Consider the following 267,733-nt stretch of genomic DNA (forward strand, 5'->3'; position numbering starts at 1 on the left):
CCAAAGCCTACATCCCGCAGGAGGGATTAGCTAACTGAGTGACAGAAAGGACTACCTGTTGTAGGACTCTGTGGCCAAATGCTGCATCAGCAGATGCAAATGCGTCGATCTTATAATGGATCTTATTCTGGAATCCCAGAATCTGGGCCACAGTTAGTCCGGTGGGAGAGCAGAGGATGCTCTCACACCAAGTGCAGAAGGTACGCCAGGTAGAAGCATATATTTGTTGAGTGGACTTGCGTCTGCTACTGAGGATCAGATCCATGGCACCCTGGGGTACTTGGTGGTCGATCAAGATGACCCACTCAAGTGCCAGACAGTCAGTTTCATCCACCTGGGATTGTGATGGAGGGTCTCCCCTTGAGATAGAGCCGAGTCTGACATTGGGAGGCGCCAAGGAGAGGAGACAGATAAAGTCATTAAGTCTGCAAACCAGGCTCTGCGGGGCCAATAGGGCTGCCACAATAGGTTGCCAGTAGAAGTATTTCCACCTCCTCGCTGAGAAGCTGTGTACAGTAGTCCCTCGCTATACCACGCTTCACCTATTGCGGCTTCACTTCATCGCGGATTTCTGAGGAAGTCGATCGGCAGATTTAAACAGCCCGCCGAACTCGATCGGCAGGTTTTTAAAAAAAATATATTTATCTAAAATTGTAAATACTGTATTTAAATACTGTATCTAAAATAAATACTGTGTGTGAAGGGTTTATAAACACTTAAAACAATGAAAACTTACCAAACAATTACAATATAAATACTTAAATAAGTACTATCAGTCGATAAATTCCCCATTGCGGATTTCACCTATTGCGGCCAGGTCTGGAACGTAACACCAGCGATAGGTGAGGGACTACTGTATTCCATTTGGTGGCAAATAGATCCAGAAGGGGTGTTCCGAACTTGCTGCAGATGCGTCAGAAGAGATCGGGGTCCAACCTCCATTCCTTCTGATTGATGGATTTCTGGCTCAGCCAGTCTACCTGGATGTTGGACTCCCCTGTAATGTACTTCGCCGTAATAGACAGGAGGTTGCGCTCCGCTCAAGTGCAGAGGATCCCGGCTTCGTCCATGAGTGCCTTGGCCCAGGTGTCCCCCTGCCGGTTGACATGGGCCTTGGCCATGGTGTTGTTGGTGAGGACCAAGATGTATTTCCCCACTGTCAGATGGGCCAGGTCCAGGAGCGTATTGCGGATAGCATGAAGCTCTAAAAGGTTGATGAGAAGCTGGAACTCCTGCTCAGTCCATAGACCCTGAGCCACTGTATGCGCTCCCCATCCCGAGAGACTGGCATCCATAGTTAAGACCAGCTAGGATGGTTCTAAGAAAACCCTGCTCCGTGTCACCTCTCGCCTGGCCGAAACCAGCCAAGAGGGACACGGATCCAGTAAGCAGGTGGCGGAACTCACAGCTCCAATGGCCTTGTCCACTTCATCAGGTATGCCGATGTGACAGCTTGAATGGCCCAGGCAGCTGCTTGGTTTTTAAATAGGATCTGCTCTAATTTCTTTTCTTCAGGGCGCATGAGTTCAGTTGCCTCCCCCGGAAGGTTGGTGAGGGAATGGAGGGCTGCCACAAGCTGGTCCACTGTGGGAGAATTAAGAAATTTTTCCAATTCCAAGTCTGCGGAGAGGGGCGGCATATAAATCCAATAAATCTAATCTAAATCTAATTGTAAAGGTTCCTATCGTTCACTGAGGGCAAGGGACCTGTTCCTAGATTTTGCCACTGGCCTGTTACTGGTTCCACAGAAAGAGGAGGGCAGGGGCTACCTGGGCCTCTGGAGTGAACTTTGAGAACAGGGTTTTCAGGGGAGCTGAAGTCGGGGTGGCCCCTATATTTGCTACAGCACGAGCTTTGTGCAGCAAGGAGCGAAAGAGGGAGGGATGGAAGAGCGCTGCCGTAACTGGAAGCTCTGGGGGATTCCCTCATCATCAGAGAGTTCAAGGTCAGGTGCTCCCTGGTCATCCAGTTGACCACCCCTTGGGTCTGTGTTATAGGCAGGAAGGGGAGCAGGCTGCCAGGGCAATGGTTGAGACAGAACCCCAGATGTTGTGGGTTGGGTAGTCTATGCTACAGGGAAGGAAGATAGACCCTGAATTCTCATAGATTACATACACTTTGAGACTCCCTATTTGATTACTGGCATGGATAAATTAAATATATTAAAGGGTTAAATAAGGTCCAGGAGGGAAGTGTTTTTAATAGGAAAGTGAACACAAGAACAAGGGGACACAATCTGAAGTTAGTTGGGGGAAAGATCAAAAGCAACATGAGAAAATATTATTTTACTGAAAGAGTAGTAGATCCTTGGAACAAACTTCCAGCAGACGTGGTTGGTAAATCCACAGTAACTGAATTTAAACATGCCTGGGATAAACATATATCCATCCTAAGATAAAATACAGAAAATAGTATAAGGGCAGACTAGATGGACCAGGAGGTCTTTTTCTGCCGTCAGACTTCTATGTTTCTATGATACCGGCCTGGTCTGGCAGAAACATGCCCGCTTGGAGGGTTTGAGATGGGCCTGGCAGAGACATAGGGAGCTGAGGAGGCAGGGGTAGAATGGGAGCCTGAGCAGGAGGGATAGCCATGGGGAGTGCAGGAAATATGGTTGCAGGAGATCCCCATATGTTAGAGGTAGGTAATGGCTCATTAGATGTATGTAGTAGAGTTGAGTCTGCTGGGTCAGAAACCTGGGGACTGTTGACAGAATCTCCAGTGACAGACTGAGAGGTGGAGGCCTTTTCACAATTTTTTGTTAAGGTCTTTTGGCGCCTAGACTCATCCTTTTTGGCAGCCTTCGTTGCTCTGCTGTCCTTCGCTTTCATTACTCTTTTGTGTGAATGGGCATAGAACTCCAGGGAGCTAGAAGAATGACCAGATTGCTCCCCTCCCTGATCTATATTGGGTTGAGGGGGTCTCTCCTTGGCTTTGCTCCTGTGAAAGGGAAGCCATTGAAGCTGGATGCCTGGTCTTAGATAACAGAAAATGTTTTGTCTTTTTCCTTTTAAAACTCGAAATGGCGGCTCAGCTATGAGTGAGTCAAAATGGCCGCCGCGAGCAACAAAAAAATGGCGTGAAACTAGACTCTTACCAAGGCTGCTCTCTAACTCAGTTAACTCAAGAATAGCCTTCCTGGGCCAGGAAAAAAGATTCCCTTGGAAGAGACTTTGCCTTGGCGGTGTTTCCAAGCTAAACGCTGCTTCCCATTCTGTTTTCAGCACTAATCAGCTGTGAGGTGGTGATTGACAGTCGCCCCAGGCAAGCGTGAGTTTGCTGGAGCTGTTACTCTCTGCCGTGCTCAATTACAAGAGGCCAGGCTGAATAGAAGCCAGATGCCAGGCAAGAGATTTATCGTCTGCGAGTTCTCTCGCAGACACCAGGTGAGGCTAAGGCGTCGGATTTAACCCTTCTGGTTCAGCCCACCGTTGCCTAGCCGTTGCAGTTGTTAAGGTCTGATGGCTGGCCAGAAAGGCCTTGGGCAGGTAAACTTCTGCCCAGTCTCTCCCCGAGCCGCCTCTCTACTGATTTGAAGGAATGGGATCTTTCTTTCTTTCTTTTTATTTTGGAATAACAACTTACAGTTGAGGAATGTAGAAAATCAGGAAGATTCAGGAAAGGAAGAGAGCTTAGGTATGATAACAACCAGAGGAGTTCACTCACATGTCCTGACTGAAGCGAGGACTGAGCCAAAAGATGGAAAATGGCTACCGGACAGAAAAGATATTGAAAAACAGGCTCAGTCCTCATTGGCTGATGGACGAGTCAATCCACAGCTGGCTGCAATCTCCTCCCCTCTATGGAGAAAGCTGAAGAATAGTTTGCACAAAAAATACAACCTGGAGGAAAAAACAATAACTGAAATCATGAAAAACAACGTGTGATAGCAAAGAAAATTGAAAGATACAAAGGACAAATAAAACAATATTGTGAAAATATCCTCTTCTACCGATTCCTTCATGAAAATCAAGTCCATCGACTCAGAACATCATATAGAGTTAAGAAGATACTTGGTTGATATCTAGGATGCTGGCAGCAACCCGTATCAACCATTAGCACCAATCAGTGGCATTTGTGATACTTTTTAAAATGTTCAGTTGACCGAGTTTCATGTTTAATGAATAAAAGAGATACTACTACTACTACTACTACTAGTAGTAATAATTGAATAAATACTGTATTAAGGACCTATGTATTAAGATGAATGCAATGAACATCCGAAGAAAAAATAAGTTTTAATAAGCAGCTAATAACAATGTCAAAATGCAAAGATCAAAAGGCACTGAATTGTACAATTCTTTATGTGCTCTATTGTACATGATAATTAAAATAAGCATTAACGGGTTTCTGCATTACCATGGAAAATAAATTTCTGATATGCTGAAGGACCATATTTTAAGGACCGCACCATCTTCTTTAATGCTTTTTAAAGAAAAGCATTCCTCAAAGCATCTGTCAAATCCATTATATATGGAACACTTTATGCTAATTTAGAATATTTACAAAGTTAAAAGGCGCACTAAAGGCAAAAAAGAAAAAGAAAAAAAAAGAAAAAAGCATCTTCTCAGCTTTTAAGTACATTTATTTTTTGGACGATAGCCCCATTTCCTGTAGAATCAAAAATACATTATGTTACATATACATCTACAGTCTTAAAACCAGGCTTCTATGCTCATGTTTTAACATGAGTGTACCACAAACAGAGGGATGAAGAAATGTGGCAGCAGCAGTTCACTTCGTAGCTTTTCCCAAAGAAATTGCATGTTTTTACAGATATTAAGCTTAGTTCCCCTCGTGTTATTTAATTTTTCTCAAGCAGCTAAAGAAAAGATGTAATGGTTGTTCAAATATTGACAAAAGCTTTTCTCCTCAAAAAGTCTTTATTGGATTCTTTTTCAAATTCAGTACATATTGCATGAAGGAGTCTCTTCCAGACTGGTCTAATTCCCATTTGGGTTATCATGATGCATTTCTGGTGTATAGGTAAGTAGAACAATCATGACCCAAAGATGAAGCAGGACCTGAGAAAAGAAAAAGAGGAATAATGCATGGCACTTTAAATAGTTGGATGTGCACATTGGGTGCAAGCAAGATGAGTGATCTAGGAAGCTAACCTTGACCGAGTTAGAGAATAGGCGTTGATTGCTTACCTGAACGCCTCTTCTCGTACGGTGAGCGGGTACAGCAGTCACATGGGTTGCTCATGTCCAATCCGGTGGAACTGAGCCTAGTATTAAAAAAGCTTGCCGGATCCGCCCCTTCCCCAGAATTCGCGAATCCATAGACTAGGCTCAGTTGTGAAGCTCTGTAGTGTTCAACTCTCATTGTTAGAGGAAGAAAGATATAGAAAGGTAAAGAAGACACATACAAGGGCGGGAAGTGACTGCTGTACCCGCTCACCGTACGAGAAGAGGCGTTCAGGTAAGCAATCAACGCCTATTCTCCGTACTGAAGGAGCGGGTCCAGCAGTCACATGGGACATACCCAATAGATGGTCCCTAGGGTGGGATTAGCTAGCTATCGTGTGAGATAACGGATTGGAGTACCCTTCTGCCGAAGGCAGCGTCCGCTGAAGCGTAAGAATCAATCTTGTAGTGCCTGATGAAGGAATTTGGCGAGGCCCAAGTGGCTGCTTTGCAGACCTCCTCCAACGGGGCTTGAGTCGCCCAAGCAGCCGAGGTGGCTGCGCTCCTGGTGGAATGCGCTGTGATGTTCCTTGGAACTGAGAGGGAGGCCGACTCATAGGCCTTAGATATAGTCCCTCTGATCCAACGGCCTATTACTGTTGAAGACACTTTGGCCCCCATGACTCTGGGATGATAGGCTACAAAAAGTGCTTCTGACCTCCGAAAGGGTCCTGTGCGTTGGATATAGATTCTCAGCGCTCTGGTGAGATCCAGGGTGTGCCATCTAATTGCCAAGGGATGGTCTCGTTGGAGGCAGAAGGAAGGTAGGACAATATCCTGAGATCTGTGGAACATGGAACTGACCTTGGGTAAGAAGGTGGGGTCCAGTCGCAAGACTACCTTGTCCTGATGGAATTGACAAAGGTCCTGCCTGATTGAGAGGGCAGCCAGCTCCGAAATGCGTCGGGCAGAGGTAATAGCCACCAGGAATGCTACCTTAAAGGATAGGTACCTGAGGGACGCCGATTTTAGGGGTTCGTATGGTGCCTGCGTGAGGGAATGGAGAACCCGTGGCAAATCCCAGGATGGGTACCTGTGGACCTTGGAAGGTCTGAGGTTGGCTATGCCCTTGAGGAATTCCTGAACTTCAGGGAAGGATCGGAGAGGCTGACTGCGGGGGCCCCCTAGGACAGATGAAATGGCTGCCAGATGACGCCGGAGGGTGCTGGTGGAAAGTCCTTTATGGAAGCCTTGCATAAGGAAGGAAATTATTCTGTGTATGGGGATGCACAGAGGGGAGAGACCTTCCTGTAGACACCACTGGTGAAACTTGGACCACGTGTGGTCGTAGATTCGATTGGTCGAACCCCTTCTGGCCTTTAAAATGACCTCCACTGAATCGGGGTCATGACCACGCAGTTCTAAATCTCTCCTGATAACAGCCAGGCGGTGAGGTGGAACCACTCCGGGTCTGGATGGAAAGAGGCCCCCTGCCGCAGCATATCCCCCGAAACGGGGAGTCGCCAAGGGTCCTGGACGGACAGCTGTTGGAGATCCGCGAACCAGGGCCGGCGGGGCCAGTAGGATTACTCGGGCCCTCTCGGTGAGGACCTTGTGAATCACGTCCGGGAGGATTGGAATTGGAGGAAATGCGTAGAGTAGGCCTGGAGGCCATGGACTCCGGAGGGCATTGATTGCTTCCGCTCCCGGGGATGGAAATCTGGAATAGAAGCGAGGGAGTTGGGCGTTCGCATTGGTCGCGAAGAGATCCAGGATTGGTAGGCCGAATCTGAGGGTGATTTGATGGAACAGGTCTTGATGGAGGTTCCACTCTCCTGGGTCTATCGTTGCCCGGGATAGCCAATCCGCCTGGACGTTGAGACTCCCCGAGATGTGATCGGCTAGGAGCGACTGGAGATGTTTTTCCGCCCAAAGGCCCAACTTGAGGGCCTCCCTCATGAGAGCCTTGGATCTCGTGCCCCCCTGTCTGCAAATATGGCTTTTCGTGGCAATGTTGTCGGTGAGAATGAGAACGTGCCGGTTGGGAATGCGAGGAGAGAAATGCTTCAGAGCCAGGGAAACGGCTCTTAACTCTAGCCAATTGATTGGCCTGGAAGCTTCCTCCGGGGACCACGTGCCCTGGGCTATCATCCCCTGGGCGTGGGCGCCCCATCCCGATAGACTGGCATCTGTGGTGATGACAAATTGATCCGGGCACCTGAACGGGGATCCTCTGTCCATGGCCGGAGACTTCCACCACTTGAAGGATCTGCGAACACTCAGTGGGATGACAATGCGTCGATTTGAGTTGCTGTGCCCTGATCTCTGAAAAGGTAACAGGAGCCACTGGAGTTCCCTAGCATGAAGGCGAGCCCAGGGAATGATGCCTATGCATGACACCATCTTCCCCAAAAGGGAAGATAGAGTAACTATGGAAACTGAAGAATTAGATAAAATGTTAGAAATTAACTCCACTATACTGAGTTTTCTCTCGGGAGAGAGAAAAACCTGGGAGGATTCTGAATCAATAATGGATCCCAGGTGAGAAATGGATGTGGAAGGTTGGAGGTGGCTTTTATCAAAGTTGATGGAAAAACCATGGTCCTGAAGGACTGACATGGTGACAGAAAGGTCTGTTTTCACTTTCTCTAGGGAGTTCCCATGAATCAAAATATCATCAAGATAACATAAAATGTGGATGGGAAACGCCCGGATATAGGCCGCCAGGGACCCCAAGAGCTTTGTAAAGACCCGAGGGGCCGAGGAAAGGCCAAATGGCATCGCCCTATACTGGAAATGCCTGCCTTGAAAGGAAAAACGTAAAAATTTTCTGTGGCATTTGGCTATAGGAATGTGAAGGTAGGCCTCAGTGAGGTCTAAAGAGACCATGAAATCTCCCGAGTGAATGGCGGCCAAAATAGAAGACAAGGAGTGCATCTTAAACTTCCTATATTTGATGAATAGATTTAGTTTCTTTAAATCCAAAATAGCTCTCCAACCTCCGGAGGACTTTGGAACCATAAATAGGATGGAGTAAAAACCTAGGCCCTTCTGACCGGAAGGGACCGGTTGAATGGCTCTGATGGACAATAGATGAGAAATGGCCTCCTCCATACGGTTACAATCTGAGGATGACCTGGGAGAAGGGCAGGAAATAAAACGTTTAGGGGGAGGAGAAATAAATTCTAAAAGAAGGCCTGTTTGAACAGTGTCAATGACCCAAGGGTCCTTGGAGATGAGACGCCAATTAGAGGCGAAATGAGCTAGGCGACCCCCTATGGGAATAGAGGTAAGATTACCATCTAGGTTTTTTTGAAGCCCTGTTAGAGGAAGCTCCCCTTTGGAAGCGAAACCCTCTACCCCTGGAGTTCCTACCTTGGGAACGAAAGCGGGGGGAATACTGACCTGGAGATCTCTGGTAGGAAGCCGCTTGATCTTGCTGGCGCCCTGGGCGACGAAAGGACTGCGTTTTGGTAGCCTTTTTTGTGGTTGGACCCAAAACTTTCTTCTTGTCCGTGGTTTCCGTGAGGAGTGGATCCAGAAGATCACCGAAGAGAAGGTCGCGCTTTAAGGGACCCTGGGATAACTGCCACTTTTGGCGAACTCCCGCTTGCCAAGGGCGAATCCATAGGAGTCTTCTTGCCGTAGTAGAAGCTGCAATAGACTTAGCAGAAAATCTAGTAGATTGCAAGGTGGCATCAGCCACGTACTGGGCAGCTGCAAAGACCTTGTTGAAGTCTTGTTGACCTCTCAAGTCATCGGGAGGAATATGCTGTTGAAGTTGGCGAAGCCACAGCAGCATGGCTCTGGAGAAAAAGGAAGCCGCTGCAGAGCTTTTAGTGGCCCAGGAATCAGCGGTGAATCCTCTTTTGAGCATTTGCTCAATGCGCTTGTCCTCTGGGCGGAGGACTTCCTCCGCCTCGCCTGGCACAGCCGCTGCCGAGTGAAGAATCTTGACAGGTTCATCCGGTTTGGGAAAGGATAGAAGCTCTTCATAGGAAGAGGAAAGTTTGTACAACTTTCTGTCCTTGGAGGAGGGATTAAGGCCAGAGGCTGGAAATTCCCACTGTTTGAGTAAAGCATCTTTAAACAACTTAGGCATAGGAATTACCTCGTTATCCTCCTGTTCCTCTGTGAAGTAAGGTAAATTCTCCTCCGGGGGATCAGTGGAAGTGGAGGCTTGTTTCTCCTGGGCCGCTAATCCCGTAGAAATTCTAGCTTTGAGGAGGAGAGATTTGAATAATTGAGAAGGAAAAATAGTAATTGGAGGAGGAACCTTTATTTGGGATTCCTCATCATCTGATAAGCCTTGAAAAGGATCCTCATCATCCTCTATATCCTCATATTCATCCTGGGAGGAATCTGAATCATCCTGCATAGGAGCTCTGACCGCTGGGGGAGAACCCAAGGGGCGGGAGGAGCGAGAAGGAGGAAGAGGTAAGGGAAGCTCATTGATGGTGGAGAGTTTGGCATCAATGGCTTTGGACAACACAGCAAAAATAGACTGGAACTCAGGAGGTAAGCTGGAAATATCAGCAGAAATGGCAGAAGAATCCCTAAAGGCCTGGGAGGATCCTGGCTGGGGGGAATCTTCAATAATATCTGGTTCCTCTGGACCTATGCCCCATAGGTTAGGTTGGGGTCTGTCTAGGTTTGGCTCATCCAGAGATAACACAGGGACCCCAGAAGGAGGAAGACTAGAAGCCTCTGGAGGGTCTTGACTACTGATTACTTGGGCCTGCACTTTCAAACGTTTTGCTGATTTGTCATGGATTTTTTGTAGGGCTAGGTCCCTTCTCTTCTCGGCCCTGGTGACCTTGGTCGAGGGGCGGGCCCCTGGAGAAGAGGAGGAAGAGGCCTGGGGGATACTAGTAATCTCATCGCCTGTAGGCCTGGCCTCTCTGGGACCTTTAGTTGTGCCTCTCTTGGGAAAGGTAGCCATAGTCTGACAATTAACAGAAGACAAGGCTGAGCCAATAACTGAATAATAAGGAGAAGAATTTCAAGGACTTCCCAAGAGGAATGGATCCTGCTTCGAGGCCTCGAAGCTGCTGAAACGTGAGGACAATCTGGGCAAACCCAGAGTTCGTGCCCCCAAATCCAGCGGGGCCAGCCTCCCTAAACTTTATAATTAAGTAAACCAAGGCACTCTGGTTGGAGGCTTAGCCGGTGGAGAATTTAGCCTGGAACCCCCAAGGCCCGCTCCGGGATCCACGCGGTGGACTGAGGCCTACGCGGCTGGCAGGAGGCCAACACGAGAGGCCTAGATTTAAAAAGGGCGCGAAGGCCTTCGCGCCGAAAAAAATCGCTCTGTAAATTTCTTAAAGGGGAAGCGATCGACTAAGTCCAGGAGACTAGAAGGCGTCTCACTCCGCAGGAGGTATTTCTTAAGCCCTTAAATATATTGTATACAATAAATAATCAATAATTCAATAGATTAATACTTGCACCAGGACCTCCAGGCCAAGGGATTAGAAGAATCCACAAGCGGCCGCAGGAATCGTAACCGGCAAAACCGCCGGGGGAAAACGAAACCGCAACTTCTCCAAAGGAAAAAAGCCGAGCCGCAAACGGCTGGCGCTATTAGTGCAAGTAAATAATAATGATAAAACAAATCTTACTACTTTTGAAGAAAAGGATCGAAGGGAAGGTGTTAGAATGTTGAACGAGCTATCACAATACAACCGCAGGATATGCGAACTGAGCGAATTCTGGGGAAGGGGCGGATCCGGCAAGCTTTTTTAATACTAGGCTCAGTTCCACCGGATTGGACATGAGCAACCCATGTGACTGCTGGACCCGCTCCTTCAGTACGGAGAATTAGAATTTCATGTTACGGTGATACCTTGTCTTACGAACTTAATTGGTTCTGGAAGGAGGTTAATAAGGTGAAAAGTTCGTAAGACGAAACAGTGTTTCCCGTAGGAAAAAATGAAAAACTGATTAATGCGTGCAAGCCCCTCCCAAAATCGCAAAAACGGTGCTCCGCTGGGTGCCGCTGCCTGGCTGTCACCTTCTGAAACAGGCGGGCGCTTCTCGGCGTTCTCCTGAACGCCAAACCCGAAAAGTTCGGCAAAAGTTCGGGTTCGGCAGAACGCCGAGGAGTGCCGCCGCCCATCCATCACCTTCCGAAACAGCCGGGCGCTTCTCGGCGTTCTCCTGAACACCGAACCCGGAATTCCAGGGGCAGAGCTTTGATGTCACGAAGACGCCCTTCCTGGAATCATGTTTCAGTCGGCCAGGAAGGACGTCTCCGTGACGTCAAAGCTCTGCCCCTGGAATTCCCTATTGGGATTCCCCACCTCCGTTTGAGCCTCCCGACCAGCCAACAGCTCCACGGCTCTTCTACAAAGGTGACAGCTGGGAGGCGGTGCTTCTCGGCGTTCTCCCGAACCCAAATGCCGAACCCAAACTTTTGCCAAACGTCCGGGTTCAGCGTTCGGGAGAATGCCGAGAAGCCTCCTGGCTGTTTTGGAAGGTGACAGACAGGCGATGGCGCTTCTCGGCATTCTCCCGAACCCGAACCCGAACTTTTGCCAAACTTCCGGGTTTGGCATTCACAGAGGCGGGTTCGTAAGGGGAAAATAGTTCGTAAGAAGAGGCAAAAAATTTCCAAATCCCGGGTTCGTATCTCGAAAAGTTTGTATGACGAGGGGTTCGTATCACGAGGTACCACTGTACTTAGATTTTTTGCTTACGATTAATTATACTTTATCTGGAACTATTTGTCATTTTGCAGGCAGTGAAAGGAATGTGCTTACTCATAAATAATAATAATAATAATAATAATAATAATAATAATAATAATAATAATTTGTTAGACTTGTATGCCGCCCCACTCCGGAGATTCATAGTACATTCCTGAGTTTATATTTTCACATAACTGGATCTTAGTGATGCTGAAAAATGAAAAATTATGTTTGATTTGTAACAAATCCATTGGAAAAGCCCTAGGTGGGAATTATTCTTTATTTAAAAATGTAAATGTTGTATGAGCCTTTTCATTTGTATTCGTGTATATGTTGGATATGTATTGAAATTTCAAGATAGGTTAACTAAAATGGAAATAAACATCTAGTAAAAAATGAAAAAAAAACCCATATACTTCATCTGTTTTGTAAATTTCATTAATTGCATATCAGATCAAGATGAAATAGCATATAATGAAAATTGCATATTTTGCATTATGACATTAAGCAGACTCACCATATAAATTATTACAAATACTCTTGCAATAGGATATCGACGCAGAAAAATTCCAAGTCGAATGCTGTAACCAATTACAAAAAAAATATTAGAAAATACCGTACCCACATATATGTGTCACCAGAGATTTGCATAAAGACATTATTACATTGCAAGTTTTATTGATAATTCATTTTCCCAATATCCCCAGCATTCAGATTTTTCACAGGTCCCAGATATCGGTTCAATATTTGAATCAAGATATTCACTGCAATATCAAAAATTTCTTTCAAAGATCTTCTCCATGGACATACAGTGTTCCCTCAATTTTCGCGGGTTCGAACTTCGCGGAAAGCCTATACCACAGGTTTTCAAAAATATTAATTAAAAAATACTTTGCGGGATTTTTCCCTATACCACGGTTTTTCGCACCCGATGATGTCATATATCATCGCCAAACTTTCGTCTGCCTTTAATAAATATTTTTTTTAATAAACTTTAATAAATAAACATGGTGAGTAACAATCTGAATGGTTGCTAAGGGAATGGAAAATTGCAATTTAGGGGTTTAAAGTGTTAAGGGAAGGCTTGTGATACTTTTCATAGCCAAAAATAGTGTATTTACTTCCGCATCTCTACTTCGCGGAAATTCGACTTTCGCGGGCAGTCTCGGAACACATCCCCTGCGAAAAGCGAGGGAACACTGTAATTGCTTCTTCCAAGCAATCTTACTATTCTCTGCCTTCTCCTCACCTGAACTGGTCTATAGTACTTGCAGCTTTTCGAACCTTGCCATACATTCCTGCTGCATTCACATCGACATCACCAAAAAGGACAGGAACATTTCGCATGCGAGTGCCTAGAAGAAGAAGAAGAAGAATTTAAAAAGCAATTAGCAGCAGTAAAAATTATTCATACTTTTTTTTCAAACCATAATAAATATTCATTACATAAAATATGCCAATATTATGAGAAAGCAAAATAGAAGCACACCGAATTATAGATGTGTGATCTTATAATGTTTTATATTTAATCATGACCGCTTTGACAGAATAGAAATTTCAAACATATTTAAAAGGACCTTGTATGATTCTGGGATGATTTTGCATTCTTTTCAATTTTATTTTATTGCAATACTCCACAGGTCAGGCAATCTATGTCTGTAAATACATCCTAACTGCAGAATACAGGTTGCAGGAAGTTATTATCAGAATTACAATGGCCTATTAAGAATCATGTCATAACAAAAAAAATCTTTTGCGAAAATTCTCTCAGTACTATAAAATGAAGCCATTGGACGTAAACTGCAATTTCTCCTTAGTTCTAAGTTGCTTCTCCCCTTGTTTAGTTTCCACCCATTGCTTCTTTCCTACCCTCAGGTGCTTTAGAGAATAGCCTGACTTCCTCTTCTTTGTGGCATCCCCTGAGATATTGGAACACTGCTATCATGTCTCTCCTAGCCCTCCTTTTCATTAAAACAGACATTTATTGATTGATTGGATTTATATGCCGCCCCTCTCCGAGGACTCTGGGTGGCTTACAACATATAAAAACAACAGAATGCAACGACATACCCAGTTCCTGTTACCGTTCTTCATATGTTTTAGCCTCCAGTCCCCTAATCATCTTTATTGCTCTTCTCTGCACTCTTTCTAGAGTCTCAACATCCTTTTTACATTGTGGTGACCAAAACTGAATGCAGTATTCCAAGTATGGCCTCATCAGGGCATTATATAGCGGTATTAACACATCACATGATCTTGATTCTATCCCGCTGTTAATGCAGCCTAGAACTGTGTTGGCTTTTTTCGCAGCTGCTGCACACTGCTGGCTCATATTTAAATGGTTGTCCACTAGAACTCCAAGATCCCTCTCACAGTTACTACTGTTGAGCAAAGTACCACATATACTGTACCTGTGCATTTTGTTTTTATTGTCTAAATGTAAAACCTTACTTTTTTCACCACTGAATTTCATTTTATTTGATAGCGCCCAATGTTCAAGTCTGTCAAGACCCTTCTGTATCTTGAGCCTATCTTCTAGAGAATTGACTATTGCTGCCAGTTTGGTGTCATCTGCAAATTTGATGAGTTCCCCATCTATCCCTTCATCCAAGTCATTGATGAAGATGTTGAAGAGTGCTGGGCCTAAAACAGAGCCTTGGAATACTCCACTGCATACTTTCCTCCATCTAGATGCAGTTTCATTGAGTACTACACGTTGAGTGTGGTTGGTTAGCCAGTTTTGAATCCATCTAGTGGTGTCACTGTCTAACCCACATTTTTCAACTTTATCTAGTAGCAGGTGTGTTTGTTTGTTTGTTTGTTTATTAGATTTGTATGCCGCCCCTCTCCGTAGACTCGGGGCGGCTCACAACACAATAAAAACAGTTTATAACAAATCTAATAATTTACAATACAAAATATTAAAAACCCCATTATTAAACAGACATACACACAAGCATACCATACATAAATTGTATAGGCCTGGGGGAGATATCTCAGTTCCCCCATGCCTGATGACAAAGGTGGGTTTTAAGGAGTTTGCGAAAGGCGAGGAGGGTAGGGGCAGTTCTAATCTCTGGGGGGAGCTGGTTCCAGAGAGTCGGGGCCACCACAGAGAAGGCTCTTCCCCTGGGGCCCGCCAACCGACATTGTTTAGTTGACGGGACCCGGAGAAGGCCCACTCTGTGGGACCTAATCAGTTGCTGGGATTCGTGCGGCAGCAGGCGGTCTCGGAGATATTCTGGTCCGATGCCATGAAGGTTATGGTCTACTTTAGCAAATGCCTTACTGAAGTCCAAGTAAATTAAATTGACAGCATTCCTCTGATCCACTAATTTTGTCACTTTGTCAAAGAATGCAGTAATATTAGTCTGGCATAATCTGTTTTTGACAAACCCATGTTGACTTTTGGCTATTACTTTGTTTGCTTCTAGGTTTTCGTTGATTCATTGCTTGATTACCTTTTCCAGAATTTTCCCTGGTATTGAGGTCAGGCTGATAGGTCTGTAGTTGCCTGGATCTGTTTCCCCCCATCCTTTTTTTGAAGATGGGAACTACATCAACTGTTTTATAATCCTCTGGCAGTTCTCCGGTCCTCCGGGATCTTTTGAAATATATAGTTTAATGGTTCTGAGATCTTGTCTGCCAGTTCCTTCAGAATTTTGGGGTGTAATCCAATTGGTCCTGATGATTTGAACTCGTCTAGGATAGACAGGTGTTCTCTTAGCATGTTCTTCTCTATTTTAACTTGTGTTCCTGATATGTTTTTTGTGATGTTGTTTTTGACAGGTTGGACTGTTTTTTTTCCTTTGTGTAAAGACAGATGCAAAAAACGAGTTAAGTAGCTCTGCTTTCTCTTTATTGCTTGTCATCCTCTTGTCACTTTCTCCCTGCAATGGACCAATTGTTTCCTTGATTTTTTCCCTTGTTTTTAATATGTTGGAAGAAGCTTTTTTTGGGTTACTTTTTACTTTTGTCACAAACCTTTGTACATTTTGAGCCTTAGCTTTCCTCACATCATCTTTACATGCTTGGGCTATTTGATGGTATTCTGCTTTAGTTAAGCTCTACGTTTATTGAAATTAGCTCTCTTGAAATCCAAGACTCTAGTTTGACTTTGTTCTACTGCTTGCGTTTGCATAATGTTGAATTCCAAAATTGCATGATCACTTGCCCCCAAGGTTCCTATAGCTTTTACATCTTCTATCATTTCACCTCTGTTAATCAGAATTAAGTCCAATATGGCTGATCCCCTTGTTCCCTTCTCTACTTTTGGGGTAACAAAGTTGTGGCTAGGTTTGTTAGGAACCTATTGGATTTTCCACTTGGTGCAGAGTTTGTCTCCCAGTTGATGTCAGGGTAGTTAAAATTCCCCATTACTATTGTGATGTGCTTTCTATATACCTTAGTTAGCTGACTAGTTTATCTACTTTCTCTGTCTGTTTGGTGGGTTGGCCTATAGTATAGACCTATGGCAATGTCATTTCCCCCACTCCCTTTAATATTGACCCAAATGCATTCAAGATAATTTTCATTATTGTTGTGCTCTATTTCTGTAGAGATGTAGTTATTACTTATATATAGTGCAACTCCACCTCCTCTTTTATTTGGTCTATTTCTTTTAAATAATTTAAATCCCTCTAGTGGATATTCCATTTTTCAGTCTCATCCCACCAAGTTTCTGCAATGGCAATTATATCATATCTTCTCTCATTTACTTGAATTTCTAATTCACCCTGTTTATTCCTCATACTCTGTGCCTAAGCCTATTTTGATTGACCCTGTGTTTACTGTCTACATGACCTGTGTTGTGCCTGACTGCCCCTAATTTCCTGACACCTGTTTGATTAGTGCATATGCTATGACACTCACTATTAAATATTTGGCTTTGCGTGACAGCAGAGCTAATAAACCTACCCCCACACAGATCTATGTTGCGTGCACTGTTAACCATATTAATTTTAAATTCCCAGGGACAGAAATGTTTTGTATCAATTAAATCTTTGTCCCTGCTGTTCAGTTTAAATATTTACCCAATAAATCTATGAATTTAATACCAAGTAGCTCATTCCTTTTCTTTGATGAATGCAAACTACTCTTTTGTACAGTTTTTCACTGGATCAGCTGCAGACATCATGACTAATGAAACCAAAGCCTTTCCTTTTACACCACTCCTTTAGCTACACATTAAACTCTGTTACACGCTGACCTTCTCCCCCGCACCTTATATACAGGAAAAACCTCTGAAAAGATTAGCCTACAACCTATACTACTAAGTTCATACCCAAGCTCTGGAAGTCATTCTGCACAGAAAGTACATCTTTTTGGGACAGATCATTTGTGCCATTTGATTCAGCAGATTCTGACCAGTTCTGGAGAACCAGTAGTAGACATTTTGAGTACTTCAGAGAACCAATAAATACTACCTCTGAGTGTCCCAACCCCCATCTATTCTCTGCCTCCAGAGTCCCAGCTGATCGGGCGGAAATTGGGATTTTGCAGTAACCTTCCCCTGGAGTGGGGAGGGAATGGAGTATCCACCGTATCCTTCGCCTGGAATAGGGTGGGAATGGAGATTTTACCATACCCTTCCCCTGGAGTTGGGTGGGAATGGAGTATCCTTCAGCTGAGTGGGGAGGGAATGGAGATTTTACCGTATCCTTCGCCTGGAGTTGGGTGGGAATGGAGTCTGCGGAGAGGGGCGGCACACAAATCTAATAAATTATTATTATTATTATTATTACTACTACTACTACTACTACTACTACTACTACTACTACTACTATTATTTTATAGTACCCTTCCCCTGTTATACCCATCAAGCCATGCCACACCCACAGAACCCAAGTAAAAAAAAATTGAATCCCACCACTCTCACAGTAAACATTTCATTTTACCTTCGCTGTTGTCAATTCCTGCCATATTAATGGAGGAGCCATTTGTTGAAGCTCCCTGGACAGTCTTCAGCTGCTGCTCCAATCGTTCCAGCTGGTAGACTAAAGCATTTTTTTCTGTGCTGAGATTTTCCAGCATGGTTTGTTTCTGAATTAGTGTCTCTGTCAATTGATGCAGCCGATTTTCTAGCTCCGTTTGGCTACTGCTGCTCAACGTTTTGTTTGTTAGCTGTGGAGTGAACAACGTAGCATTGGAAGAAGAAACAAATAAGTAACTTCGCTGGAATGAGTGCGGACTGAACTAAATGCATTTACTTGCATTTTGCTCTACGCTCCTGCTTTAGAGCAGGGGTCCTCAAAATTGGCAACTTTAAGACTTGTGGACTTCAACTCCTAGAATTCTCCAGCCAGCATAGAGTTTACGTCCACAAGTCTTAAAGTTGCCAAGTTTGAAGACCTCTGCTTTAGAGGGGGGGGGGAGGGTGTTCTTTCCCTTGGAAAAGCTGGGAGTGGAAGAAGGATCAGGACTTGCTACCAAAGAGGCACAAATTGCTATTAGGCAACAGAATTTGGCAGGTCTCATTCTCTCACACACAAATTTTTGGGGAAAAAACCTGGCACAGAAAAGTGGCATTGGACTGCGTTAAAGGTAAGCAGATACCACACAGCATTTCCACAACCAACCCAAATGTGAGAGGTCAGGCTTAGCAGAAGAAAGAAAAGTAAACACATTCATTTTTGTGCTAAAACTTTGTCAATCCAAAAGCATAAATCCAAATGTTGGACAAATATCCCATTTAGCTTTGCCTCCAAAGAACAATCATGCACAATTCTGGAAACAAGAAAAAAACCCAACCGTTCTATCACTTTTGATTAAAATAATGGAATGTGCAGAAATGTCCAAACTAACAATGGAACTGCAAAACAAGGATGAGACAGATTTCTACAAAGCATGGGACAAATGGTACCTCTGGTTAAAAAAAAGGAATTACTTAAAAATTATTCATCAAGAAAAATATCCAACAAAAACAACTTGAAAAACTAGCAACCTACATCACAAATCATAACATCAAATTGAAACGACAAACTGTAAACATCGATTGACACGAACTTTAAATTACAAAGAAAACAAACCCTTAAACCACTGATACGTATTGGCACTAACAATTACATCAAAAACATATGGATAAAACTTTAGGGAAATTTACACCACCTATGTGCTCAAACCACAGGCCGCAAAGCATGAAAGCCCCAGCTCTAACGCTGGCCTTCTCTTCTTACCACTCCCCTTTTGCTCCAATTTCCCACCCCGTTCCCCTTATATCTCTTTCCCTTCTTCCCCAACCCCCTACTTTTCTTCTTTTCTCCCTCCCCACCTACGTGTACTATATAAGTAAATTATAAATGTTAGAATGTATATTATATATATCCCTTTTGCTTTTCTGTACCCTGTTATAAATGTATATATTCAATAAATTTATTTTAAAAAACAAAAACAAAAACAAAGAACAATCACCCTGAGATGTCAAAAACTTTAAAATAAAGTGATTGCCCTTTGATTGTTTTTGTACCTTTTTCTTTTTAATTTTATTAAAAAGAAATCCAATAGTTGAACCAATTTGACTTACAGGTTAGCTGGTTTGATATTACAGGGCTTGTCTAAATATTTTGGTTGTTCATAAATGTTATGTTGACTGCAAAATTATTAAGCTAATCCATTACCTGATTTCTTAGTTTCTGAATTTCTTCTTCTCTATCTGTTATTCTGCTTTGCAGAGAAGACTTTGTCCTGTATAATTCTTCCTCAGTATAGCGTAATTCCTGGAAAGTAAGCGGCAGAAATTAATATATTAAATGCACAATAAAAGTAAAACATGATGGTACTACCGTGACCAATTTGTGGTTACAACTAGAAGCTTACTTTCTTTTCTGCAACTGAAAAGGCATTGCTGACGCAGTGAAACACTATATTAAGACCATAATGAACATTCATAAATCCCTAGATACAGGCAACTGATTGCAAAAAGTAGTATCAACATTTATTTGAAAACGTAAAAAGTTGGCAGTTTATAGATATTCCTTGGCTTTGTTTCTACAAGTAGTCCTTGACTTATGACCAAAATTGAACCCAAAATTTCTCTTACTAAGCCAGAGAGCTGTTAAATGAATTTTGCTCCATTTTGTGATCTTTCTTGCCATCGCAGTTATCAAGTTAGTAACAGGATTGTTAAGTGAATCTGGCTTCCCCATGAACTTTGCTTATAAGAAGGTGACAAAAGGTGATCACATGACCCCAGGATACCACAGCCATTCATGGGCCAGTTGCCAAGCAACTGAATCTTGATCATGTGACCATCAAGATCAATGGTCCTGTGAAAAATGGTCACAAGTCCCTTTTTTTTAGTGTTTTTGTAACTTCGAATGGTCACTAAACTTCTGTCATAAAGGTGTTATAGCACTAGTGATCTCTGTGACAATAAGGAAACATCCAGAATTGTATACCGTATTTTTTGGTCTATAAGATGCACCTTGGGGAGGAAAATAAGAAAAAAGCTAATAGGGGATGGTAGATGAATACACTCAATCAATCAGCGGTTCCTAGAGGTTCCCAGAGGTGAACTTTAGCAACAGGTTTGTTGGTTGTGAGCTCTGCGCCTTGCTTTTCCAGCCTGTAAAACCTCTATTGTAGCCCCGCCCAGTCTCTGAAGCCTCCGTTTGAGTGGCTGGGCAGGGCTACCTTAGGCGTATAAACACATCCAAATTTTCACCCTATTTTAGGGGATGAGGAAAGGGTGTGTCTTATACTCTGAAAAATACGATGAGTAATCCTCGATTTGCAACCAGTCGATTAGTGATCTTTCGAATTTATGACAGATAATCTCCCCAGGTCTACTTATGGCCTGGATTTGAAGTTCTGATGGTGTCCCCTGCAGTCATGTGGCTGCCTTTTGCATGCTCAGCAACCGGCCTGCATTTATTGCTATTTGCAGAGTCCTGCAGTCACATAATTGTGACTTACGATGTTTTTTTGCTGGAGACGAGCATTTAAGTCTTTAGATCCGTGCTGGGGAACCTATGGCACACGTGCCACAGGTAGAACGCAGTGCCCTTTCAGTGGGTGCGTGAGCCATTGCTCTAGTTCAGTTCCACTGTGCGTGTGTGTCCCAGCTGATTGACAGGTCTCTGCTGCGCATGTGTGGGGAGCGCATGTATGCACAAGGCGTGGCTCATGAGGTGGCCCATGCACGCATGCATGAGGGCACATGTAGGGAGGCCACATGTGCATGCACAGTGGGTGCATTTGCAGGGTGCACGCGCATTGCATTTTGAAGGGTTGGGCATGCATACATTCGCACACACGCACACATTGGGCACTCGGCCCGGAAAAGGTTAGCCATCACTGCTATAGACGTTCTCAGTCATCCAGGTCATGGTTTGTCCCAAAGATGCTTTTTCAGAAGGCAACTGGTTTTCCTGGTTTTTCTTTCAAGACGTTTTGCTTCTCATCCATCAACGTCTTCAAAGAGAAACCAGAAAGCCCAGCTGCCTCCTGCACCTATGGGAAGGCCAGCATTTATTTCTCCCTTCTGGGAAATGGTGCCCATTGGATATAATGGCTTCAGTTATGGTGATTCATTTAAGAACTGCCACAAAAAGGTCCTTAAATGGGGAATGATCATGTGGTGATTTCCTTAACAACCAGCACAACGTATGGCCATAAATCCTGTATTCTAGGGATGTGATTTATTTATTTATTTATCAGATTTGTATGCCGCCCCTCTCTGCGGCTCACAGCAATAACAACACAATATAAACAAATCTAACATTTAAGTTAATTTAAAACCCCAATTTAGAAACCAATCATACACACTAGCATACCATGCATAAATCTTATAAGCCTAGGGGGAGGGAAAGTGTCAATTCCCCCATGCCTGACGACAGAGGTGGGTTTTAAGGAGCTTACGAAAGGCTAGGAGAGTGGGGGCAACTCTGATATCTGGGGGGGAGTTGGTTCCAAAGGGTCGGGGCCACCACAGAGAAGGCTCTTCCCCTGTATGTTATAGTACAATGATGGTGAACCTTTTTTTCCTCGGGTGCCAAAAGAGCATGGGCGTACACTATCGCACATGTGCGAGTGCCCACACCCATAATTCAGTGCCTGGGGAGGGCAAAACAGCTCCCCCCCCCCGTAGGCCTCTGGAGACTGGAAATTGCCTGTTTTCCAACTTCTGGTGGGCCCAGTAGACTTGTGTTTCACCTTCCCCAGGCTCCAAATGCTTTTCTGGAGCCTGGGGAGAGTGAAAACGCCCTCCCCCCGTCCCCCGGAGGCTCTCTGGAAGCTAAAAACAGCCTCCCAGAGCCTCTGTGCAAACCAAAAATCAGCTGGCTGGCACACACATGCACGTTGAAGCTGAGCTAGGGCAATGGCTCACGTGCCAGCAGATATAGCTCTGTGTACCACCTGTGGCACCCGTGCCATAGGTTTGCCATCACTGTTATAGTAATTTAATTTTGTGAAGCGATCAGAGAAGTAAGGATGTTGAACTGCAATTTCCTTCATCCCAGCCAGAGTGACTAAAGAATGCTGTAAGTTTTAGTTCACCAAATGTAAAGCCACTTTCCTAACTGACTCAACAGACAGCACTTCTATTTAGATAGGCCAGGAAATATTATTTTGTCTTGTTTGCTTTTCCAGATTAGATTGTAGACAAAGTAATTACATATGTAAAATGAACAAAAACCTAGTGCGCCTGAGTGAGCAGAATCCCTTACTGCAAAGCCGTTTCTACATAACCATGGGAGGGGGGAAAACCCTACTCTTTTAGCATATCAATCTTTCAAAAATTAGAGATACAACCTGAATAATTGCAAAACATTAAGATTTAAGGAAGAGTGAGGGCACATCTGCAATAAAGAAAGGACATATGACTTCCCCTGTGACATTCATATGCTTATGACTGGGCAAAAATATTGCAACCTTGGTGATTTTTATAGACCAGGTGCTACACAGTTCATCTTCTTTATACGAACCTTAAAATAAGCAAGAGGTTTCCTCAGAGACAAAATATTGTTTTTGTCTCAAACCTTTCTTGATCTCAATTTTAGCACTGTTTCAGAATGAATATATTCGTTCGCGTATCATTTATCCAAAGTGTTACTTAGCTCCACTAGATGAATAAAACAAGAATACCTGAGGGAATTAGATCTAGTGCTTACATGGCAACACAAACAAAACAAATGAGATTCAATTCATTTCGAAGTATTTTTATCCCAGAACGAAAAAAAAATGGGTTAAACATGAAGAGCTATAATAAAACACCACCATATGGCTTCAAAATACGGGATTTAATATTAGCTTTTGAAAGCAAGCATGGATCTCTTGCTTTTTCATTAGTTCATTTTGACCTTGTCCAATTAATATGGAGTTTCTTGTGAAACAGGTAATCCTCCAAGATAAATAATCAGGAAAAGCAAATTAAACACCTTGCCTTCTATAGTTTCATCTACAGCAACTGTTCAGAATAAGAATAAAACCACTGAATAGAAGAAAAAAGGCCTATTTTCTTTTCTTTTTTTTAAAAAAACTTTATTAGGTTATTAAAAAAAGGGAAAGGAGGGATGAGAATACAAAAAGAGAAGTAGGAGGGGGATGGGGTAAACAATATACAGTAGCTTATATATATTGTTGTATATACATTCCAAATATTTGTCTATATGTAATTATTTTGTATTAAATATTCTTATCTGGATAATCTTATAACTGTAGTATTTAGTAGTCCAAGGGTGACGTGGAAAGGAAAGGTAGTTGGAGGTGGGATAGAAAAGAAAAGAAGGAGGAAAGGAAACAAAGAGAAAGAAAGAAAAGAGAGAAAAAGAGAGGGGGGGTAATACCTGCAAACTAGCAGGAATATGCATTGTGACGACTTAGTTTGATTATGTTTGTTATTTTTGTGAGTGGGAAGTATTTGTGAGTTATGATATTAGTAAGTTATTAGTAATTATCAAGTGGATTGAACTCAGACAGGGATTGTATTGATTTTGGTCCGAATTTCTATTGTATATATCTTTATTTTGATTTATCCTAAGAGATTTTGATTGGTTTTTGTTTTATTGTTTTTAAAGTTAGATAACCATCTGAATCATTTCTCCCAGGCCTTGTAGAACTCTGAATTGTTTTTGTTTTGAATTTCCATTGTTATTTTTGATAGTTCGGCACATTCCATAATTTTACTAATAATGGTTAATGGTTAAGTTTGTCAGAATTTTTCCCAATGCTGTGCGTATGTTAGTCTGGCGGCCGTTAGTATTTGAATAATAAGGTATCTGTCTACTTTGCTTAGTTTCTGTCTAAAAATGCCTAGAAGGAACAGTTCTGGTTTAGTTGTAATCTTTATCGATATGACTTGGTCCATTATTCTTTTAATTTGTGTCCAAAATTTTTGGGCGTATGTACAGGTCCACCACAAATGATAGTATGTTCCCTGGTTTTTTTTACATTTCCAACATAGAGATGATACGTTTGGGTACATTTTAGAAAGCCTAGCTGGTGGAAGGTGCCATCTGTATATCATTTTGTATAGATTTTCCTTGTAGGATACAGCAAGTGTCATTTTATAATTAATTGTAAATATTTTTTCCCATTCTGTAAGCTTTATTATGTATCCAAAGTTTTGTGTCCATGCAATCATAGATCCTTTAACTTGCTCTTCTATAGTATCCTGCTTTAATAGATAGCTGTATAATTTAGAGATCATTTTTATGTTAGATCCAAATATTATTAAATCGAGAGGATTGGTGTTTTGAAAGCCAAGTGTACTTTTGTGTTGTTTATATTTTGTGTTTAATTGTATGTATGTGAACCAGTCTATAGGTACTCCGTTGCCTTCTAATTGTTGTCTAGTGAGAATATTATCATTAGAATCTAGTAATTTGGAGTAGGTTATTATTTTTGGTACTGAAAGAGGGGTCTGGTAAGTAAGGGATTCATTTGGGGATAGTCATTTTGGAATTGCTAGATAATGGGTTTTTTTAAATCTGTTGCCATGTTGATATTAATGTGTTTCTGATATAATGGTTTTTAAAGTATTTTGGTATTTTGTTTGGTTCTACCATTAGGAATGTGTGCCATCCTGATTGTAAGTTAAATCCTTCTAAGGAAAGCAATCTTGTGTTTTGTAGCGTTATCCAATCTTTGACTTTAGTTAAAATAGTGGCTTGATAGTAAAGATAAAAGTTGGGGAGGCCAAAGCCTCCTCTTGATCTATGATAAAAAGACCTAATTTCAATCAAATAGAATTTACAGAAATTTATGTGGAAATTCAACTGCTGTGGCAATTTCTAGAGATCCGTTTTGTCAGCTAATTATAGTTGCACCCAAGTGAAAAATGTGTGATTTAGTTTGCCCCCCAAAAGAAGTTGTGTATTATGAGTTCCATAAGACAATCCTTAACAGAATAATGATAACTTCTTTCTAATCTGCACATTATCCTGAGTTGACTGGATACAAGGATGCTTAGGGACAACCTTTAATTAGACATTTGTAAAATTCTTTTAGTGAAGCGAAGAAATACTTGAGTAAGAATTGCAGTTAAATCCACTACTACTACTGCTGCTACTGAGTTAGATACAAGTTCGTTTTAAAAGATATAAGAGTAGATAAAATTTTATTCAGAACCAAGCAATATTGCTAAACATAAAATATCAAAATAGCTGCATAAACAATTTTGCTTTCTCAGAAGTAACTTTCTAGCTATATAGATACAGTGGTACCTCAAGATACGAACTTAATTGGTGCCGGGAGGAGGTTCGTAAGGTGAAAAGTTCGTAAGATGAAACATTGTTTCCCATAGGAATCAATGGAAAAGCAATTAATGCGTGCAAGCCCAAAACTCAGAAACCGGGAAGCCGGCCGCCACCACCAAAGGAGGCTTGAGCCTCCCTTTGCCCCACGCTGCTTCGCCCTGCCTGTTGTCCTGGGTGAAGTGTTGGGGGGAGGGAGTCAGGAAGGTCCTCCTGCTCCCCTCCCCAGCCAAAAACACAAAGACAGGCAGGGCGGAGCAGCGTGGAGCAAAGGGAGGCTGAAACCGCCGGCGGCTTCAGCTTCCCATTGCTCCGCGGGAGCGGCAGACCGCCTTTGTATTTTTGGCTGGGGGGGGGGAAGCAGGAGGCGCAGGATCGGGCCGGCGGCGGGCGCGCCGCGAGGTAGCAGGTCAGTATCCTGGGTGGCTGGGCGGCGGGCGAGGAGGCGCGGCCGAGCGGATCCGGCTCCGGCTAGACCTCCAGTGAGAATGGGGCGGGCAGTGGGCGCGGCGGCAGCGGTAGCGGCGAGGGTGCGTCCGATTCGGGGCTGGCGGCCCCCGAAGCAGTGGGGAACATCGGCGCGGGAGGCAGGAGAGGACCGGGCGACTGGAGCAGCAGCGCGCCTTCTTTTTGCCTGGGAGAGAAGGTGAAATGCCGGCGGCTCTAGCAGCTGCTACGAGCGGCATTTCATCTTCCCTCCCAGGCAAAAAGATGCCGGGGAGAGGGGCACGCCTTCCGCCTGGGAAGTCCGGCCCCATCATCCCAGAATGCCGGCAACTTTTTGCCTGGGAGAGAAAATGAAATGCCGCTCGTAGCAGCTGCTACGAGCGGCATTTCACCTTCCCTCCCAGGCAAAAAGATGCCGGGGAGAGGGGCACGCCTTCCGCCTGGGAAGTCCGGCCCCATCATCCCAGAATGCCGGCAAATTTTTGCCTGGGAGAGAAAGTGAAATGCCGCTCGTAGCAGCTGCTACGAGCGGCATTTCACCTTCCCTCCCAGGCAAAAAAATGCTGGCATTCTGGGATGATGGGGCCGGACTTCCCAGGCGGAAGGCGTGCCCCTCTCCCCGGCATCTTTTTGCCTGGGAGGGAAGGTGAAATGCCGCTCGTAGCAGCTGCTACGAGCGGCATTTCACAGCCGGGCTGGGGGGCTTCCCAGCAACCTCCCGAACCCCGAACTTCCAGGTTCGGGGTTGGGGGGTGCTGGCAAGCCCCCCAGGCCGGCTGCGACCTTTTAAAACACCCGCGCCGCTTCGCAGCTGTCTCCTGAAGCCGAACGCTAAAGCCGAACTTCCGCGTTCGGCTTCGGGAGACAGCTGCGAAGCGGCGCGGGTGTTTTAAAAGGTCGCAGCCGGCCTGGGGGGTTTGCCACCCCCCCGAACCCGGGTTCGGGGTTCGGGGGGGTGCTGGCAAGCCCCCCAGGCCAGCTGCGACATTTTAAAACACCCGCGCCGCTTCGCAGCTGTCTCCTGAAGCCGAACGCTAAAGCCGAACTTCCGCGTTCGGCTTCGGGAGACAGCTGCGAAGCGGCGCGGGTGTTTTAAAAGGTCGCAGCCAGCCTGGGGGGCTTCCCAGCAACCTCCCGAACCGAACCCGGGGTTCAGCAAAATTTTGCCTCTTCTTACGAACTTTGTTCGAGTTACGAACCGGCGTTCGGGAGGCTTCTGGGAAGCCCCGCCGCCCGGCTGTTACCTTTTAAAACAGCCGCGCGGCTTCCCAGCAGTCTCCGAACACCGGTTCGTAACTCGAAAAAAGTTCGTAAGAAGAGGCAAAATTTTTCTGAACCCCGGGTTCGTATCACGAGTTGTTCGTAAGATGAGGGGTTCGTATCTTGAGGTACCACTGTATTTTCATTTATTTAGCACATTGGTTTTGAAATTTCAACTTTAGAAGAGGATTTGGTACATTTGCAGACTGTTATTCTGTCATAGGGGGTAACAAGTCCTGCTGATCTTTACTGATCTCAAAATGGAATATTGGTTGGACTAGCAGAGAAGCCAAGAATTACCATTTATAAGCTATGTTTTTTTTCAAACTTGATGACTTTAACATGTCTGGATTTCAACTTACAGAGTTGAATGAATGCTGACTGTAGAATGATGGGAGTTAAAATCTGCATATTATAAACTTGTCACGTCTGGAAAACACTAGTTGAGGTTGGATAGTTTAAAAAAGGCAAATCATTTCTATACTGCTGTAAAAATCCTGAACTCATGAATCTAAGTCACCAACACTAAAGTTGACTTTTACCTTTAATGTTGACTTTCTAAATTTTATTGATGCTAAGAAAATTTGTCACTTACAACCGAATCCTATATCTGTCTCCCTCTTAAGCTAAGAGGCTATTTATGCTTTCCTTTTAAAAATGAAAATAAAGACCTGCCTTTTGGTCTAAGACAGGGGTCCCCAATCTGTGGGCCCACTACCAGGTAGTGGCCTATTGGCCACTGAGCTGTGTGAGTGGCTGTCCAGTGTACAAATGTGCACACCCCTCTCCACTACCCACCCTAGTGCAGGGGTCGGCAAACTTAAACACTCAAAGAGCCATTTTGACTCATTTCAGAAAACAAAAACCAGGAACCACAAAAACTGGGTGGGTGTGGCCAACTTGACATCACTCACTCCCATAGAGTCACATCACCACCACCACTCAGCCATTCAAGTCAAAGGAACTTGAATTGGTATCTTCCTGGGATTGCACATGGAAACAGTTCCATTGAATTAAACAGTACAGTGGTACCTCATCATACGAACTTAATTGGTTCCAGGAGGAGGTTCGTAAGGTGAAAAGTTCGTAAGATGAAACAATGTTTCCCATAGGAATCAATGTAAAAGCAAATAATGCCTGCAAATCCTTCAGGAAAATCCCAAACTTTAGAAGGGAGGCGAACAGAGGGCAGGGAGGAGCAGCTAAAGGGGGCGGGTGGAAGAAGCAAGGCTAGGCTAAAGGGTCAGTGGGAAGGAAGAAAGGCAAGGAGGGGCACCCCTCTCTTTTCTTTCTTAAAAAGACACCCTTTCAATTCCTTTGCAAGCCCCTTGTTCTCGACAAAATTTTCCTACTCCAAGCAGCCCCTCCCTCCTCCCTTTTCTTTCTTAAAAAGACACCCTTTAAATTCCTTTGCAAGCACCTTGTTCTCGGCAAAAATTTTCCTACTCCAAGCAGCCCCTCCCTCCTCCCTTTTCTTTCTTAAAAAGACACCCTTTCAATTCCTTTGCAAGCACCTTGTTCTGGGCCAAATTTTCCTACTCCAAGCAGCCCCTCCCTTTTCTTTCTTCAAAAAAGGGGGGGGAAAGAAACCCCTTCATCCCAGCAGCAGCTGCTTGGGTTCGTAAGGTGAAAATAGTTCAGAAGAAGAGGCAAAAAAATCTTAAACACCGGGTTCGTATCTTGAAAAGTTCGTTAGAAGAGGCGTTGGTAAGATGAGGTACCACTGTATTTACAAATCAGTTTTAATGATCTCCGAGCAAGGAGGCAATTCTACAGAACAGCCCAGTTATTTTAAGACCTGCTCTTAATGGGACGGGATGTTTATAGAAACATAGAAACATAGAAGTTTGACGGCAGAAAAAGACCTCATGGTCCATCTAGTCTGCCCTTATACTATTTTCTGTATTTTATCTTAGGATGGATATATGTTTATCCCAGGCATGTTTAAATTCAGTTACTGTGGATTTATCTACCACGTCTGCTGGAAGTTTGTTCCAAGGATCTACTACTCTTTCAGTAAAATAATATTTTCTCATGTTGCTTTTGATCTTTCCCCCAATTAACTTCAGATTGTGTCCCCTTGTTCTTGTGTTCACTTTCCTATTAAAAACACTTCCCTCCTGGACCTTATTTAACCCTTTAATATATTTAAATGTTTCGATCATGTCCCCTCTTTTCCTTCTGTCCTCCAGACTATACAGATTGAGTTCATTAAGTCTTTCCTGATACGTTTTATGCTTAAGACCTTCCACCATTCTTGTAGCCCGACTTTGGACCTGTTCAATTTTGTCAATATCTTTTTGTAGGTGAGGTCTCCAGAACTGAACACAGTATTCCAAATGTGGTCTCACCAGCATTCTATATAGCAGGATCATAATCTCCCTCTTCCTGCTTGTTATACCTCTAGCTATGCAGCCAAGCATCCTACTTGCTTTCCCTACTGCCTGACTGCACTGTTCACCCATTTTGAGACTGTCAGAAATCACTACCCCTAAATCCTTTTCTTCTGAAGTATTTGCTAACACAGAACTGCCAAATCAAATCAAACTTAACTCAACATCCCTTTGGGCCTCAACAGCCTTTTATTTCATTGCAGGGTTACAAGCACACATCAACTCTCAGGGACTGTACGACAGTCAACTCTTTCCTGCCGTTTTCAACTTCTCTCTAAATCTTCGCTTACCACTTGCTCAAAAGTCTCATGCGTGACCTCTTTTTCTCCCCCTTTGTTACCTAATCTATAGTATGCGCTACAGAGCAGCTCTATAAATTCCTTATTCTTTTGCTTGTGTTCACCTAAACCAGGGGTCGGCAAATTTAAATAGTGACACATGTACAGTGCCAGAACTCAGCTTTTATGGAAGAGCCACACTCAAACGGCCAAAGAGCCGCAGGTGGCTCACGAGCTGCGGTTTGCCTACCCCTGCCCTAGTGTCACAGAGAGCATCATGCGGTTAGGAAAGGGTACATTTGGTCCATAATCTGGTATTTGGTCAATAAGAAAACTAACAATGTTGATACCCATCATTACATATATGTGGCTTTTCTTTTAATTAAGTAATTCCAGTATATATCTTTCTCGTGTACACTGCTCAAAAAAATAAAGGGAACACTTGAACAACAGAATATAACTCCAAGTAAATCAAACTTCTGTGAAATCAGACTGTCCACTTAGGAAGCAACACTGATTGAAAATCAATTTCACATGCTGTTGTGCACATTCAACTATGTACAGAACAAAGTATTCAATGAGAATATTTCATTTATTCAGATCTAGGCTGTGTTATTTGAGTGTTCCCTTTATTTTTTTGAGCAGTATATAAGCCCCCAAATATATTAATACTTATTGATTTTTCATGAGATTTAAGAGGAAAGCTCCTGAAATATCACTCAGCAAGCCATGCCAACTCTTCCAATATTTACCTGTTTCTGCCTCTCTAGTTCAGCCTCTACTTCTTGTTTGGCTGTTTTGTGTGTTGAAATTTGTTCCTGCAAATCTTGAACTTGCTCTCTTGTGGATTCAGCTTCACTGATCTGCTGCGCTTCCATTTCCTGTAGTTCAATTCTCAGTTGTTGCATTTGACCCCACAGCTTCTGTACTTCTTCCTTTTGCATATCCCGTTCATGCCTCAGTTCCTCTAACTCCATAATGCTTGCTGTTTGGCTATCCAGACCTTCAATACCAGAGCCTTCTTTCAGACTGTTTATCAACTTTTCCTTAGACTGAGATGAAAGGAAAAAAATAAGAATAATTGAAATTGCATCACAACCTCTAGTTTGTTAACTGTAATCAAAAGGCAGAATTCAGCAATGGAACCTTGTTTGCTTTGGAGCACAAAGTTTCGATATCTAACGTTAGTAACTATCTAAATGTCAAGATGAGGAATTTATAGATCTCTAGCAGTAATTGGAATTTTAATCTCTCATTGCTCACTACTTCTGCTCTTGGAGGATAAAATTGATAGGAATTTGAGTTGAAACCCTATATGAGCGAGACACTATCTCAAATCAAAGTACATGACATCAGGTTGCATGAAAACATTATTTAATAAAAATTCTGCTGAAACTTTTCAAAATGAGTATAAAATTATTTCAAATGCAAAAGTTCCTTAACAAGGATTTTCTTTTGGTGATGAGTAGTTTCTATTAATATTTTTTAAAGTCATTTCAAAATATACTAAAACACAAACCTTACTTGCCTTTCGTAAACTTCTTAAAACCCACCTCTGCCGTCAGGCATGGGGGAACTGAGATATCTTCCCCAGGCCTATATAGTTTATGTATGGTATGTTGTGTGCATGTTTTTTTAAATTATGGGTTTTTAACTTTGTAATATTAGATTTGTATTGTACATTGTTTTCTATTGCTGCTGTGAGCTGCCCCGAGTCTGCGGAGAGGGGCGGCATACAAATTTAATAAATAATAACAATAATAATAATAACAACAACAACAGCAACAACTGTTTTATACTGGTATTTTATTATTTTATTAACAAATTGCATCTGTTTGTTATTTCAGATTATAAGACAGCCTGCCCCATTTGTTTATTTAGCAATGTCAAAATCACATTGAACTGGATTACTGGGGTGAGCATTACCTGGAGTATGCGTGTGGCTTTCTGTTTGTACTCCACCAACTCTTGTTTAGCAGACTCCAAGCTAACTTTGGCTACTTTAATTTGCTGTTGAAATTCCTCTGATTTCCGCTTCTCTTCTACATATTTCCTCTCGGATGCAGTTACGGCCTCAGCCAAGTTCTGACGTTCAGCTTCCATTTTACTCAAGCGAGTTGCAAATTCATTCTGATGGAGGAAGTTTTGTTTGGGTTTAGTGCAAAAGAAATAAATAAACCTTTGCATTTGTTTATTCTAGATGAACAAACATAATAATCAAGAGAACAGTTTGGACTGCTGGCTAAGACGTCAGGCTAGAAATCAGAAGACTGTGAATTCTAGTCCAACTTTGGGTATAACAGCCAACTGGTTGATCTTTGGGCCAGTCCTTTATCTCAACCCAATCTATCTCATAAGGTTGTTGTTGTGGGGAAAATAGAGGGAAGAAGGAATAGTAGGTATGCCATTGCCTAGAGCTATTAAATAATAATAATAATAATAATAATAATAATAATAATAATAATAATAATAATGGCAGATATAAATAAACAACTGCCAGTGTATGCATACAAGCAAACATATTTTATGGCAATCTGTCAATTAATAACTGAATAAGATAAAATGCTATGCTGATCATAGAATTCTAGATCTAACATAGATGTTGAGCAGGGTTAAGGTGAACAAGAACAGCTCTCATAGTCCAAGTTGATGTTCTCAGTTGCTTTTGGTACCATCAATCATGGCTTCCCTCTGATGGGCCATCTCTGAGGACTGAAGGAAGGTACATTTGGCAGTGATTCTTTTCCTTCTTTTGGGGAGTGGATAGATAGGTTAATCCCTAAGGCTATCGGTTATTAGCCTTCTACCGCACGAATCCCAGCGGCTGATAAGGCCCCACAGAGTTGGCCTTCTCCGGGTCCCGTTGACCAAACAATGTTGTTTGGCGGGCCCCAGGGGAAGAGCCTTCTCTGTGGTGGCCCCGGCCCTCTGGAACCAACTCCCCCCAGAGATTAGAACGGCCCCCACCCTCCTTTCGCAAATTACTTAAGACCCACCTTTGTCGCCAGGCATGGGGGAGTTAAGTTATCATTTCCCCCTGGGCTATTACTATGCATGGTATGTTTGTGTGTATGTTTGGTTTTTTATAATAAGGGTTTTTTAGTTGTCTTTATTAATTGGATTGTTCATGTTGTTTTACCACTGTTGTTAGCCGCCCCGAGTCTGCGGAGAGGGGCGGCATACAAATCCAATAAATAATAATAATAATAATAATAATAATAATAATAATAATAAAATAATATTATTAGTTTATTAGTCAATATTAGCTATTCATTGCATTTTATGTTTGTTGCATTTATAAGAGCCATAGTGCCAGCAGCGGTTAGAATACAGTACTGCAGGCTACTTCTGTCGGCTGTCAGCAGTTCGCGTCTCATTGGCTCAAGGTTGACTCAGCCTTCCATCCTTCCGAGGTGGGTAAAACGAGGACACAGATTGTTGGGAACAATATGCTGACTCTGTAAAACAGCTGAAAGAGGGCTTTAAAGCACTGTGAAGCGGTATATAAATCTAAGTGCTATTGCTATTATTTATTGCTTTCATTTTTTCTTGCTTACTGTCCTTGCAAGAATGCCACTTAAGAGTTGCCTGTAGTTGAAATGACTTATAAGCCTAAATGGATGTGAATGGATGCACAGGGAAAGGGAGGGAAATAGATTGCCCAGATTGACCCTTACTTAATACTGATGTTGAACATTTCATACTGATAGGGACATACTGTTTGAAATCTGCTAACTTGCTGGACTACCATCCATCCACATGGAGCAGCCTTTCCAATCTAAACGAATGGATGTCAACTTCCAGGCTTCTATAGCAATGACTGGCTGGAAAATTTGGAAATTAAAATTCAGGTATGTGAATGGAGGGCATTTGTGTGTGTGTGTGTGTACACCGCCCTTGATATTAAGGATGGGATAAGTAGGCTCAATTCTGATTTTCCACAACCGATACATCCTGAATATGAGGGTACAAATAAATTTTGTTCCTTTCCTAGGATAACCTTTATGACACCTTTAAAATCATATTTTTATTGTTCCAACAATTTGAAAATAAATATTAGTCAAGACTAACAAAAACTATCAAAACGTAGCTGGGATTTTGCTTTGGGTCTGGCAACATTTGGTCTATTCTGGTTTACAAGCATGATCCTAGTTTGCAAACAGCCCTCCTGGAGCTGCTGCAGGAATTGATCTTTGGCCCCATTATATATAAAAACATAGGATGGACATGGGAAGTGAGAGCCCCCTTCCCCACCCTCCAGGCACTGAATGCATAGATTGGAAGAACAGAGAGTTTTGTTATGTCCCTTTATGTGAGAAAAGAAAAGGCCCTAAAGCAGAGGTCTTCAAGCTTGTCAACTTTAAGACTTGTGGACTTTAACTCCCAGAATTCTCCGGCAAGCCATGCTGGCTGGGGAATTCTAGGAGTTGAAGTCCACAAGTCTTAAAGTTGACAAGTTTGAAGACCTCTGCCCTTAAAACTCTCAATCTAGATCTCACTTACAATTCAGCAAAATTTCTGCATTGCACAAAGCTAGCTGAGCAATTGACAGAAAGGCAGTCTTCTAGATGATACGACTAGTCAAGTGTCTCAACAGTAACAACGCATTGCATTTAAAATCGAATACTAGGTGTTACTGAAGCTTAGCAAATTTGCATAGGAGTGGATACCTTTGCAGTAGACCGTGAGTTGGACACTGAATGTACTGAAAGATATCCGAGCTTTCATTCTAAGTACATAAAATATGAACTTGGCTCTAGTTGGTGGACCTTGGCAATCTAGTCAGAAACCATGTTGATCTAATAAATCTGAAGTGTCTCTGTCTCCATTACTGAGATATAGTTCTTCAATTGGTGAAATAAAATAAAATAAACAGCATTCCCCAATGTGGTATCTAACCTGCATCTGCTTGTAGTTGTCTTGTTCCCGCCTAAGAGTGGACTCCGCTTCATGCAATCGCTCCTGAAGAGTCTGAAGGGCTTGATTGTGCAGGCTGTTGCCTTCGCTATTGTCCTTTATTATTCTGTATAAGTAGAGGACAAAGATTTAAGGAAACATCTTTTAAGATCATATCGGTCTTTGGTGGCCTCCTGTACAGTAGAACCCCGACTTACGAGACTAATTGGTTCCGGAAGGAGGCTCGTAAGTCAGAACGCTCGTATGACGAAACATTGTTTCCCATAGGAAACAATGTAAAGTCAATTAATCCGTGCAACAACAAAAAAACCCGCTGCCGCCGAACGCGGAAGTTAGCGTTCAGAGACAGCTGCGAAGCGGTGCGCGTGTTTTAAAACGTCAGAGCCGGCCTGGGGGGCTCGGGGGGAAGCCCCCGAGTTCCCCAGGCCGGCTCTGACATTTTAAAACACGCGCGCTGCTTCGCAGCTCTCTGCTGAATCCAAAACGCTAACTTCCGCGTTCGGATTCAGCAGACAGCTGCGAAGCGGTGCGCGTGTTTTAAAACGTCAGAGCCGGCCTGGGGGGCTCGGGGGGAAGCCCCCGAGTTCCCCAGGCCGGCTCTGACGTTTTAAAACACGCGCACCGCTTCGCAGCTGTCTGCTGAATCTGAACGCGGAAGTTAGCGTTCCGGATTCAGCAGAGAGCTGCGAAGCAGCGCGCGTGTTTTAAAAGGTTGCAGCCGGCCTGGGGGGCTTGCCAGCACCCCCCCGAGCCCCCCAGGCCGGCTGCAACCTTTTAAAACACGCGGGATACGAGCGCCAAGGAGCTGTCTCCTGAAGCCGAAAGCGGAAGTTAGTGTTCGGCTTCAGGAGACAGCTCCTTGGCGCTCGTATCCCGAATGTGAACTCGGGAGGCGAACAAAAATGTCGCTCCCCTCCCCGCTCTTATCTCGAGTAGCTCGTAAGTAGAGCTGCTCGTATGTCGAGGTTCCACTGTATATACATATATACATATATATTACTTCTTTTAGAGGTTAAAGGCTCCTGGTTTTCTCATGCCTGTTGGTCGTCGGATAGCTGGTCGCGAAGGCAGCATGAGGCTCCGCCTACCTACCCGGAAGCTGCCATTTGGGTTTTTACCCTCTGAGTATGCACAAAGCATTCTGTGCATGTGCAGCGGGTGAAAGAATCCAAATGGTGGCATCTAGGCAGGTAGACGAAGCTTCGCGCTGCCTTAGCGACCGGCTCTCCGGCTAACGACAGGCACGAGCATTTCCTCCCTGACTTCTTTGTATTCTGCAATGATCTCTCTCCATCATTTCATGTCCTCTTGCCCCTCCCAACATCTGTGTTGGGATTGTCTTACAGTTTTTGTTTTATATATTGATTTTATCCTTAGATTATAAGGATATGGTTAGAAGGATGTCCAGAGTTTGGTTTAAATTGGCTGGCCATTTAAATATTTTAAATAATCAAATAAAAAAAACCTTCAAACCCCTTTTCCATTATCTGTAAGGATATGAAACAAAATAAGAAACTAACCTTGCCTACCATCTCATTAGTATACATGTATAGTCGCCCCGAGTCCACGGACAGGGGCGGCATACAAGTCCAATCAATCAATCAATCAATCAATCAATCAATCAATCAAACAATCAATACAGATATCACCTCAATTTCTAAAATGCCTTCTTTCCCTTCTAATATCATGGCATGGCATCATTTTTCCTATTTGAAGTCAGTGGTGCAGTAAACAAGAATACAGGAAGAAATGAAAATACTTAAATCATGCCTGGGATTATATTTTAACTGAGTAGTTTTGCTGCTTTGATACATTGTATATCTAATATTTATCTGAACAATGTAAACAAAGTACAGTATCCACAAAAAAACCCCTAGAGCAATAGCTTCCACCAAATGAAAAAAATAATAGACAATTCCTTCCCTTTTTGCTTATCAAGAGGAAGCATAGCATAAAGAGGAATCTTCTAACGGAGCCAGTTTTTCAGGTGTCAACACATACCTTTGCTTTAAACATATTATTTAAAACAAATGTTCTTTAATATAAAGAATTAATATCAACACACACAGACACACACCTATTTGGGCACTGAGTTTAAATTTTAAAAAAATCTGAAATGCAAAAATAATGTTAACAAACAAGAGGGAAGACTAGTCAATACACTTAAATCTAAACAGCCTGATCTCTCCAATAATACAATGACATAATGGATGCTGAATACCTGGATTTTTCATTCTGTAGTGTTTCCAGGGCTTTATTACGTGAACTCAGAAGTTGATCAGCCTCCTGTAATCTTATTTTGAGGACAGCCAATTGGGAATCTTTGGCGGCGGCAGCTTCAGTCAAATCATTAACTTGAGCATGAAGTTCCCGAACACGTCTGTCATTGCTTGAATTGTCAGAGTTCCATTTTTCAACTCTTGCCCGGGCATTGGTTAATTCTATAAAGTTTAGGTTAGTAAATATCAGTATGTTTATAGTCCATATTATTATGTATGCAACATGATTCTGTCAGTGATCAGAAAAAGTTATTTGGCTCATATGCTAACCCACTAAACCAGGTTTTTTTTAAATTGTACTGTATTTTGTTATTTAGGCTTTGTCCTGGTTTAACCATAATGCTTAAACCAGTGGATTTACACATCGAACAAATTCAGAAACAAACTTTAATTATGGCTTAGCATGATACATAAACTCAGTCATGTTTTCAGTTATGTAACTATGGTAGGAAAACCAGTTTGGTGTGCGGTTAAAGGAATTAGGCCAAGAATGGAAGAATGTGTGTTTTAATCCTGCCTTAGGCATGAAAATGTCTGGATGATTTTGAGCCAATCACTCTCTCTTAACTCTAGAAAGAAGGCAAATCATGTTGCTATGGAAATTGCATAGAATTGGAGTCAAGATTGACTTGAATGCACAAAATATATAACATAAAATAACTAGAGTTGGGATATTCAATCCTATTGGAAGCAATCATTATTTTATTCTTCCACAAACCTACATTTGTTCTCCCATTTTTCTCCTGAATTTGAAAATATCAATCAGCTTCAGATCTTCCTTACATAGACAATCCTGGTTGTATTAAGGCTTATGCCAATTGAAGCAATGTTGTATAGAAAAGCAAGCAATGGAATCAAAGGAAGAATTCAAGTAGAAGAGAATTGGATGAAACATGGTGTACTTTCCACCTCAAATCCTAATTAGAAGGAATATTACATTTTTTAAAACCAACATGAAAAGCTTATTGCTCATGCTTCACTTGGCTCTCTCCCTTTGCATTTCCAGGTAAGGACTGAGGAAAAAAGGTTGACAGTCTCAAAATGGGTGAGACAGTAGGAAAAGCAAGTAGGATGCTTGGCTGCATAGCTAGAGGTATAACAAGCAGGAAGAGGGAGATTGTGATCCCGCTATATAGAGCGCTGGTGAGACCACATTTGGAATACTATGTTCAGTTCTGGAGACCTCACCTACAAAAAGATATTGACAAAATTGAACAGGTCCAAAGACGGGCTACAAGAATGGTGGAAGGTCTTAAGCAATGTATCAGGAAAGACTTAATGAACTCAATCTGTACAGTCTGGAGGACAGAAGGAAAAGAGGGGACATGATCGAAACATTTAAATATGTCAAAGGGTTAAATAAGGTTCAGGAGGGAAGTGTTTTTAATAGGAAAGTGAACACAAAAACAAGGGGGCACAATCTGAGGTTAGTTGGGGAAAAGATCAAAAGCAACATGAGAAAATATTATTTTACTGAAAGAGTAGTAGATCCTTGGAACAAACTTCCAGCAGACATGGTTGGTAAATCCACAGTAACTGAATTTAAACATGCCTAGGATAAACATAGATGCATCCTAAGATAAAATACAAAAAATAGTATAAGGGCAGACTAGATGGACCATGATGTCTTTTTCTGCCTCAGTCTTCTATGTTTCTATGTTAATCTTTCAAAGAGGCACAGAAGGGAGCAATAGCATTATCAGAGATGGGCAGAAAATTACTGAGACATATATATTTGGCTATACAGGAGAAAATGCAAATGAAAAAAGCTCCTCTAAGAAGGGGGGTACTTTTATAAACCTCTGATTTAACCCATTTCCACATGTTCATCCCAACAAGAAAATATAGAATGTAATTTGGTCTATTTCAAACCTGCCATTTAGCATTTAACTTTGCTACAGAACACAAAACACCTTGTTTTGATGAACATCACTGGGTTTTTTTAAAAGATGGCTCTCACTTGGATTGAACAGATTAAAAAGACTTATTTAACTAGCAGCCCACCAAAAGATCTTTTTAAATGTGCAAACCCGCAATCTACCTGTTTGGGTTTCTTTGGCTCGCTGAATTAATGATGCCATTTCTTGATTTAAAGATTGCACTTCGTTACGCAGCAGTTGATTTTCAAGGCGAAGATTGGACAGTTCATGTGATTTACCGTCGTTAAGAGTAAGGTTGGGATTAATTTCTGGGGTTTGCAATGAATCCTTTTTAATATCCACATCCGTCTCCAATCCAGAACTGGAACTATCAGACGTCTCTATACAAAAAGAGTCATATTTAACAGATCCTTTCTTTCTGTGTTCAATGACAAACTATATTGCTTTTGAAAGTGTCATAGTGGTTAACGAGATTGCTACAATAAATAATTCTACATTAGCTTATAAACAGGAAGATTAAAAAATCATTACCAAAATAATTATAGCATTATTATAAACATGAAACATCCTTGCTTCACATATACTACAGTATAAACAAATTAAACATCTGACATTTTATAAACAGGAGATCCTACATTAAAACTTGTTCATTTATGACCCACAAAATTAAAGATGTTCAAACGCTAAATCTCCCATCTTGCAAAATGCAATCAAAAACTGCAGGTTACATATAGGTGCTATAAATGCACTTGCGTGCAAAGTGGTAAGTCTCAAAACACAACTGAATGAATGAATGAACAGTGTTCATTTCAGCACACTGAAAGCCAAAACCCCCTGCCTGTTGTGGTTCAGTCTGGGACCCCTCCGGGAATGGCTGACCTTCTGTCGGTTTCCAGCTCAGAGGGAGAGGCTGAGGAACAGGAGGTGCAGACTGACGAGGAAGAGGAATCCCAGGCTGGAGAAGAAAGACAGCCAGAGTCCCACCAGGGGGAGCTCTCCCCAGCAAGCAGCCTGGATTCCTTAGGGGAAAATGCTCAAGACATCATAGATATGCGACAAAGGAGAGCTAATCAGAGACGGACTCAATTGGCTAGGTATTTCCAGCATTAGGGGTCACAGCTGGGTTTGGGTGTGGTGCTCTTGGGAAAGGATAAAAGGCGGACCCACCCTTCCTGGCTTGTGGAGTTTTATCTTGGAGATTCGTGAGACCTGTCTGTGAACTTTGGTGGCTTACAATCCTGGTTTGTGCCTTGAACTATTGAAACCTTGGGGGGGTGTGCCAGCAAGAAGCTTATGGTATTGACTGGACATCAGGACCCTGCTGTAACGTATTATAGCCTGTCTGTTGTGAAGACAGGTTTTCCTTTGTGCTTATTTTTTCCAGCTATAAAATACTTTTGGCTTTTACCAGAGTGTCTGGCTGTTTTTTCAGTTGGTGTTGAGGTCTGGGAAAACCCAGACAGAACACTGCCGTTGGCTGCTTCTTACTCTGCCTAATAAAATCAAGCTTGCAGTAATAAAGGTAATAAACAAAGTACGTCTTACAATTAGAAATGGGGGGGAAAAGATACCTTCCAGATATTTTGGATTATTATTCTCACAATTCAGGGCCAATTTCCATGCTGGCTAAGACTGATGTGGGCTGATATCCAAAACTCTCTCAAGAGTATCCATCTGCCTTTTGCTGTCATATCATGTTTGTCAGTACGCTAAGAAAACTACGTAGTTTAATAGGTAATTAAAATAGTTACTAAAATAAGCAACCCTGACTGTTTGCTTCACTAGTTCAGTTCCCACAGTATTATTTATTTCATTTAGCAAGAGTGCCTTTCTGGGGATAAACAAAAGGTCAGCAAGGGAGATAACCACTTAGAAATATCATTCTAAGAATGCAACATGCATTCTTATATAGAAAGATGGCCACTTACATGAAATAATAAAATGTAGTAAAATGGGAGTCTATTCCCAGGGAAGACTTTAAAAAGCTGTTACATGTTTTGTGGTATTGTGGGCCATTTTAACAAACAGATACATTTGGATTGCTTTTTTAACTGCCCATACCTCTGTTTGTAAGAGGCCAGTAAGGCCTCAAATTTTAATGAGTTTCAGAAGTGCATCAGGCATTTTGCAATTTGTAGCAATAACTTTAGAGAAATAATTAAAAAAAGACAAAATCTTTAGAATTAATAATGCAACACTGAGTTGTCTATAGATGCACAGTATGGATTTGAATGATTAAATGTTTAATTTATTTAAATATTTATACTTCCATTATCATCCGCTCAAGGGGCAGGGATTGCTGGAAAATTATAGAAATAGTACATTCAGTGAACCTGTACCAAGGAAATAGAAAACGCTGATATTTCTACATTTGCTGCGCATGGACTAACCTAATTATTATTATATTTAGTAAGATTACATCACTTGCTTTGATCCTTGAAAACAATTTACATAGAGGGCAGTCTCTACTCCTTTGTCACTTATGTGAATGCTGCTTATGAAACAAGCATTAGGAAATCAGATGCCTATTTCTAATTTACAAACAAGCTTGGTATAATCTATACCACTGTTCTGCAATCTGCTGCCTTTGAGTACAGTTCCCAGAATGGAGATTTGGGAGAGCTTTTGTAATCTATCAGGAGAGTAAGTAAACATGGCTATCCAGATGAATTTAGGAGACATCCCAAACTGTCATCCATATGCTTATATAATCTTACTTTAGCCAATACAATCATAATGGCACCGTATGACCATCAATATCAGACCAAGATCCTGTCACCATCACCACCCTTCAAAAGAACCCCAAAAACATTCCTTAACATCTGCAGTTATGTTTAACTACCATTGCCTTGACTTTGAATGGAAGGGTCTTCCCCTGTTTTGATGCTGTGTGAACTTGCTGACACAGAACTAATACTTGAAGTCCGAGAATGATTTTGAACAGTGGCTGCTTTGCTCTTCTCTCTTTTCGGGTCCTTTTTCCCACTAGGTTCTTTTTCAGAACTATTCAGAAAGTCAAACAGGAGTTCATCATTTGGTTCAGATTTTTTCCTTCTCACAAATTGGAAAGAGGGTCTGGACACAGAAGCTGTTTCTGTGGATGGAGATCCTTCTACAGAGGCCCTGGGTGCTACCTTGACATTGGCAGTTCCTGCTAAAATTGTTGCCTTCTGATGTTTAATGTTCTCTGCTGCTGATGAAATAAAGCTTGATGTAGATGATGCATGACCCTGCTCCTCTTTGGTCTTGTATGGATTGGGATAAAAATTGACATCATCCATCTGCCTACCAACGTAGTTGATACCGCTTGCATTTTCTTTCTTGCTTAAAGCAGATGCAGCTCCTTGGTCTACTTTATTGAGAAGGTCCTCTGCCTTGCCAGCCAGGTCGGCAAACCAAGACATAATGGAAATCAAAACGTATATGGAATTTTATCATCCAACATTCAACCTGGGGGGAGTGAAAGAAATACAAAGAACAGAAAAGTTACACCATACAATCACAGATTAAATGTCAAAAAACATTATCGCAATATATCTTGTGTTCTGTTAAATGTAGTAATGCAATTAATATAGTTCTCCTTTCCCATTCTGCATTATATGTGTTTCCCCATTTTTACAAGCAACTCAAAATGAGGTAAGATATATTAGTACATCATCCCTGGAAACAAAAGTAGGATGTCAAAATGAAAATAAAAAGCAAAGGTTCAAGCTGATAAGAAATGCATTTTTTCTTTATATTTTAGAAGATGACACTGGAATAGTCAGCTAGCAGATGGAAAGGTTCAATTCACATCATATTTATTTTTTTCTCGTAAATTAGAACCTTTTCCCTTGGATTTCTAAGAGACTGTGACATATTTTAAAGGCATAACTTGCCTTAAAAAGGAATAAGTTGTTTTGGTAGTACAAATGACTTGCTGCAGATTGATTTGGGATACAGTAGTAGGCAATTGGCTAGTATCAGAGACATGAAGAACACAATCCCCTTGGAAATTTTTCTGTGCAATTTCCCCAAGATACACGAGAAACAAATACGGATGTTTCTAATTTGTTAAATATAGGAAGAAAGATAGATTCAGATGGTTCATTTCCAAACAGTTAAAACGCCAGCGTGCCACAACAAAAGAAACCCCTGAAGTATGAGTTTCCTCAAAGTTACATTTTATTGGGTGAACCTGAATCTGAAAGTTTCCAGGTTTTTCCCACCCAAAAGGAACATACATCAAGAAAATATGTATAAAATAATACTAGTGACATATCTCTGACAAATTCATATACAGTAATACCTCATGATACGAACTTAATTGGTGCAAGGAGGAGGTTCGTAAGACGAAAGGTTCGTAAGACGAAACATTGTTTCCCATAGGAAACAATGTAAAGTCAATTAATCCGTGCAACCAAAAAACCCCCCGCAAAAAACCAGCTTTCGGCGACTGCTGGGAAGCTGCGCGGCTGTTTTAAAAGGTGACAGCCGGCCTGGGGGGCTTCCCAGCACCCCCCCGAACCCGGGTTCGGGGTGGTGCTGGCAAGCCCCCCAGGCCGGCTGCGACCTTTTAAAACAGCCGCGCCGCTTCCCAGCTGTCTCCTGAAGCCGAACGGAGAAGTTCGGCTTCCCAGCACCCCCCCGGAACCCCGAACCCAGGTTCAGGGGGGTGCTGGCAAGCCCCCCAGGCCGGCTGCGACCTTTTAAAACAGGCGCGCCGCTTCCCAGCTGTCTCCTGAAGCCGAACGCTAAAGCCGAACTTCCGCGTTCGGCTTCGGGAGACAGCTGGGAAGCGGCGCACCTGTTTTAAAAGGTCGCAGCCGGCCTGGGGGGCTTCCCAGCACCCCCTGGCAAGCCCCCCAGGCCGGCTGCGACCTTTTAAAACAGGCGCGCCGCTTCCCAGCTGTCTCCTGAAGCCGAACGCTAAAGCCGAACTTCCGCGTTCGGCTTCGGGAGACAGCTGGAAAGCGGCACGCCTGTTTTAAAAGGTCACAGCCGGCTTGGGGGGCTTGCCAGCACCCCCCCCGAACCCGGGTTCGGGGTTCGGGGGGGGGTGCTGGGAAGCCGAACTTCCCCGTTCGGCTTCAGGAGACAGCTGGGAAGCGGCGCGGCTGTTTTAAAAGGTCGCAGCCGGCCTGGGGGGACACAAATATGAATAGAAATCAGTCAAAAATATTAAAAATTTAATTTGCTTTAGCTTCATACATATGTAGGAAATTAGGTAACATCCATTCATTTATAAACTATTAAAACAACTGTGATTTTTCTTTCCGATTCTTATCTGCATTATTACTATATGGGTCATCTACAGGTAATCTATCCTTGGTACATTATTATAGTTATTAATTATTATCAGCAAACCCAAAATGCATACAATTTCCTAAGCATAAAATCAGTCAAGTGTAAAAGATCATGTCCAGTTTGAAGATTCAATTAAAACTGATTTACTGTATTCATGTCAATGTATAAGAATAGTCTCATCTAATGTTTAGCATCTTCTAGGAGTTAGATAAGGTTCAAAGGAATTGGGGTGGAGTGGGGTTGGACTTATGGTTATATTGAGATTCTAGGTTGATCCCTGTTTCAACTCCATCCCCTCAGGTGCTGCCAGTCCTTCCTCTACAAAATCAGAACACAATTATCTATCTGCCAAAAATAAATAACTTCCTTGCAGCTGCTACATTTTTTTGATTAATGTATTAGGTCAAGCTAAACTACTCCTTGTTATGTTATTCTTGCGAGCCAAAGGTACATCATTACTAAAAAAGGTTTATTCCTAGTCAATATCCGAGTTCAAAATACAGTACGTTTCCTTCTGTTATACAGTCCCAGGACATTTGGAACTCAATATGTAGAGAATAGGAGTGTAGCAATCTTCCTTTTTTATATATATATTATCCTCTTGGAAGTAATTATAAATATGTGCAGCACAGAGATCCTCAGATTAAGGCCTTATCAACTTCTGCCATCAAATAAAGTACATTTTAAAATTGATCACATACAGTAAATGCATACGTGAAAGCAGTTGTATTTTGCATACAGAAGAAAAACTTTAGGGTACACTAGCCTCAATATTCTTGTATGCTAGTACAGTATTGATGATGCTGCCTAGTTTGGGAAATGAAACATCTGCAAGGTGACAAGCAAGCTGAGAAAGCACCGAGGAGCCCTCATTTCAACCTTGAACTACAAATATTTTCCTTTAAAGAATTTTTTAAATACAAAACAGAATGTTTTGTAACCATGCAAATGGTATGGCTATATAACATTGTGCGATGCCACCCCTTACTAAGCCAGGCCAAATTGTTAAGAAAATGGAACAATAGTGTAGCATCCCAGAGAGCTGAAACAAGAAGACTTGTTCATGCATTTGGAATCTTTGCCATTAGTCTGCTGTACTCAAATTTGCCTATTCTTTCTATTTACACTAAAAAAAAAAATCCAATCCATGCATTCAACCTTATTCTGCCAGATTTTCTTCTTACTACCTGACATCCTCACTTTGGTTAACATGCTCTCCTTTGACCTCTTAACTATCCTTAATTTTTATCTTCATTTTCCACCTTTATTTCTCCATGAGGAGGACCACTACATTTTTTCACACTATTAGTAAACATCCTGTTAAGGCTACTCCTTTTTTAATTCGGCTGGGTCTCTTTTCCAGATTCACGGCAGCCTTTCAACAGGTAAAGATCTCTGCTACTTCTGACCGATGACGCTAGCAAAATCTGCATCGGCTGGACTACCCTGCAATTTATGGGAATTCCTGCCATAAGAGCAGGAAAGGGGGAAAGACACCACAAGCTCGTGTCTAAAAAAACCGCTCGGGGTCTTTATTCCCCTTCCCGCCCCTCCGATCTCCTCCATCTACTCAGACGACACCCACATATATAGATACATACATACATAGATACCTGTACATACATACATAAACACACACACCTCTGGTGTTTTAGGCCCTCTGCTTACCCCGGGTTTCTTTCGCCACCGATTCTGCCACGACCCCTTGAATCAGAAGCCCAAAGCGGACCCGGAATACCAAGGCAGGTTGAAAAGGAGGCAAACGGGTTACCCTCAGCCCGCAGAGGCATCCGGATAAACCTTCCGGGAGACGTGGCCACGGGCAGGCGGGCACAAGGACCCAACGGAACTTCTCTCTTACAAGGTTTTGCAAAGGCGCCGGCGCGGACAATACGTGCCGGGAAGTGACGCAAACGCGCGTGCGCGATCTCGCGCGTTTCTCGTGAGCGACCGGGGCGCTGGAGAGAGGGGGGAGGGAGGGAGAGGAGGGAGAGGGGTAGTAAGAATGGGGGGGGGGGGGGTGTTTTCCGTTGAAAGGAAGAAAGGATTACGTTTTTGACTTGCAATCCAGTTTAAATATCAAGAACGGTGTTTTCCCTATCTTGACAATTTTTAGGTATGTGGACTTTAACTCCCAGAATTCCTACAGCCACCAATGCCGGCAGCAGAATTCTGGGAATTGAAGTCCATACGCTTAAATATTCTAAGGTGGGAATCACCGATCTAAAATGTTGCACTAATCACCGCCCAGAGTCTCTCGGGAATTGGGCGTCTTATAAATTTAATTAATAACAAATAAATAAACTTACGTTTAACAAAATTTTAAAATCATTTTTCAGTGGTTATAGGGGCACATCCGATTTTCCCTCCGCGTCAATGCAAAAGATTTGCTGCTGCAGTTTCCAGAATGTTTATATACCATCTATTTCACCATGCAGACTAATTTTATAATTTCCTGGTGCTCTCCCATCCAAGAACTATCCCGTTCCAACCACGCTTGCCTTTCTGAGCTCAGCCAAAATTAGATGACAATAATAGTAGCTTTAAGGAGAGTTAGTGTCAATCAGTATGCATTTTCAGATAGTATTTCCAAGGTTCCTTGGTTTCAAGAGGTATTTTGCTTTTATTAATAACAAATGGGATTAATATAAATAATAGAAATGTGCTTTGCATATATGCAAGGTACTTCTTATTAAAGAACTACATGAGTATTCAGTGTACTGTAATTGTTAGGCTTGATTTATGTTTAGGAATATTATTATTATTTGATTATTTATTAGATTTATATGCCGCCCCTCTCCACAGACTGGGGCGGCTAACAACAGTAAAAAGACAATATAAACAAATTTAATATTAAAAGTAATTAAAAAACCCCAATTTAAGGAACCAATCATACATACAGATATACCATGCATAAATTTTATAAGCCTAGGGGGAAGGGAATACAGTGATCCCCTGAGTTTCGCGATCCCGATCATTGCGAAAGGCTATATCGCGATTTTTCCACCCGATGACATCACTCCCTTCCTTTCTCATCTTTCTTTCTCTCTCTCTTTCTCTATCTTGCTTCTTCCTCTCTCACACTCTCTTCCTCCCTCTCTCATCTCTTTCTTTCCTTCTCTCTCTTTCTCTATCTCTCCCCCTCTTGCTCTCGAGCGGCAAGCGAGCAGCCGGCTGGGCAGGCGAACGGGCAAGCGGCAAGCCGCAAGCAAGCAGCCGGGCGGGTGGGCGAACGGGCAAGCGGCAAGCGAGCGGCCGGGCGAGCGGGTGACGGGCCAGCGGCAAGCGATCTTGGGGTTTCCCCTTTGCCTGGGCGGCGGGAAGACCCAGGGAAGGTTCCTTCGGCCGCCCAACAGCTGATCTGCTCCGCAGCGCGGCAGCAGCGAGGAGCCGAAGATGGGGTTTCCCCGTTGGGAAACCCATCTTCGGCTCCTTGCTGCTGCCGCGCTGCGGAGCAGATCAGCTGTTGGGCGGCCGAAGGAACCTTCCCTGGGTCTTCCCCGGTCTTCCCCGCCGCCCACACGCAAACTCCACCATCTGCGCATGTGCGGCCATGGAAAAAGGGGCGCGCATGCACAGATGGTGTTTTTACTTCCGCACCACTACATCCCAAAATATCGATTATTGCGAGGGGTCTTGGAACGGAACCCTTGCGATAACCGGGGGATCACTGTATCTCAATTCCCCCATGCTTGACGACAGAGGTGGGTTTTAAGAAGCTTACGAAAGGCAAGGAGGGTGGGGGCAACTCTGATATCTGGGGGGTTGGTTCCAGATGGCTCAAAGAAGGCTCTTCCTCTGGTCCCGCCAAACGACAATATAAACATCTATGCCAGTGGTTCTCAACCTTTCTAATGCCATGATCCCCAACCATAAGTCTAGCGCCAATTCTTCCAACAACTGTAAGCTGATTGGCAGTAAGGTCAGAAGGACATCCCCACTGTCTGATTGGTCGGATTTAGGCGAACGCTGTGAAACAGTCATTCGACCCACAAAGGGGTCCTGACCCCCAGATTTAGAACTACTGATCTATGCTGACCAATTGGCTCCCATCTTCACACAAATCTTCAACAAATCATTAGGGATATGCCATGTTACTTCTTGCTTCAAACATTCCACTATAATCCCAGTGCCAAAGAAGCCCTCCATCAAGGAACTGAATGACTACACACCAATTTCTCTAACATTTGTAGTTATGAAAACCTTTGAAAGGCTAGCAATGTCCCACTTGAAAATCATCACAAATCCATTAGACCTGCAATTTATATACAGTATCGAGCAAATAGATCAACAATTTTACAGGTACGGAAGCGAAAAGCCTCGCCAAAACATGCACACATGCGTCACCGTGTGATATTTTTGCTCCCGGCACAGGCAAAATTCTGCTCAAACACGCACTCGCATCCACAGCCACGGAGATGTGCGCAATTAGGCATACGGGTAGGAACCCACTACTGATTTGAACCCTATGACAACCATTAAGTGTTGTACCTTATGATTCTTGACAAATGTATCTTTTCTTTTATGTACACTGAAAACATATGCACCAAAGACAAATTCCTTATGTGTCCAATCACACTTGGCTAATAAAGAATTTTATCTTCCCCTTTTATTTATCCCCATTTGGGAAACAAAGAACAGTAGCTAAACTGAAAGCTGAGAAGCAACAGCAAACTATTTCCATATCATAGCTATTAGGCCTTCTGCAAGCACAGCTGAAAAGTTTATCTCTTCAGAAGGGATGGGGGAGGGAGTCTGATGTCAAAATGTTGGGTTTAACCAAGCTACCCTGTTTGTATGCACTGTGTATATTGTTTCCTGATTGCTTGTTTGTACCCTATGACAATCATTAAGTGTTGTACTTCATGATTTTTGACAAATGTATCTTTTCTTTTATGTACACTGAGAGCATATGCACCAAAGACAAATTCCTTGTGTGTCCAATCACACTTGGCCAATAAAGAATTGTATTGTATTGTATTATATTATATTGCATTGCACTCTATTCTATTCTATTCTATGTAATATATTTTACATCTATCACTGCAATTGCCTGATTATAGAAAACGTATTAAAATATCAGGAAGAGTATACCTCAATGTAATTTACTTTACTAGGGAGAATACCTATTTATGTTTATTCTCCATGCAATCATGCTTAAAATAATAAAGATGACTAAGATAATGGAATCATCTTTGAAATGGGAAGACATGGGGAGTTGTGAGTTTAATTAGACAACTTAATTTTTAGATTTGAATTTTAGCCCCAAGCTAATGATAGAATTTTAGTTTTCATCCAGCAGAGGACACTGTCTGAAAACTTTTAGTCTCTTTAAAAATGGATTTTGGTTGATGAGAAAAATATGCATAATAAAATGTGAAATATATTCACAGCACTGGGGAGTAGCTTTCCCTTTTTAAGCAATTTCATGTACTGTGCTTGGATTGTGGTGTTTTACTACATAAAATTGAGTTTCCTGATTTTTAGAGCATTTCTTCTTTCAAAAAGCTACTATTCCCCCCTCCCCCAAAGAAAAACAGCAGAAATGACATTTATGTTTTAATTAGGGAATGATTGTGAGATATTAATAATGACACACACACTTAAGGAGTGAAAGAAAGGAAAAACCCTCCACAAATCAATGGATTACAAATGACCAGGTTTACATTATCTTGCATGGGACTAATTATGTAAAGACTTAAGAGAAGGCTCTAATGCTGGAAAAGATGGAAGGAAAAAGAGGACAGCAAGGCAAATGGACTTGATCACTGTGATAATGTATGCACCATTAGAGACAGATCATTACAGAGAAAGAAATCTATATGGCTGCTAAGAATAGGCACTGACCTGATAGCAACATAATCAGTGATTTTCAGAAATGACTGTTAAGGTAACTACTGTATAGGTAAAATCTGTTTAGGGCATATTCAGGTATTCAATAGAGAATTAGGTAGGATGAAAGGGCTAAAATATGATTTGCTAACGAAATCTATGGTTCACCTTGAAATGCAGTCATTTATCACTGCTATTTTTCTAGTTAAAGAGGTTTATTTTTCTTTTGCCAATTTCTTTGTGGGATGTCCGTGCATAAGCACATTCATAAGCACCCCCCCTACCCCGTCAATTAGGTTAAATATATACAAGTAGGTAACAGTCAGAATTAGCAGTAATGCAAATTGTAAATATGGAAATAAAAAGGTATAAAAATTATGTCAATGTAAACAGGAATATATAACTATATTGTTTATCGCGGTAAAAAAATAACTCTGGAATGAAAGTATTGTGATGAAATACAGATATGTGACTGTTTATTTTTCTTTCTTTGTTATGAACCAAAGCAGAATTACTAAAAGTATAATTATGTCATTGATTTTAAAGAAAATATTTAAAAAAACCAATGAAGTTTATTTTACACACACACACATTTATCACGTTTTTTTGCTGAATTTTTAAAATTAAGGGAGACTAGGATGGCACCATTTCGGCCTTGTTCTGGCCTCATCAGCTAGCCACACCCTTACTGGGATTTGATCCAGCAGCAAAAAGGAACTGTGACAATATACCAGGGTGATCCAATATAAATTTGTTTGTATGCTTTTATATATACCTGATATACGGTATACTGTATAAAATATATACTGTATATATATCAGGTATGGCTAGCTGAAGAGTCCAAAATAAGGCCGAAATACATCTATCCTAGTCTCCCTTAATTTTCAAATTCAGCAAAAACATGTGACATATATATATGTATCACATGTTTTTGCTTGTGTATATGTATTTGATATAGTATTTCAAAAAAATAAATGGAACATTCAACACATCCTAGATCTGAATGAAAATTCTCATTGAATACTTTGTTCTATACAAAGTTGAATGTGCACAACAGCACGTGAAATTGATTGTCAGTGTTGCTTCCTAAGTGAACAGTTTGATTTCACAGAAGTTTGATTTATTTAGAGTTATACTGTGTTGTTTAAGTGTTCTCTCTTTTTTTGAGCAGTGTATATACATATAATAAATTTTATTGGTATAAATATATGCGTGTCTGTAGGAATGCGACCTTTGGACTTGGTATAAAAAGGGAAACTCGCTAATCCGGAGAAACCGACGGAACCCTTGAGGAAAGCTGCATCAGGCAGCACAAGCGGGAATCTTATACGCGAGAAGCTTCCCTCCCTCCCAGCACTAATCCAGTCGCAGCCTCGACTACCCACATCCACGGGAGCTTATCCTCAGTTTGCTATCTCCGTTCCCGTCATGCAACGCTCTCTCACGCGACAGCTCCATCCCGAGGGATTGCCATCCCTGCGCACTCGGGCCTGGCCTCTGGATGCATTTTGCTGGGAGGGCCAATGGTCGCAAAGTCCGCCAATCACGCGCCTGCCCCACCTCTTATTTTCTCCCCCCCCTTCCACCTCATAAATAGTCTCTGGCAGCCGCGCGAACCTCCGTCCCCGCCGTTGGCTCTGTGTTTCCCGACAGAACGGAGGTAGAGAGGACGGATCGGGCGGGAGCAGCCACACACTTACCAGACCTCGTTTCTTCTTCCAGCGTAGGTAGGAGACCACTTTGCTGAAGGTTAAATGTTGCTGGGCGGGAAGAGCACGTGGAATTGATGAGAGGTGGGCATTGGCTTGCCAAAAGATCCCTGCGACGAAATTTCATTTTAATGTGTGCAGATTATTGGTACATTCAAAGTGATGATGAAGTTATTCTATTCTATTCTTGCTGGACATGACGGGACGGAATTGGGATTACATTTCCCGGGACGAATGACTCGATTCAAGGTCCCAAGAATTGCTGAGCTGGATCACGGGTTCGAAAGGATCCTCCAGCATTTCGCCCCGTCGAGGGTCGCCAGAACGACAACAGCCATTTCCTGTTGTTGGTTTCGGGAATACCGGGCTCCCGCTGCGCCAGGCGTGGAGAATCGATAGATTGCATTGCTTTTGATGTAAAATCTGATTTTGCAGCCTTTGCGATGGCTTCCTTTCTCCTTTTGTCAGGGAAGGGTTATACCTGGCTTTCAGGGCGTTGGGTGTGGATGAAGCTGAGTAGTTGATGCAGGGAACTCACTACCACATTCTGTAGTATCGTCACATAATCCCAAAAACTTTACCCTTAGACCAGGGCTAGGCAAAGTGTATGACTTGTGTACTTCAACTCCCAGAATTCCTGAGCCAGTCATGCTACCTCAGGAATTCTGGGAGTTGAAGTCCACATGTCATAGAAGAGCCAACTTTGCCTACCCCGGCCTCTGTTGACTCCCGATTCCTAAAAGGTCAGTAAGGGGCATAAGTGCACCAGAGTGCCTTCCATCCTGGCCTACTGTTTCTCTTTTACTGGCATCATGTATATAAATATTATTATACCTCTGTATACCACCAATAGGTACTTGACAAAACAAACAAATAAATAAATAAGCAGCATTGAAGCGGAAGGTCTGTCTTTCCTAACTTTTAAAGAAAATCTTTCCTGGAATTCAGTATTTCACCAGAGTTAATTATCTTGCTTTGTTTTGGGTATAAGGATTTCTTCAGGTTGCAGTTTCTCGGTGCATATTCTTGGTAAATCCAGTAAATGGAGTTGCTGGGGGAAAAATCTTATTAGAATTGAGGGTAGTTAGCAGTATTTATTATAACTTTTAGTATACTTAAGACTTAAAATATTGGCTGGCTAAAATGTGGAGCAATACTGAAGGATGTATTTAGAACTCTGTGTAGTTGGACCCCCAGTGGTTAAAGATGCAGGAAGCAGATGGTCCATTTCTTTTAGAACAGTAATTCTTAAATTAGAATTTAAAATACAAGTATAAAACTGGTCAAGATAGTGTATATGTATGGCTTCATACAGTTGCCAGGAATCAAGCCTGAATCTATGACACCTACCTAAATTATAGTATTAGAAGATTAGTATCATGCCTACACATGTCTTAGAATCCTTTGGTGAAATCGAATGACCAAAATACAATTATCAGAAAAAATAATACAACGGAAGTTCAGTATTCCTTTTTTTTTTTTTGGCTATTAGTTTAAAATGCATTGAAACTGAAGGGGAAGATGTTACAAACATTTAAAAACTTATCTTAGAAACCTTTGTGAGAGTCAACATGGATAAAATACAAGACTTCTCAGCAAATAAAAAATAATATTTCTTTATGAACATTAAGTTTTACAAACCACTTCTAAAAGCACTTAAGGGGAGCCTTGATTTTTAAGATCCAGGAGTAGCTGTGTTCACACAAACCACAAGCTAGCACGCTGCAGATTGTTGACACAGTGAACCACTCATAGACTACTTTACTGAGCAGTGTTATGCGGAAACCCAGCTTTTGGGTTAATGAGTTACTTATTTTGTATAGTCTAACTTGATTTCAAGTGATATGTAGGACGAAAGTTATATGTACCAGTACTTGGTTGTTTACCATACCAGCGGTTGTTTATCATATCCCCCAGGAGGAAATGAGAGAAAAATTAGTCTCTAGAGAGTTCACTTATATAGTAATGGCAAATGAAGTTATCATTTACTTTTACAATCAGATGATTCATAACAACATGGGGAGGGTCCCTTCCCTATCAGCAACAGGCATTAAATAAACTGAGTGTGTGTGTATTCATGTGAGGCTATGGAAAGTATCCCAGTGACAGTAGGGACATTTGGGACTGAGCCTCCTGGGAGAGTGGCTCCAACAGATCCCAGGAACAAAATCAGAGCTTTGTCCGGAAGAGTTTAATGCTGAAATCAGATAAGATATGGTACAGAACCCCCAAACTTTCCTAGACCTTTGATGGAAGATCCAAAATTAATGTCTATGGAGATTCTGTCATCCAGGTAATGGTGATCATGGTTGTCCCAAAGGTGCTTTTTCAAGAGGGAATTGGACTTTTTGATTTTTATTTGAAGATGCTTCGTTTTTCATCCACCTTAGGAAAGTAAATAGGGGTGGAGATGAACTCACTTTTTTGGGGGGGGGATTTCCATAAGAGGGGCACTACTGTAGAGAAGGTGTACCTCCTCAAACCCAGCAAACATTATTCCCTAACAAGTAGGACCTGAAGCATGCATTCGTCTGCCAGATCTGATAGGATGGGCAGATGTAATTGGAGCAAGGTGGTCCCTCAGATAATTTTGTCCCATGCCATGAAAAGCTTTAAAAGTTAAAACCAGCACCTTGAATTGAACCTGGAAGCAGACTGACAACCTATACAGCATGATAAACAAAGTAGAAATATTCATAACTGCCTGCATTGCTGCATTTTGCACCAAGTGAAGATTCTGGGTTCTTCAAGGTTCTTCAAGGGCAGCCTATGTAGAGCATATTACTGTAATCCAATTGGGAGGTGACAAGGGCCTAATTGAATGTATGTATTTTAAATAATGTAAAATTGAGGATTTAAAACTTAGATATCTATTATATATAATCTAATATTGACATAAGATTAATGATTGATGAGACTAAACTATCTTTGGGGTTACTCTTTTTGTATTATCAGAGTTGCCCCCACCCTCCTTGCCTTTCGTAAGCTCCTTAAAACCCACCTCTGTCGCCAGGCATGGGGGAATTGAGACTTTCCCTTCCCCCTAGGCTTATAAAATTTATGCATGGTATGTCAGTATGTATGATTGGTTTCTTAAATTAGGGTTTTTTAAATTAACTTAAATACAGTAGTCCCTCGCTATATCGCACTTCACCTACTGCGGCTTCACTTCATCGCGGGTTTTCAAGAAATATTAATGAGAAAAATCATTCACGGATCTTCGCTGGTTCGCGGGTTTCTGAGGAAGTCGATCGGCAGATTTAAACAGCCTGCGGAACTCGATCAACAGGTTTTTCAAAAAAAAATATCTAAAATTGTAAATACTGTATTTAAATACTGTATCTAAAATAAATACTGTGTGGGAAGGGTTTATAAACACTTAAAACAATGAAAACTTACCAAACAATTACAATATAAATACTTAAATAAGTACTATCAGTCGATAAATTCCCCATCGCGGATTTCACCTATCGCGGCCAGGTCTGGAACGTAACACCAGCGATAGGTGAGGTCTTACTGTATTAGATTTGTTTACATTGTATTATTATTGCTGTTAGCCGCCCCGAGTCTACGGAGAGGGGTGGCATACAAATCAGATAGATAGATAGATGATAGATAGATAGATAGATAGATAGATAGATAGATAGATAGATAGATAGATAGATAGATAGATTAGCTTTTATATTTTTGTAAGATACCTGAAGTCACTGAGAGTGAGTTTGGGAGGCCACATAAATTTTGATAAATAAATTGGTGTTTTGCATTGAAGTATTCAGTGGCTGGATATTATATTCTGTTCCAATCAAGTCTAGATAATGTCACTGTTATTACTAGTTAATGAAAAAAAATGAATAACTTTTTGAAGTACATCTCTGTTGTAACATGATTTCATTGCTGTCAGCTGATTTGCAGAAATTTTGTTTTTGTCAGATTTTTCTGATTATTGGGAGGTATATAATGGTTTTTTAAATTAAGTTTGCTTCAAATCAGGAGCTCTGTGGATATCTGGTAAAATGTGGTTTGGACCCTGGCATTTTTAGGCAATGTGTCACAAGTTAATGAAGTTAATGAAACATTTTTTAAAAATCCTGAAAACTATATAGGATATGAGATATTTGGTTAAACTGGCTCCACTTATAATCATTAGCCACGGATATAATAGTGGTGTAAGAAAAACTAGCTTGAGTTTACCAGTTAAGAATTTCAACATACTGAAGACATATGGTAATCTTTTCAACACAGCTTACAAGCCAGGCACTAGTGGTTTGGAAGAAGGATGAAGAGCGGTAGATAAGCTTTTCCAAGTAACAATTTGCTGCCCAATTCTTATCTTTCCTTGCCAAGCATGACAACAGGACCGGAAGAAAGTTAGGTGTGTTTGGGGTCCACCTTTAATATGAGACAGGTGTGTGTGTAGCTTAACTGGCTTAGCCAGAATCCTGAGTGGGTTGAATGCATGTATGTAGAACTTGATGCTCTGTCCTTCTCTTAGAAATGTTAATAGATCATTGTTGGCCAGCCTGGATTGTCTTTATCTAAAAGTAACGAGCTATTTAATAAAATAGCTCCTTAATTCATCCTTTTAATAAGATTGCTTTAATACTGTTTTTATTTATCAGGAAGTCTCACAAAAGCCTGCAGATTTTTTTTTTAAAACCCAGATGTAATTAAGTTTCAAGTATAGCACACTGTGTATAATTATGCACACAGAGAATTCAACTGCATATACTGGATTTTTTCATATGGTTGAAAAGTTCCTATGATTTCCCAACTTATCTGCATAAAGAGAGTCAACACCATAATACCTTGTGATTCTGTGTTGAAAGAGGCCAACTCCCTGGTGTACACATTTTAAGTCCATGTCAGCCCAATAAAGTAGGCCAAACAAAAGAAAATCAATGCCAGAACGGCTTCTCATAAAGTGAGAAATTTAAAAGCAAATTGCTGCAGAGTTGATGATAAAAAGGGCTGAATTAACACACGAAGCTTTGGAGGAAAAAAACATGTCCCTTTCCTATATGATGACTTTAATAATAACAGATAGAATTACTCCATCTAGATTGGGTGTGTCAAACTCACCTCTTCACGGTGTTGTCCCATAACGTATTGGGACTTCTTTCCCTTTCATTAAACCAGGCGCCGTCTAGCACATGACTTAGATGGAGTTTGATAGCTCTGATCAAGACATGTAGAACTATCTGAACTCCAGCTTTTTTTGTTCTCTCTAGAGCAGGGGTAGCAAACTCGTGTCGTCACATGATGTATTGTGACTTTCCCCCCTGCGCTAAAATGGGGATTGGCATGGTTAGGGTTTGATGCATCTGGCCCACAGCCTGTGAATTTGATACCCCTGCTCCTAGAGCCCTAAAACTTGTTTTACTGATATTGTGCCAAATCACCAAATAATAATGGCCTATAATTCTACTTTAACAGACACAAATACCTTCTTTTAAGCCTCCATTAAATTAAGTGTGCCTAATTTACTAAAAAAAGAAAAAATAAAGATTATTTCTAATTAAGGGTTTTTAGTTTTGCTTCCTTGGGTGATGTCAGCCCCATGCTTTCTATAGCCAAATTTGTGAAAGCAAAAAGATTTCCCTATTCCTGACTATATTTAGATCTCATCCTGATGGTTCATGTTCTAAGTTGCATCTGCTTTTTCTCACTGTAATTATTAAAAACTAGAGAAGCACTAGGGAAATCTATATATTTAATACTAGTTGGATCATTTGTGCAAGTGCTAAACAATTTTTAATGACTTGTAGTGACCCTTCACCTTTTTATTGTTTTGTATAAACTAAAAGGGAAAAAAAGGTAAAGTCATTTACAGTTAGACTATGGTGAACAGCAGATTTAGGTAACAAATAGACCAAATTTAGAAAGTTTTTGCTGCAGCTAAATTGGGGACAAATTAAGTTGTCAGTGTGGTATAGTATGGTACAGAATATTATACCAATATATTAATGGTGGCTAAAACATCAGTCATGGATCCAACTCCAAGCAATCAAGTATAAATGTAATACAATAATAAATCAATCTATCAATTAATTTCAGGCACATATGCCTAGTTTAACTACGGTAAATTCAAAATAAATCATATTACAATGTTCCTTCGATTTTCGAGGGGGATGCGTTCCAAGACCGCCAGCGAAAGTCGAATTTCCGCGAAGTAGAGATGCGGAAGTAAATGCAGTATTTTTGGCTATGAACAGTATCACAAGCCTTCCCTTAACACTTTAAACCCCTAAAGTGCAATTTCCCATTCCCTTAGCAACCATTTAGATCAGGGGTCGACAAAGTTGTTCAGAATCTAGGAGCCAGCCAAAAAATTTAGGAGCCAGAATTTTTTTTAAGCAAACTTGGTTTTTTGCCGAGTCTCCACCTGACATCGCTTTCACCCCCTCCCCCCCGGCGCAGGCCTGGCTCCGCCGAGCCGGCTCTGCTGTACTCCCGTCGGGATCCGAGGGGAGACCGTTAGTCAGAAACCGAAACAGAGAAGAAGGAAAGGGAGACCGGGCCGGGGACGCGGGTGAGGGGGGGAGGGGGGAGGAGGGGTTACTGGTCGGAAGTCACCGCGCACGCGGCCGGAGGAGGAATGAACAAAACCTCACGCCGGGAGGGGAGGGGCTTCCGCTTCTCTCCGAAGGCGGGTGAGCGGCCAAGATCGGAGCGTCTGTGTGCGGTGGGGGGGAGTGAAGGGGTTCGAGTAGGAGGCGGAATGGAGGCAAGGGGGGGAGGGAGAGACGCACGCAAGCGCAGGGGACGCTGGGAAAGCAGCTCGCTCCGAGGTTGATGGGCGGAGCTACGGAAGCCAAGATGTACCATTTCTGGGCGTAAACACAAGGCGGGAAAAATATACTGTATACCAGTGATTTTCAACCTTTTTTGAGCCGCGGCACATTTTTTACATTTACAAAATCCTGGGGCACACCACCAACCAAAATGACACAAATCTAATAAATAAATAAATAATAAATACATACATACATACATACATACATACATACATACATACATACATACATACATACATAAATAACCCCCTCATATATACAATCCCATGTAACATCCCCTTATAAATACAGTCAATCATCAATCATCCCTCCTGAAATTTATACCACTGTCTCATTTCTGGGTACTTCTCCTGTCTTTCCCCCTTTTCTCTCTCGTGTTTCTCATTTCTCTCTCTTCCTCCCTTTTTCCCTCATTCCTTCTCCCTCTCACTTCTCCTCTTTTTCCATCCCTGTCTCTCTCCCCCCCTTATGTGTGTGTATGTATACACACTCCAACCATTTCCAAAACCAGTTGAGGGCTGGGGTTTTTTTCTCTTTTATCCTTTTCAAAAACAGGTGTGGGCTGGGGGGGTTTTCTTATTATTTGGGTGCTTTTTACCATATGCTTCAAGAATCACCTCTCTCTCTCTTTTGTTTCACTCTCCTCTCATTCTCTGCCTCAATCATTTTCTCATTTCTCCTTTTTTCTCCCCTTTTTGTTCTCATTTCTCTCACTCTCCTTTCCTCTCCCTATCTGTCTTGCTTTCTCTCTCTCTTGCTATCTTTTTCTCTCTCTTGTTCTCTTATTTTCTCTCTCTCTCTTGTTCTTTCTCTCTCTCATGCTTTCTCTCTCTTGTTCTTTCTCTCTCTGTTGCTCTCTCTCTCTTATTTTCTCTCTCTCTCTCTCTTTCCTTTCTCTCATTCCCTCTTTCTCTCTATCCTTTCTATCTCTCACTCTTTCCTTCTCTCCCTCCCTTTCTCTCTCTTTCCATTCCCTCTTTCTCTCTATCCTTTCTATCTCTCACTCTTTCCTTCTCCCCCTCTCTTTCTCTCTCTTTCCTTTCTCTCATTCCCTTTCTCTCTCTCCTTTCTATCTCTCACTTTTTCTTTCTCTCCCTCCCTTTCTCTCTCTTTCCTTTCTCTCATTCCATCTTTGTCTCCTGGGGCTGACTGCGCCTGCCCTGCACCCCCCACCGCGGAGGGAAAGCATTTGGCATCGGCACCGCCAACCCCCCCCCCCTCCACAAGCAGCAAAAGCCTCTGCGACTGAGCCGGAAGGCAAACGGCGCACCCCACCGCTTAGGCTTTTGCTGCTCCTGGGGGGGGGATTTTCTCCTCCCCGCCCCCCCCCCCCGGCAGCCAAACGTCGCTGGTGCAGGAAAGCAGCGTGTTAAAAGGCGCGCTGCTTTCACGGAAAACAAACCCGGCTTTCCTGGCAACGGAGGATGACAAGCAGGACGAAGCGGGGTGGAGCAACGCGAGGCTCAAGCAGGCAGCTTCCGCGCGTTTCTTTCAGCGGAAGAGGAGGAGAGGGAGCGGATCGGGCGGGCGGGGGCTGCACCTTCTACTGCCGGCGCCTCCCCGCCCCCGCCCCCGCCCCCCCCCCAGGCAGGCAGGGGAATGGGGACTGCGCGCCCATGGAAAAGGGCACGCAGGGGGGGTATTTTGGGGTGCGCGGGTAGCGGCGGCGGCGGGCAATAGCCGGGGGGCGGCTTCTGCAAGTGGGAGCTCCAGGGCTGAAGCCTCAGCCCTGGAGCTCCCACTTGCAGGAGCCACCTCGTGAAAAACACTGCTGTATACATACAGTACAGCAGGCAACATTTTCTAGGCGCCAGACAACATTTTCTAGGCGCCACTGGCGACCAGGCGCCTGGGTTTGTCGATCCTTGATTTAGATCATTACTCACCATGTTTATTTATTAAAGTTTATTTAAAAAAATATTTATTAAAGGCAGATGAAAGTTTGGCGATGACATATGACGTCATCGGGCAGGAAAAACATGGTATAGGGGAAAAACCCGCAAAGTATTTTTTTAATTAATATTTTTGAAAAACCGTGGTATAGACTTTTTGCAAAGTTTGAACCCGCGAAAACCAAGGGAACACTGTATCCCTTACAGCACACACAATGAATCATTGCTTTTGTAAAAATCTTTTTTACAGGCATTTTGTTATGACTTTGTTTCATAGCTTGTGTGTTATTTTGTTTCCCAATTCTGGTAGGTCTTGAATAAAAAAGGAAGAGATGGCCCTGAAGGTAGCTGTACTTCTGAGCTGTGTCTTGGGAATTAGTACTCTGACCCTGGAGGACCCTGAGGATGGAGGCAAGCATTGGGTTGTCATCGTGGCTGGTTCCAATGGCTGGTATAACTATAGGCACCAGGTGAGAAAGCTTTGAGTTTCAGTTTAACAATAACTGAGGAAACAAAAGACTTTGTGCTGAATGGAATGGAATTTTTGAGGACTCCCCTTACCTTGCTAAATATGTCAGTAGACTGCACTGAGAATGAATGCTTTGTTTGTTGAAGTTTAGCCTTCTCAGTGTGTTTTTGTAATTAATACCATCCAGATGTATAATAAAAATGAAATAACCCAGAGCTACAATGTTTAAGCCTGAGCTGCCCATCAAAGTAACTGAGAGCCGTCACGGTAACCAATCTTCCATACTTCCGCTTTCAAATATTTATTCTTACAACTTGAAAGAAACTCTGCATGGGTGCAATATGGTAGAGGAAATTGTTCTTGTTAATTGTCTTAACTGTCTTCTTGAGTAGGAAGGCAGGATACACATTTGAATAGGTAGTCAAAATATTGCTACCATTCTGCTGTTAGCACAGGTTTTGGTATGATTTAGCTTTATTTAGACTTCCCAACCCATCCAGAAGTCACCAACGTGGCCCCAAATCTTAACATTTTCAGCAAAGTTTGAGACCCTTTAAGAGGGTTGGCATTTGTTCTTTCTTTGCTGTAGTGCAGAGTCAGAACAGACTATGCTTTCTCCTCATTTAGTGGCTGCATTCTGTTCCATTGACTTGGCCATTAAACAATATTGTCACTTAAGTGAATACGTGAATAAGAGAGAGATGCTGCAAAGATCACTGGCTGTTACCATCTCATTCAGATAAACTTCCCTAGCACATTATCCAACCAGTTTTTATTCCCTTTTTCTGCCCCCTTTCAGGGTGGAGAGATTGCAGCTGTTTCTTCCTAAACTACTTTCCTCCCCCACCCCGAATATACACACATAGCTTCCCTAAAAAGTGCTAATGCAAGTTAACAGGCTCAGTGCCTTCATCTGTATTAGTTGATTAGAACCCTGCTGCCTAAAACTGACCAGTCTTTAAGCAGTTTCACTGTCAGAAAATTTTATAAATGCTATGTAGGTCTGAAATGATTTTTTAATTGCAGTTTATGATTTTTGTATTTGTACATGGTCACTAATTAATATACTGTATTTTTCAGAATATAAGATGCACTGTAGTGTAAGATGCACCTTAGTTTCGGGGGGAAACAATTGGGGGAAAGAAATCTACCTATCAGATATTCTTCTGGATAGCGACCTTAGTTTGTTCAGCTTTAGCATATTATTTTATCCCCTGGTTATGGCTGAAAAAAACTTTTTTCGGGGGTGTAGGAATGAAAACTAGCCTGCAGAGACTTAAGGCAGGAAAAACTGCTTCTGAGGAAGTAGGATTTTTTTTAAAAAAATCCTGCAAGCCAGGAAGATCAGTACCATGTTAGGGCTGAAAAAGCCTTTTTCAGAGGGAGTAGGAATGAAACCATTCATTCCTGCAAAGAGTTAGGGCTGGAAAAAACCTTCTTCAGAAGGAAATAGGTAGCCTGGAAGATTGTTAGCACCTAGTTAGGGCTGGGGGAAAAAGCTTCGAAAAAGCTACATTTGAAGTATAAGACGCACCCAAATTTTCAGCTTCTTTTAGGGAGGTGCATCTTATACTCTGAAAAAGAAGCGCTGTAAATAAGGCAGTCTGGTAGGTTTTGCAGTTCCAGTTCAGTTTTGTAAACATTAAGTACAAACCAGGTCAAAGAGAAATAGACAGAATAAGGTATGTATGGTGGAGGAAGCTTGAGGGAAGGAAAATTTCATACACAATCATGTGAAGAGAAGTTGCAACACAAGATGTAGAAACAGCAGCCCTCAGATTCTGCAGGACATGTTTACCTTTTAAAAAATGCTAAATAAAAGCCGCAGTGATTTTTTAAATTGTGAAATCTTCTTCTCTTTTGTACCAAACTTGTTTGTCCTTATTGCGACTAGAAACCTGCTGACAGAGGATGGAAACTGTACTAAACTGCAAATGGCCAGAATAACCAGACGTTGTAGACATAGTTCCCTCTAAGCTGAGCAGTGAGCAATCGCTCACTTAAAAATCATCATCAACTCAGAGTTTTCCAAACCTGCCCAGAAGCCGAGAGGGAAGGAGAGAGAGAGGAAGAGAGAGAAACAGATAGAAAAAAGAGAGGAAGGAAAAGAGAAAGAAAAAGAATGGGAGTAAGGAAGAGAGAAAGAAAATCAAAATCTAGTTTGAAACTAGCTCAACTATTTAAGTGGCATTTTGATATTGATAGGGTTGCCCTATTATGAGCTCACTGTTATAGACACACAGTACAGTATTTTATTTTGAAATTCTCTGAGGCAAAACAGGGTGGGTTTTTTTATTTGTTTGTTTGTTTGTTTGTTTGTTTATTTAATATTTCTGTGCCACCTAGTCCCGAAGGGACTGCCGCTCAGACACTATACTTTTCGCCCCCCCCCCAAAAAAAAAAATTAGAGGGAACACTGCTTGTAGAAATGTGCAGCCCTCTTAAAGAAGTGTCAGTCTGAAATTTTCACTGAAGGAATCAAAATGACCATGGTAGAAACTTTCAGCCAGCTCTGTCAGTACTACCTACTGCACTGGTTGGGTTTTCAATATATGAAACTTAACCAGCAATGAATGTCTGGGTGGTGTTACTTTAAGAGCTAGACTGTTATATGCTAATAATAGAAGATATTGCTGTGTGTTAAACAAAGGTCTACATATTGTTTTATGGTTAGTGTGTAATATTAATGATATTGTATACATTTCAAATAATGTTTATATCTTTAAAATATTGGTCTGTGTTATTGTCTGAACAACCACCACTGCAACATATACCCTGGTTGGAATACAGTATTCTAACATTGGTTAGCCCAGTGTGGAATGCTAACAATCTTGCTTAAGATTCTATCCCTTTTCATGACTTAAAAAACAATGTTTCTCAATCTTAACAACTTTAAATTATTTGGATTTCAACTCGCAGATTTCTCTAGCTGGCAGGAAAATCCTGGGAGAATTCTGAGAATTAAAGTTCTCACATATTAAACTTACTAAAGTTGAGAAACAGTGCCATGAAAATTGCTTTATCTTCAGATGCTTTTTTTATTCCCTATTTACTTTTTATTATTAATATTCATTTGTTATTGGACATTTCAGTATGTAAGATAGCTAAAACGTCTCTATAGATCTTTATTTCACTATGTTTGCAATAGAGAAGAAAATGGAAAAGCTAGCATAACATTGACCTATGTATTTTGTGTGTCAAAGTTGCCCCACTATTGGAACATATGTACACATTTTCAGAATTTTTGGAGTAAGAAATGTTGTTCTTTCTATGTGTTTCTGAGAAAAAAAAATTAAGGGAAATACTGATATTTACTATAGTGCAGTGTGGGTTTTGTTTTTGTTTTTTGAAATAAATCTTTTGTACTAATGAATTTTTAATAGCAATCGCAATAGCATTTACACTTATATACTGCTTCATAGTGCTTTTACAGCCCTCTCTAAGCAGATTACAGAATCAGCATTTTGCCCCCAACAATCTGGGTCCTCACTTTACCCACTTTGGAAGAATGGAAGGCTGAGTCAACCTTGAGCCGGTGGTCAAATTTGAACTGCTGAACTATAGCTAACAGTTAGCTAAAGTAGCCTGCAGTGCTGCACTCTAACCACTGTGTCACCCCGGCTCTTTGAAAGTCATTCTTTACAGTGCCCTGGAAAAGTTAAATGTTGAGTAATATCCGTTTCTTTCTAAACAAGAAAATTAGAAGTCTTCAGATATTGAACAGCATCCAACAATAGGAAGTTGGCCAATTGTTCCTTTGGCTTATCTACAGGTTTAATTTCTGATTTAAAGGAATTTTTCCAGTATTTTTCAAACCGTGTAGAAACATTCACAAAATAAATAATAAATTATCACCACTTTTCCCTGCTTATTTTCCTTATTATTTGAAATAGGTTAGGCTTACTTTTTCATTCTAAGCCACTGAAATGAGCATATAGAGTTTGTTTGGAGGATGACTCATAATTTTGCAACTGTTGGCTTCTCCTTCCCAAGCAGTGATCCGTACAGCAAACCACAGAAATTCAGTGACGTATAAATGCTGTAAAAATAGTCTCAATTTCTGTCTTCAAAACTACGTTGCTAGATATGCAAACATTATAAGCTGTTGCAACTGGAAAGTTCTAGAGTTACACCTGCAGTTTATCACACCATCCAATCTTTATTATGGTCAAAGGCAGGGGCAGGTTCTTCTTACCTTTCTTACTGGTACACATGTGTCCTCTTGCGTGATTTTACTGCTATGATAGCCGAAAACCCTCAAAAAATTACCAAAAAAAAGAGATGGCGGCGCACATGGACTAGCAAAGACAGCACTGGCGCCGTCACACCAAAACTGCATCATCAGCGGGCCCATACTGGAGCACGCGCACTGGACAGCACCGGTAGGAACCTACCTCTGGTCAAAGGCCATCATAAGGAGGGTGAAGTACAGTCAATTAAAAAGCATAGAACCAGCTCCCCCCAGAGATTAGGATTGCCCCCACCCTCCTTGCCTTTCATAAACTCCTTAAAACCCACCTCTGCCGTCAGGCATGGGGGAACTCAGACATCTCCCCCAGGCCTATAAAATTTATGCATGGTATACTGTGTGTATGTTTTTTAAATTATGGGTTTTTAGATATTTTTAAGTATTAGATTTGTACTGTACATTGTTCTTTATTATTGTTGTGAGCTGCCCCGAGTCTGCGGAGAGGGGCGGCATATAAATCCAATAAATCTAATATAATAATAATAATAATAATAATAATAATAGAAAATACCTCAGAATCTAAATAATAGTGATTAAAAACTAAAGGATATAAAACAGATGTATATTATGAAACAAAAGTCTAAAAAGAATCTAAAAGAAGAAGTAGAAGCCTTAGATGGATGTAGGGGGCATAAAAGCTAGTGGTAGAGCAGTGTGGTCAGGCGGTAGGAAAGGCAAGTAGGATGCTTGGCTGCATAGCTAGAGGTATAACAAGCAGGAAGAGGGAGATTGTGATCCCCTTATACAGAGCGCTGGTGAGACCACATTTGGAGTACTGTGTTCAGTTCTGGAGACCTCACCTACAAAAAGATATTGACAAAATTGAACGGGTCCAAAGACGGGCTACAAGAATGGTGGAAGGTCTTAAGTATAAAACGTATCAGGCAAGACTAAATGAACTCAATCTGTATAGTCTGGAAGACAGAAGGAAAAGGGGGGACATGATCGAAACATTTAAATATGTTAAAGGGTTAAATAGGGTTCAGGAGGGAAGTGTTTTTAATAGGAAAGTGAACACAAGAACAAGGGGACACAATCTGAAGTTAGTTGGGGGAAAGATCAAAGGCAACATGAGAAAATATTATTTTACTGAAAGAGTAGTAGATCCTTGGAACAAACTTCCAGCAGACGTGGTTGGTAAATCCACAGTAACCGAATTTAAACATGCCTGGGATAAACATACGTATATCCATTGTAAGATAAAATACAGGAAATAGTATTAGGGCAGACTAGATGGACCATGAGGTCTTTTTCTGCCGTCAGTCTTCTATGTTTCTATGTTTCTAGAGTACAGTACAGAACACTCTAGGATGAGCAAGTAGTGCTCATTGAGAGTAGTTTATGGCACAGATCATTTGATGAATTTTAAGCACTGATGCATACAACATGGCAACATATGTTGTATCAGGGTCGGTATCTGCAAACCACAGGGTGATGTAGACTTCTATGCACCCTGGCTAATGGTGTACAGTAATGATGAGATGAGGCTAGTGCAAATGCTTCTCCGTACTGAAGGAGCGGGTCCAGCAGTCACATGGGTTGCTCATGTCCAATCCGGTGGAACTGAGCCTAGTGTTAAAAAAGCTTGCCGGATCCGCCCCTTCCCCAGAATTCGCTCAGTTCGCATATCCTGCGGTTGTATTGTGATAGCTCGTTCAACATTCTAACACCTTCCCTTCGATCTTTTCCTTCAAAAGTAGTAAGAATTGTTTATCCTTATTTGTTTACTTGCACTAATAGCGCCAGCCGTTGTGGCTCGGCTTTTTTCCTTGGGAGAAGTTGCGGTTTCGTTTTCCCCCGGCTGTTTTGCCGTTTACGATCCCCGCTGCCGCTTGTGGATTCTTTTAATCCTTTGGCCTGGAGGTCCTGGTGCAAGTATTGATTCATTGATTCATTATTGTATTATTGTGAAAGGGCTTAAAAAATACCTCCTGCGGAGTGAGACGCTTGTTTCTAGTCTCCTGGACTTAGTCGATCGCTTCCCCTTTAAGAATTCTATTACGGAGCGATTTTTCGGCGCGAAGGCCTTCGCGCCCTTTTTAAATATTAGGCCTCTCGTGTTGGCCTCCTGCCAGCCGCGTAGGCCTCAGTCCACCGCGTGGATCCCGGAGTGGGCTTTGGGACGCTCAGGCTTAATTCTCCACCGGCTAAGCCTCCAACCAGAGTGCCTTGGTTTACTTTAATTTAAGTTTAGGGAGGCTGGCCACGCTGTATTTGGGGACACGAACTCTGGGTTTGCCCAGATTGCCCTCAAGTCTCAGCAGCTCCGAGGCCTCGGAGCAGGATCCTTACCTCTTGGGAAGTCCTTGAAATCTTCTCCCTAATTATTCAGTTTTTGGCTCAGCCTGGTCTTCTGTTAATTGTCAGACTATGGCTACTTTTCCCAAGAGAGGCACAACTAAAGGTCCCAGAGAGGCCAGGCCTACAGGCGATGAGATTACCAGTATCCCCCAGGCCTCGACCTCCTCTTCTTCAGGGGCCCGCCCCTCGACCAAGGTCACCAGGGCTGAGAAGAGAAGGGACCTAGCCCTACAAAGAATCCATGACAAATCAGCAAAGCGTTTGAAAGTACAGGCCCAAGTACTCAGTAGTCAAGACCCCCCAGAGGCTTCTAGTCTGCCTCTTTCTGGGGTCCCTGTGTTATCTCTGGATGAGCCAAACCTAGACAGACCCCAACCTAACCTATGGGGAATAGGTCCAGAGGAACCAGATATTATTGAAGATTCCCCCCAGCCAGGATCCTCCCAGGCCTTCAGGGATTCTTCTGCCATTCCTGCTGATATTTCTAGTTTACCTCCTGAATTCCAATCTATTTTTTCTGTGTTGTCCAAGGCCATTGATGCTAAATTCTCTACCATCAATGAGCTTCCCTTACCTCCTCCACCTCCTCGCCCCTCCCGCCCCTTGGGTTCTTCCCCAGCGGTTAGAGCTCCTATTCAGGATGATTCAGATTCCTCTCAGGACGAATATGAGGATATGGAGGAGGATGAGGATCCCTTTCAAGGCCTCTCAGATGATGAGGAATCCCAAATAAAGGTTCCTTCTCCAATTACTATTTTTCCTTCTCAATTGTTCAAATCTCTCCTCCTCAAAGCTAGAATTTCTACGGGATTGGCGGCTCAGGAGAAACAGGCCTCCACATCCACTGATCCCCCGGAGGAGAATTTACCTTACTTCACAGAGGAACAGGAGGATAACGAGGTAATTCCTATGCCTAAATTGTTTAAAGATGCCTTACTTAAGCAGTGGGATTTCCCAGCCTCTGGGCTTAATCCCTCAACCAAGGACAGAAAATTGTACAAACTCTCCTCTTCCTATGAGGAGCTCTTATCCTTTCCTAAACCGGATGAACCTGTCAAGATCCTTCACTCGGCGGCTGCTGTGCCAGGCGAAGCAGAGGAAGTCCTCCGCCCAGAGGACAAGCGGATTGAACAAATGCTCAAAAGAGGATTCACCGCAGATTCCTGGGCCATTAAAAGTTCTGCAGCGGCTTCCTTTTTCTCCAGAGCCATGCTTCTGTGGCTTCGCCAACTTCAGCAGCATATTCCTCCCGATGACTTGAGAGGTCAACAAGACTTCAACAAGGTCTTTGCAGCTGCCCAGTACGTGGCTGATGCCACTTTACAATCTACTAGATTTTCTGCTAAGTCTATTGCAGCTTCTACAACGGCAAGAAGACTCCTATGGATTCGCCCTTGGCAAGCGGGAGTACGCCAGAAGTGGCAGTTATCCCTGGGACCCTTAAAGCGCGACCTTCTTTTCGGTGATCTTCTGGATCCACTCCTCACGGAAACCACGGACAAGAAGAAAGTTTTGGGTCCAACCACCAAAAAGGCTACCAAAACGCAGTCCTTTCGTCGCCCAGGGCGTCAGCAAGATCACGCGGCTTCCTATCAGAGATCTCCAGGTCAGTATTCCCCCCGCTTTCGTTCCCAAGGTAGGAACTCCAGGGGCAGAGGCTTTCGCTTCCAAAGGGGAGCGTCCTCTAACAGGGCTTCAAAGAAACCTAGATGGTAATTTTTCCTCAATTCCCATAGGTGGTCGCCTAGCCCATTTCGCCTCTAGTTGGCGTCTCACCTCCAAGGACCCCTGGGTCATTGACACTGTTCAAACAGGCCTTCTTTTAGAATTTATTTCTCCCCCTCCGAAACGTTTTATTTCCTGCCCTTCTCCTCAGATTGTAACCGTATGGAGGAGGCCATTTCTCACTTATTGTCCATCAGAGCCATTCAACCGGTTCCCTCCGGTCAGAAGGGTCTAGGTTTTTATTCCATCCTATTTATGGTTCCAAAATCCTCCGGAGGTTGGAGAGCTATTTTGGATTTAAAGAAGCTTAACCTATTCATCAAATATAGGAAGTTTAAGATGCACTCCTTATCATCTATTTTGGCCGCCTTCCACACGGGAGATTTCATGGTCTCTTTAGACCTCACTGAGGCCTACCTCCACATTCCTATAGCCAAATGCCACAGAAAATTTTTACGTTTCTCTTTTCAAGGCAGGCATTTCCAGTATAGGGCGATGCCTTTTGGCCTTTCCTCGGCCCCTCGGGTCTTTACAAAGCTCTTGGGGTCCCTGGCGGCCTATATCCGGGCGTCTCCCATTCACATTTTATGTTATCTTGATGATATTTTGATTCATGGGAACTCCCTAGAGAAAGTGAAAACAGACCTTTCTATCACCATGTCAGTCCTTCAGGACCATGGATTTTCCATCAACTTTGATAAAAGTCATCTCCAACCTTCCACATCCATCTTACACCTGGGATCCATTATTAATTCAGAATCCTCCCAGTTTTTTCTCTCTCCCGAGAGAAAATTCAGTATAGGGGAGTTAATTTCTTGCATTTTATCTAAACCTTCAGTATCCATAGTAACCCTGTCTTCCCTTTTGGGGAAGATGGTGTCATGCATAGGCATCATTCCCTGGGCTCGCCTTCATGCTAGGGAACTTCAGTGGCTCCTATTACCCTTTCAGAGATCGGGGCACAGCAACTCAAATCGTCGCATTGTCATCCCACCAATTGTTCGCAGATCCTTCAAGTGGTGGAAGTCTCCGGCCATGGACAAAGGATCCCCGTTCAGGTGCCCGGATCAATTTGTCATCACCACAGATGCCAGTCTATCGGGATGGGGCGCCCACGCCCAGGGGATGATAGCCCAGGGCACGTGGTCCCCGGAGGAAGCTTCCAAGCCAATCAATTGGCTAGAGTTAAGAGCCGTTTCCCTGGCTCTGAAGCATTTCTCTCCTCGCATTCCCAACCGGCACGTTCTCATTCTCACCGACAACATTGCCACAAAAAGCCATATCTGCAGACAGGGGGGCACGAGATCCAAGGCCCTCATGAGGGAGGCCCTCAAGTTAGGCCTTTGGGCGGAAAAACATCTTCGGTCGCTCCTAGCCGACCACATCTCGGGGAGCCTCAACGTCCAGGCGGATTGGCTATCTCGAGCAACGATAGACCCAGGAAAGTGGAACCTCCATCAAGACCTGTTCCATCAAATCAGCCTCAGATTCGGCCTACCAATTCTGGATCTCTTCGCGACCAATGCGAACGCCCAGCTCCCTCGCTTCTTTTCCAGATTTCCATCCCCGGGAGCGGAAGCAATCAATGCCCTCCGGAGCCCATGGCCTCCAGGCCTACTTTACGCATTCCCTCCAATTCCAATTCTCCCGGACGTGATTCACAAGGTCCTCACCGAGAGGGCCCGAGTAATCTTAATCGCCCCTCATTGGCCCCGCCGGCCCTGGTTCGCGGATCTCCAACAGTTATCCGTCCAGGACCCTTGGCGACTCCCCGTTTCGGGGGATATGCTGCGGCAGGGGGCCTCATTCCATCCAGATCCGGAGTGGTTCCACCTCACCGCCTGGCTGTTATCAGGAGAGACTTAGAACTGCGTGGTCACGACCCCGATACAGTGGAGGTCATTTTAAAGGCCAGAAGGGGTTCGACCAATCGAATCTACGACCACACGTGGTCCAAGTTTCACCAGTGGTGTCTACAGGAAGGCCTCTCTCCCCTGTGCATTCCCATACACAGAATCATTTCCTTCCTTATGCAAGGTTTCCATAAAGGACCTTCCACCAGCACCCTCCGGCGTCATCTGGCAGCCATTTCATCTGTCCTAGGGGGCCCCCGCAGACAGCCTCTCCGATCCTTCCCAGAAGTTCAGGAATTCCTCAAGGGCATAGCCAACCTCAGACCTTCCAAGGTTCACAGGTACCCATCCTGGGATTTGCCACGGGTTCTCCATTCCCTCACGCAGGCACCATACGAACCCCTAAAATCGGCGTCCCTCAGGTACCTATCCTTTAAAGTAGCATTCCTGGTGGCTATTACCTCTGCCCGACGCATTTCGGAGCTGGCTGCCCTCTCAATCAGGCAGGACCTTTGTCAATTTCATCAGGACAAGGTAGTCTTGCGACTGGACCCTACCTTCTTACCCAAGGTCAGTTCCATGTTCCACAGAACTCAGGATATTGTCCTACCTTCCTTCTGCCTCCAACGAGACCATCCCTTGGCAATTAGATGGCACACCCTGGATCTCATTAGAGCGCTGAGAATCTATATCCAACGCACAGGACCCTTTCGGAGGTCAGAAGCACTTTTTATAGCCTATCACCCCAGAGTCATGGGTGCCAAAGTGTCTTCAACAGTAATAGGCCGTTGGATCAGAGGGACTATATCTAAGGCCTATGAGTCGGCCTCCCTCTCAGTTCCAAGGAACATCACAGCGCATTCCACCAGGAGCGCAGCCACCTCGGCCGCTTGGGCGACTCAAGCCCCGTTGGAGGAGGTCTGCAAAGCAGCCACTTGGGCCTCGCCAAATTCTTTCATCAGGCACTACAAGATTGATTCTTACGCTTCAGCGGACGCTGCCTTCGGCAGAAGGGTACTCCAATCCGTTATCTCACATGATAGCAACCTAATCCCACCCTAGGGACCATCTATTGGGTATGTCCCATGTGACTGCTGGACCCGCTCCTTCAGTACGGAGAATAGGCGTTGATTGCTTACCTGAACGCCTCTTCTCGTACGGTGAGCGGGTACAGCAGTCACTTCCCGCCCTTGTATGTGTCTTCTTTACCTTCCTATAACCTTTCTTCCTCTAATAATAAGAGTTGAACACTACAGAGCTTCACAGCTGAGCCTAGTCTATGGATTCGCGAATTCTGGGGAAGGGGCGGATCCGGCAAGCTTTTTTAACACTAGGCTCAGTTCCACCGGATTGGACATGAGCAACCCATGTGACTGCTGTACCCGCTCACCGTACGAGAAGAGGCGTTCAGGTAAGCAATCAACGCCTATTCTAGTACAGGCACGTGAGAAATAGATGTTCTGTTATTTCTTTGTCTTCCGAGTGACAAGAACATTGCGGGTGTTAGTAGATAATTTTCCTGTGTCTGCTTTCAAGGCCAGCTGAGGAGAGGACATGAGATCTCGCCAGATTAAACTTCTGGTGGTTAGGTACTTCAAAAAGGCAGAGTACCTGTTGGATTCAACAGTGGTAAAGGTGGGGAACTGATTAGATCCAAATATGTGTTTGCTACACTCAGTGACCTGACCATATCCCATGCTGAAGGATCAGATTTGTCTTTTCTCAGGTGGACTGAAAATCATCGTAGTTCGTGAGCAAGGCCAAGTGGGGGTGAAAGGATAGCTGAATCAATGGTTGAGTATGGTCACCCACACTATAGTCTCCACTATAGCGTCCCTAGTCTCAGGGCAGCATTAGAGATTCATTTGGGGATTTGAAGTGCCTATCTTAGAAATTTGAATTGAACACATTCTACTGGCGCAGAATCGGGGAAGGGGCTCAGCTGAACACCAGAAAGAAGTTTTGCTATTGGCTTTTGCAGGTATATAGTAATCACCTCTTATTTTGAGGAATTTAAGGATGGCAGTTGAGCTCCTATGTGCGTTTTAAGCAATGCAGTCGTCCTGGGTTTTTCTACTGTTGGCAGAATGAAGAACTACTCTTAGGTACTTGAAAAAATAGACATGCTCAATTTTCTGGCCGGCTACTGTCCAGGTGTTTGTGAGCCTTTTGACAAATGTCATCCTTTTGGTTTTCTGATCATTGAATTCTAACTAACAGTCATACATCCCAGACAAACCATACATAAAATGGAATGGCCAGGGGGAATCAATTTCCCCATGCCTGACGGCAGAGGTGGGTTTTAAGAAGTTTGTGAAAGGCAAGGAGGGTGGGGGCAGTCCTGATCTCCAGGGGGAGTTGATTCCAGAGGGTCGGGGCCGCCACAGAGAAGGCCCTTCCTCTGCGTCCTGCCAGACGACAGGACCTGGAGAAGGCCAACTCTGTGGGACCTAATCGGTTGCTGGGATTTGTGCGGCAGATGGCGATCCCGGAGATATTCTGGTCCGATTTATATTTATCCATATAATGTCATATTATCTTTGTTGAAAAACAGTTGGCAAAAAAAAATACCTTACATTTTTCAGGCTGATGCATGCCATGCTTACCAAATTGTGCATCGGAATGGTATACCAGATGAACAAATCGTTGTTATGATGTATGATGACATTGCTTATAATGTTGAGTAAGTAATAAACATTTAACCACAATAATGCTATAGTAAAGTCACAAGGGTTTTTCTTTCTAATAAAGTCTCAATTTCACAACTTCACCTTAGTTTACTCTTTGAATGAGTTTCACATAATGTTTTCAAGCACATCCACAATCAACTCATTTGGGCATATCCAACTGCTTTAACATTCTATTTTTTCTCAGGATACAAAAACACAGATTGCATTCTATTGGAATGATCAATACAGATAGTTTTCAACTTACAACCAGTCGTTTAATGTTTGCCGTCATGACCGGCTAACTATGGATACTTTATAGTCCTAAAGCAGTTTGAAGTCTTCCACTGGGTCCCCTAGTTCCATAAGTGCATTTCTAATGCTTGAAAACCTGTTCTCATTTACTCTATGACTAATGTCCTGCAATCACGTCATTGCTATTTGCAATTGTCTCTGCCAGCTTCCCCAAAAAGTAAGTAGGGGAGCCATCAGGGAATGTTGCAAGCAGAAGGGATGACAGATTTGAGATCTGTTTCCCCAGTGCACCAAGGAATTTTCTCTCCCCTTTGTAGGGAAGGGAAATTTTCCACCATGCTTACGGAATGGGCCTCAAATCTGTCAAAAATGCTAATGAATGTCAACATTCTAAAAGACTCAGAATACTGGCATTTACTACGTTTTCTGAAGAGGCAGAAACTGATGAATGCCAGTGTTCAGCATCTTCCAGAATGATGGTGTTTGCAGTCATTCTCTCTGGTGGAGAAGGGAGAAGGCCTGGGACACCCGGGTGTGTTGGGAGACTCAGGCCCTCTCCTGGGCTTGAGCCTAGGAAGCTTAAGCCCATTCCCTAGCAGTTTGCTTAATAACCCTGTGCAGTCACTTAATGACTGCAACAGAGAGATGGGGATATAGTCATTGATCAAGACAATCAGATGGCATCTCACTTAATGACCACATCCCTCAACAACTAAGTGGTTATAAGAGGGGTAGTATCTGTAAATTTGTATGAAGTCATAAGGGGGACAGAAAATATATATATTTTCCTTAGACTGTGATCACAAGCTAGCTCATAGCTCATCTTGGGAATCATAAAAATATGGCTTAGATTGGCCATTTTTGTTTCAAAGGCAGATTAAGGGAATATATAAATTTATTGATACGTAAAGATACACTTGAGTATCGCATATGAATTGACATTCACAGGCTGCATGGGACATATAAAGCTAACCAGCCACAAAAGAAGTAATAACTTCGTAAAGCATTTTGCAGTTGGTCAGGCTGCCAGATACATTATGTGCTATTTAGCATCTAACTATTCCATTTCCTTACAGCAATGCTTGGCAACAGGTTGCATGGCCAGCCTGTCACTTGCATTCTAAAGCAGTCTCCATAAACTGAATAAAACAAAGACAATTTACATATTTTCAGCTCTTTTACTTAAGATCCTGCTTAAGAGTTTTCTTAACATCATGGAGCAGGTAACTTCCTGTACCTACTCCATGATACCATCTAAAACCTGGGGCCAATCCATGATCCTTAGATAAGGAAAGGATAATATTTTTCATAGGGACTTAACATTACTTCGTATGTATCTTTTCTTTGTCTTTTATTTCCTTCCTTCCTTCCTTCCTTCCTTCCTTCCTTCCTTCCTTCCAGCTGTAGACTAATAAATGTAGACTAATCATAATGAAATTGGAGGAAAAAGGAAAATAAAGGGAGAAAGTTTAATGATCAGGATGGGGAAATTGACTTCCCTAAAGTAAAAACTAGATTTTCCCCAATGATTAGAGTTTATGTGTTCTCCTTTCTATAGCAGTCGATGTTCAGGTTGAGAAATCTCTGGAGACTGTGATATTTTATGTATGTCTTTAACATTCAGACTCTTCTTCCATTTCCAGTAATCCAACCAAAGGCATTATTATTAATCGACCAAATGGCAAAGATGTATACAAAGGAGTATTAAAGGATTACATCAACAATGTGAGTGTCTCATTTCCTTGCATGAACAGAAGAGCTAATTGGTGATGTGACGAAACAGCACTTGTTGCTATAAAAGCAGTAATTAAACTCAAATTTAAAAATACTGTAAATCTAAATAACGAGAGTGCAGACTATGGAAAATGCTATTTCATTTTTGATTTTACACTCTTGGAGGCCATTTTAATCCTAAACTCCATACCTAGTTTTGTTACTTCAGACCAGGGGTAGGCAAAGTTGGCTCTTCTATGACATTTGGACTTCAACTCCCAGAATTCCTGAGCTAGCATGATTGGCTCAGGAATTCTGGGAGTTGAAGTCCACAAGTCATGGAAGAGTCAACTTTGCCTACCCCTGCCTCAGACGATTCAGTTGGCCACGAATTTTCTCTGCTCTCATCATTCTGTCCAACAGGCTTTTTCTTTAAGATGGGAATCGCATCCTATACTCTACTCATCCCTCTTGTTGAGAAACTTTGCTGTTGCTTAGGTATAATGAAGGTGTTATTATATTAATACAACAATAAAGACAGGATATAAATACGTGCATTAATAGATATAATGGTTGTGGGTTGCTTGCTGCAGATACAGGAACGTAGAGGTCATTTCAGTTTTCAATTTGTACCGATCTGTAGGATGTAACACCAGAGACCTTCCTTGCTGTGCTGAGGGGTGATGCTGAAGCAGTAAAGAATAAAGGATCGGGAAAAGTATTACAAAGGTAACAGGAAAAGGACAGATTAGGTTCCCTAACAATGACTTTATTGCTAATGTAATTTTACCGACTCTGAACATAAATAATGATGAGCTCTTTTTTTAAACTTTACAGCGGTCCCAAGGATCACATATTTGTTTACTTCACGGATCATGGCGCCCCTGGAATTCTGGCTTTTCCAAATGATGAGGTATGTTTTCGACACAAAACGCCTGCCTATGTGTCTGCAAGGAAATTGAAAAGGAGAGGGAAGGGGGGGGGGGGGACTCTTGGGTATTTGTTTCTTTGGTGCTTTATGAAAATGAAGCCAGAATATCAGTTTCTGAATTTGACATAGAATCCTTGAAAACATTTCTGAATGTTGGGTGGAGGTCCATCTGTATGTATGAATAATAGTATGAAAGAATGCATGCATATTGGTTGAGAATTGTAATGAATTTTCCAACTAGTGTATATAATTTAGATTGTAAATAATCATTGCTTTGATTTCTGAACTTATATCTTCTTTCTCTAACATGAGGATATATTGAAATTAGATAAATTATGAGATTTATTTTACTTCCAAAAAGTTGATGTTACCAAAACAGGGACTAAACTCAAAAACCAGGCTTCTCTTTAATCTCATATTCATGGATAATTATGCTAGCATATATCTCAAGTTATAAGGGTTTCGTATAATTTTGGGAGAAGAATATTCACTGTATGTTTCTAATTTCATTTGCCCATGAGCTAATTGTGAACAATTTGTTTTCCAGCTCAAGGTGCAACACCTGAACAGGACAATTAGGTATATGCACCATCATAAAAAATACCGAAAGGTAAAATTCTTACGTTCAAGATATAAAAATAGTGTAGAAGGTTTCTTTGTAATTTCATCTGTAATTTTTACAAGAGTTTATGGATGTCATTATAGAAAGTTAGAAGTTTGAGTTGTCAAGCATGACGAGTTATACTGTAGCAGCAAACCTACAAGCTTTGTTATTTATTGCAATTGACTGCATGAAAATCTTTTGAAGTGCCTGGGAATCATACAGTTGTCAGTTCTATGCTGTGATACAATAAATTTTACACTAATAAACTGCTTGGAATGTGGCCTTGTTGACAAGATGATGAGGAAAATGCAAGGGAAATTGATGTTTAGATCTGGGCTCAATTATATGAAGGCTTCTTTTAGTCAGTACTCTTGCTGTTATGGCTCTGGTATAATTAATGAGAAGTAAGAGTTAATTTGGGATATAAGATGTAAATATAATAAGAGCAAACTCCACTCCTTTTTAGCACTAAAGATGTTACCTATAAAACATCTCTAAGAAAACCACCAAGCTCAGAAAGCATGAAGGAAACCATAGATCAACTATAATTATGAATATTTTATCACTACAATTAACTTTTTTTAAAATACAATGAAAAATACAGTGCTGCATAGCTAAGCTATTATGTGTTTTGAACGTCTTTAATTGAAATGCAGGTGCTTATATTATTTGCTGTTTGATGTGAATGCTCATATCCAGAGAAAAAGAATAAAATAGAACATTTTTTCTTCAATTCTATTAACCCAGAGACCCCTAAGTAGGACTTTGTTGATATGTCCAATTTATATTCTCTTTGCAATGACTTAGAAACTTGTATAATAAATCATCAAAATTGAAATAAAGGTTTTAAAAATAATTGTGTTTAAATAGCATTAGCATTTAGACTTACAGTATATACCGCTTCACAGTGCTTTATAGCCCTCTTTAAGCGGTTTACAGAGAGTAAGCATATTGCCCCCAACAATCTGGGTCCTCATTTTACCAACCTGGGAAAGATGGAGGGATGAGTCAACCTTGAGCCTACTGAGATTCGATCTGCCAAACTGCTGGCAGCTGGTGATCAGCAAAAGTAGTTTGCAGTACTGCACTCTAACCACTGCACCACCAAGGCTCTATCGTAAATGTACCATGTTTTCATGTAAACAGATTGGAAGGAGTTTCAACTGCCTTTCTGCCAGCTTCTTACAAAATTTGTCTTTGCCAACATATCTGAGAACTATGACTCCCACAGTCCCTAGCCAGTATTCCCAATCACTGGGAATGCTGACTAAGAATTATAATCTCAATGCATCTTGAGGATTCCAGATCAGAGAGAGCTGGTTTAAAAGGCAATATGCTAGAGAGAAAAAGTGAATACAATGAACCAACCACTGCTGAAATATTTCTAATGGAATCTTCTGTAAATTACAGATGGTATTTTACATTGAAGCATGTGAGTCTGGATCAATGATGGAAAATTTACCTAATGATATTAATGGTAAGTGATTAATTAATTTTTTTATCTGGAAACTAATAAGTAACATTAGTGAAAACTCAAAGGAACATTTGAAGGGGAAATTCTCAATCCTTGTAAATCCAAATTTATGCCATAGACATTAATTTATGGAATTATAGTGATTTGCAAAGTCACATATTGACACTTTCATATAATTTGTCCCCATTTGTTGATGCAATTTGTGACTTTGGGAGGCTCACAAAAATCAATAGAATTAAAACCACAGGATACAAAAATAACCAAAGCAAGTACAAAAATAAGTACAGAACAATGACAAGATGGCAATCTAGCAACAAAGGGAACATTTTTTAAAAACCACAGAGGGAAGTCTCATCTACCTTACACCAAAGTCTGGGAAATCAACCAGGTGTTGAAGTCCTTCTGGAATGCCAAATGGATCACAGGAGGGACCTCATTCCAAAGGCGAGATAACACCACAAGGTGTATGTTTCCTGAGTCCCAAAAGATGGCACGCTTTAATTGAAAGGGTTGGAGTATGTCCACTAGGCTGGATTGTACTGGATTAGCAGAAACCAGGGGAGACAGGCAGCCCCACATATATCCAGGCCCTATGCCATGTAGACTTTATAGACAATAATACACCGTGAATTGCACACAGAAGCACTCTGTCAATTGATGCAGCCATGGAGCAGAGGGGTATGGACATTTTGGATTAATTGGAGCTTCTGAATGATCTTCAAGGACATACCCATTTTGCAGTTGTTGAGACATGAAGTGACATTTATCTGGACAGACTAAAAATAAAGAACCTGACTCTTCTTAAAGAGTGAAGAAAATTTGGTTGGCTATATCCAGTAAAATGTTGATTGTTAATCCAAGTTTCCATAGTAATTCATTTTAGCAGATAGGATATGTGTTGAACTACTAGTTAATTATGGTTTTAACAATAGAAAACCCTAGCCACTGGCTGATGTTTTACTTATTTTGTATTTAATTTTTTCAGTCTTATGGGTTTTTTTCTAGCACTTAAAACTTTACATTTTGGGGAGTATCTAATAGTATTTTGTGAATAGAAGTTAAAAAAAAACTTGTGAAAAAGTAACTGTAACCAATCCTCACATTTACCCTCTTTTCAGGCCTATAAAGCAAAGAAAGATGAAGCAAGATCATAAACACAATTATGGTTTCACTTAATGATCACTTTGCTTAACCACTGAGTTGTTAATCCCAACTGTGGTTGATAAACAATATCTGCAGTTCTTTTCAAGTGTTCAGAATCGCTGACTTTGAAATTGTTGAAGAACCATTAAGAATGTGTCAGCCAACACAAATTGCTTGTGGTCTGAAAGAACTGTTTGCATTATTTATGTGTATGAAAACAGGCTTTATTCTTCAGACTATTTCATGTCTCGATCAAACTTTAAACTGCCAAAATGAAGACCAAAACAAATCATTACTGGTACATTCCTCAAGGATTTAAAATGTAAATATGTATTTAGTCAAGTTCTCAAATTAATGCCAGCACATTCATTGGCATTTAGGAGATGGAACCACCTAGTCCCTTTTGTAGATTCTAAATAAATGAATCAAATTTATGTTCAATTGAGAGCTCTAATTTAACTTGAAAATGCAAATTAAGATCTCGGATGCCATTCGAGATCATTTGTCCTGTGCCAGATTGAAATTGTCAATATATCTTAGAAGTTTCATTATTGATTGACTAATTTGTTCAGTCTGTCCTTTATTTTATTTGATTTAAAGTGAAAAGATTTTTTAAAGCATATGCTTATTGGAGCAAGTTACCTTAAAATCCAACCATTGGTCAGGTTATAACTGACTTCTTTCTTGAGCAAGTTAATAGGGCGTATCCATTTTCTTCACAGTTTATGCCACAACAGCGTCTACCCCTGATGAATCTTCATATGCATGTTACTATGATGAAAAGAGACAAACATACCTGGGGGATTTGTACAGTGTCAAATGGATGGAAGATTCTGATGTGGTAAGTTGCCAAGATCTGATATTTACTTGAGCAAGGACCCATATTAGGGATTACATTATGGCAATATGAAACATAGACATTTATTTGTTTTTATTGCATCTGCAAATAGCTAACTAGTGGCCCCATTCCAAATGATTTATTCTTCTCTGAAGAGAATAATTTGGGATGCCCTTGTGAAAAATATTGGCCTCTTGGAGTATCATGTCCCTCGGATTGGCCACAGATGGACCTTGACTAGGCTGGTCCCATTAAGTTGATAACGGTATGGCCGATTATCTGAGAATAGTTGGATTCTCAGGAACTTCTACAGAAGTGGGCAGGATCCTTTGGACAGTTAGGCCAATCACTTGACACAAGGTTGGGTCAATGCAGTGGTGTCTTCTTGAGGGAGAGGCTTATTCTGTTAGCCTTAAAAAAGACTCTGTTTGTTTGTTTGTGTGTGTGTGTGTGTGTGTGTGTGTGTGTGTGTTTGTTTGTTTTATTCGACTTCTCTGCCACCCAATTCCGAAAGCCTCAGGGCGGCTTACAACAATATGAAAGATGTGAATACAATAAAAAAGAAGTCAAATATGAAAATCTAAAACTATAAACCCCAGTTAAAAACCCATAACTCAGTCAATCCAGGCAACACACATGCATGCCATTCAATGTAATTTGGCCATGACAGATGTCAGTTTCATGGCCCCCAGGGCTGCCGGCAAAGCCAGGTCTTTGTAGCCTTTCAGAAGGCCAGTATACCCCATCTAACCATCCTAGACAATTTTGTTTAGTCTTTGTTGAAAAGGTGGTTGAGTTGAAGCTGCAGAGAGCTCTAGAGGAAATGGATTACTTACTGAATCTGTTGGATCTAGATTGTATAGTTCCATGATGGTTGCACTGGTTAGTGACCTGTGTTGGAAAAAATAAGTATGGTGCAACCTTAATAATACAGGAGGAATTTGGATTTAAGAAAGAGGTGGCCATATTCACAATTAAATGACCCTGCCCAGTTAATCAGGAATTACGAGTCAAATTCAGTCCACCTAACATCATAAGACTGTATCCCAGGCAGCTCATTGGTCCTCACCAGTCAGAACCCAACTCTGAGCGAATCCAAATTACTTTATTCACCAAATAGCAAGAAAGGCTCTGTGACCATATAGGGGACTCCTGGATTCTGACCTTCCTCACTAAATTGGTCATGCAGACCAGAGGTGGGTTTCAGCAGGCTCTGACCAGTACTGGAGAAAGATAGCAGACATTTTGAGTATTTCAGAGAACCGATAAATGACATCTCTGGCTGGCCCCGCCCCCATGTATTTTCTGCCTCCCAAGTCCCAGCTGATCAGAAGGAAATGGGAATTTTATTTATTTGTTTGTTTATTGGATTTATATGCCGCCCCTCTCCGAGGACTTCCCCTGGAGTGGGGAGAGGATGAAGATTTTACAGTATCCTTCCCCTGCCATGCCCACAGAAGCAGTAGTAAAAAAAATGGAATCCCACCACTGAAATTGCAGATGTAACAAATATGCAGAAATAATGGTGTTTTGCCATACTTATTGCCATGATGTTGGCCTGAACACAGGCTGTTCTTTATGTTTAGTCTGATTAGATTTTGTCTTCCCCTTCTGATGCTTCATTTTCCTGAGTTTCTGGGATTGGTGATAGAGAGACGTTACATAGGAGCAGTCTGGTCCATGTCCTCAGCCACCCACCCATTTGAGGCTGAAACTAAGGCCAGCTCTAGACATTTGGGGGCCTTAGGTAAAGTCATATTCTGGTACATATTCTGGTTCATCTTCTGACTTCATCAGGAATTTAAAAAAGGCACCTATTTTTTTCCCCTTGTGACCATTATACTTATGATCTTTATGGACAATTTTTTGGAGGGAGATTAACCTATTTATACAATAAATATTTTTAAAAAATAATATTTATTGGGTATTTACAAATATAAAGACAATACACTGACATAACAGATTGTTCAAAGGTGAGTACAGTCATAATTATTGGTTACATCAGACATACACCCCTCTTCCCCCCTCCCTCCCCCGGCTGCCAGACTGCAGCTGTGTTTTAGATTTATTTTCCTGGTGTTTGTTTATTTATTTATTTATTTATTTATTTATTTATTTATTTATTTATTATTTGGATTTGTATGCCGCCCCTCTCCGAAGACTCGGGGCGGCTCACAACAAGTGAAAAAACAATCAAATACATAATCCAATTAATTAAAATATTAAAAGTTTTTAAAAACCCTATACTAACATACACACACACAAGCATACCATGTATAAATTCAGCAGGCCCAGGGGGAGATGTTTAGTTTCCCCATGCCTGACGGCAAAGGTGGGTTTTGAGAAGTTTACGGAAGGCAGGAAGAGTAGGGGCAGTTCTGATCTCCGGGGGGAGTTGGTTCCAGAGAGTCGGTGCCGCCACAGAGGAGGCTCTCCCCCTGGGGCCCGCCAACCGACATTGTTTAGTTGACGGGACCCGGAGAAGGCCCACTCTGTGGGACCTAATCGGTCGCTGGGATTCGTGCGGCAGAAGGCGGTCTCGGAGATATTCTGGTCCGATGCCATGAAGGGCATCGCTGTGTAACAGCGATGTTCTCTATATGTTTATACAGTTATTTATCTCAGATTTCTTTTTCTAAGTATTACATTTATACTATTATTGTCATAGTTATAATGATATAATCTCTAAAAAAGGAGTCAACGAACAAATAAAATTTTACTTTTGTTTGTTTTTGTTTTTCTGATTGTAATACGTTTGCAAGTTCAGTTTTGTTTTGGTTTTTGTTTCTTGCTCATTGCAAGTTTGTCTTTTCTCTCTCCCTAACATTAATCTAGTTGTAGAAATTGGCCCAAATATCTATTTCTTGTGTTTTCTTGTTGTATTTCAGTTTTCTGGATAAAGAGTCAAATTCAGCACAGTCCAACATTTTCTTAATCAGGTCCCTATCCGTTGGTATTTCTTCTTTTTCCCAATGTTGGGCTATAGTGATTCTACTCGCTGTTATAATGTGTTGAATCAAGTAATAGTCTTGTGTTAATTATATAGGTGCCCATTGTTGGCCTATGGCAAAAATTCTGAAAAATTTGCACTAGTTATCGAGTACACTATTACTCAGTGTTGGGCTACGAGCCGGAACGCTAAATTGTGCTTGCCGCCGCGGCTCATATGTTCTTGCAGGACCAGCGTGATTTTACTGCCGCACCTGTGGAGGAAGCAAAATTGCGCATGGAGACGCAGGTGCACCCATATTTCAGCAGGCGCGGAAGCAAAAAAAACCTCACCGAAACATGGGCGCATGGATTCTGCTTCCTCCACAGGTGCAGCAGCAAAATTGTGCTAGTCCCGCAAGAACTTACGAGCTGCGATGGCGAGCGCAATTTAGCGTTCTGGCTCGTAGCCCACCGTTGCTATTACTGCTTTTTATTGTGATTTCTGGAAGTCAGAGAGAGAGAGAGAGGGAGGGGAAGAGAGGGTGGGAGAAGCAGAGAAGAAAGGAGAGATATAACTTCAATGCACTTCTGGATACCATTAGTAAAGTAAACATGTCTAAAACAGGCATATTCATTAATTTCTCAGAATATTAATCACTGTTCCTGGCATGTTCCTCATAATTTTTTAAAATATAAAACAAATGTTGTTGTGAGCCGCCCCGAGTCTTCGGAGAGGGGCAGCATACAAGTCCAACTAATAAATGAATAATAAATAAATGATTTGTAATCTTTTGTGAAAATTCCTTTTGAGCTTAAAACTCTATTCCCTAAATTGTCGCTTGGGACGTTTTCCAGCATTTAAAAAAGATTATACAGTGTTCCCTCGCTTTTCGCGGGGGATGAGTTCCAAGACCACCCGCGAAAGTTGAATTTCCGCGAAGTAGAGATGCGGAAGTAAATACACTATTTTTGGCTATGAACAGTATCACAAGCCATCCTGTAACACTTTAAACCCCTAAATTGCAATTTCTCATTCCCTTAGCAACCATTCAGATTATTACTCACCATGTTTATTTATTAAAGTTTATTAAAAAAAATATTTATTAAAGGCAGACGAAAGTTTGGCGATGACATATGACGTCATCGGGTGGGAAAAACCGCGGTATAGGGAAAAACCCCGCAAAGTATTTTTTAATTAATATTTTTGAAAAAACGTGGTATAGACTTTCTGCAAAGTTCGAACCCGCGAAAATCGAGGGAACACTGTATTATAAAGATGCTAACTGAGAACCAAAACTTTGGAGAAACACTGTGTTTGAGTACTTGTTCATGCAAGCCCGAATTGCATTTTTTTCTTTTTTTCTTTTTCATCTTGCAGGAAGATCTGAACAGAGAAACCCTCCACAGGCAGTTTGTGTTAGTAAGGAACTTTACCAACACAAGTCATGTGATGCAGTATGGAAACATTGTGAGTAATTAATAGTAGGGAAGTGCTGAGACAGGTTTCTGTGGTAAAAGCCTTCTACCCAGAACTGAAAAGGCTTCTGGAATGAGAAGTGAAACATTTTCAAAGGAAAAACCAAAAAAGTCCCTTGCTTTGTGAAAACCATGATCCAGATGGTTGAGACTCTCCGTAGAGATCCACTTCTGTAAAATTCATTTTAAAAGCTACATTAGAAAAGGGTGTCTGTGTGGAAACCATTTACAGCATCATTCAAGGAATGCAACTTTTAAACTGCCAGGTCTTTGGATGGAAATAAAAAATAAAAAAAAGGGAGGGGGAATGGAGAATTAATTAATTATTTTATTTGTTTGTTTGCTGATTGATTGATTGATTGATTGATTGGATTTATTGGATTTATATGCTGCCTCTCTCCGGGGACTTAGGGCGGCTTACAACATATTAAAAAGAACAATAGAATACAAATCCTAACTCCAATTAATTAAAAAAAAACCACTATCTAATTTTAAATCCCCATTATATTAAAAATCAGTCATTCCCACTCAATAACAACATGCATATCATTTGACGGCCAGGGGGCTGGAGTCTAATGGCCCCAAGCCTGGCGGCATAGATGAGTCTTTAGACTCTTACGGAAGGTGAGGAGGGTGGGGGCAGTACGAATCTCCAGGGGGAGCTGATTCCAGGGGCCCCTACAGAGAAGGCTCTCCCCCTAGCTCCCACCAAGCGACATTGTCTAGTTGACAGGACCTGGAGAAAGCCGACTTTGTGCGACCTAACCTGTCGCTGGGACTTATGCGGCAGAAGGCAGTCCTGCAAGTAACCTGGTCCTTTACTTTCCTTGTTTTATAGCTTCTAATTAAGATCTAACTTTCAGTAGATTAGCTCACCATAGTAGGCATGGCCCTGGCTTCTGTGAGGATAAAGAATGGCCAAACTGTCTTCCCTAACTTAAGTTTTCCAAATCAACTTCACATAAGGGGCAGACTCCTTCCCAGTTCTAGGATTGGGATGATGCTGGAGCTGTTTAGCACAGGGAACAATGGAAGCTCACAATTTTGCTGTACTACAACTCTTGGTCCCCAGTGAGTCTACCTGATAAATACTTTTATAAAAGAGTCCCCTAAATGTACTTCCATTTATTTTATTTTTTTCAAGTGGCTGACTCTTTATTTTTCCACTTGCAGTCTATCTCTCGTATGAAAGTAATACAGTTCCAAGGGTTAAAAAAGAATTCTAGCATCTCCGTTTCATTGCCGCCAGTCGATCACTATGACCTCACACCTAGCCCTGATGTGCCCCTTGCAATTATGAAGCGAAAACTGATGGCCACCAATGACATCTATGAAGCAAAGGCAATTTTAAAAGAGATGAATACACACCTGGAGGTAAGAGTGAAGAGGAAATGCAACATGGGCTTCAGTAGAAAAGGATTGTCTTGTGTTACTGTGAAAAATATCTCCTTTAGAACAACAATGTCCCATTTCACATATGGGGCTAAGCCAGTGCTTCTCAGTTATTTTCTGTTACTCCTCCCTAGGAAGAAGTAAACATTTTGCATACACACACACACATACAACTCTCTGCCGTGACTTTAAATGGTATTGTGGCCCGCACAACCTACCACTCCCAAATTGCGCCCCACTGCAAGACCCGGGTCCCACCTGACACCTGTACCAGTATCCATCACATTCCTCAGCGTTGTGTCCAGGGCAGCCAATTCTAAAAGAGAATAATAATAATAATAATAATAATAATAATAATAATAATTATTATTATTATTATTATTATTATTATTATTATTATTATTATTATTATTTATTAGATTTGTATGCCGCCCCTCTCCAAAGACTCGGGGCGGCTCACAACAACGATAAAAACAATATTATAATGGCACAAATCTAATACAGTATTAAAAAACTAAAAACCCTATCATAATTAAAAACCAAACAGCACATACATACCAAACATAAATTATAATAAGCCTGGGGGAAAGATGTCTCAAATCCCCCATGCCTGGCGGTATAGGTGGGTCTTAAGTAGTTTACGGAAGACAAGGTGGGTGGGAGCAGTTCTAATCTCCGGGGGGAGTTGATTCCAGAGGGCCGGGGCCGCCACAGAGAAGGCTCTTCCCCTGGGGCCCGCCAGACGACATTACTTAGTCGACGGGACCCGGAGAAGGCCAACTCTGTGGGACCTTATCAGCCGCTGGGATTCGTGCGGTAGCAGGCGGTTCCGGAGGTACTCTGGTCCAATGCCAATGTAGGGCTTTAAAGGTCATGACCAACACTTTGAATTGTGACCGGAAACTGATCGGCAGCCAATGCAAGCCACGGAGTGTTGTAGATACGTGGGCGAATCTAGGAAGCCCCACGATGGCTCTCGCGGCCACGTTCTGCACGATCTGGAGTTTCCGAACACTTTTCAAAGGTAGCCCCATGTAGAGAGTGTTGCAGTAATCGAATCTCGAGGTGATAAGGGCATGAGTGACTGTGAGCAATGACTCCCTGTCCAAATAGGGCCGCAACTGGTGCACCAGGCGAATGTCTCGCGAGTTCAATCAAACTTCTAGAACTCGCGAGACGTTTTCTTTTAGAACGGGCTGCCCTAGATACAACACCGAGGAACGGGATAGAGGCACTGGTACAAGTGCCAGGTAGGACACATATCCTACTCTCTGCGGCAAAAAAGCATGTTCCCTGGGGTCATGCACCCCCCTGGCATTGCTATGTGCCCCCCAGGGGGGCACGCCCCACTATTTGAGAAACACTGGGCTAAGATGAGACTGACCAAGCTGAAGCCACAGGGGTTCATGCCAAGCCTTTCACTGACAGTGATCCCCCCCCCCTCAAAAGCAGTATGGCTTTCTCACTAGGGAAATATCTTACATTTTATAATGCAAGCTTTACAAAAAGGGACCTTGCCATAAGCAGGAAAAAAACAGCTGTAACACGCCTACTTTGCATCTTGGCTCCATTTATTCTGCCCCCTCTGTCCCAGTGTGTAAAATGTGGCTCCCCAATTAGCAAAAATAAAAATAAATGCTCACCTTTATTTTAAATCATGCTTAATCCGGATTATTACTACTGTATATCTCAATCTGTGCTAAATTCACGTAAACTAAATAAACTACAGTATATCATGATTTAACATGATGTTTAATTCATGCTACTCTTTTCCCCAAAGGGTTGAAAATGTGCTATTAAATGTATTTCAGTATTTGAGCAGTAAATGATGCCTTTGAATTGTAGTGCTAGGAACTACTATTGAGAGAGTAGTACATAGTACAGTGATACCTTGTCTTACAAACCCCTCGTCATATGAACTTTTAAAGATGCGAATCCTGGGTTTAAGATTTTTTTGCCTCTTCTTCCAAACTATTTTCCCCTTACGAACCTGCCGTTGCTGGGATGCCCCACCTCCAGACTTCTGTTGCCAGCTGAAGCGTCCGTTTTTGCGATGCTGGGATTCCCCTGCAGCATCGCAAAAATGAGGAAGTCCGGAGGTGGGGTTTCCCATGGAGGGGAGCCTCAGGGGAATCCCACTAGCGCGAAAATGGGCGCTTCGGCTGGCAACGGAAGTCTGGAGGCGGGGCATCCCAGCAGCGGCAGGTTCGTAGGGTGAAAATAGTTCGGAAGAAGAGGCAAAAAAATCTTAAACCCGGGGTTCGTATCTTTAAAATTTCGTATGATGAGGGGTTTGTAGGATGAGGTATCACTGTACTTTGTACTACTCTCTCAATAGTAGTTGAGGGAGGAACTATCTATTTTGGAGAACTGCTCCCTCTCTCTTTCTACTTTGAATTAGGCAAGTAACAACTGTTGATTTAAAGTTCATCATACTAAGCAGGGATAATGGAAGACCAGCTAACCAGTTTGCCATAGTCCTCCCTATATAGCAAATTGCTGAACTCCAAAAGTCTTGTCTTATTATTATCATTATCATTATACTTTTTTATTATTAAAGTCTGGCACCAGAAGCATTAAACTTGGATGTTTTATTGTATGGAAGATTGGCAAGGATGTTCTTAAGAAAAGGGAAGTTAAACAATCAGTGAGCTAAAAATAGATAAAGTGCAAGTAGTCTGGTTCATTTCAGCTGAGTTAAATAATGCAGACTTCATTTCAGGTGTCAATGCAGACTTGAAATATCATTTTTTTAAAAATGTATTGGGTTCAGATTTAATCTGGTTTAAAGGAAAATATTGAGATCTAAATCTTAGTGCATTTTGAGTATATTAAATTCCATTAACTTCTCAAATAATGGGGTACCTCCCACAGGGGGCATGGAGTGGTGCCAGAATAGAATAGAATTCTTTATTGGCCAAGTGTGATTGGACACACAAGGAATTTGTCTTGGTGCATATGCTCTCAGTGTGCATAAAGGAAAAAGATATATTTGTCAAGAATCATGTGGTACAACACTTAATGATTGCCATAGGGGTCAAATAAGCAATGAAGAAACAATATTAATAAAAATCTTAGGATACAAGCAACAAGTTACAGTCACACAGTCCTAAGCGGGAGGAAAACGTTGATAGGAATGATGAGAAAAAACTAGTAGAAATAGAAGTGCAGACTTAATAAAAAGTTGAACAGGGGGGGTGCGTGTGACCCCAGAGAACATGTGTGGTCCCACTTCATCAATTCCCCCAGATAAGGGAGTGTTTTTCCAGTTGCACACTGCTCCGAACCTAGAAGAAAAGGTGGCCAGGAGGGGTGGGGCAGCTGGGTGGGTTTTTCTTGTTCTTGGCGGGAACCGTGGTAGCCATGAATGGCGTGGCGAACCTGCAGCTGGACAAGTAGGAGCATTCTCTAACTGAAAACAGGCTCCACTGAGTTCAGTGTGACTTACTCCCAGGTAAGTGGGTAGAGCAGCCTTCCCCAGCCAATAGTATGCTTGCAGCTTATAATAAGTAAAATAATAAATATTAACACTAAAATTCCACTGGGGCCCAGATCCAAGAGTTGGGGGCGCAAAATGTTTACTTCTTTCTGGGGGGGGGATAATAATAATAATAATAATAATAATAATAATAAATAATAATAAATAATAATAATAAATAATAAATAATAAATAATAATAAATAATTGGGGATTGGGAAATTCAAAAAAGTGTTTTAAAAAACAAAATATCAGTCTGAATGAGGAGGAAGATAACATTAAGAACAAGTGTTATGAATGGCATGGGACCAAATATTTTCCTAAAATTTGGCCTTGAAAAGCTATTAAGATGATTGTAGGCCAGTTGTAGGAGAGAAAACATTCATGTGCAAGTGAATATAGACAGTTCTCATTTAGTGTCTGTCTTATACAGCAATTCTTTGCATTTACACAGTCATGAAAAAAATAACTTTTGCAACCAGTCCTTGCAATTACAAAATGAAATTTTGAAGCAAAATCAGAAAATTGTGATGTTTCACTTAGTGGTTGCTGAGTTACTAGTCTCACTGGTAATGGTAAAAGCCTGTTCTTGGTTTACTTTATCACGAAAGAAAATGAAAATTGTTCCAGCATCCATTCATTCTTTTGGTGCTTTTGAGGAATTCTTGTTACATTTCTAAGATGCTAAAAAGATTGGGTTTTTTCCCTGTATTTTCTCTTTTAGGCCAGACAGGTGATTCAGGAATCAATGAACAAGATCATCCTTTTATTAACGGGCTCTAAAGAGCATGCAAATAAAATGTTGTTGTCTAGACTGAAGCTCAGAAATTATGACTGCTACGAGTCAGCAATGGATCACTTTAAAAAACAATGCTTTAACTGGCACAATCCTTTGGTAAGTTAACTCAAGGTGTTGGGGAGATAACGGGATTGGAACTGGACTTACTTATAACTGTGTACAGTTTAAAAACTGGTCTGTTATATTTGTACAGGAAGCAAAAGTTCAATTTGGTCATTTGGTTGACTGGGATTATGAACATTTTCATTTTTGTTTTTCCATTTGAGCAAGAAGTAAATCTTACAATCTTAATAGAGTTGTCTGGAATTGTCAAGGGCTTGTTTCAAGATACAGTGGTACCTCATCATACGAACTTAATTGGTTCCAGGAGGAGGTTTGTAAGGTGAAACGTTCGTAAGATGAAACAATGTTTCCCATAGGAATCAATGTAAAAGCAAATAATGCGTGCAAATCCTTCAGGAAAATCCCAAACTTTAGAAGGGAGGCGAACAGAGGGCAGGGAGGAGCAGCTAAAGGGGGCGGGTGGAAGAAGCAAGGCTAGGCTAAAGGGTGAGTGGGAAGGAAGAAAGACAAGGGGGGGCGTCCCTCCCTTTTCTTTCTTCAAAAGACACCGTTTCAGTGCCTTTGCAAGCACGTTGTTATCTGCAAAATCTTTCCTCCTCCAAGCCGCCCCTCCCTTTTCTTTCTTCAAAAGACACCGTTTCAGTGCCTCTGCAAGCAAGCTGTTCTCTGCAAAATCTTTCCTCCTCCAAGCTGCCCCTCCCTTTTCTTTCTTCAAAAGACACCCTTTTCAGTGCCTTTGCAAGCACCTTGTTCTCTGCAAAATCTTTCCTCCTCCAAGCCGCCCCTCGCTTTTCTTTCTTCAAAAGACACCCTTTCAGTGCCTTTGCAAGCACCTTGTTCTCTGCAAAATCTTTCCTCCTCCAATCCGCCCCTCCCTTTTCTTTCTTCAAAAGACACCCTTTCAGTGCCTTTGCAAGCACGTTGTTCTCTGCAAAATCTTTCCTCCTCCAAGCCGCCCCTCCCTTTTCTTTCTTCAAAAAAGGGGAAAAAAAGAAACCCCTTCATCCCAGCAGCAGCTGCTTGGGTTTGTAAGGTGAAAATAGTTCGGAAGAAGAGGCAAAGAAATCTTAAACACCGGGTTTGTATCTTGAAAACTTCATTAGAAGAGGCGTTCGTAAGATGAGGTAAAACTGTACTTTGATTTTGAATAAGATAACATTGCAGCAGCCTTGGGAAAGCAGTGTATTTTATATCCTGTTGTAAGATATATTGGGCATAGTGTTTCTGAGCTTCCATTTCTTGCATCCTTGATTTGGCCACATTGGTTGGGGCTGCTGGAAGTTATTCTTCAAGAGTGAAAGGTTAAGATTCCTCATTCCTGGTTTGGTAAAACTTCTTAGCATTCATTTTTTATTTGCTGTGAAATCCAACTTTGTTCAACAGAATAAAAAATTACTGAAATATAATCCATTGGAGGGGGGAAATTTGGTATGGTGTGTGCCTACGTCATGATAGAAAATTGGGTTCTCCACTGGATTCAACTATGCCTATAAAAAGGTCAGCCATGGCTTTGTCACTTCACTTGTGAACTGTTGCAATTTGTTCTATAAGAGCTGACCTTCAAGATCATTCAAAAGTGTCAGATGATCCAGCAGGAGAAGGCTCACTTGTTAGAGGTGTGCCAAATAATTTCTTTTAAAAAAATCCTTGCACAAAACACTACTAAGAGAGCTGCATTGGCTGCCATCTAGCTTCAGGTTACTATTAAAGGTGCTAGTTGTCACTTGGAAAGCTTCACATGGCTCGGGCATATATCAGTGGGACCATCTCCTCAGGTTGAATCTGCCCACCTGGGGCAATCGGAAGAAGAAGTCTTGTTAGGCATCATGACTTACCGTCAATGTTCCCTCTAATTTTTTCCCGCTGTGGGCAGAAAAGTATAGTGTCTGAGCGACAGTCCCTTTGGGACTGGGCGGCATAGATAAATAAATAAATAAGGAAAGAAAATCCTCTTTTTTATTAAAAGAAATTAATAATAAAACAAAACCAAATCTGTTACTATTATTATCTTCTCTTTTTCCATCCCTGTCTCCTCCCCCCTTGTGTGTGTGTGTGTATGTGTGAACTCTTGAACTATTTCCAGTTAGAGGTGAGCTATTGGAAATGGTTCAAGAGTTCACGCACACACACACACACACACACACACACACACAAACGGCTGGGGGGGTTTTTCTCTGTTATTTTTTGGGTGCTTTTTATCATATGCTTTAAATCAAGAGTCATTTCTCTCTCTCTCTCTCTCTCTATTGCTTTCTTTCTCACTCTTTCTTTCTTTCTATCTCTTGCTTTGTTTCTCTTCTCTCTTGCTAGCTCTCTCTCACCCCCTTTCATCTCTCTCTCTCTCACTCTTTCTATCTCTCTTGCTTTCTTTCTCTTCTCTCTCTTGCAGTAGCCGTGGGGCGGCGGCAGGGTGATCAGCTGTGAGGCGGAGCTCCGGAACTGAGGCACCGACGGCAAGGGGGCTGGGAGAGCGCTTTCTCCCAGCCCCCTCGCCGTCAGTGCCTCAGTTCCCGAGCTCCACCTCACAGCTGATCACCCTGCAATTGGGGAACGCCTGCCCTGCCTCTACTGGAGCCCCCTTGCTGGAAGTCTGAGATGAAAGCGCTCCCAGCGAAGGGTCTGCGAGGGGCGGGGCGGGCATTCCCGAAGTCCGCGGAGAAAGCACTCTCTCGCAGCCCCCTGGCTGGCAGCGCTTTCATCTCGCAGCCGCGGCGGCGTGAGAAGTCGCGCGTCAAAGCAGGAGGCGGCGAAGGAGGAGAGGGGGAGGATCGGGCGAGCGAGGGGCAGGGCCGAGAAGCCAGGGGTGCAAGGGGGTCGGAGGCACGGTGGGGAGGCAGGGGTGGCTCTCTTTCCTTTTACTGCCGGCGCCTCCCCCCCCCCCCCGCGGGCTGGCAGGGGGATGGGGAGCGCGCACCCGTGGAAAAGGGCGCGCACGGGGGTATTTGGGGGTGCGCGCCTGCTCACGGGTGCAGCTTACGGGGAACGGTGCTTACCGTATGTACTTATGAGTATGCCATCTGCAGTCTCCTGCTGAGGTTTTTCAGTGATGGTATAGTAAATCCCATTATTTGGGCATCCATCCCTTATGCTTCTGAAGAGCTGTAACAACATAGTTCTTGAGAAGAGCATTTGAAGACGAGCATTACTTTTTCTTTAAGGGAAGGTACATCAGATTGGCTGTTTTGCTCTTGGTTTTACTATTGTTATGTCGGCTTGCTGTGAGTTTCTCTGAGTTTTCAGAAATTGAGCAACTGAAGAAAATGGATAAATCCATTGAACAGGAATACTATTAATAAAATCTAAGAAAATAGCTTATTGGGTGGTGAAAAGTAATTTCTCTTGTTTGTGTTTATTTTCAGTATGAATATGCTCTGAGACAGTTATACGCCTTGGTAAACGTCTGTGAAACAGGGTATCCCGTTGACAGGTAAAAAAAAAAAAGCACATTGTATTTTATTAATCTGCTGAAGGGCAATATTTTATAATCTTTTATAATCAAAGGCCACTTTAAAAAGGGGAGGCTAAAAGCCATAAAGGATATAGCAGTGACATTCCTGGATGGAATTTTCCTTGTCTTCATGTGATTTTAATTTTTTTGAAAAACTAATTTGCTTTCAAATTTCTATAATGTAATCTCAGTAGGATTTCAAGATCCATTGTCCATTGTTGTCAGCCCTAGTCTACTGCTAAGACATTTTTATTGGTGCTCTGTAAAAATGTGCTTTAGTGGTTGGTACTTTATAACATTTTGATGTATAAATATAAAACACTAATGCTATGTTTTAATGATTTATCATTGTTTCCTCCTGCAGAATACAGTTGGCCATGGATCAAGTGTGCCTTGGATAACTATCCATTCCAGTGAAATCTACCTCCTTTCAAATCAATTAATCAATAACCATGACATTAATCTGGAATAATCAACAAGGAATTAACACAAAGCAAAATCATTTACAGGCATATGTTACAAAGCAACAAGCCCACGTGTATTTTTAAAACAAGTGACTGGTTGCTACACTTTTAAGTTTTCACAATATGCAGTGCTGTGATCCCACCCAGGTCTGTGTTTTACTCCAATAGCTGCTTCTGGGTTTCCCTGGTTCTTCAGAGCCCTCCCAGTTGTCACCTGGATTCCTCTGTGTCAGCCTGGGATACTTTTATTTGTAATACTTTACGAATGGGCTGACTTGTGGAAGCCCTTCTTATGAATTGAAATATGTTTGTTATAATCCTTTTACAGAGGCTTTGGGTTTCTCAACCATTTACGGGTGACCCAATAGATTTCCCAAAACTCCCTTTTGTGAATGTAATAATCTTGGTTTTTATAATTGTAGGCCAGTGCTTTTATGATTTGAAGGATACATTATTAATTAAAAAGTTTACATTGCAAGAATAAAAAGCCATCAATCCCTCCTCATTAAAGCTGGGGGTGGGAGCGGGACGTGCTACAACGCTTTAACATGATTCAGCTTCATTAAGGAAGGAATCAAGGTCTCGAAGCTCAGGAGTGAGGGAAGAATTATTTTGCAGCTTCTCCTGAAAGAGAATATATATTGTGTTTGTTTTAAAGTCTGATGTATGTTTACAAAGGTTGATAGGAGACACTGCCATATTTAGGGCAAACTTTGAATTAAAAAGAAGTTGATAAACCATTTGTGCGCTTCTGTAGTTTTTGTGTTTAAATGGGCGATATGTTTGTTTGTTTGCTTATTTATTTATTCATTCATTCATTCAATTTTTATGCTGCCCTTGTCCTTAGACTCAGGGCGGCTTACAACATGTTAGCAATAGCACTTTTTAACAGAGCCAGCATATTGCCCCCACAATCTGGGTCCTCATTTTACCCACCTCGGAAGGATGGAAGGCTGAGTCAACCTTGAGCCGATGATGAGATTTGAACCGCTGACCTTCAGATCTGCAGTCAGCTTCAGTGGCCTGCAGTACAGCACTTTACCTGCTGCACCACCCCGGCTCTTATTGTTTATTACCTGTAGGCTTTTACCTGAGAAACCTGAAGTGCTTTCTGTAATCTTTAGAGTTCCCCAGGATTTTAGGAAAGATTGCTTGAAGATAAAATTCATAGCATTGGGAAAGTTAGCATGAATGGAAGTTTTTCCAATAAAACTAATCTGGAAATTATTCTGCTAGCTTCCTGAAGCAAACAACTAAGTTGTTCTTGGCCCTTAAACCTGTACAAAGAAATCATTTGGGCAGAAATTTGAACCTTATTTTAGCATTAATCACTGTGTTCTTTGTGGCGCTTGTAGATTAGAGAACCACAGCAATCATGAGTTTCATATTGAAAAGTAAAGGTTCTTCATTAATTAGCTTAGTAAGAGGGAAGATTCTGAAAATCTGAATTATTTGAGATCTGCTGTCAAAAAAACCCCCTTCATTTATGCCAATCTTGTGAACCTTGATAAATGGCATTTATCTAATATTCATACTATTTGTTTCTTTGATCCAAGTTTTTTTTATCCTGCTACTGAAACCATGGATATAGACAATATGGTGGCCATGACTGAGTGGGACCCTGCTCTTATTACAACTATTTCACATGAGTTATATAAAAAGATTGCCAACTATATTAGTTATGGCTGCCATTTTGACTTTTTTTTTTACACACACACACACACACACACACACACACACACTGACTCCTGAATGGACAAAATCTTAGCCAGTGGGTGGGTGGAGGTAGGAAGGGAGACTAGAAGATGGGATCTTAATTTTATGACTTAGCAGAAGTAGTTGGTCAAAGATTTGGGAACTTTTAGTGCTTTAGTAAGTGAAACAAATGGTTTCAAGTTTGCACAAGAACAAGGTATTTATTTTGTCACTTAAAATCCCCTTTCCAGGGAAAGGGGATATGGGAAAATGAAATGTTGGGGTTTGCCCACTAAATTTTCTTTATTAAAAAGTTATATCTAATCATACTTGTACTATACAGTTCCTAAACTTTTCCCATAGTTTTATTCCTGTGTTTCTCAACTTCAGCAAGTTTAAGACAGGTAGACATCTTAATTCTGGGAGTTGAAGTCCACACATCATAAACTTGCTAAAGTTGAGAGTCATTGAACTAGATGTGTCGTGTTTTAACATAAATACCTTTGATGCCTCATTTCTGATGCCCCATGAAAACATTATTTTGCAGTAGTTCTACTGTCTGGCAGAGTAGAGGTGGGAGGAGTGGGGAGCCCACTTCTGGGGTGGCAGAGGGCCGGAATATACTGGTGGGGAGAGGCTGATATGGTGGGAGCCATGGGGTAGGCCGCTCTTGGGGAACAAGGGCTCAATGTTTAAAAGCGATCCCTTGTTCCGGCCCTGTGAACTCTACCTGGGGTACTGGTGATAGGCAAAATCCAGACTCTGGGCTCAGGCTGTTGTTGCTTAATGCCAGGTTGGTTGTAAATAAAGCTCACCTCATCTGGGATTTACTCATGGATTAGGAGGCCGACATGGCATGTGCGACTAAGATCTGGCTGGGTCCCGAGGGAGGTGTTCCCCTTGGAGATGTGCCCAGCTAGGTTTTGGATGTGGCATCAGCTGCAATCCCAGAGAAGAGGAGAAGGCGTGGCTATCCTAGCCTGTGAGACCTTTGGCCTATGCAGGCTCACTGCACCCGAGCCAGTCAGTTGTGACTTCCTCCTTATGAAGTTGGACCTAGGGGTTCAGGTGGGCTTGTTGCTCACGTACCTGCCTCCCAGCTGTGTGACAACAGCCCTGTCTATGCTACTTGAGATAGCTGGGTTGGCAGTTGAGTTCTCCAGACTTGTAGTCTTGGGGGACCTTAATGTGCCATGACCCAGCGAATCCTCTGGGATGGTGCAGCGGTTCATGGCTTCCATGTCAACCATGGACCTGACCCAGGTAATTCAGGGTCCGACTCACGGGGGGGAGGCTCACACTCTCGACATGGTATTCCTCGGGCAGTTGAATCATGATCTGAAGGGTTTAGAGATATCACTTTTGTCATGGTCAAATCATTACCTGCTGTAGCTTGATTTTAGGGCTTCAATCCTCTCCTGCAAGGAGGCGGATCTGATTAGGTGGTTCCGCTCCAGATGGCAAGAGGTGGCAAGATCTGTGTATCATTCCACCTTGGTTGCATTTGCAAAATCCCACCCAACTGCCCTGTTTAGGGTGACTCGCTCCCTCCTTAACTGTGTGTGTGTGTTCACAAATCTTTGCAGGGTAGTGCTGAGGACTTTCATAAGATTTTCGCAGATACAATTGCTCAGATCCGGACAGATCTTGACTCCGACCAGAATGCAGTGTTGGCTGACAACGAGTCAGTCGAGGTGACAGAGGCTCATCTTAGTCCTGTTGTGTGGGAGGAGTATGACCTAGTGATGCCTGATGAAGTGGACAAGGTCATGGGAGCTGTGAGTTCCGCCACCTGTTTATTCGACCCGTGTCCTGACTGGTTTCAGCCAGCAGGGAGGTGACACGGGGCTGGGTCCAGGTGATTGTCAACACTTCTCTGAGGGAGGGGTCCTTTCCGGCTCCCTGCAAGGAGGCAATTGTGCACCCCCTGCTCAAGAAGTCTTCCCTGGACCCAGCTGTTTTAAACAACTATTGTCCTGTGTACAACCTTCCCTTTATAGGGAAGATTGTTGAGAAGGTAGTGTCGCTCCAGCTCCAATGGTCCTTGGATGAAGCTGATTATCTGGGCCCTCGGCAGTCTGGTTTCAGGCCTGGCTACAGCACTGAAACTGCTTTGGTTGTGCTGATGGTTGATATCTGGTGGACCTAGGATAGGGGTCATTCCTATCCTGTTGCTTCTTGACCTCTTGGCGGCTTTCAGTACCATTGACGATGGTATGTTTCTACACCAGCTGGAGGGGTTGGAAGTCTGAGGCACTGTTTTATGGTGGTTTGCCTCCTACCTCTCAGGTCGGTCACAGTCAGTGTTGGCAGGATGCCAGAGGTCAACTCCTAGGTCCCCCCCCTGTGAGATTTGCCAGGGGTCAGTCCTCTCACCCCTGCTGTTTAATATTTACCTGAAACCACTGGGTGAGATCATCCGACGACATGGGGTGAATTACCTTCAGTATGCTGATCATACTCAGCTTTACATCTCCACTCTGTGTCAACTCAGTGAAGCAGTGGAAGTAATGTGTTGGTGTCTGGAGGCTGTGATGGTTTGAATGGGCATTAATAGGCTCAGATTCAACCCCAACAAGATGGAGTGGCTGTGGTTTTGCCTCCCAAGGACAATCCCATCTGTCTATCCATTACTCTGGGGGGAGGACTTTTGCCCCCTTCAGAGAGGGTCTGCAACCTGACCGTTCTCCTCGATCCACAGCTGAGTTTAGAAGACCATTTCTCGGCTGTGGCGAGGGGGGTGTTCGCACGGGTGCAGTTGGTGCACTAGTTGTGGCCCTATTTGGACAGGGAGTCACTTGTCACAGTCACTTACGTTTGGAGACTGCAAATAGTGCAAAATGCAAAACGTGTGAACATAAACGAGCTCCATTGGTTGCCGATTGGTCTAGGGACACAATTCAAAGTGTTGGGTAGGGTCTATAAAGCCCTACATGGCTTAAGACCAGATTACTTACAGGACCGTCTCCTGCCTCATGTGTCCCAGCACCTGGTTAGTTCCCATAGAGTCGGCCTTCTCCAGGTCCCATTAGCCAGGCAATGTCATCTGATGGGGCCTAGGGGCAGAGCCTTCTCTGTGATGGCTCTGCCCCTTTGGAACCAACTCCCATCCGGAGATTAGTGCTGCCCCCACAATCCCCACAGTCCACAGTCTGTAAGGCTTTGAAAACTTACTTCTGCTGGCAGGCCTGAGGCCATTGAACATCTAGCTCCGGACTGTAGTATAACTCTGGTAGGAGTGAGTAGGGCTGTATGATTTTAAATTTGAGGTTTTAGATTGTTTTAATTATTGGATTTTGAATTGGTTTTTGTATTTTTATATGTTGTGAGCTGCCCTGAGTCTTTGGAGAAGGGCGGAATATAAGTCCAATAAATAAATAAATACATTTCCAGAGACTATTAATCATTTTCAGAGAATATAAATGCCCAAAATGTTTTAAGATGCTAAATTCTGAAAAGGCTGTGTTACCGAGATATCACCCCGACTAGCAAAAAGACATCAAATCAAACTGCTTGTTCTGAACCAAGATTTCAGCTGATCCATCCATGAGGAGGCTCTCTGGCAAGGAGACTGTGAAAGAATACCCACAGCATGTTTTCACAATTTCAGTTTCCAAAGAAAAATTGTGCCTTATTTGAAATGACCCTCCCCAATCTTTTCCTCTGAAAACATTTACTGGCCTGTTTCCTTGTTTTTCCTATTTCCTTTTGCTTCTAGTAAATAATTAGCCAACGAAGAACTGCTGAACATGGTTTGATCCTGTGACCGCTGTTCTCTAAAGACCTTAGTAAGCTAATAAGCTTTCCTGCTGCTGTTAGCTTTGTCTGAATTTTAAATGTCTTCTTCCTTAAAAAAAACTCAAGACATTGCACTTTTTCCTTGCTCTGATTATTTTTCCTATCCCTCATCTTTCAAGGGTGGTTGGCAATTCATTACTTAGAGTTTGAATTAATTAAATTGACATTTAACTACTAGAGTAGCACTGGTTTCCAATGGTGGTTGATAACATTTCTTGTTTTTATTAAGATTTATTAATATTAAGATTTCCAGTCCAAAATATTCATGAAATTTCTACTGAAAAATTCTACAATCCAAGTGATCATTGTAGAATGATCAATGATCAGATGATCAATGATCCAACCAAATACAAACAATTTGGTTTCAGAAAAAAAATCTTGTAACCTGCAACTCCTTCACTGCAAGAACATATGGACTATGCATCTCCATCAGGGCAAATCAATAGATACAATTTACAAACCCTTCAACTCAGTTGTTCATGACTTCTAAAACTGAAATCCTACGTCATCTCAGGATCCCTTCATGGCTGGATAACTGTTCCTCTCAACAGACAACAAGTTGTCAAAATAGGGAGCACCGTATCTAATCCTGTTCTGGTTAACAGTGGCGCACCCCAAGGCAGTGTACTACCCTGTTTCCCCAAAAATAAGACATACCCCGAAAGTAAGGCATGTCAGGTTTTGCAGAATTTGCTAATATAAGGCACCCCCCGAAAATAAGGCATAGTCAAGTTTACATATGGTACGGTGGAAAAACATACGGTACCATTCAAAGCTGTTCAAAGCGGTACCGTAATAATGTGGCGTCCCCTGCTGGCCCCTTCCATCGCTTTGTACCATCCAGTACAGCAGACACAGTCTGCTGCTGTCTCACCGCTATTACAGTCTCCACTACAGTGCGTAGACTGTAGTTCCTCTGGTGGCCGGAAGCTGCAATAGTGGGAGTATACTGTTGTACCATATAAGTGCCGTCGTTTGTGTGTGTGGGTGCCATACTGAAAGGTACCGTACCGTAATCAGTGTTCTGTATGGTACACTTTCTTTGGGGGTGTCAACTTTTCTGCCTGTTAATTTGTTTTATTTGAGAAATATAAGGCACCTCCCCAAAAATAAGACGTAGCACAACTTTTGGAGCAAAAATTAATATAAGACAGTGTCTTATTTTTGGGAAAACACGGTAAGACTAACACTCTTCATACTCTATATAAATGACCTTTGCTTTTTAAAAAAATATTATTTTTAATTAATTTTTAAGAAATAGAATATAAAACTCACACACAACCTAAATCAAGTGCTCTGTGATCGGTGCCCACCACCAGACAAACATTCACACCCCACCACCAAATTGGGGGTGTTTCTTATATATACCATTTTAAATGAAGAGCAATGTCTCTATTTACATGTTATAAAGTGATTCCAATTTATTCCTTATAGCTTGGTCTCGGATTCTACTAACCATATATCATCTTACCTTGTCCCATTGTCCCATCAGTTGTCGCAAATCAGTTTCATTAACCGAATTCATCCTTTTATCCATAATCTCAAATTGAATATAAATGACCTTTGCGATCACATTACAAGCAACTGCGTTCTCTTTGCCGACAATGGAAAACATTTCAACACCACAGATTATACAGCTACTTTCCAAAAAGACCTTGATTTTGTGTCTGAATTGTCAAACATCTGGCAACTCCAAAACTCAACCAAAAAATACTCTGTCCTACACATTGGTAAAAAGAATCAGAACCCCAAATACAAGTTGAATAAACAAGACCTTACAGACAACCCTCACCCCGTAAAAGTCCTTGGAATACTCATATCAAAAGACCGAAATGCCAAAGCCCACTTTAACAACGTCGCCAAAAAGGCTTCAAGAGTTGCTAATCTAATCCTATGACTCATTGAAGAAATGTCTTCTTGGCTTCTGAATTCTGTGACTCTATGGGAATGGACACCTGCATTGTTGCCTACTCTCAGGGAATGAATAAATTCTACACAAATCAGATACAATCTCTATCTACTCCCTAGCCCAGTGATTTTGTTGTTGCATGGCGAAAGCATGCCCATGCACCTGCACCCATAATGCAATGTGTGTGTGTGTGTGTCCCTCCCAGATCAGATCCATGCATGTGCAGTGGATCTGATCTGGAGCAACAGTTTGTGTCCTGACAGAGTGGGTGCTGCTTGCCACCTCTGGCACATCACAGCTCTAGCCCCAGAAATCCACTCTGCTGGCTAATACAAAGCCATTTATGAAAGCACATAGAATGGATAAATTTCTATTTGTGGAATCTTGTATGTGCCTAAAAATACAGTTGGGTTCAAGGCCCCATATTCCCAGGTAAATGATAGAATTCCTATTTCTTAACACAGATAAATCATATCCATTGAGTCAGACAGTCTTTGCAACTTTGGAACCACATGAATACAAGATCCTTCACTTCTACTTTCTTCCTCCTTCCCACTTCTGCTATTTGGCTTCTACGGGGAAAGTTTTCCTTCAAATAATACTTGACTCCTGGTGACTTCATAGACACCTTCATTTAGTTGTCATGCCAGCAATAAAAGAATGGTATTGCCACAGGTTTATGACATGTAGCTCTGATTCAGTAAGATAAAAAGAGGAAAAATGTTTATTGTGGACATATACTTTGTGTCCAAGGCTCCAGTATCCTAAAGTGTCCTAAAACTTTTCCATATTTGCTTGGTGACACTCAGTTGAAACTCTTACTTGGGTAGACAAATTATCCTTCCCAAACACCATATTTTTAAATATAAAATTAGAAAATACATGGAATGATTACTTTGCCACTTAGAAGTCATTGGCTCCAGTTCAATGTATTTGAGAGCTATTCAAGCCTCCTTTATTTGGCCAATGCTATAACACAAAGATATTGCATAATGTTTGGATAACAAACCAATCCTCAATTGTTTATGTCTGAGTGCTTTCACAATCCTCTATGTGTGCAATAGAAATGAGAAAAATATTTTTAAAAGTAAATATACTTTCAAAATTAAACAATTTCATGGTTTCCATGCAACACCCTTCCTCCCCCAGTTAATTTTATATATAACCATGTGAAAAAATAAAATTCCATTCCATTTTCATTAAATTGAAAGTGAAAATCTTGTACATCTTTACAAGTACATTCGTCTAAGGGGTGTCAAGCTCACATGGTCATGGCGGCATCATGTGATATATCAGGACTCCTCCCCTTTTGCTAAACTGGCTGTGGGCGTGGCTAGCGCATGACCCATTCAGCCTGTGGGCCAGGAGTTTGACAGACCTACTCTAAGTTAAAAAACAGTTTGCTAGGAGTCTGTGTTTCTTCATCCTCTTTTCCTTTGAACTGGCTAGACTTGTTACTCTCTCCTAGCATGAATCTAACTCATAACTTAAAAATCAAGCTGTTTTTAAAAGTACAAGTTCCAATTCATTAAGCAAAATCTTGTCATGCATTAACACAAAGGGACCTGAACAGGAAGAACAATGGGAATTCCCGTTCAGGGCATGGCTGATTTTTATGTCTGGGATGAAAAGGGCTCTGCTTTTTGCTCAGTGGTGAATAGTGAAGTATTGATAGAACTTTTATAATGAATTTTACTTATTTTATTTATTTTTATGTATTTGTTTTGTCAATTACGTATTGGAGGTATACAAAGATATAACAGTGTTTATATACATGATACTGGTAAGAGGGAAGGCATGCTGGTGCACTTATGGACGTCCCTTACTGACTTCTTGGGAATCAGGAGAGGTTAACAGTGGATAGTTTAAGGATAATTACAAATCTTTCCCATGAGATTTCCCCCACATCATATGTAGACAAAAAGAAGAAGAAGTAGATGTTTATCCAAATTACACAAGGTGACTAATTCAGAGAGGCAGAGTTCCCAGAAGCTCAGTGAATTTTGCACTATCAGCTGATAAAGTCATGTGAATAATCTAAGTCACTAGAGGAATGTTCCACCTAATTTTTCACATGACTGTGTCTCATGTCAACAAAACTGCTGTTGCTGCAGCTTTAGTTCCAGAATCCTGGACAGAAGTGTGCAACATTTTCAGGGTCAAAGGCCATGTGCATCCTTCCGATTACCTGCTTCTAGAAAGCCACAATTTGAGGCCAAGGCAAAAATAGAATCTGACAAGATTTTTAAATATACCGGTATATTTATAATGGGCAAAGTTAATTATAGTTATATGATTAACTTCCCTTCAAAAATATAATAGCTTTCTCTTTCTGTCTTATAAAAATGTTATTTTCTAAAATTTGAAATCTCTTAGAACCTCACTTAAAGCTTTCGGGGCTGACTGAGATTGGACCTCAATTCTGGTCTACAGCGGCAATCAGAATATTCATAGACTTCTACATTTCATAGATATCTTAAAACAGAGATTGTCCGCTTGTGACAACTTGTAAAAGACACAAATCCACATACAATTTGCACTTGCTGATTTGTATGCATAAATCTTAAAAATATAATAAAACTAAATAGAAAGCTGTTTTGGGGAATGTTGAGGGGAAGATTGAAGGCAAAAAGAGAAGGGGACAGTATGATGAGATGGTTAGATAGTGTCACTGACACGTGTACATGAATTTGGGCAAACTCCAGGAGATAGTGGAGAACAACAGAAAGGTCAGACATGGTCCTTGAAGTCAGAAAGAGTTGGACACAGTTTAGTGACTGACCAACAACAAAGAAAGCTAACAGATTTCAGCATAATAAGATACTTTATGTTCTGTCGGGCTCTCTGGTAGACTCCTCCCAAAAAATCACAGGTACAAATTTCAGACACACACACGTTTGAAAATTCAAAACAATGTTCTTTATAATAAAAATTCACTTAAACTAAGCCCTCTTTTGGTATAGCAAAGAGCACTCATCTCCAACCAAACTGGTAATTTGTACAAGTCCCTTATCAGTTCTGTGATACTTAGCTTGCAGCTGTGAGACAATTCACAGTCCTTCTTCTTTCACAAAGTGAAACACACTTTGCTCTGGTTTAGTTTCAAAGCGGGGAAAAATCAGCACACAAAAAGTCAAAGTCAGTAAAGCAGTCACGAAACACAATGATCAGATAATCCTCCACAATGGCCAAACCCACAGGCTGCTATTTATAGCAGCCTCACTAATTACCACAGCCCCACCCAACCACAGGTGGCCTCATTTTCTTTGATAATAATCTATCAGTTGTTGCTGCCTATGCATCGCTCTCCGCATGCGTGGCTGTATCATTAACTCTTGTTCTGAATCCAAGGAGGAGATAGATAATTGATCTCCTTCTGAGCTGTCTGCCACACTCTCCTCCTCCCTGTCACTCATGTCTTCTTGGTCAGAAGAGCCTTCATCAGCAGATTCCACCAGGGGTAAAACAGGCCTGCAGCATGTGGATGTCTCCCCCACATCCACAGTCCTTGGGGCAGGAGCTGGGCCAGAGCTAACCACAACACTTTATGCCTTCTCAGTCTACTTTCTAAATCAAGGATAACTACATCACTTTGTCAGGCCACTGGAACCCATGTCACTGTGGGTCTTGGAAACTAAAGGCACATTTTCTCACAATTTTGAATTAGGAAACAGAAATTATAAAGTCTTAACATACAATAGGTTAAAACACTCACTTTCTTGATGTGACTCGTATAGAAAATGGATCAGGTGTAATTAGTCCAAACACAGTTTGGGCCAGTCTAAGACTGATCCCCAGTAATCAATTTGGGCATGAAGGAGTAGTACATCATTGTATAGTACATGGTGTCCATGCAGCTGAATACAGTGCTTTGGACTGGCTCTTCTTGGTTGCTCCTCTCCTCTCTTTAGGTAGACAGAATACCTCTCTATTCTGTTTGATGTCCAAAGTTATTTTCTTTCTCCTTCTCTTAAATCACACTTCAAATCTAAGACCCAGGGATTCATAGCTTGGTAGCTCTAGGTACCAGTCACCCTGAAAATATTTCCCTTTATATCTCACTGTGCTTCCTGTCCCTAACTTGCTAAAAAAAAAGATTCCATAAATAAAGGGAAAGCTGCTATGTTATCTAGTATGAAAATGTGCCCACTTGTCCAGAAAAATAATAAAGAGAAATAAAATTGAGGTATCAGAACATCCTATGAGATTATAAGAATCAACCTCATTTAATTTTGTCTTCTGGAAAATGAGCATATCAGTTTCCACTGCAGTTCATTGTGCAAGGTAGTCTCAACGTTTTATATATTTATAGTCAACCCCAAAATTATTTTTTTGTACTAAGGAATATTTAAAGCAAATTTAAATCTTTTGCATAGGAATTTAATGGCAAAGTTGACAATAATAGAAAACAAGCATATGGGGAAATGTCCTCAGACAACATATGATTTATATTATAAACTCACACAATAATGCATAATTGTTTCAAGAGATAAAGACAGTCCATACAAATAGCCACATCACTTCTAGACCCTGAGTACAAAAGGTTATCTTGTGATTTTCTAAACTGTTTTATCAAACTGATATTAGAGGACTGAAGACAGGCAAACTGGGTGACTAAAGCTTTTCCACTCCAAAGTCTTTGTTAACATTGTTTCCATTACCTTAAAATACACAGTATAAATCATGAAAATAAATACATTTCTGAAGGTCTTCTTAGAGCACAGATCTTATGAAATGCTATGATAAAGGTGACACACTTCTCAATATCAGATTTAAAAGAAATAATACATAACTGTAAGGTGTGGCAGAAAAGGCCTCTTACACTGACGATGACAATATATTAGTCCAGCAGAGCTACCTAACAAAATTGTTGATTTATGCCTCTGCCAAAGCAGTTTAGCATCTTAACTGATCAATGGTAAGCCAAACAGCTGCCAAAATTAGATGCCAAACACAATAGGCAGACAGGCAGATAGATATAGATATTTCTTGGATAACAACAGTAAATTAGACCAGAATTTCTAAAGCTAAGTGTGACATCATGTGATGGCAATCCTGACACTTCCCCATAGTTATTGTTAGGTGAGGATTACAGCTTGCTAAGTGAGTTCCAGGGGGCTCACAAGCAGCAGGTAAGTAGCTGATGCCCAGAAGGGGAGGCCATGTAAGTAGCCCACAAGGCACAGTGCAAGTGTAGGAAGGTTGTTGGATGGAGAATGGTGAGTGGGAAGCAGGTGGGAGAAGAGTGCAAATGATTGACAATGACTTGCAACATTCTCTGCCAGTTTCCCATTGATTTTGCTTCTGGGAAGCCAGTAAGGAAGATTCTAAATGGTGACATGACTATGAGACACGTCAAAAGTGCAAACAAGTTGCCAAATCAAAATTTCAAGGACCAGTTGCAAGCACAATTCATTCAGTACCATCACAACTTTGAATTATTGCTGAACAAGTAGTCCAAATGATAGATAGATAGGCAGATAGATAGATAGATAGATAGATAGATAGATAGATAGATAGATAGATAGATAGAATGATGGATGGAGGGATGAAAGGATGACCGATTGTAAATATCAGAATTATTGGATGCCATCACAGATTCATGTGTGAAAACCATCATCTCATTAAACTAACACACAAGATTCAGCTTCTCGTGGCCAGGTTATGTGTCTGGATTTGTATTGTTGTGGAGAGCTCTGAAGAGCCACATTCTGTACCCAACATGAAATGTTCAGAGGACCAATAGTAGAAGACAACAATGATTCCTCAAATCAACTGTTTTTTCATAGCTCCTATTATAATGGCAACAAGGAATTGTATGAAAGCTTAAAGACACAGATAAATGAAGAGGCCTGTGATTCATGAAAACTTTTGCTATAATAATGTTCTTTTTCTTTGCCTTCTCCACTCTTGTCATCTCTTCTTAGGCTGATGCTTTCCTTCTTCATCCAGGTATAAAGGTGATTACCTTATGCAGGTTAGACTCAGGCATACACACACCTAATCTAATTGCCAACAGTTCTCCCTGGTTTTTAGCAGGTATCATTATCAGTCCTATATAGAGGGTTTGGCATGCAAAAGTAAAGCTTCTACTTTGGGCATGTAGTTCTTCTCCTTTGAGAAGTAAATTACTGATGCAAAACTGCTTTCTGATACACTCCTAAGAATGTATTTATGAACAATAATGGGATAGAGGAGACATGGAATGAAAACATTTCTACATTAATTTATGGTCAGACTCTTGATTGTTAATTGTATCTTCATGGCAAATTATTTTGTGCCTGGAAATATAAAGATGGGTGTGAATTGGCTGTCATACAATGTGTGCAAGTAGAAAATATAACAGACATAAAAAGAACACGAGAGATGGACACTCAGATATTTTTTTTGTTCATATCAGTAGAAACTATATTGATACACTGAGGTTTTATGTAAGTGCACAGACCTCTACAGCCTCCCACATCAGTTTACCATTAGATGGGCATTGTAGGCCATCTTAGGCGGGATATGTGAGAATCTAATCATTCCGAGCTACCATTATTAATTTTTGTTCTGCTAAAGAGAAATCCAATCCATTTTGATTTTTCTGTGATGACCATCAAAAACAACTTGCACCCTTTCTGTTATACATTGAAGAGATGATGCTACAATGTCTAACAATTTGCCAAGAGGTCCATAACTTCAAGACCATTTACTTTGTGCCAAGGAATCTGGCACTAACATTATATCAGCCATTCATGGTTTGAGGCTCTATTCAAGTGGTATTTTTTCCCCTTTCCAAGAATGAACTTTCCTTAGATATTCCATATATAACTGCAAATGAATTCCATCAAGTAAATGCCCCAGATGAGGATTGCAAATGCTATCCATGTCACCACCTAGAACAGAAACTGTATTTTGGAGAGTTTCTGCTGCTGGAGGAGATGATTTCGAAGAAGAAACATCTAAAGCAAGTTTGCTTCAAGAGGATAGCCTTGCTGCTACAAGGCATCTGTGTCTTTGATAACGGGAACCGGTGACTCTTCTCCACCAAGTTGTTTATAAATAAAGCAGAAAGTCAGCCTGGGCTCTTTATTCAGGAGATGGGATTTGATCTGATAAGGAAGGGCATCATCATCCATCTGCATAGTTTTGTTATCAACTTGGAGAAACAGCCCATAGTCCTGGGGCTCTGACACTTCAAATTTCTCAGCGCACTGCTGAATTAACAGATGAGTCGTGGAGTCGGTCCGATATGCCAGTGTCCTTGTTTTAGCATCAACCTCCATAAAAGAAATTGCAATGAAATCCTGGAAAAAAGGAAGATCACTTTTGAAATAACATTGATACTCATCCTATTAAAATGCAAGCCTATTTATGCATAAAATTTGTGTCCGATCTTTTCACTACTAAAAATTGGGATACAAGTCATTAAAAACTAACAAACTGCTTTTAATAAATTTCTAAAAGTTAAAAGAGAAATAATACTATTTTTATTAAAATACAGTAATACTATTTTTATATAATCCTCATCATCCTCATTATAAAATCTAATTAAATAAATACTGTTTTAAAATATGGTTTTAAAGGTTAAGATGTGGAAGAAAACATTAAAATATGGGACAAGTATATAAGAGTAGATACTGCAGAGGTCAGCAGTATCAGTTTTACTACAAGCTTGGATTAAGATAGTTAAGTAATTGAAAGTCAGGACTGATAGGGAATGTGGAAGAAGTTAATGATTTTTAGTCATATGATTTGAGGAAACAGAAAGTGTGTTGGATTTCTTCAAAAAGATTAAAGATTCTCACATGTTCTAAGCTTTGATGAAACTAAGTAATGAATGCTTTCCATGCAAAAGGCCCTAGATTTAGCTCCACTTCTGATAGGGCTGGGAAAACCTCTTGACTGAAACTATGAAGCAGGGGAATTCCTTTGGAGCAGGGGTGTCAAACTCAAGGACAGGAATGTGCTTAGATCTGGTCCACAGGGTTACCTTAGAAACAGCAAAGGACTGATCCCCTGCCACCCTCTGACAGTGAAAATGGAGCCCAGGGGAGCTGCACACGGACGGCGTTCTCCCCCCACCCTCAAGGATAGCAGGAGGATGTCGCGGCTGAAAATGGAGCTCAGGAGCCTGTTTTCGCTGGCAGAACGCTTGAGCCCAAGCGCCACCACCGATGCCCCCAACACAAGTAATGTCAAGCTGGCCATGCCCTCTGGCTTCCCCTGAGGTCAAACACAACTGATACAGCCCTCAATGATATCAAGTTTGACACCCCTGCTTTGGAAGAAAACAGCCCAAAAGTAGACAGGTAGTCCTCAACTTACAACAGTTCATTTAGTGACTGTTCAAAGCTACAACGCCACTGAAAAGGGACTTTATAACCATTTTTCACATGTATGATTGTTGCAGCTTTCCCATGGTCACATGATCAAAACTCAGACATAGTTTGTAGTTATAACAGTTGCTGTGACATGATGTCATCTAATCACCTTTTGTGACCTTCTGACAAGCAAAGTCAATGAGGAAGCCAGACTCATTAACAACTGTGTTAATAACTTAACAACTCCAGTGATTCACTTAACAAATGTGGCAAGAAATGTCAGAAAATGGGGCAAAACTTAACAATTGTCTCATTTAGCAACAGAAATGTTGGCCTCAGTTGAGGTCCCAAATCGACCACTTACTGTGTGGTCTTATTGCAGCGTTTTCAATATAAAGTTTTATATACATTTGACAATTTAAATTTGTTAAAGTTAGGAGAAGAATATTTTAAGAACATTGGCATTTTAGAGTGTTTCTTTATCAGGACTTTATTAATATTATTTGTTTAAATTTATAGAGGGGTTGTTACGTGGTTATTTTCTCTGAACTAAAAGAAATTTGAGTATCCTATTTGTTAGAAATTTGGTTGCTATGGTTTTTTAAATATCACTTTTACTTTGTATTGTTATTTCATTCTGCCTTCTCCCATTCATTCATTCATTCATTCATTCATTCATTCATTCATTCATTCATTCAATTTGTATGTCGCCCAACTCTCTAAGAACTCTGGGCAGCTCATAACCAAAACAAATAAAACATACAGTGTAATATTAAAATCTGTAACAGAACAATTTAAAAACAATTTAAAACCAACAGTTTAAAATCATGCATGCCTTTGTGGCCAGATCCCGATGGTACACTATCAGATCAACGGCCCCAGGCCTGCTGGAAAAACCAGGTCTTTACAGCTTTCCAGAAGGCCAGTAGGGTAAGGGTAGTCAGGATCTAGGGAGGTAGCAGCCACAGAGAAGGCCCTCCCCCGTGGACCTGCCAGCCCACACTGTTTAGCTGACAGGACCCAGAGAAGACCAAATCTATGGACCCTTTGTCAGTCGCTGGGATCTTCTACCAGGTGGTCTCGAAAGTGTCTGGCCCTAAGCCAGACTTTATGTTAGATTGTATCTTAATGTTTATCTTGAAATTTAATATTTAACATGGGAGAATAAAAGAAACTGCTAATCAGGGCAGACAAATGCATAGCAAGCTAGACAAACAGTCTTCAGCTGAGATAAAAACGCTTTGTTTTTGTTTTGATCAATTTCTCCTAACTGTAAAAGATTTGAAACTCAGAAGGCAGCTTTTGATTGTAATATCTGAAGAACTATTTGCAATGTGTAGAAAGAGCACAAAAGCCAGACACTCCCTAGCCTTAGATAAACACATGTAAAGCTTGTTACACTATATGGAAAAAAAGTGTTTGCTGCCACCTTGAGGTTAGAAAATTGCCCAGGAAATTTGAGAGTGGCACGAAGGCCCAGCCAGTTTCTTGTCATCCCCCCTTTAATCCCAGCCAGAGGAGCCTTTCAGTGGCGCTTAAGGAGGCTTTGGAAGTGCAGAGCGAACAAAGCATTTTCCTTTCTCTGGGCACTTGGACAGGGAATAAACCTCTGCCAGCGCCCAGAGAAAAGAAACTGGGCTCCTTCACTCTGGGCAGCCAAGGAATCACCACAATGAAGGAAAGGCAGCGGCTACAAAGTGAGTGAGCAAGAGGAGAGGGGAGCCCTTCAGCATGGGAAGGAAGAGGCAGCAGGAAGCAGCAGCAGGAGCCAGTGTAGGGGAGGCAGCCTTGCGCCGGGTGTATGGGAGGCACATGCTCCTCCTTGTCACCTCAGAGTCCCTCTTTTAAGTCTTAAAGTTTTGGATTGTTTTGATTCCCCTCATCTCACCTTCTTCCTTCGGCAGCGACTCTCCTCATTCTCTTCTTCCTCCTCCTCCTCCCACCCAAATTCCGAGCTTTTATTTCTTTCCTAATGGTTTGCTTGCATTATTTGCTTTTACATTGATTCCTATGGGAAAAATTGCTTTTACTTAAGAATGTTTCTACTTAAGAACCTGGTCACGGAATGAATTAAGTTCTTAAGTAGAGGTACCACTGTACCTTAAAAACATACATATTTATACATTTTTAATCAGTCAAACAAAAATCAGTATCCTATTTCATACCTATTTTTTATCCCGTTCATCAGTCTGTTTTCCTTCATTCCGTTACACTCCCCTCCTATCTCCATTCCCTCCTTCTATCTTCTTACTCCTCCTCTTCCCCCCCTGCTTCCCTCCACTCCTTCATCCCTCTCTTCACCTATCTACTTCCTCTTTCTCCCTCTTTACCCCTCCCTGAGTGTTTCTTATTTCAATTTATTCATTTGATGTAGTTAACAATCACTTTCTAGTCTATCATCTTGCCCATTGTATACCTAAAGTGGATGATTTTTTTCAGTTAATCATTGCCTTGAGGACACTAGCTTTTATTTGATCTATGACTCATTCATTGGCTGCTTGCAATCCATATTTTCTTAGGAATCATCTACATCTCCATTATTCAAAAGCATTCATCCTTCTCTTTGACTATTTTTCAATGCCAGCCTTCATTTTATTTTATTTAATAAATTTATATGTTGTCCGTCTCATTGTCCAAAGCAAATCTGGATGACCACATATATGGTGTATGTATGCATGCATGCATGTATGTATGTGTTTATATAATTCTGCATTCCTTAATATATGTTAAGTGTATAGGTTGAATAAATCAGGGGAGAGTATACTGTATGTTCATATCACATCAGCAAGAGTGTCTTACATTCCTTGGCTTTTTCTAAAACCAGACTGAACATCTGGCATCTCTTTTTCCACACAGGGTTCTAAGCTGCTTTGGATGATCCTAAGCATTATTTTGCTACCATGTGGAATTAAGGATATTTTACAATAGCTTGCACACTCTGTTAAGTCTCCTCTTTTTTTGGAAATGAGATGTAGATTAACCTATCTTCCAATCCGCTGGGCACTCTGTTCTTCTCCAGATATGTTATATTTTACTATGAGTATATCCTCTATAACCTTCATTATGTATTTTACTATGTGTAATACCCACTAAAACCCTCATTATGTATTGGACAAATCAATCAATCAATCAACCAAATAAATAAATGTTGCTATAGCTTGGTTAAAATCTTCATTGATTCTTCTTTTGTTGCATGCAATCTTTCAGCTGGCATTCTATCAGCTCCCATAGTCGTCTGCTTTAGAACACTGTTCTAACTGGATCTTCTAGTACTAGAGATTCTTACAAATAAGAAATATCTTCTGAAATATCTTGGCTTGTGACATCTTTACTGTACTGTGCTTCATTATAGTCCTTTCATCTTCCTTTGTTCTCCTTTGACTTGGTTACTATTGGCCCACTGACTCCTCCCACTTATGACTGTATGACTGTAACTTGTTGCTTGTTTCCTTACGATTTATATTAATATTAATATTCTAGAGAAAGTACAGAAAACAGCAATCAGAATGATAAGGGGACTGGAAACCAAGTCCCCAAAGAGAGGTTGCTGGAACTGGGCATGGATAGTCTGGCAAAAAGAAGGGCCAGAGGGGACATAATAGCAATATACAGATATTTGAGGGGTTGTCACAGAGAGCAGGGGGGTCACACTATTTTCCAGGGCACCAGAGGGCCAGACCAGGAGCAACAGATGGAAATTGACCAAAGAGAGATTCAACCTGGAAATAAGGAAGAACTTTCTGATGGTGAGAACAATCAACCAATGGAATGTCCAATCACACTTGGCCAATAAATAAAGAATTATATTCTATTAATTCAAGGAGTGCTAAACTTTTTTTCTGCATTTAAAGATCTTTAGAAAAAAAATTCTTGTTTGTCAACGTCTGTTTTGATCTTCAGTGTCTTTAACATTGTTTTTATAATAGCAATAATCCATAGACTTATATACCACTTCATAGTGCTTTGCAGAGCCATGGTGCCACAGTGGTTAGAATTTATTTATTTATTTATTTATTTATTTATTTATTGATCTGCGCATGCGTCACTCTAGATAGACGCACCGAGAGAAAGCTCCCTCATGTGAAGAAGGAAAAGTAAAAGTTAACCCTCGACAACCCTCTCTAGCTCGGTGAAAGTGGATTGAGAGGAAGCGAATTGAACAAGCTGTTGAAAACTTTATGAGAAGGAGTTAAAAGTTGAAGCAAGTAATAGTTTTTAACGTGTGTAAGTGGAGAAGCGAGAACAAAGGAAAGATGGCGTCTACTTCGGAGTTGGAAGGAAAGATGGATTTGTTGCTTAAAGCATTTGCTGACATGGGACAGCTGCTCCAAGATATGAAAAAGGAATTATCGGTCGTTGGTGCTGGAATGGCAGACTTGAAAGAACAATCCAAAACACAAGATCAAAGAATTGGGAAACTGGAGGTGGGGAAGTCTCGCCAGGAACTCCGCATCATTAACTTGGAGGACAGACAACGGAGGTCTAATCTTCGTCTGAGGGGATTTCCCAAAGACTTTGTGGAGAGTAAACATCTTATTCAAGAAATCCTTCAGTGGTTCAATGAAAACAAGGTTAAATGTGACCTACAAGAATTTGAAAGAGCGCATTGGGCTTTTGGATCTCGGAACAGAGGGGATTCAAAAGACATTATTGTAAGGTTTGCCTCAGAAAGGAGAGCGGCAGAAATATTCAAAGAGTTGAAGCAGATTCTAAACTTACGCTACAAAGCTATTCCAATACGTGTTTTAAAAGATCTGTCTGCTGAAACCCTCAAAATGAGAAATCAGATGAGAGAGGTGACCTCCCAACTTTATGAAAATGGAATTAGGTTTTCATGGCGTTATCCAGCTACAATATTTGTTTTTAAAGATTCCAAGGCTTTCCAGGCGAGATCGTTGGAAGAGGGAAGAAATTTGCTTCATCAGTTGGGGTTATATCCGGATGGAGCGTCCCAGGCACAGACATCGAAAAACCGGCCAGAAGCAGCAGAGGGAGAGTTGTTTATGCTCCAACCGATCCGTGTAGCAGAACAAAGCAAGGCGGAGAAGATCGCAGCACTCCAGAAGGAACTGGATTCTCTCCAGGAGAAAGAGAAAAGGGATGAGCCAAGGGTCACCCGCCAGAAGAAAAAATAATAAACTGAACTGAGCTGACTTGCTAATATGGTACTATGATTTTCAACTAACTAATCCCTTTCTTGTGTACTTTTTAAAAAAAAATTTCGCTAATTAATAAGGGGAGAGGAGGGAAGGAGGGGGGAATCTTTTGATATGCTGTAAAATGGGGAGAAAGGGGGGAGCTTTCTGGTGGAACGCAGATCCAGGGGTGCCTCTCGATAACGAAAGTTTTTTTCGTTGCCTCCCCCTGGGGGGGGGTTAGGGAAGAGGCACTAGGGTGGGGATTCATGGTAACTAAAAAACATTTTTCCGGTAGGCTCTGTTTTGCAGGAGGGGGAAATGTATTTAAAATTATGTAAATGGGTGATATAGGGTTATTATCGTTGAATGTAAATGGTCTTTCATCACAGAAAAAACGTTTTAGAATCATGAAGCTGGCTAGGGACAGTAAAGTTGATATTTTACTTTTATCAGAAACTCATAAAGGAAGGGAAAAAACAGATAGATTAGTTACAAATAGTGAGTGGCAACAAGTTTATGAGTCGAGAGGGACAACCAAATCAAAAGGAGTCGCCATCTTGTTTAACCGAAGAGTGTACTTTCAATTAATTAATATTAAAAGGGACAAAGATGGCAGAATGTTATTTATTAAGGGGAAAATAAAAAATAAGTTAGTAACCTTAGCGGTAATTTATGCTCCTAATGTAAATGCAAAACAATTTATAATAAATGTAAAATGGAAACTAGATAATTTTGCGGAAGGTATAGTGATCTTAGCAGGCGATTTCAACTTGGAATTAACAGCAGGGAGGGGGGAAAAGAAAAAGTTACACTTAAATAAAATCAATATGACGGATTTACATGAAAACATAGTAAACAGAGACACCTTCTACTCTGCAAGACATAATAAATGTAGTTGTATTGATTATATGTTAATTAATAAGACAGATGAGGCAAAGCTTAAGAAAGTGGAAGTGAAAAGTATCTGGTTATCAGACCACGCACCTCTCTTAGCAGTGATTGAGATAGGGACCGGCAGGAAACAAAGAATTTGGAGATATAACCCTCTGGTTTCAGCTAATGAGGAGAATAGAATTAAATTACAAAGGGAACTGAATGGATTCTTTTGTATTAATGCAACAGGTGAGATTAAACAAACAATAGTCTGGGATACACATAAGGCTGTTATGAGGGGTAATTGTATTAGTACTGAAGCTTTTATTAGGAAATCTTGGGAAGCTGAAAGGAATAACTTATTAAGAGAAATAGATTTAATCCAAGACACTTTAAAAATTACAAGAAATAGAGAATGGAATTCACTATTATTACTTAAGAAAAAGAAATTACAATTACTTGATGAAGAAAGATGGAATAAAATGAAGATGATTATAAAACATAGAATTAGGGGATGGGGTAATAAATCAATGAAGCAAATGGTACATTATCTGAAAAAAAGAAAAGAGAAATCCCATATCTCTGCTATATCTCTGCTTTAAAAGATAAGGAAGGTGTAATTAAACGTAGTAATGTAGAAATGGAAAAAATAATGAGAGATTTTTATGGGAACTTATACAAAAAAGAGTATGTTATTTCGCAAACCACAGAGGTTAAAAAGAAATTAAAGGAAGAGGATAGACAAATGCTAAATGCAAAAATTACAAATGATGAGATATCTAGAGTTATTAAAGGGTTGAAACCTGCTAAAGCCCCAGGCCCAGATGGTTTTACTGCTGAATATTATAAAATGTATATGAATGAATTATTACCGCATATGGAAAAATTGTTTAACAATGTAATGGAGACTTTTGAAACTCCACAGACGTGGAAAATGTCAGAAATTATATCTGTCCCAAAACCAGATCGTGATTTAACTGACCCTAGTTCTTATCGCCCTATCAGCTTATTAAATCAGGATTATAAAATATTTATGAAAATATTGGCAAACAGGGTGGAGAATATTTTACCAAAAGTAATTGGAGAAGATCAATATGGATTTGTTAAAGGAAGGAAGATTTATGAACCAATAAGGAATGTGGTCAATGTTTTACACCATGCTACCAATACCAAAAGATAACTAAGTATTCTAAAATTAGATGTCTATAAAGCTTTTGATAAAGTTAACCATGATTACCTATTTCAACTATGTAAAGATTTAAATATGGGAGATTCATTCTGTAGAATTATGGAAACAATATATAAGGATAATATAGCTCAAATCAGAGTAAATGGTAACAGAACAGAAACGATTAAAATTCAGAATGGAACTAAGCAGGGTTGCCCACTATCCCCAATGTTATTTGCATTAGCAATTGAGACCTTAGCAAACAAAATTAGAAATGATAAGGAATGGAGAGGCTATCAAATAGGGAATTTTGAATTGAAATTAAATTTGTTTGCAGATGACGCTATAGTGATGTCTGAAACCCCAATAGAAATGATGAAAAGAATAATGATACTGCTCCAGGAATTTAAAGATCAATCTGGACTTAAGGTTAATATAGAGAAATCAGAGATACTATGTTTAAATACTGGCCCTAAAGAGCAAATCGAGATACAAAAAATATCAGGATTGAAATTAGGTTGTAAAAAAATGAAATATTTGGGAATTTGGTTGTTCAAGAATCCAATAAAAATAGTGACGGCCAATTATAACCTAATATGGAAAAAAATCCAGAAGCAGATAAAAAATTGGAAGAGTAAAAAGTTAGGAAGAATTGCTAAGATCAGGGCCCTTAAGATGATGATAATACCAAAAATGATGTATTTGTTTCAGGTTCTACCGGGTAGTTTTCCTGAGGCGAAACTAAGAGAATGGGACAACAAATTAAATTTTTGGATTGAAGGAGACAAAAAACCTAAAATAAGGAAGCATTGGCAGTTTGCACAAGAGAAAGAGGGGGGTTGGGGTAGCCCTTGCCTAGTATTATATAGAAATGCATTTCAAATGGAAAGGTTAATGGAACTACAGTTATGGGGGGAAAAGAAATGGGTAGAGTTAGAAAAAGAGTCTGCGGAGAGGGGCGGCATACAAATCTGATTAAACTAAACTAAACTAAACAATAACATAAATAATAAAGAATTATTATTTAAAAATTAGAGTAGAACAGAAATTAGTAACTTAAGTGATCCTTTTAAAGCATGTTTAGAAATATGGTATAAATGGCAGAGGAAAAGTGGAAGAAGGGTATCCAGGCTATCAACGTTATATGTATTGAATACAGGGGATGATGTTAACTTAAGTAGAATTATCAAAGTATTAAATAGTAAAGGGATAACGAGAATTGAACAATAATGTGAGAAAGATGGAAGAGTTAGTAGAACTCGATTGGAATGGTGGATTGGTAAACAGAAATGGTTGCAGATTAATGCAATAAGCACATATTTAAATAAAAGTGAGAATAAAGAAGCTTTCTTACGAGAAGAAAATTGCTTAGAAAAAATAATAAGAGAAAAAATAAATGAGAGTAAAGCACAAGCCGGTAATATATACAGAATGCTATTGCAGATGGAAGAGGAAGTAACAAAAAGTTTGACAAGATGCTGGCAAGATGATTTACAAATAGATGAAAGGGAAATGAAAGAAATAATAGAAAATATATATAAGATTAAAAATACGAGAGTTAGAGAGATGAGAAGGAAAATTCTACATAAATGGTACTATACACCAGTACAAATTGCACACTTCCAGGGGAAAGAGAAGGGTAAATGTTGGCATGGGTGCCAGGAAAAGGGAATTTTTATGCATATGCTCTGGGAGTGTGCAGAAATTCAGAAATTTTGGAATGTAGTGCAGAACGAAATTAATAAAATGTTAAACATTAACTGGATAATTACAAAAGAAATAGCAATTTTAATTAAATATAGGGAACTAGGAGAATTCAAGGAAATTAAAGCCGCAGCATTGGAAAGTGCCCAAGCGGTGATGGTATTAGGTTGGAAAGATTCTATAAAATGGACATTACAAAATTGGTACTGGTACATGGTGGACCACATACATTTTGAAATCATGGAAATAAGATTAAACAATTTCGATGAGAACAAATTGGAGAAGTTGATGGTGCGATGGAATAAGGTAAAAGATTATATGTTAAGTAGAATCTGTGATGTAAATATGAAAAATAAATTGCAATCACTCTTTTAGTAATACTTGATCAAGATAGAGCCAAGGAATAATAGATAAACAATTAATTTTTTTTTGAATCCTCTTGTATGGGTGGTGGGGGTGATGGGTGTGTGTGTCGTTGTTAGGTGATGGGCACATGCACTGTGCACTGTTATATGTTTGTTTTATGTAAACTTTTAAAAATCAATAAAAATTTTATTTTTTAAAAAATATTTATTTATCTATCTATCTATCTATCTATCTATCTATCTATCTATCTATCTATCTATCTATCTATCTATCTATCTATCTATTATTTAGATTTGTATGCCGCCCCTCTCCGCAGACTCGGGGCGGCTCACAGCAGGATACAACAATTCATGACAAATCTAAATATAATTTAAAATATTTAAAAAACCCCATATTTCTAAACAAACATACACACAAGCATACCATGCATAAATTGTACATGCCCGGGGGAGGTGATTCAGTTCCCCCATGCAGTACTACAGGATACTTCTGCTGTCTGCTGTCTGCCCAGAGGTTTGGCAGTTCGAATCTCACCGGCTCAAGGTTGTCTCAGCCTTCTAGCCTTCTGAGGTGGCTAAAATGAGGACCCCACGTTATTGGGGACAATATGCTGAATCTGTAAACCATTTAGAGAGAGCTGTAAAGCATTTTGAAGTGATATATAAGTCTAAGTGCTTTACAGAGTCCGTATATTGTCCCAATAATCTGGATCTTCATTTTACTGACTTTGGAAGGATGGAAGGTTGAGTCAACCTTGAGTTGGTCAGGATTGAACCCCTGACAGTCAGCAGAATTAGCCAGCAATGCTGCATTCTTACCACTGTGACATCATGGCTTCTTAATATTTATAATGTTACTTCTTGTTTCATTTAACACTCTTTGTAAGTGTTTGTGAAGTTCCTTTTGAAATGTTTGTCTTTTTTGGCTTGTGTTCTTGGCAATTTCCATAATTTGTTCTATTTGGTTTGTTGATATTTTTTTCTCTTCTTAAAATTCAATATTAACCAAGATTTTTCACTGTTCATTCACCTTCCTATATAAATGTTACAATTTATAAAGAGTTTTCACTATTGTTTTTACAAGTTGTTTTACCTTCATTTGCTTCCAATAGATTCTTTTGTGATTCTTCTTGGATATCAATACCTTAGCAGTGATTTTACTGTGATATTTCTAATATTAGAAATATCTATAATTTCTTTTTTCTTCTTATTGTCCTCTGTTGACTGACATTCTCTTCTTTGTTGCTTGATGTTGGAAGCTATTATTGCTGCCCCCAAACAGGCTGTCTTTTGCAAAAGTTGAATGTACTGAATCTGTTTATTTATTTTATTTTATTAATTGGATTTCTATGCTGCCCCTCTCCTCACACTATACTTATATTCGACTTATATATTCTCCAAATCATAGCTAGTTACTTCTCACACACTCTTTAATGTTTTAATTTTAATTCATATAGCGTAGAAATGCTTTTATTCTCCCAAGCTTTAAAAATAGTTATAATAAAAACCCCTGTCATTCATTATATGTTATCTAGGTGCTTAATTTGAGTCTTATTTATTTTCCAAAGTTCTACTTATTAAATCTTATGCCTTACAAAATTGTTAAGAAGACTACTATCAACCCGTTCAATTGACAAAATTGAACGGGTCCAAAGACGGGCTACAAGAATGGTGGAAGGTCTTAAGCATAAAACGTATCAGGAAAGACTTAATGAACTCAATCTGTATAGTCTGGAGGACAGAAGGAAAAGGGGGGACATGATCGAAACATTTAAATATGTTAAAGGGTTAAATAAGGTTCAGGAGGGAAGTGTTTTTAATAGGAAAATGAAGACAAGAACAAGGGGACACAATCTGAAGTTAGTTGGGGGAAAGATCAAAAGCAATGTGAGAAAATATTATTTTACTGAAAGAGTAGTAGATGCTTGGAACAAACTTTCAGCAGATATGGTTGGTAAATCCACAGTAACCGAATTTAAACATGCCTGGGATAAAGATATATCCATCCTAAGATAAAACACAGGGAATAGTATAAGGGCAGACTAGATGGACCATGAGGTCTTTTTCTGCCGTCAGTCTTCTATGTTTCTATGTTTCTAACTCTTTCCGCTTTTAAACTCTACTGGAAATAACGTTCAAGAAAAAGAACATGCAGTTCTTTTAAAGCCAACTGAGATGATCAATGTATAACATGAAAGACCCACACTTTCCTAACCTGAACAGACGATCGAGATGCCCGGGCTTTGTTAAGTGTTCTCCGTCTCTCCCAGCGGTGGATCGAATCTTGAACTTCAGTGCTTAGTTGTCGAGTGACTGCAATCTTATCATAGCTTTTGATAAGCTCTATTGCCCCATAAGTAGTGATTAAATAATAAGAACCTAGGAAAAATGAAGAAGCATAAACATACGCTGAACAATTTTTATTCCTTTGCACTTCATGCAGCTTCATACAACATTTTATGCTATCTCTTCCTATGGCTTATTTTAATACTATCAAAAAGCTACTGGTTATATAATGGCTCTATAAATGTTTTAAATTACACTAACCAGCAAACAAAATTTAAATATGGAGGGGAGCATTTGTGAAAACATAGCATGGACATCTGAGTGATCATTCTCGTTGGGATAGAAAGATACTCCGGTATGGTTTCTAACTAATTCACTGGGTTTAAGGAAAGGAAAATGCAATGGAACTGAACAATAGATGGCACTCTTAGAACAGATAGCAAAGAAAAAATAAGAATTGATGGGTGCTGAAATATTCTTCTTCCAGTCTCTTTTGTAAAGTAACTTTATATTGTGCTTATCACATAGATTTTTAAGTTTGTTAATTCTGATATTTTGCATATTTTAAACCTTTGGTCTTGATTGTCCTTACAAACATGTTATAAGGACAAGTTAAGATACTGACATTAAATTCTTGTTGCATGCGTCATTTCAAATAGCCCGACGACTTGTATTCCCTCCTGTTTGTCTTCCCTAAACCAGCACTCTATTTTCTCCTCCCAAATGATTTCATTTACTTAGAGAGAGATGCAAATATTTCCATAATATTTGGCAAGCAGTTTTGAAAAATCTCCATCCCAACTATTTCCTCATTCTTTGAATGTATCCCTCTTCTTTTTATAAATGGAGTTTGTGCACCTCCATCTGGTCATTGGAAGCACTGCCTAACATTTTTGCAATACTGTTGAAGGGGAAGTAAGGGAGCATTTTTAGCCTTGTTCAATTTAGTATAATGCACCATCTACATATTAAATTTAGTGTCCTTTTGCATGTGAAAACAACTCCCAAGTGTGCAGCTATCTCTGATATACTCAGTGATGGGCTACCAAAATTTTTACTACCACACTGTGGGTGTGGCTTATGCATTTTGTTTCAATATCTTTCAATGCAAATTGGGGTGCTCTGGGGTGGAGCTCCAAATTTTGCTACCGGAACTGCGTTCCTGACCATTCCCATAGGAGCCCATCACTGGATATACTGTATGTTTATGCAAAGTATCTTTGTTCATTGATGCAATATTATGTCCCCCATCAACAAATACTCTACAGCTGATGAAGAAAGACAAAAGAAACAAAAGAAAATATTATAAATATAGAAAATATCATAGCTGAAAGCCAAAAAACTCCCTCCTTCCAGCTAATATCTACAGGTAGTTCTTGACTTATAACTGTTTGTTTAGTAATTGTTCAAAGTTACAATGGCATTGGAAAAAGTGACTTATGACCATTTTTCAGACTTATGACCAGTGATGGGCTGCTGCCCCCATGGGGGAGGGGTCGCAGGGGGGTTAATAAGTTTATGCATACTTATTTATTGAATACTTAATAGTTTTTTTTAATTGTCCTTCCTTCTCTAGTACCTTAGTATGATCCTTACTGACTTTTAAAATAGGAAATAATTAAATAGTATGTTTTTACCCTTAAACGCTTTAATCATTTTAATCATTATCTAGACCTGAACTTTTATAGCAATTTTAAAAAACTAAGCTACTTGCCTAATTTGTTATCCTACTGAACCTTGTGGGTTCAGTACAAAACCTTAACATGTTACTGTGCTCTTCAACAAATAACGCTGCCTAATATTTGTCCTTTTTGTGTCTATTCAAATAATGTGACTTAATCAACTGAAAAAGAGTCCAAGCACCTATTTGAAAACCTATCTTGGTCAGTAAGCCACTCCCACCCAGTCACCTGATTAAGCCACTCCTGGTCACATGGTTGTCAAGCCACTCCTACCCGGTCACATGACCATAGTGTGGTAGTAACATTTTTTTGCAGCCCTTCACTGCTTATAACTGTTACAGCAATCTCCAAATTTGGACGCTAGGCAACTGGGTTATATTTATGATGGTGGCAGTGTTCTAAGGTCATGTGAACCATTTTTTTAATCTGCTGACAAGCAAAATCCATGGGAATCCAAATTAATTTAACAACTAAACAACTGCAATTATTCCCTTAACAACTGTAGCTAGAAAAGTCGTAAAATGGGCAAAGTTCACTCAACACGTTTCATTTAACAGCATAAATTCTGAGATTAATTGTGGTGGCAAACCGAAGAATATCTGTATAACGTAAGACTAATCCACAAAACGAGTTCCAGGCAAGAATCTGCATAAGAATATTTAATGTCTGCTAATTCTTACTCATCTTCTTTGCTTTTACTCTGCTTTTATTTTTTTAAAAATATATTCATATCATTATTTTTGTGTGATAATGTAATGTATCTTCCATGTGTCTCTCTCTCTTAATTTTATTCATAGAAACAACCATGTGAGACACGTTGGACTAAAAGAGAATGACCAGCCTCAAATCACTTAGATCAGTGGTTCTCAACCTTTCTAACGCCACGACCCCTTAATACAGTTCCTCATGTTGTGGTGACCCCTAACCATAAGCCGAGCACCAATTCTCCCAACAGGGCTTTAAGCTGATTGGCAGGAAGGTTAGAGGGACACTCCCGCTGTAAACACTTGATTGGTCGGATTGTAAAAATCTGTTCCAAGATGCTAGAATAGAAGCTTTAGTTCCTAACACCATGATAAATTTGTGTTGGGGTCTGGATGGGTGTCAACAGACTCAAACTCAACCCTGATAAGACGGAGTGGCTGTGGGTTTTGCCTCCCAAGGACAATTCCATCTGTCTGTCCATTACCTTGGGGGGGGGGGAAATCACTAACCCCCTCAGAGAGGGTCCGCAACTTGGGCGTCCTCCTCGATCCACAGCTCACATTATAGAAACATCTTTCAGCTGTGGCGAGGGGGGCGTTTGCCCAGGTTCGCCTGGTGCACCAGTTGCGGCCCTATTTGGACCGGGAGTCACTGCTCACAGTCACTCATGCCCTCATCACCTCGAGGCTTGACTACTGTAATGCTCTCTACATGGGGCTACCTTTGAAAAGTGTTCGGAAACTTCAGATCGTGCAGAATGCAGCTGCGAAAGCTATCATGGGCTTTCCTAAATACGCCCATGTCACACCAACACTCCGCAGTCTGCATTGGTTGCCGATAGTTTCCGGTCGCAATTCAAAGTGTTGGTTATGACCTATAAAGCCCTTCATGGCACCGGACCAGAATATCTCCGGGACCGCCTTCTGCCGCACGAATCCCAGCAACCAGTTAGGTCCCACAGAGTTGGCCTTCTCCGGGTCCCGTCAACTAAACAATGTCGTTTGGCGGGACCCAGGGGAAGAGCCTTCTCTGTGGCGGCCCCGACCCTTTGGAACCAACTCCCCCCAGATATCAGAGTTGTCCCCACCCTCCTAGCCTTTCGTAAGCTCCTTAAAACCCACCTCTGTCGTCAGGCATGGGGGAATTGATACTTTCCCTCCCCCTAGGCTAATAAAATTTATGCATGGTATGCTAGTATGTATGATTGGTTTCTAAATTGGGGTTTTAAATTAACTTAAATATTAGATTTGTTTACATTGTATTATTATTGCTTTGAGCCGCCCCGAGTCTGCGGAGAGGGGCGGCATACAAATCTGATAAATAAATAAATAAATAAATAAATAAATAAATAAATAAATCTGTTTTTAGAATACCTTAGCCAAGCTGTTGGAAGAGCCACTTACAATTTCCTGAAAGGAAGCTGCATCTGTACTTTTACAGTGAAAACAACATCCTGAAAAGAATATTAGAGCCTAACTGGGGATCCCGTACAAGGAAATAAACTTTTCTAAAGTAAATGAGTTTTTTGATGAAAAACAGGATTGGTTGCTAAGAGTTCTCTTTAATATAAGGGCTCTGGTCCAATAAATCCACCTTACTTTCATTTTAAGTGCCACATGATTTATTTTTTGTTTTTTCTACTTCTCTTTCATTCCCTTTTCAATTGCACAAACTCCCTTTGGGCCATTATTAAATATTACCTAGGCAAAAACACACGCCTAGTGCCTCTACAGGCCAAAATTATTTGTCAGTGTCATCATAAAAACATGCAGTAACAAATCTGGGCTGCAAAAATCCAAGTTATTAACAGAAAAAACATACCAAAACAAAATTCTCTTTGCCGCTTTCTAGTGATCATTTACATTACAGCAGACCAGATCAGGGAGGCCCAATAAGGCACATTTAATTTTTCAAAGACATACTGAATGAGGAAGAGGAATATTCTTGAATAAAACAGATTGTATTTAAATGGGTCAAGAATTATATGTCATTTTTATGTTGCTATTTAATATTTTCATTATTATTCCATTTCCTTCATTCTCAAGTGGCAAGAATAACAAAGAAACAGACAATCCCAGTTATCTCCCAGTCATAATGCTATACAGGAGTCCTTAACTTCATTTAATGACTGTTTGAAGTTACAACAAGGACACTGAAAAAAGTGGCTTATGACCATTTGCCATACTTATAACCGTTGCAGCATCCCCATGGTCACATGATCAAAATTCAGATACTTGGCAACTGGTTTGTATTTATGACAGTTGCAGGGTTCCAGGTTCATGCGATCATTTTTTAAAACCTTCTGACAAGAAAAATCAATGGGGAAGCCAGATTGACTTAACAACTTAACAACAACTGTGGCAAGAAAAATAGTTAAATGGGGCAAAACTCACTTAATAAATGTCTTGCTGAGCAACAGAAATGTGGGGCTTTATTATTATTATTATTATTATTATTATTATTATTATTATTATTATTATTATTAATTAGATTTGTATGCCGCCCCTCTCCGTAGGCTCGGGGTGGCTCAAAGCATACAATAAAACAATTCATGACAAATCTAATAGATTTTAAAAAAAACATTTAAAAACCCCATTATTAAACCAGACATACACACAGACATACCATATATAAATTGTATAGGCCCAGGGGAGGGGGGGCAATGCCTCAATTCCCCCATGCTTGATGGCAGAGGTGAGTTTTAAGGAGTTTATGGAAGGCAAGGAGGGTGGGGGCACTTCTAATCTCTGGGGGGAGCTGGTTCCAGAGAGTCGGGGCCGCAACAGAGAAGACTCTTCCCCTGGGACCCACCAGATGACTGTGTCTGGCGGTGGCGGGTGGTCATAATCAAGGGCTACCTGTACAATACTCTAAAAACAGTTATAAAAATCCAAATAATCCCTAAATGGAAGTAAAAATCTACACAGAATTCAAACATTTGTGCTTTCCAGATCAAATATGACCCTAATATAATACATACATAAAAATTATATATATATATAGAGAGAGCTTAGCTATACATATGGCTATATACATGACTTAGGACCAGATTACCTATGGGACCATCTCTTGCCTCATGTATCCCAGTAGCTGGTCAGGGCTCACAGAGCTGGCCTTCTCCAGGTCCCATCAGCCAAGCAATGCTGGATGGCGGTTTCTAGGGGAAGAGCCTTCTCTGTGGTGGCACTGGCCCTTTGGAATCAACTCCCCCCAGCGATTCACACTGCTCCCCTCTCCTGGCCTTTCACAAGATGTTGAAGACACATCTTTGCCGGGCAGGCTTGGGGATGTTGTACATAGACATTCTGTTATGACAGGGACATGAATGGATGTGATTGAATGGTTTTAACGATATGGGATTTTTTTTTAGATCTGTTAAACTGGATTTTAGTACATTTAATGGTTTTTAGGATTTTAGTTTTAAATTTCTTTAGTTTAACTTCAATTTCTATTGTGTCATGCTTATGTATTTTTATGTTGTAAGGTGCCCTCAGTCTTCGGAGAAGGGTGGCCTAACAATCAATTGATCAATGAATTAATCAAGCAAACAAACAAGTATGTATGTATGTATATATGTATGTATGTATGTATGTATGTATGTATGTATGTATGTGTGTATGTATGTATTTGTGAGAATTTTATTATTTTTAAAATTATCTTTTTAATCCACTTGTGCTGTATGTTATTGTATACAAATTCATTCACCACATTCTTCTGTGGTGGAATGATTGAATAACAATAATAATCACAATTTACCGTCAGTAGCGGGTTGTAAATCCCAATGCTACTGGTTCGCTTGTGTGTGCGGAGCCTCGCACCGCTGCTGCTACCGATTTGCTGAACCGAGCTAAACCGGGAGCAACCTGCCACTGTTTACTGGTATATAACATGTTTAGGTGTGTTTCATTATCTAATTGACAGAATGAGTCTTCTCATATAGGTCATGTAGTATGTTTATGGCAGAAATAAGATCTGAACTGGATACTACTTGATTGTGGTCCAGTTTTTCAACCACTCTGCTCACTTCCTTATATGAAGTGGCCTTTGTTTCATCGCTCCCAGCTAAGATTCCCCAATTAAATTATTGCACAGCCCAAGTCCATTCCTCCTCCTGGTATCTAGAGGCATTTTTTTGTTTTGCCAAATTAGCTGACTTTATTGATTATGCCTACTTCTTGTGGCTAACATCATTTTCCTTCTGTCACTCTGTATATGGCTTTAGTCTTGCTAGACTAGAGCATGTGATGGTTAATCTTCTATATACAGTGTTCCCTTGATTTTCGCGGGGGATGTGTTCTGAGACCACCCGCGAAAGTCAAATTTCCACGTAGTAGAGATGCGGAAGTAAATACACCGTTTTTGGCTATGGACAGTATCACAAGCCATCCCTTAAGAATTTAAACCCCTAAATTACCCTTTCCCATTCCCTTAACAACCATTTACTCACCATTATTACTGGTACTCACCATTGAATAAGAACCTGATATTTACAAACATAATTATTTATTAACAATAATTTTTTTTTGTTATTTATTTGCAAAAATTATTAGTTTGGCGACGTCATCGGGCCGGAGAAACCGTGGTATAGAAAAAACCCCGCAAAGTATTTTTTAATTAATATTTTTTTAAAAACCGTGGTATAGGCTATTCGCAAAGTTCGAACCCGCGAAAATCGAGGGAACACTGTACAGTATACAGTATTTCAAAAGTCTCTCTCTCTCTCTCTGTATGTGTGTGTATGTTCCAGCATAACTTTGGAACGCCTTGAGCAATTTCAACCAAACTTGGTACACAGATGACTTCCTGTCTGGAAATAAATACTGGGGATGATGGTGGTGGTAAGACATCACTAGCACCCCTAGGTGTGTGTATGTGTGTAGGCCTGACTCAGATGTATCTCCATAGTAATGGGCGCTTGGGTTCAATGCACTTCCTCAGTCCCTGTCCATGGTGCACAGAGCATGCTGGGAATGGTAGTTTCCAGCTCCTGCCCCCTAGGCCCTCAGCTTCAAGAAAAGAGGCAGGTTGTTGGGAGAGGAGCAGATAATACAGATAATCACCTCAAAGGCTGCTTCCTGTTGTCTAATACAGGATTGGGATAAATAAATACTCAGGCAAAGTAATGGCCACTCGGTCTCAACATGCCTGCTCAGTCCCTGTCCGTGGCACTTGCAGTCTGCCGGGAACTGTAAGCTTCAAGCAAAGAAGGAAAGTTGTCAGGCGAAGTGCTTGCTAATGCAGATAATCACCTCAAAGGCTGTTCCCTGTTGTCTAATACAGGATTGGGATAAAATACCCAGGCAACTCCGGGTATCAGCTAGTATTATATAAAGATGCATCTACGAAAAATCAGTTGTCACACACACGAGCTGTGCAGCCTTGAGTGAATATTAAGTGAAAATAAAATAGCTTCTTTTAAGTTGTGCCTGATTTTCTGTAACATCATGGACACATTCATGTTATTGTCTTGGTAATGGCATGAAAGATGTTAGCCCTTCTCTTCCTCCTCCCAGTCTTGCCTACTCGAAACAGAATATCCTACGAAAATAGAGTAACAATCCTGGGCCTAGATAGCCTAGAACTGCGGCACCTAAAACACGACTTGAGTATTGCCCACAAGATCATATGCTGCAACGTCCTACCGGTCAATGACTACTTCAGCTTCAACAGCAACAACACAAGAGCACGCAACAGATTCAAACTTAATACGAACCGCTCCAAACTTGACTGTAAAAAATATGATTTCAACAATCGAGTTATCGAAGCGTGGAACTCATTACCGGACTCAATCGTCTCGACCCCTAACCCCCAACATTTCTTCCTTAGACTCTCACGATTGACCACTCCAGGTTCCTAAGAGGCCAGCAAGGGGTGTACATAAGTGCACCGGTGTGCCTTTCGTCCCCTGTCCAATTGTCTTCCTTTCTCTCACTTTTCATATATATTTTCTTCCTTTCATATATCCTCTCCTATAAGTTCACTTTTACCCTTATATATATTACCACATGTCTATTTTTCTTCCTATGTATTTATGTATTGGACAAATGAATAAATAAATAAATAAATTGCTCAGTTCCCTGGTGGTCTCCCTATGTAAATTTGAACAGGATCGATCCTACTTAGCTTGTGAATATTAGCCAAGATAAAAATAGTTTATTGAGCATGTTCCATTTTACTCTCATTGATATGTTCTCCCACCACCACAGGTAGGAGCCATATGTTTTTCATTCTACCTCAGAACGATGTAAGGTAGATTTGTCCAACCTTGGCAAGTTCAAAACTTGTGGACTTCAAATTTCCAGAATTCCCAGCCAGCATGGCAGTTTAAGTCCAGAAGTCTTAAAATGGTCAAGGTTAGACACCCCTACTGTAAGGCATAGTGCTTCTTTAGTGGCATCATCAAGAAATGTGTGCTTGTAAATTTTGTTGTTGTTGGTTTTGGGGCTTTTGGGCTTAGTCTGGACTCTGTTAATCTCCATTAATACGTTTATCTGAACTTCTGGGCATGGATATTATTATTATTATTATTATTATTATTATTATTATTATTATTATTATTAAAATACTAGAAATCTACCAAATGTTTGTATTTTCTATTAAACATGGAATGTTGATGAGATATTTTACTGAAAGAGTAGTTGATGCTTGGAACAAACTTCCAGCAGACGTGGTTGATAAATCCACAGTAACTGAATTTAAACATGCCTGGGATAAACATATATCCTAAGATGTTTTGGGGTGGTGGTGCAAGAAAGGATCTGGATAAGCCTCATGTGGCCTACAAATTGGCTAGTGAAGGGTTCCACTTACCTTTTCCTATCGGTACCATGTTCCTGAGGCTGGTACAGGCGCACACATGCCTGACACATGTGCATGCACCCCTGCATGAGATGTCATTTTTGCGCATGCACCTGAAGCAAAATCTCATCTGAGAACATTCGCAAGGATGTTGTATGCGCAGAAGCAAAATCTCATGCGGGGGCGTGCGTACGTGTGTCAGGCCGGCCTCTGGAACCCAGTAAAAAGACCTACCACATCACCGATCAATGCGTGGGGCCCATTACTGAAATTGGCCATGCCTGGCATGGTATCCAGGGGTGGGCTTCAAAAATTTTAGCAAAGGGTTCTCTGTCCAGTTGCTGGGTAGGTGTAGCCATGGTTGGCGTGGCCTATTCGGCCTCCTGCACCATAGTGGTGGTGGTGGTGTGAGCCTCCCCGAGTCTTCGGAGAGAGGCGGCATACAAATCTAATAAATTGAATTGAATTGAATTGGTGCATTTTTGCTCTCCCCAGGCTTCATAGGCTTTCTTTGAGCCTCCAGGAGGGCAAAAATGACCTTCCCAGGCTATGGAATCCCTCTGTAGGCCCAAAATGGGCCTGTTTCCTGAACTTCCGATAGGCCCATTTTTCACCCTCCTTGAGCTTCTGTGTGTTCCCTGCACTTTACCTGCACCCAAAACAGTGATGGGCTCCTACGGATATGGTCAGGTATGCAGTACCGGTAGGAAAATTGATATTTTTTTCCCTTCTGAGCTATGGGTATGTTTTTCCTATTGCAGTAAATGAGGATGAATGTGTATAATTTTAGAAGAGCTGTGCATGTGTGTGTGTACATACACTTTATATAGTAGATAATCAGGTGGGCTACTGCCCGGATGGAGAGGAACCCAGTGGGGTAGCGAAAATGGAGTTCTACCCCAGAGCACCCAATTTGCACTGAAAGATGTTGAATCCAAATGCATATGCCATGCCCACAATATGATAGTAAAATTTTTGATAGCCCATCACTGACCCAAAAACAGGCCACGGGGGGACTCCTGGGAGGGGCAGGGTAGGGTGGGCGTGGCCAGCCAGGAGTGGAATTTGGGGGTTCTCCGAACTGCACAGAATCTTAGCTAGAGGTTCTTCTAAACCCCTGTAAACTCCCAGCAGCCCACCCCTGATTGCATTAATTCACTGGAGTTCTTTCCTACCTTCACCCAGGTGCAGAGCAGGGTCCATAAGTTCCATCATATACTCTACATTGAGAATCATCTCTGTCAGGTCACTGCGGGCCAGAACATACATGAGCACTGGGAGGAAGTCATCTGCTCCATGAGGCTTCCCTAAAAGGAGAACAGATTTGATTCACTCAAAAATATGTGGGAGACAACAATTGCTTGAACTTAAGGAAGTGTAAATTAGTTGTGCAATCCAAGCAATTTGTTCACGAATTAATCAGGCTTTATCCAAATCATTGTAGAGCATTTGGTTTTTACAATTGCCAAAACATGAATCAGAATAAATGCTATGGATCAGGAGTCTCCACCCTTGGCAATTTTAAGACTTGTGGACTTCAACTCCCAGCAAAGCAGGCTGAGGAATTCTGGGAGTTGAAGTCCACAGGTCTTAAAGTTGTCAAGTTTGGAGACCCCTGCTGTGGATGAATTAAACATATAAAGAAAGATAGGAGAAATTAGGATTGTGATTACGATTGTGATAATAAGCATTATATGTACTGTCTTTTGTTCTCTTTTTTAATGTATATACTGTACTCAATAAACATTATTTTTTTAAAAATGTAAACATACAAACTGATTTGGCTATAATCCAGATTTCACTAACTTCATTGTCTTCATCAGATTTGGATAAATTGTCTGAGGTATGAACCCAAGAACAACACAGTTGGATGACTCTGAAAATCATTTCTATAAATGCCATCCAGACACTCTGAGGATTTCATAAACAGGACATGATGAGATTTATCCTCTCCTCCCTAATGCCACCATTGCATTAAACATAACATTTTGTCTCTATTCCCACGAATTTACTTTTCCCCTTTTAAAGCTAAGCTGGTAGCCACTTCCTCATTTCATGGCAACAAATGAGGTTTGCTTTATGTTATAATACTCAGTGTTTTGTGTTGCAAAAATACATTTTTGCAGAGTAATAGTGCAGCAGTAACAGTGCTCCATTACAGACAAACATAGCATGGGGAAAGGAATAGAATTTTGACCAGCTGGTATACCGTGAAATTATGGAAAGAGTTATTTTATAATATAAGAAAAAATGAACATCTAATTATGGAAGAGATCTGACCAGTTGAAATGCTTACTGTGCAGACATTTATACCAAATATGATAGTCAAATGCAGTTCAAAAGTATACCAATATTGAAATGATATGCTATGAGATAATCTTCTGTTTCCAGATGTTCTCACCAATCACAGTCCAAAACAGATTAAATCATGCTTTAAGCCCACCGTAATCAATAGGCTTAAGCATACTTAAGTGGATTTTAGAACAGAGCCATTGAGTTTCTAAAATATTTCCCTATATGTCAAAAAACCTCAGAATAAATTGCTTTTCAAGCTGAGATTTATACTCAGATGCAGCATTAAATACTCTTTTAAGCAAAAATAAAAAAAAATCATGAGAATAAATAAAGGAAAATCTCTAGGTTAGGTGGCAGAGCTTATAAGCATTAAGGCTTCCTTTATTAATGGTGCCTTATGGTATGAATAGAATTTCATAATATTCAATCACCTCTGCAAAAACATAAAAAATATGATTTCTAAAGAGAAGAAAGACTTTGTTATTCCAATAATTTTAGGTGAAGTTTTTTCTTCGTACTCTATTTCCACAGAGGAAGCTTTCTTGGATGTGGAGAGAGAGCCAACAGAATGAAATGACAGTACTTGATACGAGGTGTTATAATGATAGGAGAGGCATAATAGAGTCATTGACTCTCTCTTCACTCCAATATTCTCCAATATTAGTGCCTGGGTTCTAGCCATGACTTAAATAGTAGCTGCCAAAAACAATAATGAAAGACCAGCTGCATGACGCTGGGCCTGTCACTTTTTCGCAGCACAACTCATCACACAAGGTAGCTGTTGTATAGGGAGGAGGAAGGTGTGTTGTATATGTTCACTATCTTGAATTATTTGTAAAAAAATAATAATATAGGAGATAGAAGATATATGTAGGCAGGCAGATAGATAGACAGATAGATAGATAGAAATAGACTAACAGATAAGAGGGGGGAAGTGTGAAATGTGACTGTTTTTAAAAGCTTATTTTTCCCCTTTTCTGAGTATTTTTAGTGAACTTAGATACACTATTAATGTTAACTATAGTTTGAAATATTGTTGATTTTTTGGGTAAATCTTCTTTAAGACTTCCCTACCCTATTGCTCTTTTGTAAATCATTTTGAACTCCAGTTGCCATTGGAGAAAGTTGCAATTAATCACTGGGCATTTCCTCACAGCCATGTTGGCATACTTCTTCCTATCTTTGATTCAATAGTTATGTATACTGGCATAAATTACATTTTACAGATGGCTGAATTAGGTTCTGTTTAAGTGATAAGGCTTGAAAGAGGTGGAAGGTTCTTTTTCCGAGCTTGTGCATTGGTCTCCGAATGTTTCGTTAACAGGCTAGGTGACATCTTCAGTGGAGTTTAGGGGATATGTCAAATTCCTCAGAGAGGGGTGACATATAAATCCAATAAATAAATAAATACATAAATAATAAATGAGGGTCTTGTTCACAACACCCTCACTTGATGCACCATACCTGAAGCCCTTAAAAACAGAGGAATACTGACACTGACATCCCCTAAATTCCACGGAAGATGTTACCTAGCCTAGTAACGAAATGTTTGGAAACCAACCCACAAGCTCGGAGAACACACCTTCATCCTCATCCTATATCTGAGCCATAGATATTCGACACTATTGCGTAAGGCTTGAAAATAGGTTGGTCCGTATAGTTTTACGGTAATATGGAATAATTTAAGGATAATAATTGCTGCACTTTCCTGGCTGTATCTTCTCTTCAGCCAGCATCACCTGTACGCAGGAAAAGCTACTTCCAATTCCTGCTCTTAACATATAGTGGGATAGACCTGAGCAATTGTGGGCAGTTTCCTGGGATGGAGATTTTAGTCATCTTTCAAGATGCCTTACTGATAGATCATCAGTGTTGGAACTGGTGATGACCTGCTGCTCAGGCTGTTTCTGAATATCGGTCTATTCTTCCAATACAGCAGGGATCCCCAAACCTGGCATCTTTAAGACTTGTGGACTTCAGCTCCCAGAATTCTCCAGCCAGTTACACATGGTGTTTCTCAACCTTGGCAAATTTAAAATGGCTGGACTCAACTCTCAGAATTCTTCAGGTGGAATGCTGGCTAAGGAATTCTGGAAGCTGGAGTCCGCACATCCTAAAAGAGCCAAAGCTGAGAAACATTGCATTACCACAACATTCTGCTTTATTTATTTATTTATTTATTTATTTGTTTGTTTGTTTGTTTGTTTGTTTGTTTGTCTGTCTGTCTGTCTGTCTGTCTGTTTGTTTGTTTATTATTGATTGATTGATTGATTGGATTTGTATGCCGCCCCCTCTGTAGACTCGGGGCGGCTAAACAACAGTGATAAAAAACAGCATGTAACAATCCAATACTAAAACAACTAAAAAAACCCCTTATTATAAAACCAAACATATATTCAAACATACCATGCGTAAATTGTAAAGGCCTAGGGGGAAAGAATATCTCAGGTCCCCCATGCCTGACAGCAGAGGTGGGTTTTAAGAAGCTTGCGAAAGGCGAGGAGGGTGGGGGCAATTGTAATCTCTGGGGGGAGTTGGTTCCAAAGGGCCGGGGCCGTCACAGAGAAGGCTCTTCCCCTGGGTCCTGCCAAACGACATTGTTTAGTTGACAGGACCCGGAGAAGGCCCACTCTGTGGGACCTAACTGGTTGCTGGGATTCGTGCAGCTGGGATTCGTGCTTGTGTCTTTGCTTATGGCTCATGTAAAGAAATTCTAAATTGTAGATACACTGTATTAGTCATTTTTGTTGCTTCACTTTGTTCATTGTTTATTGGTAGATAGATGGCAGAACCGAAAGACACTGAACCCAACTTTCTGCAATCAGAAATCTGTACCAACTTCCCCCACACACTTATGGGAAGACATGAATCTGTGGGGGTGGGGTGGGGTAAGGGATCTTTCTGGCTCATGCTTACAACATTGCTAGCTATATAACAAGAAAAAATAACAGAGATTTCCTTTTACAATTATATACTGTACATTAGGAGAAGCTGTATTTAAATGCGCCTTATATGGGGACGGGGTGGTTCAGTGGCTAAGATGCTATGTTGGTTGGAGAATTCCTGGAGTGGAAGTCCACAAGTCTTAAAGTTGCCAAGTTTGAAGACCTCTGCAGTAGAGCATTACATCTTTGTGTCAAAATAGTTTAGTTGACCAGGGGATCAGAGAAAGGGATTGGTACAACTCTTCTCCACTTCAGTGAGCTATCAATCAGGATGGAGGAATAGCAAAGAACATCAGCTGATCACATGTACGTCTGCCATCCCTTTGAAGTGTTGTCGTGGGACAAAATTCAAATTGCCATATTATTATGGGTCGTTATATATTTTAAGCACAAAGCATGCATGGGGTCTTTCACTGATGCAGAGCTGAAGTTCAGCCCCACACCAAACCAATTATCAAAACAAAATTAAAGTCTCTGCTGACAGTTTTTCTGAGGAATATTGCCTCTGTTTCTCATCACTACTAGAATTACTTGATAGCTCCCCAAAACAATGTGTTACAAAACCTAAAACATTTTACACACTTGAAGGCTGTGGTCAGATGTGTTAATATAAAGGAGGAAATGCTGCTTCACCACAAGCACAGCAAAGAATCACTTAAAGCTGCCTCACTCATGGACCTTGGATGAGATAAAGTCAATGGCATGGAAGCACATTTAATTTTTTTTTAGTGCTGCTGTGTATGATGTGGTTAGAAGGAAGGAAGTGACCACAAGTTATCTAGAAAAAAATAGAGGTTTTATACTATCTTTCTCAGACATGGATGCCCAGATAAGGGGAACTCTCAAACTACTTCAGGCCAGCTCATGGTTGTTAAATTATCTGCACATGGCAATAGTATTTAATGTCAGCTTTCCAAACAACATCCCAAATTAAATCAGTCTGAGGCACGGACTTCCTCCAAGTTCCAATTTATTAGCAGAGCCATGTTGGCACATCTGGGAGAAACCCATATCTGAAGTCCCGTAGGTTTCTCCACTCAGTTTAAAGTTCATTCCCTTGTTCCCACACCCACAAATTAATCACATGGCCCTGTCTGTTTCTGCGAACGTGTCTGGTCCTCCCATCAGTTTCCGAGCATTTGCTGAACAAAGGATGACCTTGAGAATTCAGAAGGAATTTGTTTTGACTACAACTCTACAACCCTCATGAAACAGCACTTCCCAAATTCCCACAACACTAATACATTCTACATTCTAATATGTGGCAGGCCAAAGTCTCCAAATCAAATGATGGCGTCAGCCTGACACTTAGTCTATACTTCTTTACAGTGCTTTATAGCCCTCTTTCAGCAGTTTGCAGAGTCAGCATATTATCCCCAACAATTTGAGTCCTCCTTTAACCCACTTCGGAAGAATGGAAAGCTGAGTCAACCTTGAGCCTGGTGAGATTTGAACTGCCTAATTGCAGACAGCCAGCAGTCAGCAGAAGTAGCTTGTAGTACTGCACTCTAGCCACTGTGCCACATATTAGAATCTCAGATGTGCTCTGTGTCTGACAGTGAAGTAGACCCAGAGACAGGGTTTTGAGCAATCGGTACTTTTATTCAGCTCAGAGAACAAGTGACAGCTCAGCAAGGTAAAGTGACAATTCAGCGAGTACCGACTGGCTCTGCAGGGAGAAACCGCTTCTTTTATACTTTTGCGGTTCCCGCCAAAGCTAGAGCCGGCCGCGTCTGAGCCAATCAGGAGCGACTTCCTGCTTGGGCTCAGACAGCGCTGGAAAAGAGGAACAAACTATTTACAGCGTTACAAGGTAGCCATTCCAGGATACAACACCCCTCCCCTCATAGTTGGACTCATCCATCAAGAAAGCCATGTGACGAAGTCGTCCAATCGGTGAGGCCTCCGAGGCTCTCGCGCTGACCTGCGCAGTCCAATTTCTCCTTCGCCACTGACTGTGGAGGATGGCTCGCCGCTGCTCTCCCGGTGCGGCGGACTTGGCCTGGCGGGCCCAACGAAGGCCTCGGAGGACGAGGATGGCTCGGCGTCGCTGGATGGTTCCCCCTGGCCCGATAAGTCTCTTTGCGTGTTTCTTAGTTCGGGCAATGTACTAAAGTCTGTTGAAGGGGGAGAGTCCAAGTCAGCGGGTTGTTGCAATTGGTTTTCAGTTCGTTTCCGAATGTGGTCTATGTGTCGTTTCCACAAACGACCATCCTCCAGTTTAACAATATAAGTCTTGGGTGCGTTTTGCTTAACAATAATTCCCTTCATCCAGTTTACATTTCCATCAAAACATTTTACATATACACTTTGACCCAAATACATTTCTCTTTCTGGTTTCATGCACATTTGGTTATTATTCACACAGAACCTTGGATTTAACCTGTCTAATGGTGACCTCAACTTTCTCCCCATCAATAACTCTGCAGGGCTTACATGTGTGTGCGAGTTAGGGGTAATGTGCTGGGTTAATAAGAATTGGTCCAAGTTCTGTTGCACATCCCCAGGGCCTGACCTGTGCAATGCCTCCTTTGCCACCCTTACGTAACGTTCTGCCAACCCGTTAGCCCAGGGCGAGTAAGGCGAGATGAGGGCATGCCTGACCCCTAGGCCATCTAGGAAAAATTCGAATTGCCTGGCTGTTAGCTGTGGCCCATTGTCAGACACTAATAGATCAGGGCAACCATGGGATGCAAACAGTCTGCTCAATACCTTGATAGTGGCACTTGTGGTTATGTTGTTCATTGCTATTATTTCCAACCATTTGGAGAAAGCATCAACCACTATTAGGAAGTACTGAGACCCCACTGGGCCAGCAAAATCAATGTGGATCCTAGACCAAGGGCCAGCAGGCTGTTCCCACTCAGCCGGAGTTGTTTTGGGGGGACTGGGCCTTGACTCTTGGCACGGGTCACACTTTGAAACCCAACTTTCAATATCAGCATCTAGCCCTGGCCACCATAAATGCCCCCTTGCTAGGCTCTTCATCCTGACAATCCCAGGATGGCCCACGTGTAACATTCTGAGTACCTTTTCCCTTAGGCGTTTGGGGATGATCACTCTATCCCCCCACAGCAAACAACCTTTTACATATGATAATTCAAGCCTTTTGTTTTTAAAATCACACAATTCAGGTTTAACAATATCATTTTGCCATCCCTTTAGAACACAGTTCACCACTTGTTTAAGGATTTGGTCTTGCTGCGTGTGTGCAGCTACCTCTTTTGCTGTGGTTAGTGGGTTTTCCTCGAGTTCTATCATTAGCACATCTGTGGCAGGAACAGGGTCTTCTACCAAGTCTGCTATGGGGCATCTGCTGAGGCCGTCTGCATGATTGATTTCCTTCCCCCCCCTTGTGGGTGAGCTCATACTGATACCCTGAGAGGAAAAGGGCCCATCTGATTAGTCTTGGAGACATAAAAGGTGGAGTGGGCTTGTTGGAGGCTAGCAGGCCTAGTAGGGGTTTGTGGTCAGTGACTAGCTCAAAGCTTCTTCCAAAAATGTAATTGTGAAACTTCTTTACCCCTGCCACTAATGCTAGAGCCTCCTTGTCTAATTGACTATAATTCCTCTCCGTGCTGGTCATGGTTCTTGAAAAAAATGCTATTGGGGCCTCTGTCTTATTGGGTAGAACGTGAGCTAAAACTCCTCCTATGCCGTACGGCGAAGCGTCGCACGTGAGCCTAATGGGTAGTGAAGCACTATATTGGACTACTACACTCTTAGACGTTAATAAATTTTTTATTTGACAAAAAGCTTCACGTTCAGTTTTCCCCCATGTCCAGCGGGCTTCCTTCTGGAGTAAACGATGGAGAGGCTCTGCTACTGTTGCCTTCTGCTTTAAAAAAACGGAATAAAAATTAAGGAGGCCCAAAAATGCCTGCAACTCACTCTTATCTCGTGGCTCTGGGGCTTCTCTAATTGCTCTCAGCTTCTCTGTTGTGGGGTGGATACCTTCTTTATCTATCTTATACCCAAGGAATTCAATACTGTCAGTTCCCCAGACACATTTATCAGGCTTGATTCGTAACCCTTTGTCCTGTAGCCTCTTAAGTACTTCCCTTATTCTTTTGTTCACTTGTTCCTGGTTTTCCCCTGCAATTAAGATGTCATCAAAATATGGAATTGCCCCATTTACCCCTGACAATAGGCGTTCCATGATGCTCTGGAATATTCCTGGGGCTATGCTTACCCCAAACTGTAACCTCGTGCATTTGAAAGCCCCCCTGTGTGTTACAATCGTTTGAGCGTTTGCTGTTTGTTCATCGACCGGAAGTTGCTGGTAAGCCTGCGCCAGGTCGATCTTTGCGAACCTTTTCCCCTCCCCCAGGGAGTGTAAGAGTTGTTGCACAACCGGAATGGGGTAGGGGTGGTGTTGGAGTGCCTTATTCAGGGTTGATTTGTAATCAGCGCAAACTCTTAAGGAGCCATCTGGCTTCAGGGGTGTCACTATGGGAGTTTCCCATGGCCCCTGTTCCACAGGGACCAAGATACCTTGACTAATGAGTTTGTCCAGCTGTATGTCTAGCTTGGGGAGAAGCGGAAGGGGAACCCTGCGAGGTTTCAGTCTAACCGGTGGGACCTTGGGGTCAATAGAGAAAGATATAGGGGGTCCCTTATACAATCCTAAGGTGGGGCTGAACACTTCAGGGAACTCTTTCACAAAGTTAGGCATAATATCACAGTTTACATTACACACACCCGAAATTTCGATCCCCAACGGTTCCATCCACGCTAGCCCTAGCAGGGAGTGTTTGGCCCCCGTCACAATAAGCATGGGAAGGGTACATTTAACATTCTTAAATGCAATAGGTACATTTGCAGTTCCCAGGACCGAGATTACCCCCCCTTGGAAGTCTCTGATCACCAAAGAGGTTTGAATTAGGTCAGCCTTAGACACATTAGGCATATATAGCTTAAATTTTTCCCAGGGCATGATGGTATATCTCGAGCCCGTATCCAGCTCCATTGAGCAAGGCTGGTTATTTAGTAACAATGAGATAACAATTTTAGCCCCCTTTTTGGTTGCCGTGTTATTCACGGAAAATTGAGAGTTACCTCTATTGTAGTCTCGGTTAGCGGTGGGGTAATTCCTTTGACCCGAGTTGCGGAACGGTCTCCTTTCTCGCGATTGGGGGGGGTGGTTTTGAGGTCGCTGGTATTGTTGTGTGGCAAAAGTTTCTTCTGGTGCCGTTGCCCTGCATGCGATGGCGATGTGGCCTCTCCGGTTGCAACGGTGGCAAGTAGCGTCTCGGAAAGGGCATCGATGGCGCTGGTGGTTTCCCCGGCAGCCCGCGCAGGGGGCTGGGTGAGTAGCTCTAGGGTGTCTCGGCTGGTCTTGCAGGAGGAGGCAGTTGTCCCCGTTGCTAGTTGGCTGGCTGCGGTCGTCTGTTCCCATGGCGCTGGGAGACTCGGCGTCGATTTTGGCAATGATTTCTCGCCTTCCGTGCTCTTTTAATTCTCTTGCCGCTGCGTCGGCTGCTTCCGCGGTTTGCGCTAATTTGATCACGGTTTGTAGAGTCGGCTCTTCTTCGGTGAGGAGTTTATTTCTCACTGTGTTGCTCTTCATGCCGAAAACCAAGGCGTCGGTGAGGCGAGCTTCCGGGTCTTGAAACTTGCATTGAGCAAGTACCGTTCGAAGCCGCGTTGTGAATTGGCTTATCGACTCGGTTTCTCTCTGAGCCATCATGTGAAATTGATGCCGGTAAACCATGGCTGGTCTGGTTGGTTTGAAATGGCTCGCTAGTTTCTGTTGAAGGACGTCCCACGCTGTGGCTCTTGCTTGTTCTGGTTCGGTGAGAGTTTGGGCAAGTTTACGGATCTCTGCGCCGCAGTAGTTGAGAAAAATAGCCCGTCTGCGATCGGCTCCGGCGTCCTGCATTCCCGCCGCCTCGAGGAATATCTCGAAGGTGGCCATGTACTCGTCCCATGTCATTTTCTCGGAATCGAAGAGTTCTGGAGCCTGGCCGATCTGGATTTTGTCCATGTTGCACGCGAAGTTTCTTCCGTTCGTTCGTCGCCAGTGAAGTAGACCCAGAGACAGGGTTTTGAGCAATCGGTACTTTTATTCAGCTCAGAGAACAAGTGACAGCTCAGCAAGGTAAAGTGACAATTCAGCGAGTACCGACTGGCTCTGCAGGGAGAAACCGCTTCTTTTATACTTTTGCGGTTCCCGCCAAAGCTAGAGCCGGCCGCGTCTGAGCCAATCAGGAGCGACTTCCTGCTTGGGCTCAGACAGCGCTGGAAAAGAGGAACAAACTATTTACAGCGTTACAAGGTAGCCATTCCAGGATACAACAGACAGGAATTATGCTTTGCACACAACCATAGGACTGAGCTCTCTAGAGCAGGGGTCTCCAACCTTGGCAACTTTGTGGACTTCAACTCCCATAATTCCTCAGCCAGCTTAGCTAAGGCAAAGGGGAAATGTCTGAAGCTTCTACTATGGTTTAATTCTGTGTATTTTTGGTACATTTTGTGAAGTGCAAATAGTGGTCCACAGCTGGTGAATGCTAGTTTGAATGATGTGAGCTTATGAAGTGTATTTCAAAGTGTATAAAATCATGCATGGATAGAAAAGGTGGATAGAGAAAAAATATTTTCTCTATCACACAATATTAGGACGAGGGGGCACTCCCTAAAGCTCATAGAAAGAAAGAAAGTGAGGACAAATAAAGGAAAATATTTCTTCACCCAGAGGGTTGTAGGTTTATGGAATTCACTTCCAGAAGAGGTTATGACAGCTGTCAGCCTGGATAGGCAGTAGGGACAGCAAGTAGAATGCTTGGCTGCATAGCTAGAAGTATAACAAGGAGAAGAAGGAGATTGTGATCCTGCTGTATAGAGCGCTGGTGAGACCACATTTGAATACTGTGTTCAGTTCTGGAGACCTCACCTACAAAAAGATATTGATAAAATTGAACGGGTCCAAAGAGGGGCTACAAAAAGGGTGGAACGTCTTAAGCATAAAACCTATCAGGAAAGACTTAATGAACTCAATCTGTATAGTCTGGAGGACAGAAGGGAAAGGGGGGACATGATTGAAACATTTAAATATGTTAAAGGGTTAAATAAGGTTCAGGAAGGAAGTGTTTTTAATAGGAAAATGAACACAAGAACAAGGGGGCACAATCTGAAGTTAGCTGGGGGGGAAATCAAAAGCAACATGAGAAAATATTATTTTACTGAAAGAGTAGTAGATCCTTGGAACAAACTTCCAGCAGACGTGGTTGGTAAATCCACAGTAACGGAATTTAAACATGCCTGGGATGAACATATATCCATCCTAAGATAAAATACAAAAAATAGTATAAGGGCAGACTAGATGGATTATGAGGTCTTTTTCTGCCATCAGTCTTCTATGTTTCTATATGAGGTTAGTTGGGGAAAGATCAGAAGCAACGTGAGAAAATATTATTTTACTGAAAGAGTAGTCGATCCTTGGAATAAACTTCCATCAGACGTGGTTGGTAAATCCACAGTAACTGAATTTAAACATGCCTGGGATAAACATATATCCATCCTAAGATAAAATACAGGATATAGTATAAGGGCAGACTAGATGGACCATAAGATCTTTTTCTGCCGTCAATCTTCTATGTTTCTATAGCTTCAAGGCAGGATTAGACAGATTCATGGATGCCAAGTGTATCTGTGGTTATTGAAACGGATGTCCATGTGCCGCCTCTATGTTGGTTGAGGTAGGTAGGATTCCCTTGAGTACCATTTGTTGGAGGTCAAGGGAAAGGGAGGGTTTTGCCTTCTCTTTCTGCTCAAGATCCCCATGTACAATAGGTGGGCCATTGCGTGACACAGAATGCTGGACTCGATGGGCTTTGGCCTGATTCAGCATGGCACTTCTTCTGTTCTTCTGTTCATATGTAATGTGTCAGAGAGAAAGGTTGTACTCTCTAGTATTTGTCATTCTGGGAAGCAAGAAAGGAAAGAGAAGCTCTGTGGAAATCTGCCTGAATTCTCTGTCTCCTGCAACCTCTGACCAAATTAGCAGCTGTAAATCTGTCAGGGATTCCTTTGGTGACATTGGAAACAGCCTCACTTGCTCAAGGTGAAACTGCTTTATTCCAAATCCAGCTTGTCTTCTTTTTGGTTTTTGCTCAAAGAAATGAAACATTGTTTCATAAATATCTGTAAGAGGCTTAAAATAAACACTCTCCTCCTGTGCTGCAAAGCCCCATGCTATTAACCATCTCCTAGTTAAATTCTGCTGGGTCAACCATTAATTGCGATTGCTGGACTCGAAAGAAAGAGGTATTTAATAATTGAATGCAGAATTTGTAGGAATTGGAAACCTTCCCAGATGTCCATAAAGGAATGAAGAATCTTTCCTCGCTTATGGGTAAACGTGCGTCTCCCTTGGTTTTGTGATGGAACCGAACAAATAATTAATGGAGTAGATAGCTGTGCATTGATTTCTAAAAAGTTTACAAACATATTTATTAATCAAACTATTCAAATATTATGCTTTTCAGGAGCAGCACAACTTTTCTAAAAAGAAAGGATCTTGTCTTTCACAGTGCAGCAAAATCCGCAACATTTTACTAATGAATTTCAGATCCCGATTTACAGATTTGGGCTGCAGTATAGGGAGTTCTTGACTTACAATATTTAGGGACCATTCAAAGTTATAACAACACTTTAAAAAAATTAACTTACAATCACTATTAGGTTCCTACTTGGATGGGGGGACGGGACGGTGCATCCAGGGCCACCATCAGGAATTTTGGGGCCCCATACAGCCTAAGTGTCTGGGCCCCCCCGCCATTTTAAAACTATTTTAAGTCGCCAAGCCACTCCATCCCCCGGGGATCATTTCCCACTTCACGCCAAGTGAGGCGGTCCCATAGGCCAGTGTTTCCCAACCTTGGCAACTTGAAGATATCTGGACTTCAACTCCCAGAATTCCCCAGCCAGCAAACACTGGCTGGGGAATTCTGGGAGTTGAAGTCCAGATATCTTCAAGTTGTCAAGGTTGGGAAGCACTGCCATAGGCTATTTCAGGAACTGGGCATGGCTAGTTTAATGAAAAGAAGGGCCAAGGGAGACATGATAGCAGTGTTCCAATATCTCAGGGATTGCATTTGCTGGCCAGGGAATTCTGGGAGTTGAAGTCCTCCAGGCTTAAAGTTGCCAAGGTTGTAGACACCTGATCCAGGTCACCATTGTCCCAAAAGTGTGGGGGGTTTTCCCCAAGAGGCAACTGGACTTTCTGGTGATGGTGGTGATGGTTGTTTTTGAAGAACTTTCACTTCTCATCTATGTCAGCCTTGATAGCTTCAAGGCAGGATTAGACAGATTCATGGATGCCAAGTGTATCGGTGGTTATTGAAATGGATGTCCATGTGCCGCCTCTATGTTCGTTGAGGCAGGCAGGATTCCCTTGAGTACCATTTGTTGGGGGTCAAGGGAAATGGAGGATTTTGCCTTCTCTTTCTACTCAAGATCCCCATGGACAATTGGTGGGGCACTGTGTGACACAAAATGTTGGGCTCTATGAGCTTTGGCCTGATTCAGCATGGCTCTTCTTAGGTTCTTTTTTTCATCTCCCGAGCAGGTTGATGGGACAAGGGGGTTCCTGAGCACCTGCAGATGTTGGCTTGGCAAAGCGAGGACATTGGATGGCCAGGATTGTACTTCTTGGAGTGATGAGAAGCCAAACGTCTCCAAAAAGACAAAGCGGAAAGTCCAGTGGCCTCCAGAAAAAAGCACCTTTGGGTCAACCAAGGACCTGAACGACCTAGAAAAATCTACTAAACTTCCCCCGGACTAGGCGCGCGTGGGCGAGAAGAGCAGCAAAGCGCTTTAAAGGGGAAAAAAATCATTTCTTTAAATAAATAAAAAAAAGTTTGTGTCTTTACGTGCCCGGGACCGTCCAGAGTGCATGTCTCCAAGCTCCCGCAATCTCCAGCGCGCTTGCAAGCACAAACAAACACACACACACACAATCATCATCACCTCTTTTTTAAGCCACTTTGGGCAAAGTCTTACCATGAGCAGATGCTTGCTTCCCTCGTTGGCGAGCCACCTCCTGCAAGACGGAGCCATGGTGCCCGCACCGGCTCCACGCTTCGCGTTTTAAGGGGGCAGCTCCAAAACCGGCTTCTTCCTTTTCAGCTGCCCGGCAGCCAAGCCTCCCCGCTTTCTCCCCTCCTTCCGGCCTCCCCCCTCTCTCTTGCCTCACCCCCACTTTCCCTCCCCTGCCCCGGGGGGAGAGATCTGACCACCTCCCACCCTTTCCACCTTCCCTGCGCCTTGCAGGATGGCGCCGAGTGGCTCCTTTGTCTGCGGCCGGGCGGGGAGAGACGGAGAGAGAGAGAGAGAGAGGCGGCTCATTCGGGCCATACAAAAACCGGCGCCTGCCAGCCTTCTCTCTTTGCTTCCCCCTTCTTCGTTCCCCTCCCGGCCGTGGGAGGGAAGGGGATCCCCTGGGAGCTTCGGAAGGGAGTCCCCCCCCTCACCGGTCGTGCAAGCCCTGGCTCTTTTGTTGTCTTGCATGCCCGAGTGTCCTTGGGGAATCCCAGCCGGGGTGGGTGGGGTGGAGGTCAGTCCGGAGCTTCTTTGTCCGAATTAAGTTGGTGTGGGTTGGATGTGAATTGATCCAACGCACACATACCGGTATATATTATAAATATCTCCGTTGAGGTGAGGGAACGCGCATGTAAGAATGAGTTTCCATCATCCTGTCTGCCGGCCTCCCTGCCTTCTTTCCTCGCGGGGGTGGGAAGAAGGTGCGGGCCGCGGTCGGAGAAGCTCCGCAGAGGCAGAGTTTGTCTCAATCGGGGTTGGGGAGTTTTTGGCAGGCGCCGCCCCCCCCCAATTTTCCAATTTGGCCCAGGCTCGTGACGCCACTCCCAGTAATACCGGTCTATCGGCGGCCCTGGGTGCATCAGTAGCGGAAATGGAGCTATGTGCGCAGAAGCCAAATCTCGCATGCACCCGCTGGTCACCTAGAGATGCGCGCGCATCAGCACTGGTAGCAGCGGTAAATTGGAACCTCTGCCTGCTTATAATTGTTTTTCATACAGTGGTTGCAGTATCCCCATGGTCACATGATCAAAATTCAGACCCTTGGCAACTGGCCCATATTTATGACGGTTGCAGTGTTCCTGGGTCATGGGATCATCTTTTGAGACCTTTTTGACAAGTGAAGACAATGGGGACACCAGATTCACTTAACAACTGCACTAATTCATTCAACAACTGTGGCAAGAAAAGTTGTAAAATGGGACAAAACTCACTTAACAAGTGTCTTGCTTAGCAACAGAAATGTTGAGGTCAATTCTAGTCATATGTTGAGGACTATTGTATTACTGTACCTTTACAATGATTTTATCTATCTATCTATCTATCTATCTATCTATCTATCTATCTATCTATCCATCCATCCATCCATCCATCCATCCATCCATCCATCCATCCATCCAAAATCATAGCAGGCTGGTGAGAGCTATACATTTTATTAAAATAAACCAACAGTCCTTCTCACTTTGATGGATCTAGTGTGCCTATTTCCAATCTGTTATTTAACAGAGATATTGGAACCCGAGACCCTGCTATACATGAACTTCTCCAGGAAGGACATATCCACAGAGAAAAACTTGCCCAAAATATATGACATGGGAAGAGCTGCTAGTAGTTCTGAAGTTCCCTGAGGTAAAAGGGAATGGAGATTTACAAGTATTGCTTGTGTGTCCAATCACACTTGGCCAATAAAATTCTATTCTATTCTATTCTATTCTATTCTAATGCTGTTTCTGTCTCTGGCACATCCTTCTTCTTCAAACATGACCAACCTTACTCTACCTTAGTTTTTCAAGAACAATTGAAAACCATTTTAGGAAATATGAATATCACAATATATTTATTCAGTGTGTGTTTGGACTTATTTGGAGTGATTTCCCAAGATATTGTGTGTAACATGATAATTTTAATTAATACTTTCTGTTTTCTTATTATTTTCTTTATGGACGCTGTAAGGCAGTGATGGTTAATTTTTTTGGTGCAGGCTTTCTCCTGCCTTCCTGCCTTCCCCAGTTTCCATAGTTTCTCCCCACATGCTCAGGCTTTATCCTGCATTCCTGAAGACCAGCTGGCTAATGGGAGGCACCCATGCTTGTGCAGTGAAGCTGGGCTGGGGCGATAGCTGGCATGCCACAGAGAGGGCTCTGCATGCCACTTGCGGCACACGTGTTATAGGTTTTGCCATCATGGTTGTAAGGTCTTCCCTCTCCAATCTTTCAAAAAAAGGAGGATTCTTGAAACTGCAGTTTTTCCCAAAGGAGCTTTTATTGGAAAGTTTGCGATAACAAGAGACCTAGGCAAGAACAGAAGCTTCTCAGTTCAAACCAGCTATTTAAAGCAATGCTAACCAAACCCTTCTCACACTACAGCATTGCAGGGAAACAGAAATAGAGACTTCATATAGAGATTAGCACAGTAATGCAGGAAACAGAAACGGGAAACAGAAACTTTATATACAGACCACTCCATTCCTCCTCCCCTTCCTCTTACCAAAATGCCAGTCTCCCTGTAGAAATGTATGGGACCTGACAGATGCTTTAGCATCATTGCTTTAGCACCATTAATTTAATTCAAGAATTGTTGGATTATGGGCCTAGGAATAATAAAATAATATAAACCCAATAAATAAATACATTTAGAAGTCACAGTCTCCACATATCTGGAAGGTATACAAGAAGGATTATTCACTGCCAACCCACATTCTGTAAAGGACCTTGGAATACTAATATCGAATGACCTAAGTGCTAAAGCCCACTGCAACAATATCACCAAAAAAGCCTCTAGAGTTGTCAACCTGATCCTACGCAGCTTCTGCTCAGGCAACCTCACCCTACTCACAAGAGCCTACAAAACTTTTGCCAGACCTATCCTAGACTACTGCTCATCTGTCTGGAGCCCATACCACATCTCAGACATCAACACCCTTGAAAATGTCCAAAGATATTTCACCAGAAGAGCCCTTCACTCCTCCACTCGAAACAGAATATCCTACAAAAATAGACTAACAATCCTAGGCCTAGAAAGCCCAGAACTACGATGCCTAAAACACGATCTGAGAATTGCCCACAAGATCATATGCTGCAATGTCTTACCAGTCAATGACTACTTCAGCTTCAACCGCAATAACACAAGAGCACGCAACAGATTCACACTTAATACGAACTGCGCCAAACTTGACTGTAAAAAATATGATTTCAGCAATCGAGTTATCGAAGCTTGGAACTCACTACCGAACTCAATTGTGTCAACCCCTAACCCCCAACACTTCTCCCTTAGACTCTCCACGATTGACCTCTCCAGGTTCCTAAAAGGCCAGTAAGGGGCGTACATAAGTGCACTGGTGTGCCTTTCGTCCCCTGTCCAATTGTCTTTCCTTTCTTTCACCTATCTTATATATTCTCTTCCTTTCATATATCCCCTCCTCTAAGTTCACCTTCACCCTCTTTTTATATTATCACATGTCTATTTTCTTCCTATGTATTTATGTATTGGACAAATGAATAAATAAATAATAAATAAATAAAATAAATTATGGGAATTGTAGCCCATCAATCTTAAAGTTGCTAGGTTTAAAGAACACTATTCCATCTTTAATCAACAAAACAAAAGATTATATGTAATTCCTTACAGACATTTACCTCGCAATTGTTCACAAATGGACTATGACTCCCATAATTCCCATTCAATGGATGGGTCAGCTTTATCTGAAGGGTATTAGCATGGAGTAAGGACTATTAGATAAGATAGGAATCATAGCCTTTTATAAGATAGCACCAAAAGACACAATCCAGAATATGATCCAGCATTTAAAATTATCGGATGATTTGATTCTTTTCATTCAAGACTATAAAGCTAATTACGTAAAACAATCTCAAAAGGTATGTTATTTTTTCCCCATACCTTCCCATTAATTGGAACTCCACTTTCATAAAACCAAAGCAAGAAAAAAAATAAATCAAATTAAATTGTGATGGGCTATAGTGAAAGCCAAAAAAGTGTAGTGCAATTAAAATGAACATTCTGTTCATATCTTCTCAATGTCCTTAAATAGACGTGGGGGAATTAGTGGTAGATCAAAATGATATTATCAGTAACACACATTATTATAATATTGAGTTATTTTCTTTCATTTTCAAACCACGGAGATCCATAAAATTCCACATCTCTGGATCCCAGTGTCTGTTTGCATGTATATATAAAGTGTTCAAATAGCTACATCTTCCTGATGCACTAACTTTACTTTTGACAACTCTATAACATAATATTATTTTTCTTTTGTTGGACAATGTGTCAACATTGGAAGTCAGCATACAATATGCTGCAAACTATCCAAATCAAAATAATTGAGATTTTTTTTGAGTATCAATAAATTGAGTACCAATAAACCATATATTAAAAAAAGAATAATTGATATATACGAAACGTTTCCATATTGGAAGCAGAAATTTGGCTGCCTCCAACAAAAGTTTCACAAAGTAGAACAACCCTAAAGAGTCAGTAAATTAAAAAATAGTTTAGATTGCCATGCAAGTAACCTATTGTTAGAGAGGTTTAAAATAATGTTTCTTTGACAGTCTCTGCTAGTTCAGAGGAACAGCACAGGTAAAAGTTCTAACTCTACCCAAGTGAGTGATAGACTACTACAGTTGTTTCTCCCACCTGGATAGTAGGAAACCCCCACTACAAAATAGATTGGTCTAACAGCTCACTAGAAATAGAGAAGAATCATTTGTGGATTATTGGAATTACCCATTTGATTTTCTTAAAATAAAACAGTACTAATTTTACTGGCTCAAGGGCAGCGCAAAACATAGCCTAATGTGCAAGCTAGGAAAATATTTCTTATGTGGCTTTTATTGCTAACAGTGCCATAATAGAATAGAATAGCAGAGCTAGAAGGGAACTTGGAACTTATATAATATATTATTTTGAAATTGTACACAATAGAGATATGAAATGTGTTCCACTAAGAGTGGAGCGGAGCGATTAGAGCTCCTTTTTTTGTTATATGTTTTGTTGTTCTTCTATGTATGTATGCTTTGTCTTGTCTCTGAAAATGATAAATAATAATTAAAAAAATTTAATTTTTTTTTAAAAAGAAGGGAACTTGGAGTTCTACTAATCCAACTCCAGGAAATTCCCAGGCAGGGAACCAATTTCAGACAAATGGTTGTCCAATCTCTTCTTAAAAACTTCCAGTGTTGGAGAATTCACAATTTCTGGAGGCAAGTTGTTCCATTTGGTTAAGTACAACTGTTACAACCTTACAACTGATTGATAATGTCTAGTCTAGTGTCTTTAATCCAGATGTTACTATATCTGCTCAGATACTGCTCTAATTGTCCATGAACAAAAATTCTGAAGGTTCTGTTTATCTAGCACAAATCTATACCAATCATCATTGTCACTTTATCAGAATAACTATTAATATTTAAAAGTATGACTGTTCTTTTTTAAAATTATAGTACCTGGGTTTCCTTGAGTCATAGAATCATAAATGAGTTTGCAAGACTTCAGTAGAATGCTGATTTTCTTTTCTGGAGAATAAGCCTTGGTCATGGTTGTAAATTTATGGAATATTCTTTCCAGCAATGAAGATTCAGGCACACTAGTGGTGACTCCCAATTCGGTTGTAGTTGTATTTTGTATGACTTGTTGGTTTTCGTTTAGGAGTTTGAAAGATCCATCTTTGTTATGGATTTCCCGTAGGAAAGTATCAATGGGCACTTTTAAAGGCTTCAAGACACATTTGTGCAAAGCTGATTCGATTATCACCTCTGAAAAGAGGAAAAATAAAACATGTCAAAGGAATATACAAGAAATATACAAGAAAGCAGCAACATAATAGGACTGATATATTCAGACTTTGGAACCCGCAGAGATTTCAATTAACACAGCTAATAAGGACTTTGTTGTTTTATCTACCTTGATCATGACCTCAATTAACTTTCAAGTAAGATGTAATTTTTGGGTTTTTTCTGCCATCATTCTTGGAACCTGTACATCTTTGTACAAATTCCATTCGCCACTTTATAATCAAATTTGAGGGACTAGGCTTTGGTGAAGTCAAAGATATATCTTCTCTGGCTAAAGGCTATTTGTAAATAAGCCCTGAGTCCTCGGAGAGGGGCAGTATACAAATCTTATAAAACATTATTATTATTATTATTATTATTATTATTATTAAACTAAACACCATATTTCATCAGCACTTGAGCTAAAACAGAGATTTTGTCACGCACTGTGGAAATCAAGAGATCCAGGCAGTTCAAATAGGTGGAAAGATTTATTACAAACCCTCTATAACAGTGATGGCAAACCTTTTTTTTGGCTCGGGTGCCAAACTGAGCGCACACACGATAGCATGCATGCGTGTGCCCACACCCACAATGTAATGCAGATGCACAGGCATCACTGAAGCCTCTGAACTTCCAGTAGGCCCACATTGGGCTATTTTTTGCTCTCCCCAGGGTTCAGGAAAGCCTCCTGAAGCTTGGGGAGAGCAAAAAATGGCCATTTCTGAACTTCCGGTTGGCCCATTGGGCAATTTTTCTCCATCCCCAGGATTCAGGAGGCTTTTCTGAAGTCTGGGGAGAGTGAAAATAGCTGAAAAGAAGGCTGAAAATCAGCTGGCCAGAACATGCATGCACACTGGAGCTGACATAGAGCAACGCCTCGTGTGTCCTCAGATATGGCTCTGCGTATCACCTGTGGAACAGTACATAGGTTTGTCATCACTTCTGTATATGAATCTGAGCTGCAAACTAAAACAATTTGGCTGTAAATAAGGAATTCACAGTGGGTTGAACTTAGATCTTTTATGGCTACAAAGGAACTCATGACTGATGAAGCATTTGACCCCGTCCCTCTGGCTCAGCCTGTTCATCTCCTACAGCTTTAAGAAAAGCATTTTTCTGCTGGGAATGCTGAAATTCTGGACTTTATTAGTACAAGTCTCAAAATACTTCAAAATTCTGTTATTTAGATTATATTGATCTAAAAATTAGGGTAGGTTTAACATTTATTTATTTATTTATTTAGTCCAATACATAATACACATTGAAGAGAATAGATATTTAGTAATATAACTAAAGAAACGAATAGAAGAAAAGATATAAAAGTATAGGTGAACAAATTTGAAAGGAAGAAAAGATAAATGAGATAAGGAGAGACAATTGGATAGGGGACGGAAGGCACACGGATGCACTTATGCAGGCCCCTTACTGACCTCTAAGGAGCCTGGAGAGGTCAATCGTGGATAGTCTAAGGGTAAAATCTTGGGGGTTAGGGGTTGACACTACTGAGTCAGGTAATGAGTTCCATGCTTTGACAACTCTGTTGCTTTTAATACATGCATTTAATAAATGCATAAAGAATCAATCAGCTTCTCTTGCAAGTTCATGCATATATTTTAAAAATTCTTACCAGTGTCTTTTTACAGAGATGGGGAATGTTTGAGATAACCAGACAGACAATTCAATTAAAGAAAGTATGGATAATTTATCAATTAAAATGGAATATCAAAGAAGATGTTTGTTTTTTTAAAGTATTTTTTTATTTTTCCATGTGTGCTTGGTTTCTGGGAATTGAATGAAGTAGTTAAAACATAGTGAAGAAAACATAACATGCACATTTAAGGGAGTGAAAATAGACAGAAAGGAAAATTAAATTCACTTGCCTATGGCAGGGGTCCCCAAACCTTTTACACAGGGGGCCAGTTCACTGTCCCTCAGACCTTTGGAGGGCCGGACTATAAAAAAACCTATGAACAAATCCCTATGCACACTGCACATACTTTATTTTAAAGTAAAAAACAAAATGGGAATGTACTATTTAGAGGGGGGGGGGAAGTCTGAAATTCATATATGTTTATGTTTTGCTTTTAATTTTCTTTTGTTAACATCTGATTGGCAATACAAGGTTTTCTTGGTTTATAGAAAAATGTATAAAAATGTTTATAGAAAAATATATAAAGAAAGAAGGAAGCACTTTGGCATAATGGTTAATAAGTTAGAAATATAATTGGTGTTGTACTTTTTGAAGGAACATTAAGGAGGGAATTTAATTAAAAGAAAAGTATGTACCTGGATGACAACATTAGAAAAAAAAAACTTTTGCAACTTTTTTGATGATTGATATTAGTTACTGACAAAATACCACATTTTAGATGGTACATTGTATTGTTTGAATGTATGTTGAGAGAAAAATTTAAGCAGTAGAGTGCATGGGAGATTCGGGAGCTTATTATATAGATCAGTAAAATTTTGTAGGCTGCTGCGGGCCAGATAGATGCCCTCAGCTGGCCACATCCGTCCTGCGGGCCGTAGTTTGGGGACCGCTGGCCTATGGGCTATGGACTAGATTTCTGTCATTTTGCCAAAAGATCTTACAGCATTGTTTAAGAGATGAATAGGTATATTTGAAAAACTTAAAGTGATATTTGATCTGGATGTAACAAGGGTAGTAAACCCAGGGATAGTCTCAGCACTTTTTCCAAGCTATTCCAAATAATTTCCCTGGGAGGGCATTTGTGAAGAATTGGAAGCTTTCTATAAAAACAATATGGAGCTCAGTTCTTGATCAGGAGGAAATATCAACAGCATGACTGTGTAAATAGATGATTCCTTAGGAAGTGGATACGCGATGGAGCAATTCTTAAAACTTTCATTTCCTCATAAGACTCAGTTGTTTTGATATCTCACATTTCAGTAAATCTAATTTAGTAATACTATTACTAACATTTCAGTAATACTAATTTACATGCAATGTAAATATCATAGCATTTATGGACTCCCAAGATTTAATCAGCGATAATTTGAATTTCAGTAGTGTTAGTACCAAATTAATGGGCATAGCAAAATAGGCATTGCTGGTGCTCTCTAAATGATTTGAAATGCATTCCCACAGTCCCTGGGGTTGATGGAAATTGAAGTCTGTAATATTATTACAAAGACAGGCTACAAGAATGGTGGAAGGTCTTAAGCATAAAATGTATCAGGAAAGACTTAATCTGTATAGTCTGGAGGATAGAAGGAAAAGGGGGGACATGATCGAAACATTTAAATATGTCAAAGGGTTAAATAAGGTTCAGGAGGGAAGTGTTTTTAATAGGAACGTGAACACAAGAACAAGGGGACACAATCTGAAGTTAGTTGCGGGAAAGATCAAAAGCAACATGAGAAAATATTATTTTACTGAAAGAGTAGTAGATCCTTGGAACAAACTTCCAGCAGACGTGGTTGGTAAATCCACAGTAACTGAATTTAAACATGCCTGGGATAAACATATATCCATTGTAAGATAAAATACAGGAAATAGTATAAGGGCAGACTAAATGGACCATGAGGTCTTTTTCTGCCGTCAGTCTTCTATGTTTCTATGTTTCTATGATTAATGTAACTCATGCATAAAATTATATCCATAAGCTAAGAGCTGGGGTGGCTCAGTGGTTAGAATGCAGCACTGCAGGCTACTTCAGTTAACTGCTAGCTGTAGTTCAGCAGTTCAAATCTGACCACCGGCTCAAGGTTGACTTAGGCTTCCATCCTTCTGAAGTGGGTAAAATGAGGACCCAGATTGTTGGTGGAAAAATGCTGATTCTGTATAGTGCTTAGACAGAGCTGTAAAAGAACTATGAAGTGATGTATAAATTTAAATGCTTTTGCTATTGCTAAAATAACTCAATAATTATAGTCTGTACAATAATAACGAGTTGAATAGTAAAAGGGGGATAGTTAATGGCTGTGGAAATTTCAATTTCATAGAACTGACATTTCTACACATTTTAAAAGTGGTCAGAAATGATAACATTAGTAGAATGAGCTTTCTTCATGTTTTTATATGAAAACAGTCTCATAGACTAGATGCCTGAATAGTGCAGGATAATATTATAAATAAAATGGACACGTTTACTTCCAAATAAGCCACAATCAGTTGTTGTTTTGTTTTAAAAGAAAATCTATGGGCAACTGTGTGAAATCCATCAGTGAATAGCAGCCATTGATCAGACTTTTAAAAAAGGCTCTTTGCATCTTATTTTCCATCCAAATCTTGGGAATATCTACACAAAACTAAGCCGAGAATCTAAAAGAAATAACCAATTCTTCAGAAACCTACTTTCCCCTTACATACTCTGCCTACCATGCTCGTCTTTGTTTGCATTCAGACTGTTAATTTACAACATGTACCCTAGTTTATCCCCATATGAAATAAAAAGAAGAAAAGGGACTATGGGAAAAAGTGTATCAATCAACTTTGATTGCTACCTTTCTCTATGATATCTCCATGTTTATCCTGTTAAGTTGATGATTATTTTTGTAGACTGCATATAATTCAAAGTATTTTAAAATTAAGGACAACTATCAGTTGCAGCTGTATGCTAAGGTTCAGGAAATGGGGCTCAGAAATAAAAACATATTCTTTAACTCAGGGCAAGTGATTTTTTTTCTCTCTATCTAATTTTCTAAAATACCATTCTGAAAAGGGAAGGAACAAAAGAAACAGATTCTTAATGCTCCTTTGGGGGCAAGACTCCATCACAGGTTGGGCTGGATCTGAAGAACCACTAGATGATAATGATTGTATCTCCTATTACCATAGTCCATATACAATAAAACTGTATGTCATTCTTGCTTATAGATCAAAACCCCAGTAGAAATGTGAAAACTCACCTAGCTTCTCGTCTGTGTGAGCAGTCTGGTCCATTAAAGATTTCAGCTCGGTACTTTGAATTAAGTAACTTTTCAATTGTGTCATCATTAAGCGAATCTCTTGTAGCATTTCTGTGCTGGAGATCTGCTTTGCCATCATCTCCAGACTGTAGACTTTATAGTCCTGCACCAAGTTGCCAAAGTAAGAGTCTTTATCTTGGGCCAGTTCCACAATCTTCTTCTGGAGCTTTCGGTCAGAAGAGAGAAATGCTGTGAAGACATTGCTTAGGCTGACCATGGACAGACGACGCTTGGCCTTGCCTAAAATCATAGAATGGGTCTTCTTCACTGTAGGTCTCTTCCTCAATTCGAACTCATCTTCAGTGCTACTTGTAGAATAAGAATCTGGCTCAGATTGAGTCCTTGCATTGCCTACAGAAGAATGCACTGAATCACTTGAATGTTCACAATCTGATATGCTGACAAGCTTAAGAGGAGATTTCGATTCCTTGTTGGAAAGGGAGCAAGTTTTTTCTACTGTTTGTTTATTTTCTTGTTGAACTTCTGACTCTTCAATGTTCTTGTGCTCCAAAGAAAAAGAGCTGGTAGATGATGACTGCTTAAAGAACCTCTTCTTTCTTAGTGGTGGGATGGGAGGCTGAGAGGGCTTTCCCAATGATAAGTTATGCTGTTGTTTTGTAAGTTCCTTCTTGTCCTCTCCATCAGGGTTCACATTTTGTGCATTTGAGGCAGATTTCTGTGTCACTTCCACCAATACATCTGGAGCTTTATCACCCTGGTAATCGTTAGTCAAAGTTTCATTCTTCTTATTCTGTTTTTCTACTTGTTTTTCTTCTGGCAGTGAACGTTTCTGACTTTTATCCAAGGAAGAATTTCCAGAAGTTCTTTCAGATAAACATCGCCTTGGTGGAATGGATGGAGGGATCTTCTTCAAATTTGTAGGTGGAAGGCTATGAGGAAAAGAGAGCTCTTGTCTGCTATCTTCCTTGTCTTTGCTAATTTCAGTTTTCATCTCCTTCTTTGTTTTCTCCAAATTATGGAATTGATCCTCTTTGGAAGGGGTCATAGAAGATGTTTTGCCTTGCTTCACAGCATGAAAGGACAACAGAGATGGAGGAGGAGGAGGAGGAGGACGAAGAGAAGGAGGAGGAAGAGGTGGTGGAGGTGGTGGTGGAGGAGGAGGACGTTGAGTAGGATATTTCTTTGGAGGTTTTGTCACAAGGCTTCTATCACCAGAAGGACTCTCCCTGAAGATCTCTGAAGGAGAAACATGTGGGGGAAATGGATAGCTGCTCTCCTCTATAAAAATAGGATTTACAAACCACAGCTTGTCACTTCCTATTGACAGCTCAGTTTCACATGAACAATTGTTGGTGCTGCTTGCAAAAGGCTGGCTGGGGTTCTTTCCTTTTTTTGCCTGAGCTGTGATATAAGCAGAATCTTTCACAGAATGGAGAAGCCTTCTTCCTTCTCTTTGTTGTAAAGAGGAGTTCCAGAAACCTGTGAATAAATAAGCACATCCACAATAATAGCCAACCAAAAGCAATATTTTAACAGTACTTGCACAATGTTGCTTAAAAAGTAGAATTGTTCTGTCTCCAACTGTACATGAATATATCTGTGTGTCAAACTAATCCAATTAATGTAAATAAAGATACATGGTGTAATGATATTATAGGAGGAAAGGAAGTTAATAGCCTTCATGAATATATAGGGAGAGCCAGCATTTTTCCCAATGCAAATTTCCTGAATAAGATGAAACCCACTGCTTTCAAAGTCATTTGTCACCTTAATTTTAGTGGGCATGTTGGTAGCTGTGCTTTCAAAGGCATTTGGAACCTTATTACTCAATTCTATTTCAAACAGTGCCATCAGGCCAACTCATGGCATAAATTGCTCCCTTTTTAATGGTAGAGTATTAAACTGCAAATGAATATGGAAATATTATGCAAGAAATATTATTTGGAGATTTATGAGACAGGTCAAATAAAGATTCATTTCTACTTAGAAGATCGTGTTTTATAAATGATTAATAAGGGCTTGGGTGTCCATTTATCAGGGAAGGTTTAAGAGATTGTTTGAATTTCCTTTTAACTACATGATTCTATAAAAAGTTCCTTGGACCCCGGGAAATGCACTTCAGGCTACTTTTTGTATGCTTTTACCTATGTGTTTGAGAATATAATATAATTAAGGAAATGCAACACCCAAAGCATATTTGATACAGAAGAACATGGAACAATGTTGCAGACAACTTTTTATAAATCGTATATACAAATAGAATACAAATCAGAGGTGGGTTTCAGCAAGTTCTGACCAATTCTGGAGAACTGGTAGTGGAAATTTTGAGTAGTTCAGAGAACAGGTAAATATCACCTCTGATTGGCTCTGCCCCCATCAGTTCTCTGCCTCTCAAGTCCCAGCTGATCAAGAGGAAATGGAGATTTTACAGTATCCTCCTCCTGCCACGCCCACCAAGCCAGTATCTCCTCTGACCATTTTTGAACTCTGTTCCAGAATATTTTTGCCTTGTTGCAAAGCCCACCATATATGGTAATAAGAACCATTCTCTTTCCTACATTTCCAACATTTAGGTGAATGTTTTTTAATCTATTTTAGCTAATTGTATTGGTGTTCTATGCTACCTATAGAACATTTTGTACCAATTCTCTTTGTACGTTGTGGCTAGTGTTAGCTTTTTGTTTCTTATGACAATGAATCATACATAGGAGAAGAATTCCTAACTGTGACTAGGGCTCACTTCATATCTTTCGGTCAGAATAAAAGTGATGCGATTACAGTACTTTTTAAGTTCGCTTCCTAAGTTTAGGCAGAGTGTTCAACAGAATCTAAATTGAATGAGAACAATTGTCCTGTTGATAGCTTATCTTCAACCACTTCATAATATCTAGCAGGAACTGAACAAATTAGAGTTATAGATGACATCTTTGTGAAATTCAGAAATGTTTGCTGCACATAAAGTTGACTTACTAGGGCTCAAGAGCCAACAAGACCTAGACTTAAGACTATGTTCAAATCCATTACAATCATGTTATCATATAGACCAATTTTCACTTAATCACTATTGCGTAGACAAAACTACTTTTTGCACGGGAAAAATTAGGGATGGAATTCTATATTCAACCCTAATCTGAGGAAAAGTGGAATATAACTATAAAATCTAAAAATCTAGTATTTTGGTGCTGTGAATGTTCTATCATTTTTTTTCCTTTTCTTTCCTATCAGTACTAAGCAAAACTTGGTTACATTTCATATTCTTCCTGGGCATATTGTTTATTTCTTGGGTTTGCTAATTTTGTTATTTTAAACCAGGTCATACAAACACATATTTGGTTAAAATCTAGATCCAAACTGAAAAACAAATGTACTGCCAGTTTCATTTGAATGAGAGAAATATATAAACCAACAATTGAACAATGACCTTTTGATAGAAACCATATTCACTGCAGAAGGAATGGATAATACAAGTTGTCTGTAGGACAATGTACTGGTATGTATCAGTTTGGAAGATCAGTGCAAAATGGGGAATTCCACCTTCTATGATTCCAGAGGAACTGGAAATTGGCAATAAGCGAGTGTTTTAGAGTATACAATCTTTCCTTTTTAGGAAAGAAACTATGGCTACACTACCTAGTGTTGCCTTCACTTTATGTTGGTTAGATTTCCTAAAAAAACATTATGGACTATAGTCTATGAGTAGTTATGCCCTTATTTAGTATGACTTTTTAAAAAGGAAGGTTTAATAAGAATGATGGCTTAATAAGACAGCACATGCTTTGCAAACAGGAAGTCCAAGGTTTAGTCCTGGGTATTTCCAGGTTCTTTCCTAAAATACTAGAAAGCAACTGCTGGTCAGTCTAAACAATATTAAGCTTACCTGGCTAATATATTTGGTACAAGGCAAATTTACTTTGCACTTTAAAAAGTATTTCCAAGGGCTCATAGACTAATGTGCATATTATTTTAATAATCAAACCAGTGCCCCCCAACCAGGGACACTTAAGTGCCAGGGACAAGTTCCACGGAGGGCAGTTTTTCTATGGTCTAGGTACAGTGCTTCTCAAATAGTGGGGTGGCCCCCCTGGGGGGGACATGGAGCAATGTCAGGGGGGTTGAACGACTCCAGGGAACGTGCTTTTTCTTGCTAAAGGGAGTAGGGGGTTTTCTGCACCGAACAATAGCACACAGCAAAGAGCAGAAGATATGAAATGCAGATAACAAATCCTTAAGAGACACCATGGAAAATATTTAATAGGGATGAAAAGAAAGGAGGAGAGAGATGGAGATAATGAAACAAATGTAAATCTGCCAAAAGCTAAGACGAGAAAATATGACGAAGCGTATGTAGCACTTGGTTTCACTGTGACTACAGTGGGAGACAAGGAAAGACCGGTATGTTTACTGTGTCAAAAATGTTGGCAGCAGACAGCATGAAGCCAAATAAATTAAGATGTTACTTAAGCACATTACACCCCAATCGCTTGAGTTTTTTCAGAGAAAATGTGCCGAATAATTCCAACAATTGTCCCAGTGGAGAGTTGCAGGGGGGATGAAGTGTTTACTTCTAACATAACAGAAAATAAAGTGTTAGTGATGACCATTAAAGCTCTACATGGCATTGGACCAGAGTACCTCTGGAACCGCCTGCTACCGCACGAATCCCAGCGACCAATAAGGTCCCACAGAGTTGGCCTTCTCTGGGTCCTGTCGACTAAACAATGTCATTTGGCGGGCCCCAGGGGAAGAGCCTTCTCTGTGGCGGCCCCGGCCCTCTGGAACCAACTCTCCCCAGAGATAAGAACTGCCTCCACCCTCCCTGTCTTTTGTAAACTACTCAAGACTCACTTATACCTCCAGGCATGGGGGAGTTGAGACACCTTTCCCCCAGGTTTTTTTTAATACTTTGTTTTATGTTTGGTATGAATGTGCTGTTTGGTTTTTTAAAAAATAATGATAGGGTTTTATATGTTTTTTAATATTAGATTTGTTCCACTGCGATATTGTTTTTATTACTGTTGTGAGCCGCCCCGAGTCTTCGGAGAGGGGCGGCATACAAATCTATTAAATAAATAAATAAAAATAAATAATTGAGAAGTACTAGCCTAGGATGAAGTGGTTTCATGCTTATACATGATCTGTGGCCCAGCGATTCGGGGGGCCTATCTAAATCATTTTGGCATATTCTTTATTGTAAGAAAAATTATATTATTATTATTATTATTATTATTATTATTATTATTATTATTATTATTATTATTATTATTATTTAGATTTGTATGCCACCCCTTTCCGTGGACTTTCCATGGACATATTAATCTGATATTATAGATGAGTTGATGAATCCCAAGGAATTGGACACCCGCAATTCCAGTGAAATTGCAGCTTAGGTGAAATTTGAACATGTTTATTCATACCTTTTCCTCAAATACACTGCACTTATTTTATTTAAAGTAAGAATAGATTTACAAACAGAAAGATAAGTATATATATTAAGAAATTAACCACGCTTCCATATGAAAGCAGTATTAAAACAGTGGGATTGAGCTGAATGTACCAAATTCCTTCTAGAATTCCTTCTGGTCATGTATTTCAAATTTTTGATAGAAATTTGCATGTTTTCTACCATTCTCCTTAGGTAGGTGATGATGTCACTGAGTTTGGTATGTATCTTTGTGAAGAAAAACAAATTGTCTGTACTGAGTTGAGTTGACCCTGGGACCATGGTGGGTTGCTCCCAGTTTAGCCCAGTTCTTAGAACTAGTACTGCTGGTGGTGGGAGGCTCTGACCACCTGCCCGGGACACTCCATCCACCTGTCTGGGATGCTTCTGTGCATAGAACCCACTACTCCCTGGGACAATCTTAAAGTGTTAGCTGCTCCTCTACTTCAGAGGTAAGGACTGTGAGGCCATCCAAATGTTTGCTAAACCACTATTCTCAGTATCTTTCACCAAACGTCATGCTGGCTAATGTTAAAAGAAATTGTAAAATAGCAACAGCTGGAGAACTGCATGTTTCTCCATCCCCTAGGTAAAATTCTAATGCAGATGTAAAGTCAGACATATCTAAATTTAATACTGTAGCTCTTCTTAGGCCTCACTAGCAATATTTATACTCCAAATTAAAAAGAAAAATCCTTCCTACCCATTTCTTCCCTTCAATTACATGAGTTTAAATCTGTCAAAATGTAATTAGCCAATTGACATATCCTCTGTGGGAAGCTACATTTGAACACAACTTGGTAACTGCCCCCAATTAATGACAGTGAAAAGTCAGCCTAGTCATGTTATTTCCATGCTTGAGGCAATTGTCATTGGTTGCCTAATGTCTCTGAGCCCAATTCAATATATGAAAATGCCAAATTATACTTTACTATCCATATTTTTGGGACAACAGCTTTTAGCACATACTTACTGACTTATTAATTTTGTTTGCAATAGCACTTTTTAACAGAGCCAGCATATTGCCCCCAACAATCTGGGTCCCCATTTACCCACCTCGGAAGGATGGAAGGCTGAGTCAACCTTGAGCCAGTGATGAGATTTGAACCGCTCACCTACAGATCTACAGTCAGCTTCAGTTGCCTGCAGTACAGTGATCCCCCGCTCGTTGCGAGGGTTCCGTTCCAGGAGCCCCCGCAACGAGCGGGTTTTCGCGAAGTAGCGATGCGGAAGTAAAAACACCATCTGCGCATGTGCAGATGGTGTTTTTACTCCCACAGCGCTAGCGAGGAGCCGAAGATTGGGGGCGGCGCGGCTGTTTGCCGCCGGCATGGGGGGCTTCCTAGCAGCCCCCCAAACCCGGGTTGGGGGTCCGGGGGGCGCTGTCTCTCGGCGCTTTCGAGCTGAGTCCGGGAGCGAATTCGCTCCCGGACTCAGCTCGAAAGCGCCGAGAGACAGCGTGGACAGGCCCGTTCCTTGGCGCTGTCTCTCGGCGCTTTCGAGCTGAGTCCGGGAGCGAACTCGCTCCCGGACTCAGCTCGAAAGCGCCGAGAGACAGCGTGGACAGGCCCGTTCCTTGGCGCTGTCTCTCGGCGCTTTCGAGCTGAGTCCGGGAGCGAACTCGCTCCCGGACTCAGCTCGAAAGCGCCGAGAGACAGCGTGGACAGGCCCGTTCCTTGGCGCTGTCTCTCGGCGCTTTCGAGCTGAGTCCGGGAGCGAACTCGCTCCCGGACTCAGCTCGAAAGCGCCGAGAGACAGCGTGGACAGGCCCGTTCCTTGGCGCTGTCTCTCGGCGCTTTCGAGCTGAGTCCGGGAGCGAACTCGCTCCCGGACTCAGCTCGAAAGCGCCGAGAGACAGCGTGGACAGGCCCGTTCCTTGGCGCTGTCTCTCGGCGCTTTCGAGCTGAGTCCGGGAGCGAACTCGCTCCCGGACTCAGCTCGAAAGCGCCGAGAGACAGCGTGGACAGGCCCGTTCCTTGGCGCTGTCTCTCGGCGCTTTCGAGCTGAGTCCGGGAGCGAACTCGCTCCCGGACTCAGCTCGAAAGCGCCGAGAGACAGCGTGGACAGGCCCGTTCCTTGGCGCTGTCTCTCGGCGCTTTCGAGCTGAGTCTGGGAGCGAACTCGCTCCCGGACTCAGCTCGAAAGCGCCGAGAGACAGCGTGGACAGGCCCGTTCCTTGGCGCTGTCTCTCGGCGCTTTCGAGCTGAGTCCGGGAGCGAATTCGCTTCAGGACTCAGCTCGAAAGCGGCGAGAATGAACGGCGTGGGCGGGCGAAGGGCGGGCGGCAGCGAGGAGTTTGCGTGGGCGGTGGGGAAACTCCTCGCTGACGCCAGCAAGAGGGGGAAGACCCAGGAAAGCCACCCAGCAGCTGATCTCCCGGTTGCCATCTACGCATGCGTGCCCATAGAAAAAACGCACGCATGCGTAGATGGTATTTTGACTTCCGGGTTGAAAAATCGCGAAGTACCCTGTTCGCAATGGTTGGGGACGCAATAAACGGGGGATCACTGTACAGCACTCTACCTGCTGCGCCACCCCAGCTCTAGATAGCATGACATGAAAACATTATAATCCCATCAAATTTTCTAGCCATCTTGTTGAAGGATGGGTGCATTGAATAGTGTGGATCTGGATAAATCCAACCCATGTTGTTCTTCTGGTACAAAAAGTATTTTGCTCCATCTGTTTTAATGATTTTTTTTTTTTAAAGGAAATGCCTAAAATTAGTTTTGTTCTCTTACATAGGTAAAGGTAAAGGTTTCCATCGTGCTTGCGTGCTAGTTGTTCCTGATTCTCGGGGGCAGTGCTCATCTCCATTTCTAAGCTGAAGAGCCAACGCTGTCCGAAGACGTCTCGGTGATCATGTTGTGTGGCACGACTAAACGCTGAAGATGTTTACCTTCCCACCAAGGTGGTCAATTTTTCTACTTGCATTTTTACATGCTTTCGAACTACTAGGTTGGTTCAAGCTGGGGCAAGTAATGGAAGCTCACCTCGTTATGCGGTGCTACAGATTCAAACCGCCGAACTGCTGACCTTTCTGATTGACAATCACAGCGTCTTAGCCACTGAGCTACCACCTCCCCATATAAGGAGCATTTAAATACAGCTTCTCTTAATGTACAGTATATAATTGTAAAAAAAACCTGTTTTTTCTTCTTATGTAAATAGCAATGTTGTAAGCATCAGCCAGAAAGATCCCCTTTCTCCCCCTTTCCCCCCAGATTCATGTCTTCCCATAAATGTGTGGGGGAAGTTGGTACAAATTTCTGATTGCAAAAAGTTGAGTCTAATGCCTTTCGATTCTGCCATTTACCCACCAATAAACAATGAACAAAGTGAAGCAACAAAAATGAGTAATATCTACAAATTTAGAATTTCTTTACATGAGCCATAAGCAAAGACACAAGCAGAATGTCGTGATAATGCAGTGCTTCTCATCTTTGGCTCTTTTAAGATGTGTGGACTTCAGCTTCCAGAATTCCTTAGCCAGCATTCCACCAAAAGAATTCTGGGAGTGATGTCAGCCATTTTAAAGTTGCCAAAGCTGAGAAACACCATGCTAAAAAATAAATAAACCCAGAAGCTCGTAGAACAAACCTTCACCCTCAACCTCTAAAACAGAGGTCTTCAAACTTGGCAACTTTAAGACTTGCGGGCTTCAACTGCCAGAATTCTCCAGCCAGCATAGCTTCAATAGCAATAAAATTGCAGTAGCACTTAGATTTATATGCCACTTCACAGTGCTTTACAGCTCTCTAAGTGGTTTACAGAGTCAGCATTTTGCCCCCAACAATCTGGGTCCTCATTTTACCGACCTCATAAGGATAGAAGGATGAGTCAACCTTGACCCAGTCAGGATCAAACTGTTGAAGTGCTGGCAATCATTGGTCAACAGAAATAGCCAGCAGTACTGCATTCCAACCACTGTGCCACCAAGAATAGAACTTTTCTCTGCATTGAATTGCATTTTATTAGATAGGGCTCAGTATTCAAGTCTGTCAAGGTCCATCTGGATTCTGAGCCTGTCCTCTGGAGGGGTTAGCTATTCCTACCAGCTTAGTATCTGCAAATCTGGTTAGTTCTCCTTCTATTGCCTCGTCTAGGTCATTTATGAAGATATTAAAGACTACTGGGCCTAAGACAGAACCTTGTGGTAACCCACTGCTTACTTCTCTCCATCTAGACTTAGGCCCTTTGAGGACTACTCGTTGAGTACGGTTAGTCAGCCAGTTGTTAATCCATCCCACATTTTTATAGCTTACAAAGAAGTAGGTTGTGGTCTACTTTGTGGAATGCTTTGCTGAAGTTTAAGTATATTATGTCCACAGTGTTTTGCCAGTTTACTAATTTAGTCACAGTGTTGAAGAATGAAATGAGATTGGTCTGGCATGATTTGTTCTTAATAAACCCATGTTGGCTGCTAGTTATTATTTTGCTTGTTTCTAGGTGATAGCAGACCAGTTTTTAAATGATCTTTTCCAGTATTTTCTGGGCTATTGATGATAAGTCGATTGGTCTGTAGTTATGCGAGTCTGATTTCCCCCTCTTTTTTGAAGATGGGAACCACATCAGCTCTTTTCCAGTCCGCTGATAGTTCCCTTGTGTTCCAGGCTTTTGGGAAGATGTGCAGTGATTCTGCAATGAAATCTGCTCTTCAAATGGAAGATAGTCCTCAACAGCCTTTCACACATTTCTATGAAGCACTTCCACAATGGGGAGAAGGAACAGACCACAGCAATCTGAAATGTGTTTTTCTGGCAGAAATCTGTAGCATCATATAACAAAATCAAACTAATAAGATAAGATATGTGTATTTGTAGGTGTATTGTATCAGTTTTCAGTGTAACTTACCTGTTCCCAAATCAGAGATGGTTTCTAATTCCGTGGCACTATTAGCTTCCAGTATTGGTTGTGGCAATCTTAGTGTGTACGGAAGCAGATCTCTAGAGAATAAAAAAAGAAGGAAACCAAGGGAGAGGGAGGGAGAGAGGGAGAAGGAGAGGGAGAGAATATGAGAAAGCAATACAATGTTTGTTGTGTGTATCAGTAGATTACCCATATCTCTGAGTTATTGGTTTCGTTTTTAATCAGTTTGCCCCTCCCTGATTCCAAACATTTCTGGGTTGTTGAGTTGTGAGCAATAATATATTAATTTGCAAGGTTGTCTCTAGATATAAGGCTATTTTGATCTTTGACATAGAACCAGGATTTAATTTGATTGTGTTTTTTAGGGATTTCTATGAATTATAACAATATATTATCAGCACCAAGGCCTCTCTTATTTCAACCCTGAGCTACAAATATTCTCTGTTAACTAATTTATTCTCATTAGAGCAGAATTGAGAGAAATGCTGTTAGTGTTAGTAAGGAAAAAGAAATGATGAAAAGAAATTGGAGTGTTGAAAAAGAATACGCTTCAGATCAGTAGTGTTGCAGCCAGTACAGTCCAATATAGATTAGATTAGATTAGATTTATTGGATTTATATGCCGCCCCTCTCCGCAAACTCGGGGCGGCTCACAACAATAATAAAAAACAGTACATAATAACAAACCCAATACCCACCAATCTAATTACAATTTAAAATTAATAAATTCATAAAACAGTCCCAAAATATATAAAAACAGGCACACAGTCAATCAATCAAATGGCAAAACAACATGGGCAAGGGGGAAATGCTTTAGTTCCCCCATGCCTGACGGCAGAGGTGGGTCTTAAGGAGTTTACAAAAGGCAGGGAGGGTGGGGGCAATCCTAATCTCAGGGGGGGAGCTGGTTCCAGAGGGTCGGGCCCCCCACAGAGAAGGCTCTTCCCCTGGGTCCCGCCAGACGGCATTGTTTAGTTGACGGGACCTGAAGAAGACCCACTCTGTGGGACCTAACCGGTCGCTGGGATTCGTGCGGCAGGAGGCGGTCCTGAAGATATTCTGGTCCGGTGCCATGAAGGGCTTTATAGGTCATAACCAACACTTTGAATATGGCGCCCCGGTAGCGAAAATGAGCTGTACATGTAGCCCAAGCTGACTAGCAGGCGTGCGCATGCATTGGTACAAGATTCAGCTTCTGTGTATACTCCAGAAGCTAAATATCGCATGAGGTTGTGCACATGAGCAAGATTTTGGCAATTTTTACTGATTTTTTGCTTTTGCATATGCGCGGAAGCAAAAATATCGGCGAGAATCACCGAAATCTTGCTCTCAGGCACATCCTCACACAAGATTTGGCTCCCAGTGCATGCACAGATGCAGAATCTCACACCGATGCATGTATGCATGCCCGTAGGATGTGCGCCTACCCACACCGGTCATCGAGAGCATTCCGGTGAGCGCTGGAGAAGAGGAACCCCTGCCTGCTTCAGATATAGAAAGTGTACCTAGCGAAATGTGAAAATATGAGTACCCTTTGCTGATGCAGAGGCTGTTTGACCTGTTTAACAGGCACCAAGATTGTATCAGAATCTGATGATTGGAAGGAAGCTATTTTTTTCTCCTCTCTTCAAAGGGAAAGGCAACAAAATTGAATGGAAGAGCTATATGGGGATTAGTTTCTTAAATGTGTTTATCAAGGCATTTTGCAGGTTTCTGAGTGAAAGACTATAAAAGGCAGATGAGGATACAACTGCCAAATTTTGAAAGTATATTTCAAGTTTAACGGATATGGATAGACCAGATTTTGGCTCTTTAACAGTCATTTAGAAACATATGAATTTGGGAAAGAAAATATGCTGTACTTCTGTTGGATTTTTAGAGGATGCACGTGATGCAAAGAACAGACTTGAATTTTGGGGGAAAACGTTTTGCATGAATATGGTGTTGTTGGTTGGTTGTTGAATTTGGTAAAGTCCTGGTGGAAATAAAACCTGCATAAAAATCAGTGAAACGTTTAGGGAATTGTTTCAGTGAGTAACATTTAGGAAGGAGTCAAAAAAGAACGTGTTAAGTTGTCTTGTATGTTCAATGTATTCGTGGATAAATATGCAAGAAGTGCTTGCACATGATGATTTAAGAAGATGAGGATGTATAGTCAGAAAATGCTTTTTATAACAACTTTTGACAAAGAAATGGAAAAAAAGATGTTTCTGCTCATTTCCTTTTCTTATAAGGAAGTGAGAATTCAGTGTCAGGAGAAATATAAAAATAGGATATAATAGGAAGAATGAAGTGTAGGTGGCTATAGGGATTGGATCACAAATGACTGAGTGTTAAATCAAAGTGGATGGAAAACAAAACTGAAAGCCCAATACAAAAAAAAAGGCATAATGATTTGTATAACAGAATAACAAAGTTGGAAGGGTCCTTGGAAATCTAGTCCAACCTCCTACTTAGGCAGGAATTCCAAATAAATGGTTGTCCAATCTCTTCTCAAAAATTTCCAGTGATGGAGCCTCCAAAACTTTGGGAGGCAAGTCCTTCCATTGATTAATTGTTCTAATTATCATACAGTTATTTGGTCATACAGAGACAATATATGAGGAACAAATCAAAACCTGTATAAATGAAGGAAGTGTAAATTGGTCAATAGGAAGAGGACGTGTGATAAAACTATGATAAAAAGGGAAAGAAAAAAGAAGAAAAAAGAGCACATCAATTTTTAGGAAATAGCAGGAACAAGCATACTAATTTGCCAGGACAAGAAGAATGTGAAGAAGTGTAGTGGATATTCTTCGTATAAAGGAATTTCACTTCTTTTCTTATCTTTGTCCTTCCTACTGCCCTTAACTTCTCTCTGCATTACTATTTCTTATTTCTATGTACCACATGGTATTGGTTGTATTAAAAAAGGAAGGGTGTGACAGCTATGTATATATGAATGTAGAAATAAGACCATGGGTGGTCTCGTGAAAAACGTTTTTTGATTAATTAAAAATTTATTTGTTGTAAGCTGCCCTGAGTCCCAGTGGGATTGGGCAGCATAGAAGTCGAATTAATTAAATAAATAAATACTTTTTTTGTCATGAACATAATACTTAGAAGTGGCCAACTATGGCATCTTTACGATCTGTAGACTTCAATTCCCAGAATTCCTGAGCCAAATTGGCTGGCTCAGGAATTCAGGGAGCTGAAGTCGTTTAGATGCCATAGTTGTTCATTCCTGTCTCAGAGTCTTTCTATACTACTCTGTTGCATCCCCGAGATGGCATGAAAATTGCTAGTCCCATTGCTGTTGTTATTGGCCCTCTTCTCAGTCACTACCAGTCTCTGATTTACTTCAAGGCGATGCATGGCAAAGTTTGCCTATTTGTATATCCCAAGGCTGTCCTTAGACATAATCAGAATAATAGTACTGTATAACATAATGTTAATGCAGGCAGAATTAAGACAACTCAAACCTTTCTCATACCTTTCTCAGACTGAATGGAAGGCAATCTGATGGAAACTGAGCAGAAAAATAGATGCTGCCAAGGTATATTTCTGCCATAATTAGTTACCACTTTGGCAGGATCCTTATTCAAGATCCCCACTTGTGATAATTGCCATTTCCTTATTAGGAGTTGATAAGAGTGTATACCATCATTCTCTGTGCCAATCAAGCACGAAGAAGGTGTAATATAAACACAAGAATGGTTGGTGATATTGAAAGAACAGAAAATGATGAAATGGTCATAATGTCTTCTAGAGTTATCCACTACTATTGTGCTGATATAATAATAATGAGAACAGGCCCTGGATGGTTGGGGAACACTATAAAGGCATTAATGGGGAAGACTTGTGAAGTGCATGCTCTTCATAAGACGTCACTGGTTGTAGTTAATCAGGCCAACAGGCTTCAATCCAGATATAATAGGGCTGCAGTATAGCTAACGAGTACAGATTGACTAACGCTATTTTAAAACAATAAATAAATTCATTTAACTGACTGGTGCTATCATTGATCACCTATCTATATCCACAAAGAGGGTGTCCAGCATATTCAGAAACCTGCTATTCACAATAGAAAGTTATCCCATTTAAAATATCACAAAATGCAGCCATAGAGGTCCTAGCCACCAGATGAATGGTAGTAGAACATGCACATGTACGATGTGCTTCTTGGGACATATCATATTCCCAATTTTTGTGTAATTCTAAACGTTCTCTGTGTTCCAACCTATTAGTGCCTATATATACATATCCTTTGAAGAGATTAGGGGCACAAATTAGATTTAGCTATTATAAAGGGCCATGCAGCAAAATATTCTGAAACCACTGATTGAAGATTCTTTGTTCTTATTCCCAAACTGAGGTCATTCTTTAAAAAAACAGCTTGGAGCAGCAAGTTTCATTTAATATATGCAAATAGAGCTTGGCTATAGCTTCTCTATATTAAAGGAAGTTGTTTTTGTCACACAATTGGACAAGGGTTAGATAAACTGCTTGCCTTGGCAAATCCTAAAAAAAGGTTAAGCAATGAACTCACTGCCATCCGTCCACCCACTCCACTTTTCTGATACTTGTTTTCCATTAGTCCAAATCCTCTACATTAAATTTTATTTAGCAAATGATCTTATCCAAGGCAATTTCAATTACTGTAAATGTTCACTGGACTATTTAGGATAATTGGACAACTTACATCCAACAGTCACTTAATTATATGTATTTTACTTATTTTTAAAAATATAAAAGATTTACAATTTAATTATTATAATTTTCATATATCCCTCCTACCGAGTGGATATATAAAATAAAATTGTCAGATAACAACCATTTTGGGATTCCTGAAATAAAAGAGATCCTTTCTGCTATGTAAAAATGGACAGTATTTAGGGCCAGGGTCAGCGATTAGTCATATTCATGTTAGTCATGTTTAATGAACAGAAGGACCAGGGAAGATATGATAGCCGTGTTCCAGTATTTAAGGCGTTGCCATAAAGAAGAGAGAGTCAACTTATTCTTTAAAACACCTGAAGGCAGGTCAAGAAACAATGGATGGAAAGTAATCAACGACAGAACCAACCTACAGCTAAGGAGAAATTTTGTGACAGTGAGAACAATTAATCAGTGGAACGACTTGCCTCCAGAAGTTGTAAGTGCCCCAACACTGGAGGTTTTAAAGAAGAGATTGGACAAACATTTGTCCATGTGTATGGTTTCCTGGTTCAGTAGAGGGTTAGACTAGAAGACTTTCAACTCTGTTACTGTTATTCTGCTACAGTATTATGAGGAACTTGTTCATGCTCCCTCCAATTTGATTTACAAAAGTGAAGTTGATGTTCAGATAATTAGTTCTTTGGTAACATGTGAATTGACAGAACATCACCAGAACATCAGAAGGAGGCAGCTCTTTCTCCCATTGCTTTAATGCTGCTTCTCAGAGTCTTTCGCTTGAGGTGACCATCTTGTCTCTTGCTCACACAATAATAGGTTTGACTTTGGGACCTCAAAATACCTCTTGTTTAAGTTTTCCTAATAACGATGTGTAGAGGGGAAAATGAGAAATAATAATTTCATAACAAGATTGTCTCGAAGCATAAGGTAACTTTGGATACCAGTAGTGCCAAACTATTTTTCCCCTCTGTTTTTTTATAGCAGTTCATATATTCAAGATGTATGTAATTATAATGCAAAGCAGGTGATGGGAAAAAAATAAAAAAGTTATAAGGGGACTTTTCATAAAGAAAGATCTGTTCTGCATATAGAATTGCTCTAAGTGGAGGGAATATAATGGGTTGAATTCACATTATTGATTGCAGATAGAGGGTGCCTATTCTGAATGCTCCTTCAAATAAAATACTTCCTATGAATAGAAAGATATCATCCCAAATTTGTCGGATCTGCTTGGCTAGGCTTTTTAAAAATTAAGTTAACCAAGAAAGAATTACTAAATGTAATTTCTGCACTGCCCCATCCATAGTTTGAAATAACATTCTACAAATTGAATTTCCTTATTCTGCTTTCCTGTGCAAATTATGTCAGCTGCAATGTTATAGACTACTCAACAATTCATGTCCCATTGGGTCACAGTTTCCAAGATATTTCCTTATCTAAAGAGAATAAAAGAATGACCAAAGATAAGCAAAGAAGGAGAAGGAGGAGGAGAAGAAGAAGAAGAAGAAGAAGAAGAAGAAGAAGAAGAAGAAGAAGAAGAAGAAGAGGAGGAGGAGGAGGATAACAAATAATTGGAAATGATGTTGTAGGTCTTCTAGTCCCGCCCTTTGCACAAACAGGAAACTCTATACCATTCTGGACAAATGGCTGTCCAATCTCTTATTAAAAATTTCCAGTGATGGAACATCCACAACTTCTGAAGGTAAACCACTGTTCTCACTTTCAGGACATTTTTTCCTAAGTTCTATGTTGCCTCTCTCCTTACTTGGTTTCCATCTATTACTTCTTGTCCTGTCTTCAGGTATTTTGGAAAACAGGTTGAGGTCCCCCTTTGTTTGCCTTAGCCCCTCAAATATTGGGATAAGCAGTGGGAGCAAGTTGCTTGCCCTCCCTGTTGAGAGTGGGAGTCTGGCACGGGACACTGGAAATCCTTCCTCCCTCCTTCCCTCTCTCTTTCCCTCCCCTTTCTAGCAGGTAGGTAAGTTGCTGTTGGATGGGAAGGTGAGGGATTGCGAGACTGGCTGGGAAACTGTCATAGAATATTGGAAAGGAAGATCATGTAACCACAGTAACTAGTAGCACAGAAACAACCACAAATTCCCCAAATGACATTCCCTTGGGAGTCATGAGTACTGGATTTGGGATAAATTCTGTAAGTTAGTCCATTTCATTCAAAGGTTGTTGCCATATAGTGCACTGTTTTACCTAGTTATAACAACAAGGATTTTAGTAGATAGATATGAGAGAGAGAGGGGGAGGGAGGGAGAGAGAGGGGGGGAGAAAGAGGAAAAAACATAAGAACATAAGAAGAGCCATGCTGAATCAGGCCAAAGCCCATCGAGTCCAGTATTCTGGGTCACACAGTAGCCCACCAATTGTACATGGGGATCTTGAGCAGAAAGAGAAGGCAAAACCCTCCCTTTCCCTTGACCCCCAACATATGGTACCCAAGGGAATCCTGCCTGCCTCAACCAACATAGAGGTGGCACATGGACATCCTTTTCAATAACCACCGATACACTTGGTATCCATGAATCTGTCTAATCCTGCCTTGAAGCTATCAAGGCAGACAGCAGTCATGACCTCTTTGGGAAGTGAATTCCATAAACCAATGACCCTCTGGGTGAAGAAATATTTCCCTTGATTTATCCTCGCTTTCTTACCTATAAGCTTTAGGGAGTGACCCCTCGTCCTAGTATTGTGTGATAGAGAAAAGAATTTTTCTCTCTCCACCTTTTCTATCCAATGCATGATTTTATACACTTCGATCAAGTCACCCCTTAAACGCCGTCTTTCAAGGCTGAAGAGACCAAGGCGTTGCAATCTAGTTTCATAAGGGAGGTGCTCGATTCCCTTGATCATTCTTGTTGCCCTTTTTTGCATCTTTTCCAGTTCCATTATATCCTTCTTGAGGTGAGGTGACCAGAACTGTACACAGTACTCCAAGTGTCCAAAAAAGAGAGAGGATGGTGTGTGAGATTTCAGTGATTTTTTTTGCTTGCATGCATGCAAATGGACAGAAGCAAAAAAAAAAACCACACGAGTGTCCTCTCATGAGATTTTGCACTTTTTTTGCTTCCTGTACATGCACGGAAGCAAAATTGCAGACGTGAGCATGGGCAGACACCCGTATCATCAGAATGTGCACACATCACACTGGTATGCCAGAAAGTGCAACCCGCCCTTGGGATAGACATACAGACATGATCTTTATAGAATGGGATTCCTTTTACTTAGCCATTATGTTGGCAGCCCCAGGGAACAAGGAATTCCAGGCAGGTGGACAAACAGGTTTTTTCCCATCACTATTCCCTCCTTTGTGGGTTGAGGGAGCATGCTCTCCATTCCACCTCAACCAGCCTCTTGACTTTTTTTTTTGCAGGCTAGTCATTTTTACAAGCAGATTTGCAAAGTCACATAATAATAATAATAATAATAATAATAATAATAATAATAATTTATTAGATTTGTATGCCGCCCCTCTCCGAAGACTCGGGGCGGCTCACAACAAGTGATAAAACAATATTGTACATGGCCCGGTGGTGATTGGAAAATATCTATCCAACTTACCTACTGACACAGTAAAACGCCACCAGTTTGAAGATGTCTTCAAACACAAGAAGAGATCCTTCCAGGTGCAATACTGATGAGAGATAAGAAAAGTATTCAGGGATTGGTCTCACTAGATCAGAGAGATTGATGCATGAGGGTCCCGTTCTGAAGTGGTAACTTCACAGCAGTGAGCCGCCCCGAGTCTTCGGAGAGGGGCGGCATACAAATCCAAATAATAATAATAAAGGAGAAATGGCAAAAAATTGGTGATGTGTCTCATTTCATTGGTGCTGTTTAAAAAATAAAATTTACAGTGACAGATAACAATTTGACATTTGCCACAAATAATTTGCTGTGAAGTTGGAACGAAACATACGAGCTAGAATCAAAACTGCTTACACGGTTCTGTTCCACTTCCTATCAATTTGTTTAAAACCTCCTTCTCAGAGCAAGGATTTTATCCCATTGCTCAATTTTCACTTCACTCAGGAATAGAGCTACAAATCCTGAACACTGATTATGCCTCGGCAACCTTTGATACGATTAAACAGAACAAAGCATTCTGCAATGAAAAGAAAGAGAATAGCTTAGCAAAACTAGTCCAGTAATTGGCAGAAAGCACAAAATTATTTGGCCTGGGAAAAATAATGCTGTGATTTCTCCTATGCCTATTTGAAAAGAAAAACTAGGAACGAAGGGATAATGTAGTTATGGAATGACTGGGAATAACAAGTTAAAAATTAGAAGGCACCTAAATGGGGAGAATACTTAAAGCAAAGTATCTAGATGTAGTTCAGCAGTTCAAATGTCACCACCGGCTCAAGGTTGACTCAGCCTTCCATCCTTGCTAGATGAGTAAAATGAGGACCCAGATCGTTGGGGGCAATATGCTGATTCTGTAAACGGCTTAGAGAGGGCTGTAAAAGCACTATGAAGAGGTATATAAATTTAAATGCTATTTATTGATTTGATTTGATTTGATTTGATTTGTATGCCGCCCCTCTCCATAGACTCAGGGCAGCTAACAACAATAATAAAACAGCATATGACAAATCTAATATTAAAATAACTATAAAGCCCTTATTAAAGATCAAACATACACACAAACATACCATGCATAAATTGTATAGGCCTGGGGGAAAGGAATATCTCAATTCCCCCATGCCTGGGTTTTAAGCAGCTTACGAAAGGCGAGGAGGGTGGGGGCAATTCTGATCTCTGGGGGGAGCTGGTTCCAGAGGGTCAGGGCCGCCACAGAGAAGGCTCTTCCCCTGGGTCCCGCCAAACGACATTGTTTAGTCGACGGGACCCGGAGAAGGCCAACTCTGTGGGACCTAACCGGTCGCTGGAATTTGTGCGGCAGAAGGCAGTCCCAGAGATATTTTGGTCCTATGCCATTGCTAGTGACTGAGAAGAGAGCCAATAACGACAGCAATACTACTAGCAATTTTCATGCCACCTCGGGGATGCAACAGAGTAGTATAGAAAGACTCTGAGACAAGAGTGACAAGATTTCCTTGTTAAACTTGATTTAAAATATTAACTTGGATGTCTTAAGGAGAAAAAAAGGGGCAGGAGCCATGTCAATAATTCAGGATGGTGCCACAACTATGGAAATCACAGATCTCCCCCCCACTTTTTGTATGCAAAGACAAATCATCTCATTATATTTAACTCACTCTCCCATATTTGTTGGCTTTTGTTTGTGGACGGCCTTTAAATTCCATCCTGAATATGTGTTCTTGTAAAATCTATAAACTTGCTCACTATCATGTGACAATTAAGACCCAGTTTCACACTAAAGCTACTCCATGACCTTCGTTTTCACATTTAGTCTGACTTTTTCTACAACACCCACACACTTTGGAGACAAGTCAAATAAAGTGCCTTAAAAAAAAATACAGAAGAGAAAAGGGGAAATGGTGACCCTTTTCTAGAAGCAGGCTATTTCAAGGAACTCAGCTTAACAGGAAGGGGAGTGAGCCACCCCGAGTTTACAGAGAGGGGTGGCATACAAATCTAATAAATAAATAAATAAATAAATAAATAAATAAATAAATAAATAAATAGATAGATAGATAGATAGATAGATAGATAAATTAAATTAAATTAAATTAAATTAAATTAAATTAAATTAAATTAAATTAAATTAAATTAAATTAAATTAAATTAAATTAAATTAAATTAAATTAAATTAAATTAAATTAAATTAAATTAAATTAAATTAAATTAAATTAAATTAAATTAAATTAAATTAAATTAAAATAAATAAAATAAAATAAATAAATAAATAAATACATAAATAATGTTTTTTTTTAAAGACCTCTGCCTCAAATTGCTAGGATGGAGCTAACATCAATTCTATTATACCTTTAATCAGTAACTAACTTTGACCAGGCCATGGAAATGACCTTGACTCAGTCTGGTCCGGTCACCCTGTCAATAACAAATTAATAGTTGGAGAACCCGGACTCAGGCCTGTTTCCTTCCTACTCTCCGCTCTATGCCATTCTGTGTTCTCCTTTGTATTTCCACTGTCCTTAACAAAGCGAAAAACAAAAATAGATTGCAACCTGAATAGTTAAATTCAAGAGTTGATAGTGGCCAGCACCATCTGCTTAAAAGTTTATTCAGCACAGAAGACCTAGGCTCTCCACTAATCAGTGCTGGCCAAAAAAACTCTTTTCTGACACCAGCTACTCCTAAAAGGCATTCCCTGTACTTCTATGTATTCCAGCCCTTTAAAAAAAAAAAATCTCACTGTACACTAATTATTTTCATCCTCCCTCCCTCTGAAATAACACAATGCATAATGATACTAGAGGTGTGTCTGCTCACTGAGTTGCTTAGGGCCATTCTTACCATATTGAACAAAAATGGAGAGGGGAGACGTATAAATAAATAAATAAACAAACAAACAAACAAACAAACAAATAAATAAATAAATTTTAAAAAAAAACCAAATCGCACATTAATCTTCATGGTGGAGAAGGGATTTAAGTCCAAAGACTCCAAATCAGTGTTCATTTCCTGAGCTAGAATTTTGGCCCCAACAGCATGATGCAAGTCCAAATTGTGACAAATATTTTCAGGAATGTTTCTCTGGTACTGTGCTTCACTCTTGGTTGCGTAATTCTATAATCTGCTTTTTATATTAGCCTAACTCTAATACTTCTATTTGTAAAAGTCAACCAATCTAAACTGAATCACAGTTCACCTCAATAATATCCGTTTGCCTTTCACATTTAATCTACTTATCGTGCTTTCTGAAAACTGCTAAAGCAATAAAAACTATTAAAGCCCTGCTAGTCTTTCACAAAATGACTTAAGAAATCTATTAGACTGCCAGACAGGTCTTTGCTTCCCTCAGAAAATATAAATAAGAGAACATTTATTTTTCTAATTACTAGAACTCGCTAACAGATGCACAACTTACCCAAAATATGGAAAGACACCAGAGGCACGACCCTGAGCTTACTCCAATGTGCTGTGGTCACGGTTACTAAATATGGAGAACTGACACAGCTATCTTTGGCACATTGCTGGAGCTAAAAATAAAACCAGTGACCATGATTGGAAAGCAACATCTCCAAGGCTCCACTCTGTTTATCTGTGAGACAATGTCTTGGCATTGTAAAGGATCAGGTTTGAAAGCCTGCAGTTGTTCTTATGCCACTTGTAAAGCTGTTCGGTTTTACACTGTTGTTGGGAAAAAAGTTCTGCCCTTTGGTCATACCAACTTGAAAGGGAATAGTGATTGAACATCTAGAAGGTAGGTTCATTTGTCCCCAAGTTGCTGTCCCCTACAAAGGCACCATGACACTCATCCTGAGAAACGATTAGGAAGAAATCTCATGCCCTGTAGGACAGTATTTGTACTACCCATGTTATAAAAATAAAAGCAATATTAAACTTATTTTTTAAAATCAGAAAACAGAATTATTAAAACATTCTTAGGGAAAAATATAACAGAGCTATAGCAATCGCTAAAAAGTATAAAATCTGTTGTTCCCCTCTGCATCCTGTGCAGTTGATCTTAGATTCTGAGGATTGAGAGATGGGTGTGGGTTGGTATCCTAGGCCAGTGTACTTGGCACCTGAATCTGATAGCGAGGATGTCGGAGAAGATGTGGGGTCAGAGGCTGAAAGCCAATCAGGGCCTGTTGCATCTCTAGACTCAAACTCAACCCTGATAAGACGGAGTGGCTGTGGGTTTTGCCTCCCAAGGACAATTCCATCTGTCCATCCATCACCCTGGGGGGCAACTTGGGCGTCCTCCTCGATCCTCAGCTCACATTAGAGAAACATCTTTCAGCTGTGGCGAGGGGAGCGTTTGCCCAGGTTCGCCTGGTGCACCAGTTGCAGCCCTATTTGGACCAGGAGTCACTGCTCACAGTCACTCATGCCCTCATTACCTCGAGGCTCAACTACTGTAATGCTCTCTATATGGGGCTATCTTTGAAAAGTGTTCAGAAACTTCAGATCATGCAGAATGCAGCTGCGAGAGCTATCATGGGCTTTCGCAAAAATGCCCATGTAACACCAGCACTCCGCAGTCTGCATTGGTTGCCGATCAGTTTCCGGTCACAATTCAAAGTGTTGGTCATCACCTATAAAGCCCTTCATGGCACCGGACCAGGGTATCTACGAGACCGCCTTTTGCCGCATGAATCCCAGCGACCGGTTAGGTCCCACAGAGTGGGCCTTCTCCGGGTCCTGTCAACAAAACAATGTCGTTTGGTGGGGCCCAGGGGAAAAGCCTTCTCTGTGACGGCCGCGGCCCTCTGGAACCAACTCCCCCTGGAGATTAGAATTACCCCCACCCTCCTTGCCTTTCGTAAGCTCCTTAAAACCCACCTCTGCCATCAGGCATGGGGGAACTGAGATATTCTTTCCCCCTAGGCCTTTACAATTTATTCATGCTATGTTTGTTTGTAGGGATGTTTGGTTTTACAATAAGGGTTTTTTAGTTGTTTTAGTATTGGATTTATATGTTTTTTATTACTGTTGTTAGCCGCCCAGAGTCTAACGAGAGGGGCGGCATACAAATCCAATAAATAAATAAAATAAATAAACAGAGGTGCCCATGAGTGTCTCAGAAGAGGAAGAGCCTCTTCTTGATGCAAGAGTACACAGGAGTGTCAGAAAGCATGAGTGGCTGAGAAGGAGGATCTGAGTAGGAGATCTGAATAGATCTCTGGAACACTTGGCCACGCCTTTTGATTATTTAAGGGTTAGTTTTGTGACGAGCGAGTATGGAAATCAAGTTTCTAATGTGAGTGATGACTGTTTGGATTTGGTTCTTGTATTATTTATGTGAATTACAAACTAAGAAGATGAAATCTTGATGTCCGGGCTTTCTGTCAACTAGGAGTGAGTCATGTTTATTAGAGATTTGATCAAAGAGAACTATTTGGGAGTTTTGGGCTTATGTTGAGACTTTAATTAACAGCTAATATGAACAGATTTATTTCTTGATTTGCTGATACATTTTACACAGTTAAACCTTTCTGATATAAATTATTAGAATTATATGCTTACATCTTGTCAAAGCTGTGTTTGTGTGGACCTATTTTTTGGGGGGGGGGTCATCACTGGGACAGAACAAAATCATGGTAAAGAATCATGAAAACAGTTAACTTCTAACACTAAAATGGTTCCCAAAATACCTGAGAAATAAAGACAAAGACTTGATTTGTTGCCCCAAAGTTTATAATATTAGCATCAAATGAGCTTTTTTGGGGAGGCTGCACTGCCTCAAAGAAGGCCCTTTTCTGATAGTCACCAGCATTTCCTCATTATTTAGGGACAGCTGGAGAATAACCTCAGATGAAGTTTTTATATACCTAGAAGTTAAATATAGCAGACGTCGGACTAGTTGTGAGACTTTATGAGAGAAAACCTGCTGTAGACCTCATTACTGTTCAAGAGTCCTTTATGCTATAATATAAATGTTTCAATACCAATGCTTTAGGAATGAGGTCCCGCGCTGGTTAGGAATTTATGTCCCAGATGTCTACTCATATATTTGTGATTAGCAGTTTAGCAGTTTAATTCAGAGCAAATGAGGTGTGGATCTGAAAATGGGGGACATTACCTTTAGTTTTGGGTCATGAACAGATTAATCATTTTCTGGTCTAACTGCACATTACTATTGCCTGGAACTGTTGAAGTGGTAGGCAGAAATGTATGTCAATAGCATCCTGTAGGCAGTTGAGAATTTTTCTAAATCACTGGAAGGCATCACCACCTTGTACCTAGTTGCCTACAGGAACTAGGTACAACTAGGTACAACATTGAACTAGGGTTCAATGAGAAGACATTGAACCCTGTAGTATCAAACATTTACAAGAGTAAATATGAGATACTACAGGGTTCAATGACTTTTCATTGCTAAGAGAAAAAGAGTGAACGAGCGAGGGAGCAAGCGAGCAATGGAGAATATTAGTACATTATTGATATTAAATTCTACATTGCCATCCCAAATCAGAGATGTAAGTCTAGTTCTTGAATCTGAATGTAGAAATAAACTATGCCTCAGTCCTAGCAAGAGTGAATGAATGACTTATCTGGAACTATTCTAGATCCATGACTGTTCCTACATTAGTTCTGGACAGATTTGTTCTTCATATAAGAGAGATAGTTGTGGCCAGGGACTCTGCTTAGCTGAGGCTGGTGCATCAGTTTTGGACTACTTGGACTAGGATGTATTGGCAACTGGGATTCATGACTTTATACTCATCTTTAACATGCTTTACATGAGGCTGCCAAAAAGTATTCAGAGGTTACCATTATACCATTCAGTTGGCACAAGACTCAATGCAAAGATTAAGTTATTAGCCAGTGATATCTACCATATTTTTCAGGGTATAAGATAACCATTTACCCCCATAAAAGAGGGTGGAAAGGTCAATGAATCTTATACATGGAATTTTTTGGCCTCCTGAAGCACCATCCTGTCTCATTTTTGTAAAAAATGGGGTGGGCAAGGAGGTCTGGGAAGCCTGCCGAGAGCCCCTGGGGGCTGGAGGAAGGCAAAAATACATGTTTTGGCAAAAATGGGCCTTTTGTTTGCAAAAACAGGGGCATTTTTGCCTTCCCCTGCCTCCAGGAGTTCTCTGCAGGCCTCCCAGACCCCCTGTCACCCAATTTTTGTGAAAAGATGGGTGATAAATGGGCCTATTTTTGCAAAAACTGGGGCGCATAGAAGATTTGGGAGGGCTTTTTTTCTTACTTACCTCTTTGAAATCTTGCTGTGTCTTATACACCGGCGCGTCTTATATCCAAAAAGTATGGTATATTGCAGTCACTACCTTAGTTGCTAATAAGCTTCTGAATCCCATTCAAAGGGCTGTTTTGATCTTTAAAGGCATGGGTGTCAAACTCGATCATGACATGTTGTGACTTTTTTTTGGCTTTTCAGAACCAAGGTGGATATGGCCTGCGTGTGACATAGCCAGCCCACAGGCTGCCAGTCTAACAGGCCTGTTTAAAGGCATATGTGATTAGGTTTCAGGTTACGTCATGTATCATCTTTATCAGGGGGAATCTGCCCAGTTTTGTCCTGTGAACATGCAGAGAGGGATGTTCAAGGTCCTATGTGAATACAAGGGTCAATGGATCCATTGGTGAAGACTATTATCCCTCTTATTAGCCTTCTGCAAGCTGGTTATGATGATTTTGTCTGAGTGGATATTTGGAGTTTAGATGTCTATTACTGGTTGCGTGGACATCTATCTGCATTTAGATGGGTAATTCTGTTTGTTTTTAATATTTTTAGTATTTTACATTCTGTATAAACTGTTCTGTCTGGGTCCCCCCAGACGCCAACACCAACCAAAAAGAGTATCCAGACACACTGGTAAAAAGCAAAGGCAGTTTATATACTGGAAAGCAAACACAGGTAACAAAAACTGTTCTTACAGACAGGAACACGATGCAGTTTCAGAGAGGTTTCACGAAGGCCAGGCAATAAAACAGGATTCTTGCTGGCAAAAACAACTCTGGAGATAATAAAACCCACACCTCCCCCAAGTCTTCCAGGCTTCTAGGCCACAAGCTAAGATCAGAGATGCCAAGAATCGAAGCAAGGTCACAGGACTCCCAGTTGATAACTCTCCACGAGACTGTAAGGGCGGACCTGCCTTTTCAACCCTGCTGAGGAGAACCACACCCAAACCCAGCTGTTGCCAATTCAGGGATGGAAATATCTTTCTAATTGGCCCCTTCGTTGAGCTGCACGTCTCTGCCTCATGTCTATTATAGCCTGTGCGTCTTCATCCAATGAATCCAGGCTACTAGCTGGGGAGAGCCCCCCCCAGGGTCTCAGGCTGCTCTCCCTCCTCCTCCTCCTGATGTTCCTCTCCCCCATCTGCCTGGTCCTCCCCCTCCTGGTCACTGTCCTCCTCCTCTGGGCATGGATCTGGCAGAGCTCCAGCCGGTCCCTGAGGAGCTGCAGGCTGAATCACAACATAAACCACCAAAACAGGCATGCAAAATGGGTAGATTGCAATGAGGCTTGGAAAACTATTTTCCCCAGATTGTGACTTTCTGTGCTTTTTTTCTTGCAAGGATAAGTACAGTGGGAGGAGGGTCCAGTTGTTGGGCAGTGTCCTGCACATCCTATTTTCACCATTTCATACGCTTGAGACTTGTCTTATTTTAATCAGAGGAAAGAGCAAAATTTAAAAATCAAACTTTAAATATAAAATAAAACTGACTGAGGAATATCACCAGAAAGGTCTTAAGCCATATATTCCAGGCTGTTCTCCAAAGGATTTATTCCTAGCCTTCTTATGGCAAGGTTGCCTGCAGTTCAATCCACAGAGCTACAGGAGGCCCCAGAGGTAGGAGAGTATAGATTTAAACACAAATGAATAAATTTCAAGGATTACCTCTGATATTTGGGCAGGAATGTGCCTTGACTTCAGATGTTTTTACCACCTACAACAGTAGATGGCTTGGCTCCATCAGATCAAAATCTTGGGTGTACATGATCTTATTTATTATCATTCATTCTGAACTGTGTCTGATGATTGGTATTCTTCACTCCACTCTCAAGCCTTCAGAGAATGTTTTGAAGTCGTATTGGAAGATAACTGCAATGCTTCCACCAGTCATTAATTTTCCTCTTTATGTAATATGCAAAATTGCAATTGAAAAGCTATGCTGCAGGAGCTTACAACTTGTAGGAAGTACACTGCAGGAGTAATCAAGGGGAGGACAATAGGATCTGGAACTAAGTAGAGAGAACAGATCTCAAGGAGTGCCTAGGATCTGTTAAAGTGATGGACACTTTCATTAGATAAAATTCTCAAAAACTAGTGTGTGCCCAATATTTAATAATAATAATAATAATAATAATAATAATAATAATAATAATAATAATAATAATAAAAATTAGATTTGTATGCCGCCCCTCTCCGAAGACTCGGGACACTACCTGGTACACAGCCATTATTTTTTAATTTTTTTATTTTGTCCAATACATAATACACATTGAAGAGAAAGATATGTAATAATATAAGTAAAGAAAAGAATAGAAGAAAAGATATAAAAGTATAGGTGAACATATTTGAAAGGAAGAAAAGATAAATGAGATAAGGAGAGACAATTGGACAGAGGACAGAAGGCACACTGGTGCACTTATGCACGCCCCTTACTGACCATCAGTTAGTCTGTTTCACTCCACCTCTTCTCTTTCAATTTGGCCTCATCAGAACTAGCGATCTGATTGCAACCAACAAATATTTGATTTCTGTGGACCTAGAGCTGCATTTGGCTACATCTATTTTCCAGCTGCAGCAAAATGAGGTGTTCAGTCATTCTGGCTGAGATCACTGCCATTTGGTTCCAGCCTCCTAGAATGATCTCATATGCAGGCTGCATAATGACTGATCCTAAATAGAAAGATTCGACACTAGGATACAAAGGTAACCTCAAGGGCCATTGCTGATCCACGTTGCAATTAGTTTAGACATTTTTCATGCCTGAAATATGCTTACGTTAAATATGTTAAATATGTTAAACTATGCTCCCCTGCTATATTAGGAGGATTAATGATGTTTTGTAAGGAATACTAAATTACAATACATTTCCAGATAAATACAGAAACAAGCTGAAGCTAAATGATCTGCTCAATTGAAATAATAAAGCTGTCTTTTCTAAGCCTCTGTCTTGTGTTTCTCTTTCCATTTACTCATTAGTTTCCATATGAATAGTGCAGAAATGCAGCAGTGATGTCATACCTCTGTGATTGCTTAAGCTAATTTAACTCTCTCTGAATCATGAATACCATAGAACTCATGAATATTCCCCAAGTATTTCTAAGTATTTGTGTCAGTGCAAACTACCAGGTATTACGAGAATTGTTCGCACGATTTTTTTTTACTTCTTTCTAAAACCTTGGCAAACATAATGGGTGTGTAATGCTGCTTATAAGGAAATTAGATCAGATGTGCCGAGGAATCAAAGTCTTACTCAGTTTTTTTCAGGGACAGGACACTGTGAAATTTAGATTGCTGATGCTATGGAAGCATGTGTAGATACACCTTCACACAAACACACTCACTCTCTCTCTCACACACACTTTAAAAATGTTTGGCTTCTTTGACACAATTAATTACACTTGAGAATGTGGTTTCTGAGAATAGCTAGGACAAAAGAATTAATCTGCAAGAGGCCACTGTGGGCCAAGCAGCAGCAGTCTAAATGTTTTAGTACTCTGGAATAGCCATTAGCATTTGCATTCACTTAATAACCTTATTACCAGCAATTGGGAACAGCAATGAAATGAAAAGTAACCTGGAAACTTGCCAAAGAGATGTGGTGATTAAGGAGGGACACACAAGCCATTTCAAAGCTCAAGGTAGGAAAATGCCTTCTCCCATTACGAACAAGCAGGTAAAACTGGTATAGCATTCCTAATACAAGTTCAGCTTTTTCCATGAATTTTTCTATTCTGAACATTAGCCTTACTCAGAAAGGCAATGCTTTTGTGGAATTCCCTGCCAAGAGATACCAACAGTCTTTTACTTTTGCAAAAGAAACAGGTAAAATTACATAGATTTTCTAAGATCCATAATAGGAAAATTGGAAACTTCATGAACAGAGGCAGTATACCTTATAATATTAACTATTGTCCTAAGCTAACAATGCCCTATGTCCATAAAATTTGCTACATTTTATTTTTAAGGGCCATTCAGTCTTAGTTGGTTAAAGATTAAAAACTGGGAGCTCCCTAGAATTCAAAAGATGGGCAGCTATGAAAGAAAAGACTGCAATATTTTTGAATACTACCCCTGCCAGATAAGAAATTGAGTAGGTATAACTGTCTATCTAGCCACAATCTTGTGCATTATGACAAAAGGGACACAGGCCATGTGATCACAATCTCTCTCATATGGTGAAATTCATTGTTTTTCCATTTCAATCTTAATAACTCTGTAGTTCCATTGTTATTCATCTTTTTATTTTTTACTTTTTGTTTATTGATGGATAAACCTCCACTTAATGGAAATACTGAGCTGGACAGATGCACAAAGACAAGCAGCCTAACATAATCCTAACTATTATTACTACCAGATGCCATTTTATCTAATACTCTAGTCCAGACTTGGTTTTTAGCATTGATCAATCAAATATTATTAACTGGCCCATGAACAGAGCATGAAAGCAAATTCTTTTCTTTAGTGTTGGTCTCCAGCGTTTAAGATGAAGCAGTATACCACTCCTCAACCTACAATATCCGTTTATCTATCATGGTTAAATAACTTCTGATACTACTATCTTCTCTGAATTTGTCTATTATAATTTTAAAATCATCTCGCTAAAAATGCCAAGGAAGAATCTTTCCTCCCTCAGAGGACAGCACTCTGAGAAGATTTACCTCAGTCATATATTTCAGAGACAGAAGAAAAACAGAATAACTGAGTTGGAAGGGAACTTGGTAGTCTTCTACTCCAACCCCTCTACCCAAACATGCGAATTCTGGGAGTTGAACTCCATAAATCAGCGATGGCGAACCTATGGCACGGGTGGCACGGGTGGCACACGGAGCCATACCTGCTGGCACACAGTCCGTTGCCCTAGCTCAGCTCCAATGTGCATGTGTGTGCCAGCCAGCTGATTTTTGGCTCACAAAGAGGCTCTGTGAGGGCATTTTTGGCTTCTAGGGAGCCTCCAGGGAAGCCTTTGGAGTCTGGGGAGGGTGAAACACGAGCCTACTGGGACCACAAGAAGTTAGCAAATAGGCCATTTCCAGCCTTCAGAGGGCCTCAGGGGCTGATTTGTTTTCACCCTCCCCAGGCATAGAATTATGAATGTGTGCACTCACGTTTGCGCAATAGAATGCGCCCACGCTCTTTTGGCACCCAAGGAAAAAACAGTTTGCAATCACTGCCATAAATCTTAAACTTGCCATGTTTGGGGATTCCTATCCAATACCATTCCAGACAAGTGACTATTCAGTCTCTTCTTAAAACCCTCCCGTGATGGAGCACCCACAGCAACTTCTGTAGGCAATGAGTTCCACTGGTAAATTGCTCTTACTGTTAGAACTTTCTCCTAGGTTAATTCTCTCCTTGATTAATTTCCAATCATTGCTTCTTGTCTTACTCTCAGATGCTTTGAAGAATAGCTTGGCTCCCTCTTCTTTGTGGCAGCCCCTCAAATATTGGAACACTGCTATCATGCCCCCTCTAGACCTTCTTTTCACTAGACTAGATAAACCCAACTCCTGCAACCTTTCAAACCCCAAATATGAAGTTCATAGCAAATATATATGCAGGCAAATATACTATAAATATATATACTGGAACAGATCATAGTGTGAACATAGTGTGTATAAATACTGAAATGTTTTTCAATAAGGGAGATGAACTTACAAGATTTTTCTTCTTTTATCTTGTATTCTAGAATGTCACAACCCTCTTTCTGGGCTGGAAAATGAACTAATAGGAATAGATTTTTCATGGTTTCATCCTTCCGAACCATAAATATCTAAAAAGAGGAAAGAGGGTAAATGAGATTATATGAGAATATAAAATATTTTTCTGTCATTTAAAATATCATGTATAAACTGTAAAATAAACTCATAATTTTATTACATCCTTACCAAAATTAGAGTTTCACATATCCTTCTTATGATCAGTTTAATACTGAGATTTTTGGATTGTTTTAAAATAAAAGTTTGGTGTATAGTTTTAACATATAAAGCATCACTTGCACCCCAATGAATTATTTAATTTCTTCCTCCTTGATGGAGGCTGAAGAAGAAAAACTGATGTGCTTCTACTGAAAACATATAATTATTACAGGCGTGTATCATTTTGAATCAGATAAATTGAATCCATAAATGTACAGGTATGCATGATATGGAGATAGAAGTGAATTTCTGCATTCTTGGTATTGTGTTTTAATTATGGCAATCTCTTCTCAGAGTCACTATTGATTTGAGTGCCTAGTAAAAGAAACACTGATGGGATATAGGCAGAAGTGTCTTATAGTCATAAAACTAAAATTCCTTGTTTGCATATCATAACCTAAACCTAACATAGAATTCAGTGTTGCTTGCACATATGGACTTTGTGCTTTGGCCAAATTGCCCAATCTCACCAGTTCTGTCATCATCCGTAGCACAGAATGTTGCATGTGGAACCACTTTAACTAGTAAATTAGTCTATTTCTTCTCCGGCTTATAAAAATTGTTTAAGTGAAAGCTTCAGTTGAAAAAATCCATAATATCAGGCAGAGGTCAACATGCATGCACCAATCTGGCGATGATATCCAAGATTGCGACTTGGTATTTAAGAAGAGTAAATGGTAAATAATATGACTTAATACATGAAATGAAAGAAAGGTACTGTATGGGCTTTAAGTCAAGAAGGCAGGAATCACTGATTCACAGGTCAGACAAAGCCATTGTGTAAATATGAAGTAGATATTTCTGACTCTGAAGGATAGGGGGAAAAATGACCAAAAGTCAATTGACTCAAAAAGTCCAGAAGTTAAACCCTTGAAATAAAATTTACTTGAGAATAACTGAACCTAGCAAAAGGTCCAGCATTGTAGAATGAAGCGAGACAAAGGTTCCTTTATGGTTGTTGTTAAGGAATGTATGAAGTGATATAAAACACAGGTCGTCAACCAGTGGTCTCTGGAGCACTGGTCATCCATGAGAAAGTTTTGGCAATCCATGTTGTATCCAGGTAGAGGAGCTGCTGTGGGATGATTAATGGCCAGTCCTGTGACTAGAGCTTTGGAATATAGGACTGGCCAGACAGCTCATGTTGGGGTTGGAAATCTTCACATGCTTCACAATGGGGGAGATGGCATCTCCTTCTTCTCCTGGAGCCCATTATGATGAAGAGCATCGACTACAGCCATGTCGGGATGGAGAGTAGGTCATGTGTCTCCCCAAGCAACTGAGGTGTGTCCAGCACCAACAAAGGCCGAAGGAATGCCTGCGAGGCCCAGAGAGTGCCAGAGAATTAGAATGAGAGACAGACAGTTAGACAGAGAGAAAGAAAGAAAGAAAGAAAGAAAGAAAGAAAGAAAGAGGGGGAAAGCGATGAGAGAGAAAGAGAGGGGGAGAGAAAGAGAGCAGAGAGAGAGAAAGAACAAGACGGGAAGAGAGATGAGAGAAAGAGAGGTGGGAGGGAGAAATGAGAGAGAGAAAGAGATGAGTGACAAAGAGAGAGAGGAGAGAGAGCGAGAGAGAAAGAAAGAAAGAAAGAAAGAAAGAGAGAGGAGAGAGAATGACTGAAGGACTTTGTCCTGTCACTGGGTATCCAGGTGCTTCAGCAAGCAGCGTGCTGGATTCATATTAGTGGTCTTAAGGATTTAAAATTATGAATGTAGTGATCCCTGAGTTCTAAAAGGTCGGGGACTCCTGATATAAAAGATGCCCTGTTTGGAGATATGCATTTTCTTTGTAGATGAGGTCATGCTGTATGTAAGAATTCAAATTATTTATTGCTAATACTAGGTAAGCTGATAAAACAAGAAATATGGATCTGAAAATTAATAAAGTTCAAGATAGATCTATTTGACTAGATAAATGGAGAGAATGATAGAAAATTACACCGAGGTAATGAATAAAAAGAAAAAGTAGATGAATTTATGTAATTTGAAAACATGTACAGTACAGTGGAACCCCGACATAAGAGCTGCTCTACTTAAGAGCAACTCGAGATAGGAGCTGGGAGGGGAGAGATATTTTTGTTCTACTTACAAGCCCAAATTCGAGATACAAGCGCCAAGGAGCTGTCTCCTGAAGCCAAACGCTAACTTCCGCGTTCGGCTTCAGGAGACAGCTGCGAAGCGGCGCGCGTGTTTTAAAAGGTTGCAGCCGGCCTGGGGGGCTCGGGGGGGTGCTTGCAGCTTTCTTTCTTGCTCTTTTTCTTTCTCTCTTTTACCTTCCCTTCCTCTATTTCTTCTTTTCTTTCTCCTTCCCACCTTCTTCCCTCCCTCCCTCCCTTCACTCATTCCTCTCTTACTCTCCCCTTTCATAAGTTTCCTTGCTTCCTTCCTCTGTTCCTGTCCCTTCTCCCTTTCTTTCTTTCTTTCTTTCTTTCTTTCTTTCTTGCTCTTTTTCTTTCTCTCTTTTACCTTCCCTTCCTCTATTTCTTCTTTTCTTTCTCCTTCCCACCTTCTTCCCTCCCTCCCTCCCTTCACTCATTCCTCTCTTACTCTCCCCTTTCATAAGTTTCCTTGCTTCCTTCCTCTGTTCCTGTCCCTTCCCTCTTTCCTTCCTTCCTTCCCACCCTCCGTCCATTCATTCACCCATTCCTCTCTTGATCGCTTAAAGCCGGTCCCTGGTGCAAAAAGGGTTGGGGACCTCTGTCCTACAGGATTGGGTGGCAGAGAAGTTGAACATATGTAAATTTAAAAGTTTAAGAAAGTTTACAAGTTAAGTGAAAGAAACTTCATTATTCATTTATATGTACATGTACATTTCTTCATTAAAAACATGTCTTTCTGCATAATTTAGACTAACTTTGTGAGTTTTTTGAGGGCTGGAACCAATTAAAATTATTTACATTAATTCCTATGGGGAAAAGTCGTTCGAGATAAGAGCTGCTCGACTTAAGAGCCCAGGTCCGGAACGAATTAAACTCGTATCTCGAGGTACCACTGTATACTAAAGATGAAAAATTAGATGCGCAAATACTTTTGGAAAGGTAAAGCAAAGCATATACCGTATATTTTTTATGAAGAATAAACTGTTGATAAACAAAAAAATCTCTCACATTTGCCAACCGGTAGGGAATACCACCCCTGCTACAAAAAGTCTGCTGGTCACTAATTTTTTTTGATAACGTTTGCTTAAGTAATAGATAATAACTACTTTGACCTTTCTGTAGGCATCTAATTAGACTCTGAAGTCTAATTATGACAAATTGTGTTAGCTTGTCCTTAAAATAGAAAATGAAGTCCTTATTTATTTATTGTTTCACACATTTATTATTTATTTGCTACCCACATTTATTATTCTTTTTATAAATGACTCAAGGTGGCGTGCCGTACCTAACATCCCTTCCTTTTCCTATTTTTCCCACAACAATACCCCTCTGATTATGGATTGAACTGAGCAAGAGTAACTGGCCCATAGTCACCCAGAAGGCTTTCATACTTAAAGTAGGATGAGAAGACTTATAGCTGACATTTTGCCTTGGGACAAATAGAATGTCAAGAGCTTTAAAAATGGATTAATTATAGACTAATTACAAACTGCTGCTCTTATTACAAAAAGGGGCAGGGGTAAATCTATTCATGCTTATGATGCAATAATATGCAATAGCATGTAATAGCAACAAAAATAATTTACTGATAAAAGGAAATGAAAAAACTTTTTTAAAAAATGAGACTTGTATGCCACCCCTCTCCAAAGACTCGGAGCGGCTCACAACAAAATACAAAGCAAAATTTAATATTAAAAACATTTTAGTTATAAAAACCCATTATAAAACAGTCATATCATCCAATTAAACCATACATAAAATGAAACAGCTAAGGGTCAGTTATGTCCCTCAAGCCTGGCGGCATAGGAGGGTTTTCAGTAATTTGTGAATCCCCTTATTTAATAGGTGGCAAGGCAGAATTATCACATACTGAGGTATTTTCATGGAAATTGTACATACTCCTGATCAGTTGGAGGATGATGAAGATATTGAGGACTTGGATTCAGATAATGTTTATGAATTAGTGTGTGTGTGTGGGGGGGGTTACAGGTAGTAGAACAGGTGGGAGGCCAGCCACAGGATGGGGCTATGAGTTCAGGATCTAGCGAGGGAGAATCAGATGCTCGCTGGGTTAATCCTACATTCAGAAGGGCCCAAAAATGTAGAGAACAGAGGTCTGGAAGAAGATATTAAGGAGAGGAATGGGTTAAATACTGTAGTGATGTATTTGGCATGTCAGGGGTCAGTGAAGAAGAAGGGTGGAGTTTCAACATTGCCGAAGGGAAAATGGATGTGTTTTTTGCCGCGCTAAAGTAAGCAAGAGTATTCTGTGTTGTTAACAGTCAGTTCTGCTGTTTTTCAAAGTTATGCTGTTAGGAAAATAAATCTTGTTAAGTGGAGCAGGAGAAGGAATGTTAGAAATGCAGCTAAGAGAGATAACGGACCGAGTGCCTGTATGGAATGTGTTTGAATTACAGGAGAGCAGAGAAATAAATGGAGTTTCTTTATTCATGAAATGATGCATTTAATAAGAGTTATTTGTAATTGCTAAATTCCTACCAGAAACCAGAACAGAAATAAACTTTCAGACATTTCTGAATCTATTGAAATCAAATCCACAAGTTTCCAGAAAACAATGTCCTCACTCTATCCACTCATTATAATAATAAGAAAAACTTCCATATAATTATAACTACAGGTTTTTCCACAGCTAAAGTAAGTTTCTTTGTCATGTTAACATAGCAGGGCTTTCTTGATTTTATTGTTCTTTAAAAAATGCTTCATTACTGTTATCATGCTGTTGTCAAGGGATGTTGTCTTCAGTCCTGCACCAAATTTCATTTCTCAAGCACAGATAAAGCAAGGGATAAAAGCTAAGTGCCTGTGGATATACATGTTTGCTCCAACACCAAGATCATGAAACAGCCTTAGAAAGCTTTCTATCTTGTTTTCTTCAAAAGCAACCTCAGCCTGTGAAACCTCAGCCACATCATATTTTCACGCAGAGGAACCTGCAGAATTTATCACTTCATCAAAATGACTACGGCAGTGCAAACCTTGCCCCCTTTTACATGGAAGTGGCATGGTACACTTAAAAAAGAAGACGCACTTACAAAACAAGAGCTGCAATCAGTTTCCTTACAGTTCTTAGCACCCCCCTCTGTGAATGTCACTGCCTTCATCTCGATTCTGAAGAAGAGCAGTGGATTCCTAAGGCATATCACTTAAGACCTAGGTGCTGTGGGAAACCCAGAAGGCTCCAGGCACCTGAAAACTATATCTTTGATCACAAAGAAAGCCATGCCATGGATTTGCATCTTTCCCCACCATCAATTCTTAGCCTACAGTTTAATTTTTGTTGTACTCTACTGCAGAATATATCAAGATCCCAATATTTCTTTTAGAGCAGTGTTTCCCAACCGTGGCAACTTGAAGATATTTGGACTTCAACTCCCAGAATTCCCCAGCCAGCGAATTCTGGGAGTTGAAGTCCAAATATCTTCAGGTTGCCAAGGTTGGGAAACACTGTTCTGTTCAAGCAGGGGCCCTTATACCTATGGCGAACCTTTTTTTCCTTGGGTGCCAAAAGCGTGCATGCGCACACACGATTGTGTGCTCACAAGTGCACACACACATAATTCAATGCACTAATTCTGGGAGTTGAAGTCCAAATATCTTCAAGTTGCCAAGGTTGAGAAACACTGCTTTAGAGGCACTGAAAGCCCACTCATAATACATTTTTTAACATATAGAATCTTCCTCGCGTGTTCTGTTGAGCTCTCTGGTAGAATCCTCCCAAAAATGCACAGATACAATTTCAGACACACATACGTTTGAAAATTCAAAACAATGTTCTTTATAATGAAAATTCACTTAAACCAAGCCCTCTTTTGGGATAGCAAAGAGCACTTGTCTCCAAACAAACTGGTAATTTGTACAAGTCCCCCATCAGCTCTGTGATACCTAGCCTGCAACTGTGAGGCAATTCACAGTCCTTCTTCTTTCACAAAGTGACACAAACTTTGCTCTGGTTTAGCTTCAAAGCGGGTTAAAATCAGCACACAAAAGGTCCAAATCAGTAAAGCAGTCATGAAACACCACGATCAGATAATCCTCCACAATGGCCAAACCCACAGGCTGCTCTTTATAGCAGCCTCACTAATTACCACAGCCCCACCCAACCACAGGTGGCCTCATTTTCTTTGATAATAATCTCTCAGTTGTTGCTGCCTATGCATCGCTCTCCGCATGTGTGGCTGTATCATTAACTCTTGTTCTGAATCCAAGGAGGAGCTAGATAATTGATCTCCTTCTGAGCTGTCTGCCACACTCTCCTCCTCCCTGTCACTCATGTCTTCTTGGTCAGAGGAGCCTTCATCAGCAGATTCCACCGGGGGTGGGGGCAAAACAGGCCTGCAGCATGTGGATGTCTCCCCCACATCCACAGTCCTTGGGGCAGGAGCTGGGCCAGAGCTAACCACAACACTCGTGTAACTCATTTACCTACAGTTCCTTCTAGAATTTTGTAAAAAAATCAAAACAAAACGTGCTTTGCATTTTATTCCTAGCATCTGAAAATTAGACTACTTTCCTATTCCCCGTGATCCAGTTCATTTGAGACTAGCATAAATAATTTGGTTGAGATACAAAACTGCCTCCATTATGATTTTAGCCCTTTCATATTCTATACCAAGGCCTGTCTTTTGTAAAGAGCTGTCTCTAGAGTGGGGAGAAGATTTTTTGGAAGTTACAATGACACAAGAAAGGAAGCAGAAGTGTGCTAGAGGGAATGGCTGCTAAGGACAGGGCCAGTGGGACTGAGCAGCAAAACAAATGCAAATGGAGCTGAGTTTAGAACAAAGTAGAGTTGAGATATATAACAGAATAAGGAGATGAAAGGCTCTCCGTCGAAAGGTTTAGTGTAAAAATAAATATGTCCACCAGCTTTCCCCAATCTGTTGGCCACAAGATAGCGAAGTTGGGAATTCTGGGACAACTGAGTTGGGAAGGTTGATAAGCAGCAAATAAGAATATATGTGTTAGCAATCTGCTGTGGAATATATTTGTTCCCTTTATTCAAAAATAGCAGCTGGTACTACAAAAGAATAATAAAAGATGAGAGATTTGGTAAATGGGAGTTGAAGTGTAATTTTGTATTGCAGATTTGAGTTATTTACAAGCAACACATGTCGAATATCAATGAGCAACAGCCTTTGTGTTTTTTCAATCATGTAACAGTTATAAAGCATTTTATGGCCAACACAATTGCTACAAAAAGTTACTGTGGAAATAAATCCAAGGTGTATTTCTCTTTTCATTCCTGCAAGCTGAAGCAGAGCAAAAGATAGAACAAAATCTCCCAATAGATCTCAGTGAAATTTAACTAGATTTCCATACATGCATATGCATCACGCGATACTTTTTTTGGCATAAGCTACATTATATAAAGCAAAGGAAAAGTGAGAAAAAGTAAGCCAGAAAAATTAAAGTTAGGAAAGAAGAGAAAGACTGGGTCCTCAGTCATTGTCATGCTCATTCATGACCAAAGCACCCCAACATACTTTTGTACTCAACTTGTGTATTCAATCCATATTCATACATCAAATTGCAATCCTTTATTATAAATAATTAAAAGTTCCCTCTCCCTGGACAAAATGTAATTGTTATCATAAGAAAAATTCAATCCTTTTGTGCCAGACAGAAGAAATTTTTTGGGCTAAGCATGTATTCAGAAATGGATACTAGTTTCTAAAATGCTTTGCACGCTATCGTGGGGAAAAAAGTTTGTTTGGAAAAAGCTGCGTATGCATTTTAAAATAAATCAAATTAATAAGTCATATATTGTATCTGGCTCTGAATAGCTTACCTGGCAAGGCTACTAAACAACAACAACCTGTCATTCTTGCCACCTGCCACTTTCATGCTATCTTGCATTCCCCAGCTTGATGCTTCTAGATGAGACAGTCCATATTGGTATGGAATTCTGATGAGGAACAAGCTGATTAAAGCTGGTCTGTACTGTTTATGCCTTCAGTGCTACCTTAACAATAAGTCCTATGAACCAGAGGTGGTATTCAGCCGGTACTATCCAACCCGGTAGCGCCAACTGCAGGTGGGCCTGTCCCTGTCCACATTCCTGGATGTAATTATATTCCATTTATCCACATTTTTGAGACTGTGCGCATGCGCAGAAGGCTGTGTGCATGCACAAAGGCAGTGCGTGTAAGTGAAGCAAACTAGTGCACATGCATGCAGTCACATTTGCAAACCAGTAGAGAAGGTAAGTGAATACCACCCCTGCGATGAACATTTGAGGAAGTGACAGGAGGAACAAAGTCATCAATCAAATGCAAATTAGCTGAAAGATCCAATTCAGGATCATATTCAGGATTGGGAAAGAATTGCCTGGATGAAAAACTTTGGATATTCAACACAGTTAGAGGATTGGGACAAATTATGGAAAGTAAATTATAAACTAACATTGTCGGTTTCCTACAAAGAAAATTTATATAAGATGTTTTATTGATGGCACTTTGCCCCCATCAGACTTTCTAAAATTTACCCCAACATAGATCCGCAATATTGGAAATGCAAGAAAGAATTTGGGACATACTACCACTTGTGGTGGTCATGCCCAATGGCACATACTGGAGAAAAATTAAGACATGGTTAAAGGAAATAACACAATGTGACATAGAATTAAGACCAGATATATACTTATTAGGAATAATTAGAGAACATTATATTAAACCAAAATACTTCTTTATTGTCCATATATTAACTGCTGCGAGATTGGCATATGCTCAAAATTGGAAAGATAAAAACCTCCTGTCAGATAACATGGTAATTAATAAAATAATGGATTGTGCTGAAATGACCAGGCTTACTTATGAATTGCAAAACAAACAAGAAAGAGACTTTTTTTTACCATATGGGAAAACTTTTACAAGTGGCTAGAAATTAGAAGAGAAAATACAGACAAGTTAAATAAACAGGGAAAAATTGTTTAAATATGATCAATAAATGTAATGAAAATAGTAAATGATGTAGATTTAGGATAGAGAAGTATGGATATATGTATGTACGTACAGTATGTATATATATATATATTATATATATATATATATATATATATATATATGGCCCTGGGTTGGGCCGAGAGGCAAAAAAGGAGCTGTGATGTTCCTTCAATATACCAGGGTGATTCGACACAAAAATGTAACCCTTCCCTGGTACAGAGCTGAAGGGATTGGATACTGTAGCCTAGAGGTTAATTCTCTGCCTTACAAGGCAAAGGTTGCAGGTTCAAGTCCCAGTGGGTATGGCTAGCTGATGAGGCCAAAATAAGGCCGAAATAGATCTATCCTAGTCTCCCTTAATTTTCAAATTCAGCTTAAACATGTGACATATATATATATATATATATATATATATATATATATATATATATATATATATATATATGTAAAGCTGAAAGAAGTAATATTGTAAGTGTAAATATATCTGAAAATGAAATACTGTAGCTGCAAAAGTGGTTAATATTTACTTTATCTGTTTATATTTCATGAATTTCATGTATTGTTTATATGTGGTTTGTTTATAACTAAAAAAACTCAATAAAGATTAAAAAGAAAGAGAAAGAATATGTAGTGCCTGAAGAACTGGGTTATTTGAAGAAGCATAACTATACCCCCGATGGTTCCTTGCAGAGTATTTCTGAAGCCTTTTCCAGGCTGATGCCAAATTGGAGCCAAACTGGGCAGGTTTTGATGAGCTTCTCAAGAATGCTGTTCCTCTGCAGGTGAAAACAATTCCTCAGAGCAATAGGCTGACTTGATGACGCTTTATCTTCTTCCTCCTCCCCAGTCTCTGTAGCAGGCCTGGAGAAATAAAACAAATCCCAATCAGATTGATAATGATAGTGTGTCTTTAATAAAAAAAATGTTATATATTTCCCTGTGTGAGTGTTTTATGCAGATAATGAGAACTTGCAGTGATTCAGCTGGAATTAGCTTCAAATACTCTGAATATATGTTCCTTAAGTACATAACTGAATCTGTGCAGAAGTTAATGGCTGTAGGATTAGTATAATTTAAATCTACATTATTCTTTAAAGGAAGGTACACATTCTAATGCAAGTGTGTGTGATCATAGTAGAGGAGGAATTTTTTTAAAGTAAAAATAGTATAGAGCAAGTTCTGCCGAGCTCTCTGGTAGAATTCTCCGGAAAATGCACAGATACAATTTCAGACACACACACGTTTGAAAATTCAAAACAATGTTCTTTATACCGAAAATGCAAATAAACGAAACCCTCTTTTTGTATAGCAAAGAGCACTCATCTCCAAAAAAACTTGTAATTTGTACAAGTCCCATATCAGTTCTTTGATACTTAGCTTGCAGCTATGAGGCAATTCACAGTCCTTCTTCTTTCACAAAGTGAAACACACTTTCCTCTGGTTTAGTTTCAACATGGGGGAAACAATCAGCACACAAAGGTCAAAGTCAGCAAAGCAGTCACGAAACACCACGATCAGTTAATCCTCCACAATGGCCAAACCCACAGGCTGCTATTTATAGCAGCCTCACTAATTACCACAGCCCCATCCAACCACAGGTGGCCTCATTTTCTTTGATAATAATCTCTCAGTTGTTATTGCCTATGCATCGCTCTCCGCATGCATGGCTGTATCATTAACTCTTGTTCCGAATCCAACGAGGAGCTAGATAATTGATCTCCTTCTGAGCTGTCTGCCACACTGTCCTCCTCCCTGTCACTCATGTCTTCTTGGTCACAGGAGCCTTCACCAGCAGATTCCACTGGAGCAAAACAGGCCTGCAGCATGTGGATGTCTCCCCCACATCCACAGTCCTTGGGGCAGGAGCTGGGCCAGAGCTAACCACAACAGAGCATTCACAAATTATTCTGGGAATAATTTGGTGTGGTGTTTCTAGGATCAGTTTCTGGTCACAATTCAAAGTGTTGGTTATGACCTTTAAAACCCTGCATGGCATTGGACCAGAGTACCTCCGGAACCGCCTGCTACCGCACGAATCCCAGCTACCAATAAGGTCCCACAGAGTTGGCCTTCTCCGGGTCCCGTCAACCATACAATGTCGTTTGGCGGGCCCCAGGGGAAGAGCCTTCTCTGTGGCAGTCCCGGCCCTCTGGAATCAACTCCCCCCGGAGATTAGAACTGCCCCCACCCTCCTTGTCTTTCGTAAATTACTCAAGACCCATCTATACCACCAGGCATGGGGGAGTTGAGACACCTTTCCCCCGGGCTTTTTTATATTTATGTTTGGGTATGTATATGTTGTTTGCTTTAAAAAAAATGATAGGGTTTTATGTGCTTTTTAATATTAGATTTGTTTTCGCTGGAATATTGTTTTTATTATTGTTGTGAGCCGCCCCGAGTCTTCGGAGAGGGGCGGCATACAAATCTATTAAATTGAATTGAATTGAATTGAATTGAATTCTGAACAGTCCGCAACCCGGGAGTTGGAGTCCTATGTTACCTCAAGATCAATTAAAACAGTTAACAATAACATATCTAAAAATGACCTGCTACTTATAAATCAGAAGTATAGAGTACGTTTCCACCAGAACACTCAAAATCTTGTTGTATTACAAGTTTGTCAGGTATCTGTTTTGCATACTCAAAAAACCCATTGGTTTGTTGCGATAGTTTCTTTCCGAGAGCAAAGCAATTTGCTGCTTCCACTTTCATGTCAAATTGCATTTTGCGATGATTATCACAGAGGGCAGGTTACAGCAGGCCAGAACTTAAGCAAATGAAAGTGTCGGTGAGTCCCCATAGTGACTCTGCAAAAGGATCGTTAGCAAGTTAAAAATACTTAAGATTGTTTTCTATCTAAAGTTAGATTTGTTCACAGATGCAGAGCAGGTGGAACAACATTTGCAGGGAGTAATATTTTAAACTCCCCCTATTATTGCAAAGAAAAACCAGTAAACCATGTTGCAAAACTTATTGGAGGAAAGAAGAGGTTTGGACCTGAAATGGTCAGCATTCTCCTTTTTAATGGACTTTCCAGTATTTCAAGAACGAAAATAGATGACAGAATTTAACACTGACTGATCTCAATACAGCTAAGAACATTTGGAGTTGGTTAGTAACTGCACAGGAAGCCATTCTATTTGTGGCCAAGGACCTACAGTGATATGGCCATATGGTCAACAGAAATCAAGCTTGATTCAAATAAGCTTTTTAAAAAAATTGTAAGGAGACCATCTACTCTTTGATAGCATCAGAGTTGCCCTAATTTACCTTGTGGAGGAACTGGAACAGCATGTAAATTTAGTGAATAAATCAAATGAATAAATCTTCATCTAAAGGAGTATTCAGTCTATGAGTAGCTCAGATAGGTTTTCTGAGCATCTTCACTGGCCTGCTATAAACTTACTGATTAACACCCCGTGCTTGCGTTTACTTCCTCCATCTATTTCCAACATGAAGACCATAATTTTTGTAAAAATACACATTACCATGTTTTTATTCTCTTTTGGTGATGCTTCTGTAACCAGCAGGAATGGTCAGTTTTTAATAGGAGGGATTTGCTATCACATCTGGTTCCTTTTTTGTCAATCAAAACACTCCATTGCAGTAACATGTCTTCCATTTCCTCTCCTCAACACAAAATCCCTTCCTCATGAAGCTTTTAATATAAGCAGGGGTTCCCAATCTTTTGGCCTCAGGGACCACCAAGGTCATAATTTTAAATCCCACAGACCCTGATTCATAATTTTAAGTCCCTCAGACCACTAATATGATTTAAAAATATATATAAATAAATTTGCAAAATAATGATCAGAGAACTTCCATTTTATTAATATGAAATGCACTTATTTAACATAACAAAATTGTTAATGCTTATTTAATCAACAAAATCTTTAAGGTTGTTTAATTATAACAAAATTATTAAAGGTAGTGTAATTATTTTATTAGTTGGACTTGTATGCCGCCCCTCTCCGAAGACTCGGGGCGGCTATTATTCAATTATTACAAAATAATTGAAGCTTATTTGATGGTGGCTTGCTGATGTTATTGGGAAAGTCAGTCCCATATTCCAGAGCTGTAGCTGTAGTCCTTACCCTGCCCTCCCCTCTCCTTCCCATCTCTTCCCTTCCTTTCCCTTCCCTCTTCCTGGACTGGATTAATTGCTCTTGGCCATATCTGGCCCAGGGGCCAAGATTTCTCCACGGACCACTAAAATTTTCTTGCAGACCAACAGTGGTTCATGGACCATAAATTGGTGACTTGTGGTTTACAGCATCCTTAAGCCATCTCCCTCCAATTTCACAACTTACTACCAAGATGACTGACAGACACTAGAAAAGGCTCCCAGGATTAAATGGGGAGAAACTATGATTGAGGTTGCCATCTTGACTTTTTGATTCCCCATCCTCCATAAGTACACTTGCAGCAATATGAGACCTTGATATGATAGCTATACTTCTGTTGTGAATGGATTTTCATTGAGCTAAGTTGAACAAAGCCTTCTCCTTCTTAGCAAGATTGGGGATGGGTGGGGGATAGAAGGCCAGCCCTGCTTAGCCTCTAAGCCAGAACAAATAATACTAATATATACCATCAATCTGTTCTTGAGCTGGAACAGTTTGTGTTTGTGACATAAAGCTAAACTTGGAGCCAAACATATAATAAATTTGGAAGTGACTTTTAAAATTTAAATACAGTAATTAGGTTTGGAGCATATTAAGTAGTAATTAAGCTTTCATGCTGAATTTAATTCAGCATACTGTATATGTGGAAGAATAATTTAGGTAATGATACAGTCCTATTTCAAGATAAGAGGAGTGCAGACTAGATCAGGCATTTAATTAATCAGGTTTTGGGAATTGCCTGGGTTCAAAATATTGGTTTAATATTTGTTTGCTCGATCATTTCACTTCCCATTTGCTGCCATGGACACTGTCGGGAAGGTGATGGGTCTTTTCCCAGTTGAAGTGAATGATGTGAATAAATGGAGGTTTTAGCAGGAGTGTTGAGGAGTTCAGAAAGCCAAGGTGGTAGCTTGATGGTAGATTTTACGTAGATAGTAGGAAATACATTCAAATGTACCGTACATACATATAATGAATAGAATAGAATAGAATTTTTATTGGCCAAGTGTGATTGGGCACACAAGGAATTTGTCTTGGTGTACATGCTCTGTAAATGTGAAAAAGACAGAAGATAGATAGAAAAAGAAAATGAAAAAGAAGAATCTATCTATCTATCCATCCATCCATCCATCCACCCACCCACCCATCCATCCATTTAATCTATCATCTATCTTCTTCTTGGCAGTTATATATACAATTCTAATCAAACCTTTCTCCCCAAGATTTTACTGTAATTCTCTTCTTTGTATAACCTATTTTTTCCCCTTATTTACCTTTTATACACATTGTATGTGCGACACAGGTGGAAAAGAAGCAGAGCTTCAGTCATTCAACTGTGACCACCTCTTGACCAGGGGTGTCAAACTCAATTTCATTTAGGGTCATATCAGGGCTATGGTTGACCGTGAGCATGGCCGACTGAATGGGTGTAACCAACTGGGTGTGCATGGCCAGCTTGGTGCCACTCACTGGGTGTGCCAACTGGTTGGGCATGGCCAGCTTGATGCAGCTCCCCAAACTGCTTGCATGTTTCCTCTTCTCATAGGGGAGACTGGGCCAAAGTAACGTAGGACACCCTCTTATAATTTCCAGGACAGTTCAGTGGGCCAGATTCGACCCACTGGAAAATGTAAGGGGCATGTATTTGATACCCCTGATCTTGACTATAACAGTATACAACCTCTCTCAGGAACGAGTTTGCGGAGAGGGGCGGCATATAAATCCAATAAACCTAAACCTAACCTAACAATAGACATTAAAAATGTTGCACTTTCTCCCCCATCCTCCTGGGCTCATGTGTCTGTCTTCTGCATGATCTAGTCTAGACTTTGAAAGATGCTTTGCACATTTGCAAAATAACTGTGGCGACTAGGTCATATTAAAAATTAACAAGGACGTGAATAAATAAACAAACAATAGTAGTTCACTCTACTTTTTTTCTGTATGTAAGTACACTGTAGCATAAACCTAATTGTATAAGTAAATAAAACACAAGATTACCTCCAACATCAGTTAAGCAGATTTCAGCCCAAGAAATAAGATACCTTACTATTCTCCTGCTTGGCACCTCCTGTGTCAGAGTTGGGTTCCTACCGATTCTAACCAATTCTTTGGAATTGTTAGTAGTTCAACGATAACATCACGGAGCCGAGAGGTGGGTTTCTCCGGCTTGGACTGGTTCACCCGAATTGATAGCATTCGGTGGTGATGTCACAATGACATCACCAAACCAGATTGGTTGGTGCCGGTCCATGGGTACTGCCATATTTTTCCCCAATTTTTTTTTCTGCATTTTAATTTTTCTTCTTCTGAACCTGTGCAGAAGGCGAGTTTCCTGGCACTGTGCCTGTGGTCACCATCTTGTTTTCGGCTTTCTTTTTTTTTTTTTTGAACTTTTTATTTATTTATTTATTTTTTTTCTTGTGAGCAACTGCAGAAGCCAGGTTTCCGGCACTGTAGTTGCCATCTTGAGAAAAAGAATTGGCAGCAAGTTAAGTTAGAATCCCCCCCTGCTTGAATCCCCCCAGAGGAGCGGCATACAAATCTAATAAATAGTAATAATAATAACGTTTCAGTCCCAGAAAGCAGTTGAAAAATGTCCTTTTCCCGTTTTGCAGCCATGCATCATTTTCTGTCCTTGCCTCCTTCCCGTTTTTATTTGGTTTCCCCTCCCACCCTGAAAGCAAAAGGAAGTGAGGGAGGAGGGGGGAAGAAGGATCCAGGATTGGGAAGGGAAGGGATTGGGAAGAATGAGAATGACGAGGGCTTCCCGGCTCAGGGAAGGTTTGGAGTCTGGAATCCAGAGCATGCATTTCCCCTTTTATCTTGTGGTGCTTTTATTTCTAAAGCCCCCCCCCCCCAACTCCAGTCTCTTTGCCTAAAAATGGAGCTCTTGGCCCGAAACAATTAGTGTAAAACGACAGCAAGATTTAAAGGAAACCAAGTTGAGCTCGTTTGTAAGGAAAACAAGTACTATCAATATAAAGGTTTATTTATTTATTTCTTTTTTTGTTTATTATTGCGATTTATAAGCAGCCCAGCTCCTGATGGACTCAGGAGTTCAGTGCAAGCCATACTAATATTCCAAACTAATGAGTCTTAATGTCTGGTTAAAATGGGTAGTACTTCCATTTGAAGAAGAAAAGCATAGCTCAGATTATCGCTATCATTTTTTATTCCTATATTCTGTTATTTAGGTATAAATTTTGTTAATGTAGAAATTTTACATTAAATTTCTCTAAATGGGGCTACCTCTGAAAAGTGTTCGGAAACTTCAGATCGTGCAGAATGCGGCCTCGAGAGCTATCATGGGCTTTCCCAGATATGCCCATGTCTCGTCAACACTCCACGGCTGGCTTGCACTGGCTGCTGATCAGTTTCCGGTCACAATTCAAAGGGTTGGTAATGACCTATAAAGCCCTACATGGCATCGGACCAGAGTACCTACAAGACTGCCTTCTGCCACATGAATCCCAGCAGCCGATTAGGTCCCACAGAGTTGGCCTTCTCCGGGTCCCGTCGACAAAACAATGCCATCTGGTGGGACCCAGGGGAAGAGCCTTCTTTCTCTGTGGCAGCCCCAGCCCTCTGGAATCAACTCCTCCTGGAGATACAAACTGCCCCTACTCTCCTTGCCTTCCTTAAAATGTTGAAGACTCACCTTTGCTACCAGGCATGGGGGGAATTAATCTCCCCCCTCCTTTTTTGCTGACCTTTATTATGTTTATATTCAGTTGGACTGAGTGTGTATGATTGTGTAGCAGATAGGTTTTTTAATAACAATGTATTTTTAAGTTAGTTTTTTAATAAAAAATTAACATGTATTTATATTGTATTGCTGTTATGTTGTGAGCCGCTCTGAGTCTTCGGAGAGGGGTGGCATACAAATCTAATAAATTATTATTAATTATTATTATTATTTACTTAGAACAACAGAGCTACCTGCCTGTAATCATGTGTATCTATTAGGTGTAAATCCTACTGAACGGAAGTAGCCTTACTGCCAAGTAAATATGCATAGGTTTTATGTAGTTGAGAGAAAGGGTATTGATTAGTATCAGTTGTATTATAGAGAAAAAACCAGGTAGATTGTGTGTGTGTGTAGAGACACATATAGTATATTTTTATTTTTGTTTACCTATATGTAATATGCATCTACACATATGGTATATATACATAGGATTAAGTAATATATTTTGGATCTTTAGTAGTAGTAAATAGATAGGAAAATTGTATTTCGATGAGACCTCCGAGGTGAGGAGAGGCCAGGCATCCTAACCCTAACCCTTGATGTGAGTGATGTCAAGTTGGCCACGCCCACATGACCACAAAGCCACTCCCACCAAGTCACACGACTGCCAAATCATTCCCACCCAGTCACATGACCGTCAAGCCATTCCCACAAAATTAAACCATGCCCACAAAATTAAGCCACGGCCACAGAGTGCTAGTAAAAAGATGTTGGAACCCACCTCTGATGGAGCCGGTTCTGTTGGTGTCTCCATCTTGGATTTTGTTTCTGCACATGCTCAGAAGCTTCTTTAAAAAATTGCTGTGGGTACATGTGGCACGACCCTGAGCAAACCACCAATAAAAGGATTCGAAACCCACCCCTGCCCTCTGTGGATACTGTAGTCTGCTATGGAATATCTCCAATCTTTTGAATAAATTTGGGAATTTATGGGCATGAAATTCAGATTTTACTTACTAGCAGAACAGTTGCTAGACTTGAAGTAGCATTGTGAATTACAAACTTGGACCTTTTTTCAAAGTGTATTAAATCTCTTGAGCCACTTGCCTGAAGAGGCTAATTCTATAGTTGCTGCAAACAACACAATTCTAAGTTTGTTTGTTTGTTTAATTGTTTGTTTGTTATTTGGCCACCCACCCAACAGCAATGATCCTGGGAGTTATGCAAAATTAAAACAGTGCGTCCACAGTCCAAGCTACAATGTCTCAGATTAAAACAATAAACTCAATTGATCAAAAAAACAATTTCAACTAAAGTAGAATTGGGAATCCCCCCTGGATCTTTTTTTCCATTTGCTAAGTGCCTGAGGCTTGAGTCATATTGGTTAATCCAGCCTGTGGAAGTAGCATTGGGCCTTTGCTTTGCTCTCAGTAGGTCAAATGTAGAGAGGACAAGCTGTGAAAAAGCTTAATTGCCTTTTTGATCTGGCTGCACTACGAGCATCACAGGTAACCACAGAACAAAAGAAAAGTAGAAAATGAGTTAGCTTTGGAGTTCTGATGTCTTTGCCAAATTTCAAGATTAGGGTCAAGAAACAGATCATTTCTATTTTGCTTTGCATGCATTCTATTTTGCACATTGCTTTGATAGCATTACAGGTTGACAGCAAAAAAACAAACACACTATTTTTTTAAAAAAATAAAAAGACAGCTTTCCAGTGATCACATAAGTAGAGCCAAATCTACATGTAAGGGGAAGAAGCAACAGGAAGGAGAGCTAGAACTGTGCAAACCTGAAAAACATTCTGTTTTCCTGAATGTTCCGTTTTCTTCTAAAAATAAAAATAGAGGAAATGGTAACAGAATTGGAAAGGTCTTTGGAGGTCAACTAGTGCAACCTCCTGCTAGTAGACTTCAGCCGAGCTGCTCAGTAACCAAACTCTTATATAAATGGATCTAAACTTTCAGAAATTCCTTCATGACAGTATTGAATATTTAGTAATGAACATGACCAGTACTCCTATTCAAGCATCTCCAAATAGTACAGAGTGTACAACAAATTTAGCAGAATTCAACAGCAAATTTTGAAACACATTAAGAGAAATAACTAGACTATGTAAAATACATGTACACAGGCTTTCATTCACTCATCACGTTGGTATGCTCTTTGAACCAGGTGTTAAATCCAGAAGGTTCTGACAGGTTCTGGAGAACCGGTAGCGGAAATTTGGAGTAGATCAGAGAACTGGCAAATACCACCTTTGCCTCGCCCCAGAGTGGGATGGGAATGGAGGCTTTGCAATATCCTTCGAGTCCTGGGAGAGGGGCATATAAATCCAATAAATAAATAAAATAAATAAATCCTTCCCCCATGAGTGGGAAGGGAATGGGGATTTTGCAATATCCTTTCCCCAGGAGTGGGATGGGAATGGAGATTTTGCAGTATCCTACCCAGTGAAAGGCTACCAAAAGTTTTGTTACCACACCGTGGCCATGGCTTATGCAGAATGTCCTGCATTTTCTTTAAACTTTCAATGCATATTAGATGCTCTGGACTGAAACTCCCTTTTTGCTACCCCACTGCGTCCCCCCCCAATCCGGACAGCAGCCCACCCCTGTCATGCCCACCAAGCCACAGCCACAGAACTGGTATTTTTAAAAAATTGAATTTCACCACTGCTTTGAACTACAGCTGTGGCATATAGACATGTAAGAGGTTTATGATGAATTTTAATAAATTTATAACAGTTTAGCAGCAGGTAGATTCTTTGCTACCAGCAGATACATAGTCTGGCTAGCTATCATCTATTTCCAATAATCTTTTATTAATTTTTCCAAGATTCCTACTCTATTGTGAAATATTTGCGAGGCCCAGTAGTTTGACTTTTTCTCTCTTCTCGTAGCAAAAAATCTACATCTGCTCACAGCAGGATGAGGCTTTGAGGGAAAGCCGTTTCTCTTCTGTGGCACTTCACGAAAAGACCATATGACTTTGCACACAACCTCTGCTGAGAAAATTGCACGGCTCTGAACACAGGGATCATTTTTCCTGAGAAAAGGGGGGGAGGGGGGAGAAAAATCACTTTCCACAACTAAATAACTAATCGTCACTCTGTCAACAAGGCAGTGAATTCATATCCAGAGTTCCTATTAAAATTCTGAATATATATTAAAGTACTGGAGCACAAATTTGTCCTGCAAAGCCGGTAATAAAGCAGACCAGACTTACCAATTCTATTTCAGAGCAGTTTGTATGAATACTCTTACATATCTGCCCACTAAAAGAACTTTTTATATACAGTAATCCATCCGCTGGACATTTGGCTTGCAGAAAGAACTCAAAGAGTTGCATAAAAGTGTCATTGCTCTCATCTAACTGCCATCCAGATTTTTTCAGACCAACATCTGGAAGCCCACATAAGGTTGTGTTTCTGGAATGGAAGAAAACAGTTTCCAAATGTGGCTGACTAATGGGCACCATCCTATCCACGAAACAAGTAACCTGTCCTTCCAATCACCCATAGCAAATTATATATATATACTTCACTACAAATCTATAGATCAGAGAGTCCTGGGTCCCATTCACGAAGAGCCTTTTCCCAGCCATTTCATTGTGCAGAGATGCCTGATATTAGCAGGATAATTGGTCACATGGCTCAATTAATTGCATAGTAAATCACATGGAAAGTGCTTTAATTTATATAACAGTGAGTTACAAAGTGGCTCAGCTGGAAGCAAAAAGATCTAGCATAATCATTTACCTTTGGGATCTTGTAGTATCAATGCAATTAGTCAAATCAATGTACCTTAACTTACTTCCTTAGGAGTAAGCAGCTAAATTGCATGTTGATTTACACCCTTTAGAACCCCCTTAGTCCCCTAGAGTCACTCGGTGTTGTATACCAGGAAGTAGGAAAGCCTTTTCCCTGAATTGAGCTCCGATTGTAATTATTATTCACGGGCAAGTTAACAACCTATTAGTAACATGCTTCAGAAGGAACAGAGTCACAACCTACATATAGGACAGAAACCTTAAATGTTTAAAACTGCACACAAACTATGGTGTAAAGGAGAGGTGTCAAACTCATGGCCTGCAGGCCGGGTACATTATGCGCTGGCTACACCCACCCTGGTTTAGCAAAGGGGAAAAAGTTGTGATATGTCATATGATGACAATGGGTCATCGCAAGTTTGACACCCCTTGCGTCAAGCAGCTATAGTCTTTCACTTTTTTAAAAATGATTTTTATTAAAAAAAATTCTTTAAAAACATACATACAAACGTACAACATTAAAACATACAAATATATAAATAAAATAAAGCAAAAACATTAATTGATTAATATTCTTGCAACATTTCTGTTTCAGTGTTATATATTTTCCATTTCTATCCCGCTACATATTTTTATATATCCATTTACACCGAAATGGTTGTTAAATCAGGAGGATCCCACTACTGCTTCCATCCTTCCAAAGTCAGTAAATGAGGATCCAGATTGTTGGGGACAATATTCCGACTCTGTAAACAACTTAGAACGGACTGTAAAACACTGTAAAGCAGTATATGTCTAAGTGGAATTGCTATCAATTTCTTACATTATTTCCATTTAGGAAAAATCTTTGACAAATCAATAGCGGAAATCATTTTGACCATCTAATCCAATGATTTTTTTTTTCAGTTATGGCACAGTCACAAAGTTGGTACACACAAAATATGTGCTAATCTGTTTGTAATTTCATCAAGCTGGTCCACAAAACATATACCGTATTTTTCAGAGTATAAGACAAACCTTTTTCCCTTCTAAAAGAGGCTGAAAATTTGAATGTGTCCTATATACTGGATGTAGTTTTTTGAAGCTTTTTTCCCAGCCCTAACAATCTTCCCAGCTCTTCCCAGCTTGTTTTCATTGCTATTCCCTCTGAAAAAGTTTCTGTCCAGCGCGAACCAGTGGATAAAATGATGTGCTGAAGCTGACCAGACTAGGGAATCTAGCCAGATGAATACCTGGTAGGTAGATTTTCTCACCTATTTTCCTCCCCAAAAACTAAGGTACGCCTTATATTCCGGTGTTTCTTATACTCCAAAAAAATATGGCAATCAATATAGTAAATTTTTAAGCAATTTAGTGTAGTGGATATAAGCACCAGTTTAGAAACTGGGAGGCTACATGCTAGTCACATCTTAGGCACAATGCCAATTGGATGATTTTGGGCCAGTCATTCTCTCTTAGCCCTATGAAGCAGGCAATGGCAAGCCATTTCTGAAAAACGTTGTCAAGAAAACTACAGGGATTTGTCCAGGTTGTCAGCAGAAACCTACATTGACTCAAAAGTAAGTAGCACCCCTCCCAAAAAAAGATGCATCTGCACAGAATTATTTGTGCATTATTTTGATGTTTAATTTTTCTGAGGATATTCTGAAATGAATATAAAAGAAACTCTGTGTCTACAATTACATTTATTTCCTTTAAAAAAAAAAAAACAAAGTTTGATATGAAAATTTGGAATGATACTGTATGTGGTTTAAGCAGGTCATTCCAAAAATAGATTTGATTGGCATTAAATTCAAATATATGCTTTCTAGAGGTGTGACAGCAGAAAGTTATGATAATGAAGGAAAATTATGGGACAACCCAGTACAAAAAAATCTCAAATCATCACCCTGACCTTTGGAATAAATACAATTACACTTTTAATTTCCTAAATATTTTAGCACTTTACATTTTTATGAGTTTTAGGCAGAATGTAATTTAGTCTGTTTTTAAAATCAAGACCCGTACGAGACTTTTTTGAATATATTAAACTTTTACTTACAGCTTAAAATCTGAAACTTTTTAAATGGAAACAGACAGGTTTTTAACTATGGCTATAAAATCAAGCTCTTAGCTAATAAATTTTTTACATACACATATACACATTTAAAATATTCAGGCTCAAAGAGGGATGTCCACAGGGGGATGTCAAAAACTCAGTGACTGTGATTACGTAATTGAAGCTCTAATTCGCCACCTTAACATTTTAGACACACACATGCAATTCACACACACGCACACTTGGACACACAGCTGTTGCCCTTGCATCCATACATGAAGTTCTACTATAGTTAAAATTTGTTGTCTTCCAACACTACATGTTCATATTCTGCCATTATTTACATACAGAAAACTTTAAAATTAGTAATTAATTTAGTAACTTTAGAATTTACTGGCTTGCTTATTAGGTTGTTATTCTCAAGATAATGTCTAATCATTTCTTGATTTGAAATGCAGATTACTTTTAATAGAGTCAACATACCCAAAGAAAAGTATTTTGTTGAGGTTGAAGTGCTATAGCATCAGTCAAAAGCTGGGCCATAACTGCAGTGGCCAATCTGTATTTCATCAGAGACAGCAAATACCAAGTGCCAGCAGCAATTCAGAAGAAAATGACAAGATTCAGCTTCAGACTTGAAGCACCAAGCAAATATCTTCTAAAGTGCCAAAAGGGTCTTTTTCTTAAAGATTCTTAGAAATAAACTAGAGACCATGCCTTGTGGGATATATCTCCAGTAAAATAGCAGGGAATTTGACAGAGGTAAGTGTTCAGGTTTGGCCTTACATCATTGATATAAGAGCATCAATATTACTTCACTTTTATGATATCCACAGAGGGTTGCTCAGTGGTGCCACTTAAAATGAACTTTATTAGGGAAGGGTAGTTGGAAGAATATACTGTATTCTGGATCATCATGAGAAGTTTTCAAGGTATTTAGACATTTATTTTCTTTTATGCACAGATCTGCTTGGAGTTGAATGTATGTTCCTTGGCTAAACCATGGCTTTTATGGTATTATGAGCAGGCAAGACAGGATGTTCTTCAAGCGCACCGAGAAAATAACCAGGATTCATTAACTGTCTGAATTAATTAATTAATTAATTGATTGATTGATTGATTGATTGATTGATCCTTTATCAGAGGTGGGTTGCTCCCGGTTTGGACCGGTTCTTTAGAACTGGTAGGGGAAGTTTCCCCCTGCTCATCAAACCAGGAGTGATCACCAGTTGGCCACCCCCATGAGCAGGCTCTAATGGTGGTGCCCAGTAAAGGGCAGCCATTTGTGGCCCTACTGGAACATTCCGATGGCGGGGGGAGTGTGAGCGGCAGAGGCGCCTTGGTCAATCCCATCTGGGAGCCACTGGCGGGAAGAAATCCTCCAGGAAGGAGAGCAGCTCATTGGGGAGACTGGCAAGCTGGCAAAGTGGGAGCGATGTCATCTCCCCAATGAGCTGCTGCCCTTCCTGGCAAGTGAGCGAAGTGGGAGTGACATCGTCTCCCCGATGAGCTGCTCTCCTTCCTGGAGGATTTCTTCCCGCTGGTGGCTCCCGGGCGGGACTGACTGGGCGCCTCTGGCATTGCTGCTGCTGCATCGGGGAGACTCTAGTAAGCGGGCAAAGCAGGAGTGACGTCGTCTCCCGAATGAGCTGCTCTCCTTCCTGGGTGGAGTGGTGAGATTTGGCTGCTGCACATGCACAGAAGCCAAATCTCATGTGCATGCATATGCACATGCGTGCGCTGCCGGTGGTGACGAAGCTCCATGCTTAGCTTCATTTACACCAATGGAACAGCGTTCCATGCCAATCCACTTTCTGCCCAACCCTGGTGGCACCAAGGGCGCCGCTATCTTGGTTTTGGCATCTGTGCATGTGTAGAGCTGTTTTGTGCTTCTGCACATGCACAGAAGCTTGGGTTTTGGCAGTGCGCATGTGCATAGGAGAAGCTATGCAGTGCGGGAGAAAGCAAAACAGTGGCAAGGTAAGTTAGAACCCACCCCTGTCCTGTATCCTCACAGAGTCTTATAGCTGCTACCAGTCTAAAACTGGTCACATATTGATCTGTACTGAAAGTAAAGTTACATACAGTAAAGCCTTTCTATTTTAAAGTAACTCACCCAGGCTGAACAAAATACCAAGACCAATATGGGCTCTGTTTGCAAGCATAGTGCTGGATACAGTTGGAACAAATCCATGATCATTCTGGTAAACTTTAGATCCTGAGCCACTTCTGACTGGCTGATCTCAGCGTTGACATTCCTCAAGGCAGAAATACGTTTGTCACTGTACAGAAGCTGTGAGGTATTTCTTCCCTCAACTCTATTTTGTGTACTTTTATACACCTCAACCCTGCAACCCAAACTCATTTTTGGAGTGGTTCATAAAGCTTAAAAATAAGAAAGTTCTTGTGCGCAGGCTTCAAATCTTAAAGAAAACAAGAGAAAAAGAAAAGGAATTGGGATGAAGAAGAAAGCTAGTGAGATTCTTTAAAAAAATCCAGACAAATTTTCAGCTATAAACTGAGTTAATAAAATTTTGCTGCACTACAATGTTATTTATTTTCTGTTTTTACATATCTTATAGCAATATGGTTTATTATCATTATTATTATTATTATTATTATTATTATTATTATTATTATTTATTAGACTTGTATGTTGCCCTTCTCCGAAGACTCAGGGCCTGTGACTTTTGCTTAATAATAGTAAGATTTGTATTGTTTTGTTGTTGTGAGCCACTCGGAGTCTCTATAGAGTGGCGGCATACAAATCTAGTAAGTAAGTAAGTAAGTAAGTAAGTAAGTAAGTAAGTAAGTAAGTAAGTAAGTAAGTAAGTAAGTAAGTAAACTGCCACCTAGGACTGGGCAGCAATTCAGATTTGAAATATTATTATTATTATTATTATTATTATTATTATTATTATTATTATTATTATTATATTTTTATTTTTTTGAAAATAAATTTATTAAATATATACAATAAAAACCAAATACAGAAAGACAAAAGAGATATACATATTGTACATTTCAACATTTACACTCTACTTATGTAGTAATTGGGGAGTGGGAGAAGGGGGTTATGAAGGGAGGGAATTAGATATAGAAGGAAGAGGGATAGGGAAAAGAAGGAGGGGGGGGATAGAGAAGCGAAAACCAGCGTTAGAGCTGGGTCTTTCATGATTTGCGGCCTGTAGTTTGGGCTCGTAGTTGGTGTGTTTTACCCTAAGGCTTTATCGATATGTTTTGAATGTAGTTTTTAGTGCCAATATATATAATTGATTTAGGTTTATTTTCTTTGTAAAGTTGGAGTTCTTGTCGATCGATGTTTACAGTTTGTTGTTTCAATTTGATGTTATGATTTGTGATGTAAATTGCTATTTTTTCAAGTTGTTTTTGTTGGATATTTTTCTTGATGAATAATTTTTAGATAATTCCTTTTTTTTTAACCAGAGGTACCATTTATCCCAAGCTTTGTAGAAATCTGTCTCATCCTTGTTTTGCAGTTCCATTGTTAGTTTGGACATTTCTGCTCATTTCATTATTTTAATCAAGAGTGATAGAGTAGTTGGGTTTTTTTCTTGCTTCCAAAATTGTGCATATAAAATCCATGCGGCTGTAATAATATGGATTATAATATATCTGTTTTCTTTACTAAAGTTTTGTCTTGTGATTCCTAATAGAAATAGTTTGGGTTTCGCATGGATAGTCTGAGAAGTAATTTGTTCTAGTATGGTTTTAATTTTTTCCCAATATTTTTGGGTGGTTTCACATGTCCACCAGATGTGGTAATATGTACCTGGTTTTTCTCTGCATTTCCAACATAATGGTGATAGATTTGGATACATTTTTGCAAGTCTAGCAGGTGGCAGGTGCCATCTGTAGAACATTTTATAATGGTTTTCCTTATATGAGGTTGCCATCGTTAGTTTATAGTTAGCAGTCCAAATTTTTTCCCATTCGTTTAAATAAATTGTGTACCCAAAGTTTTGTGACCATGCTATCATAGTTCCTTTAACTATTTCTTCAACAGTATCGTGTTGAAGAAGGATATTGTATATATTTGATATTTGCTTTTTTTGTGGACCAAAAATTATTTTATCGAGGGGGTTATTTTTGGGGAAGTCTGATTTGTTCTTATCTTCATTATATTTTGATTTTATTTGTAGGTAGTGTAACCAATCTACTTTAATACCTTTTTCCATGAGTTTTTGCTTAGGGATTAGTTCATTATTTTCATTTAGTAGTTGGTCGTATGTTATAATTTTATCAGGGGTTAATGCATTCGGGTATATAATGGCTTCTGTTGGTGAAATCCATTTTGGTATGCAGAAGTAATGGTTTTTTTTAATGAAGTGCCAGGTGTTAATTAAGGTTTTTCGGATGTAGTGTGATCTGAAATATGTTGGTATTTTATCTATGTCTGTCATCAGAAACTTGTGCCACCCGGATTGAAGGTCATAGCCTTCAAGTGTTAATATTCTAGAATTTTTAAGTATTATCCATTCTTTCAGCAGGTTTACAATTGAGGCATGGTAGTATAGTTCCATGTTTGGTAACCCAAATCCACCCCTTGACCTATGGTCTTGTAGGTCCTTAAGTTTTATCCTGGCCTTTTTTTTTGTCCATATGAATTTGCGAATTTTTTTGTGTAGGTTTTTGAAAAAGGTCCTGTTTAGTTAAATGGGTGCAGTTTGGAAAAGGTATAGAAATCTGGGAAGTATATTGCTTATTATTATTATTATTATTATTATTATTATTATTATTATTATTATTATTATTATTATTAATTAGATTTGTATGCCGCCCCTCTCCGGAGACTCGGAGAGGCGCACAACAACAAAACAGTACAAATCCAATGATTAAAACAATTTAAAATCCCTTAATATAAAAAGCAATCATAAAAAGGAAATAAAAAAGAGATTTGTTCTGCATTTGTGTGCATATATCACACCTGCCAGCATCTTGTGCACTGTATACTGCCCTGAGTCGCCTCGAGAAGGGCGGCATAGAAATCTAATAGATATATATATATATATATATATATATATATAGATAGATAGATAGATAGATAGATAGATAGATAGATAGAAAGAAACATAGAATCATAGAAGATTGACGACAGATTGACAACAGAAAAAGACCTCAAGGTCCATCTAATCTGCCCTTATACTATTTCCTGTATTTTATCTTAGGGTGGATATATGTAGATCCCAGGCATGTTTAAATTCAGTTACTGTGGATTTACCAACCACGTCTGCTGGAAGTTTGTTCCAAGCATCTACTACTCTTTCAGTAAAATAATATTTTCTCATGTTGCTTCTGATTTTCCCCCCAACTAACCTCAGATTGTGCCCCCTTGTTTTTGTGTTCACTTTCCTATTATATATTTATAATAAATAAATTTATAATAAATTTTATAATAAATAAATCTTCTTAAATCCAAGTATCGTTTGCTGAAATCATGGCACATCCATGAAAATATTCAGCTTCTTGCCATGAAATGTGATGTCTATGCCCACACAAGCTCTGAATCACCTGTTTTCCATTCACATTTCAACTGTTGTACAGCTTTACTGTTACAGTTGTTTGTCTGTAGTAGGGAGTTTCATGCTTTAAATAAGTGCTGCTTCTGTTGTTTTATGTTCTTTTTTGCTTTATAAAATATTGGGCAGCTCATCTTTCTCCAATTCACTGAAAGGATCCTATTTCACTACAGACTATAGGAATGTGCAAAAATGGAAAAATGAATTTTGCTCCAAGTATAGAACAAAAGCATTGGGCCTTTGAACCTCATCCAAACTATTCAAGCCACATCATGATCCTGCCAAAAGCAAAACTCAAATAATTTAGATAGATTTGGAGTTTTGGTTGAGCCAAAATTTTAAGGGGTGAATAGAGTAAATCTAGGCACAAGCTACCACTCTCTTCTTTCTCTACGTGGTCTGTGCTGCCCAATACCTTTCTCCTCCATTCTTCTATTAATGGCCATTAATAGAGTCTTCGGAGAGGGGCGGCATACAAATCTAATAAATAATAATAATAATAATAATAATAATTATTATTATTACACTTTCTTCCAAGTGTGACGGTCCAAATCCTCCTTCCCCATTCTTTCTTTCTTTTTTCTTCTCTGCTGTCGTTGCCCAGAACCTACTTAATGGATTTGCCTATCTTTCTTGTTCTGTTGAGCTCTCTGATAGAATCCTCCCGAAAATGCACAGATACAATTTCAGACACACACACGTTTGAAAATTCAAAACAATGTTCTTTATAATGAAAATTCACTTAAACTAAGCCCTCTTTTTGTATAGCAAAGAGCACTCGTCTCCAAACAAACTGGTAATTTGTACAAGTCCCTTATCAGTTCTGTGATACTTAGATTGCAGCTGTGAGGCAATTCACAGTCCTTCTTCTTTCACAAAGTGAAACACACTTTGCTCTGGTTTAGTTTCCAAGCGGGGAAAAATCAGCACACAAAGGTCAAAGTCAGCAAAGCAGGCACGAAACACAACAATCAGATAATCCTCCACAATGATCAAACCCACAGGTTGATATTTATAGCAGCCTCACTAATGACCATAGCCCCACCCAACCACAGGTGGCCTCATTTTCTTTGATAATAATCCCTCAGTTGTTGCTGCCTATGCATCGCTCTCCGCATGCCTGGCTGTATCATTAACTTTTGTTCCGAATCCAAGGACGAGCTAGATAATTGATCTCCTTCTGAGCTGTCTGCCACACTCTCCTCCTCCCTGTCTCTCATGTCTTCTTGTTCAGAGGAGCCTTCATCAGCAGATTCCACCGGGAGCAAAACAGGCCTGCAGCATGTGGATGTCTCCCCCACATCCACAGTCCTTGGGGCAGGAGCAGGGCCAGAGCTAACCACAACACTTTCTATTGCCATGGACTTTGCACATCTGCTCTATTCTGCTGAATTGTGCACTGACCTTCTTTTTCTCACCCACCTGACCACTCTGCTGGATCAAGTGGAACAGACAGAAATCTTTGGAGATAGCCTGAACAAGTATCCTGAACTCCAGCCGTGTAGGACTTTAAAGTTGTTCCCCAACCCGTTGAATTCCACATGAAAGCAATGAAACTTCCAAATAGTCATCAAGGATAGCCCCGTGAAGAGCACATTACAATAATCCATCCAAGAAGTGAATAACTGAACAAAGCTTCCTGGTTCAGGAACATAAACAATTTGCATACAAGACAAAGCCATGCAAAGTTTCCCACCCTTAGCCATGGCTGCCACCAGCCCTTTGGGGACTTCCAGTTCATACTGGAGAGTCGGTCTATAGAAGGGGTGTCAAGTTTGGTTAGAAATAAAGAAAGATCACGTTTCAACCGTCCCAGATTGGATCTCACCAATGGATGCAATAAGACATCCAAACTTTAAAAAAAGCACCAAAGTATTAAGATATAAAGATCTTTTAGATTCCCAGTTAGAGTTAAAAACCAGACAAGTTCTAAGTGATGAGGGTAGGGAGATAGACTGGTGGACATGCACTCAGATTCAAGCAAGATTTTCAGCTGATAAAAAGACCCACCTTTTTCGGAAAGGGAAATCAAGGTTTGATAAAATAATTATGAAAAATCAAGAAAAAATGATCGGGAAAATATATAAGTCTATGATAAGGTCCAAAATAGAAATATGGTAAAAGATACTATGATTAGTTGGTGCAGGAATTTTGGGCACTCAGTAGATATGGACAAATGGGAAAATTCATGGACATACAATTGGCAGATATCAAAGTCCACAGCATTTAAAGAAAACCAGATGAAAATGTTCCATAGATGGCATTTGCCACCCAACAGACTCGCCAAAATGTATCCGACTCTTCAACCAAACTGCTGGAAGTGCAAAAAGGAGATAGGCACGTATTATGGTGAACCTGCCCTAAAGTCAAATACTATTGGAACTTAATCAAGAAGTGGTTAAAAAAAATAGCACAAGAGGACATAGAAAAGATGCCAAAATTCTTTTTATTAGGAATTCCTACTCAGAAGTATAAAAAAGAAACTCAATATTTACTAATACATATTTTAACGGCTGCCAGGGTAGCCTACACTCAAAGATGGAAAGATTCCAAAATTCCAAGAGAAGAAGAAATAATAAATAAAATTACTGATTGTGCTGAAATGGACATGACGACAAGGCGGTTAAAGGGACAAGAAGAATCTGACTATTACAAAATTTGGTACAAGTTCTATGAGTGGCTGGATAAAAGAATGCTATTGTAAATCATTGTAAATGTATATTAGATGGTACAGAACTATGCAATTTTTTGTAAATAGTAATTAGTGATAGTTTATACTTTTTTCTTCCTTTTACTATCTCTTTGCATTACCTTTTCTTAATATGATCTATAAGACTTGTATTTAAACTTCTTAGACTTCTGAAAAGTATGGAGCAGCTTGGGCTCCTTTTTTATGTTATGTGTTTTTGTATGTGTCCTTGTCTTGTCTTGAAAGTAAAAATCAATAAAATAAAAAAAGAAGGGGTGTCAAACTGAAGGCCTGTGGGGCCAGCCTGTAAATATCAAAAGACCAGCCCACATTGCCTCTCCTGGCTTAAATGAGTGACCTGTTTTCGACTTCCCTGGCCTCCAGCAGCACTCTGCCAGACAAAAACTGGTTGTGCAGGTAGGAATGAAATGCTCTCAGTTCGCTCCTGCCTGTGGGTCATTGGAGAGCCAGTTGTGAAAGAAGCATGAGGCTCCACCCACCCACCCATATGCCACCATTTGGGTTCTTTTACCCTCTACGCCTGCACAGAATGTTTTACACATGAACAGAGGGTAAAATAACCAAAATGGCAGTGTCTGGCTGAGTGGAAAGAGCCTCACACTCCCTTCGCAACCAGCTCTCCAACAACCCACAGGAGTGAGTGAAATGGGAGCATTTTATCCCTTCATGCGTGGCCTCGTAGTGGCCCATTGTTGGCTGACAAAGTGCTGCTGGAGGCTGGGGTGGCCATAAACACAATCTGATTTAATAGAAATCAAAATTCTTCTTGAATTAAATAAGAGAAACACATACCATTCTCCCACTGATAGCAAGGATGCTTAAACTTCCATAGACAATTGTCTGTCCTTCGGGATATGCAAATAGATTGTGTCACGTCCTTTCCCCTCCTCCCTCTGTTTTCCTTCTTTTCTCTCTTCATCTACTGCAATTGCTTAGACAGATAATGCTTATGACAATTGAACCCATATTTATGTTGCTAGCTAAAACATTTGCTAGGTGGATTTTGTCCCATTTTATGACCTTGCTTACCACCAGTGTTCCCTCTAATTTTTTTTTTTGGGGGGGGGGGGGGCGGGCGGAAAAGTATAGTGTCTGAGTGGCAGTCCCTTCGGGACTGGGCGGCACAGAAATAATAAATAAATAAATAAATAAATAAATAAATAAATAAATAAATAAATAAATAAATAAATAAATAAATAAATAAATAAATAAATAAATAAATAAATAAATACTGTGTGTCTATAACAGTGAGCTCATAATAGGGCAACTCTATCAATATCAAAATGCCACTTAAATAGTTGAGCTAGTTTCAAACTAGATTTTGATTTTCTTTCTCTCTTCCTTACTCCCATTCTTTTTCTTTCTATTTTCCTTCCTCTCCTTTTTCTATCTGTTTCTCTCTCTTCCTCTCTTCCTCTCTCTCTCCTTCCCTCTCACTCTTTCCCTCTCGGCTTCTGGGCAGGTTTGGAAAACTCTGAGTTGATGATGATTTTTAAGTGAGCGATTGCTCACTGCTCAGCTTAGAGGGAACTATGCTTACCACTATTGTTAAGTGAATCACTCCAGTTGTTAAGTGAGTAACCTAGTTATAAATTGAATCTGGTTTTCCCATTGCTTGCCAGAAAGTCATAAAAAGTGACCACATGACCCCAAGACCCTGCAACCATCATAAATATATGCAGGGGTGGGCTACTGCCTGGACAGCGGGGATTGCAGTGGGGTAGCGAAAATGGAACTCCATCCCAGAGCACCCAATTTGCACCCACCCCAGAGCACCCCAGAGCACCCAAAGATGTTGAAAGAAAATGCAGGGCGTCCTGCATAAGCCACACCTACAGCGTGGTAGTAAAAATGTTGGTAGCCCTTCACTGAATATATGTCAATTGCTAAGTGTCTGACTTTTGATCACATCACTATGGGGATGCCACAAAAGTGGTAAATGTGAACAATGTTCATAAGTCAATTTGTTTTCAGTACCATTGCAACTTTGAAGGGTCACTAAATGAATCCAAGTACAAGTCGAGGACTACCTGTACTCTTAGCAAAATTTCCTAATTATAGACTACTTGGTAGAAAACCAAAATTCCAACTGTTTCTAAGTACAGTGGTACCTCTACTTAAGAACACCTCTACTTAAGAACTTTTCTAGATAAGAACTGGGTGTTCAAGATTTTTTTGTCTCTACTTAAGAACCATTTTCTACTTAAGAACCCAAGCCCGGAAAAATTTCCTAGGAAATTTGAGAGCGGCACAAAGGCCCGGCCAGTTTCCTGACATTCCCCCTTTAATCCTGGCCATCTTGGGCTTTTCTGGGCTGCCAGAGGAGCCTTTCGGTGGCACTTAGGGAGGCTTTGGCAGTTCAGAGCGAACGAAGCATTTTCCTTTCTCTGGGTGCTTGGACAGGGAATAAACCTCTGCAAGCGCCCAGAGAAATGAAACGCTCCCTTCACTCTGGGCAGCAGAGGAGTCACCACAGTGAAGGAAAGGCACCGGCTACAAAGCGAGTGGGTGAGAGGAGAGGGGGGCCCTTCAGCATGGGAAGGAAGAGGCAGCAAGTCGCAGCAGCAACAGACAGTTTTATGGGAGGCACGTGCTCCTCCTAACCACCTCAGAGTCCCTCTTTTTTGTTAAGCCTTAAAAGTTTTGGATTTTTTTGATTCCCCTCACCTTCTTCCTTTGGCAGTGACTTCCTCTTCCACTTCTTCTTCCTCCTCCTCTCACCCAAATTCTGAGCTTTTATTTCTTTCCTAATGGGTTTGCACGCATTATTTGCTTTTACATTGATTCCTATGGAAAAAATTGCTTCTACTTAAGAACGTTTCTACTTAAGAATCTAGTCACGGAACGAATTAAGTTCTTAAGTAGAGGTACCACTGTACAGTGGTACCTCGAGATACGAGTTTAATTCGTTCCGGACCTGGGCTCTTAAGTCGAGCAGCTCTTATCTCGAACGACTTTTCCCCATAGGAATTAATGTAAATAATTTTAATTGGTTCCAGCCCTCAAAAAACTCACAAAGTTAGTCTAAATTATGCAGAAAGACATGTTTTTAATGAAGAAATGTACATGTACATATAAATGAATAATGAAGTTTCTTTCACTTAACTTGTAAACTTTCTTAAACTTTTAAATTTACATATGTTCAACTTCTCTGCCACCCAATCCTGTAGGACAGAGGTCCCCAACCCTTTTTGCACCAGGGACCGGCTTTAAGCGATCAAGAGAGGAATGGGTGAATGAATGGATGGAGGGTGGGAAGGAAGGAAGGAAAGAGGGAAGGGACAGGAACAGAGGAAGGAAGCAAGGAAACTTATGAAAGGGGAGAGTAAGAGAGGAATGAGTGAAGGGAGGGAGGGAGGGAAGAAGGTGGGAAGGAGAAAGAAAAGAAGAAATAGAGGAAGGGAAGGTAAAAGAGAGAAAGAAAAAGAGCAAGAAAGAAAGCTGCAAGCACCCCCCCCGAGCCCCCCAGGCCGGCTGCAACCTTTTAAAACACGCGCGCTGCTTCGCAGCTGTCTCCTGAAGCCGAACGCGGAAGTTAGCGTTTGGCTTCAGGAGACAGCTCCTTGGCGCTTGTATCTCGAATTTGGGCTTGTAAGTAGAACAAAAATATCTCTCCCCTCCCAGCTCTTATCTCGAGTTGCTCTTAAGTAGAGCAGCTCTTATGTCGGAGTTCCACTGTACTGGGAAAAACCTTAGTCACTGATGGTATTTCATTGGAGAGTAGTGTGAGTGTTATTCCTTATGATAATGAAGAACCCACCATTTGTCAAATGGTAGCAGCAAATTATTTGTCACCATAAGGACTGGCAGCATGAGGTGATTAATAAAACAAGCAGTTGGGGTATAAAAGTCGAGGGGAGAAATGCATAGGTATTCTAGCTACTCAAATTGCGGTGGCATAATTCCTAATGTTTTTTGGGAGGTAAATTTTAAGGTGGCTATTTTTCACTTGCAGAGTTCTTGCAAAGTGCCTTTCCCACAAGACAGTTGCTAGGCAAAATTTTAAGAGCAGCTCAAGCTCAACCAACTTTCCATCTGTGAAATAAATAAAGCGGCGGAGAGTTATTTCTGTTTCCCTTTAACAAGGACTTTGTGTGGAATCATCCCAAAAGAATGTGTCCCTCACACTCAAGGAAAACAGAAACTGCTACCACATTAGATTTTGCTTGAACAGATGGTAAGTTGCTTGGATTTATTACTGCCAACTAATGGAGTTGGGGGTGGGGAGGCCAGGTCCTTGAGTTAATCCCAAAGTTGCAATATGATGGAGTGAGACAGTGAAGGCAACATGATCTTTTAATGAAGATTAGTGGAGATTTCTGAGCTGGGACAGTGATAGTTTGGTTCCTCACTCCAGTCTCAAGTTTTTTAAAAAAAACATTTGCTACAGCTGTCCAATTTATAAGAGACAGTCTTGATTGTCTTGTCTCCAAAAGTCTGTATTTTTTAAAATATTTTTTATAAATTGTGCCTTTGGAGAAAATTGCCAGGATGCCTTTTCAACACTTGGTTAAGCTGATATTTTAGTTCCCTCCTTTAAATGTCTACTGCCTAACTAGGAACACTTATATCAGTAGACCTGACCTAGCTGGAGAGAACCAAATTTTAAAAATGCAGACAAAAAGATAAATTGTTCAGTGAAGATGCATCTACTCTTTAGTGCAGAGGCATCCAATAAATTAATGGCTACCAAAGCATGACTGAAGTGAAGGAATCCCAGAAAAAATATTTTAGAGATTTCTGTGGGAAATACTGTGGGAGAGCCAGAATTATGTAGTGCAGGGGTATCAAACTCGGGTTCATTGAGGGTTGCATCAGGGTGGTACTGTATTTGACCTTAGGGGGGGGGGGGGGTGGCGGCCAGTGTGGGTGTGGTCAGTATGGGTGCCAGCTCAACACCACTCATGTTGGGGGCATCTGTGGTGTCCTGGGCAGGCTTGGGTGGATCTCTGCCAGTGAAAATGGAGCAGGTCGCAGGAGGCCATCATGGTTGAAAATGGAGCCCAGGGGAGCCGCATGTGGCCTGCCCAAGCTCCATTTTCACTGGCAGAAGCACTGTGGACTGATCCTTTGCTATTTTCAGAGAGGCACCACGAGCCAGATCTACGTACCCTGCAGGCTGGATTCAATCCATGGGCCTTGAGTTTGACACCCCTGATGTAGTGGTTAAGTCATCAGCTAGAGATCAGGAGACTGTGAATTCTAATTTTGTCTTAGGCACAATGTCTCCTGGGTAACCTTGGGCCAGTCACTATCTCAGTCTTAGGAAGAAGGCAATGGTAAACCACCCCTTGCTAAAAAAAATCCTGCAGGGTCTTGTCCAGGCAGCTGCCAGGATCCAAGAGTGCTCAAAGGCACACAAAAGGAAATTCAGCAATACTATGAAGAGTAGAATTGAACCAAATGCTACAAACATTTATACTCAAGGAAGAAAAAGTATGAAAAGAAAATAAATACTGTGGGAATATGGAAAAAGGATAAATTACAGGCAGTGATGGCCTACCAAAATTTTTACTACCACTCTGTGGACATGGCTTATGCATTTTGTTCCAACATCTTTTAGTGCAAATTGGGTGCTCTTGGGTGGAGCTCCAAATTTTGCTACCAGTACTGCGTTTCTGACCGTACCCGTAGGAGCCCATAACCGGTTACAGGTATAGATGTTGGAAATGCCACATGAATCCTAGCGACCAGTTAGGTCCCACAGAGTTGGCCTTCTCCGGGTCCCGTAGACTAAACAATGTCGTCTGGTGGGACCCAGGGGAATAGCCTTCTCTGTGGTGGCTCCGACCCTCTGGAACCAGCTCTCCCCGGAGATTAGGATTGCCCCCACCCTCCTTGCCTTTTGTAAACTTCTTAAAACCCACCTCTGCCATCATGCATGGGGGGACTGAGATATCTTCCCCAGGCTTATATAGTTTATGTATGGTATGTTGTGTGTATGTTTTTTAAATTATGGGTTTTTTAGTTTTTTAAATATTAGATTTGTATATGCAAATGCTGGCTGGGAACTGGTCTAAACAACTTCTTCATTATATGTGGGTGAGGGTGACATCTGTGTCTAGCAATTGGAAAAATGCTGTTATTGTTCTCATATGAGAACAATTGAAAAGTAGCAAGAGGGAATGAAAATCTTCAGGGAAATTAAATTGCCCAGAATTTTGCTTAAAAGGTTAAGAGAAGGGACAATGAGCAACATTCGGGAAGTGAAGTCATTTTTATGCTTAGCTGGGGCTCTGCAGATTGAATATTTGTTCTTTAGAAAATCTTTGAGCGATGCATGAGTGTGAGAAATAGAGTTTACAGTATTTTGTAGATTTAAAGAAAACAGAAATAAAGTGAATTAGATTGAATTACTGCGTGTTTTAAACAAAGAGGAAGCTGTTACTTGCTGAATGTAGTAAGAGTGGATTATGCTAGAAGTAACATATAGAAACATAGAAACATAGAAGTCTGACGGCAGAAAAAGACCTCATGGTCCATCTAGTCTGCCCTTATACTATTTTCTGTATTTTATCTTAGGATGGATATATGTTTATCCCAGGCATGTTTAAATTCAGTTACTGTGGATTTATCTACCACGTCTGCTGGAAGTTTGTTCCAAGGATCTACTACTCTTTCAGTAAAATAATATTTTCTCATGTTGCTTTTGATCTTTCCCCCAACTAACTTCAGATTGTGTCCCCTTGTTCTTGTGTTCACTTTCCTATTAAAAACACTTCCCTCCTGGACCTTATTTAACCCTTTAATATATTTAAATGTTTCGATCATGTCCCCCCTTTTCCTTCTGTCCTCCAGACTATACAGATTGAGTTCATTAAGTCTTTCCTGATACGTTTTATGCTTAAGACCTTCCACCATTCTTGTAGCCCATCTTTGGACCCGTTCAATTTTGTCAATATCTTTTTGTAGGTGAGGTCTCCAGAACTGAACACAGTATTCCAAATGTGGTCTCATCAGCGCTCTATACAGCGGGATCATACTCTCCCTCTTCCTGCTTGTTATACCTCTAGCTATGCAGCCAAGCATCCTACTTGCTTTCCCTACCGCCTGACTGCACTGTTCACCCATTTTGAGACTGTCAGAAATCACTACCCCTAAATCCTTTTCTTCTGAAGTATTTGCTAACACAGAACTGCCAATACAATACTCAGATTGAGGATTCCTTTTCCCCAAGTGCATTATTTTACATTTGGAAACATTAAACTGCAGTTTCCATTGCTTTGACCATTTATCTAGTAAAGCTAAATCATTTACCATATTACAGACGCCTGAGAATAATTAGAATGCTTAGAGAATGATTTAATACTGATCAGAGAATAAGAGAAGAAAGCCTGATGTACCACTGCTTGTTTAAAGCATTGATGATTGAGTGTAAAGATACACATATAAGGGATACTTACATTTCAGGTTTGGTGGTGGGGAATGTCAACATATGTGTAGTTTTATATGCAGTTGATCTTGTTGTGGAGCTGCGAATCCAAATGTGCGTTGGTAAGTTATATATAATATACATAATAAAAATGATAGAAGAAGATCATGGCGAAGAAGAATTGGATACCAAAGACATGATGAGACTCTAGAAAGAGTGCAGAAAAGAGCAACAAAGATGATAATGGTCTGGAAGCTAAACCATAACATGAACAATTGAGGGAATTCGGTACCGTATGTTTAGTTTAATGAAGAGAAGGACTGGGGCTGACATGCTAGCAGTCTTCCATTACTTGAGGACCTGTCATAGAGAAGAAGCTACTTATTCTCCAAAGCACCCAAGGATAAGAAGTAATGGGTGGAAGAAAATTTAAAGAGAAATCCTAACTAGAACAAAGGGGAAATTTCCTGACAGTGAGAACAATTAATCAGTTTGTTCTAAAAATTATGAATAGTGATGGGTGAACCCAACGGTGTTCGGGTTCGGCAAGTTCGGATGAACTTTACGCAAAATTCGGCCGAACCCGAACTGAACCCAAACCCAAACCCGAACGGGGAATCCCAGCAAGAGATTCCGGAGGCAGAGCTTTGACATCACGTATACCGGCAGGTTGCTAATCCAGGAAGTGATCACCTTGGCATCCTTAGCAACCTGCCGGTGACGTCTAAGCTCCGAACACTGAACTTGACCCCGAACTTTGCCCGAAGTTTCAAAAAATTTCAGGTTCATGTTCGGCATACCAAACACCGCAAAATTCGGTACGGACCCGAATTGTGCGAGTTCGGTTCGCCCATCTCTAGTTGTGAATTCTCCATCACTGTAGGTTTTAAAGAAGAGACTGGAAAACCATTTGTCCAGAATGGTCAGAAAGTTGGACCACAAGACAAGGTGGTGCTTTACAATCCTATTATTCTATGTTCTATGATTAATGTATTTATTTTATTTTATTTATTTGATTTTTATGCTGCCTTCTCCATAGACTCAGGGCGGCTTACAACATGTTAGCAATATCACTTTTTAACAGAGCCAGCATATTGCCCCCACAATCCAGGTCCTCATTTTACCCACCTCAGAAGGATGGAAGGCTGAGTCAACCTTGAGCCAGTGATGAGATTTGAACGGCTGACTTACAGATCTACAGTCAGAGGCCTGCAGTACAGCACTCTACCTGCTGCGCCACCCCGGCTCTTGGTGTAATGTTTACTAAAATGAATGGAGAAATTTTAATGTGAAAATGCTGGTGGGGTGATATGATATAAGGAATGAATGTTGAGATGGAGGAATGGAAATGTCAAAATTAAAAATGTCAAAATGTCAAAAATGAAAATGTCAAAATTGGCCAAAATGGTAAGAAATTTCAGAGAAAAAACCCAAATCTTTTCCGAAAGACTGGAAACTTTACACGATTTATGGATTTGAAGATTAAGACAGACTTGGATTACATGAGGGTCTGAAGGGACTTAGCATCTAATAGGGAGGAGTAGTGATAAGATTGTATTTGAAAAGGTTAAAAGTCACTTATATATTTAATCTTTCTTTTTCTCTCTCTCTTCTGTCTTGTCTCTTATTCTATGCAAAAATCCTTAATCAATATTTTTTAAAATTAGAATGAATATTGAGATACGAAATAATGTCTGAATACAAGAACACTCCTCTGCCCATTTTGTTATATGAAAGTGAGAGTTGTATATATATGATGGGTCCCAAAAGTGCTTTTCAAAAGGCAACTGGATGTTTGAATAATTTGTAATTCTTTTGAAGTGACCAGAAGTAAAAGAGAGCAGAGTAATGTCTTCTTACAAGCTCAGTTTGCACCATGCAGTCCATGGTGCTCTATAAGCTTGGTTGTTTTCTTGCCGGTAACAAGGTAACACTATTATCATCATTGTAGCATTGATGATGTCACCTAGCTGGGTAATGAAATGTCTGCAAGAAAACAATCAGACAGCCCCAAAGACTCCACAGTTCAATCCTGAGCTACAAATATTATCTTCTACTGGTATCAGTTGGTACCTTTCAGAGATTCAAAGATTAAGTGTGATGGAATTGGAACTGATGAATTAAAATGTAATTAATCTGGTTGCTCCTCAGATAGTACAGTGGTGTTGCATTTAAATTTCTCTTCCTATCTCTTAACCCAACCTACACTCCTGACCAAAGAAAGACAAAACAACTGTGTGATCACTGTAAAATCAGCAGCAACGCAGAGAAGCAGGGAAAGAAAGCTTGTGGCAAACATATAAAACTCAAGTCATCCGTTTTGTCTGACCACAGCAGTTTCCATGTTGCCTGGTAAGATACTTACATTGTACATTTTATTTCATGGTAGAAACAAACTTGCTTTCTTTCTTTTTTTTAAATGGTTCTTTGTGATAGGTTGGGTTCTCATCCTGTCTGCAGCAAAGTCCTGAGTGATGATTTCTCTTACATGACATGGCCCTGTAGATTATTATAAGTGCTCTCTATATGTGGCTACCTTTGAAGATTGTTCAGAAACTACAGATCGTTCAGAATTCAGCCATGCGATCGGTCATGAGCCTTCCCAGGCAGCGTTCCCCGTAAGCTGCGCGCGTGAGCAAGCAAGCGCCCCAAAATACCCCCCGTGCACCCTTTTTCACGGGTGCGCGCTCCCCATCCCCTTGCCAGCCCGCGGGGGGGCGGGGGCGGGGAGGCGCCAGCAGTAGAAGGCTTTCTTATTTTGAATGTTCCGGGCAGGCTGGCAGGGGGATGGGGAGCGCGCGCAACCGCCCGCGCCCCCAACATTGAATATCACCTTCGCCGGCCTCCGCTGTGTGAAGAACGGAGAAAGAACGAGAGAGAGTGAGAGCAACAGACAGCAAGATAGAGAGAAAGTGAGAAAGAGAGAGAGAGAGAAAGGGGGGAGAGAAAGAGATAGCAAGAGAGAGAGAACAAGAGAGAGAAAGAGTGTGAGAATGAAAACAAGAGAGAAAGAGTGAGAGAGAGAGAAAGCAAGAGAGAGAGAGAAAAAACAAGAGAGAGAAAGTGAGAAAAAGAGAGAGAGAGCAAGAGGGGGAGAGAGAGAGAAAGAAAGAGAAAGAGAGAAAGAGAGAGATGAGAGAGGAAAGAAGAGAGTGAGAGAGAGGAAGAAAGGAAGAGAGAGAGAGACAGAGAAAGCAAGAGAGAGAGAGAAGAGTGGAAGGAAGAGATAGAGAGAAATGATAGAAAAAAGGGGAGAAAAAAAGAGAAATGAGAAAATGATTGAGGCAGAAAATGACAGGAAAGAGAGAGAAACAGAGAGAGAAGTGACTCTTGATTTAAAGCATATGGTAAAAGCACTTAAATAATAACAGAGAAAAAAACCCCCAGCCCTCACCTGTTTTTATTAATAGTTATGTTTTTGGTTTTGCTGGTTGATTTAGTTTTAATAGTAATGGATTTTGGTTTTTTTAAATTATTAATTTCTTTTAATAAAAAAGAAGGGATTTTTTCTTATTTATTTATTTATTTATTTACTTACTTACTTACTTACTTACTTACTTACTTACTTACTTACTTACTTACTTACTTACTTACTTACTTATATGCCGCCCAGTCTCAAGTGGACTGCCGCTCAGACACTATACTTTTCCGCCCACACTGAAAAAAAAATTAGAGGGAACATTGTTCCCAGGTATGCCCATGTTTCTCCAAAACTCCGCAGACTGTATTGGCTGCCAATCAGTTGTTATGTTACAAACATACAGTACATACATACATACATATGTAACATATTTTTGCTGATAATGAAAAGAAAGGGAGACTACTATAGATCTATTTTGGGCTTATTAGCCTTCATCAGGTAGCCACATTCTGTTTTACTGGGATTTGAATCTGGGCCCTCTGCCTTGTATATAGGCTCTCACCAGCTAGCCATACCCTTCCAGGATTTGAACCTGGGTTGCTTTTGCCTTGCTAGGCAGTGCTTTTATCCTCTAACTCTCCTCCCTTTTATCAGCTGAGCCAGGGAAAGCCAGGTATACACCTGGTATACCCAGGTATGGGAAGGAGCATACTGTTTCCTTTTGCCTTTCAGCCCCACTCCAGGGGCCATCCAGTGGGGCTGAAAGGCAAAAGGAAGCAGTGTACTCCCTCCCATATTTGAGGCCGGATTCGATTCACAAGGTGCTTGCCTAGGGGGCTCCCAAGGACAGAGCCAGAGTGCCTCTGGCAGCAAAAAAGGAGCTCAGGAGGGTGGTGGGCACCCCCCAGCTCCATTTTCAGTGGCAGGGGGTTGCAGGCAAAAACAGAGCTTGGGAGCCAACCACAGGTGCCAAAATGAGTGATGTCGAGCTGGCAACGCCTACCCTGGCCACATCCCCCCCCTGAGGTCAAACACCACCCTGATGAGGACCTCAATGAAATCGAGTTAGACACCCCTGCCTTAATTGAACACAATTTGGAACATTCAGTTTACTAATGAAAATCAAATATTTCAGGTGAAATGGGTACAGAAATCTATATGTAAGGGTAACACATGCATCAGAGATAATGCAGATGTTCATTAATTTTTTACAAATCAGAGATGGATGCTGACACTGTGAAGAGGACACAGTTTAGACTGCATGCATGTGATGCTCAAATGGATAGTGGCTAGATTGATCCATCTGCTGGAAGATACTGTGTTATTGTTAACTCACAGGTTCCTTTCAGTGCCTCAATCTAGAATTAAGAAGCCCAGAAAGCTACTCTACACTTTTCACCCAAGTGTGCAAAACACAGATCAAGAATTCTTGAATCAACATGCGAATCAACTGAATCAAATTTGAGTAAAATAAATTGACCTTGGAAAAATGGTTGGAAAGTGAGAAAAGAAACCCATTGATTTGCAAAAATATAGCTCCTTTCTACTTGTTAGCGTATAGCAACCCAAAGAACAAATTATAAATTGTATCTCTGCCATATATTAATGTTAATGACAACATTAATGTTTGGTCTGGTACATTTTCTAAAATATGGAATGTGAATTTAAACAGGTACCCAATATATGACTATTCATAAGTATCTGTACTTATATCAGAAATACATTCTTCTAGCTAAAGGTGTACAAGATTTGCACATTTTATGTAAAATAAGAGCAGACTTCAAAAAATTAGAAGGCTTTAAAATCTGGAAAACTAGGCTAAAAGCAGCGATGGGCTACCAAAATTTTTACTACCACACTGTGGGCGTGGCTTATGCATTTTGTTTCAACATCTTTCAGTGCAAATTGGGTGCTCTGGGGTGGAGCTCTAAATTTTGCTATTGGAACTGCATTTCTGACCGTTCCTGTAGGAGCCCATCACTGGCTATAAGCCATGAACCAACGATCTACATCAGAACATTGCAAATATTTTAGGCATGTGTGAAAAGATACTTAGCATTATTTTCTTCCCTTTTCACCGCTAATCAATAGGTTCCTTTTCACCTAGACTAAAAAGTGGATTTTGCACTTCCAGGCAACTATTTGGGGGAGAGGGGGTTAAGTGGGTTCAAGTGAGCTATATGCTTCTCTCCCAAATATTTCCAAAATCTGTTTGATGGCCACATCTAATCAAAAGAGAGGGCATTGTGGTATTTTGGATGTTGCTTATATCAGCAATGAAATATATCTACCTTCCCTACCAGTTTGGAAGTGCACACTTCGCGTGCACATGCTCCACTGTGTGCTTTTTAATCCGTACTCTGCTCATGCACATGCTTTTTTCACCCTCTGCACATGTGCGGAATGTTTTGCTCATGCACAGAGATTAAAAAAAGAAAATGGCGACGTCCGGGCAGGTGGGCGGAATCTCGCGCTACCACCACTACCGCTTCTCCAAACCACCAGCCAACACTGCCACCGGTATGCCTGGATCGGGCCAAACCGGTAGCATTTCACCCCTGGCTGACATACAGCTGCAAACAATCTATGTCTGCTCTAGAAAGCATACATTGTTGGTGTGACTACATCAAATCAGACACAGGAGCACCTAAGTTGTCATTTCCTACTGTTGGTAATCAAGGAAGCCACTGAGAATGCCTGCAGTAGTGGTCACTGTTGCCACTGCTGTTAATGAAAATAACTTTTCCGTCTGTAAAACATGATTCACAAAAAGCCAACAGAGATTAAAATGGAAAGAACATTCAAAGAGTTTCTTACAGCTTTCACACTTTTGTCATCTGGGGCTTCCTGAGCATTTGACTAATGGGAGTTTATTTATGAAAGTCACAGTGGAGAAGAGTTGCAGATAGAGGATCTAGCACAGTGATGTTGAACCTTTTCCCCCTCAGGTTCCGAAAGAGTATGCGCACATGCTATCACGCATGCACAAGTGCCCACACTCATAATTCAATGCCTGGAGAGGGTGAAAACAGCTTCCTCTGCCCCTCAGAGGTCTTCTGGAGGCCAGAAACAGCTGGTCTCCCAACTTCTGGTGGGCCTAGTAGACTCATACTTCACCTTCCCAAGGCTCCAAAGGCTTCCCTGGAGCCAAGGGAGGAAAAAAACGCCCTCCTCCATCCTCCCGGAGGTTCTCTGGAAGTCAAAAACACCCTCCTAGAGCCTTTGTGTGAGCCAAAAATCAGCTGGCCAGCACATACATGTATGTTGGAGCTAAGCTAGGGTAACATATCTGCTAGCTCACATGCCAGCAGATATAACTCCGTGTGCCATCTGTGGCACCCGTGCCATAGGTTCACCATCACCGATCTAACAAACCAGTGTTCAGCTGCTCCAATGATAACAGTGATAGCAATATACATCCTGATTATTTAAGTTGTACAAAAATATATTGAAGTGGCCCTTGGACAAATATGTTTGTTTCTCTAACCACTTAATAGCCAGCTCATAAAATGTATTAGGAGGAATAATTACTGGTCAGAAGGGAAATACAGTGTTCCCTCGATTTCCGTGGGGGATGCGTTCCGAGATCGCCCACGAAAGTTGAATTTCAGCGAAGTAGAGATGCGGAAGTAAATGCACTATTTTGGGCTATGAACAGTATCACAAGCCTTCCCTTAACACTTTAAACCCCTAAATTGCAATTTCCCATTCCCTTACAAACCATTTAGATTATTACTCACCATGTTTATTTATTAAAGTTTATTAAAAAAAATATTTATTAAAGGCAGATGAAAGTTTGTCGATGACACATGACATCATCGGGCAGGAAAAACCGTGGTATAGGGAAAAAACCCGCAAAGTATTTTTTAATTAATATTTTTGAAAAACCATGGTATAGACTTTTCGCGAAGTTCGAACCTGCGAAAATCGAGGGAACACTGTATTTCCTAATGATAATTCCCACACCCTGCCACATTTGGGTATCCCACAAGGTTTTATCTTCCCAACGTTTGCACTCTTTGGGAAGTGAGGTGTCATTTCTACATACTGTATATAAAATTATGTTGTTATCAGTTATGGTCAGACTTAGAAAACTAATATGAATGAGCAAAGAGAAACCAGTGGGATGGACGTACCAACTCTGGCAAAATATATTTGTGTTGGCTGCCAAAGTAATTTTCTGTGAGTCATTGCAAAAGTGTTCATAGATAATACATAAACTGATGTTCAACATACTGCATACTTGACATATTCCCTAATCTGAAACCTTCCAGAGATGCCAAACTCCTCAGTCAATAGGTTTAGGTTTAGGTTTATTGGATTTATATGCCGCCCCTCTCCGCAAACTCGGGGCGGCTCACAACAATAATAAAAAACAGTACAGTACACAATACCAAATCCAATGCCCACCCATCCAGTTCCAATTTAAATTAATAATCTCATAAAAAACAGTATATATAAAAAACAGGCACACAGTCAATCAATCAACAAAACAACATGGGCAAGGGGGAGGTGTTTTAGTTCCCCCATGCCTGACGGCAAAGGTGGGTCTTAAGGAGTTTACGAAAGGCAGGGAGGGTGGGGGCAATCCTAATCTCAGGGGGGAGCTGGTTCCAGAGGGTCGGGGCCCCCACAGAGAAGGCTCTTCCCCTGGGTCCCGCCAGACAACATTGTTTAGTCGACGGGATCCGGAGAAGGCCAACTCTGTGGGAGCTAACTGGTCACTGGGATTCGTGCGGCAGGAGGCGGTCCCGAAGATATTCTGGTCCGGTGCCATGAAGGGCTTTATAATAGCTGTCATCTACACATCTTAAGGGCGCCTACAGAGTTGTGGAAGTCTGCTGTAGTCTAAGGCTACTCTGAAGTTGGCACACAACAAGATGACCTAATCTTTTTCTCAATCATTAGCCAAATCTTGGCAGGATTGATGCTTAATTAATAATTTTCTAAAAATATTAAAATTTGTTCAGAAGCAAAAAATTATGCATACTTTGTAGTAACTCTCCTGGCTCTAATTATGCTGTGCCTGGTTTTGTTTGCTCCTTATTTCCTTCTCTTTATTTCCTTCCATCATCCTGTTACTGTCCTCAGAGGAGATAAAACTGAAGAGCCCAGAAGCCTGGGGTGGGGGAAGGGCCGAAAAAGTCAAAGCAGCCCTGTTGTAAATAAGGAGTAGGCTTGCTCAGTGCCATGAGTGCCATCTTTTTTGTTTTTCTTTATTCCCTTGGGGAGACCCTTAGCTGAGTACAGCTGGATTTCCAAACACATCGAAAGAGCTATAACTTCATGATGGATTACAATCTCAGGATGGAACATAGAGAACGGCCTTCAGAAAGGCAAAGTGGAGAAAAAAATGTATGAGGGTCGCCCAGAACGTAATGCATCACATTTTTTTCTTCAACAATTATTTATTGAACACAATGAAACTTACACACAGGAAAGAATGAGGTTTCTTCTACACTCACTATTTTTCCACGTAATCTCTGTCCCGTTCTATGGACTTCCTTCAGCGAGACACAAGGGCGTGTATGCCATGTCGGTACCACTTCTTGTTCTGGTTACAAAGCCATTTCTGCTAATGCTTCTGTCTTTTAATGGCCTCACCCTCTGTGCCCAGCAATTAACTGTACTTCTGTCGACTGCAGATTCTCCATAAACTGTACACAAATATTTGTGAATGTTCCCAACAGTTTCTTTCGCTGCAGTGAGAAATTCAATGACGACGCGTACAACATTACTTACAGACACCATTTCAAAACACTGCTGCAGTTACGCTATCTGTCTGAAGTAATGCAATATTTACACACGCACTCCTGACATTTCAAATAATGTATATCTAAAGTTTCGCATTCATACCATTACTCTAGGCTGAGAAAAAAAAAGGTGCATTACTTTCTGGGCGACCCTCGTAACAAAGGCAGCCTGGAGAAAACAACTCCCTGTAAAATTGTGTCCCCCTAATTCTGCTTTATGATGAAGATTGAATTGCCAGATGTAACTGAGAGCAGTCACTGAAATATTTTAAATATGCATGTGCTTCCAATCTTTCTCTGTCAGTTCCGATCTACCTCTCATGTATTTTGTTATGCTCTCTGGAAATATTTGCATAGGAAATAACATTCAATGTTGTATAAAACATATATTTGTAGTGTCTGGTAGGCTATACTGTTCTACAAAGTGCATTTACAGTGATGTCATCTTCTCAGGATTATTTTTACTGTGCTATATTAGAAAATAAGATTACACTTGAGTTTCACTCCCAGATGCATCGACTACATTAAGAATAGAGATTGAAAGTTCTCCATTTCCATATGTGGTTCTCCCATATAAAGAACCCTAAAATTTCTGGGCATCCTGTCCTTCCTTGCAAATTATTTATAAAAATAATCACCCAATTGTATTTTTCTTCACTGAAGTCATTCTATAGTCTAATCTAAATTCATGAGCTTAAAATCACATAACCTGCATACAATATTATGGCTTTAACTCCAAGGAATTTTGAGATGATGACTCTGCCAGAACATTTATGATTTATTTTACTGTTATATTTTTTTCTCTTCTTATCAGTCTGGTTTTGCTCACCAGAGCTATAGTTTCTTGAATTGTTTGTGACTTAATTATGTCATAGAATCCAGTTGCCATGTGGATTTCACATTTCAATTTATTGTAAACACAACTCTATGAAGTTGGAAAATCTGCCTTCCAAATTCAAGAGAGACGGTGGTCTGCTCACAAGCAGCTCAGTTCTTCTATCAGCAAGTCTTCCCTTATTTTCCAAAGTTGCTATACAATATATTTGAAGAGCAATAAGAAACATTGGATTTGCTAGTAATTAATAATTAAATAGCTTATGCATAAAGCAATGTATGGAGAAATATATGTAATGAAATTTTGCCTACATATAAGCTGTTTTTCTAAGATATTGTTATCCTAAGGCAGTGATAGCAAACCTTTTTTCCAACTTCTGGTGGGCCCAGTAGGCTTGTGTTTTGCCCTTCCCAGGCTCCAAAGGCTTCCCTGGAGCTGGGGGGGGGGAAAACACCCTTTTCCATCCCCCTGGAGGCTCTCTGGAAGTCAAAAACGTCCTCCCAGAGTCTGCACGAACCAAAAATCAGCTGGCTGGCCCACACATGTACATTGGAGCTGAGTTAGGACAACAGCTTGTGTGCCAGCAGATATGACTCCATGTGGCACCTATACCATAAGTTCGCCATAGCTGTCCTAAGGTGTCGAAGCTTTAGGATTGCTGTCTTTGAATAGACAGGCAGAGAAGGACCAGGCCATATAGTGCTTATAAGCAGTAATGCATCCACTAACTTTTCACTTGGCATCTATTAAACTTTCTGATGCCAATGATCTTCATTTTTTAAAGCAATCTTTTAACTTAAAAATGAATGGCAAGTTGAAAGACATTTTAGACATTAATAGGAAATGAAGATGTGCTTAGTTTCAAATGAATCCACTTGCCAAGAAAAAGAAGGTATGCATTCAATCCTTGGAGTTTGGCGTGTTCCATGCGCAGCATTGACAAAACTTTGTGAAGCTCACCCGGTCATGCCAACAATATGCTCTCCATGTTCTAAATGTGTCCAAACATGAAGTATCTCAGATGCAGACAGTAGCTTCTAGTACTGTTGGCTTGCCAAAATTAGAATTTCATAGACTCACGGAAAGTTTTGAATCGAAAGAAATCTGCAACTATATCCAATTCATTGCTAGAATGCCATCTATTTTCTCTTCAAACACATACAGAGGAGAAATCCATAACCGTTTGATCCTAATGACTTTTACTATCACAAAGTTATTTTTTAATATTTATGTTTTTGTTTTATGGTTAATATTCCGCCCCGTTAGTTTTGGCCTCTGCAGGTCCTTAGTTCGTTCTGAATTTAAATATTTAAATTGACGTATTTAAATTTATTTAAATTTATGTTAATTCAATAAATGACCCATATTTAATCCACAACATGTCTCAGCGTCGTTACTCCGCCTCCGGGGGTAATCTGCAACTATATCCAATTCATTGCTAGAATGCCATCTATTTTCTCTTCAAACACATACAGAGGAGAAATCCATAACCGTTTGATCCTAATGACTTTTACTATCACAAAGTTATTTTTTAATATTTATGTTTTTGTTTTATGGTTAATAATATAGGAAAAGCGTTTCTGCTGGGGATATCCTTCTAATAAGCACATAAACCAAATTGCATTGCAAGGAACATATATACCAGTCTGATAATCTCCCTGAAACCCACTCTCCAAAAAAACTCCAGTTGAATCATCTCTTTGAACCCCCTCCCCCCAATAGCAATCAATATTAATATACTAACCCCAAAGAGCAGAGGAGGCAAAAGTTATATGTGAATTTTAGAATAATCATACTATAGTGTTTTTTAATTGAATCACGTTTTCCAACTAGCGCTGAAAAAATCTGCATATATTATACAATGTTTTACCCATTCCATTTTATTTATTTGTATATACATTAAGCTTACTAAAAAAGACTCTCATAGACATTTAAAAACATTTGTAAAAAAAGCAAGTTAGTGATTAATGACTTATTTAGGGTTAGCTTATAACCTTGTGATTATGAGCATCATTTCCCCATTCAACCCAAATCCCTCCCAAAACTTAACATTCCTGGTTTCTCCAAAGGTCCTAACACATTAAATTGAACCATGTGATTATTTATATATGTGCAATTTAGAATCTGCCCATCTCTTTCACAGAGCAATTCTGGGCGGGGTACAAATAAAATCAAAAGCATTTGTTTCCAAAGTCAAAAATTCGCCATAGCTTTATTTGTCTTCACCCTGGACCACAGCAATGGGGCGTGTGGTGTTTGTCCACTGCCTCGAAGTTTGCATATTCAGTGGTAAGTTGTATAGAACATATTTCTAGTAAAGCTTCTTTATTTTGTCCAAGTAATAGCAGCTTGGGATGCAGAAAGGTTTTTCTGACAGCGTAGGGCCAAAATAATGGGAAACATTCATTTGGATCCCAAGCAAAAGTTGGCTACAGATGGGCACCAAGTTACAGACAGAAGTGTCATTCCTAACCTTTGAAAGTTTTGTCATTCTTCAGCTGCTTCTGGTAAAATGGATGGGAAAAATAAAACCTGTTTTTTCCCCCATTATGGATCCACGAGCATGTTTCGCTTTAATTCCAGACATCAACCACGAAAGGTATAAAAATAACTCCTTCCCCTCCCTTCCCCTTCATTTCCTCTCCATTGTGATTCTCCACACACCCTCCCTCCCTCTCCTTGCAGTTGTGTTAAAGCTGCACTCTGCTGAAGAAAACGCTGTGAATGTTATCTTGGATGTGGCGCTTCTGGTGCCTCTGCATAAAATCAGCCAGCAGTCATTCAAGACATACAAATTCTCTAACAGGCAGCCTGAGGCTGAGAGAGGAGGGGTGGGGAAGGGAGGGGAGACAGAATCACCTTTCCTTGGTGGGGGGAGTATAGCTATTAAAGTTTCAGGACTTACCCGCTTCCCTGGCTTCCCATCGATGTTTTCATCATCTCAGCCAGAATCCAAAACTTCTCCTTTCAGAATCCTTGTAACTTTTCCTTGTAGAGAAAGTTATACCTTGGCATTTCCGTCAAAAGTTTCACGCCTCTTGACCGTCCCCTCCCGCCCCCTGATTAAAAAAGAAGAAGAATAGCAGATGATGGATTCGGCACAATGAAAAGGGCAGCTTTTGCTCACGGCTGTTGCAATTGACTCCCAAACGCTCCGAAAAAGAGCATGATCTTTCTTCTCTACTTCCTGTATTTATGTGAACAGGGGCCGTCAGGAAGAGGCAGGCCTTGGTGGTCAAGGGTGATTTGTTTCCTCTCCTCTACTTTTTTTTTTTAAACAGGCCCATTTTTAGTCATAAACTTTAACTCTGATGGCTAAAGGCAAAAGGCCTGTGAGGATTAGTCACCAGCTCTGTACCTGCTTTTTCTTTTAAGTCAGAGGAATCAATGAGGTCATCTGGCTTGCAGGTACATTATGGAATAGAGGCACTGATGAGGTACAGTAAGTCCTGTAAAGAGTTTTGTACAGCAGAGAAATATCCATCTGCAAATTCTTGAGTTGTGTATGCAAGGGTGTAACTGGAACCAGATGGAGCCTGGAAATCTTCCTGCTGTTTACGTAGGACCTGTGAGAATGGAGTTCTTAATGCTGGGGTGCCACTTTTCCAATGATGTTGTATCAAAATATCTGGGCTCGCTATTGTATGATGAGCTAGTATCTCATTAGCAAAAGTCCTGAGCTGCAGCCAGCTTTTTGAAGTCAAGGTGTGATCATCTTCATGACCACTAAGCTTGAAACATTATTCAATGGAGCAGTAGAAAAAAGCAAAGAACGGCATTCACCTATTCCCATCCTGAACCACAGCCAGTCCCAATATCTCATTCCCCAATGCACACAAAAGGGAAAACAATAGAGTCTTATGACTTACTACTATTGGATTCTCACTGTGGGCCTGGTGCTCTTCTTTAGTTGTAATTTAGCCCCAGCTTTCCTTCCATAAAAGCTTGTATGAGATCTTGCCAATTAAAGTACTGGCTAAAATTGGCCTCTTGAGATAGTTCTTAGTAATCTTAGTTGATAATTCCAAGAATTACTCTCAGACTTTAATTATTATGGTTTGCCAATTGAATATTTGATGATGTCAAGGACTGAGAGAGACTGAGATTAAGCAGCAAGGAAGAGCAACAAAGATGATTAAGGGACTAGAAGTTAAAACATGAAAAATGGTTGCAAGAACTGGGCATGGCTAGTTTAATGAAAAGAAGGAACAGGGGAGACATGATAGCAGTGTTCCAGTATCTCAGGGGTTGCCGCAAAGAAGGAGTCAACCTATTCTCCAAAGCACTTGAGGGTAGAACAAGAAGCAATGGGTGGAAACTAAAGAAGGAGAGAAATTTCCTGACAGTTAGAACAATTAATAAATGGAACAGCTTGCCTCCAGAAGTTGTGAATGTTCCAACACTAGAAGTTTTTAAGAAGATGTTGAATAACCATCTGTCTGAAGTAGTGTAGGGTTTCCTGCCTAGGCAGGAGGTTGGACTAGAAGACCTCCAAGGTCCCTTCCAATTCTGTTGTTGTTGCTGCTGTTATTTTTAAAATTCCTACCAATAAATCAGACCCTACTTCACCACTGACCTCTCTGGAGTTTCAGAATTTCAAATATAAAGATACCCTTCAATGCAATTTAAAATATCCCGCAACTAAATTGAATTCGAAAAGGGTGGAGGATCACACAAATATAATAAGGCTATGAAAGTGAAAAAACTCCGTGAATAGAAGAGAAGAGAAGAGAATTTTACTACATGTAATACCTTCCATGTTAGCCAAGTGTGATTGGACACATGAGGAATTTGTCTTGGTGCATATGCTCTCAGTGCACATAGAAGAAAAGGTAAGTTCATCAAGAATCATAAGGAACAACACTTAATGATAGCCCAGGTGCAAATAAGCGAGGAGAAAAGAAAAGTTTTAGAAGATGGACTTTCAATACGAAATTACTCTGTGATGAAAATTATATTGATATGATTAAAAAAGAGACAGAATTATTTCTAGTGGAAACTAAAAAACAACCTACAAAGACACATATAATATGGGACACTCTTAAGGCATACATCAGAGGAATAACAATAGGCCCATATCATTATTAAATGCAGATTATAAAATTCTAATGACATTTTTTGCAGATAGATTAAGGAAAGTTTTGAACAAAATCAAGATCAAAATGGCTTTCTCCCACATTGCCAAATTAAAAATTGTACCAGAACTGTTTTAGACATCCTTGAATATTGCGACGCACATCCTGGGAAACAAGTAGCATTGGTCTTTTTGGATGCACAAAAGGCTTTCGATAACGTCAACTGGCAATATCTTGCTGTGGCAAGGGGGGCGTTTGCCCAGGTTTGCCTGGTGCACCAGTTGCGGCCCTATTTGGACCGGGAGTCATTGCTCACAGTCATTCATGCCCTCATCACCTCGAGGCTCGACTACTGTAACGTTCTCTACATGGGGCTACCTTTGAAAAGTGTTCGGAAACTTCAGATTGTGCAGAATACAGCTGCGAGAGAAATTATGGGCTTCTCTAAGTATGCCCATATTACTCCAACACTCTGCAGTCTGCATTGGTTGCCGATCAGTTTCCGGTCACAATTCAAAGTGTTGGTTAAAGCCCTTCATGGCACCAGACCAGAATATCTTCGGGACCGCCTTCTGCCGCACGAATCCCAGCGACTGGTTAGGTCCCATAGAGTCGGCCTTCTTCGGGTCCCGTCGACTAAACAATGTCGTCTGGCGGGACCCAGGGGAAGAGCCTTCCCTGTCTTGGCTCTGACCCTCTGGAACCAGCTCCCCCCTGAGATTAGGATTGCTCCCACCCTCCTTGCCTTTCATAAACTCCTTAAAACCCACCTCTGCCATCAGGCATGGGGGAACTGAAACATCTCCCCCTTGCCCATGTTGTTTTGGTGTTTGATTGATTGTGTGCTTGTTTTTTTATATATATTGGGATTGTTTTATGAATTTCTTAAGTTAAAATTGTAATTGGATTGGTGGGTATTGGATTTGTCACTATGTACTGTTTTTGCCATTGTTGTGAGTCGCCCCGAGTCTGCGGAGAGGGGCAGCATATAAATCCAATAAATCTAATCTAATCTAATCTTCTAGAACTGATTCAAAAATTAGATTTTGGGAACAACTTTAAAAATATCATGCAAAATAAATATTCATTGCAAACAGCCAGAATGATGATAAACAGCGATCTGACAGACAAATTTTCTATTAACAGAGGGGTCCGCCAAGGATGCCCATTATCACTCCTACTCTTTATAACAGTGCAAGAAATACTGTTAAATAAAATAAGGAATAACGATGATATAAAGGGTGTTGTATCCTGTAATGGCTACCTTGTATCTCTGTAAATAGTTTGTTCCTTGCTAAAGCGCTGTCTGAGCTGGAAATCAGGAAGTCGCTCCTGATTGGCTCAGACGCGCCCTGCTCTTGCTTTGGCGGGAACCGCAAATGTATAAAAGAAGCGGTTTCTCCCAAGCAGAGCAGACGGTACTCGCTGAAAGTCACTTACCAATGCTGAGCTGAATAAAGTACCGTTCTAAACAACCCTGCCTCTGGGTTTACTTCACTGGCGACGATGGACGAAAGAAAATACGCGTGCAACATGAACAATCTCCAGATCGGCCGGGCTCCTGAGTTCTTCGACCCAGAAAAGACTTCCTGGGACGACTACCTAGCCAGCTTCGAAATCTTCCTCGAAGCAGCAGGAATACGGGACGCCGACGCCGATCGAAGACGGGCCATTTTCCTAAATTACTGCGGTCCAGAAATCCGCGCCCTCGCCCAGACTCTCACCGACCCGCTGCCGGCAAGATCCGTCGCTTGGGACGTCCTACAAGACAAGCTCGCGAGCCATTTCAGACCAACAAAACCAGCCATGGTTTTCCGGCACCAGTTTTCGAGAATGGCTCAGCGCGAAGCGGAATCAATCAACCAATTTGCAACGCGACTTCGAACGGTGCTTGCGAAATGCAAGTTTGACAACCCGGAAGCTCGCCTCACCGATGCCTTAGTTTTTGGCATGAGAAACGTCGCGGTCAGGAATAAACTCCTCACCAAAGACGAACCGACCCTACAAACAGTGATTAAGCTAGCGCAAACCGCAGAGGTCGCCGACGCCGCTGCTAAAGAGCTGATAGATCATGAAAAGAAAGAAGTCATCGCCAAGATAGACTCCACGTTCTCCCGCGCCGAGGACCCAGATGACCGCAGCCCACCAGCTCGCAACGAGGACAGCTGTTTCCTGCTGCAAGACCAGCCGAGACAACACAGACTTCCTCACCCCGCCACCCCCTGCGCCGGCTGCCGAGGAAACCATCAGCGCCAACGTTGCCCTTTCCGGGACGCCATATGCCGCCGCTGCAACCGACGGGGCCACATCGCCGAAGCCTGCAGAGCATCTGCACCGGAGGAAACCTTCTCCACACCGTGCCACCAACGACCCCAGAATCAAACACCTCAACCGCGAGAAAACCGACCTTTTCGTTTCTCGAGCCGTAAGAACTACTCAGCCGCTAACCGCGACTACTCAAGAGGTAACACTCAATTTTCCGTGAATACCACGGCAACTGAAAATGGGGGCAAGATTGTTATTTCTTTACTTTTAAATAACAAGCCATGTTCTATGGAACTTGACACGGGGTCTAAATACACCATTATGCCATGGGAAAAACTTAAATTGTACATGCCTAGCCTGTCTAAATCTGAGCTATTGCAAACCTCGTTGGTAATTAGAGATTTTCAAGGGGGAATAATCTCTGTTCTGGGCAAAGTGAATGTACCTATCGTATTTAAGAATGTTAAATGTACCCTACCCATGATTGTTGTTACAGGGGCTAAACATTCTCTCCTGGGGTTGGCTTGGATGGAACCTTTGGGAATTGAAATTTCTGGTATTTGCAATGTTAACTGTGATAGCATGTCTAACTTTTTACAAGAGTTCCCTGAAGTGTTTAGCCCCACCTTGGGGTCGTATAAAGGGCCCCCTATCTCGTTCTCCATCGATCCCAAGGTCCCACCTGTCCGGCTCAAACCTCGCAGGGTACCCCTTCCACTACTCCCCAAACTTGACCTGCAGCTGGATAAGCTCATAAGCCAGGGCATTTTAGTTCCTGTGGAGCAAGGACCATGGGAAACACCCATAGTCACCCCTCTGAAACCGGATGGCTCCTTAAGAGTTTGCGCTGACTATAAATCTACGCTAAATAAGGCCCTCCAACACCACCCTTACCCCATTCCAGTGGTACAACAACTCCTGCACTCCCTGGGGGAAGGGAAAAGGTTTGCAAAGATCGACCTCGCCCAGGCTTATTAGCAACTGCCGGTCGATGAAGCGACAGCAAACGCGCAAACGATTGTGACCCACAGGGGTGCCTTTAAATGTACCAGATTACAGTTTGGAGTAAGCATAGCCCCAGGGATATTCCAAAGCATAATGGAAAGATTGTTATCAGGGATTAAAGGGGCCATTCCCTATTTTGATGACATCTTAATTGCAGGGGAAAACCAAGAACAGCTCAACAAAAGGATTAGGGAAGTATTCCAGAGACTTCAAGACAAAGGATTGAGAATCAAGCCTGATAAATGCGTTTGGGGAACCAACAGTGTAGAATTCCTAGGGTACAAAATAGACAGGGAAGGTATCCACCCCACCACTGAGAAACTTAGAGCTATTAGAGAAGCCCCAGAGCCACAAAATAAGACTGAATTGCAAGCCTTTTTAGGCCTTCTTAACTTTTACTCCGTTTTTTTAAAACAGAAGGCAACAGCAGCAGAGCCTCTACACCGTTTGCTACAGAAAGAAACCCCTTGGACATGGGGGAGAACTGAACACGAAGCCTTTGTACAAATAAAACAATTATTGACCTCTAAAAGTGTGGTAGTCCAGTATAGTACTTCGCTACCTATCAGGCTTACGTGCGACGCCTCCCCGTACGGCGTGGGAGGAGTCTTGGCTCACGTTTTGCCTAACAAAACAGAGGCCCCAATTGCTTTCTTTTCCAGAACGATGACCAATACCGAAAGGAACTATAGCCAGCTAGATAAGGAGGCTCTAGCTCTAGTGGCAGGAGTAAAAAAGTTTCATAATTACCTTTTTGGGAGGAGTTTTGAATTGGTTACCGACCACAAGCCCTTATTAGGCCTTTTAGCCCCCAACAAGCCTACTCCTCCATTTATGTCCCCAAGATTAATCAGATGGGCCCTTTTCCTCTCAGGATACCAGTACGAGCTCATCCATAAAGGGGGTAAAACCATCAACCACGCAGATGGCCTCAGTAGGTGCCCCATGGCAGAGTTAGTGGAGGACGCTGCCCCTTCTGCGGATGTATTAATGATAGAGCTCAAAGACAACCCACTAACTACTGCAAGGGAAGTGGCTGCACATACGCAGCAAGATCCAATCCTAAAACAGGTGGTTAACTGTGTACTAAAAGGATGGCAATATGATTCTGTGAAACCTGAATTGTGTAACTTCAAAACCAAAAGACTTGAATTGTCATATGTAAAAGGTTGTCTATTGTGGGGGGATAGAGTGATCGTTCCTAAAAGCCTAAGGAAAAAGGTACTTGAAATGTTACATATGGGCCATCCTGGGATTGTCAGGATGAAAGGCCTAGCTAGAGGGCATTTATGGTGGCCAGGTTTGGATGCTAATATTGAAAATTGGGTAGCCAAATGTGACCCATGCCAAGAATCACGGCCTAACCCCCCCCAAAACAACTCCAGCAGAGTGGGAGCAACCTGCAGGGCCCTGGTCACGGGCCCATATTGATTTTGCAGGACCAGTGGGGTCACAATATTTCCTAATAGTGGTTGATGCATTTTCCAAATGGGTGGAAATCATAGCAATGAACAACATAACCACAAGTGCCACCATCAAGGTTTTGCGCAGACTGTTCGCTACCCATGGTTGCCCCGATATCCTAGTGTCTGACAACGGGCCTCAATTAACGGCCAGGCAGTTTGAATTATTTTTAGATAACCTAGGGGTCAGACATGCACTCATCTCACCTTACTCGCCCTGGGCTAATGGGTTGGCGGAACGTTATGTTCGCGTGGCTAAGGAAGCATTACGCAGGTCAGGCCCAGGAGATGTACAACAGAATTTGGACCAGTTCTTGTTAACCCAGCACATTACCCCAAACTCTCACACGCACGTGAGTCCTGCTGAGTTACTAATGGGAAGGAAATTAAGGTCCCCACTAGATAGGTTACACCCAAGGTTTTGTACTAATGATCCAATATATATAAACCCGGAAAGACAAATGTATTTGGGACAAAATGTATTTGTAAAAAATTTTGATGGAGGTGTAAACTGGATGAAAGGAATTGTTGTTAAACAGACTGCTCCAAAAACATATTTGGTGAAACTGGAGGATGGTCGAATGTGGAAACGGCACATTGATCACATTCGGAAACGCATGGGAAACCCCCTGGAGCAAACCGCTGACAAAAACTCTCCCATTCCAGCAGACTGTAACTCGCAACCCGATTTACTAGATATTCAAATGGACTTATCGGGTCAGGGGGGATCCTCCAGCGACGCCGAACCACCGTCCTCCTCTGAAGCCATTGTCGTGCTGGCCAGGCCAAATCAACAGGCCGGAGCCCCAACTAGGCCCCAGCCGAGCCGAGGGAACAACAGCGAGCCAACCTCCACCACCGATAGCGAGGACGCAACTGAATTGCGCAGGTCGGAGCGAGCCTCGCGGCGACCCAACAGATTGGACGACTTCGTCACATGGCTTTCGTGATGGATGCATCCAACTAAGGAGGGAGGGGTGTTGTATCCTGTAATGGCTGCCTTGTATCTCTGTAAATAGTTTGTTCCTTGCTAAAGCGCTGTCTGAGCTGGAAATCAGGAAGTCGCTCCTGATTGGCTCAGACACGCCCTGCTCTTGCTTTGGCGGGAACCGCAAATGTATAAAAGAAGCGGTTTCTCCCAAGCAGAGCAGACGGTACTCGCTGAAAGTCACTTGCCAATGCTGAGCTGAATAAAGTACCGTTCTAAACAACCCTGCCTCTGGGTTTACTTCAAAGGGTATTAGAATTAAAGATCTAAAATATAAAGTTCAGGCATATGTGGACGACATGGTATATTTTTTTTGAAGATCCATTAGAATCAGGTGCAAAGTTCCTAAGGGAAATAGAGAAATTTGGGGAGTTTTCTGGGCTAAAAATTAATAATCAAAAAACTAAAATCATGACCAGAAATATGACTCAAAAAAATGAAAAAGAATTGGAAAATATTTTGGATTTGCAAATAACAAAAAAGATTAAATATTTGGGATTAATCATAACAAACAAGGTGTCATCTATTAAAAGAGATAACTATGATAAATTAGCTCAAGAAACAAAGAAAAACTTAGAAAAATGGGGGAATTTACAATTATCCTTTCTTGGAAGAATTGCCACAATAAAAATGAATATAACAAATGAAGGGGGGGACTAAGTCTTCCTGATTTTAAACGTTACTATGTCACCGCCTCTTTAATATGGATTAAAGATTGGATCAAACTTCGGAACAAAAGATTATTAACACTTGAAGGCCACAACTTACAAACAGGATGGCATGCCCACTTGTGGAAGGATGAAAATAAAACACAAAATATATTCAACAAACATTTAATTAGAAAATCCTTATTAAGAACATGGCAATAAATTTAAAGGAAATATTATATCAAAATTCCCATCTGGCTCTCTACAATGGAGGCCATCATCTACCCCAACTTAATTGATCCGACAAAATTGTTGATCTGTAAAGCTATACTATACCCAGATGGACGTTTAAAATCCAGAGAAGAAATAGACATTCAATATAATAAAATGGACTGATGGACCTATACCCAAATTAGATCTAGATACAACAAGGCGATAAGTGGGGTAGGCATAGAAAAATCCTTTAATCAACTAGATAAAAAAATTTATAGGACCAGACAGGAAAAATATAACAATGATATACAATTATCTCCTGGAAAATGATTACCCAGAAGAAATAGTAAAAGGACCCATGCTTGCATGGGCTAAAAATGTAGGTCGTATTAAACATTCATTTAATAGAATGGGAGAAAACATGGATTATAATCACTAAAATTACACTATCTGCAGCCTATAAGGAAATTTTTTATAAATTATTTTATAGATGGCTTCTCTCTCCATCAAGAATTGCAAAAAATGTTCCCAAGACCCACAACATTATGTTGGAAATGTAATAGAGATTGGATCTTCTTACCATATGTGGTGGACGTGTTCTAAAGTAAAACTGATGTGGAAGACTATACACAGGTGGTTGACAGAAATCACAGAAACAGAAACAGAATTTACTCCTGAAGGCTTCCTACTTGGAATTTGGAACAAAAAATACTCAAGACATACATTACATTTAATCACACACATAATCACTGCAACTAGAATAGTTCATGCCCAGATGTGGAAAAATAAAAACATACCTTTAGAAGGTCAAGTTATGGAAAAAGTATACAGATGTGCAGAAATGGACGAGATGACTAGGGACATTAAGGGAACAAAAGATAATGAAACCGCTAAAATATGGGAGAAATGGCACAAGTGGATTCAAAGAAGATATCAGACAGAATGACAGTTAATTTCAGACTAAAGGTGTACTGAAATATCTGATAATTTTCTCTTCAATTGGCTTACTGTAAATATATGTATATGCTCACAACTTTTGCTATCTTAATATCTTTCTTTTTGGATCAAAGTAAGTTTCTCATTTTCCTGTTATTTTATTTTTATTTTTCTGTATTATAGAAGTAAAGACAAAATGTAATTGTATACTAAAAATGGGCGATGATCTGTAAATAGATGTTTTCTGTTTTAAATGTATAAAAAACAATAACCAAACTTTAAAAAAACAAACAAATAAGCAATCAAATCATATTAGGAACCAGTCAATATAAATTGTAAGGATACAAGCAACAAAGTTACAGTCATACAGTCATTTATGGGAGGAGATGGGTGATGGGAACTGAAGTAAACCCAGAGGCAGGGTTGTTAGAACGGTATTTTTATTCAGCTCAGCATAGGTAAGTGACTTTCAGCGAGTACCGTCTGCTCTGCTTGGGAGAAACCGCTTCTTTTATACATTTGCGGTTCCTGCCAAAGCAAGAGCAGGGCGCGTCTGAGCCAATCAGGAGCGACTTCCTGATTTCCAGCTCAGACAGCGCTTTAGCAAGGAACAAACTATTTACAGAGATACAAGGTAGCCATTACAGGATACAACACCCCTCCCTCCTTAGTTGGATGCATCCATCACGAAAGCCATGTGACGAAGTTGTCCAATCTGTTGGGTCGCCGCGAGGCTCGCTCCGACCTGCGCAGTTCAGTTGCGTCCTCGCTATCGGCGGTGGAGGTTGGCTCGCTGTTGCTCCCCCGGTGCGGCTGGGGCCTAGTTGGGGCTCCGGCCTGCTGATTCGGCCTGGCCGGCACGACGATGGCTTCGGAGGAGGACGATGGTTCGGCGTCGCTGGAGGATTCTCCCTGACCCGATTAGTCCATTTGAATGGCTAGTAAATCGGGTTGCGAGTTATAGTCTGTTGGAATGGGAGAGTCTTTGTCAGCGGTTTGCTCCAGGGGGTTTCCCATGCGTTTCCGAATGTGGTCAATGTGCCGTTTCCAGATTCGACCATCCTCCAGTTTCACCATATATGTTTTTGGAGCAGTCTGTTTAACACCTCCATCAAAAAATTTTACAAATACATTTTGTCCCAAATACATTTGTCTTTCCGGGTTTACATACATTGGGTCATTAGTACAAAACCTTGGGTGTAACCTATCCAATGGGGACCTTAATTTCCTTCCCATTAGTAACTCAGCAGGACTCACGTGCATGTGAGAGTTTGGGGTAATGTGCTGGGTTAACAAGAACTGGTCCAAATTCTGTTGAACATCTCCTGGGCCTGACCTGCGTAATGCTTCCTTGGCCACGCGAACATAACGTTCCGCCAACCCATTAGCCCAGGGCGAGTAAGGTGAGGGAGTGCATGTCTGACCCCTAGGTTATCTAAAAATAATTCAAACTGCCTGGCCGTTAATTGAGGCCCATTGTCAGACACTAGGATATCGGGGCAACCATGGGTAGCGAACAGTCTGTGCAAAACCTTGATGGTGGCACTTGTGGTTATGTTGTTCATTGCTATGATTTCCACCCATTTCGAAAATGCATCAACCACTATTAGGAAATATTGTGACCCCACTGGCCCTGCAAAATCAATATGGGCCCGTGACCAGGGCCCTGCAGGTTGCTCCCACTGTGCTGGAGTTGTTTTGGGGGGGTTAGGCCGTGATTCTTGGCATGGGTCACATTTGGCTACCCAATTTTCAATATCAGCATCCAAACCTGGCCACCATAAATGCCCTCTAGCTAGGCCTTTCATCCTGACAATCCCAGGATGTACAAAGGCTTCGTGTTCAGTTCTCCCCCATGTCCAAGGGGTTTCTTTCTGTAGCAAACGGTGTAGAGGCTCTGCTGCTGTTGCCTTCTGTTTTAAAAAAACGGAGTAAAAATTAAGAAGGCCTAAAAAGGCTTGCAATTCAGTCTTATTTTGTGGCTCTGGGGCTTCTCTAATAGCTCTCAGTTTCTCAGTGGTGGGGTGGATACCTTCCTTGTCTATTTTATAACCTAGGAATTCTACACTGTTGGTTCCCCATACGCATTTATCAGGCTTAATTCTCAACCCTTTGTCTTGAAGTCTCTGGAGTACTTCCCTAATCCTTTTGTTGAGCTGTTCTTGGTTTCCCCCTGCAATTAAGATGTCATCAAAATAGGGAATGGCCCCTTTAATCCCTGATAACAATCTTTCCATTATGCTTTGGAATATCCCTGGGGCTATGCTTACTCCAAACTGTAATCTGGTACATTTAAAGGCACCCCTGTGGGTCACAATCGTTTGCGCGTTTGCTGTTGCTTCATCGACCGGCAGTTGCTGATAAGCCTGGGTGAGGTCGATCTTTGCAAACCTTTTCCCTTCCCCCAGGGAGTGCAGGAGTTGTTGTACCACCGGAATGGGGTAAGGGTGGTGTTGGAGGGCCTTATTTAGCGTAGATTTATAGTCAGCGCAAACTCTTAAGGAGCCATCCGGTTTTAGAGGGGTGACTATGGGTGTTTCCCATGGTCCCTGCTCCACAGGAACTAAAATGCCTTGGCTTATGAGCTTATCCAGCTGCAGGTCAAGTTTGGGGAGTAGCGGAAGGGGTACCCTGCGAGGTTTGAGCCGGACAGGTGGGACCTTGGGATCGATGGAAAACGAGATAGGGGGGCCTTTATACGACCCCAAGGTGGGGCTAAACACTTCAGGGAATTCTTGTAAAAAGTTAGGCATGCTATCACAGTTAACATTGTAAATACCAGAAATTTCAATTCCCAAAGGTTCCATCCAAGCCAACCCCAGGAGAGAGTGTTTAGCCCCTGTAACAACAATCATGGGTAGGGTATATTTAACATTCTTAAATACGATAGGTACATTCACTTTGCCCAGAACAGAGATTATCCCCCCTTGAAAATCTCTAATTACCAACGAGGTTTGCAATAGCTCAGATTTAGACAGGCTAGGCATATACAATTTAAGCTTTTCCCACGGCATAATGGTGTATTTAGACCCCGTGTCAAGTTCCATAGAACATGGCTTGTTATTTAAAAGTAAAGAAATAACAATCTTGCCCCCATTTTCTGTTGCCGTGGTATTCACGGAAAATTGAGTGTTACCTCTTGAGTAGTCGCGGTTAGCGGCTGAGTAGTTCTTACGGCTCGAAAAACGGAAGGGTTGGTTTTCCCGCAGTTGCGGTGTTTGATTCTGGGGTCGTTGGTGGCGCAGTGTGGAGAAGGTTTCCTCCGGTGCTGATGCTCTGCAGGCTTCGGCGATGTGGCCCCGTCGGTTGCAGCGGCGGCATATGGCGTCCCGGAAGGGGCAACGTTGGCGCTGATGGTTTCCTCGGCAGCCGGCGCAGGGGGTGGCGGGGTGAGGAAGTCTGTGTTGTCTCGGCTGGTCTTGCAGCAGGAAACAGCTGTCCTCGTTGCGAGCTGGTGGGCTGCGGTCGTCTGGGTCCTCGGCGCGGGAGAACGTGGAGTCTATCTTGGCGATGACTTCTTTCTTTTCGTGATCTATCAGCTCTTTAGCAGCGGCGTTGGCGACCTCTGCGGTTTGCGCTAGCTCAATCACTGTTTGTAGGGTCGGTTCGTCTTCGGTGAGGAGTTTGTTCCTGACCGCGGCGTTTCTCATGCCAAAGACTAAGGCATCGGTGAGGCGAGCTTCCGGGTTGTCAAACTTGCATTTCGCAAGCACCGTTCGAAGTCGCGTTGCAAATTGGTTGATTGATTCCGCTTCGCGCTGAGCCATTCTAGAAAACTGGTGCCGGAAAACCATGGCTGGTTTTGTTGGCCTGAAATGGCTCACGAGCTTGTCTTGTAGGACGTCCCAAGCGACGGATCTTGCCGGCAGCGGGTCGGTGAGAGTCTGGGCGAGGGCGCGGATTTCTGGACCGCAGTAATTTAGGAAAATGGCCCGTCTTCGATCGGCGTCGGCGTCCCGTATTCCTGCTGCCTCGAGGAAGATCTCGAAGCTGGCTAGGTAGTCATCCCAGGAAGTCTTTTCTGGGTCGAAGAACTCAGGAGCCCGGCCGATTTGGAGATTGTTCATGTTGCACGCGTAGTTTCTTTCGTCCGTCGTCGCCAGTGAAGTAAACCCAGAGGCAGGGTTGTTAGAACGGTACTTTTATTCAGCTCAGCATAGGTAAGTGACTTTCAGCGAGTACCGTCTGCTCTGCTTGGGAGAAACCGCTTCTTTTATACATTTGCGGTTCCCGCCAAAGCAAGAGCAGGGCGCGTCTGAGCCAATCAGGAGCGACTTCCTGATTTCCAGCTCAGACAGCGCTTTAGCAAGGAACAAACTATTTACAGAGATACAAGGTAGCCATTACAGGATACAACAGGAACAATGAGAAGATTAATAGTAGTGCAGACTTAGTAAACAGTTTGTCAGTGTTGAGAGAATTATTTGTTTAGCAGAGTGATGGCTTTCAGGAGAAAACTGTTCTTGTGTCTAGTTGTTCTGGTGTGCAGTGCTCCGTAGCGACGTTTTGAGGGTAGGAGTTGAAGCAGTTTGTATCCAAGATGTAAAGTGTCTGTAAATATTTTCACAGCCCTCTTTTTGACTTGTGCAGTATACAGTGAAGAAGTAACTCTAGAGTATCTCCATCTCTAGAGTATCTCCATCTTCTAACCCCATTTTGATTAGATTCACAGAGCATGCTAAGGCTAAAACATGGCTCAGGACCAGACTACCTTCTGCCTCATGCATCCCAGGGGCCGGGTAGGTCCCGCAGAGTTGGACTTCTCTGGGTCCCGTCGGCCAAACAATGTTGTCTGGCGGGGTCTAGGGGAAGAGTCTTCTCTGTGGGGGGCCGCCCCTCTGGAATAAACTCCCTCCGGAGATACGTACCGCCCCCTCCCTCCTGGTCTTTTGTAAAACTTTGAAGACCTACCTTTGCAAAGGGGACTGTGAGCCACGAGATTGTCCCCGGATGACATGAATGATTGAATTAGATGAATGTGGATGACTGTATAAGGGGCTTTTTACTTTATTTTTATTAATTTTGTAAATGTCCTTTTAAAATAATTAGATTTCTCACATATATTGTTTGCATTTACAATGTTGTATGCCACCCTGAGTCACTTCGAGAAGGGCGGCATAGGAAATAAATAAATAATTTTTTTAAAAAAAGATGGTTTGGTAGTTTGCGTTTCACTGGATCCTTGAACCCAATAAACTTTTAGTTGTGTGCGTTGTGAATTCCGTAAAAACAGTATAACCAAGATTCAGCATGCTGTGTTAACAGAATCACAATCTGATATGAATATTCCAGATGGAGGGAAATACTCCACAATCCCAACATGACTTTACAAACAACAATTATACCTGTCAAGTGGGTTACCTTGGGGAGAACTGCCTGAGAATAAACCCACTTGCAATTGAGAAAATCATGCAGATAGTGAATGGCTATCAGTTCAGGAGGATCAACACAATAAATGCCCCAACTCCACCTCTCCATTCTATGCTGCAGAAATACATCTGCAGCATCTTTCATGTTAAGCTAAGAACAAGTCAGCAAGAAACAGATGTGGTCAAGGACAACCTAGAAACATGCAAGTGAATAAAATAAACCACAGATCATGCCACATCTTTCCCTGTGGCCCCTTATTGTATCCTGTAACAACATCCTCATTCTGGAAGCCTCACAAAGGCACAGTTTAACCTTCTGCTAAATGATTCCGAGCACAGTTGAACCAAATGTAGAGACCCATATCTCCATGAAATCTACCACTTTTCATTGTTAACACTTACAGGACAAATTTCGTAATACTGTATACTTGACCAAGCCAGTTTTTCCAGTTCTTTCAATACACTTTGTGCAATGAAACAAGTTCGGTGATTCTTCATCTCCTCCACAGCTGAATAAATTACTCATCTTTACCTGTTCCTCTTTTTAATTGTCCAGAAAAATATTCCCCTCTTCTTGTGACACCATTTTGGCCTCTGATTCAATGTAACACTCTTCACCATTGTGGTTATCATTGCAGTTAGGGGCAAGATCTGTTGCCCATTTTAGGTTGGCAGTTTCTTACTTGGGCTTATCTTTCTAGAGTGGTGGCCCTGTTTAAAAACAAGATTAAATCTTTTTTGAGAACGTACTAGTGCTGTGCGGTACAGAACCCAATTTAAACCAAGAAAGCAAACCAGGTTTTGAAAGCTAACTATTGATGCCACTATTGGACATATCCAATGCTTGTACCATTGTGTGTGAATGTGTGTTTCACATACCAATTGCCCCCTTTTTTTGTCATTGCATTTGTATTTTTCTTAACCCACTGTTAGCACAGTAAATTTATGCCAGCATAACTATTCTGCCAGTTTAAAGATTGAAGGGATGCACTTTAATGAGGCTACCTGGTCTCCAACCTCTGGTCTGCTCTGTCTGGGTCCCTCCAGAGGCAAACACCAACCCAAAAAGAGAAGCCAGACACACTGGTAAAAATCAAAGGCAGTTTATAGAATTCAAAGCAAACATAGGTTACAGAAAATGTCCTTACAAACAGGAACACGCTGAAACTTCAAAGATGTTTCACGAAGGCCATGAAGTAAAACAGGATTCTTGCTGTCAAAAACAACGCTAGAGATAACAAACATACGCCTCCCCCAAGTCTTCCAGTCTTCTAGGCCACAAGCCAAGATCAGAGATGCCGAGAAGCAAAGCAGGGTCACAGAACTTCCAGTTGATAATGCTCCACATGGCTGAAAAGGCTTGCCTGCCTTTTAAACCCTGCTGAGGAGAACCACACCCAAACCCAGCTGTTGCCAATTCAGTGATGCCAATACCTTTCTAATTGGTCCCGTCTCTGAGCTGCACGTCACTGTCTCATGTCAATTATAGCCTGTGCTTCCTCATCCAATGAGGCCAGGCTACTGGCTGGGGAGAGCCCCCCCCCCCGGGGCTCTCAGGCTGCTCCCCCTCATCCTCTTCCTGACTTTCCTCTCCCCCGTCTGCCTGGTCCTCCCCCTCCTGTTCACTGTCCTCCTCCTCCAGGCCTGGATCCAGCAGAGACGCAGCCGGTCCCTGAGCAGCCTCAGGCTGAATCACAACATGGTCCAGGGGCTGACACTGGGTTCCTATTTATTATTATTATTACTATTATTTTATTTATTTATTGTATTTATATGCCGCTCACTCCAAAAGGACTCTGAGCGGTTAACAATCGGAATAAATACAACAATAATAAAAACAGTTAAAATCTAATAATAAAAATAAGTAATAACAATAATATAAAAAACACTTACAATCTTAACAACAATCTAAACAATAATATAAAAAACACTTACAATACTTACAATCAGCCTAATTCCAGGCCTGCCGGAAAAGCCAGGTCTTAACGGCTTTCCGGAAGACTGGTAGGGTGGAGATAATGTGGATCTCTGGAGGCAGTTGGTTCCAAAGGGTTGGAGCCACCACACAGAAGGCTCTTCCCCAAGGTCCCGCCAGCCGACATTGTTTGGCTGGAGAAGGCCAACTCTGTGGGCCCTTACTGGCCACAGTGAGGTATGAGGGCATACCAGCAACCATGCAACCATGTAAGCAGCATGCAAAATTACGTCTCCTGCACTTCACAGAAAAACCTTTCTCCATGGATCCAGTCCCTGATGCTCAAAAGGTTGGGGGCTGACAGTATCCACACAGAGCATCTCAGATTTTAATTCAAAGTCCTAAGCAATATTCAGAAAAACAATTTGATGGCCTATTCTGTAAATGTTGTTAAACTATATAATTGTTTGTTTGGGGCCTAATACGATGGCAACTTTTTCTTTAATTTTTTCTTTAAATGTTAGTGGTGATCTCCTCTAATCTAAAGCTTCTTCTTCAGCATAACAGAGTTCCGCAGAACATCATGGAATTTCTTTTAATATTCACCTTCTAATATTCCTTTCCTTTGGTTTTGACAGAGTGGATTCTTCCATTTCACTTCTCATCAGAGAAGCTTTATCTGACTCTTAGAAAGTAAACAGAAGCAACTAGCAGTTAAGGATGGGCACATGTATGCAGCCATGACCAAACTGTCTTCATGCTGCTGCCCTCCAAATTCTGTGCCAGGCTCAGATGCTTATCAAGAATCAATTAGTTCAGAATGATGAGTAGAAGTTGCTGTGTGTTTCAAGCCGTGTGCGTGCGTCTGTTTGTGTATAGCTCTCTCTGATATACATGCACTGCAATGGGTCATGAGTGAGGATTCATTCTCATCTGCCATAAAAATTCTAATCCAGCTGGGCCATAAACCTTTGCCAAGTCAAACTGAGAAGCTGAACGAAGACTTCTGTGTCTGGAGAGTAGTGATTTTCTGCCAAGCCCAGAGGTGAAACTGTCAAAGGTGTGTATGGGGGGGTTGACTGGCAGGGCTACGTTTTATTTAATGTAGCTCTGTGCTAGCCAGTGAGTTGACATCATTGAGGGGATATATCCAGGGGTGGGCTTCAAATATTTTAGCAAGAGACTCTCTGTCAGGGTTCTGGGTGAGGTATGGTGATAGTAGGTGTGGCCTAGCTGGCCTCCTGCAACACGGTGTGTGTGTGTGGGGGGGGTGTTTTTACCCTCCCGGAGGCTTTCCTTGAGCCGCTGGGAGGGAGAAAATGGCCTCCTGAGGCTCCAGAGACCCTTTGGAGGCTGGAAACGGGCCCATTTCTGGCCTTCCCAAACTTCTGGTAGGCCCATTGTTCACCCTCCTGAGCATCCATGTGCACCCTGCACTTACCTGCATCCAAAACAGGCTGCATGGGGACTCCTGGGAGGGGCAGGGTGGGTGGGGCCAGCCAGGGGTGGGATTTGGGCAATGAAGGGCTATCCAAATTTCTACTACCGAACTGTGGGCGTGGCTTATGCAGGACACCCTGCATTTTCTTTCAACATCTTTTAGTGCAAATTCGGTGCTCTGGGGTGTTCCCCCCCGTCCAAGTAGTAGCCCACCCCTGGATTTGGGGGTTTTCCGAACTGCACAGAATCGTAGCTAGAGGTTCTCCCGAACCCCTGCAGCCCCCCAGGAGCACAGATAAAAAAGGCCAAGGGGGTTGTTCTCCAAAGCAGCATTTACTGCAGGGTAAAATTTGTAGCATTCTTCTCGATACATTTTTAAAAATTCAGATTCTGTAACTTCTGAATAAGTTTAAGATCTCATAATTTTAACATCTCATTTTGCAGACATTCATTTACAATATTAATCTACAATGGTGGTGTTTTTTTGCTTCTGTGCATAAGCAGAAGCTGGGTTTTTAGCAGTATGAGAGGAAGCAAACCAGCAGTGAGGTAAGTCAGAACCCATCCCTGGTCCTGTCTACAGTATAAAGGTTCCCCTTGGATTTACTCTCATGGTTAACCTAACCTTTTCCAGCCTGAGGCCATTTAGAAGACGCCATACTTCTGATAATTCCTAGCGATGAGGATGTAGCTAGTGATGAAATTAATGTTCTCCTCAAAATAATGTCACCTTGTGATAAAATAATAATAATGATGCAGATTGCTTCTGAATATAGGGCAAACAATTCAGTAAACATCCGAGTATACTTTTCAAAAATGGAATGACACCAATTTCCTGTTGCTTTTATACATTTTATTAACGGTATACATAAATATGTATGTATCTCTTTTTCTTTCTCCTGCCAATACTGACTGCTAGGTTTATTATTTTAAATATAAATCTTCTGTTTACAGTAACTACTGGGTTCTGCCCCTTCTTTCCACGACAAAAATAATCAATATCCATGCCAATATTGTCTAATAAATTATCATATTTCAATTTTTCAGTATGACATATAGATCTGTACAAAGAACCCCATATCACAAAAGCATTCACAGTGCATAAGGTCACAGTCATTGAAAAAATAAATAATAATTATATCTCTGTAATTCATCCTTTCTATTCTCCCAACAGCACTATAAAAAGTGCCTCGTCATTTTTTCAGGAGAAGTAGGATCATCATCATCCCCCAGACTGGGATGAAGAGGCCACAAAAATGCTCACTTGAGAGTGAGATGGGTGGAGTCCAAATTCGATAAATAAATAAAAATAAAACCTCTCTGAATCAGGAATCACCCTGTGCTCCTGAAAATCTCAGATTTCTCTCCTCCAACAAAGAGAGACTTTTATGGAGATGTTTCTGAGGAACTGCATTTTTTTTAAAACAATTTTACACGTTTGATAAATAAAAATTATATTCCTGCTGCAAATAACAACAGTAGCAGCAATTCATTCCCTAAAACAGTGTTTCTCAACCTTGGCAACTTGAAGATATCTGGACTTCAACTCCCAGAATTCCCCAGCCAGCATTCGTTGGCTGGGGAATTCTGGGAGTTGACATCCAGATATCTTCAAGTTGCCAAGGTTGAGAAACACTGCCCTAAAAGACCATGGTCTTCTTTGGAGGAATATGGCTCTACTAATATTTTTAGGTTTCACCACACTTTGTTTATTTATTATTTGTATATTATTTGTTATTGGAACTCCAAAAAGGACTCGGGACTTCTAGGCTACTAATATTGGGTTAACAGAATTTAAGACAGCAATATTCTTTGGGGGGAAATTAAGTCTCTCCTCCGGACAAAAAGAGACCAGCAATTACTATTGTTTTGCTTAAAGTGCTCTGAATTTTGGGACAGCAGTGGCTGGGGGAGGAAAGAATATGTCACGCATCACAAAGACAATGTAAAGCACAAAAAAGAATCATCTGCAGTGTTAATATAGCTAAGCCCCAAAGGCCTTGCTTCCATTTACTAGTGCTTGGGGCTTGAGGAAAACGACAAAAGCAGTGTTGTGCAGTTGTCACGCAAGTTCTGCCCCTCTTCTACATGTTGGAAAGCTACAAATGCTTATAAAAAGCTGGTGCATTGTGTCCCAACGGTGCAGTGCTGCCTTTGTCTTTTTGATGAAAACCGTCAGTCCTGTGACATCTTTGTTCTCGGGCTGTGGTTTTTAAACAATCTTCCGCAATAGCAGGGATTCTTCAGAAGTTTATTTGATGTCCGTTTCAGAAGAGCAAATTAAAAGATTGGAAAGAATATATAGTGCAAACTTCCCTGAGAAACGTTGGTTCTCTGTTACCAATCTATTTTCCATCCAATGTGCAGCTGCAGAAAAATTGGGGTGTCCTTCAAGTCAGAGGTTTTCAAGAAGGTGTTAGAATTAGTCTTCCAACAATGGCGGTCTTAGAATTACAGCTTATCCACAATTTTCATTCAGGTGTGCAAAAAAGGTTTTTGATTAGATGAAAATATGTGTAAATAATTCCCCTCCTGATTTTCTGATGACAGAAACTAGGTTTGCTATCAAGTTCAACCCTAAGGCCTGAACTGGGACAGAATATTTATTGATCCTTAAAATATCTCACTTAACGGGGGTTTTTCTTAGTATCTACCGTTGGCAAGCAGCTATTCAAAATGTAGAGAATACAATATTTTCCTCAATACAGAATAAATCTACTAAGACAACTAGTGATTTTTCAAACGACTTGGGGAAAAAGTTTAAGATTTATTATTTTATTCTTTAACACTCTTCGTTCACAGCATTAATAGGATCCTTCTCACACCCTCTGATTCCCTTCTCCCATCCCCCATCCTTCTCTTTCCCAATTCCAGATATCTGAAAATGAGTTGAGATTCATTGCTGGATTTGTCAATATATTAAGGATCCTCTGATAGCATGAGAAGTTCATCCATGCTATTTAGAAGTTCTGAATAGTAATAGAGATTACATGCAATTATCTAAACAGAGCATTTTTAGGACAACTGAGTTGCATATATTCATTTTCTTGCTGTATTTTTCTAGATCAGTACTTTAGATCTTATTTTCTCCCACTTTTTTTGCTTTGTTGAAGTTAAATGGCATAAACAGCAAAGCTGAAACTACTTTTATATTATGAGTTATTATCTAGATTTAAATTTAAATCAAATTTAAACCAGATAAAACAATTACATTCAAAATACCTACCTCTGTGGATTATGAAAGCCTAACCTGATTTCCAGTATGTCTGATTACAATCCACTATTTTAGTAAGGTTCAGGCTGCACAAACTCTGCCATCTTTAAATATGGCAATCACACAGTTTGAGATAGTTTGGAAACGAAGGAGCAAAGGAAGCCCTCTGCAATTTAAAATTTAAGGTGCTGTACTTTTAATAGGGAAAGTCTTTGGTTCACATGGGTACAAACATTCATCTTCTGCTTAAAAGTATTTCTTGCATTAATATAAACACTTAAGACAGTATTTTTAATTAAATACTAATCCAAAGGTCTACAGAAATCTAGTATCTTCTTTTTGTTGAAAAATGACAGGTAACCAAACATTAAAAAGAAACAACAATGACAAGTGCCAATTGTAACATTTCACAATTGGTGGATTTTGATAAAATAAATACAACTTTCTGAAGCACAGTCAGTATCAAAATGATTTTTTAAAATATATAAATATAAATCTTTTCATAATTTTCTTTTAAAATCCACCTAACAAAGATACATATCTTTCCCTCCAAGCTCTCTCTCTCACTGTGTGTGTGTGTGTGTGTGTGTGTGTATCCAAACTTGCAAAGAAATGATAAAGAAATAAAGGGAGACTAGCATAGATCTATTTCGAGCTACTTAGTTCTCATCAGCTAGCCTTACCCTTCTAGGATTCGAACCTGGGCTGCTTGTCTGTTCCCTCCCATATTTGGGCATAACAGGTGACTCGGCAGAATTATTATTATTATTATTATTATTATTATTATTATTATTATTATTAATTAGATTTGTATGCCGCCCCTCTCCGCAGACTCAGGGCGGCAAGTATGTATGTATGTATGTATGTATGTATGTATGTATGTATGTATGTGTGTGTATATGTATATATTGGTTTAGTTGCTTACATTTTATTAGCCACTTCTTCTTCAAGAAGCAAGGTAAAGCAGAACTCAAATCATAAATAAAATCAAGATTAAATTGTTGCTTGGATATTATAATGAAATAATATAAAAAGAAACTTGGTATGACAACATAAAGAAATGGTAAAAACTGATCAAATGATAAGTGGACCAACACCCTTCCAAACTGACTTGCAATACAGGATCAGAAGGCAAATCATCACAAATCAGGAATAAGAAACACAACCACAAAAGTAAAGCCTGGTGTTGCAGTACTTGTCCAAATACGATGTTCTTAGAATGTGAGGACAATTTCCAACCAAAAGATTAGAGTCAGGTCTCTAGCAGCAATTTTCAACAACAACAACAATAACAGCACAAAATGTTCTGCTTTGCTGATTATTTTGAGATAGCCGAGAGTGGAAACATACTGGTAGGTGAGGTATTTTAAGGAGAGAATTGAAGTGGCTTAGTGCAATTTTTTTTATTTTGCCCCATTTTGATTCTGCTCAAATTGCTTCTTAATCTGTCTATTCATACACTCTGATAACTTCCTTGAAACTAACATGGAAGGATATAAATTTCTGAAAATAAATTATAGAAAGGAAAAAACAAACAACATTCTATTTACTGGACACAATAACAACAGGAATATATAATCATAAGGATAGTTGTTTTCTTAGAAAACTATCCGCAAAGATGAGAGGAATAAAAATAGCTTAAATCTGTGCTATTGAATATTTAGAGCAATAGGGACATGATTTAATTAATAATATGGTGAAATGATTGTGGTTTCATTGAACAGTGAGCTCTTTCTAATAAGTTCTTCCAGTGATGAGTTTGTCTTTATTGCAAATAAAACAAGTTCTTTCTGGTTTGTGAGAGAAATTCTTGGTATTACATTGTGTTGACATGGAAAAAAAGTCAATATATGTTGTATTTCATTTTTGGATCACTAATTGCATAAAAATACAAAGCGAGAATTTGAGATCAGTTTCACAAATATTTTAAAAATATGGGTATACTAGGTGTTTCCAAAAACTCACAATGGTCTTAATCATATGGATTGTTTGTAATCACATAATTTACCCTGAGAACTAAAAAATGAAAATTTATTTATTTATTTATTTATTGGATTTATATGCCGCCCATCTCCGAGGACTACCATATGTACTTTTCTTCACTGTCATATATATTTTCAATTTGGCAGATCATATGTATGTGTGAAGGAGGAATAAAACATATAGAGAAGGAAAGTAGTTTGGCAACTGAATTGATTATTTAGAAGGCTGGTAAGCTCTAAGTTGCTTGAGATCTTGAAGCAGAAGCTGACAGCTGCCTCCTAGATATACCTTAGTTCAAGATACTCTTAGTCAAGCAGACAGGTGAGCCTAACTCACCTCAATGGTTTTTTTGTTTACAGATATGATAAATATAATAATCTAGGGTTAAGCTAAATGTATTACTATGTGTCTAAAAGAAACCAGTACTCAGTAATATAACAGACCAGGTATAAATTAACATCTATGGGCAATCAAGTTTTGTGATCCAAACTAGAACTAAAGAGAAATGTTCTAATAGTGAGAACAATTAACCAGTGGAATGGCTTGCCTTCAGAGGTTGTAGGTGCTTCATCACTGAGACTTTTAAGGAGAGGTTGGGCAGCCATTTGTATGAAATGGTTTAGGGAAGTGATGGCGAACCTATGGCACGTATGCTATAGGTGGTGCATGAAGTCATCGGGGGGACAGGACAAGAGACTTTTCCATGTTTCAGCTCCAGCGCAGCTGATTTTCGGCTTTGGGAAATGCTGTTTTGTCCTCCTGGAGGCCAATAAATCCTCCCAACGGAAAACCGAATGTTTTTGTTTATTTTATTTATTTGTTTGTTTTGTCCAATACACTTTTTTTTCACCTAACAGCAGTGGTGGGTTCATACTGGAGTGCCACACTGGTAGGAACCCACTGATGCAATTTTCCGCAATGTTTTTCCCCTGCGTCTCCTGATAAGGAGCTTCTGACAAAGACATTAAGATGAAGTTGGGCTGGAGGACTTCTTCTGACAGGGAGACCCCGGGAAGAAAAATCATCAAAAATTGTACCAGTGGGTTCCTACCGATGAGGCACTCCGGCCACACTGGTGTGTAAGCATGGGGGGGCAGCACGTGTGTTTGTGTGTCCGTGGGTGTGGGGGAGCACACACACACACACACCTTTTGGCACACAAACCAAAAAAGGTTCGCCAACACTGCCATATACCAGTGATGAACCTATGGCACGTGCACCACAGTTGGCACATGGAGCCATATCTGCCGGCACATGAGTTGTTGCCCTAGTTCAGTTCCAACACACATGTTCATGCTGGCAAACTGCGCGGCTTGTGCGGAGGCTCTAAGAGGGCAGTTTTGGCCTCTGGAGGGCGTCCGGGGGCATTTTCACTTCCCCCAGGCTCCAAGAAAGCCTCTGGACAAAACATGGGCCTACCTGGCCCACCGGAAGTCAGGAAATGGGAGAGCGTTGTGCTTGTGTGTATGCATGCACAGGGGCAGGGCAGCAGGGGAATGTCATGCACATGTGTGTAGGTTTGAATTATGCGGTGCAATGAAAAAAAGGTTCGCCATCCCTGGTATAGGGTCTCCTGCTTGAACAGGGGATTGACTTAGAACAGTGTTTCCCAACCTTGGCAACTTGAAGATATTTGGACTTCAACTCCCAGAATTCCCCAGCCAGCGTTCGCTGGCTGGGGAATTCTGGGAATTGAAGTCCAAATATCTTCAAGTTCCAAGGTTGGGAAACACTGACCTAGAAGACTTCCAAGGTCCCTTCCAACTCTGTTATTCTGTAAACTAAGATTTCTTAAAGTGCTATTTCTGTGTCATTTTGCCACAACTAGTTAGATATCTAGAATGTATAGCTTGCTAGGGTATTATTAGGCTTATCAAGTCCAAGAAGAAAGAAGTGGGCAAACTCCACTCCCTGTCTTTTGTTTTCTAAAATGAGAGAACTGCGCCATAATATTGCACATCTTGTTTTCACTATTCAATCTTGTTATGGCTTTCACAGAAAACATGAAACAGAAAGTGAGTTTCTCCAGATTAAGTATTGTTTTGATATTTGATGCTATTACGCAAAGCCTGAGTTTTGTGGATAAGGGATATTTTGGGTATTGCATGTTTATAATAATTTATCCAATTAAAAAAAAGTGACAGAGGTATTGTAATCTCGCTTATTACTTCATATGTAGTGTAGTATAAGTATCCAAATACTTATACATTCTGTTTAGGAAGACTGCTGTCCCCTTGTGTAAAATGCTGAAAATACCAGATTAAAGTGCTGATAATGAAAAATGTTTGACAATGCTTTTCATAGGAAAAGGAATTATATTTACAGATTTTTTTTTTAAAAGAAGTTGCTTACTACATATCCGACAGGGTTTTATTCACTTAAATCAGATGTAAGTGGTCATTTATTGGCTCTTGGGGAATTCTTGCCGGTTATTTTTCCAGACATAAAGGGCAAAGTATGTCATTTCTACCTTGCTTGTGCGAACCCTAGGAAGAAGGAAATTCTTCATACACCTATTACTATACTAAAGTTGATTTGTGGGTTTCAGTTGCTATCCCTATCAATACTGATATTAATTATAGAGAGTAAAAGAAAAACCAGAATTTCTCCCTTTGCATTTGCATCATATTCAGACGAATGGTGAATGCTTTATATCAATTGACAGCAATTTTTTGAAAAATCATCTTATTTACACAACATTTTTTAAATATCATAAAAGTGTGAAGAATTTAATTTTGTAAATGAACCATGATTCTTGGTAATTTGAATGCATCATGTCTGTAGAAGAATGGGAAGAAATAACTCAAGAGGTGTGAATGACAAAGAAAAACACCTTTGAATTTCTCTCCCAATACTTGTACAGATACGTAAATGTCTCTAGTCTGCTTCAGTCATACATGCACAAATTTGATTTATAAAGCATCTCACCATTTTGCAACTAAATGTGGAGCAATTTCACACTGTACATTGTTAGCTTTAGCCTAAGCATGTGACCGTGATAGCCAGGTATATAGAAATATTGTCATGGGCTGAAGTCATGCATATATAAACATGATCTTCATACATTCCACCTTATGGAAGACTGGGTTTTTTGCTAATGCTGAAAGCATGTCACATGTCATATGAAATAACCCTGAGATTGGGTTCCCTTGAGAACTCTTGTGTTTGAGGTTAAATCAATCGAATCTCATGGCTCATGCGATTCATGGCTCATGACTCATGGCTGAGTGTATCAGACAATAGACTAAGGGTAATATCTGTATGTAACTTTCTTTTAGATGCCTATTATTGTACTTATCTGCATTTTATCAGGGAGGAAGGTATTTAAGGTCAAGGCTCCCCCCCCCCCTTTCATATTCTCCCTTCTTTGAGAAGTATTCCTGTGGTTACATGATATTGAGATCACATTGAGATAGGCTTCATTACCTTACATTGTTTTTTATGTGAATTTATATTAATGTAAATTCAACCACTGGGAATTGTAATCCTTAGTTTACAACCTTTGTTTATAGTCTAACGTTGCATGAATCCAAATGTTTGTGATTTAAATAATCAAATATGTGTGAATTAGGCAGCATGGGATGAAATAAAATTTGACCTCTGGGAGGAATATTAAACTGTAGCAGCTTGACTTGGGTGCTTAAGGACTCTTATACTGAGAAATCATGATTTGTGAATAGAGTTATTGTTAATCGGCTGGAGTATCTGTCCTATCCTCAATAAACTGTAAGTGATTACTGTATACCCATTTTAAAATTCCTTGGAAAAAAAATGTATTCCTGACAGAAGTGCAATGCTCTCCTCTTTGGAACTTTGCCTAATGCTTATGCATGCAAAAATAGATTTCATATGGTTTGAAATTCATATTCTTTAGCCATTCAATATATTTTACTTAGCAAAGAAGATTAAAAAAATAAATTATGTACAAAGGTAACCTGTGCTTCTAGAAATCTCTGCATTCTTCAGCATTTTATTAACATTTGAAAAGTGGTAATGTTAGTAATGGATGAGATGGAATCATTGTTGACTTAGAATTAACAATAAGACATGCCTGTAATTTCCATTTCATCTTTCGGTTCTCTCACGAAGCCTACAATTGAGGCAGTGAGTAAATCTTGGGAAAGCTCATGCCCTTGTGTCAGGTTTAATACATGAGAAGCA

The 267,733-nt window shown here is 40.8% G+C and overlaps 3 protein-coding genes across 6 annotated transcripts; 1 reads left to right on the plus strand and 2 right to left on the minus strand.

Annotated features, from left to right (window-relative positions):
* Nucleotides 1–4,567: 4,567 nt before the first annotated feature.
* On the minus strand, nucleotides 4,568–51,626 carry GOLGA5 (golgin A5). Of its 3 annotated transcripts, none has more exons than XM_070753073.1 (12): nucleotides 51,470–51,626; nucleotides 41,809–42,416; nucleotides 39,128–39,346; nucleotides 37,029–37,248; nucleotides 34,790–34,913; nucleotides 31,817–32,020; nucleotides 30,643–30,942; nucleotides 19,435–19,533; nucleotides 17,716–17,941; nucleotides 13,068–13,173; nucleotides 12,336–12,399; nucleotides 4,568–5,024 (listed from the first exon to the last, which is right to left on the minus strand). In XM_070753073.1, the coding sequence occupies exons 2-12, from the start codon at nucleotides 42,368–42,370 to the stop codon at nucleotides 4,944–4,946; spliced, it is 2,205 nt and encodes a 734-aa protein (XP_070609174.1). In that variant the 5' UTR covers nucleotides 42,371–42,416; nucleotides 51,470–51,626; the 3' UTR covers nucleotides 4,568–4,943. The 3 variants fall into 3 exon arrangements, with proteins under 3 accessions (XP_070609174.1, XP_070609156.1, XP_070609164.1); XM_070753055.1 differs by lacking the exon at nucleotides 51,470–51,626 and adding an exon at nucleotides 45,921–46,135; XM_070753063.1 differs by lacking the exon at nucleotides 51,470–51,626 and adding an exon at nucleotides 45,894–46,113.
* A 34-nt stretch (nucleotides 51,627–51,660) lies between these two features.
* Nucleotides 51,661–95,490, plus strand: LGMN (legumain). 2 transcript variants are annotated; one of them, XM_070753084.1, is made up of 14 exons: nucleotides 51,661–51,811; nucleotides 60,790–60,949; nucleotides 73,662–73,759; nucleotides 75,641–75,722; nucleotides 76,354–76,439; nucleotides 76,548–76,623; nucleotides 77,189–77,251; nucleotides 78,656–78,722; nucleotides 80,585–80,703; nucleotides 85,010–85,099; nucleotides 86,281–86,481; nucleotides 90,701–90,871; nucleotides 94,198–94,265; nucleotides 94,651–95,490. In XM_070753084.1, exons 2-14 carry the CDS (start codon nucleotides 60,812–60,814, stop codon nucleotides 94,685–94,687), a joined length of 1,296 nt encoding a protein of 431 aa, XP_070609185.1. In that variant the 5' UTR covers nucleotides 51,661–51,811; nucleotides 60,790–60,811; the 3' UTR covers nucleotides 94,688–95,490. The 2 variants fall into 2 exon arrangements, with proteins under 2 accessions (XP_070609185.1, XP_070609193.1); XM_070753092.1 differs by having other exon boundaries at nucleotides 51,703–51,807.
* An 11,020-nt stretch (nucleotides 95,491–106,510) lies between these two features.
* Nucleotides 106,511–240,206, minus strand: RIN3 (Ras and Rab interactor 3). The gene is made up of 10 exons (XM_070753586.1): nucleotides 239,965–240,206; nucleotides 198,536–198,725; nucleotides 188,548–188,662; nucleotides 175,682–175,754; nucleotides 167,441–167,532; nucleotides 157,126–158,625; nucleotides 151,924–152,232; nucleotides 132,353–132,484; nucleotides 121,922–122,085; nucleotides 106,511–109,441 (listed from the first exon to the last, which is right to left on the minus strand). Exons 1-10 carry the CDS (start codon nucleotides 239,997–239,999, stop codon nucleotides 109,133–109,135), a joined length of 2,919 nt encoding a protein of 972 aa, XP_070609687.1. The 5' UTR covers nucleotides 240,000–240,206; the 3' UTR covers nucleotides 106,511–109,132.
* Between the last annotated feature and the right edge of the window lie 27,527 nt (nucleotides 240,207–267,733).

The sequence above is a fragment of the Erythrolamprus reginae genome, chromosome 1 (genome assembly GCF_031021105.1).
Source record: "Erythrolamprus reginae isolate rEryReg1 chromosome 1, rEryReg1.hap1, whole genome shotgun sequence".
In the NCBI taxonomy this organism is placed as follows: domain Eukaryota; kingdom Metazoa; phylum Chordata; class Lepidosauria; order Squamata; family Dipsadidae; genus Erythrolamprus; species Erythrolamprus reginae.

Excerpts from the sequence above, each read along its gene's own strand:
- RIN3 (XM_070753586.1), bottom strand. The coding sequence starts at position 239,999 with ATGATGAAAACATCGATGGGAAGCCAGGGAAGCGG. Across the intron at positions 152,233-157,125 it reads TCACACAGACGAGAAGCTAG|AGGTGATAATCGAATCAGCT; the intron begins GTGAGTTTTCAC and ends TCCTCTTTTCAG. Across the intron at positions 132,485-151,923 it reads TATGACTCAAGGAAACCCAG|GGAAGCCTCATGGAGCAGAT; the intron begins GTACTATAATTT and ends TTCTCCTTTTAG.
- LGMN (XM_070753084.1), top strand. The coding sequence starts at position 60,812 with ATGGCCCTGAAGGTAGCTGTACTTCTGAGCTGTGTCTTGGGAATTAGT. Across the intron at positions 73,760-75,640 it reads GACATTGCTTATAATGTTGA|TAATCCAACCAAAGGCATTA; the intron begins GTAAGTAATAAA and ends TTCCATTTCCAG. Across the intron at positions 75,723-76,353 it reads TAAAGGATTACATCAACAAT|GATGTAACACCAGAGACCTT; the intron begins GTGAGTGTCTCA and ends ACCGATCTGTAG.
- GOLGA5 (XM_070753073.1), bottom strand. The coding sequence starts at position 42,370 with ATGTCTTGGTTTGCCGACCTGGCTGGCAAGGCAGAGGACCTTCTCAAT. Across the intron at positions 30,943-31,816 it reads AAGCCACACGCATACTCCAG|TCTAAGGAAAAGTTGATAAA; the intron begins GTAATGCTCACC and ends CTTTCATCTCAG. Across the intron at positions 19,534-30,642 it reads AACTAGAGAGGCAGAAACAG|GAATTACGCTATACTGAGGA; the intron begins GTAAATATTGGA and ends CTTACTTTCCAG.